The following is a 255,134-nucleotide window of genomic DNA, read 5'->3' on the forward strand; positions in this document are numbered from 1 at the left end:
AATACAGTAAGATGATCTGTACATGTAGCAATCATATTACTATTGTGGAAGGAAAGTGTAGAAGGATAATAATTCACAGGGAAGACCAATACAGTATGAAGATGAAATCAATACTGAAATCAATACAATAGAAAGGTGGAAAAAACATTGTATTTGGTAAAGTATCAAACCTTGGCTGTTTTATACTATCAACTGTCCTGTAAACTTCAGAATTAAGATCCATAATTATCTGTGGTGTTTAAGCCAATTAATACTACTAAACAGTCCTAACTAATTCAATTGATTTCTCTTCTATAACACTGAAGGAGTGGTGAGTATCCCCTCTTGTCACGCAGGAGATTCCCCTACTGGGAACCGGAAAAAAAACCCACTGAAGGGCCTGACTAATTCTCCTTCCTTAAAAAGAAACTGTAAGTTGGGTGCCTGTGGCTCATATCTGTAATCCTAGCCACTCTGGAGGCTGAGAGAAAGAAACTGCTCAAAGCCTTAGGTTCAATAATAACAAAGCTATGGAAGGAACATTGTCAGTAATTCTCTGCACACAAAACAAAAACAACTATAAAACTAGACAATATAGGAAGAAAATTCAAGCATTTCTCAGCACTGGATATCAAAACAATTCGAGAACACTCTTAATATCTGCTAAAATTTCCAGTAGGAAGTCAGTGTCTGTGGCCTCCTTGCCTAAGGTTTCTGCTCTCATACCTTGTTGCTCAAGAACTAGTTTCGCAAATGTGAGTAGGACCACTCATGAAAACTAGCCGCTAGTAGATGGAACTCAATTTGTGGTAAGTGATCAGAAACTTAAGACTGGCTACTAAAAGTGACAAGAAAATAAACAGGAAAGCCCCAGAGCTTTGCTTAACAAAGATTGCAAATGGCAAGCAAGCCATAATTAGGATACAATGTTTAGAAATAAGAGTGTCATGCAAGGGCTAAGATAAGACTCCACACACCTCTGACAGCTAGAAGCCAGGCACTTGAATGAGTTTCACTCAACAGGTCTACTTACTGAAAATAAGTGGAGGAGACTTGAAAACAGGTGGTAATTTTGTTTTGTTTTTTTGCCAGTCCTGGGCCTTGGACTCAGGGCCTGAGCACTGTCCCTGGCTTCCTTTTGCTCAAGGCTAGCACTCTGCCACTTGAGCCACAGCGCCACTTCTGGCCGTTTTCTGTATATGTGGTGCTGGGGAATCGAACCCAGGGCCTCATGTATACAAGGCAAGCTCTCTTGCCACTAGGCCATATCCCTAGCCCCCAGGTGGTAATTTTGAATACATTTTTCTTTTCTTTTCTTTTCTTTTTTTTTTTTTTTTTTTTTGTTGTTAGTCATGAGGCTTGAACTCAGAGCCTGGGCCCTGTCCCTAATCTCTTTTGCTCAAGGCTAGCACTTTAGACTCTGAGCCACAATATCACTTCCGGTTTTGTGGTGGCTATTTGGAGGTAAGAGTCTCCTGGACTTTCCTGCTCAGGCTGGCTTTGAACCACAATCCTCAGATCTTAGCCTCCTGAGTAGCTAGGATTATAGGCATGAACCAGCAGTGCCCAGCACATTTTTTTAAAGAGTAATGTCGTTCATTAAAATGAGTTTTGCAGAAGATAAAGCCTATTCAGGTGGCAGCCGTGTGTAGAAGCATGAAACTCAAGTCTTAACTCTGCCTGAGGATAGGGTTCAGGGATATTGTCAAAATCTGCATGGCAAAGCCTGAGGCTCTATACTCAGCTTTCCTGTGGAAGTGGACATTTCCCTTTACTCACTGTTCTTTTTTTCTTTTCTTTATTGAAATTAAGCAACTACATACATTTCACAGTACACATTTTAACCTTCACAATGATGAACATCATTCTAATCTAGAAGTGGCATGGTGCCTAGATTCTATCTGAAAAAACTGAAAGCAAAAGGACTATTAGTATGGCTCAAGTAACAGTACACTTATCTAGCAATCATGAAGCTCTAAGTTCAGTCTCTAGTAAAACACCAAAAATAAGTAAATGAATAAATAAAAAATCCAATAAAGCCAGTTGCCTATATTTTTGTTTTGTTTTGTTTTTTGCCAGTCCTACAGCTTGGAACTTGGGGCCTGAGCAATGTCCCTGGCTTCTTTGTGCTCAAAGCTACCTCTTGAGCAACAGCACCACTTCCAGCTTTTTCTGTTTATGTGGTACTGAGGAATCGAACCCAGGGCTTCATGTATTCCCAGCCCCTGGCATAATTTTTTTTAAATAAAGGATGATTTCAAAAACTTACAAATTTAATGAGAATTATTTTAAAAATACAAAATCTCAACAGGGAAATGGAATCTACAAAACAGTTCCAAATTGAGTCATGCTCAACCCTGGAAATTTTGTTAGATGATCTCAGTAGAAGAGATCTGAGATGGTATAAAAACAACTCATATATATGACAATAAACCAAGAGAAATTTTATACAAATGACAAACACAAGAGAAACACATTCATAGTACTTCTGTGTCTTAAGACTGAAAATATTATTAGCAATGAGCCAGATTGAGAAGCATGAGTTTTTAGCTGTGAAACAGAGAAAGGAACTAGGCATAGGGATAAATTTCTCTATCAGTTACTTGGAAGGCTGAGGTGGGGAGGATTTCTAGAGACCCATAATTCAAGACCATCCGGGGGCTGGTAATATGGCCTAGTGGCAAGAGTGCTTGCCTAATATACATGAAGCCCTGGGTTCAATACCCCAGCACCACATGCATAGAAAACAGCCAGCAGTGGCACTGTGGCTCAAGTGGTAGAGTGCTAGCCTTGAGCAAAAAAGAAGCCAGGAACAGTGCTCAGACCCTGAGTCCAAGCCCCAGGACTGGCAAAGAAAAAAAAAACCGTCCTAGGCAGACCCATCTCAAAAAAATAAAAACAAAGGGAGAGAGGGAATACTTTGGGTATGGGAGAACTTTTTATATTGGGGTTTGCACATAAGTACCAGGTGTTCTTATGATTCTTATTGTAAGAAATACACTAGAGAATAATACAAATGGTTAATAAGAGAGCATCCAGCCTAGCAAGTTCAAAACCCTGAGTTCAAAATCTAATACTACCAAAAACAAAAGAAAAGGAAAACAGAATCGTTGCATGGACTTCTATCAGTATATTTACCTATAAAGAAAGAAAGAAAAAGGAAAAGAGCAGAATGCCACTGGCTCACACATGTAATCTTAGCTACATAGGAGGCTAAAATCTGAGGATCAAGACTTATAGCCAGCTTAGGTAGAAAAGTCTGTGAGAGAGAAAAAACAATCTCTGAGAATCTATCCCCAATTAACTGAAGGTATGGCACAGGTAGTTAAAGTACCAGTCATGAGAAACCCAAGAGGACAAGAGATAAAGCTAACTTGTGTTCGTGTGTTGCCAGTCCTAGGGCTTGAACTCAGGCCTGGACACTGTCTGTGCACCTTTTGTTTAAGGCTAGTGCTCTACCAATTGAGCACTACCCACTTCTGTCTTTTGGCCACTAATTGGAAATAATTGTCCAATGGATTTTTCTGCCCAGGCTGGCTTCAAACCATAATCCTCAGATCTCAAACTCCTGAGTAGCTAGGATTACAGGTATGAGCCACCAGTGCCCAGCTCAAGAAGCTAATGTTAATACACACCACACACACACACACACACACACACACACACACACACACACACACTGCTAAAAATACCAAAATTTTTATTTTAAAAAAGCAGCAACCAAGTGCCAGTGGTCTAGAACTGTAATTCCAATTACTTAGGAAGCAGAGATCCAAGGACCTGATTTGGGGGCAGTCCATGCAAAATGTTTATCATACCCCTACTCACCCAATAGCTTAATGTGGTGGTACATGCCTGTCATCCCGGCTATGCCAAGATTGGGAGGATCATGGTTCTGGGCCAGTCTGTGTAAAAAATTCATGACACTCATCTCAACAGAAAAAAGCTGCAAGTGATAGGGCATAGCTGCCATCCAGCTACTGCAGAAAGCACGCAGAAAAAGATAATGTCCAGTCTGGCTCAATCACATCTCAAGATCCTGTGTTTTTTTTTTTTTGCCAGTCCTGGGTCTTGGACTCAGGGCCTGAGCACTGTCCCTGGCTTCTTTTTGCTCAAGGCTAGCATTCTGCCACTTGAGTCACAGCGCCACTTCTGGCCATTTTCTGTATATGTGGTGCTGGGGAATCGAACCCAGGGCTTCAAGTATATGTGGCAAGCGCTCTTGCCACTAGGCCATATCCCCAGCCCCTCAAGATCCTGTTTTAAAAATCATAAGAGTAAAAAAGGCCTGGGAATGTGGCTTAGCAGTCGAGTGCTTGTCTCGCATGCCTGTAGCCCTGGGTTCAATTCCTCAGCACCCCATAAACAGAAAAACTCGGAAGTGGCACTGTGGCTCAAGTTGTAGAGAGCTAGCCTTGAGCAAAAGGAAGCCAGGGACAGTGCCCAGACCCTGAGTTCAAGCCCCAGGACTGGCAAAAAGTAGGGGGGGCTTGAGGTATGGCTCAAGCAGTAGAGTGCCTGCCTAGCAAGTATGAAGACTTGAGTTCAAGACTTGGGACTGAAAATAAAAGCCCTACAAAGATACAAGAACTTCAAACAAATCCAAGGAAAAACAAGCCCAAGAAGAACCACATCTATATGTACAATATTCAACTTACTGGAAAACTAATAATAAAAAATACTGCTGGGTGACAGTGGCTCATGCCTGTAATCCTAGCTACGCTACTCAGGAGGCTGAGGTCTGAGGATCATAGTTCAAAGTCAGCCCAGGCAAGAAAGTCTGTGAGATTATTATCTCTAATTAATCATAGAAAAATCATAGAAAAAGCTCGAAGTGGCATGGTGCCTAGATTCTATCTGAAAAAAAAACAACTGAAAGCAAAAGGACTATTGGTATGGCTCAAGTAACAGAGCACTTGTCTAGAAATCATGAAGCTCTAAATTCAATCTCTAGTAACACCAAAAATGAGTAAATGAATAAATAAAAAATCCAATAAAGCCAGTTGCCTATATTTTTGTTTTGTTTTTCCCAGTCCTGGGGCTTGAACTCAGGGCCTGAGCACTGTCCCTGGCTTCTTCTTGCTCAAGGCTAGCACTCTACCACTTGAGCCACAGCGCCACTTCCGGTTTTTTTTCATATATGTGGTGCTGAGGAATTGAATCCAGGGTTTTCTTGCCACTAGGCCACATTCCCAGCCCCATTCATTTCCTATTTTTATATATTTAAAAGATAAGACAATCAAAACCATTCTAAAGGGCTGGGGATATGGCCTAGTGGCAAGAGTGCCTGCCTCGGATATACGAGGCCCTAGGTTCGATTCCCCAGCACCACATATACAGAAAACGGCCAGAAGAGGCGCTGTGGCTCAAGTGGCAGAGTGCTAGCCTTGAGCAAAAAGAAGCCAGGGACAGTGCTCAGGCCCTGAGTCCAAGGCCCAGGACTGGCCAAAAACAAAACAAAAAAAAAAAAAATTCTAAAAACAAGTGTCAAAATCATACAGGTTTGGCTTCATTTCAGTAGCAATTCGCCTCACCATGGGCTTTAACCAGTGATTCTAGCCTACGATCATTCAAGCAGTTGGTGTCAGTCGGTGGGCTTGGTGCAGTGGCCACTGAACACTGCGATGGTCCTTTGTCCTCTGTGTTCTTAGTACACTAGTGCTTTTTCAATCCTTATTTGTAGGTCATTAACACCTCACTGACCAAAGTATGTTATATGCATTGTCACTGGATGCAGGTGAGGGTTTGTACTTGCCCTGTATCGTAGAATAAGAATTTCCGGACAAGTCACAATAGTAAGAAAACTTGGCATACCTTTACTGAGTAAGTAAGCAAGCAAGCAAACAAGTAGACCAAAAGCAGACAAATAGACAAGCAGAAAGGTACGGGCACACTCTAATGGAGTGTGTGTGTGTGCTCTCAAAGACACACACACACACACACACAGCTCCTTGGCTGTTAGGGGTGTTTACACACACACACACACACACACACACAGCTCCTTGGCTGTTAGGGGTGTTTAAATGGTAAAGGCAGGAACTCTGACTTTAAAGTTATGCCAAGATAGGTGTTTTATCTTTGCTCTAGTCATTCCTGGTGTTATACTTTTTGACTTCTTAGATGTTTCTTCCAGGTGAGAGAATGCATTATCCTTGGGATAAGGAAGGCGTTCTGTTGTCTATATTTTGGGTAGGAGCTTGGTTACATTTTGGGGGAGCATTTCTCTCAGGAAGGCATACATCCTGCCAAACATAAATTCTTTTTTTTTTGCCAGTCCTGGGGCTTGGACTCAGGGCCTGAGCACTGTCCCTGGCTTCTTTTTGCTCAAGGCTAGCACTCTGCCACTTGAGCCACAGCGTCACTTCTGGCCATTTTCTGTATATGTGGTGCTGGGGAATCGAACCCAGGGCCTCATGTATATGAGGCAGGCACTCTTGCCACTAGGCCATATCCCCAGCCCCCAAACATTAATTCTTGTGGTGAGAAATGCACCTCTCAGGAAGGAATGCACCCTGTTGCTTTCCTTTGAAAAATAGATGGTGCTTCTCTATTTCTAAATGCCACGTTTCTCTCCCACCTCAGCCATCCCAGACCACTCTAGGTCATACAGCCCTGAGGGTCGAGGGGTGGCCTCAAGCACAGCCACTCCCCTTTCCTCCACAGTTCCACATGGATTGACCCACAGAAAACAGAGGAAACAGACAAGCAGAAAAGAGAAAAATAATGACTCCGGCATCCATGAGCTGGCTGCTGGGGTGATGGGAGGACCATGGGGCCTTGGAAGACCTCAGATGGCACCTCCCCTGTGGGGAGTCCCACCCTTGGTGGCCAGCTTGTTGAGGCCATCTGCTAGCGACTTCAAAGAGAAAAGAAAATATAGAAAGGTAGTTAGAGCTGTTACTTTCTTAGTATAGAACACCCTAGACAATTGAGGGCCACTTAATCTCCATCAAGAACAACTACAAAGGGGCTGGGAATATGGCCTAGTGGCAAGAGTGCTTGCCTTGTATACATGAGGCCCTGGGTTCAATTCCTCAGCACCACATATACAGAAAATGGCCAGAAGGGGCGTTGTGGCTCAAGTGGCAGAGTGCTAGCCTTGAGCAGGAAGAAGCCAGGGACAGTGCTCGGGCCCTGAGTCCAAGGCCCAGGACTGGCCAAAAAAAAAAAAAGAACTACAAAGTATTTGTCATATTAAACCTATCATTATGGAAAAAAAATGGAGCAAACTGGTGAAACAGATCTAACAAACAGCAGTGGTCAAACCAACATATTGGCAAACAAACCTGTAACTGGTGGTCAATAGACACTTTAAAAGATCTTCCCTTTCTCTTGCTCTTTTCCCAAGTTCTTGAAGACAACTTCTGTTGTTCTAAAACACATTGTTGAGCTTCCCAGTTTGTTTTCTCCTCTCCAAAAGGATGCTGTTTTTCTTTCTTACTGGCATTTGCATTCCAGTCAGATTGACAATCATAATGTTGTTAGAGAAGACCAAGATAAAGATCAAGATGATGAAAGGAGATAAAGAAGGCAGAGACCTCAACAGAGCAGAGCAGGCTTTAATCATTGCTTCCAAGGGACTCTCTCTGTGTAACACTGAGTAGAGTGTGGGGTTTTAGGTTTTTATACACTCCAGAGTGAGAGTTTCCTTAGAATGTCTTTGTCCCGTCCTGTTTGGGGTTTATTGTACAAACTGTCCTGTTTGGGGTTTTATGGTAGGGGTATCCTGATGCCAACAGTCCTGCACTTTCAGATAAGATCTGGGGTGACATTTTCCTGAACCAGGAAAGAACTAGGATTGTGTCTCAGGGAGGGTGGCCAGTGGGCCACAAGAACAACATGAGGTTGTGAGAATAAAGCAGTTCTTATGAGTCATTCATCATCACACCCACAATGAGCCAAGTGCCTCTGCTAAGTGATAAATCCCTGAGGTAAGTAGCACATACACTGGTTCATCTGGTTATGGGATAGGATTTGGTGGCTCTCAAACTTGGGGTGTGTGTGTGTGTGTGTGTGTGAACTGGGTTTTGAATTCGGGGCCTCGAGCTCTCAGCCTTGCCTCTTTCCATTCAAGGCTGGTGCTAGACTGCAAGATGCCCCTTATCTGAGAACTGGAGCCACAAAAAGGACCTATCTATTGGGCTACTTTTCCATGGTCCTACACAGAATGATTGTCCCATTTTACTAACCTACAATAAACCTCGGAGCTACGGGTACAGTTCAGTGGTATAGCACTTGTCTAGTGTGAACAAGGCTCTTAGTTCCATTTCCAGTACTACAAGGTAAAACACAGCTGCTTCACCATTCAATTCCATTTTTCTTCTCCTCCTCCTCCTTCTCCTTCTCCTCCTCCTCCTCCTCCTCCTCCCTTCTCCCTCCTCCTTCTCCTCCTCCTCCTTCTTCTTGTGTTGGTACAAGGGCTTGAACTCAAGGCCTGAATGTTGTCTCTTAGCTTTTTTGCTCAAGGCCAATGCTCTGCCACTTGAGCCAAAGCTCCAATTTTGGCTTTCTGCTGGTAAATAGATGTCATAGACTTTCTTGCCTGAACTGTCTTTGAACAGAAATCATCAGATGTCAGACTACTGAATAATGGGTTACGGGGGTGAGCCACCAGTGCCCAACTATTTTGAAATAATTTTTTGGGGGGTGGGGCTGGCCCTGGGGTTTGAACTCTGGGCCTAGGCCCTGCTCCTGAGCTTTTGTGCTCAAAGCTAGTGCTCTACCACTTGAGCCACAGCTCTACTCTGGCTTTTTGTAGTTAATTAGAGATGAGTCTCATGGACTCACCTGCCCATGATCCTCAGATTTCAGCCTCCTAACTAGGATTACAAGCAGAAGTTTATAAAAAGCTCTATGGAAGAAAAGCCTACTGTGATCTTGGGACAATACAGACAAACATGATTTTTAAAGATAACCATTATATTACAAAAATATTTCTGACCATGACTACAGAGATATGAGCACACTCACATTTATCATGGCATTGTTCACAACTGCCGATTCATCAGATCACCCTAGGTGCCCATCAATGAAGAGATAAAGGAAACATTTAATATACATACAATGGAGTGTTCAGCTATAAAGAAGAAATTATATTTCTGTAGCAAAATAGATGAGACTGGAAATCATTCATATCTAGTGAAACAAGCTTGTTTCACAAAGACAGCCATTACATGTTTTCTCTCACCTGTGGAATGGAATGAACTTATGTGTGTGTGTGGCGGGGGGAGGGGCGTTGGGGAGGACATGAAGGGGTGTGTGGATGGGGAAAACAATGGGGGTGAGACACAGGTACAGGTGAATATCATCAAAGTACATTGCACACTTGTATGGAAATGCATTATAATGAAATGCATTACTGTTTTTTTCTTTGTGCTGGTACTGGAGCTTGAACTCATGGCTGGGGCACTGTACCTTAGCTTTTTTTACTCAAGGCTGGTGTTCTACCACTTTAGCTACAGTCCACTTCCAGCCTTTTGATGGTTAATTGATGATAAGAGTCTCAGAGTTTCCAGCTTGGGCTGCTTTTGAACCTTGACCCTCTGATCTCAGCCTCCTGAGTAGCTAAGATTATAGGCATGAGCTACCATCAACTGGCTTGAAACCTATTATTTTGTACAAGTAACAGAAAATAATTAAAAAGACCATTGCTGACCAATAACATGAAATAAGGGTTTTCCCCTTTTTGCATGTTTGATCCTGGGATTTTTGCTTTCTTGGCACACATATAATAGAAGAATTGAAGACTCTAAGCATTTGACACACTAAGCATTTGAAGTTTGTCTTTGATTCCTTCAAAAAGGAATAAAAGAGGAAGAGGGCTTAACACCTGAAATCATCTTTGATTTGATAGGTGCTTTGTGCTGTGGAAACTTAAAATGACATAGAAACATATTTGAAATTGATGGACTTTGGGGATTTCCCACTGGCTTTTCCACTCTTTTCTGTCAGCGACTAGAGGCTGAGGCCATGTAACATAAGCTGCTCCCCTAGGGCTTGTTCTAGCTAGCAGTAAAGGGGGATTAAGAAGGCAGACTCTTGTTGGGAATCTGCTTTGTTCTCAAACTCAGTATTGCTCCCATGGCTTGGTCCTCTGAACACCCTCCAGTACTGTCTTCAGCCCCAAATCTCAATCTAAGTATGAAAGCCTACTCCTCCACCCTCTCAAGTGATAGACATTTGAGAGACTGGTCAGGAGACATGCTCAAACAGTAGGCTCTGGGAACCAGATCTGCACCCTAAACTCAAGAAACTCTTTGAACCCTCGACTTACCTGTGACCCTATGACTCCCCCCTCCCCCCGCCCCGCCCACCCATTACCTTCAACTCCTGACTCTCCTCAGGTCACCTAGGCATCCCTCTTCAACTTTCCATTAAAGTTGATCTGGTCGGTTGCATTTGCTTTTTGCTCCTTCTTTATTCTAATATCCTGGTGACAGTTTCCTACCAACTCTAGCCAGTCACCATAGCCCAGGTGAGGGGACTGTCTCTCAAGCCTCTTTGTAGATCTCTCATGCTCTGGGTCCTGACCCTAAATAACCCCAGACAGAATAGAACACAAATACAAATGTCTCTCTCCCTTCCCCTCCCCCTCTCTTTCGACTTTCCTCTCCCTCAGTTGTCCTCCCTCCCCCCCCCCCACCTTCTTGGTGCCAGTCCTGGGACTTGAGCTCAACTAGCCTTGCACACACACACACACACGCACACACACACACACACACACACACAGCCCAGGGGCTGTGTCCAAGCCCTGATTTTAAGTACCAGGACCAGCAAAAAATAAGTAAATAAAATAAAAATAAAAGTATATTTTAGTTGTACAAGGGGGTTTCATTGTGATATTTCTATACTTGAGGGTGTGATGAGATTGGCATGCTAAGGAAGACAATGAAGTAGATGCTATTCTTCAGACTCATCTTGAATCTGCGCCCCACCCTGTTCAGTGTCAGCTGGAAAAGGCTTTGTACCCGCCTTAGGACTCTATGAATCCAGGTGGCAGGTCTGGGGATGCCTTGGATAATAAAGCCTGAGAGGGCTGCTGCCTGTGGAAAACCCCAGAATGAGGTAACTGCAGCACCAAGAAAGCTCCCTGGGAGCTTTGGGTCAGTGCCAGAGCTCTGCTTCATCTAGGGCACAAGAGGGGTAAGTGGAGGTGTGGGCCAAGAGGGTGCAACACAATATCAGGAGCAGGAAGGCTTCTGTTAAAAAAGAAAAGAAAACGGAAAGGCAGGTTGTCTGCTATTCCATTCCCATAAGCCTCTGCTGTTTACTGGGAGCTGAGCCGCACAAGTATGTCAGGAAGCTGGTGCTTGCTGTAAGATGAGGCAAGAAGGGCAGAAAAGGAAGGGATTTTGTGTCTAACCAGTGACTTCTGTCAGTCCAACAAGGAAATCTCGGCCACTCTGAGAGAAGCTGGTAAGGGAACCTCTATTTTTCTAGGTTTCGTTCTGTTAGTAATGCAAACACTCCAGAGACTTCCCAAATGATCGAGGATGGAATATTTTTTCGTATTTTTGTTTTGTTTTCTCTGTACTTCTGAGAATTCTTATTTCCAAAGCTGAACCTCAAGAGGTTTTGAGGATCCCATGTTTCAAACACTGAAGTTAAAAGGAGAGGCCACGTGCCCGTAACTCAGCCTGTAATTGTAGCTCTTCAGGAGGCAGAGTTTGGAGGATCGTGGTTCGAAACCACCTGGGGCAAGAAAGTCTGAGATTCTCATCTCCAATTAACCACCGGAGCTATGGCTCAAGTGGTAGAGAGCTAGCCTTGAGCAAGCACAGGGACAGTGTCCAGGCCTAAAGTTCAAGCCCTAGAACAACATAATTCATACATACACACATCCTAACACACATGCATACATATACACACATACATATATACATACACACATACATATAATGAGAGGTAGTGGTGTCCATAGTCCCAACTATCATAGAAACTGTGAGAGGATAACTTGAGACCAAGAGTTCAATACCAACCTGGGCAGCAAATACAGTGAGATTATAATATTTTTACTATAATTAAAGTAAATGGAGGTGGGAATATGGCCTAGTGGTAGAGTGCTGGCCTTGTATGCATGAGGCCCTGGGATCCATTCTTCAGCACCACATATATAGAAAAAGCTAGGAGTGGTGCTGTTGTGGCTCAAGAGGTAGAGTGCTAGCCTTGAGCAAACAGAAGCCAGGGACAGTGCTCAGGCCCTGAATTCAAGTCTCAGGACTGGCAAAAAAAAGAAAAGTAAGTAAAGGAGAGTCAAAATAATGTTACAACAAGTTCAGTCAAGTCATAGTTCTAATTCGCTTTTACTTGTGATTCCCAGCAGGCAACAACAGAAAATGGAAAAAGGAACAAGGAAACAGAATAGAAAAAAATTGGCTATGATCCAGCAACTTCTGATAATTATTTAAAACAAAATCAAGGTTAAGGCAGAGAGCACTAGGGTCTCCTGATTTCAAGAAAACGTGGTCTGTCCTGGGCCTTATCTGCTTTCTTAAAGTTTGATTGTGTGACAGGTTATATTTTGGCCTCGTTGTTGAAGCAAGATCTAAGTCTAAAACAATGGCCTCTCATAATTGGTCAACCCAAGGTAAAATAAATTGAGTTTTTATTGGTTAGGAAGTATTTAAAACATTTTTTAAAAAGGCAATGGGGGTGATTTTTTAGTGTAAACCCAGTAGCCAGACTCATGAAGGATAAAGGAATTGTGTACAGATATACTGCAGTCAGAAGGCATTATGTTAAGCTGAGTAAGCCAGGCTCAGGCTTGTGTACTACCTTAACTTCAGCTACAGCTCCAAGTCCAGCTTATTGTTTGGCTTTGAACTGTGGTCCTCAGATTTCAGCCTCCTGAATAGCTAGGAATACAGTACTAAGCCACCAGTGCCCAGCTATAACACTTTTTGTTTTGTTTGTTTTTTTTGGCCAGTCCTGGGCCTTGAACTCAGGGCCTGAGCACTGTCCCTGGCTTCTTTTTGCTCAAGGCTAGCACTCTGCCACTTGAGCCACAGTGCCACTTCTGGCCGTTTTCTGTATATGTGGTGCTGGGGAATTGAACCCAGGGCCTCATATATACGAGGCAAGCTCTCTTGCCACTAGGCCATATCCCCAGCCCCCACTTTTTGTTTTTATTTTAAGTAGCTGGTCAAGGCCAGAATGCCCTGGGTCCCTTTATGATTCCTGTGGCCTCTGATTTGCACGTTAGCTTTACTCTTTTCTGGCTCTCCCTCTACATGACTAACACTTGGACATCTTTAGCCAAATAACACTTTTCCTAATTAAATGTTTTTCTTCTTTGAAATGCTCTACCTCACAAATCCCTCAGTTCCGTCTCTTAGGGATCCAGCTATCCTCTGGCCCTGCTCCTCTCCTATTCTCCCTGAATTCCAAGCTGTCACAGGGAAGACTCTGTGAAGCAGCCTTGGTCTTGCTATGCAAGTACAGCCTCTAGCTCAATTTAATAGTAATACTGGCCTGTGAGAATGTTGTGGAAGAGCTGGGAAAGTTATCTTCCCACTTTGATCTTTGTATACCTCCTTCCAGTCTTGTAAAATTGGTTGGTATTATGAAGCCATAGAAGCAGGAGACTAGTGAAGCATTTATTTTCCTCATTCTGGAATAAAGCATAATACATCATCAAAAAGATTTAATTTCTACTTCTGTAATGCATTCAAAGTTTTAAATAAGAATGTTTTTTCCAAATTCAAAGTATACTTTAGAGGTTAGGCTGGGTACGGGTGGCTCACGCCTATAATCCTAGCTACTCAGGAAGCTGAGATCTGAGGATTGCTGTTTGAAGCTAGCCCAAGCAGGAAAGCCCATGAGACTCTTAACCTCCAGTTAACCATCAAAAACGAAGTAGAGCTGTGGCTCAAAGTTATAGCACACTAGTCTTGAACAAAAAAGTTCAGAGATAGTGTTCAGGCCTTGAGCTCAAGCTCCACAAATGACAAAAAAAAAGTTAGTACCCTCACTAAAATCTCTTTGACACGCTCTAGCATATTCACTCCTGTAAAAAAAACTGATATAAAGTTAGGTTGTTAGCTTTATTATAACAAGATAAAACCTCCCACAAAGTTCTAAGGAATAGGAAAAATAAGCTCAGTGAGCAGATTTCAAAGATGCTTGTTTCAACAGAATCAGTGGGGACATCCAGAGAGAAAAGGTCTTGTTTTGCAGATCTTCAAAACATTAACTTCACTAGACAGAAATGCAAAACTTACTTTGGTGTTCCATGAAGAAATTAACAAAAAAAAGTGACACATTAATTGTAATTTTTTATTAAAATACTTTTTCATGAGGACAACCAGGGGGGAAACAGTTTTGTATGCTGCACATCATGTAAAATACAATTAAAATATACATTCTTGGGAATGTAGAGCAGATTTTAAAAACCTGAAAGAAACAAAAGTTTAAATATGGCTGATTTAAATCACCTTGTTTTCCAGCAAAGTTTTTATTTCTTTTCTCCATTTTGAAGTTATTCTGATTTATAAGTATATTGTTCAAATATTCTATCCTATCAATGTTGTTTTCTGAAGCTTTGTAAATCGCAGTTCTATGTGAAGTATTCTCTTTATATCTTTTGTAAAACTACAACCAAACATTAGGTTTTCTAAAAATTTGGTACCACAATTATGAACAACCACCTAAATTCCTTCCTCCCTCCCTCCCATAATTTTTTTTCTTTCTTTTCTTTTTTTCTTGTATCTAGGGATCCCATTTGCTTGGCTAGTTGTGTCTTTTTTTTTTTTTTTTTTTTTTTTGCCAGTCCTGGGCCTTGGACTCAGGGCCTGAGCACTGTCCCTGGCTTCTTTTTGCTCAAGGCTAGCACTCTGCCACTTGAGCCACAGCACCACTTCTGGCCGTTTTCTGTATATGTGGTACTGGGGAATCGAACCTAGGGCTTCATATATTCGAGGCAAGCACTCTTGCCACTAGGCCATATCCCCAGCCCCTAGTTGTGTCTTTTCTTTTCTTTTTTTTTAATCGAGCCACTCCCCTGCAAAAAAAATCACTGAAATATGTAGGTAGTAGAAAAAAGATGCTGTATTTAAAATTTTAAATGTGATCATAATGCAGTTTTAAAAATTATTAAGAAAACACAAACCATGTTGCCATAAACACAGAAGTATTCTTCTAAGTCATAGGTGTGGCATTACTTGTAAATGAGCAAAGCTGAAATGAAAAAGCTAGTTGAAAAAAAAAAAGCTAGTTGAAGATTCCTTTATTTAAAAAGAATTCTCAAGGTCAAGAAAAACTTTTGCTTCATAGGTGCTAATGATGAAAGGAGCTTAAATCTTTCAGATACTTTTTTGTTTGTTTTTGTTTTGCCAGTCCTGAGGCTTGAACTCAGGGCCTGAGCACTGTCCCTGGCTTCTTTTTGTTCAAGGCTAGTACTCTTCCACTTGAGCCACAGCGCCACTTCTGGCTTTTTCTATATATGTGGTACTGAGGAATCAAAGCCAGGGCTTCATGTATGCGAGGCGAGCACACTACCACTAGGCCATATTCCCAGCCCCTGTTTCAGGCACTTTTAAACAAATGTAGTTCAGGTAAAAAGAAAGAAAGGACATGCTAATGTGTAAGTATCAATTATATCCATGAGCTAACTCTCAGCCTCTTAAAAGGCCAAAGTACCTTGAATATTCATTAGAATTACTGGAAAGGGAAGGAAAATATCAGGGCTTTAATTGTTTTTCTTTCTTTTCGCCAGTCCTGGGGCTTGAACTCAGGGCCTGAGCACTGTCCCTGGCTTCTTTTTGCTCAAGGCTAGCACTCTGCCACTTGAGCCACAGCGCCACTTCTGGCTTTTTCTATATATGTGGTGCTAAGGAATCGAACCCAGGGCTTCACGTGTGTGAGGCAAGCACTCTACCACTAGGCCACATTCCCAGCCCCAGGGCTTTAATTTTTCTAATATTTACAGTGTTACAAATGATTTTACAACTAGTGTTCAAATAATGAATATATAAATGTATCCAAAAACATGATCTATTTTTATATACTAAAATATGTGTTATAAAGAAGTATTCTTAAAAAAGTACTTGTAATTCACATATGCCCTGGAAAAATTGGCAATCCATAGAATTGTCTGTATAATAGAAATATTAACGTCTTAGATTCACTCTTGAAGGTGGGGTTTTATTCCTATGAAGGGCATTCAGTACTTCAGCTTATCTCTACTGAAACATTGTTTAAATAAAAAAGCTGTTTGCATAGCTCTGTAGTATATTTTCAGTGAAGAGCATTCTATCCTCCCAGTATAATGATGCGTGTTTAAAAAGAACATCAAATGCAGATAGAAATTTAATAAACGAAAAATGACAAAATAACCAAAGCAATTAACATAAATAGCTGTAAGTTGTTCCCATTACAGTTCCCTGCATTTTTACCCTCTCTTGTAGACACACAACTTCAGTTTCCCTCTGGTGACACAGTGTCTACTGAACTAGACACTAACTTGTTAGTGCTGGGCTAGTTTCTTCTCCCAGTACGGCTTCGCCTTTAGTTATGCTGCTCCCTATAGGAATACAGGTTCTTCCCTTGGGACCCACGTGGACTCCAATTTGGCAGTCATTCCAAAGCCCCAGTGTGCTCTCAAAGCTGACATCTTTGCTCATACAAATGCTTCACTTGGCTATTCACCTAATCCCGCATGTATTTAGTGTCATTTTAAAAGTGTACGTACCCTGAAATTCATAGAGATGACTCTATTATCTATATCAGCACTTCAGGAAGGGAATGGAAGAGAATGACAAATTTTCAGTAAGGCACTGTCAGCATATGTATTATGGGATAGATTCTACTACATATTTAAAAAAAATTATAAACATAGTAAGCTTTTACTTTCTAAAACCAAAGTAAAGATGTTTAAATTAAAATTCTTATGGTAATTTTTCATGTGAGCTGTTATAGTAATATATTTGAATATCTACTATACTTATAAATACATAAACACTACCAGGCACCAATGAAGAATGACATATTGAGTAGCAGGTGAGGAAATCATTGCTCATGTTAACAGTTTAATGCTATAATTTTCAAGACAGAAAGCTTTTGAATACCAAAGAAAAGATAATCAGGCTTTATGTTAAAAACTCAGATCTTTTAGGAACTCTCTGTGTACCTGTTGCTCGTATGACCGAAGTTATACATGTGTCCAAAGGTGAAGCTATGTTACTGGTGGGGAATAAACTGAACAAGAGCAGCTATAACCCTATAACTGAAGACATCCCTGGACATACCATACTTTAAAGGTAATGCATTCCAGATTCTCGACATCTTCATAACCTGTTGGCATTCTGATGCCATGGGTCATTCTCTGAGGAACTCTCATATGTACACCGTTCTTTCTGACTAAGATGCTTTCTATTTACATTTTTTTTCTTCTTTAAAACATACAGTTCATACACTTGACGGTCTTACTACCGTAGTCCACGCACTCGGGACCGATGCACTCACAGCAGGCGTTGTGAAACCAGCGGTACTTGGATGCTCCCATGGACTCACAGGATATTTTACACTGATGGATGGACATGCAGTCATCAAAATAGACCACGGTACACATGTGCTCTGTAAAACAGAAACCACAATGACGAAAATAGCCAGGAAATGTTCAGCTACCAGGTGAATGTTATTAATAATTATTTATCCTAGTTTTCTTACTGCAGTGTAGGAAAAAAGATACTCATTTGGCCAGGCACTGATGGCTTCTGCCTGCTCAGGCGGCTGAGATCTGAGGATCACAGTTGAAAACAGCCTTTGCAGAGAAGTCCCTGTGCCACTCTTATCTTCAAGTAATCACCAGAAAACTGGAAGTAGAGCTGTGGTTGAAAGTGATAAAGTGCTATAGGTGAGGGCTTGGAATGTGGCCTAGTGGTAAAGTACTCATCTCATAAACATGAAGCCCTGGGTTCGATTCCTCAGCACCACATATATAGAAAAAAAGCTGGAAGTGGCGCTGTGGCTCAAGTGGTAGAGTGCTAGCCTTGAGTAAAAAGAAGCCAGGGACAGTGCTCAGGCCCAGAGTTCAAGCCCCAGGACTGGCAAAAAACAAAACAACAACAATGAAGTGATAAAGTGCTAGGTGAGTGAAAATGTTCAGAGACAGTGCCCAGGCCCCGAGATCAAGCCTCACAACTGACAAAAAAAAAAAAAAATTCTTAGTGTGAGGCTAGGTGCAGTAACTCATGCATATAATCCCACCTACTTGGGAGGCAGAGTTAGGAGGGTCAAGGTTTGGAGGCAGTCTGGGCAAAAAAGCTAGTAAGAGTCTATCTCAAAGAACAAACCTAAATATAGTGGTATATGCCAGTAATATGAGTTATGTAAGGGGAGGTGTATGTAGGAGGATTGTAGTCTGAGGCTGACCTAGGCAAAAAGCAAATTACTCTATCTGAAAAATAATGAAAGCACAAAGGGCTGGATCAGTGGCTCAAACAGTAGAGGGCATGCCAAGCAAGTGTGAGGCCCTGAGTTCAATTACCTCTTTACTGACAAAAAAAGAGAAAAGATACTATTTATAATGAGTTTGTTTTAAACATAATAATCACTTTTCATTATTTCCTTTTTTTAATTTTTTTTTTTTTTTTTTTTTTTTTTGGCCAGTCCTGGGCCTTGGACTCAGGGCCTGAGCACTGTCCCTGGCTTCTTCCCGCTCAAGGCTAGCACTCTGCCACTTGAGCCACAGCGCCGCTTCTGGCCGTTTTCTGTGTATGTGGTGCTGGGGAATCGAACCTAGGGCCTCGTGTATCCGAGGCAGGCACTCTTGCCACTAGGCTATATCCCCAGCCCTCATTATTTCCTTTTTATTTTTCAGTGCTGGTACTGGAGCTTGAACTCAGAGCCTGGGTGCTGTCCCTTAGCATTTTTTACTCAAGCCTGGTGCTCTACCTCTTTAGCCACTTTTCATTTCCAGGCTTTTGCTGGATAATTTGTAATAAAGTGTCTCACAAAGTTTCCTGCTCAGGCTTGCTCTGAACTGAGATCCTTAGATCTTATCCTTCTTAGTAGCTAGGATTACAGGCCCCAGGCACTGATGCCCAGCTTATTTCTTCCATTTTAATTCTTCTGATGTATAAACCGGTTTAACTACTTAGCTAGGAGTATAAGGCACATGAAATAAAGGACAATAAAAAATTAGCAAAAGAGAGCACATAAACAAAGTCTGTTATTTATCCAGAATCACTTATAGAACTAATGAACTGCCTTGGTGTCTGAGGAAAGGCATATTAGAAAAAGTGGACATGTATTAGAAACAATGAAAAGCAAATCTTCCAGGCAACAAAAGAGGAAAGCCAGAAGGAGGTAGGTGTGGTGTGTTTAGGAACAAGACAGAGGGAAGCCCAACTCAGAAAATGTCTGGATTACCATTTGGGAGGAAATCTGGGGTTGGGTGTGGAGGCTCAGGAAGTTGAGGAAAAAGGATTTTGAGTTTGAGGCCAGTCTGGGCCCAACAGTTCCCAGCAGATGTTGTTTCAAACAAACAAAAGATAAATACAGTTTTCAAAAAGGATGATTAGGGGTTGGGAATATGGCCTAGTGGCAAGAGTGCTTGCCTGGTATACATGAAGCCCTGGGTTCGATTCCTCAGCACCATATATATAGAAAAGGCCAGAAGTGGCGCTGTGGCTCAAGTGGCAGAGTGCTAGCCTTGAGCAAAAAAAGAAGCCAGGGACAGTGCTCAGGCCCGGAGTCCAAGGCCCAGGACTGGCAAAAAGAAAAAAAATAACAAAAAGGCTGATTATGGCGGTTGGTTATCCTAGCTATTTGAGGGGTAATGACAGGAGTGTAGTGGTTTGGCTAGAGGAGAGCCAAGGCAAAGGTAGCACAAGACTATCTGAAAAATAAGAGCTGGGAGAGTGGCATTTGTCTAGGAAAAAAAAAAAAAAAGGAAACTTGAGAGGTGGCATAGCACCAGACCAGGCAAACCAAAGGGACTGGCAGTGAGCAGGAAGTAGACACGTTTGAATCTGCACATGACTGGAACTATTAATCTATTTATTTCATACATTATGCATTTTACACTTAGAATAGGGTAGCCATTGTGGACTCGAAGCGTAGTGACAAAATCCAAGGAACTAAGTAGAAAATAGGTAGAGTGGAACTACAAACACATGGAGGAGGAGGGAATGGCTATTCCTATCTGGAGGAAGACACACCTATGTAAGGGGGCATGAAGTTGAAAAACTGAGCTGTCACATAAGATGCTTGAATTTGCAGGAATTAGTTTCCTATTAATACATGAACTTAAGGAATCTTTGAGTAAGATTTATGAATCTTAAATATCTATGTATCATTTACATTTTAAGGAGGAAACAGCATGACATTTTATTATCACATTACAAATATTTCTAAAACTTAGAACTTGTTTTTTTTTTGTTTTTTTTTTTTTGGCCAGTCGTGGGCCTTGGACTCAGGGCCTGAGCACTGTCCCTGGCTTCTTCCCGCTCAAGGCTAGCACTCTGCCACTTGAGCCACAGCGCCGCTTCTGGCCGTTTTCTGTATATGTGGTGCTGGGGAATCGAACCTAGGGCCTCGTGTATCCGAGGCAGGCACTCTTGCCACTAGGCTATATCCCCAGCCCTTAGAACTTGTTTTATAAAGTGTTTTACCTTAAAAGTTAATATCCTCCTCTCTCCCCTCCCCCCCCACACGCCCTATGATACTGAATGTTGAACTCAGGGATGCATTTGAGCCATTTCCTCATGCTAAGAAAGAAAAATTACTCTATCATTTAACAAAAGCCTATTCTGAGGCAGGCACTTGTAGGTCCTGCCTGCCAATCCCAGCTACAGAGGAGGCTGAGATCTAGAGGATGGCTGTTTGAGGCTAATGCAGAAAAAAAAGCACAGCTAGAGGTATGATTCAAGTGGTAGTATACCAATTAATCAAGCAAAGAGAAACCCCCGAGTTCAAACCATGGTATGGTGGAGGAAAAGCCTGTTTTGCCTTCATTGTTAATGTCCAAAATTCTGTTCTTTTTCATGTAGTAAGACTGTAAGAGAGGGTATAACCAGACAAAGAAAAATATAAATTATCCATCATCGCCTCATGCTTTTTCCCTCAGTACTGAAGTTTGAATTCAGGGCCTCATACTTGCTAGGCAGGTGTGCTACCACTAAGTTGCACCTCTAGCCACTTTTTGTACTGGTAAATTTATCTTTTTGTGTGCTGGTCCTGGGGCTCAAACTTTAGTCTTGAGGACTGTTCCTGAGTTTTTTGCTCAAGGTTAGCACTATACCACTTGAGTCATAGCTCCACTTTCAGTGTTTTGCTAGTTAATTGGAGCTAAGAGTCTCATGGATTTTCCTGCCTGTGTTGGCTTTGAACCACAATCCTGCATAGCTAGGATTACAGGCCTGAGCAATCGGTGTCTGGCTATGAGACACTTATCTCCAAAAAAAATATCAAAAAGCTCAAAGTTGAGCAGCGGCTTAAGTGGTAGAGTACTATCCTTGAGCAAAAGAAGCTCAGAGATGGCCCAGGCCCTGATTTCAAGGCCTAGGACTGGCAAACACACAAAAATTTAGCTGATAACTGTAGAACCATTTGCAGCACCAATGCTATTGTAAAAACCTGACTTGATGGGACACTGCGATGGCTGCCTGATGGCAAGCAGTAATGTGTTAGGTAAGGAGTATGAAAAGAAAACAAAGACTCCATGCCAGGAGTATGGAGGAGTTTTGATGACATGCTGAAAAGCCCCATCTACTCAGGGATCAAGGTTATAGAAATCTAGAATGTACATAAAACTACAGTTTAAAACCAAAAAGCTGTTCCAGAAAATAAGAGATTTTACACATCATCATAGAACCCATGAGAAGCCCGAACAGGAAGACAACTCAAGCAGGTACCTTTGTCACTGGAGTAAGGTGCATGAACATTATTGCTAGGAACAGACACATTTTGGTGATGAGGCTGGTTCACAGTTTCTAAAAATGAAACCAGGTTCTCATGATGTGAAAGTTCTTCTGCAACAGGGAAGGAAACAATGTTCCAATTCAACTGGGTGTCTCCTTCTGTGAGTGCCCGGAAGAGGGAGGGGATAGGCTCATGCAGTTCTTCTACAGTGCTCTTTGAAGTGGGAGGAGTATCACTGTAATTTCGAGGATTACACATACCTGGAAGAGGTAAAGAGAATAAAAATTTATCTCACTGACTGTGACATCTGGGTCTTGTTAGTTTCTCCCCAGCCAAGAAAGCTCCATACATTAAAGTTCTGTGACTTCCAACATTACATGTAGTCAGTTTTGTTTTTATTTTTTTCCTGAAATGGCCTAGAAGTGATGCTACCCACCCCAGTAGCTTTGAGCAAGGTGAAGGCCCAGACCCTGTAAACTTGAAGAAAAGAGTGATTCCAGAGCTGGAGCGGCACAAGTACACAGTGAGCCAGGAACAGAAATAAAGAAGTGTTTAATGAATAAAGGAGGTACAGCAGGGATTCTGAAGGGGCTCCCACTGACGAAATCAATGATAACATTAGATTACTTACTACTTTGTGAATAAGCAGTATCTTATGATGAAGAATATGTTGGCATCACCTTAAAGAACTCCACAAAGTACTTGTTGAATTGTATATGGAGAAGAAATCCTGTATACATCAGTATGATTACACTACTAGTGTTAGGACACTTGGACGCTATGTGTCACCACAGACAGGTACCTATGTTACTCAGTAATGGTGTTGCCCAGAATGTGTGCCTTAAGTCTGGTTACTAGTAAAGGTCCATCTAGTGGACAGAGATTGTGAGCCACCTGTCACAGTGTAATGCCTGAACTCTAAAACTGTAAAGGGGAAGAGTAAGGAAAAATTCCAAAGTAAATGAGTAAAGAGACATGACAACTAAATTCATCATATAGTCCTAGACAATATCTATTTTAATTATTAAATTTTATTGACAAGGTGATGTGCAGAGGGGATACAGTTACATAATAAGGTAGTGAGTACATTTCTTGTCATATTTGTTACATCCTCCATTTTTCTTTCCTTTCCCTAGTTCAGGTAAGCATATATACAATATACAGTGTACCAAAATCATATACAGTGACCACATCCATCTATATATCTATGTCTATCTATAACAAAAATCAGTTGCTTGTTTCTTAAACCAATTAAAAAATAGTAAAAGGGGCTGGGGATATAGCCTAGTGGCAAGAGTGCCTGCCTCGGATACACGAGGCCCTAGGTTCGATTCCCCAGCACCACATATACAGAAAACGGCCAGAAGCGGCGCTGTGGCTCAAGTGGCAGAGTGCTAGCCTTGAGCGGGAAGAAGCCAGGGACAGTGCTCAGGCCCTGAGTCCAAGGCCCAGGACTGGCCAAAAAAAAAAAAAAAAAAAAAATAGTAAAAGGATTTTATTTAGAATTGTAGAAGCAACATTGCAGATTTGAAGGTAGTGGTCATCTGGGGTAGGTCCAAAACACTTGGAGTGCAATGTGAAATGACTTTTTTAGTACTATCTGATTTTTTCCATATATGTCAACTTTTCTACAAACAAAAATTAAGGTAAAAAAGATCAATATGAAAATTTCCTGTTCTTAAGAAATAGACATGCAAATAACAGTTACAGGAACATTTAGTATATGATCTTACAGGACAAAGGCTCCTATTTCAGTCAGATGAAAAAGGCTTCTGAGAAAATGGAATATTTACAATGTTATCTTTTTTTTTTTTTGCCAGTCCTGGGCCTTGAACAAAGGGCCTGAGCACTGTCCCTGGCTTCTTTTTGCTCAAGGCTAGCACTCTACCTCTTGAGCCACAGCGACACTTTCTGGCTTTTTCTATATATGTGGTGCTGAGGAATTGAACCCAGGGCTTCATGTATACAAAGCAAGCACTCTACCATTAGGCCACATTCCCAGCCCTTGTTTTTTCTTTTCCAGTCCTGGGGCCTGAACTCAGGGACTGAGCACTGTCCCTGGCTTCTTTCTGATCAAGGCTAGCACTCTGCCACTTGAGCCACAGCGCCAATTCTGGGTGTTTTCTATATATGTGGTGCTGAGGAATCGAACCCAGGGCTTTATGTATATGAGGCAAGCACTCTTGCTACCAGGCCATATTCCCAGCCCTACAGTGGTATCTTATAAGGCAAAAAGAGTTAACTATCAGAGATGGGATTCTGGGTGTTTCTTCTAGCAACAATCTAGGCATTTAGATTTATTTGTTTGTTTGTAACACAGGCTGTCTTAAGTTTGCCATCCTCTTGTCTCATTCATCTTCCTAAGTGTTGGAATTACAGATGTGTGCTACTTTGTCCTTATCTTCATGTAAGTTTACTTTCTAGAATACAAAGGATAACAGTGTATAAATACTCTTGTATACCTTTTTTAAAAAATTCACATATCTTGGAGAATGTTTCTCATAAACCATGCTTCTGCTGGGTACTGGTGATTCACACCTAGTTACTCAGGAGGCTGAGATCTGAGGATTCAAAGCAAGCCCAGAAAGAAAAGTCCCCATGAGACTTATCTTCAATTAACTACTCAAGAGCCGGTAGTGAAGCGAGGACTCAAAGTGATATAGTGCTAGCACTGAGCAAAGAGCTCAGGGACAGCACCCAGGCACTATGTTCAAGCACCATATCTGACAAAGAGAAATTAAAACAATAAAAAACCAACATGCTTCCTATTAAAAAATCAAAACACAGTGGGCTGGGGATATAGCCTAGTGGCAAGAGTGCCTGCCTCGGATACACGAGGCCCTAGGTTCGATTCCCCAGCACCACATATACAGAAAACGGCCAGAAGCGGCACTGTGGCTCAAGTGGCAGAGTGCTAGCCTTGAGCGGGAAGAAGCCAGGGACAGTGCTCAGGCCCTGAGTCCAAGGCCCAGGACTGGCCAAAAAAAAAAAAAAAAATCAAAACACAGCTGGGTGCCAGTGCCTCACACCTGTAATCCTAGCGAATCAGGAGATCTGAGGGTTTCGGTATTACCAGTCAGGAACACCTGTGAGACCTTCATCTCCAATTAACCACCAAAAAAGCCCAGAATGATAGAGCATTATCCTTGAGCACAAAAGCTCGGGAGCAACAACCAGCTCTGAGTTTAAGCCCCAGGACTGGCACACACACAAATATCAAAATAAAATGCTTTCCATAAAAGAATAGATAGTATAAAACATTTAAAACAAAATTGCTGGTCCCCCATTCCTATATCCTAAATAAAGAACTTCCAGACCTTTTCCTGCAAAAATATGTAAAATAATACATAAATACAATTCAACACAAGCAAATGTAATAACACAATCTTCTATATACCATAAAATATACAAAATACACTTGTATTTTATAAAAATAAAACTCTGTATGATAATGTATACAGGGCTCAATGCATTGACACACAATCAAACTGAACAAAGAAGTATACTTAAGGAAGGAATCCAAAAGTATAACTCCTCTGAACAAGAAATGTACTGTTTATCCAAACAAATATTAGGAAGTGGAAACATGTTTGGGAGTAGGAAAGGAAAGAGCATAGGAATGGAGGGAGGAAGAGTGAGTAAATGTTGTCATTATAGTCACTGTACGTTATATGAAAAATGAACTAAGTAACTCCCGAGTAGAGACAGGAAAGGAAAAATGGGGGAGAAGCAAAGAAGGGGTGACATTAACCAAGAAGTATTGTACTTACAACCTAACTTATGGAATCGTATCCCCTTTGTACAACAAATGATACTAATGTATTGATATTTTTTAAAGTGAAAGATTTTGTGATAGGAAATATTAGGAAACTGCAGTGCATATCACCTTACCAACACAATCACAGCACTCGTCCCAAAGTGCCCCCAGACACAGCATACACTCTTTACAGCAGGAACAATTTCCTTCTCCAGGCCGGCACTGGCATAGCTCCTGGAAATAGGACAGATGTGTCACTCTAAATAACTATGTCTAAGATTGTTTTTAAGCAAAAGAGCAAATCTAAAATATTTTCACTTATAGCAAAGTAGTCCTGATGTAATTTTTTAATTCAATATCATTACAATGTCAAGTAGGTTTTTTTTCCTTTTGTATTCATTCAGTGACTTGATACTAGGTGATTTTACCTTACGTTTAGACAAAACATTTATTTCATATTCTATAACTTTGTTTTCAACATTACCTCTAGACACAACTGAGCCAAAAAAGAAAACCTACTTTTTAGCTATTGAATTCAACAAACTCATCGCAACAGAGACTTCTTGCCGTTTCAGTAGTTTCTCAACATGTAAAGTGTGAATAAAAGCATCTTTATAAAAATTATTTGGGGCCTCCAGATATAGTGATGCACACTTTGTTGGGAGGATGGCAAGTTTCAGACAGTCTTGAGTACATGATGACCCCTGTCTCAAAAACACAAGGGCTGGTGGTAGAACTCAGTTATGAGCTAACATGTATAAAGCCGTAGGTACCTTAGTCCCAGAAGAAAAAAAAAGCTATTTTTTAATGTACAAATGATGTTACTTACAAATGGTGTAACAGACCATTAGTAACTCTTCACAGCTTTAAGTTGTTTATCTTGAGATTTATTTATTACTTTTGCGCTGGTACTGGGGCCTGAATTCAGGGCTTGAACAAGATTACTTAGCTTTTTCCTTCAAGGCTGGCACTCTATCACTTGAGTCACAGCTCTACTTCCAGGTTTTTGGTGGTTAGAGATAAGAGTCTCACACACTTTCCAGGCTTTGAACTGATAACCTCAGATCTCAACCTCCAGGGTAGCTGGGATTAAAAGCATGAACCAGGGCTGGGGATATAGCCTAGTGGCAAGAGTGCCTGCCTCAGATACACGAGGCCCTAGGTTCGATTCCCCAGCACCACATATACAGAAAACGGCCAGAAGCGGCGCTGTGGCTCAAGTGGCAGAGTGCTAGCCTTGAGCGGGAAGAAGCCAGGGACAGTGCTCAGGCCCTGAGTCCAAGGCCCAGGACTGGCCAAAAAAAAAAAAAAAAAAAAAAAAAAGCATGAACCACCAGTGCCTATCTTGAGCTCAAGGTCTTGTGCACTTGCTCAGCTTTCATGCTTACAACTGGAATTGCACAATGTGGGCCACCTCTTCAGTCTGGTCTTTTACTGGGTAACTGGTGATGGAGTCACAAGACCTTTCTGCCTGGGCTGGCTTTGAACCACAATCCTCCATCCAGGTCTCAACTTCTTGAGTTGAACGTGAGCCACCAGTGAACAGCTGGAGCATACTCACTATTTATTTTTTATGATCACATTAGCTTCTTTTTCTCTTTTCTTGGGGAGGGGGGAGAATTTCATTGTGAAATTTCCATATATTTACAATATATTTTATTCACTCTCACTTCATCACTATCCCTTCCCCCTTCCCAAAACAACTGCAAAAGGTTTCATAGCTTTGTGTTCAGTTGCCATCTGTATTTATCCTCTTTCATCCTGGCTAGCACCCAACTATACAACAGATCTTCTATCTTTGTATTCATCAACAGATTTAACTGAGGTTTTTATGCCATATATTTCAAAATTATTTACCCTTATCCTTCTTTTCTTTTCTTTTTTTTTTTTTGCCAGTCCTGGGGCTTGGACTCAGGGCCTGAGCACTGTCCCTGGCTTCTTTTTGCTCAAGGCTAGCACTCTACCACTTGAGCCACAGTGCCACTTCCGGCTTTTTCTATATATGTGGTGCTGAGGAATCGAACCCAAGGCTTCATCTATACGAGGCAAGCACTTTATCACTAAGCCATATTCCCAGCCCCACCTTTATCTTTCTTTTTCCCTTACCCCTTTCTTCTTTTTTCCCTAGTCCTTTAGATTCATGTTCTGGTTTACCTATATATAATGATTTATGTATGTGTGCATGTACGCATACATATCTATGTATTCACATATGTCTACAAATATGTATGTCTTCAAAATGAATAAAAATACAATGTTTTGTTTTATGAGCTTGGCTTATTTCACTCCACTAGGAAACCCTTCCAGTTGCATCCATTTTCCTGCAAATGGCTTGATTTCAGTTTTCTTATATCCATAAATATGTACACCTTAACATGAGTTTTAAAAAATGCAGTATTTTGTTTCATGAGGTTGTCTTGTATCACTCAATATGATAACCCCCCACCCCAATTGCATTCATTTTCCTGCAAATGACATGATTTCAGTTTTTTTAAAAAGACTGTGCAATATCTCATAGTAGGGATATATAATGCCTATCTGTTGTTGGGCACCTTGGCTAATTGTTTGACTATTGTGAACAATGCAGCAATAAAACAGATATGCTGGTGACGTACTAGTATTCTCCTTCAGATATATGCCCAATACAGGTATGGTAGAATCATAAGGTCTGTTTTTAGTCTCTTGAGGAACCTCCATATTGATTTCCAAAATGGCTGTGCTAGCTTAAATTCTTACCAATAGTGTATGCGGATGTCTTTCCCCAATCCCCATCAGCATTTATTGCTATTTGTTTTCTTGATGGATGCCATTCTGACTGGAATGAGATAGAATCTTAGTGTGGTCTTGGTCTGCATTTTCTTATGGCTTAAGATGTTTCTTCATGTGTCTATTAACCATCCATATTTCTTTGTCAGAGAACTGTCTATTCATTCAGTTTGTTTGCTCATTTTTTATTTTTATTTTTTTTTGGCCAGTTCTGGGCTTAGACTCAGGGCCTGAGCACTGTCCCTGGCTTCTTCTTGTTCAAGGCTAGCACTCTGCCACTTGAGCCACAGCGCCCCCTCTGGCCATTTTCTGTATATGTGGTGCTGGGGAATTGAACCCAGGGCCTCATGTATACGAGGCAAGCACTCTTGCCACTAGGCCATATCCCCAGCCCCTGTTTGCTCATTTATCAACTGGATTATTTGTACTCCTGCTGTTTAATTTTTTAAGTTCTTTGTATATTCTGCATATGAATCCTTTATCTGTTGTATAGCTGGTGAAGATTTTCTCTTATTTCATGAGTTGTCATTTGGTTTTGCTTTCTTTTCTTTTGCTGTGGTAAGCTTTTACTTAACCAAGAAAATGGAAGATAGCTACAATGAAAACGATAAAACCTGAAGATAGAAATCAAGTAAGACTTCAGAAGACAGAAAGACATTATCCTCATGGATTAACAGAATATCATGAAAATGGCCATAACTGCCCCAAAAAACCCTACACCTTCAGTGCAATACTCATCCCAGTATCATTCCTAACAGAATTAGAAAAAATCAATCAAAAAAATCACATATAGTCATAAAAGATTCCAAATAGCAAAGTAATTCTGGAAAAAAAAAAGGCACCATTAGAGATATCAAAATACCAGATTTCACATTACACTATAGATAGTAATGAAGAAACAAAGACAGTAACAAAGTTTTTGCTTCTTAAACAGAAAATACTATAAATGTGGAAATTTGAATTTTTCTTTGGCCTGGGTTATTTATATGCTTTATGAACCTATGATTAAACTTCGGTGTTGCTTAGCCAAATGGAATATATGATCAAACCAAACACAAAAGTCATAGAAGTCCAAAATAAATAACTGTTCATGGTTGATCTCTTCCCCCAAATTCTTAAGTAGGTTCTATTTAAACACTAACAAGCACGGTGCTATAGTGTTTTACATGCGTTGTCTTAACTCTCATAAAGTCTTAATCTAGATAGTTATTGTTAGCATTTCCCTAGCCTCAGGTCCTCAGCTCCTCCCACTAGTCCCCAGATCCACCCATACCTAATGAGCCACCCCTACTCACTACCTACTTCCCCTTTACCTCCAGAGAGAGAAGCTGCCACCTGGATTAGGTGCAGACGCCATGTAGCTCCCTCTCCCATGGGAACTATGGCCCCACTAATAAACCTCCTTATGAACCTTCTTCTCCTGCCTGTGATAATCTCTGCATGGTCCTCTGGGATGGCCAATACCTGTGCTTTCATTGGTGCCAAACCGGGGATAGGTTCCCCAGTGGATTTGCTCCCCCATTTCTGGGGGGTCCAAGCTGCCTCCGGGACCTATTCTGCTGTCCTAAACCCACCCAGACGACCACCGAGGTAACTTCTCCTGACTGAGTGCTCTACTTCCATCCACCACGACAATCTACAAATTTGCCCTCACACCCAGGGTAAGTGATCATCTAAACGAGGGCTCGGATCTGATTTTCTGATTTACCGTAGGGCCACAGGGCCGTGGCTTCTGGGCCACACCAAAAATCTTGGCGCCAAGTTCCGAGCCCCACTCAATGACCCTAGTAGCATAGGGCCACAGGGCCAACTCTGCGCTCAGTCCGAGACACAGTGATTGGGGTGACGATTCCATCGCTGATTGTCCCTCACATTTCAGCTGACCAGAGTAATACCGAGGACGCTTGGTATTAACTCCTCAGCTCCGCTAATCACTTACCATGGGAGGGCCACAATCATCCACCACAACAGATTTGAAACTCCAACCAGGGTGAGTGACGATTAGCCGGGAGCTTGGCTAGTTCAGCTCCACTGGTCACTCATCAAGTGGGGGACAGTCTAAAGCTGCTCAGGTTTGAGCCCAATCTTACAAATTTGGAATATTTTACAGGACATAACTTCTATGAGTGCTCAGGCAGATGGAGTTTTCTCTCTCTCTTTCTGTCTCTCTAAACTCTGCCTGCCTGTCTGTGATGGGCCGGTACTAGCTTCAGGTCCCAATATTTGTTTAACATCTGCTTTGATTGATGTTTGTTAAACTTGGAGATTCGGTTAAGTTCTGCTTGTTGTTGGCTAAATCCTGTTTTCTCTAGCATTGACCACGTGGACAATAGAATTAATTCTAGCCAGCGCCATCTTGGTTCCATCAAAGTTCCAAAAAACTCTTGGAGGTGGAGTCCCACCCATTCCCCAGGTAATGGGCAATTCCTCGAATTCCTTGAGGCCGGGCCGGGACTTGGGAGACTCAAGCTCCTGGTAACCCTGCCCCCCACCCCCCAAATTCTGTAACTGCCTTGCAATTCAAATGCTAAACTGGTTTCTCAAAATGTGGCTGCTTCATTTCCTGGCCAGATAATCTGTGAAAATTTTTGTTTCCTAGGAAAAGTATTTTTGTTTTCTAACTGACCACGTGGTTCTAAAATATGGGCAAAATGATATAATTTTGCCACTGGAATTCCAGAAAACTTACATGGCCAATTAAAAAAAAAATTCTAAGCATGCCTCAAAGCTTGTGCACAAGTGTCTGTATGTCTGTCTGTCTGTCTGTGTTGGTAAAACATGTAAAAATCTGGCATCATTGTTTCAAAATTACTTGCTTTTGACTACTATTTTAACTTACTTTAATTCTTGTGTTAAACTGTTCTTTGCAGCTTGTGGGTGGAGTCACAGTGAACAGCCTACAGGCAGTCCAGACTCCAAGCCAAAAGAAAAAAAACCCAGGTTTTAAACCCAAACTGATCATGTTTGGGTGCAAGAAAAATTCCAAAATGTTCTAATATACAGCATGTGGTATAAGTACAATGATGTAAAACCAGTGTGTTATTCCTTATGTCCATCTATGCTAAGAGTCAAGTGTACATCTGATCCTGACAGTTCTTTGGTATAGACTAAGATTTTGCTTCTCCATTTTTTCTCTCCTATGCTCTCATAAACTCTTTAAGATCAAGGGACCAGAGTCATTTTGGAATGAATGTGGCTGCTAACCTCAACTTTCCTGACCCAGGATTAATATTTTGCTTTATAGGATGCAGGTCGAAATGTGTGCTAGCTGCATGGACTGTGGAAATGTGTGCTAGCTGCATGGACTGTGGCAGCCCGTGGCTACAGGAAGCTGCCTCCACAGTCTGCTCCCAAACTGCCTGGTTTCAGTACTAGTGATTCCTTATTCTCTCTCTCTCTTGCATGGAAAACTGCTCAGGAAATCTAGGAGTCACTGGTGATCTTCCTGTGAAGATTTTGACAGGCCCAGAGTGCTCCTGCCCTGGCTCTGGACCCCCGCCCCCAGGTTAGAGTTGGGTTTATAGCAGGCCTATGATGACAGAGTTGCAACTGAGACTTATTCCAAGGTTAAAAACATCAGAGTTGTGTTTGGTGGCCACAGAATTGCATTGGGGTAGCACTGGTGTCTTCCCCCTCCATGTCTCAGAAACTGTCATGGCTGCTGCAGACTTCAGACTTGGTTGGCCTTTGGTCTGTGTGGATTTTGTGACTAGGAAGATGGTTAAAGGCCCAAGCCTTCTAAAATCTTTTAAAGTTGTCCCCCTGCTTAAACCAGTAGGGTATCAGCCTACAAAAGCCATAGTACTCAGAGTAAGCAACCAGGGAATACTGGGAGATTTCAAATGTCTTTAACCAGTCTGTGTAGAAATTTGCAGGCAACCCAGCAATGACAATCTATCCAGGGGACTCTGAGAGATGCCACTACAGCCTTGCCCAGATCCAACCCAGCTCTCTTGCCTGCCTCCATCACACCTGAATAATGAAGCCTGCTGATCCAGGATGGAAGACACAGCCACTGCTGAAGCTGAGACTTTTACATTGTCCTGACCCTTTGCCCTCTTAATTGTTATTCATTTGTGCTCTCTTCCACCTGCCAGTAAGGTTAAATGATATGATTTGATTTGATGGCACATGGATCTCATTCAGTTTGCTGTTCTCTAAGTGTTACATCAGAACTCTGGCAAGTACTTGTTGGTCAATTCTCAACAAGTTACAGGTAAGCTCTACTCCTATTGTTCTCCTGTTGCTCTAATTGGAAATAAAAAGGGCTTTTATGGCTAAGACTCCTTGGATTGCAGTTCGAAGCCAGCCCGGGCAGAGAAAAAAATCCCTCTAAAACTCCATCTCCCAACTAAGCAGCAAAAAGCCAGACTGGAAGCTTGGCTCAAGAGAACCAGCCAAATGCTGAAAGCGGCACCGTGGCTCAAGTGGTAGAGCACTAGCCTTGAGCAGAAGTGCTCAGAGACAGTGCCCAGGCCTTGAGTTCAAACCCTGTGAATACCAACTGGGACCAGCTATCCGAGCAATGAGCACCTAGACCTTCAGGAAGAGGTCAATCCTGACAACGAGGAACCATGGAGAGGAGTAAGAGGAGATGAAGTCTCATCTTAAATGGAGTCAATTTAAACTTGCCCTTTCAAAATTAATCAGAGCCGGGAGATCAAGAGGAATAGTTGTTTACCCACCTAAAGTCCATACCTGTCCATTTTCCATCTGGACAGAAACTTGCATTCTTGCCTTTGTTACTTGCTATTTGTATATATATATATATATATATATATATATATATATATATATATATATATATGCCTCTGACTGGTTACTCCCAACCAGTCCACTATCCCTAAACACTTCCTTCCTGCCCCCAGTCCAGTTATTCCTCCTTCCTTGTAATGGGCCACAATTGGGTTTATGTTCCAAATAGAACTTTTCTGGCTTGTGCCCAGGGTGTGTTCTCCCATGTTCATGTTAACTGGTCCTGTGAACTTGTCAGCCTTTTCAGCCTGACCTTTTCAAAAGTCTCTTTTAACAGGATAACATCCCTCACCCAGGTCACCACCTGGGAACTTGCAGTTCAAGGCCATCCTCTTACTACACTGCTGTGCCCAGTGCAGATCTGGACCCTGAAGACCCCAGGCCCAGGGACTCCTTGATGTGCCCAAGCTGCAGGAGGTAGCCAGAGGAGACCATGACACCCACTGGCCCTATTAACCATTCTCATGGAAATGATGAGGACTTTTACCAACCAAACTGGACGGCCAGGCCAAATGACGAATCAGGGACCCCTGACTACTTCGCCCCTTTACAGCAGGAAGTAGCTCCAGAACAGACAACCTCCGCCCATACTCCAGGCCTGGTACCCCTCCTCTGTTAATAATAAACAACAGGGGCTGGGGATATGGCCTAGTGGCAAGAGTGCCTGCCTCGGATACACGAGGCCCTAGGTTCGATTCCCCAGCACCACATATACAGAAAACGGCCAGAAGCGGCGCTGTGGCTCAAGTGGCAGAGTGCTAGCCTTGAGCGGGAAGAAGCCAGGGACAGTGCTCAGGCCCTGAGTCCAAGGCCCAGGACTGGCAAAAAACTAACTAACTAAATAAATAATAATAAACAACAAATGGGAGAATGTTAGCATTTCCCTAGCCTCAGGTCCTCAGCTCCTCCCACTAGCCCCCAGATCCACCCATACCTAATGAACCACCCCTACTCACTACCTAACTACTTCCCCTTTACCCCCAGAGAGAGAAGCTGCCACCTGGATTAGGTGTAGACGCCATGTAGCTCCCTCTCCCGTGGGAACTATGGCCCCACTAATAAACCTTCTTATGAAGCTTCTTCTCCTGCCTGTGATTATCTCCGCATGGTCCTCTGGGATGGCCGATACCTATGCTTTCAGTTATTCTTGTTAGGTCCTCTCCCTGAGGGCTACATGCAGATGCCCCCACCTCATTAAGTCTCCACCCAGTTACCTGGGTAACCAGCAGACCTGGAGGCAGTTACCTCCCCTTTCCCTGAGTTCACATCCTAATCCACCTGGCCACACCCCTTGCCCCTGCCCTAAATAAAGCTGGGCTGGGTGGGGGTCTCTCTCTCTCTCTCTCTCCCTTCTCTCTGGCCCTGGATCATCTTTGCCACAGGCCAGCAGTTCGGTAATAAACGTTCTCTCCTGCCTGAATACCGCGTGGCGTTCTCCTTTACCGGCTACCTACTTTAAAAACCTAACATATATGGTGCCGAAACCCGGGAAGGGCTTAAGAGTCAGGACAGGCAGAATTCCCATCTATTTTTCTTCTTTTTCTGGGAATATCCCCAGTCCTGACGGCCCTTTTTCCGCGAACCAAACTGCTGCGAGTCGCCACGTGGCAATTTTCACTAATACCATTGCTGGCCTCCACATCCACCTCCACCTCCACACCACTTGTCTACCCTGGTGAGTGAAACTGCTGCTGCTCGGGTTCTCTGCCGCTCCGTCCGCCGCTTCTGCCCGGTAAGCTCATTCACTCACCAGGCGCCTCCCTCCCGTGCTTTTGGGGTTTTGCATCACAGACACACCCGAGCCCGGACACTGCTAGCACGCCTCTTGACAATGAGGCCTGCTCGAAATACTCGCTCAGATACAGTTTTTGCCACTGCAATGAAGACTCTGCTAGCACGCCTCTTGACAGTGCAATGAGGCCTGCTCGAAATACTCACTCAGATACAGTTTTTGCCACTGCAATGGTAAATGGTCAGAAGTCACTTATATTCAGGCTCTCTCTCTCTTTCTCTTTTCCTGTCTTTCTCTTCCTTTTTCTCCCTCTCTCTCTCATCTTCCTGCTTACTTGCTTACTTTATAAAATTCCCAAGTCGTACCATCGTTGTGTGCCTTGCTCACAAAGCTGCCTCTTTTCACAGACCTCTGAAACTGAGGCTTGACCACCAATGTGCTTTGTCAGCAAAGATATCTAAAAGTTCTTTTCTCTAGCATTGACCACGTGGTGAATATTGGGCTTAACAGGCACCAGCTCAGGCGCCATTATGCCATGCCACCTGTTCTCTGTTAGTGTGTTTGTGTCCTGCCACCCCCCTCAACATGGCATCCCACTGGAGTTTATCAAAATATGGTTTCTTCATTTGATAATCTGAAAATTGTTGTTTGCTAGCAAAATTGTTTTTCTAACCGACCACGTGGTTTTAAAATATTGGGCAAAAAACCCCCTGTCATTTACTATTGGAATTCCGAAAGAGTCTACTGCTGAAATTCATTTTTGCATGCTGTAAAACCTATGTGCACAGTGTGTATGTCTGTGTAAATGTCATTTGTTAATATGTTCATCTAGCTATATATCTGTGCTAAAACTCATCACATCTATTGAGTTTTGTCATTGCAGAATTCTGGCAGGTATTTGGTCAATTCTTGACAAGGTACAGGTAAGCTCTAGTCCCCTTGGTCTCCTTGTTTTAATTGGAAATTGTAGTGGGGAGGCCAGATCTGCCCAGTGCCATCAATAGCTGTGGAGGGACTTCAGGTTGACTCCAGCTCAGATTAGAGCAGAAGCCAACTCCATCTCCACTAAGCCCTCCCCCACCCTATTCAGGGAAGCTCCCTTTACTATGTAGATTGACTACCTGAGGCCTGGGAGCTTCAAGGGAACCTGTGTCCTCCTCTTTATTATGATAAGTTATGTAGATTAACCACCTGAGGCTTGGGAGCTTCAAGGAAACCAGCTATGAATAGGCATATCCGCCTGCATCATGTGTGCCCCGCCAAATCCATGTGTCAATTCTAACTAGAATGATAGGTTAGTTCAAATAAATATTATGAGACAGACTGTAACTCTATTGGCCACCTGCGTGCGGCCTAGCATGCTCTGTAAGTGTTGTATCTTGATTGGTCACCTGCGTGTGACAAGTTTGTCTGTGATGTTTGCCTTATAACCAGGCTGGAAGGCCACACGGGGGCGGTCCCAGCTCCCGAGTCTGGGCTCCACACGTGGTCGGCAGTTTCGGCTCCCGAGTCCGGGCTGCGACCAAGGCCTGTCGGTTCACTTTTTGTTCACTTTTTACTTCCCCAATAAAACTGTCTTTTTGTCACCTTGTAGCTGGAGACTGTGTGGTGGACTCTTGGGGGAACCAGGAATCCCCTCCCTTGGGGGGAACCCTGTTTCATTGTAGCGAACCCCCACTCTACTTCAGAAATAAAAAAGGGCTTTTGTGACAAAGACGCCTTGGATTGCAGTTTGAAGCCAGCCCGGGCTGAAAATCTCTCTCAAACTCCAACTCCCAATTAATCAGCGAAGAGCCAGGCTGGAAGCATGGCTGAAGAGACTTATCTCTTACCAGACAAATGCTGGAAGTGGAGCTCAAGTGGTAGAGTACTAGCCTCGAGCAGAAGTGTTCAGGGACAGTGCCCAGGCCCTGAGTTCAAATCCTGTGAATGCCATCAGGGACAAGCCATCCCAGCAACATGCACCTAGATCCCTGGGACTCAGCCAGTTCAGGGAACAAGGATCATGGAGAGGAGTAAGAGGAGAATTATGTCAGATCCTAAATGGAGTCACTTTGTCTCGCCCTTTCAAAATTAATCAGAGCCGGGGGATCAAGAGATAGTAGCTTGTCCATCTAATGTCCATGCCTGAGTATAAGAACTGTCCAAGTCATCCAATTTTTAATTTTGTGCCCTAAACCCTTCCTTTTGCCTTAATATTTTTTTTTTTTTTGTCCATCCCCTGCCTCATGAGACTTCTTCCAGGCTTCATTCAAGGACTGGCATCTACCACCAAGGGACCCTGCTGCTCGCCTTCTCCAGGAGAGGCCACATTTCTGCCTTTTACCCCTAATGCCGACGCCCCTTGCCAGCAGGAAGCAGCCGGAGAGTCTTCGTCCTTTTTCATTACTATTAAAAGGCTGGAATGTTAGGTCCTCTCCCTGAGGGCTACATGCAGATGCCCCCACCTCATTAAGTCTCCACCCAGTTACCTGGGTAACCAGCAGACCTGGAGGCAGTTACCTCCCCTTTCCCTGAGTTCACATCCTAATCCACCTGGCCACACCCCTTGCCCCTGCCCTAAATAAAGCCGGGCTGGGTGGGGGTCTCTCTCTCTCTCTCTCTCCCTTCTCTCTGGCCCTGGATCATCTTGGCCACAGGCCAGCAGTTCGGTAATAAACGTTCTCTCCTGCCTGAATACCGCGTGGCGTTCTCCTTTACCGGCTACCTACTTTAAAAACCTAACAATTCTCATTTTTAAAAGGAAGTTGTAAAATTTTTTAACATAATTCATTTACTAAGTGACTGGGATCTGACTATAGTTGTAGTCAGATATTCCTGTGGTTTTTAGAAAGGATTTTAGTATAATAGGGTTAAAGTATGGAAAAATACAAAAAGAAAAACATTTCCTGATCCCCATGAAAAAAAACAGGAGCTAAAAACTTAAAAATGTGGTTCCTATGTGTAGCTTTTGTTTTTTCTGAGCTGGAGTAAACGTGTGGTTCTGTCCTAATCCATAGACAATGGTTTGGGATGAGTAAGATGGGTGAGGCCTTTCATACATTCTCTCTCTTTCTTAGACAATGAAGCCATAATCTAACTTAGATAATCCTTTAGCTTGTTTAATCAAAGGCATCTTTTACTCTGCCTACCTGAAATACAACTAGAACTGCAACTGCCCAGATTCAATAATTACTTATTAAAATGAAATCAGTATTGTTGGCGAACAGTTGTAAAATCAGTAATTTTCGATACTCCAATTCAGTACTTAATTGCTTTGTTGGTTCAGTTAGTCAAAACCTACATTATTTGCTTTCCAGTCTGAAAGCCTCAGAGAATCTACGCAGATGAAAAGACACAATGGTCCCCAGGTTCTTGCAGTGCTGCTTCTCTTTTCTTCTTTTGCTGGTAGTGAGCCTTAAACTCAATGTCTCTCATGCTTGCTAAGCTTGCTAGCTGCTGGCTATTGGCTGGTGCTCCACCACGTGAGCCATGCTTTTAGCCCAGGTACGGCTGCATGGACAGCAGGTTTTCTGCTCCTGCATGTTAGAATCAGGGTAATTAGAATAAGATATGTGCTCTATTTATGAAGTATTACACTAGATGTTCCTAAAGACTGGCCATCAAATAGTTCAATATCTATAATTGAAAAAATAAATCTAAAAAGAACAGAAAAATTTATGTCTTTTGGCTATTCTCTACTAACAAGAGTATCTAAAGAGTACTTGGCAAGCTACTTATAAAGCTTAAATAAAATGAACATCTAGCAGGAAGAAAAGTTTTGGTTTGATCATAATTTAGTAAGTCTAATAACTTAAAATGTATCTTACTACATTTGTATTATAGAAAATCTAAAATATAAAAAAAATTCAATTTTTCTTTTTGGCCAGTCCTGGGGCTTGGACTCAGGGCCTGAGCACTGTCCCTGGCTTTTTGCTCAAGGCTAGCACTCTGCCACTTGAGCCACAGCGCCACTTCTGGACGTTTTCTGTATATGTGGTGCTGGGGAATTGAACCCAGGGCCTCATGTATACGAGGCAAGCACTCTTGCCACTAGGCCATATCCCCAGCCCTCCCCCCCAATTCAATTTTTGACTGTTAGTGGACATAAATTTTCTGTAACTATCTAGTCAACTTTAGAGAAAAAGCTATATAATTAACACCTTAATATTCTATGCCAGTAAAGTAAATAGAAGAAATCTTCAGGCTAGAGAAGGAAGCTAATAACTTGACAAAGATCTTAGCAGATGGCATAGATTTGCTTTTAACACCTAGCCCAGAAGATGGATTCTTAGTTGCTTGGTTATAAAGAGGAAGAATACTGCTAGATTTTCCACTACAGATTGTGGCACCCAAATGAATTAATGAATATTGAGTTTAACGAAGCCAGCCTAGGATACATAGTGACACCCTCTTGTTAAAAAAAAAAAAAAAATTGGAAGTTCAGGGAATATCTCACTTCATTAAAAAACATTCAGTATGGAAGACTACAGTTTTTATCATCATCATATTTATTTGTTTATTTATTTATTTATTTATGTTGTTTGAGGGGCTTGAACTCTGGGCCTGGGCTCTGTCCCTGAGCACTTTGCTCAAGGCTATCACTCTATATCACTTTGAGCCCCTGCTCCACTACTGGTTTTTGCGTGGTTAACTGGAGATAAGAGTCTCATGGACTTTCCTGCCTGGGATGGCTTCAAAACACAATCCTCAGATCTCAGCCTCCTGAGTAGCTAGGATTACAGGCATGAGCCACTGGCTCCTGGCTTTTTTCATTATTTTTAAAAGTTAAAATAAACCTGAATTGAGAGACACAAATCTAGATGTTGGTATTAAAGATTAAAGAATACACAAGGGGCTGGGAATATGGCCTAGTGGCAAGAGTGCTTGCCTCATATACATGAAGCCCTGAGTTTGATTCCTCAGCACCACATATATAGAAAAGGCCAGAAGTGGCACTGTGGCTCAAGTGGCAGAGTGCTGCCTTGAGCAAAAGGAAGCCAGGGACAGTGCTCAGGCCCCGAGTTTAAGCTCCAGGACTGGCAAAAAAAAGAAAAAAAAAAGAAAAGAATACATGAGGACTATTCTAACTCTGAGAAAGCATTTCTCTATTTGATTTTATACTAAAACAGCGTTAGTAATCTAACACACTTTTCTTTTACAAAGAAATATAATAATGGTGAAAAGCATAAAATACAAAAGTTTATATAAACAATATAATTATGAAAACTCACTTAAATAAATTGAGTGCTAGTAGCTCATATCTTCAATCCCAGCTACGCAGGAGGCTAAATCTGTGAATCGTGATTTGAAGCCAACCCAGGCGGGAAGACTCTGAGTGAGTCTTATTTCCAATTAACCACCAAAAAGCAGAAGCAGAGCTGTGGCTCAAGTGTTAAGAGCACCAGCCTTGAATGAAAAAGCTGAGACAATACCTAGGCTCTGAGTTCAAGCCCCAGTACTGGTGTGTGCATGCACACACACATACACGCACACGCACATGCACATGCACATGCACACACAAATAAAATCACCTAAATATAAATTGAAGTCTAGAAGAGACTATAGCAAAATTGTATGAGCAGTCTGAATAATAGGATATAATAACTGAGTACTCTCTCTACTATGTTTCTTCTGAATTTTGGAATAGAAACTATTTTATTAACTTTTTTTTTTTTTTGGCTGGGCTTGAGCACTGTCCCTGGCTTCTTTTTGCTCAAGGCTAGCACTCTGCCACTTGAGCCACAGCGCCACTTCTGGCCATTTTCTGTATATGTGGTGCTGGGGAATCGAACCCAGGGCCTAATGTATACGAGGCAAGCACTCTTGCCACTAGGCCATATCCCCAGCCCTTTATTAACTTTTTGTTTAAAATTTTGAAAAGATATTTACTAGCTATGCTTCAGACAAGGGCCTCATTTCTAAAACAGAGCTCAAAAAATTAACTCCCCCGAAAATAAACCCTCAGAAACTCAACAACCCAATAAACAAATGGGCTAAAGACTTAAAGAGAGACTTCTGAGAAGACGTAAGAATGGCCAATAGACACATGAAGAGATGTTCAACATCTATGGCAATAAAAGAAATGCAAATCAAAACAACATTGAGATTCTACCTCACCCCAGTTAGAATGGCATTATCAAGAAAAGTAGCAATAACAGATGCTGGTGGGGATATGGCCAAAAAGGTATCATATTACACTGGGAATGTAAACTTGTTCAATCATGCTGGAAAGCAGTATGGAGGTTCCTCAAGACTAAACATAGAGGCTCTCCTAGGACCCAGCAATCCCACTCCTGGGCATTTAGCCAATTGACCACAAACCTGGTCACACTAAAGACAACAGCACAACCATGTTTTTGCAGCATTGTTTACCATAGCTAAGATATGAAATCAAGCCAGATGCCCCTCAGTAGGTGAATGAAACAAGAAAAAATGGTATATATTCACAATGGAATTCTATGCTTCCATAAAAAAATGACACTGCCCCACTAGTAACGACAAGGAAATGGTTGGGAAAAATTATATTAAGCAAAGTAAGCCAGACCCGAAGGAATACAGGTTGCATGGTTTCCCTCATTTAGATTAATTAGAATGTGCCTATACATCTACAAATAAACCCAATGGATAGTAAAAAACAAAAAATTACACTTGGACATGATAAATTAAACAGGACTCTAAACATTCACACAGTGAGACCAAAGGAGGATATTCTTAGGAAAGGATCACAGGGCTCAATAGTTATGTGCATGTGATCGCATAAAATGATGCTTACTGAAATGAACTCCAAAAATGGAAATAAGAGGGTTTTAAAATTTTTACTTTTTGTATTTTTATGTTTTTCTACTTTTCTCAGGGTTTTTAATTTCTGTACCTTTTGTTTTGTATATAAGTTTATCTGATTTGGGGAGAGGAAGGGGAAGCACAGAGATGGGTCAAAAAGTGAACTAATTCAGCAGTGAGAAGATGAGGAAAAAATGAGGGAAGAGGTGACACTGTTCAAAAAGAAATGCACACAATATCTGACATATGTAACTGTAATCCCTCTGTGCATTACCTTTACAATAAAATGTTTTTTTAAAAAACAAAAGAAAATTGGCCATATGTTAACGACTGAGGCTGAGTGATTTGAACATGAACACATGGGTGGTGAGTGGCCAGAGAGAGGAAAGTATTTTCTCTCTGTTCCTAAGTTTGAACATTTGCAAGTGGCCCAGAAAAGCCTTATCTTTGAAGTGAAAGTCAGTGAAAATACATTTTAATCTCCACTTAAAACATTTTTACAAGTATAGTAATCACATCAAACATTTGGAAGGAAACAGTGACATATTCTCCCTTTATTACCTTTGAAAATTTAAGATTTTCATGGGGTCTTTGTTATCTGGAGTAAACTGAAGCAAACGAGGCAAAAAAGGGTGAGGTGAGATGTTTTAAAATTGAGCACACATCCATTGCAAAAGAGGGTTTCACTCACATTTCTGTACATGTATACAATATATTCCAGTCAACCTCAGCCCTCTCTCTCCCCCTCTCCCATTCTAGTCTCTCTTCTTAAGACAATTTCAGCAGGTTTCACTGTTGTATTTTCATAGATGCAAATATACGACATGGGACAGTCTTTATTAGCCTTTCCCTCTCCCACCTGTGCTCACTTTCATATTTCAGTATTTTTTTCTCATCATTCTTTTTTGTTTTAGTCTGTGCATTAATTGCACCAAGTGGTTTCACTATGGTATTCCAAATGTGCACATTCTGTTTTACTGAGAAAAATCTCTCGCCATCTATATCATCAAGATAAATATAACAAGAGATTAATGTGGAATTTAGTTTGCACTAGGGAAAAAGGAAAGAGAAAGTTAATTATTTTAGTTTACTGTAATTAAGAAAGCTTTAGGAACCATGTGTGGTGATACATGCCTGAAATTCTGCACTTGAGGAAAACTGTGTTGAGGAAAAAGGATTAGGAGTCTTGTGAATTTTCTTTTTGCCCAGGTAAACCTTGTAGTACAATTCCCCAATCTTTTCTTCTCAACTCAAGTACCTAGGATTATGAGCTTGAGTCACTGTATCCAATTTGAACTTTTTTTGTGTGTTGGGGGAGCACTAGTGGAGTTTGAAATTAGGGCCTCCTATTTCCTAAGAGCCACACTCTAATTGCAATTTTATTTTTAACATAAGCAAACTAAACTTTGAAAAGCTCAATTAAAAAAAAAACACTCACGTTTTTAACAGAAAAAAAAGTTGAATATTACTGTCACAAAGAAAACTTGTCATTTGAAAGAAAATATATGTAAATGTATGTAATTGGAGATTGAGATAAGCCCAGTCAAGCCAAAAAGCCAACTATCATATGTTTTTTCTCATTTGTGGAATCTAGACCTAAAAGATATACATATACATGTATACAAAAAATATAGAACATGACTAACTGGGATTGTTTGGGGAGATGAATAGTAGAAAAGGACATACAATACCAAAATATATCACATCTATGAATGAAGATGGCATAATGAAACTCACTGAAAACTGTTGAAGCATAGAAGGGTGAGTATCAGTAGGAGTAAGGAGGGCCAAAAGAGAGGGGGACTGAGGATGAATATGGCCCAAGTACCTTATCTATATCTACCTACCTACCTACCTTCCTACCTACCTATCCTAATGAAACTTGTTGAAATTGTTTTAAGAAGAAGGTAGGTCACAAGGAGAATGAGGGCTGGGAATATGGCCTAGTGGCAAAAGTGCTTGCCTTGTATACATAAAGCCCTGGGTTCGATTCCCTAGCACCGCATATATAGAAAAAGGCCAGAAGTGGCGCTGTGGCTCAAGTGGCAGAGTGCTAGCCTTGAGCAAAAAGAAGCCAGGGACAGTGCTCAGGCCCTTAGTCCAAGGCCCAGGACTAGCAACAACAACAACAACAACAAAAAAGGAGAATGAGAGGGATAGAGGTTGATGGGGTACATTGTACATATGTATAGAAATACTACAATGGAATCCTTTTATACAATTAATGCATAATAATAAAAATGTTTAAGTTGCTCAGTGATGGTGGCTCACACCTGTAATCAATCCTAGCTATTCAGGAGGCTAACATCTGAGGATCATGGTTTGAAGACTTTTACCTCCAGTGAACCAAAAAGGCCAGAAGTAGAGCCACAGAGTGACAGAGTGCTAGCCTTGAGCAAAGAAAGCTCAGGGACAGTGTATAAGCCAAGCCTCAGGCCCAGCACACACACACACACACACACACACACACACACACACACACACGTTAAAATTTAAAAAATGTATTTTGAACTTAGAGTCATAGCACACTATAGAAAAAGTTGAGGGGCTGGTGGCTCACACCTCTAATGGTAGCTACTCAGGACTACTGAAGCTTGCAGTTCAAAGTCAGCTTGGGCAGGAAAGTCTGTGAGACTCTATTTCCAATAAATTACTAAAAAACCAGAAATGGCACTGTGGCTCAAAGTGGGAGAGCATTTGGGAATAAAAGCTCATGGACAGTGCCCAAGCCTTAAATTCAAGCCCCATAAAAAGGCTGGAGGCATGACTCAAATAGTTGAACACTTTCCTAGTAAGTGGGAGGCCCTGGGTTTAATCCCCATTACCAAAAGAAAAAAAAATACTTTGAAATTCTAACTTGTGTTAATATTATTTATTAATGACTAAATACAATTTTATAATAAAGGAGGCAGTTAATGTATCACACAAAAGTGCTAAATAAAAGTTCAGGTAACTGGTAAAGTGCTTAAATGTTGCAACAATGATTTCAGAATATAAGTTTGAATATTTTAATAGAATATAATGCTTTTTTTTTTTTTTTTGGCCAGTCCTAGGGCTTGGACTCAGGGCCTGAGCACTGTCCCTGGCTTCCTTTTTTTTGCTCAAGGCTAGCACTCTGCCACTTGAGCCACAGCACCACTTCTGGCCATTTTTCTATATATGTGGTGCTGGGGAATTGAACCCAGGGCCTCATGTATACAAGGAAAGCACTCTTGCCACTAGGCCATATCCCCAGCCCCAATGCTTTTTTTTTTTTTTTTTTGCCCTATAAATGACCATAAATATTAACTAAAGATATTCTCTCTCTCTCTTTTTGTTTTTTTGCTAGTCCTGAGGCTTGGGACTCAGGGCCTAAGCACTGTTGCTGGCTTCCTTTTGCTCAAAGCTAGCACTCTACCACTTGAGCCACAGTGCCACTTCCAGCTTTTTCTGTGTATGTGGCATTGGGGAATTGAACCCTGGTCTTCACACATGCTAGGCAAGCACTCTACAGCTAAGATACATTCCCAGCCCCAAAGATACTAGCAAATAAATATGAGGTTGGTTTTATTTTACTTTTTTTTTCCAGTCCTGAGTCTTGTACTCTGGGCTTGGGCTCTGTCCCTGAGGTTCCTTCTGCTCAAGGGCAGTGTTCTATCACTTGAGCCACAGTACCACCACTTGTGGCTTTTTCTGAGTAGTTTATTGGAGGCTTTACTGCCTGGGCTGGCAACAAGGCATGATCCTCAGATCTCAGCCTTATAAGTAGCTAGGATTACAGGCGTAAACCAGTTATTTTACTTTCTTTCTTTCTTTCTTTTTTTTTTTTGGCCAGTCTCAGGCCTTGGACTCAGGGCCTGAGCACTGTCCCTGGCTTCTTTTTGCTCAAGGCTAGCACTCTGCCACTTGAGCCACAGCGCCACTTCTGGCCGTTTTCTGTATATGTGGTGCTGAGGAATCAAACCTAGGGCTTCAAGTATAGGAGGCAAGAACTCTAGCCACTAGGCCATATCCCCAGCCCAGTTATTTTACTTTCTTAATGGGTCTTTAGATCTTCTGGATGCTTATGTTTGGGTCTGAATGATCTGTATAAAGGCCTATGTTAGTCTCCAGAGCACAACCCTATTATCAGGGTCTAGATGAAGGAAATAGTCATTGGGGACATGACATTGAAAGGGATAAGGGACCTCTCCACTTTCCCGATTCTCATTACTAGCCATCACAAGGTGAGCAAGCTTCTTCCCACCATGCATTACCAAATCCACATTTCAGCAATGATGGACTCAAACCTCGGAATCATGAACCAAAATAATCTTTCCTCAAGTTGATTATATTAGGTATTTTTATTTCCCACAGTGTCAAAAAGCCCCAGGGAACACAGAATAATAACCCAAAATTTAAAAGTTCTTTTTATAAAAGTAGAAAAATAGTGAAGATATTGTTAAAAGCAAAATTGTATATTACGATTTTTTACCCTGAAATAGGAGAACTAAACCACTCATTACTTGGGCAAGGAAACACATTAAAGACCACATTAAAAAACAAACACAAACTCCTTTGATGTTTAAAGTTAGATTTTTTTTCTATTAGAAGTACAAAATAAATATTTATTTTTTTATCTTATTTTATTTTTTTTTGGCCAGTCCTGGGGCTTGGAGTCAGGGCCTGAGCACTGTCCCTGGCTTCCTTTTTGCTCAAGGCTAGCACTCTGCCACTTGAGCCACAGCACCACTTCTGGCCATTTTCTGTATATGTGGTGCTGGGGAATTGAACCCAGGGCCTCATGTATACGAGGCAAGCACTCTTGCCATTAGGCCATATCCCCAGCCCCCAAAATAAATAGTTATATAGGGACCACCCTTACTCATAGCGACTTGGAGGAGTGGCAGGAATGCTTGTACTGCCTTATAAGTTTGATAGCAAAAAATGTTTACTAGGGCTGGGGATATAGCCTAGTGGCAAGAGTGCCTGCCTCGGATACACGAGGCCCTAGGTTCGATTCCCCAGCACCACATATACAGAAAACGGCCAGAAGCAGCGCTGTGGCTCAAGTGGCGGAGTGGTAGCCTTGAGCAGGAAGAAGCCAGGGACAGTGCTCAGGCCCTGAGTCCAAGGCCCAGGACTGGCCAAAAAAAAAAAAAAAAAAAAGTTTACTAAACTACCAGCTTCCAGGGAATTTTTTTTTCATACTTGGTTGTTTCATAACTGCAAAGGGCTCAATATAAACAAGTGCTCTAACTTCACTGTACATCGTTTCGTTTCAGAACTACAGATGTTGAGACTAAACCAAACAAAAAAGAAACTCTAAATCCTCTAAGAAGAAATAGTATTTCTTTTTACTTTATTGTTTGTTTGTTTAATTTTTGCCAGTCCTGGGGCTTGGACTCAGGGCCTGAGCACTGTCCCTGGCTTCTTTTTGCTCAAGGCTAGCTCTCTGCCACTTGAGCCATAGCACCACTACCAGCTTTTTCTGTTTGTGTGGTGCTGAGGATTCAAACACAGGGTTTCATGCATGCTAGGCAAGCACTCTACCACTAAGCCACATTCCCAGTCCAGTATTTCTTTTTAAACTTCTTAGTCTTGCATCTTTGTCTTCAAGTACTTAATATCCAAACATATAGTAGTCATTTCTGTACAGAAACAACTGTACAACAAACATATACATGTTTGTTAGCAACTATAAAGAGAAAATGTCAATGTTCTCTTGAATATAAACCCTGGACATTAATGAAAACTCAGTATGCTGCAGTGGAAAGCATAGCCACAAGTTATTTTTAACCTTTTCAGGCCAACAACTACTTTGAGAATCTCTGGGAAGCTATGGACCTTCCTTCAGAAAATTATACATTTAAAATTTACCACACTGCCAGTATGAAAAAAACAAGAAACAACACAAATGCCTACCAGTAGAGAGAGAACAGAAAAGACACGATATGCTACTACATCGGAATAAAAAAAATTAAAAAAAATTTTGAGTATAATCCTGGGAATCCACTGATGCCATAAAGTGGGCCAAGGAATCTAGTTAACAATGGTTGGCATGTGAAATACTAATAACTGACATCCTCAACTAAAAACTGAAAAAAGGGCATTAAGGTTTAAATTTAAATTTTTATCAGATCAGTTAGAATACTCTCAGGCTAAAGAAATAGACAAGAGGGCTGGGAATATGGCCTAGTGGTAGAGTGCTTGCCTCGTATACATGAAGCCCTGGGTTCGATTCCCCATCACCACATATATAGAAAACAGCCAGAAGTGGCCCTGTGGCTCAAGTGGCAGAGTCCTAGCCTTGAGCAAAAAGAAGCCGGGGACAGTGCACAGGCCCTGAGTCCAAGGCCCAGGACTGGCAAATAAATAAATAAATAAACAAACAAATAAATAATTTAATTAAAAAAAATAGACAAGAATGGAGCATCTGACCATCTGACCCACCACCACCCACAACAAAATAAGGCAATAAAAGTAAATGAACCAAAAGTTCTTGCTACTCAAGACATAAGAAGAACTCTCAAATATCAACAATAATAATAATAAACATTCTGCTTTTTTTTTTTTTTTTTTTTGGCCAGTCCTGGGGCTTGGACTCAGGGCCTGAGCACTGTCCCTGGCTTCTTCCCGCTCAAGGCTAGCAATCTGCCACTTGAGCCACAGCGCCGCTTCTGGCCATTTTCTGTATATGTGGTGCTGGGGAATTGAACCCAGGGCCTCATGTATACGAGGCAAGCACTCTTGCCACTAGGCCATATCCCCAGCCCCATAATAAACATTCTGATTAGACAATGGGCCAAAGGCCAGAACAGACACATGACCAAGAAACATATATAGCAAAAAAACCAAAAACACCCCCCGAAACCAATATACAAATTCATTATATATACCATGGAATTGAGAAATATAAGGGAAAGTGTGGGTTGAAGGGGTGAGAAGATGTTGAAGTGGTGATACAGATTAAGATGCATTGTACACATAAACTTCTTTGTTAAATTGCAAAAAATTTAATGCATAACCTAAAATCAAGAAAACCAAGGGAAGGGATGAGATGGGAGGGATGGGTGAGAATGCTGAAGGAGATGACATTGATCAAAATGCAGTGTATTCACAAGTTGCTTCAGTGAATGGCAACTCTTGTACAACTACTTAAAGATAATAAAAAATATTTTAAAAGACATACAAAAAAAGCTGGGTGCCTGTGGCTCATGCCTGTAACCCTAGCTTCTCAGGAGGCTGCGACCTAAGAATGGTGGTTCAAAGCCACCCCAAGTAGAAAAATCCCTGTAAGACTCTTTATCTTCAATTAACCACTCAAAAACTGAAAGTGGAGCTATGGCTCAAGTGGTTGAGCACTAGCCTTGAACACAAAGAGGCTCAGGGACCGTGCTTAGGCCCTGAGTTCAAGCCCTGCAACTGACAAAAAAAAAAAAGCAAAAAGGTGTTCCACATCATATGCGATTTAGAAAAGAGAAAATTGCGCACACACACAGCACACCCATATATATGTAAATATATGTACATATATATATATACACATACATACATATATATGTTTGTTTATGTATTTGTGAGGCAGGCAACTGAACCCAGGGCCTTGTGTTATACTAGGTAACTGGTCTACCACTGAACTATATCCTAGCCCAGGAAATTGCAAATTAAAAAAATAATAAAATATCACTTTAAGCCTAAAAAGCTAATAGTGGCAGAGCTGGAGGCAAGGCTCCAGAGGTATTTTAATGCCGACCGCCCCAAATGCTGGTGAGGATAGGAGTAATAACAACTCTCAATCAATGTTGGTAAGAATGTAAAACTGCAACAGCCACTTTGAAAGACACTTTGGAAATCTCTTAAAAAAGTAAATATAGTCCTAGCACAGCAACTATACTCTGTAGCATAACCCAAGAAAGTAAAAACACAAAAACCTCATATACATATATATGTCTTTTGCAACCTTATTCATAATTATCAAATCTTAGAAACACTGAAGATGTCTGAACGGATAAATAATTTATGCTATTCATGGTGTTAATGAATGATGAAAGACCAAGCCATGAAAAATAGAGAGGAAACAAATAAATATTGCTGAAAGAAACCAATTGGAAAAGGCTCTAATTTGTATGATTCCAATTCTATGGTATTTTGGAAAAGGCAAAATTATACACAACAAAAATGATTAGGAGTTGCTATCGGTGTGGAGAAAGGTAGGGAGGAATGAATAGGTTGGGATCCAGGAAAATTTCATGGAAATGTAACTCCTCTGGACAGTAGTATAAATGTGGACACATACATTTGCCAAAATTCACAGTAATGTACAAAGATGAAACCTAATGCTAGCTACAGATGTTAGTATTAACACAATTATATTAAATATGTATTAATGATAGTTTATCAATAGTAACCAGTGTGCCAGGTGTAGTAGTACAATCTCTCTCTCTCTCCTTTTTCTGATTCTGAGTTTTAGACATGGGTCTTCACAATTGCTGAGTTTTCTTGCTTGGCTGACACTCCCACTTGAATTACACCTCTAGCCTTCTTTTTTTTTTTTTTTTTTTTTGGCCAGTCCTGGGCCTTGGACTCAGAGCCTGAGCACCATCCCTGGCTTCTTCCCGCTCAAGGCTAGCACTCTGCCACCTGAGCCACAGTGCCCCTTCTGGCCATTTTCCAGCCCTCCAGGGTGTGTGTGTGTGTGTGTGTGTGTGTGTGTGTGTGTGTGTGTGTGTGTGTGTGTGTGTGTGTGTGTGTGTGTGTGTGTGTGTGTGTGTGTGTGTGTGTGTGTGTGTGTGTGTGTGTGTGTGTGTGTGTGTGTGTGTGTGTGTGTGTGTGTGTGTGTGTGTCTGAGGCTCAAACTCCCTTCTGGCCATTTTCCAGCCCTCCAGGGTGTGTGTGTGTGTGTGTGTGTGTGTGTGTGTGTGTGTGTGTGTGTGTGTGTGTGTGTGTGTGTGTGTGTGTGTGTGTGTGTGTGTCTGAGGCTCAAACTCCCTTCTGGCCATTTTCCAGCCCTCCAGGGGTGTGTGTGTGTGTGTGTGTGTGTGTGTGTGTGTGTGTGTGTGTGTGTGTTCTGAGGCTCAAACTCAGGGCCTGGGCACTTTGAGCATTTTTTTGCCCTCCAGCCGTGTGTGTGTGTGTGTGTGTGTGTTCTGAGGCTCAAACTCAGGGCCTGGGCACTTTGAGCATTTTTTTGCCCTCCAGCCGTGTGTGTGTGTGTGTGTGTGTGTGTGTGTGTGTGTGTGTTCTGAGGCTCAAACTCAGGGCCTGGGCACTTTGAGCATTTTTTTGCCCTCCAGCCGTGTGTGTGTGTGTGTGTGTGTGTGTGTGTGTGTGTGTGTTTTCTGAGGCTCAAACTCAGGGCCTGGGCACTCTGAGCATTTTTTTGCTCAAGGCTAGCTCTTTACCACCTGAGCCACAGTTCCACTTATGACTATTTTGGCTGTTAATTAAAGATAAAAATTTCAGGACCTTTCCTGCATGGGCTGCAGTCCTCAGTTCTCAGCCTCCTGAGTAGCTAGAATTATAGAAGTGAGCCACCCGCATCAGGCTAGCCTAGCTTTTTACTGGGTAGTTTTGGAGGTGGAGTCTCAAGGACTTTTGCTGGGGATGGCTTTGAATCATGATCCTCCATATCTCAGCCTGAGTAGAACAGAAACTTCATGGAATAGAATTGAAACATAAACGGTTGTATCTGTGGTGAAATAATTTGAATGGGGTGCCCATGTAATTCAATGGATAAAGAAAAATGGTGCTGGGCTGGGAATATGGCTTAGTGGTAGAGTGCTTGCCTTGCATGCATGAAGCCCTGGGTTCGATTCCTCAGCACCACACAAACAGAAAAAGCTGGAAGTGGTGCTGGGGCTCACATGGTAGAGTGCTAGCTTTGAGCAAAAGAAGCCAGGGGCAGTGCTCAGGCCCCAGGACAAAAACGAAAAGAAAAATTGTGCTGAAACAACTCACTACTCAAACATGAAACAATGGAGTTGGATTCCTATCCAACGTACACAAAACCACACTTTAAAATGGATTATAGAACTAAATGTCTGAGCTAAAACTTAGTTTCTCCTTAGAAGAAAATATGAGTAAAGTTTTATGGATCTGGTTAGGAAATGATTTTTTTAGATAAAATCCCCAAAAGCATAAGCACCAAAAGATACACTAGACTTCATCAAAGTTAAAAATTTTTGTGCTTCAAATGATACTGCGGAGGGGCTGGGGATATGGCCTAGTGGCAAGAGAGCTTGCCTCGTATACATGAGGCCCTGGGTTCGATTCCCCAGCACCACATATACAGAAAACGGCCAGAAGTGGCGCTGTGGCTCAAGTGGCAGAGTGCTAGCCTTGAGCAAAAGGAAGCCAGGGACAGTGCTCAGGCCCTGAGTTCACGGCCTAGGACTGGCCAAAAAAAACAACAACAACAACAACAACAAATGATACTGAGGAAAGGCAATAAGACAAACCATGGAATGAGAGAATCTTTCTAAAAATCATTTGATAAAAGATTTGCTCAGAATGTAAAAAACAGACAAACACTCTTACAACTCAATGATAACAAGACAAGCCTACTTAGAAATTGGCTTAGGCAAGCACACTGGTGGTTCGTGCCTGTAACACTAGCTACTTAGGAGGCTGAGATCTGCGGATCAAAGCTGGAAGCCAACTGGGACAGGTAAGTATTTGAGAACTTTATTTTTAATTTGAACATGTAAAAAGCCAGAAGTGGAGCTGTGGCTCATGTGCTAGCCTTGAGCAAAAAATTTAAGGATAGTGCCCGGGTCCTGAGTTCAAGTCCCAGGACCCACGCGTGCACACACACGCACACACACACACACAAATTGGCTTAGGCTCTGAATACAAAGTTCTTTAAAGAAGAAACACTAATAAACAGCCAAAGACTATCTAAAAAGATGTTGAACATCATTAGCTATCAGAGAAATGCAAATCAAAATCATTTCACATTGATTAAATTGGCTATAGTCAAAACCACAACTGTTCAGGTATCACGATACACCCTTGTAATCTAGAAGGAGGCTAAGGCAGGAGGGTCAAGAATTTAAGGCTAGCCTGGCCTATGTAATAGATCTGATCTCAGGAAAAGAAAAAGTCCAGTGTTGGTAAGGCTACTAAAAGAAAATGGGAATACTCACAGTTAACTGCTAGGACTGTACCATGGAATGGCTACTCTGAAAAATACTTCAGTAGCTATTCAAAATGTGAATCATAGGGCTACTACATGGCTTAGCGATTTTACTCCTAGATATATACCCCAGAGAAATTTAAAAAATACATGTATATAAAAATTATACATGAATACTTAAGAGAAACATTATTTGCCATTGCCAAAAAGCAGAAATACCTTTGTCAATCTGTCAACTGATAAATAGACCAAGTGTTATATTTAAAATTTTTATTTATAAATGTTGATAGTATTATTTGACCATACAAACATGAAGTACAATTACATGCTATAGCATAGATGAATCATGAAAACATTATGCTCAATGAAAGAAGCCAGACATAAGAGAAAATACGTGTTGGATCCCACACATATTAAGCATCCAAAAAAGGTATATAGAAAGAAAGTAAATTAGTGGATTGAGGGAGGAAATAAGAAATAACTACTGAAGCATAGGGTATTTCTTTCTGAGGTAATGAAAATATTTTTAAATGGTTGTATAATTTTGTGAATTCACCAACGTCCACTGAATTGTACCCTTAAAATGAGTGAATTTTGTAATATGTGAATTATGTCTCAATAAAATGATTTTTCAAAAAGGTTAATATAACTAGGCTGGTGGCTTATGCCTGTAATCCTAGCTACTCATGATTCTGAGATCTGAAGATCATAGCACAAAGCCAGCCCTGGCAAGAAAGTCCATGAAACTCTTATCTCCAAAAATCACAGAAAAAACTGGAAGTTTTGCTGTGGCTCAAGTGGTAGGTGCTAGCCTTGAGCAAAAAGGAGCTCAGGGACAGTGCCCAGGCTCAGGGTTCAAGTTCCAGGAATGGCAACCCCCCCTCCGAAAAAAAACCCAACACACACACACACACACACACACACACACACACACACACACCTAGAGAGCACATCTTAGATTCTAATGGCCAGATTTCTAGTAAGAAAGAACTTTACATACATACATACATACATACATATATTATGAATATACATGTTATTAATACATACTTTATATATGTAAATTTTCTGTCAGTCTTTGGCTCAAAACTGACCTACCCCCTAAAGACTCAGAACAATAATGAAAGGACCCAACATGGACTCAACAGTTAACATTTCACAACGTGACTAGGCTGGTTATTCTTCTAACAATTTTACACTTTAATACTTTTATTCTTGGGCTGGGAATATGGCCTAGTGGCAAGAGTGTTTGCTTAGTATACATGAAGCCCTGGGTTCGATTCCTTAGCACCACATATATAGAAAAAGCCAGAAGTGGCGCTGTGGCTCAAGTGGCAGAGTGCTAGCCTTGAGCAAAAAGAAGCCAGGGACAGTGCTCAGGCCCTGAGTCCAAGGCCCAGGACTGGCAAAAAACAAAACAAGCAAACAAATACTCTTATTCTTTTAAGTTCTTCAGACCTACCATAACTATTACATAGCCAGTTAAAACATGGTAGGCAATGCCAAATCCCCACCAACAGGTGGGGCTCATGTGCCCTCTAAGTATATCCAGACAGCCATAAGGCACACAGGATGACAGAACTCTAAAGTTGGAAGTGACAACACAAACTCTAAAGTGAGTCTATCAAAAGTAATCAATCTTACCTACAGCCCTCACTACTCAAGGGGCAGAGACAGGAGGACCATAGTCTCAGGACAGTCCAGGCAAAAGAAAGAGACTAACATCAAGCTAAAGCAAAAAAGGCTGGGGATGTTGTCAGAGCACTTTGTGCAGGTCTGAATTCAAACCCCAGTACTGCCAAAAACAAACACCACCACCATAAACACTGAAATATAGATTTCCTAGGTGTCACATGGGAACCTTAAGAACTCAGAGCCAATATGCAATAAATCTGGCTAGTCGGAAGTTGCCTTATTGGAGAAATCATACAGATAGGTGAAGAGGAAGAGAGGAGGAAAGGGGAAGGGAAAAGAGAGGAAAGGAAGGAGCCAGCAGACAGAGAGGTCAGTTCCCATCCATATACACAGAGCAAGAAAGAGGTACAGATAAGGAGGAGAGAAAAGAAGAGTGGGGGAGAGGTATGCCTCAAGAATCTTCTTAGCTCAGGTATTAGGTTTACCAGTGAGCCTTCAGATTTTCAAAACCTAGGACAGTAGCCACTAGTCACATATAGCTGTGGAAGTTTTCAGTCACTGACGCGGGGGTGGATGGCAGGTCGTAAGAGGAGCACAAGGAAAACGAAAGCTCAGAATACGAAGTACTTTGCTAGACCTCTGGTGTCCACAACACTAACTAAATAGTGCAACTCTTCACAGTTCACTTCAATATCTAATCGTTTTTGTGAATAAATTAACAAGAAAAGCCTCAAAATTCAAGCTCTTAATAAAATCAAAAGAGTCTGATACTTTCTGGCCGTGGTGTGAAGCACCATTGGGAACCCAAAGTTTCAACATGCCTGAATCAGTGACAAAAAAAGTTCTAGCTTCTCACATGACGTGCAATTCCATATGGTTTCCAGTTTTTACACCTAGAATCCTTTACACATTTTGTGAGTCTTAAATATGTTCAAACTGCAAAGGTTTTTTTGTTGTTGTTCCTCTTTTACTCTTTCCTTTTCTTTTCTTTCTCTCTACCAAACAATTTTGGACAGAAGTTACTATTAACCTCGAAGTCTTCTCTGAAATCCTCCTTAACCAAGAATTTTAAATAAAGTACCACTTTTAATTATTGGAAATAATAAGAAATTGAGTCAAGATAATGGTTTGGGGGTTAATTGAATTTCCACCTAAACATGAATATAGCAAAAGCTATGATTTCTTTTTCTGGTCCTGGGGCTTGAACTCAGGGCCCTGGGCCTCTCTGTGCCTAAGGCTAGTGCTCTACTACTTTTTTATTTGAGTCAGTCTGGACTGGGATCTTCCTATTCACAGTCCATGTAGCTAGGATGACAGGTATGAACCATAATAGCTGGTTGAGATAAGGGGTCACATTAACTTTTTGCATAGCTGACCTTAAACCATGATTTCCCCAATCTCTGCCTTCAAAATAATTAGGATTTCCCAATCTCTGACTTGCAAATAGCTAGGATTACAGGTGTGATCCACCATGCCACATACGTTTTACTTTTAATGATGAATAATGAAGTAACACTGAACAAGCTGGGAAGTAGCAGAGTCCCCATAAAACCACAGCCCAGGATTGGACTTAATGACAATATACGCTGGCTTGCATAAGCCTCAATAGGCATGCTATTAAAATTTCCATGTATACAATGAGATGATTAATTATTGTTAAATTTAAAAAAATTATTATAGTGGTCTAATAGCTGTGTTAAAGAGTTCTTATTTATTAGACACTAATGGGTGCAATAGGATTTCCCTGGAGTTAAAACAGAGCTGGATGGTGAATTAGACCATAGATGAAATAAAGGCAGCCATGTATTGGCAATTATTTCAATTGCTAAAAGATGGTTCATTATACTTCTATTTGTGCTTGAGAATATCTATAGATAAAAATTAAAAACCAACCAACAAATTTCTCTAGATATTTTGAAATACAGTAAATAAAGGTTATCTGAGAATGAAACTAGAATTTTTTTTTTTGGTTAGTCTTGGGGCTTGAACTCATGACCTGGGCGCTGTCTCTGAGCTCCTTTACTCAAGGCTAGTACTCTATCACTTTGAGCCACAGCACCACTTCTGGTTCTCTGGTGGTTAATTGGAGATAAAGAGTCTTATAGACTTTCCTGCCTGGGCTGGCTTTGGGCCATGATCCTCAGATCTCAGCCACCAGTGTCTGGAGCAACTAGAATTTTAATTGATTTATTTGCTTACTGTGCATTCCTAGGGACTGAACTAAAAGAGTGTTTGAGATAGGGTCTTGTAAACTTTTGCCTGGGCTGGCCTTTAATGGCAATCCTTCTGCCTCTACTTCCAAGTAGCGGGATTTAGAAGTATGTACCACCATGTTCAGTCCTAGAGTTTCAATTATTAATTAGAACCAAAATGCCAGAAATACACCAAATATCTTTGATCTATAAAAATAATTATTACTCTAGCATATACATGTAATTACTTTCAAGTGAAGATTATAGTCAGTAAGCTGACTCATACTTTATACACAATGATAATATAGGTTGAACATCTCTATAATGAAAATGTGAAATCCAATGTGAAACCCAAAAGCAAAATGCTCAAAAATGAAAAATTTTTTGAGTCATGATATAACAAGTGGAAAATTCCGTATTTGACTTCACATGATGAGTTGCAACCAAAATTAAGGTGCAGTGAAAATACTGTCTAAAACCGCCCTCAGGCACAATGTACAATATAAACAATTGTTCCACTTAGACTTGGATCCCATCCCTAAAATATCTCCTATATATGTAAATATCCAAAAATCTGAAAAAAATCATTTACCACGTTACCATAACTTTATGAAGAGCAATAACAAACATATTTATTGGAAAAGTCTTTGGAGTCAAGTACAGAACAAATTCTATAGCTATTCACTAGCTATATAAACCTAGTTATCTCTCCAGAAAAAAAAAAAAAAGTGATAGCTGTTAGTAGGCTTGCCTTGATTATTGGGAGAGCACACATTCCCTTATAAAAGCATATTTCTAAAGCAGGACACTGCACTCAGTACTGAAATAACTTTTTTAATCTGACCCTACTTATAAGCAAGAGAACTACAGGGGTAAAAATCCAGAGTTCACCATGCTTTAGACTTTATTTTTACATATTCGTTTTCTGTATCTCTACACTACTGTCTTCTCTACAATATAGTGTGATATCAAAGTTTTCTTAGTCCTACCTGAATGAGACATTTGCTCACATCACTAGCACAGAGTGCTTTGTTACAGCTCTGTGATACAGGGAGCCACAACAGGAGTGTCAGCGCCGCTACAGGAAGCACAACACAGTGTGACTTCATGATTCTTCGAAGAAGCTGATCCTATATCCCTCCAGGAAGCTAAACAAACAAATAAAAAAACAAACTTTATTTGAAGGTCACTGGTAGTGTAAAATAAATACAAAAAAATCATTTAAATCTTATTCTGAATGAAAGATAAAACATTCAAATACTAAGTTACCTGATGGGCACCTTCAAAGATCTTGATTACTGAACCTACCCAGAAGAGGGGACTGTGAAAAGAATGAGCATATCACTGTACCACTACTTTTCAACTTCAAGTCTAGTATGCAACATTAAATCAACATAAAAACTACTCATGTTGTATTATTTTAAAACGGCTTAATTTTTAATAAATTCTTGGTGTGTGTGTGTGTGTGTGTATGTGTGTGTGTGATGCTTGAGATTGAACCCTGAATTGCAGCCCAGACCCAATCTCGAAAATCTTAGAACCAAAACGAAGTTGTATAGGGAAATTATTTCTCATGGCTATCTCATTTTGTTTCATCCGAATCAGTATGCTGAAAGAAAGACGTGGACTCCTCAACCTCTTAAACTGTTGAACAAATAATAAAGGAAGATTTTCTTTTTCTGTTACTATAAGATTCTTTAAAAAAAAAATCTAAAGGTTTTAATGATCTAAAAAGGGAGTACAAACTCACCAAGGTTAAACAAGACAACATGATGATTAAACCTTAAAAAAGAGCGCATAACTTCGTGGGGTTAAAACATATTCCCAAAATATGACCTATGCTGGGGCTGGGAATGTGGCCCAGTGGTAGAGTGCTCGCCTTGCGTGTCGTGCATGAAGCCCTGGGTTCGATTCCCCAGCACCACATATATAGAAAAAGACAGAGGTGGCGCTGTGGCTCAAGTGGTAGAGTGCTAGCCTTGAGCAAACTGGAGCCAGGGACAGTGCTCAGGCCCTGAGTTCAAGGCCCAGAACTGGAAAGAACAAAACAAGCATCTGTCTGTGTCTCCTCCGCCGCCGATGTCGGAGGGGCGCAGGGCAGGGCTGGGGTGCCAGAGGGAGGTGCCGAATGGGACCGGCATAAGGGGCCTCGGTGGGTACGGGCCGCCGCGCGTCCCCCCTCCCCCGCCCGCTCCCTCCGTCCCCCCGCCCGCGGCGGGAGGCAAGCGGCCGCCTCACGCCCTCCCGGCTGCAGCGGGTCCCTGGGCCCCGGGGGGCGGGGGCCGCGGGCCGCCAGCAGCCCGGGCGGGCCCCTTTGTCTCGCGGTCGGAGCCCGGGCCTGCGCCAGCTCGCCGCGGCGGACCCCGCGGGGCCCGGGACGGCCTCGGCCTCCGAGGCCCGAGCGCGGGGGACGCGCCGACCCTCCCCGGCCGCGGAGGCCTCCGCCCCGGCCCGGCCCGGCCCGGCCCGGCCCGCTCACCGTGGCTCCGCGTCCCCAGGCGGTCGGCCCAACCCAGGGCTCGCTTCAGCGGCGGGGCTCGCGGCAGGCCGCACCTCCGCCGGGCGCTGGGCGAGAGGAGGCGCGGGGGAGAGAGAGACAGGCCCGCCCGCGGCCCCGGGCTGCTGCCGCTCTCCTCACCGCCCCGGCGACCTTCCTGCGCCGAGTCGACCCCCGCCGGCCCTGCAGGGGGCGCTGCAGATCCCGGTGCCGCTCGGCCCCGCCCCCGGCCCCGCCCCCGGCGCGCCGGCCCCTCCCTCCGCCCGCGGCCCCTCCCTCCGCCCGCGGCCCAGGCCCACCTCAATTCCCGGCCCCTCCAGCTCCGGGTCTCGGCCTGCATCCCGGAGGCGCGCTTACTAACATGTGTCCTGCTTTAACACTGTGTGCGCGTGCGCGCGCGTGGGCCTCTGCCACTTGTGCCACACACAGCTCCACTTCTAGCTCTTCCGGTGCTTAATGGGGTAGGAGAGTCTCACCGACCTCTCTGCCCGGGCTGGCTTTGAACCACCATCCTCAGATCTCAGCCTCCTGAGCGGCGAGCATCCCAGGAGCCAGCCACCGGCACTCAGCAAGGGGCGGGGTGGGGGGGGTGTTTTTGACCTACTTAGGGGATTGGTTGCCAAGATTGTGTGTGGCACTTGGCCTTTGGAGCCTGGTCCATGACGCTGGATGAGATGCTACCGCCTTGTCAGAAGCAGGATTCATTTAAGTGACTCTTTCTGGGGCCTACAGGGATAAGGATCTCCAAGAGAAGAAGTTTCCAGACTTTCCTCGCTCTCTGAGTGGAGAGGCACTTGTGTCTTGGTGCAGGGGGTCTGTAGGGCTTGGGAAGGGCCTCACCCTGAAGCCAGGACGGTGGAGGGAGGCCCAAATGCTGCTCACTTGGCACTCACTCCCCCACACCCCTTTTTGGGTCAGTCCTGGGCGCTGTCCCTACGCTCTGCCACCTGGGTGCTTAGATGGACACTTACCTACCCAGGCTGGCTTCCGATGGCAAGCCTCTGATCTTGGCCTCTTCAGTAGCTAGGATTAGAGGTGTGAGCCACTGATACCTGCCCCCCCCCCCCGTATTTTAGCAAATTAATTTTCATCACACCAATAGTTAGCATGCATTTTTTTCTTACTCTTCCTCTTATTTTTCTCTTTCTCACTTTCTCTTTTTTCCTTATTTTTGTGGTGGTTGTACTACTGAGGTTTGAACTCAGGCCTCATGCCTGCTGGGCAAGCTTGAGCTATACCTTTACAGTCTGTTGCTTTGGCCCTGGTTATTTTTCAGATAGGATTTCAAGTTTCTGCCTGCAGCTAGCCTCAAATTTCAGGCCTAGGGATCTGTCTCTCAAATAGCTGGGATTACAGGACCTGACCACCAAACTAGCCTAGGTATGTGCATTTTAAACAAGGTGTCAGGGTGATTAAGTTGGAGCACATAAGACTAGACATAGAAGATCCACAAGGCTCTTTCTTTATAAAGCCCTTTCCCACTGCAAAGGATGACAGTGTCAAGCTGTTCAGCTAGGAAGTCTTAAATACATCTCACTTTCTCTTGATTTGTTAGAATGAAAATGGAATGGTAGATCATATCACTGATGTTCTTTCATTTTTGTACAATAAATAGATAAGGATTTGTAAAATCATCTCTGAAAGTAATCCTTGGGAAATAAATTTGTGAACAAATTTAAGGATCTTATTCATTGCATTACTTATTGGATAAATGAATTACACTCCAGGCTAATGAGCTAATTCAGCCATTCAAAAAAAATTCTATTAGCCAGTAAGTAGCCTGTAATTCTAGACTCCGGAGGCAGGGATCATGGTTCCAGGACAGCCTGGGCAAAAAAAAAAAAAAGTTAGATTAGATTCTAATCTCAGTAAAAAGCTGGGTACCTGTTATCTCTGCTAGTGGGGAAGCATAATGGCTGGGTGCAGTACTACTTACCTATCACCCAGGAACTGACACCAGGAAGCGCAAATAGGAGGACCAAAGTCCAATATGGTTTGGCATTAAGACCCTGCCTTGAAAATAACCAGAGCAAAAAGGACAGAAGATATAGTTCAAGTGGTAGAATGTCTAGCTAACTGGGAGGCCTTGAGATCATTCCTCAGTACTAACAAACCTGGGAACCAGAGATCTTCAAACTTCTTGGTCTCAAGATCCCCTATACACTTTTTTTTTTTTTTGCCAGTCCTGGGCTATGAACTCAGGGCCTGAGCACTGTCCCTGGCTTCTTCCCGCTCAAGGCTAGCACTGTGCCACTTGAGTCACAGCGCCACTTCTGGCCTATTTTATATATGTGGTGCTGAGGAACGGAACCCAGGGCTTCATGTATAGGAGGCAAGCACACTTGCCACTAGGCCATATCTCCAGCACCTCCCTCCCCCACCATACACTTGAAAATTGTGGAGAAGCTCTAAGTGGTTAAGTATAGTACATCTTTAAAAAAAAAAACTTTTGAAATTAAAACAGAAAATAGGACATTACTTTCTTTAAAAATAATAAACCTATCGTACAGTAATAGAAATAACAGCTGATGAAAACTAATGTATTCCAAACAGAATAGTTAAAAGCATACGATGATTTTTTGTTACTTTTTTTTTTTTTTTTGCCAGTCCTGGGCCGTGAACTCAGGGCCTGAGCACTGCCCCTGGCTTCTTTTTTGCTCAAGGCTAGCACTCTGCCACTTGAGCCACAGTGCCACTTCTGGCCATTTTCTGTATATGTGGTGCTGAGGAATCGAACCCAGAGCCTCATGTATACGAGGCAAGCACTCTTGCCACTAGGCCATATCCCCAGCCTTTGTTACTATTTTTATTTCTGGTTCTGTATTAAAACTGTTATCACATATTATGGAGCCTCAAGGGCACTTTAGTATATATTTGTGAGAGGATGAGAATGAAAAAGGCAAATTATGTTTTGATATTAAAATAATAATTCTGAGTTCATAAATCCAATGAGAATGTGGGAATTTAAACAAGAAACACAGTTCTGGGACCATTTTTGGCTTGCTTGGTTTGAAATATGAAAACTCCTTATAATGCCCTCTGCAATGAACTTCACTTATTTAACCTATTAGGTAAAAGTGAAGCTCAAGGGGCTGGAAGTTGCAAGACTGCTAGACAACTCTTGGGAGTGAAGGACAAAGGTCTTACCTATCCTTTCAGCAGAGTTATCCAAGGCTTTTGGCATATTTATACATGTCTAGGAAGCCTCTAATTCTTCACAAAATGAAATATTTACAGATGATTATAGTAGGCCCACCTCATAGTGGTCCAAACTTATTAACCTAGTATTTATTTTCACTTCAGTTTTTCCCCCAGACTACAGAAGTAACATAAGCAAATTTTAGGAAAATCCAAAGATTACACAACTTGATGATGAAAGCCTTTTCCACTTCATCTCCTAGAAATTTATAGTAAGAGTTTCATGTATATTCCTGTTACTTAAAAAAAAACCTCATATACTTACATATTTTTACAGATAGAAAACACAACATTTTATATTTGTACACACAGTATTCTTATTAAAAAAAAACTCTAAGTACTGCTTTTCCTAATAATGATGTTTCAGAGAAATTTCTCTTAACCTTGGATAAATTTCTTTTAACTTCAGCTAACCTTGATTTTAAGCTTGGACTAAGACGCCCCTGGGAGGTTAGTAATCATTCCTTTGTGTGTATGTGAGACTGTTTCCAGAGACAATTAGATCATGAGGTCTATAGTCTAGTCAATGTTTTCCCCAGTGGATTAAAAATGTGATGACTATAGGTAGGGGGTAGAACGTGGAAAATGGTGTTTCTCCTCAATTACATACTTCCTGGTTTAAGTAAGCATGCATTGGGAGCATGTCTTGGAAGGCTATACATGGCCCCTTCCCATTACTCCTTTTAGTCCATACCACTGTAAAGTCAACAGTTTCCTCTGCCATACTCTTCTGTCATGCACATCCTGAATGCAATGGATGTGAGTCAAAATGCATCTTTCCTTCTTTAATTTGTTCCTGTTACATATTTACCAGTGATAGAAAGTCTATCACATGTGGCTATGTATGAAAAAACATATGACAATATTTGCTGGGATACTGACTGGAATTTTGAATAGAAAACTATACTAACTAGAATTATACAGAAAGACTTGGAGAAAAGTTGACATTTTTTCCCCTCCTTTTTGCAGTGTTGAGGATGTAATTCAAGGCTTTGCACCCAATTAGGTAAGTGCTCTATTGATGAAAAAATTGAATTTTCAATTTTAGTAGACAAAAGTCTATTATATTTCTATCAGTAGAAAAAAACAGACTTTTGTATACTGATATTGTACCCTGTGACTGAAAAACTTAAGTTTTGTTGCTTCTGGTGTTAGTGTTATTAGTTTCTTAGGATTTTCTATGTAAAGGTCATGTCTGTTTATTTTGTTTTTTGCTAGTCGTGTAGCTTGAACTCAGGGCCTGAGCATTGTCCCTGGCTTCTTTTTGCTCAAGGCTAGCACTTTACCATGTGAGACACAGTGCCACTTCTGGCTTTTTCCATATGTGGTGCTGAGGACTCGAATCCAGGGCTTCATGTATACGAGGCAAGCACTCAACCACTAGACCATATTCCAAGCCCCCCTCCTTTTTTGTTAATAGTCCTGGGACTTGAACTCAGGGCCTGAGCACTGTCCCTGGCTTCTTTCTGCTCCAGGGTAGCAGTCTTCCACTTGAGCCACTCTTCCACAGCGCCACCTCTGGCCATTTTCTATATATGTGGTGCTGAGGAATCGAACCCAGGACTTCATGTATAGGAGGGAGCAGTTTACTGCTAGGCCATATTGCCAGCCCCTCATGTCTTTCTTTCTTTCTTTTTTAATGTGTGCTGTAGATTGAACCCAGGGCCTCACACCCTCATTTGGTTTGCTTGCTTACAATAGCACTCTTTACATCTGAGTCATATCTTCAGTCTGGTATTTTGCTGGTTAATTGGAGATGGAGTCTTGAGGACGTCTGTCTGGGCTGGCTTTGAAATGTAATCTTCTGATCTCAACTTACTGAGTAGCTAGGGTTAAAACATGAACTACCGACACCCAACACCCTGTCTGTCTCTCTCTAAAGAGAGTATCCCTTCTATTTATAAACACGTTATAGCATATACTAGTCATAGAGGGGGTTTCATTGTGGCATTTCCATAGGTACATACAATGTACCCTGATCAAATTCACTCCTACTACTCTCTCTCATCCCCCCACTTATGATAATTTCAACAAATTCCACTGTTTTGTTTCCATACATGTATAAAATATTTCAGCCATATTTACCCTTCTTCACCCCATGTTGGTGATGAATATTTGTGAAATCCTGACAGCAGCCCAAGTAAACAGTGGTGTTTGACTTGGTGACACTGGAGTGGAATATGAAGTAAAAAACATTTAGCACACATTTCACTCTTATTTTTTGCTATAAAAATATAACTCTTTATTAAATAACATGCACAAATATCAACTAGTTACTTATTAAACAGATATGATTTGGAACAAGATTTAAAGAAATACAAACCCTTAGGTACAATTTAGCATCTTGTTCATGATATTTGAATAGTTTAAAAAAGAACCATTGATTAAACTAACCTTTTATTTTTCTTTCAAGGTCTAAAACCTTTTTAGGCATATACTCCAGGCCCAGTTTTTCCTGGCATTTCAGACCTTCAGAGAAAATCTAACATCAAGAGCCCTTAACTACTTGACTATGAATTAACAAAAACTTTTAAGTTATCCTGAAAATTTGGTGTCAACTTTATAGAGTATATCTGTAGTAGCAGAATCTTGGCAGATGCTTCAGCTCTGAGATACCATCCCTGCTGGCTTACTTTTCCTTTGATAGTTTGTTTTGTTTTGCCAGTGGTATTCCCCTGCCTTTTTTCCAGGTAGACCATCAGAACAAAGTGCTCTATAATTTACCCCTCTTTTGTTTTCTATAACTTAATATTTAATAATCTGGATTTTTTTCATCGTATTTGCCACATGGTCTTGTCAGTTTCTTTTTTAGGCTAAAGTATAAACAAACTTTTATTTTTTCATATTAAAAAGTATTGCTTTTATAAATTAAGTTTTAATGTTCCCAGCCTTAATAAAGTTAACTGCAAACAAAAAACCAGTGCTTCAAAATCTACCCTGCTTTTTTGGTCCAATTTATCTAATAAGTAAAGCCAAAATCTCTCACCTAAATTTCTAAAGAAGACTATATCCAACCTTTATATACTGTCTTTTTATACTGTCTTTTTCATCTGGGCTGCTTTATTGTGCATGCCAAGTACAGTAATAACAAAAATATAAAAGTAAAAATTCAAAAATCCCCCAGCTTAATAAGAACCTTTGCACTAAAAAACATTTAAGATTCTTTCCCATTAGAAGGGATATTCAAACTGCAGGTTAATTTAAGCTTCATTCTTCATATATTCTTTCCATTTTTCTTTATCAGAATAAAACACACTCAGTATTATTTCATAATTCAAGACAGCAATGCGGAAAGTTTCATAAATTTTATCCTATATACTTCTGAAAAATCTAACATGAATCGAATTTTCCTTTAAAAATGTTTCACAATGTTAGCAGCAGGTTTTAGATTTGAAATATTTTAACCTATATTATAGGAGAAACTGTACTTTTGCTAAGAACATACCTAATTATTTTATTATAAAAAGCATACTGAATCTTATTTGAATTATAAATATTTGCAAATTATGTATTTAGCATCTTGGTACAAGGAAAAATACAACATATGAATCAATTTTTAATAAATATTTCAGAGACTGATTGGGATATTCCTAAGAATTTTTTTTTACTTATTTTGATTACCAAGTTTTTTTTTTTATTTGAGTGCCCAGTTTTTATTTTAAAAGTGCAAAGGCTATTAAGCTTAAAACATTAAATTTAAACAATGTAAAAAAAGTTTTACGATGATTTAACAAGACCAATAGAATTTATTAAACATATTTACATATATTCACAGAACCTTTCATAGTTGAGTATTAAAATAGACATATACATTTCAGAATTTGAATCAAAGGCATTTTTCTGTTCCAGTCTCTCCTGCAAGACGGAGATAGGTAAAGTTTCTTTGTATGACTAATTCTACATAATGTGTCAAACACAGTAAGTCACAAGATTCTCTCACAGGAAAATGGTTATGAAACACCTCACACCGTCCCAGGCATCAATTGTGGATAGCGTTAAATTATAGGAAGCATGCGATCAACTAAATCACCATCTTTACAGTTATGAGGATGAACACAAGCTAACGCAAATACATGCATGCCTTATTTAAAGGTTTTGCTATCTGAACATTGCTATGACACTCCAAAACACAAAAAAACCAATTTTGGTCCAATAAAACAGACAAAACCATTTTACAGTTATTTCTTTGTACATACTTTGACTACCAATCCCTTTGTATATATTTAACCATTAATTACAAGATGTACATCTGCACAGTATGTATAAGTTATTAAAAAGGAAGACAATATTAAAACTTTCAAAAGAAAAACTGTACAATTAATTTACAGACAATAAACTGAAGAACTTTGTCCCAAGTTTTTCTTCCACTAGAAACTATTTGGTAGGAATTGAACCTTGTTGCTTACTGAAATATTTTTAATAAAACCTGAAAGAGATTTGAATGCTAGTGGTTATCTCATTACCTAGAGCGCTAACAGCTTCCAGCGCTGTTAGCAGCTATCCTCAGCTTTTTAGTATCTACTACGGTCTGCCATAATACTCTAATGCAATAGTTACCTTTTACCAATATAAATAATAGTTTTCTGTTAGAAACTGTTTGGACTTAAGATTGAAAATATTTCTCTTCAGTTTTTATAAAATGACAGTGTTTACTACTACATAACCAACTTTAATTTAATGGATAAGTGTGAAGGCATATCAGTATTTTGTTGAAAGGCAGCATTACATAATATAATGCCTGAATATCATCAGTTTAGGATGACACTGTAAGAGTACCAACTGCTATATAGGAGTCAATTCAAAGTCATCATTAACATCAACCAGAGGAACATAAAATTCCTGGATTTCATAAATACTGATAGATTTATAGGTAGCAGGATCAAGCTCCTGGAGTTTCAGCTGCCATTCTAATCTCTGGACAGCATTTAGAGCTGCAGCTTCATGTTGTTGCCTCATTAAAAGACAAGTCTAAAAGAAGAGAAAAATTGCTTATTTAGTTAAATTTGTTCTGTTTAAAATTGGTGTCATTCATAGTTTAATAAACACTAAGGTAATACATTAGGAGCATAAAAAGGATTCAAATTACAAGTCTATTTCTCTCCTACCCTATTGGTAGCAACACAACATTTATATCTGTAACTTCATATTTATCTTGTAGATTTCAAATTATCAAAAGGATTACAAAGTCTAGGGAGAAATAATTCAAAATCTAAAATCAAATAATTTTCCTTAAAGACCTGTAAAATGTATTCCTTTTCTCACTATTCTCCTACTCTTCATTATGTTAGAACTATAATATAACTAAAATAAAATGAAATAAAATAAAACGAGCTAATAAACACAAAGAACCAAAATGGAAACCACTTTCCATGGCAGTTCGACCTTCTATATCACATTTGTCCTTAAATGGTCTTTATTTTTCTTTACACTCCCAATTGTGGTCCAGTGTGAAAATTCAGGGTCAATCAGTATTTTTCTTTTCATTATTTATCCCTGAGAGTAGCACTTTCTTTTCTTTTTTTTGGCCAGTCCTGGGCCTTGGACTCAGGGCCTGAGCACTCTCCCTGGCTTCTTTTGGCTCAAGGCTAGCTCTCTGCCATTTGAGCCACAGCGCCACTTCTGGCCATTTTCTGTATATGTGGTACTGGGGAATTGAACCCAGGGCTTCATGTATAGGAGGCAAGCTCTCTTGCCACTAGGCCATATCCCCAGCCCCAAGAGTAGCACTTTCTAAGGGGGGGGGGGGGGAAAGCATTTATATAAACTGACTTGTGAACAGACATACCTTTAGTTTGTCAAATTTATCATCCACATCTTGTAACCAGGACATGAATTGTCTTGCATTAAAGCGATCTCTCACAGAAGTTTTACTGTCATCAGACTGAGAAAGAGCATTACATTCAGTTGAATATAGGAATACGAATACAACAAACCACTTTAAAAATCAGTATGCTAACTTGGTGCTAGAGGCTCTAGCCTGCAATCCTGGTTTTTGTGGTAGGGAGCTTAAATTTAGGGCCTTGTGTTTGCAAGGTAGGTGTTCTACCACTACTGCCATGCTCCCTAATATCAAATTTGATGTTGAAGCTTATCATATGTAGAGAGAAAAAGGTGGGAGACAGCTGTCTGTACCCTGACATTCCTTGCAGAACTTTTGAAGTGCTTATAAAAAAATTGCATCAATTCTTTTTTGGGGGGCCAGTCCTGGGGCTTGGACTCAGGGCCTGAGCACTGTCCTTGGCTTCTTTTTGCTCAAGGCTGGCACTCTACCCTTGAACCACAGCACCACTTCTGGCCATTTTCTATATAAGTGGTGCTGGGGAATTGAACCCAGGGCTTCATGTATACTATGCAAGCACTCTTGCCACTAGGCCATACCCTCAGCCCCTGCATCAATTCCTTTTTTTTTTTTTGGCCAGTCCTGGGGTTTGGACTCAGGGCCTGAGCACTGTCCCTGGCTTCTTCCCGCTCAAGGCTAGCACTCTGCCACTTGAGCCACAGCGCCGCTTCTGGCCGTTTTCTGTATATGTGGTGCTGGGGAATCGAACCTAGGGCCTCGTGTATCCGAGGCAGGCACTCTTGCCACTAGGCTATATCCCCAGCCCTGCATCAATTCTTGTAAGTATCAGTTTGGGGATTAAGATAGGATACATTCAAATTTTCAGCCCTGTATACCTTTCTGTGTAAATACAACTTTGGACTAACTACATACTCTCAATTTTCTATTCAATATGATGGGACAAGAGTACCTCTCTTAAGCTTGCTTTGAGAATAAAGGGTGTCCCCAATGCCTTCATCTCAATACTTTCACATACAGGAAACACTCTAACACTCCAAACACTACCACTACTGCCACTTACTAACATTGTGTAGGTAACATCTACATATCTGCTAGCTCCAAAGTCACACTACTCACATTCTTAGAAATTATTATTTCTTCTTTGGTGTTCAAGGAAGAGTTTCTGGTTACCTAAGGTTTTATACTTTTAAAAATATTACAAATTTATTTTGAAAAGGAGGAAGTATTACAGGAGAGTAAGCAGGGAGATTTCCCAAGTCCTGACTAAAAATGAGCAGACATCCCTGCCTTTGCTTCTTAGAGATGTTTCCCACAGAAGCCTGAAACTCAGATTTTATTCTGGAGTCAGCTATAAAAGAGTGTCCTTATTTAGGTAAGTTTCTAAAAACATAGAAATGCTTTTAGAACAAATTTCCCAGCCAAGAGAAAAAGTCTCACCTTTTGGTACTTCAAGCATTTCAAGTTAAAATCAAGTGGTCTTGATCACTAAGAATATTTGTGGCAAGATACAATAAATAATTAAAACCCCTCTACAACAGAAAATTTTGTATCATTTACTTTTAGGGAAGAATAAAGACAGGCAGGAATCTAAAAAAAAGGAAATGTAGTCTAAAGCAATAATTTCTTTGGCTTCGTATGAATTTCCCAATTTTCTCTCAATAGAATGTTTCCCTTTTCTCCCCCTGTAGTACTAGAGTTTGAACTTAAGAGTCTCAAAGTTGGTAAGGTGCTCTAATACTTGAGTCATACCCAAGTGAAAAATAGGAGGTGAATCTTTTCAAGTCCAAGAAACCCAAGAAGATAATTCCTCCCACACCACTGCCCTGCCCCCCACCTCCAGCCTTTAAGTACGAGGTTGATTGTTTCATTTCTGATTTTAAGATCATTCACAAGTTTACTAGGACAATTTCCTCCCTCCCCCCTTCCCTGTTCCCTTCCTTCATCCCTCTCTCTCCTTCTTTCCCTTTCTCCCAGCACTGGGATCAAACCTAGGGCCTTCTGCAGGCCAGGCAAGCACACTACCACCCAAATCACTTATTTTTGAAATTATCTCCTCAACCCAGAATGAGAGTGTACATTCCTCACTGTGCTCTATATCAAAAGGGTTTTCATTTGTCTTTCTGAAAGAATCAAATAGTTCTTTCTAAAAACCCAATTATGTAACAGTTTTTCAGCTAAGCTGAAACACTTTCTGATAGGACTTAGGACTTAGGACTGGGGACCTATAAGGTAGAAAACAGAGGATCAGGTGCTGTGGAAGTACTTTGCTTAAGAGATGTATTTCTCCCCCCAGCTCTAATGATGGCTCAATTAAATTCTTCTATGGAAACAGATTCTGAAAACAGCTGAACTATATTTCTTGGCAACACTCTATATATATCAAAAAACACTTTTTTACCTGTGAGTCCAAGGGCACATTGTACACTTCGGCATCCAATAAGACAGTGCAAGCACTAAATGGCAGTGTTTGATTTGCCAATGTTCTTGCAGCTCTGTAATGAACTCTTAGAACTTCTTGTTCATTGGATACGATAAGTTTTTCCTAGTTGCACAAATGAACAAAAATCAATTAAAAATAATAACCCCTTAAAGTATGCTAAACAATCAATCTCAGAGTAAATGTACCTTCACTGTAGGCTTGAGAAATTCAAAATTTTCTAGTTCTAAAAGTATAAGTAGATCTTACCTTTTAAAATTGGTTCTTTTAAAAAAAAAAAACTCCTTCCTTCCTTCTTCTTTCCCTCTCACTCTCCCTCCCTCCTTCCATCTTTTCTTTTCTTGTGTATGGTGGGCTGGGCACCAATGGCTCAGACCTTAAATCCTAGCTTCTAAGGAGTCTGAGAACTGAGGATGGTAGCCATGTTGTCCTGGGCAGATGAATCCATGAGATTCTTATCTCCAATAAACCAACCAAAAAAAACCCTGGAAGTGGAGGGTGTGGCTTAAGTTGCAGAGAACCAGCCGTGATGGAAAAAGCCAAGTAAGAGCTCCAGGAAGTTCAAGCCCCAGTACTGGAATAAACACACAAAAAAGTATATAGTGGCTTTTTAATATTCTCACTAAGAAGTTCAACTATCACTATCTAATTCTACGACATTTTAACTCATCACACCAGAGAAGAAAAAAAACCCTCATATTCAGAAGCAGGACCCTTCTGGTAATCAATAATCCACCATTTGTCTATATGGATTTACTTGCACTGAATGGTTAAAAAGAACAGTCACACCTTACATGACCTATTGTATTTATTTCCCTTAGTATATTCGTCCATATTATAGCAGATAAGGTGAAGACTTGACCCCTACCCAATTTTCCCAGGTACATACAGATGTCAGGCAAGCCACCAAAGGTAAGTACAGACTACCGGATGCAGGCAGAGCAATCTACCTAAGCCTGGCTGTAAACACTCATTGTAGGCCCAACCAAAAAGCCCCCCTACCTCCCTAAACCTAATGGCTTTTTTGTTCACCTCTGCTGAGACCTCACATTCTTTTTTTTTTTTTTGCCAGCCCTGGGACTTGAAATCAGGGCCTGAGCACTGTCCCTGGCTTCTTTTTGCTCAAGACTAGCACTCTGCCTCTTGAGCCACAGTGCCACTTCTGGCCTTTTCTATGTATGTGGTGCTGGGGAATCGAACCCAGGGCTTCATGTATACAAGGCAAGCACTCTACCACTAGGCCATATTCCCAGCTCCTGCTGAGACCTCATAAAAGCCTGTTCCTGAACCCATCTCCTTGCATCATCTCCAAGGCTCCAAGGAAGGCTGTGCCCCTCCCTGCTATATCTCAATAAATAATCCTCACCTGTGGAAGATCAAATCCAGCCCATTTCCTTCCTTTTTCCTCCATTTTCCTAATATATGGTGCCAAAACCTGGGAGAGGAGAAGTGCCAGGAGTAACTGGGGCCCCTCCACCCACCTTCTGGCCACTTCTCAATGAGCTTTGTACCTTCCCTCTCTTTCTGAGGTCTCTCTCCACTGGAAGCACAGAGCTACCTGTGCCTCTTCCTCCTCCATCTTCCTCTTACTATTCTCACTCTTCTGTCCCTGGACTCCCCATCTCCTGGGAGGAGGTTCTTAGAGGTTTGATGACTGATGTCATCCACCACCCAAAAGCCTTCAGAACAAGGTCACCAGCCATGGTCTGGTGGTGTCCCCACATGGATGAGAAGTCCCCTACTCCCTGTCTGTGGCGACTCCAGGTGTCTCTCATGCTTTGCTGACCCCTCTTACATCCTTGAATTAGGACTTTGGGGATGCCCTCTCCTAGTTATTGGGGCCCGTTCATCTACCTTCCCTAAACATCGGGGATGCTTGAAAACAGTGGGACAGGTACTTTTTGTAGTTCTACCAAACTTTCCAAAATGGGCTCTAAATTGTCTGTTCCAAGAGACACCTCATTGGCTTGCCTGTGGTCTAATCTTAAGACTCTTAGGCTGACTGATTTGCACTCAAAGAAAACCAACTAGTTTGTCTATTGAAATCTGGCCTCACTATCATTTAAACATTGGCCACTGTTGGCCTAAATTTGGAAACTTTGATTCTATTTAAATAACTCTAAGAAAGTGGCGAGGGGTCGGATGTCCCCTATACCAAAACCCTCCTCTACCTCCACTCCAGAGGGTCCTGTTCTGCTCACCAAGTCCTTCTCTACCATAAGCCCTCTAGCCATCTTCTCTGAAAAGGTAACTTTCCTTGTCTTGTAGCACCTCAATCTCTCTCTCTCTCTCCTCTATTCTAAGCTTTTTTCCACTTTTGCTCTAGTAACCACATTTTTGCTCTCTGCAGTTGGTCGAGATTCTCTAAGCTAAAAGTCTGTCCTCTAAGGAAACTTCCCCTAATGAACCAGGCTTTAAGCTATCTACACAGCCTTTTCCACCCCTCTAAGCCAACCCTTACCTCTTACTACTCACAGGACAATCACATTTCCCTACCACCACCAGTCTGTGGGCAAGTTAAGAGTTCAGTTCACAAAACCCTTAAAATTTTTTTAACCCACTAACCCTGGAGCTCAAACAAGACTGGGTAAACTTTTACCCCTAGCACTTCTTCCCCATAAACCTTGCCAAACAAGCCCCTTCAAACATATACATTTCCCAACCTCCTTCTCTGGCTAATATACCTTCTTCCCTTCTGGGCCCTAAGTAAATGGGCCTCTGCTCTGGCTCCTTAACTAGTCTATCACTGACAGTTTCCCCCCCCCCTCTCTCTCTTTTGCCAGTCCTGGGCCTTGAACTCAGGGCCTGAGCACTGTCCCTGGCTTCCTTTTGCTCAAGGCTAGCCCTCTGCCACTTGAGCCATAGTGCCAATTCTGGCTGTTTTCTACATATGTGGTGCTGGGGAATCGAACCCAGGGCTTCATGTATATGAGTCAAGCTCTCTTGCCACTAGGCCATATTCCCAGCCAGTTTCTCTCTTTTCTCTTTTTCTCTCTCCTTTTTCCCACCTAAAATTTCATAATGGGAGCAGTTAGACATATAGCTTACCCCAAAACAAACCTATCCTTTTTGTTTTTGGGACTCAGAAACTAATTCATTCTTTTTCTCTTTCCTGAGTTTACTCACTTCAAAATTTGGATTCTAATTTCTCCTTTAAGGCAAACTCCTCCAGGAGGTTGCTAAAGGCCTCCTGGAAAAACCCCTCCCTCCCCCAGTTCTCTCTGTAGGTCCTGGAAACTGACAACTAGGAAGAGACAAAGCCTAGACAGTGGGTTTTCAAACAACCCCCACTCCTCCACCAAGCTGACTCCTCTAAGATTCTCCAAGGGTTCAAAGGTCAATTCATATGCTAGTATTCCTCATTACCAAAATAACTTTAAAGGCTTTGTGCTCTTTTATCAATGCTCAAGCATGGAAATTCTGTTAAATTGTTTCTTGTTGGCTAAATCTTAAGTTTTGCCTTGTATTTTGTTTGGTATTGGTTTTCCTAACACTGACCATATGGTTGTATCATATAATGGGCAAAAATGTCTTTTGTCACTGGAATTCCAAAAAATTTATGGCCAATTTTCATTTTTTAAAAACCTAAGCGTGGGCTGGGAATATGGCCTAGTGGTAAAGTGCTCACCTCGTATACATACCTGAATCCCTGGGTTCGATTTCTCACCACATATATAGAAAAAAAAAAAAGCTGGAAATGGCGCTGTGGCTCAAGAGGTGGACTGCTAGCCATGAACAAAAAGAAGCCAGGGACAGTGCTCAGGCCCTGAGTCTGTGCCCCAGGACTGGCAACAAAAACAAAAAACAAATTAAAAACCTAAGCGTGGGCTGGGAATATGGCCTAGTGGAAAGAGTGTTTGCCTCATATACATAAAGCCCTGGGTTCGATTCCTCAGCACCACATATATAGAAAAGGCCAGAAGTGGCGCTGTGGCTCAAGTGGCAGAGTGCAGCCTTGAGCAAAAAGAAGCCAGGGACAGTGCTCAGGCCCTGAGTTCAAGGCCCAGGACTGGCAAAAAAAAAAAAAAAAGGCTTCCTCTGGATAAGAAAGGATTTGGAAAGTAAGAATTGTCTTGGTATGAATATGCCTTAAAAGATATAGCTTATGAGTAAGGTGGGTATGAAATTAAGTTGGCTGTGACTTAAATAAGGTCATAATTAGTATCCTTTTGTAAAGGCAGCATCTCATTCCTTATAAGTAATTGTTTGTGTAAACCAGGCATTCACCTGAGTGTCAGGGTCCTTCAAATGAATACCTTTTAACTCCAATGCCATTTTCCCTGTTTAACATGGATACAGCTGCCTTGGATACAGAGCTAGAAGGACACAAACCCCTGCATTCTTCCTTGTAATCACAAAGGCTTAGTGACACCTACAATGTCTTTTTTTTTTTTGGCCAGTCCTGGGGCTTGGACTCAGGGCCTGAGCACTGTCCCTGGCTTCTTCCCGCTCAAGGCTAGCACTCTGCCACTTGAGCCACAGCGCCACTTCTGGCCATTTTCTGTGTATGTGGTGCTAGGGAATTGAACCCAGGGCCTCATGTATACAAGGCAAGCACTCTTGCCACTAGGCCATATCCCCAGCCCCACCTACAATGTCTTAACCTCAATTCATATCCTAAAGTGTTTTATGCAACTAAGAATAAGTATATTTTTATTTGATCTCCTTGTTTCTTTAACTGGGAGTAAGGGGTGATCTGGGGATCATGGTTCAAAGCCGGCCCAGGCCCCCCCCAAAAAAAAAATCCCTATGAAACTATCATCTCTAAATAACCAGCATAATTCTGGAAGTGGTGCTGTGGCAGAATTCTTTTTTTTTTTTTTTTTTGCTGTGGCAGAATTCTGGAAGTGGTGCTGTGGTTCAAAGTGGTAGAGTGTTAGCCTTGAGCTGAAATGCTCAGGGACAGGGCCCAGGCCTTGAGTTCAAAAGAGATGCCAACTGTGATAAGTCATCCTAGCAAAGAGCACCTAGATCACCAGGACACAGCCAGTCCTGGAGTAAGAGGAGAAGGTGTCACATCCAAATGGAGCCACTTTTTTTTTTTTTTTTTTTTGGCCAGTCCTGGGCCTTGGACTCAGGGCCTGAGCACTGTCCCTGGCTTCTTCCCGCTCAAGGCTAGCACTCTGCCACTTGAGCCACAGCGCTGCTTCTGGCCGTTTTCTGCATATGTGGTGCTGGGGAATCGAACCTAGGGCCTCGTGTATCCGATCTTGCCACTAGGCTATATCCCCAGCCCCCAAATGGAGCCACTTTGAAACCACTCTTTCAACATTAACCAAAGCTTGGAGATTAGAAAAAAAAATTAGGGCTGGGGATATAGCCTAGTGGCAAGAGTGCCTGCCTCGGATACACGAGGCTCCTAGGTTCGATTCCCCAGCACCACATATACAGAAAAAACGGCCAGAAGCGGCGCTGTGGCTCAAGTGGCAGAGTGCTAGCCTTGAGCGGGAAGAAGCCAGGGACAGTGCTCAGGCCCTGAGTCCAAGGCCCAGGACTGGCCAAAAAAAAAAAAAAAAAATTAAGGGCTGGGAATGTGGCTCAGGGGTAGAGTGCTTGCCTAGCATGCATGAAGCCCTGGGTTCAATTCCTCAGCACCACATATACAGAAAAAGCCGGAAGTGGTGCTGTTACTCAAGAGGTAGAGTGCTAGCCTTGAGCAAAAACAAGCCAAGGACAGTGCACAGGCCCTGAGTCTAAGCCCCAGGACTGGCAAAAAAAAAAAAAAAAAAGTTAATAAGCATGGATAGGAACTTACGTTCTTGCCTTTGTTACCTGCTCTTTCTATTTATAGTGAAGCCTGGACTCAGTATAATTTGCCTTGGAACCTTCCTGAGTCTCCCATCCATACTATATAGTCCAGATCTATAGCCCACACATCTAGAGTAAAGTTACAGAAAATGATCAAGGCCCTTTCACCAGGCCCACTCCAGTCCAGTCCTAGCTTCTGGACTGGTTATTCTTAACTAGTCCATCATGCTCTTCCCTATCCTATCTCCAGAAATCCTAGACACTCCCTTCCTGCCTCCAGTCCAGTTACATGAAAATTCTTCCTTCCCTGTAATGGGCTACAACTGGGCTTATGTTCCAGATGGAACTATTCTGGCTTGTGCCCAGGGTGTGTTTTCCTGTGTCATTCATATCAATTGGTTATGCTACCTTGTCAGCCTTTTGTCTGATCTCAACTTTTTCAAAAGTTTCTCTTTTACAGGGTAACAGCCCTCACTCAGGACACTGAGAACAAGCCAAGACCATCCTATTACTTCAGGCAACCAAAGGTTTCACTTACATTGCCCTTCCCTGCCCAGCACAGACCTGGACCCTAAAGACCCCTGCCTCAGTGACTTCTCCATGTTCCCATGTCATCAGGAAGTAGCCAGAAAAGACAACCACTGACACCTCTTCCTGCCCAATCTTTCTTTCTTTTTCTTTTTTTTGCCAGTCCTGGGCTTGGACTCAGGGCCTGAGCACTATCCCTGGCTTCCTTTTGCTCAAGGCTAGCACTCTACCTCTTGAGCCACAGCGACCCTTCTGGCCGTTTTCTATATATGTGGTGCTGGGGAATCGAACCCAGGGCTTCATATATACGAGGCAAGCACTCTTGCCACTAGGCCATATTCCCAGCCCCAGCCCAATCTTTTTATGTGTCCAAAGACCTATATGAAGGACTGGCCTCTCCCTTCTTGGCCTATTCTATGTATCCAAAGATGGAATATGAAGGACTGAATCCTATCCTATTTTCCCAGGTACATATAGATATAAGGCAAGCCACCAAGATATGTGCAGACTGCCTGACTCCAGCAGGCAATCTACCTAAATCTGGCTGTTACAGTTTCATACGTTAGGCCATGGGTATATTTCTTATACTATTTGTTACCTCCTCCCTCATTCCCCCCTCACTCCCCCTTTCCCTTCAAAACCCCATTCTTGTCCCACCTCTTTGCACAGTCTCCAAGCGTGGAGAAAGGCAGTGCCCCTTGCTGCTACGTCTCAATAACCAATTCTTGCCTGCTGAAAATCAAGTTTAGCCTGTTTCCTTCCTTTCTCCTCCATTTTCCTAACATAAAGTACTTCATTCCTTTCTATATATAATAATAATAATAATAATATAAGAATAATAATGTTGCACTGTAAGAATGTAACATTTCTTTCCTCCAATTTATCAGTTGATCCTTTGCCATCTCTAAATGTACCACTTTTTTCCAGTGGTTTTACCCCAGATATAACTGTAACTGATTTTAGTACCTTGGATATTGAATATACATGTATCGGAACTAGGGAAGGGAAAGTGAATACCAAAATCAAGAGACAAAGGATAAAAAGACAAACCAATGCAATAGCAATATTTACAAAACTATATGGTGTAAACCAACTGCACAACTCATGGGGGGAGAGGGAAATGGGGAGGGGGAAGGGGGGAAATGAGGGAGAAGGTAACAAGTTGGATAAGAAATGTCCTCACTGCCTTACTGTAACCCCTCTGTCTTCACTTTGACAATAAAAAGAAAAATGTGCCACTTTGGTCTAAGAGTTATTTTGAACTGAAGTCACCTGACAACATGCAAATTCAGGAGCACCCTCCCTTCAGTCCTGGGGCTTGGACTCAGGGTCTGGATACAGTCCTTGAGCTTTTTTGCTCAAGACTCTACCACTTGAGCCACGGCTCCACTTCTGGCTCTTGGTGGTTAACTGGAGATAATAGTCTCATGAACTTTCCTGTCCAGGCTGGCTTTGAACTATGGCTCTCAGATCTCAGCCTCTCTGTGTAGTTAGGATGGCAAGCATGACACAAGTGGCTGGCCAGCTTCTCTTTTATACAGAATATTTACACAGAAATAAATACATCCAGCTTTCATGAATTATATGTGGTTCAAAACTTCCAATTATGGAAGGCAGAGTCTTAAAGCTATTAAAATGAAATGAACAATCTTCTTCATATAGTAGAGTGAAAACTCTAGGAGCTAGCTGCAGATATCAATCCATTCTGGTCAAGGCTATAGACTTATGACATTTATGTGAACTGTATTTTCTTTTTTAAAAAAAGTATCAACAAAGACATAAAAGAGAGAGTAGTGACTCTAAGAACTTCCCAGGTATTATATTTTTCATTTTGTTGGTCTTCCTAAGAGGTTAGATTGTAAGAATACAAAGGATATATCTTGTCTTCTTACTACCAGATTTCCCAGTCTGCCTTCAAAAGACATGCATTTAATTCTTCCTTCACTGGAGAATGCTCATGGCTTAGTATTCCACCACTTTTTTTTTGCCAGTCCTGGGCCTTGGACTTGGCCTGAGCACTGTCCCTGGCTTCTTTTTGCTTGAGCCACAGCGCCACTTCTGGCCATTTTTTATATATGTAGTGCTGGGGAATCGAACCCAGGACTTCATGTATACGAGGCAAGCACTCTTGCCATTAGGCCATATTCCCAGCCCCTATTGCCTCCTTCTTGAAGGCTTTATCTTTTGAGCCACTTCTTCAGCACCCTAAATTACTTCTTTTTTTTTTTTTTTTTGGCCAGTCCTGGGGCCTTGGACTCAGGGCCTGAGCACTGTCCCTGGCTTCTTCCCGCTCAAGGCTAGCACTCTGCCACTTGAGCCACAGCGCCGCTTCTGGCCGTTTTCTGTATATGTGGTGCTGGGGAATCGAACCTAGGGCCTCGTGTATCCGAGGCAGGCACTCTTGCCACTAGGCTATAGCCCCAGCCCCCTAAATTACTTCTATTGTGACAAATGATACTCAAAAGTAAGTCTAGTCCTTATTGTATATTAAGTATAAGGTATAATTTGAAGTGGTAATTATCCAAAAACTTGGTCTGATAATAAAAAGAAATAATTATGAATATCATTGTAAAGAGTTAGTTGCAATACCATACAAAATTAAGAGCAAGAACTAAAATACTCTGGAAGTAAATATGTGAGCAATATACTTCTTCATGCAATGTTTTCTAAAGTTGAAATACTCTTCTCTGAAAATGGAGCTATCCTGCTTAATTAATAGTTTAAGTAACACATACAATGCAGCTCAGAGTCAAGTTTGCCTTTGAGCACAGCCTTTCAGCATCTTAGGCTAGGCTATGAGTATTGCTTCCTCCTAGTTTTTGGGGTGGCAAAGTAAGACAGAATATAGTTCTGAGGAACTGCACCAGGACTCTGTCCATAAGGCTTGCTCTCTTAAGTTTAGTTTTCAATTGGTATCAATTTCTGCAGGGAAAATGACAGTAGGACAAAGTTATTAACTTAGGTACTCGTACCTACAAAAAGGCAATATATGGTGGTAGGAGAGCTGTGAATTTGGACCGGAAAGATTGTCTTTATTTTCACTAACTTCCTACCAGAATTGCTTTCTATTTTGAATGCAGTTCATAAATCACAGTATAAATATGAAACTTTATCATCAGTAGAAATCACAAGTACTTTTATTTGTATTATAGCTGTTAGAAATATTTTCCCAATTTTTCATATTAATTTATCTTCAAAACCCCAGTAGTTACAGTAATCCTCTCGCATCTTGAGGTTTTGCTTTTCATAGTTTCAGTTACCTGTGATCTGAAAGGGTTACATGGAAAATTACAAAAATACATAAGTAATTCATAAGTTTTGTATTTGGATGTTTGGAGGACAGAAAAGAGAAGTTTGGGGGACTTTTGTGTCATCACAGCCACCAAGGCAGCGATGCCATAGGAGTTGGCTATTTTAGTGTGGGCTTGGCAGCATCGTGGCTCCACAGTCACTGCCTAGATGAGAAGCTCATCAACTGAGGGCTGTGTAGTAAAACTCTTTTCATATCTAATTCTATACAATACTTGCTATCTACATACTTGCTATCCAGAGCCTGCCCCTTGGCTCTATGTGTTAACATCTGATGGAGACAGCCCTCCCAACACGTCTAAATCATGGGATTTCCACAGAATCTGCAATCCAAAGTGAGTTAGCACACATGCAGGCACTCATATACATACTAAAAAATTCAGATAATGTTATATATAAATGTTTGGTTCTATTTTGACCTTGTATTCCTTTAAATTGTATGCACTGTTTTTGTGTTTTCTGTTTTTAAATTTCATGTTAATCATTTTGAGTTTGGCTTTGTTTTCTTTTCCATTTTTTTTTTTCCTTTTTGTGATTAAAAAAATCTCTATTAAATTCTCTTCATTTGGGGCTGGGGATATGGCCTAGTGGCAGAGTGCTAGCCTTGAGCAAAAAGAAGCCAGGGACAGTGCTCAGGCCCTGAGTCCAAGCCCCAGGACTGGCCAAAAAAAAAAAAAAATTCTCTTCATTTCACCACTTCATACTGCAACAGGAGATTAGTTACAGTATTTTCTACTATCTCTCACTACTTTCTTATTAACTTCTACTAGGCTTAGCCTCCTATTCTATCCCTACATAATCACATAACTAGCATTAATCACTTCTGTAATGGCCACTTCCCTTTTCTTATTATCTCCCTAGGCCATGAATAGGAATCTTTGCTTCTAATTGACCTAAAGACACTGGAGCAGTGGTGAATGACTTTGTTAGGAATTACCACAACCAACAAGGTTGTGGTTTATCAAATGCAATAAACTCTGTAGTCAAACTTGGCCCTACTCTGAATGGAAAAGAGTTCCACAATGTCCTGAGTATTGAAATTCTTTATTTGCTAAGTGAAACCCACTCCTCCAATCTATTCATAGGAAAACAGAGTACAACCCAGAAGTTACCCATTCTTAAGTAATCAGGAGGAAATATTCAACTAAAAGGAAACAAGAAATTATAATCGCCACCAGATTTTGGCAAGATATTTCCCCCAAAAGCCATCAACTATACAATAAAGGACTGAACTAACAGTGATGGTTTTTTGTTTTTTTGCCAGTCCTGGGGCTTGAACTCAGGGCCTGAGCACTGTCCCTGCTTTTTTTTTTTTTTGGCCAGTCCTGGGGCTTGGACTCAGGGCCTGAGCACTGTCCCTGGCTTCTTTTTGCTCAAGGCTAGCACTCTGCCACTTGAGCCACAGCGCCACTTCTGGCCGTTTTCTGTATATGTGGTGCTGGGGAATTGAACCCAGGGCCTCATGTATACAAGGCAAGCACTCTTGCCACTAGGCCATATCCCCAGCCCCCCCTGCTTCTTTATGTTCAAGGCTAGCACTCTACCACTTGAGCCACACCACCACCTCTGGCTTTTTCTATATATGTGGTACTGAGGAGTCGAACCCAGGGCTTCATGTATACGAGGCGAGCATTTTACCACTAGGCCATATTCCCAGCCCCAGTGATGAGATTTTAAGAAAGTTAAACAATGAGCTCAAGTAGACAATGACAAGAATGGTTAATGAAATGAAGGAGGTAACACTTGACCACCTGAACAAATTCAAGGAGGACTGAGACAAATAAGAGAATATAAACAAACCATCGAATGAAATACAAAAGGCAATGTGGAGTATGAAAGAGAAATTCAATGAAGACAAATATTGAAAAATAGACTGAAATCTTGGATGTGAAGAGCTCAATACCCTAAATAAAAATATTCAATCAAAGGCCTAATAGAACAGAGTAAGTTAGAAACAGAGTTTCAGGAATTGATAAAGCAAAGGAATTAGACATTGATAAAACACTGAGAACAGAATTTTCAAAAACTTTCTGACTCCATTTAATGATCAAACCTATAAATTGTAGGTTTAGAAAGGGAAGAAATACAAACAAAAGATATTAAAAACTTATAAAGTAAAGTAAATAAAATAGCCAGGCACCAGTGGCTCACAGATATAATCCTAACTACTAGGGATGCTGAGATCTGAGGATCACTGTTCAAAGCTAGCCCAAGCAGGAAAAATCCATGAGACACTTATCTCCAATTAATCAACCAAAAGCCAGAAGTGGAGCTGTGTGGTATGGTGCTAATCTTGACCATCAAAGCTCAGGGACAGTGCCCAGGTCCTGAGTTCAAGCCCCAGGACCAGCACAAAAACAAAATAAAATAAAAAAGAAAAATAATAGCAGAAACTTCTTCAATCTAAAAAAACAAGATGTTCATCCATGTGGAGGAGACTTAAAAAACACACAAAAAAAGCAAGATCAGAGAAGAAACATTCCTAGACACATAACACTAAATATACTAAATACTTATACTAAACATATATAAATAAACATATATAATATACTAAATACTAAAAATAAAGAAAAATAGTGAGAGCTTCAAAAGAAAGAACACAAGTAACTTCCAATGGAAAGCCCAGAGGAATAACAATATATTTCTCCATACAAATTCTAAGTACAAAGAGGGCATGGAAGGACAAAATTCAAATTCTGAAAGATAACAATTGACAACCTAAACTAGTGTAGCAAATTAAATAATTCTTCATGGGGCTGGGGATATGGCCTAGTGGCAAGAGTGCTTACCTCGTATACATGAGGCCCTGGGTTCGATTCCCCAGCACCACATATACAGAAAATGGCCAGAAGTGGCGCTGTGGCTCAAGTGGCAGAGTGCTAGCCTTGAGCAAGAAGCAGCCAGGGACAGTGCTCAGGCCCTGAGTCCAAGCCCCAGGACTGGCCAAAAAAAAAAAAAACCAAAAAAAATAATTCTTCATAATTAATGGAAAAACAAAAAACTTCCATAACAAAAGCTAAAAGCATTCGCTGACAACTAACTCACCATTGCAAAAGACATCTTATTACCAGGAGAAAAATAAACAACAAAAAATTACAAGGAAGAAACTCTGCTAGATGAGTAAGTTAGGAAATTTAAAAAAACCAAGTTAGTATCATAAAACAAAACAAAAGCAGAAAATTGGACATATTTTTCCATATTAATCCAGAATGTTCATGAAGAAAGGCAATTTGCATTAAGGCTGAGTCATAGTTCAACAAAGTAAACACCAGACATGAGGCATGAAAGGGGTGGGGTGGTGTCAAGGGCAGGTTAGAAGTAAAATTATGCTGATTTGCAGATAATATAATCTCATGCTTAAAAGACCTTAAAGACCTTATAGACTCCACCCCAAACCACAGATCTATTGCATTAATTTCTGCCCTATTTTTTTTTTTTTTGGCCAGTCCTGGGCCTTGGACTCAGGGCCTGAGCACTGTCCCTGGCTTCTTTTTGCTCAAGGCTAGCACTCTGCCACTTGAGCCACAGCACCACTTCTGGCCGTTTTCTATATATGTGGTGCTGGGGAATCGAACCCAGGGCTTCACGTATATAAGGCAGGCGCTCTTGCCACTAGGCCATATTCCCAGCCCTTCTGCCCTAATTTTTACTATCAGAATTTATACAGTTCTAGGGGTTCAAGGTGTGGCCTGCCAATGAGAAAATGTGTCAGATACAGAGTTCAAGTCTTGGTCTCACAAACAAAGAAGTCTGATAGTGGTGGGTCACACCTGTAATCCTAGCTACTCAGGAGATTGAGATCTGAGGATTGGGGTTCAAAGCCAGCATGGGGAGCAAAGTCCGTGAGACTCTCATCTCCAATAAACTACTCAGAAAAAGCTAGAAGAGGCACTGTGGCTCAAGTGACAGCCTTGAGCTTGGGAACAGCATTCAGGTCCAAGAGTTTAAGCCCCAGGACAAGCATGTCATTTGCAGGAAAATGGGTATAAATGGGAGATCATGTAGAGCAAGGTAAGCCAAACTCAAAAAGCCCAGTATTGAGCCTGGTGCCAATGACTCACATCTATAATCCTAGTGTAAGGGCTAACCTGAGAACCTGAGTGACTAAATATGTTTTAATGTTAAAATTTTAACAGCTTCTAAACCCTAGTGATGACTCCATGCTAGAGGGCTGGACCCCTACCCATGAGACTAGTTTCTTGTCAATTGACATTTAAAAATATAGGGAGCCCTTGTTCCCCTCTGTACCTGGGTAGCAACCATGGTAATGGACAGTAAAATATGATCATAGTCACAGACTGTAGAAATAACCATAATAGCAGTAGAAATGCCATGGTAACTGTTGGGTTGGTTTACTTATGATTGGGTACTGGATTGTTTTAGCCCACTCAAGCTTGCTTAGTGGTAATGGGAAAACATGGTCGCAATTGTTAAAATAAAGTTGGTACTAGGTCAGCCTGACCACAGAATTCTGCTTCTGTAAATGGCTTGCTTAACCCATTTGTGACTTGCCCCAACCCACTACGTTAACCCCCTGCATCAGTGCTACGTGACTACCTGCTGTCAATTCCTGATACCAAGGCCAGTTCCTGTTATCAAAGCCAAAACAGATAACTGAAAGGGTAGATAGCCAATAGAAATAGGGCAAGACTTGCTTGCTAAAAGCCATCCAATCAAGTATCTGCCAAGTTGGAAATACCCTGCCCCAGTTGTAATCACAATAAAAACCCTGCCTATCTGAGGGTCGGGGTTCTCAATTCAGATCTGCTGTGTCAGTGATGGTTGGGAGTCCAGGCTCGAACTTGCAATAAAGACTCTCGTGCATTTATTTGCATTGGAATCAGCTCCTTGGTCGTCTTTGGGGACCTGAAATCTGGGCATAACACTAGCTACTTAAGGAGGCTGAAATCTGAGGGTCACAGCTTGAAACCGGCCTACACAGAAAAGTCCCTGAGACTCTTAACTCCAATTTCCTACCAAAAAGTTGGAAGTAGAAATGTGACGATTCCTCAAGTGCTAACCTTGAGTATAAAAAGCTCAGGAACAGCACCCAGGCCCTGGGCTCAAGCCCCAGGACCAGCTCTCACATACACACATACACATACACACGCCAAATATTGTACTTTTCCATTTATATATGGAAGGGAAGCTAGCTGTGAACGATATATTCATTCACAAAATTTACACATACATATATATGTTTATGTAACATATACACACAATACACATATACACATTAATGAATATAACAATTCTAACTACTGAACTATGTAGGAAGATGAAGGTAAGGGAAAAAAGAGGGAAAGATGGAAAGCAAATAATTTCAAAGTACAGTAGAACTGTGTATAAGGAACTTTAATGAAAGATATTGATAATCAGTGACTGGGAGTCAGCGAAGAAAAAGCAATAAAGAGATTTTTTTCTGAACAAAACATAATAGATGCACATCTGAAATACCACAGTGAAACCTCTTGGCGCAATTAACACCAAATATGAATATAATTAACAATAAGAAAAGAATGTCAGGAAAGTATAACACAGATTCAGATGAGAATCAGTGGGAGGGGCTGGGAATATAGCCTAGCGGTAGAGTGCTTGCCTCATATACATGAAGCCCTGGGTTCAATTCCCCAGCACCACATATACAGAAAACAGCCAGAAGTGGTGCTGTGGCTCAAGTGGTAGAGTGCTAGCCTTGAGCAAAAAGAAGCCAGGGACAGTGCTGAGGCCCTGAGTCCAAGCCCAAGGACTGGCAAACAAAACAAAACAAAATAGTGAGACAAAGGATAAAGGGTGAACCAATACAGCAGCAATTTTTACAAGACAATATGTTGGAAATTAACTGAACAACTGATGGGGGGGGCAATAGGGGCAGGGGAGGTGGGAGACAAATGAGGGAGGGAGTAAGAAATATGACAAGAAATGTACTCATTACCTTATGCATGTAACTGTAACCCCTCTGTACATCTTTTTTTTTTTTAATTTGTTTTGTTTTTGTTGCCAGTCCTGGGGAGTGGACTCAGGGCCTGAGCACTGTCCCTGGCTTCTTTTTGCTCAAGGCTAGCACTCTACCACTTGAGCAACAGCTCTACTTCTGGCTTTTTTCTATATATGTGGTACTGAGGAATCGAACCCAGGGCTTCATGTATACGAGGTGAGCACTTTACCACTAGGCCATATTCCCAGCCCCCCTTTGTACATCTTGACAATAAAATCAAATTAAAAAAAAAGAAATATACTTATTTAAAAAAAAAGAGAATCAGTGGGAGAGCTAACAAAGAGAGTGAATGACGATGAATATGGTTCAATTACTTTATTAGCACGTATAAAAACATAACAATGAAACTTGTTGAGATAGTTTTAAATTGTTTTGTAAGGGCTGGGAATATGGCCTAGTGGCAAGAGTGCTTGCATCCTACACATGAAGCTCTCTGTTCGATTCCCCAGCACCACATATATGGAAAACGGCCAGAAGGGGCGCTGTGGCTCAGGTGGCAGAGTGCTAGCCTTGAGCGGAAAGAAGCCAGGGATGGTGCTCAGGCCCTGAGTCCAAGGCCCAGGACTGCCCCCCCCCCAAAAAAAAATAAAATAAATTGTTTTGTAAGAAGGGGGAATGGGATGAGAGAGAGTGATAAAGGGGAGAAGGTGTGAAATGTTACAAATTCTCCCTGTACAACTAAAGTATGTTAAATACACACACATATATACACTCACAACATGGATTTAGGAAAAACAGAAACAATTTCCCTATAATTGAATAAGCACAAGGCAACAAAATGAAATCATTTCTCCTGATAGCTCTAAATAAGAAAAATTCACTAGAGAAAAACTCTAGGCCATTTTAAAGTAGTACTAAAAGTAATTTTTATGTATACATATATATTTAAATATATCTTACCCTTTCAATACTGTGTTGCAATCGTAGCTTCATCCTTACAACTTCCTGTTGCCGAAAAAGCTCTTTAAGTGGATCTGACAGTGAAGGTGGTGGTGTAATCTAATTAAAAAGCACAGATGGTTAAAAGTATTGAGTTTTACTTAAACCAAATGGAGAGGAGTAACAAAAACAGAAACGCTGGTATAAAAATAGAGAAAATACTCCTAAGGATTATAGCAGGCCAGGTGCCTCAGTTTAATAAGCAAACTCTATAGTAAGTATGAGACAAATATTAAAAATCTTGAATGTTCCATTTATTGAACTATCTCATAAATGTTGATGATACAGTCTAATAAATTTGTGGTTTATAAACATTATATATGATATCTCACATGACTTTGTCAATTATAATTAAGATATTTGTTCACATCTAATTTGATATTATAGCAGACTTTGCTTTCTGGTAAATTCTGCTGATTAAGGAAAGTTAACTCAATCTTTGCGTGTCCTCAATTGCTATAGAGATGGGGAACCTTTTTTTTCTGCCAATGTCATTTGGATAGTTATAACAACATTATAGGCCCTATAAAATTATCAATATAGGAAGACAGACCTCAGGGAGTAGATAAAACACATCTTAAAGGAAGAGCAGAGTAAAATACTATTAGAAATGAATTACAGAACTCCCTCACCTATTGTGAGTTATGTTCCAGAGACCCCCGCAATAGGTGAAAATGTACAAAGTAGCAGTGAGGCTTTATAAATCTTTCCCATTCTCTTACTAAACTTAATTAACATTTTAAAATATTTTATACTTTTTTTAGGCAAAAAGAATTAAAATTGTAAGTATTATATAAATACCCATACATACTACAAAATCCCATGACATAGTGAAAATTCCTCGATACAGAATCAGATATATGTGTATTTTTAAAAGTAATAAAAGTGAAGCCTCAATAAGTGAACCATGATATAGCAAGGGATGACTGTACTACTGAGAAAAAAGGTCAAGGAGGGAGGGTGATGTTTCCAGAAGAGAGGACACAGGATCAATGTCAGGAACAAAGAAACTGTGTTATCTGTAGGCAACTACAGGTGGTCTTGAGTTCCTGGAATGTCAAATTTGGTGAAAGTAATGGTAAAATATGGAGATGTGATCAGCATAAGCAAAGTCATAAAGTTTGGAATTTATTCTGCAAACCAGCTTTTTAAAAAAGATTATTCCATAGCACTTGTGTCCATAAAGATGATCTCCAGGAAATAGCCATAGAATTAGTTTAGAAAATATTGTATACTGTGTTTTATTCATGTTTTTGTTTAGGAATCTTGCCATTTAAATACACATTAAAGGTTCTAAAAAGTTCTGTGGTAAAGCAAGTTATTAATTCCCAAACTTTGCAATCATGGAAACCTCCTCCCTCATACACAGGTGTTTAATACATAATTATGCAGAACATACCAGGGAGATTTTGCATCTAAGGAAGCACCACTAAATGGTCCTATAATTTGCTGTCGCGTGGAAAACAGACACTACAGGGACAAGACTATGTCAGGAAGAGGCAGATCATTGTTATGCTGGCATGAGATGATGACGGGTAGAGAGTACAGGGTCTAGAAGTACTGGTGGCTGAATATAATAGATAAAAAGCTGGGTGCCAGTGACTTATGCTAGGTACTAGCTAGCATGTAATCCTAGCTACTCAGGAGGCTTAGATATGAGGCTCAAGTTTAAACCCATCCTGGGCAGGAAAGTCTGTGAAATTCTTACCACCAATTAACTACTCAGAAAAAGCTGAAAGTGGCACCATGGTTCAAGTGGTAGGGCACTAGCCCTGAGCAAAAAGCAGCTCAGGGACAGCACACAGGCCCTGAGTTCAAGTTCCAGGTCCGGGGAGGGGGAGGGAAGAGGGAAACAGACAAGGAGTATTCTCATGTTTTCAGTGAGAGAATTGCAAGCTGAAGGGGGAGGGAGAGAGAGGGAAGGAGAGGAGGGAGGGAGGGAGAGAGAGAGAGACCATAGATGGGAAAGAGGAAGAGAAGCAAGATTTGGGATAAATTTAGTTTGGTATAGCTTCACAAACGCAGCTTGTTCACACTCGATGACACCTTCAGGTAGAGCTACAGTTAGCTAAGTAGAAGCCAAGGAGAGGCTTGGGTAAGAATACATAAATTTGGGAATGAATATATTACCAGGTAAGATGGGAGTTAAAAGTTAATGGAATCTATGGAGAATGTCTTTTTTCTTTTTAATTTAATCTTATTGTTAAGGTGATGTACAGAGGGGTTATGGAATCTATGGAGATTTTCTGAGGAAGCTTTTCCTTTGCTGTTTTGCTGTCTATCTTTAACAGATTTTGCTTTTCAATTCTGTGTCCTAGGATTCTTGGTAAGAATTACTTTCTTTTTTTTTTGGCCAGTCCTGGGCCTTGGACTCGGGGCCTAAGCACTGTCCCTGGCTTCTTCCCGCTCAAGGCTAGCACTCTGCCACTTGAGCCACAGCGCCGCTTCTGGCCGTTTTCTGTATATGTGGTGCTGGGGAATCGAACCTAGGGCCTCGTGTATCCGAGGCAGGCACTCTTGCCACTAGGCTATATCCCCAGCCCCAAGAATTACTTTCTTGACAGATCTCAGGGATGTAACAAACTATCTAGCCATCTAAGCATCCATCCATCCATCCATCCATCCATCCATCCATCATCTACCATTTACCTCTACACCTACTTACTACCTGCCTTACTCTTTTATCATTCACTTTTTTTTTTTTTTTTTTTTTTTGGCCAGTCCTGGGCCTTGGACTCAGGGCCTGAGCACTGTCCCTGGCTTCTTCCCGCTCAAGGCTAGCACTCTGCCACTTGAGCCACAGCGCCGCTTCTGGCCGTTTTCTGTATATGTGGTGCTGGGGAATCGAACCTAGGGCCTCGTGTATCCGAGGCAGGCACTCTTGCCACTAGGCTATGTCCCCAGCCCCTATCATTCACTTTTACAACACTCTTAGGATAGGGTTTCTATAAAAGTATTGTTAGCAGTGACTATGAGACAAAATTGCAATATTTATTTTTTGCCCTGTTAGTTTGATTTTTGCAAGTTTGACCTGCAGTTCATGGTTCCCACTCCCACCTTAATTTCTTCAGGAAAAATGGTTAACTTCTGGTTAAGATTTTAAGCATGTTTTACTATACTTCTAATGGGTTTTATAACCCAGATACATACACCAATTTCTGGCTGAGAGACAATAAATATATAAATAATATGTTGGAAAATAATATGTTGGAAAGTAATAATATGCTATTGGTATGTGTGTGGGGTGTGTGTGTGTGAGCGTGCCAATCCTGAACTTGAAATCAGGGCCTGTGTATGGTTCTTGAGCTTTTTTGTTCAAAGCTAGTACTGTACTACATGAGCCAAAGCTCTACTTTCAGCAATTTGGTGGTTAATTGAAGATAAGAGACTCATGGATTTTCCTGTCTGAACTGGCTTTGAATTGTGATCTTCAGATCTCAAACTCTTGAGTAGCTAGGATTACAGTCATGGTGCCACTGGTGCCTAGTCTGTTAGTAATTTTTGTATTTCTTGTTTTTAGTTTTTTTAAGCCAGACTTAGAACAAATGAGTTTTCCATAACTCTCAGCAGGCTGTGGTTCTTCTAGTGGTCCAGATAATTTGAGTCTTAGTGACTTGGAATGAGAAGAGATAATGACAGTCCTCATATCTAGCATTTAAGTCTATTTTGAGGCTAGGATTCTTGTTTTATGGATGAAGAAACTAAAATCAGAGAAATGAATAATCTAAAATCTCATAGATATAGCAAAATCTATGTTAACTCATGGATACTGAAAAGTTTCTTTTGACTACATTATACTTTAGTTTTTTTTATAAATTTAAGTTCTAATTTAAATGTATTCTTTATGGTTATACCTACTGTTAAAGCCCAGGATATTCTGTGTTATATCAGTTAAAATTTCTTACCCTTTAAGTGGAAATAAAGTAGGATGATTAAAGAAACAAAAGGTCTTCTTTGAATCATTAAGAAATAATTTTCGGGCTGGGGATATGGCCTAGTGGCAAGAGAGCTTGCCTCCCATACATGAAGTCCTAGGTTTGATTCCCCAGCACCACATATACAGAAAACGGCCAGAAGTGGCGCTGTGGCTCAAGTGGCAGAGTGCTAGCCTTGAGCAAAAGGAAGCCAGAGGGGCTGGGGATATGGCCTAGTGGCAAGAGTGCCTGCCTCGGATACACGAGGCCCTAGGTTCGATTCCCCAGCACTACATATACAGAAAACGGCCAGAAGCGGCGCTGTGGCTCAAGTGGCAGAGTGCTAGCCTTGAGCAAAAGGAAGCCAGAGGGGCTGGGGATATGGCCTAGTGGCAAGAGTGCCTGCCTCGGATACACGAGGCCCTAGGTTCGATTCCCCAGCACTACATATACAGAAAACGGCCAGAAGCGGCGCTGTGGCTCAAGTGGCAGAGTGCTAGCCTTGAGCAAAAGGAAGCCAGAGGGGCTGGGGATATGGCCTAGTGGCAAGAGTGCCTGCCTCGGATACACGAGGCCCTAGGTTCGATTCCCCAGCACCACATATACAGAAAACGGCCAGAAGCGGCGCTGTGGCTCAAGTGGCAGAGTGCTAGCCTTGAGCGGGAAGAAGCCAGGGACAGTGCTCAGGCCCCGAGTCCAAGGCCCAGGACTGGCAAAAAAAAAAAAAAAAGGAAGCCAGGGACAGTGCTCAGGCCCTGAGTCCAAGGCCCAGGACTGGCCAAAAAAAAAAAAAAAAAGAAATAATTTTCCTGAAATACTGTATCAACAAATTTATTTGCCAATCATTACTTTTAGTGTACTACTAACCCTATCTACATCTATCTCTTTAAGATTTAACAAGCATTAGCAAAAATATATTCTGTGGCTATAGGATTATAAAGCCATATTTCTCCTAACTTTTTTATCTTTTCTGAACACCAAAGGATGGGATATTTACAAAGGCATGATACAAAGCAGTATAGAAAAGTCAGAAGACCTCAAAAGCCTTTGTATAAGCCAGGGGTTGGAACTGAGGCTAACTTCAGAAAAGAATACGAAGAACCTTGTATGTGACAATAAGGAATTGAGCCTATGGATGTCTGAAAGTCGTTCTCACTATTAATTCTGGTAGCCACATAATCATATGTATTTTATAATAAACTCAGACCAGGGCTGGGGATATGGCCTAGTGGCAAGAGTGCTTGCCTCATATACATGAAGCCCTGGGTTCAATTCCCCAGCACCTGACATATACAGAAAACAGCCAGAAGTGGCGCTGTGGCTCAAGTGATAGAGTGCTAGCCTTGAGCAAAAAGAAGACAGGGACAGTGCTCAGGCCCTGAGTCCAAGCTCCAGGACTGGCAAAAAATAAGTAAATAAATAAATAAATAAAACTCAGACCATAAGAGGTTAGACTGAAGGGTGAGATAAAAACCAAGGAACTATTGAAGCAATTTACAATGTTTGCTTCGCTCATCTCTAATACCATTTCGACTACACAGTTATAAATGGTTTGCATATACAATATGAATAGTTAAATATGCAATATTCACATATTTGAGTAAAGTCAACAGCTAATGGAATGTTACCATGGTAGTGGGAATGAAGAAATGGGAAAAGGAAAGAGGTGATTTATGATTAAAGTATATTACATGTATGAATGGAAATGGAAAAAGGGAGGTGGGAAGGTGCTAATATGTATCAATACCATTTAGTGAGTGTTTTGAGTTGATGAAAGGGCAAGAAAGGAAGAGATCACAGTTTAATCTAGGTTTCCTGTTTTGGAAACTGGGAAGCAGAAAAATAACAGTAACTGAAATAAAATGGGTAAAAAGGGCACTATTGAGAAAAGGTTACAGGTTTTGTACTGGGCACAATGATTCTAAAGATCTTGTAGATACTCAGATGTCCCAAGGCAGCTGGAAATGAGTTAATGAGCATAAGTAGTATATTTAGGAAGGAAGATAAACCTGGGATTCATTCTATGATATAGCCCATATTGAGACCACAGGCAGACATGGAAACAATCACAGTATTTTAGGGAAAATATGAGGAAGACCCACAGAGTTCTGCTTGACAGAATTTATAGATGTGACACCCCATCTAGAACCAAGGCATGGAAATAGAGTGAATACAATTCAGGGAGACAAGCAGCACACACAGGTATAAAAATCAGGAATAAGATTCCTGCCTAAGGGTGACTTCAGGTGAGATGATGGGTGAGTCTGCAAGTGGTAGTGAGGCAGACTAGGGTCAGACTGAAATATAAAATTTGGACTTTGACCTGTAGGTCATGAGAAAACAGAAACTCATTGGTAACTAGTTATCTATAAGAGCACTTGGGGATTTAAATAAAAAAGGACATTTTATTGTTTAAAAGGAAAAGGAAGTGTTGTGGTGCATACCTGTAATCCCACCACTTGGGAGGTTGAGGCAGAAGGATTACAAGTTCACATTCAAGGCAGCTCAAGCTACTGCACAGTAAGATGTTGGCTCAAAAAACATATAAGTAAGTTTAAAGACAAAAAATTAATGAGAAAGGTCCAACACAAAGAAACCAGAAGAAAAAAGATGTAATGATCTAAGTAAGAGACGATGAAGGAATCAAGCTGAGGTACTTACTGATAGAGGGTGAGATTTCTGAAAGAGTTCTCAGGCAGAATTGTAAGAACTTGGAGGACAATAACTTACTGTTCCTGACAGCAGAAACAAATACAAATTTGTTTCTAAAGCTAAGAGATGTGTGAAACTTCTCTGTAACATGTCCAGCCTGAAATTTTGTGCAAGAATGAAGCATTCATTCCACATTCCTAGCTAGTGGCTGACAGCCTCACTAAAGTCTCTTTTCTAGAGTTACCTTCCAGGGAAAAGAATCGGTATGCCCAAGAGCATTCTGCTGCCACTGTTTGCAGCTCCATCGGTTCAACTTCTCACTGTGCCCAATTTTACACAGTTATTCCTGAAAGCATTTATCAGTAAGCCTCTTCCATAGAATCTCAGAGGCTGCTTCCTGGGAAACCCAATCCAAGACAAGATGTCTAAAAGATACTTAGGTGGTGATGCCCAGAAGGCAAACATTTGGTTGTGAATGTCAGTGGAGGTGATCTGGTTAGGTAAGAACTTCTAAGAAATTATCTTCTCTGGGAAGACTGCTGAATCCATAGGGATAAATAATCCCCAAATATGGAGCACACATAGAACCAGGAGCTGAATGAAAACATGTTAGCTAGAGAACTCAAGTTTAAAGGGAGAATAGAGGGGCTGGGAATATAGCCTAGTGGCAAGAGTGCTTGCCTTATATACATGAAGCCCTGGGTTTGATTCCCCAGCACTACATATATAGAAAATGGCCAGAAGTGACGCTGTGACTCAAATGGCAGAGTGCTAGCCTTGAGCAAAAAGAAGCCAGGGACAGTGCTCAGGCCCTGAGTCCAAGGCCCAGGACTGGCAAAGAACAAAAAAAAAAGGCGAATAGAGGAAGTAGTCAGTTAAGAGAGAAAAAATTAGCCAGTGAACTAGAGGAAATGGAAAAAAAGCACTGTATCAAGGACCAGGGAGGAGAGAATTTTATATAACAAAAAAGATAATCACAATGTCAATTCTGACCAATCAAATAGGAAGAACAATGAAGCAGCCAATGAATCTGACAACTGTGAGATCACTGGTGAGCTTTTCAGTGCATCATGAATGAGTAAGAGATGAGGCAAAAAAAAAAAAAAATCACAAGCATGGACTACTCTGCACAAGTTTAGTGGGAGTGGCAGTGAAGGGAACAGAGAATGATCTTGCTGAGTTGGGAGAAATTCCATTTCCCAGATGAAAGAGACTCAAATACATTCTTGAGTGTGTAAATAAAGACCAACAAAGAAGGGAAAACGGAAAAACAAAGAGACTATGGAGAAGAGTTTTGCTTGAGGCCTTCCTGAGCCACAGAGTAAGCTCCAGAATAGCCTGGGACACAGAGCAAGACACTATCAAAAGTACAAACAAAGCATATGTAGAGACATTAGCCTTCAAAATAATCCAAACACACCTCTTTTGAAAAGCAAGGCAAAGCAGATAAAGAAAATATGGCAGATTCGTGCTGTTCAATAAAGGAAGCTGCTACTTATAAAAGGTGATGAGTACTTTCTGAAATAAAGACAGTCAGAATTGAGATGTGCACAGATTTCAGAAGGAGTGAAAATAAAAAAGTAAAACATAATAGCTCATCATTCATCACAGAATGCTAACAGGCTCCAGAACAATAAAACTAGAGTTGCCTAGGTGACCCTGAAATGATCATGTATTGATGTTTTATTTGGTTTTGAGTTAGTTTTTGTGCAGTGCATGCTAGACAATCACTGCTATACCCTCAGACAGGATTATGGTTTTTGACAAGACTGTTTTTGTTTAAAACAGAGCTTGGCTTTAGTGGTAGGGCACCTGCCTAAGTATGAGTTCAAACCCTATGACCAATGCCTTCCCCCTCAACACAAAACCCCATCACATTTAAATAAATAAATTAAAAATAAATGTTCCTATATTTATTATATGTTGACATAGTCGTTGAATATAATGATTATATAAAATATCAAATTTACCTGTTTCCTACTTTGTAAAATGTTGACTACTAGAAAACAGAAAATTACACATGTAGCCTATATAGCACTTTTCTCCCACTCTGTGGCTGTGGAATTGAATTCAGGATCCTGGCTATCCAAAAGCACTATCAGTGAACTACATACCCAGCCCTGCATTAGACTATGGGACAGTGTTGCAGATATGTAGGAAATGACAGGGTTACTTACTGTGGGAATACAAATCTTGCTTAGTGGGTTTCCATCCAGGAGATAGGATCCATTAAATGTTACATATTCGTCATAATACTGGGGTGCTTGAGGAATAACACTACACAATAATTTACGCTTTTCTTCAATTTTTTTCCTTATGTGCAAGTATTCAAAATATGGATTTGCTCTTTCTGAACTGTATGGCTCAATCTCATCTAGTTTCAGAGAATCTACAATGGCTGCCAGAGACTTTTGAGTTTTCTCTTTCGCTTGTAGTAAAGAGGGATTCACTTGCACAGGTTGAGGTACACGAGATACTTTCCTTTTCCGTGGATGATGAATTTGAGGATCATCTTCTTCAGTTAGTCTTATTCTTCCCCTAGGAGAAGATTCACTGTCCTTTTCTGGTAACAGTGTACAGCTAGTAAGAATCTGTCTGCTTTGATTTGCCATTGTAGTTGTTCTATTTCTAGTCATTCTTTGAGGGATTTGGTTGTCATTTTTATCATCTTCAGCATTTTCTTCCAATTCTACTTTGACTAACTGACCATATTTATGCATTTCTGGTTGGGCTAGCTGCTGTGAGTGGTTTTCCAGACTTGATAAAGTACTCTGCTGAGATTCTTCATCTTCAATGGAAAGCAAGTATTTTTCACTTTCAGGACAATGTTTTAGATTTTCTTGTTCATTCAGGTTTCCTTTTGGCATCCTTGCACTCATTTCACACAAATCAGAATCAGACTTACTCAAATGACTTAAGATCAAGTTCTGAAGTTTGTGTTCTTTTTCTTGTGAAATAATCTGAGTATCATTTGTGCTTTTCTCAACCTCATGGCCACTGGAAGACTTGTAAGTTAGTTTGCTAAATGTGTAATGTATATTTACCTGGGAGGAGCCTTCTTCACTTCCATTAAAGTCCTTTTCTGATGGAAATTCAGGCAAGGTATTAGCCATCTCAAAGTGTGAGGATGATTCTTGAATTGTGCTTTCAGAAAATACTGGGACAAAGTTATCTGGTTTTCGAACATCTGCTGGAACAAAAGTGTTTTCCACATCTCTTGTAGAATCATTATCAGTATCTAAAACGGAATTCATAGTTTGAACTGCATTTTTCTGTTGTAAAATACTTAGCTCTTGATTGGCAATATTTGACAAAGTCATAGGGTTAGAGGCAAATTCAGCATCTGAAAGTGATTGGTTGAGGACAGGGCAGGGTTGCCGTGACGGCATGAAGGATGTAGAGTCCTGAGCACAAGCGTTTCCTGGCAGTTCAGTCTGGTTCAGGGATAAAAAATCAGTATTGTGCTCTCTCAGTATTTTGTTTTCTGAACTGCAAAAACCCTCCACAGAGGAATCTTGATCAGGCATACTAGAATTTGGGCACATAAAGTCATTGGTATTTAATGGCTCTAGTCTATCGGCAGGCATCTCCCATGATTTATTTTGGATTACACCAACCTGATTAGATGACTCTAAATACACAGGACTGTCTATTAGAGTGCCCACTGGAGCAGTACTCTTGATTATATCAGATGAAATGTACTTGCTGTTTACAGATCTTGTTGGAGAGGCTGCAAAGCTGGAATGTATGCAGGACACATTTGAAAAGTCTCTTTCTCTTTCAGGCACAGTTGAGGACACTTCAGGTTTTGGGGAAGGACAAGTCTCTCTTGGCACAGCTAATAAGCTACTTTGATTGGTTTCTTCTGATACTGTTTGGAATTGCTTTGCATGTTCACATATGACAGAAGGCATGCTACACCTTCGAAATTCTACGGTAGGTCTCCCCTCGTTAAGCACTAGTTTAACGTCCTCTACAGAAGATGACCTGAGATGAGGTGCTGGGAGTCTGTTTACATACGGTGGTTTCACCCGCTCTGGCATTTCAGCCAGGCTGTCCAGTTCCTTCTCATGAAGGGCTGGAGACTTGACAGTTGGTAAAAAAGGTGACTGGGAAAATGACATCTGGGACTCTGAACCTTCTAACATAAAGTCAGAGTCATACTCAATCAGAGGCCTGGGGGTCGTCACCGTGGTATGGCAGGAGTCTTCTGAGCTAGCGACAGAAATCATGGAAACAGATCTGGAGCTAAGTCCCAGCTTTTCATTTTCTGACCTAGGAGACTTGTTTAAGCTAGTATCTGAAATGAAAGTCGATTTTCCTAAACTCATTACATTTTTGGTGTCGATAAACTGTGACTTATTACTTATGATAGCATCTTTGGATTGTTTCTCCTTGGTATAAGCATCAGTTAAGTCTGAACTCTTGGACCTAGTAAGTTCTTTATTTTTGGATTCAGCTAGTGTGTGTTTTGTTTTTTCTTTATCTTTTACTTTAAGTTCCAAACAGTTACGAATTCTTAATCGTTCCTTTTCTTTTTGCTTAATTTTTTCCTTATGTTTTTTGTGCCACTGTTCTATTTCTAGGTCTTTAAGGCTTAACATCCTTTCAAAACTTGTTTGCATTAAATCATCATTCACTAGCCTCTTTTCTTTAGGTCGATTATCTTTTGATGCTGGTGATGACTTAGGTTTAGATTTATCTATTTCAGCCTTTAGTTTGAAGGAAGCATTTAGTTGGGTTTTATCTTTGCGTTTATCTCGTTCTTTGTATCTCTCTATGTCTCTATCTTTTTTATCTTTTTCTTTTCCATCTAGAGTCTTCAAAGGCTCATCTTTTGATTTTTCTTTAAGGGATAAAGATTTTTCATGCAGTGTTTTATAACTACTGTCAACTATACTTGTCCTTTTCTCTTCCTGTAAGTATCTGGAGTTAGCTGTGTTTATACTTTCTTTATCTTTACATTTTTCCTTCTTATCTATTTCCTTGTCTTTTTCTTTATTCCTGCCTTTTTCTGATTTAATATACTCACTATTATCTGATGGCTTCATTTTTTTCTCCATCAAGTGTTTTTCTTTGTTTTCTCCTAGATGTCTTTCTTTTTCAGGTTTTTCTTTGTCATGTTTTCTCTCCATCTTTTCTTTATTTTTCTCTCTATCTTCAGTTTTTTTAATAATATTTCTGATCTTCTCACTTTCCTTATATTTTTCTATTTGGTAGTAATATACTTTATCCTTTTCTTTTATTCGATCAACACATTCACTAAAATCTATTTTCTCTTTTTCTGACTTATGCTCATGCTTTATCTTCTTTTCTTTTTCAGAATTTTTTCTTTCAGTTTTCTCAATCTCTTTTTCTTTAGTTTGAAATCGCTTGTCAGATTTTTCCTTACTTTCTTTTATATGCTTTTCTTGTTTTTCAATGTCTATCTCCTTTTCCATTGAATGAAGTCCTAGAGTTTCCTCATTTATACTTATACCCAAAGAACCGAACTCTGTTTCTTTATCTGTGGGTACATTTTCTCTTTCTTCTTTTAGCTCTTTTATCTTCTCTTCTCTAAAAGATTTCTCACTTTCCCTTTTATATTTTTCCCGTTCTTCTTTAAAGTTCCTTTCTTTTGAGGTATGCTTTTCTTTAGTTGATTTATCTTCTTTTATGTTTTTTTCCAGCTTAGATTTTTTTTCTAATGTTAGGGATTCGTGTTCCATATTTAAAAAGAGATCTTCAGTTTCATCACTTTTAAAAAAATTCTCTTTCCAAAACTCTCTATCAAATTCCACACTCCTCTGAAGTTCTTTAGTATCCTTATTTTTGTACTTTTCCTTTTCACCTTCAACTTCTTTTTTGTGCTTTTCTTTGTCCTTCTCCTTATGTTTTAGTTTATGCTTTTTTAATGTCTTTCCCTCTTTATCCATTTTTTTCAATGTACAATCTGAATTTTCAAACGTTGGACTATGCTCTTCATCTTTTATTTTGGTGTTTGATTTTTCACCAAATTCTAAGTGAAAATCCTTCTGTTGTTTATTTTTTTCCTTATGCTTGTAAGACTTTACATTTGAACCTTCTGGTAAAAATTCAGACTCTGTATTATCATATCGAACAAGGTCAGGCTGTAATGTGATTTCAGAACTTCCTGGTGATAAACATGTTTTAGTATGTTCTTGCTTTAGTGGTGTTGACTGTTTTTCACTTAATCCACAAGAATGTTTAGGAGATTTGCCAGTGCAAATATGAAATAAATGTAATGAAGAATCGTCTTTTGGGCTGTATGATTTCCTAAAATTTCCATCCTCTCTGATCTTTTCTGAACAATCTATTGCAGTACTGACTGTCAAGTTTGTTACTCTGGTATTTTCTTTCCCTTCTTTTTCTTGCTTCAGCTCTTGGTTCTCTTTATTTTTGTTCTGGTTTTTTAATTTCCTTTTAACTTTACCTTTATGCTTATATTCATATTCCCTCTTGGTTTGTGTGTCAGAATTTGATGTTTCAGGAACAGAGGATGCAGTAGAAACCTTTCTGTTCTGAAGAACTTCTTCATCAGAACTTTCAGTACTTGAATACAAAACTCTAGATGGCTTTTGTTTTTTATTTTTAAATGATTTAGCATAGAATGTTTTTTCCTGTTTTGCAAACAAACTACTCTTTTCTGCTTCACAGTCATTCTCCTTTCGTTGTTCTTTCCTAAGGATATGCCTATCATCAATTATTTTATTGACATCTTCATCATCATCATCTTTGAACTCATATTCATCCAGGGCAGATGGAAGAGGTCCTTTACTGGGAACATTCTGCTTACTTCCACAGGTGAGAGAGTCTTTCTCTGTTTCAGAGTCAATATTTTCATCAATACTAGAAGGATTTACAGATTGTGCCTCTTCTGAGTCTAGAATTAGAAAAATACAGTTTAAATAATAAGTATGTCAAACAATTCAGAAGAAAATTTATGTTTACATGTAGTAAATAATGCAAAAAATAATGCAGCAGTTCTGCTGTATTTTAGAACAGCTGTATAGAAATCTGCTTTATGATGAGACAGATACTTCTAAAAGTAGACAGATATGCTAAACTTACGTGATATAAAAAACAGTGTAGAATAGAAGTTTAGAACACAGGCACCTGGATCTAGGTGAAATATTAGTTTCTCACAAGCTACAAAAATGTTGCATATGTGTACATTTTTCTATTAGAGAATGATTCATATACGATTCTTTGAAAAAGACTAGAAGCTACTAACTTAAAGGGCTTAAAGTCATATGATAAACTGTTTTGGCTTCAAAATACTAAACTTTACATGTCATATGAAAAAAGTGCTCCTGGTTTTGTTACCTATAATTTAGATCTGTTATTAACATGTTGTAGTGTACAAAAAGATAAATATTCTCAAACCTCCACATTTAAGTACATGAAAATTTCTTTCAATGAAATTTTATCCAAACTGCTGTACAAATGAAGTCAAAGCCTTAAGAGACTCAAATTTACCATATCTTTTTAATCAAAAAGATTTTTCTAAGCCAGGCGCCAGTGGCTCATGCCTGTTCTTAGCTACTCAGGAAGCTGAGATCTGGGGATCATGGTTTAAAGCCTACCAAGGCAGGAAATTCTCTGAGACTATTATTTCCAATAAACTTCTCAAAAAAGCCAGAGTTGGTGCTGTGGCTCAAGTGGTAGAGAGCTTGCCTTGAGCAAAAGAAGCTCAGGGACAACACCCAGGACCAGGCCAAAAAAAGAAAGAAAAAGAGCATTTTCTTCCCATATTGGTATCTTTCCCTAGCTGAAATGCATCTGGAGCTTCTAACTAAAAGGGACACCTAAGAAATCTAAGTAAAAAGAAAACTGAAGTCTCTAAGGAGAAAAACAAAAAGCTACAATCACGAATAAAAACAATTAGACACTTGATCTAAGTGTTTAGTAATTTTAAAATAACACACTTATTATTTGTATGTGTGCTTGTTCTAGCTCTTGAACTCAGGGCCTGAGTGATTCCCTGAGCTTTTTTGCTCAAGGTTAGTGGCTCTACCTCTTAAGCTACAGCTCTACTTTTGGCTTTTTGATGGCTAATTGGAGATAAGGGTCTCAGACTTTATGGCTCTGGCTGGTTTCAAACCTTGATCCTCAGATCTCAGTTTACTCAGTAGCTAGGAATACAGGCATAAGCTACCAGAGCCTAGCTAACAAACTTATTATTATTTCGCCAGTCAGTCCTGGAACTTGATCTCAGGGCTTGAGCACTGTCCCTGGCTTCTTTTTGCTCAAGGCTAGCACTCTACCACGCGAGCCACAGCGCCACTTCTGGCCTTTTTTATATATGTGGTGCTGAGGAATCGAACTCAGGGCTTCATGTATACGAGGCAAGCACTCTTGCCAGTAGGCCATATTCCCAGCCCCAAACTTATTTTTAATATACTAAATAAATTCCCTCTAAAGTAATCATTGCCTCAATACTTTTACACATCAATTATCACTTTCCAGAGACATCACAGCGCTTAATAAGTTATTTGCAGTGTACTTTCAGATCTCTGATAGAACATATATCCTTCGTTATTTGGGAAGCATATAATAATATATGTAATATATTAAATATTATTATTAAATAATTTTGCAAAGTGCCACTGAAGGATACACATATTTAGTATAAAACAGAACAATCTTAGAGTTGTAAGTAATGGTTTACAGGTATATTTAGAAATATTACTTGAGGGCTGGGAATGTGGCTTAGCAGGTAGAGTGCTTAACTAGCATGCATGAAGCCTTGGGTTCGATTCCTCAGCACCACATCCACAGAAAAAGCCGGAAGTGGTGCTGTGGCTCAAGTGGTAGAGTGCTAGCCTTGAGCAAAAAGAAAGCCAGGGACAGTGCTCAAACCCTTAATTCAAGCCCAAGACTGGCACAAAAAAAAAATTACTTGAATTTTACCAATTTTAGTCACAGAATCAAACTACAGGACATTTTGTCAATATAAGAAACACTTACTTGGGGCCCAGTATTAACATTAGTCCTTGATTAAATAAATCAGGCACTGTTCTCTCTTATTTATAATTTGATCATGAGAAATATCCTCTTTTACAGTTTTAAATATTTTGTTTTTGTTTCTATTTATAGTATACTTCTTATTAGATTATATTTATATTAGACATTGTAGACATCAACAGTATTCTTTTTTTTTTTTTTGGCCAGTCCTGGGGTTTGACCTCAGGGCCTGAGCACTGTCTCAAGCTTCTTTTTGCTCAAGGCTAGCACTCTACCACTTGAGGCACAGCGCCACTTCCTGCTTTTCTGTGTATGCAGTACTGAGGAATCCAACCCAGGGCTTCATGCCTGCTAAGCAAGCACTCTACTACTGTTAAGTCACATTCCCAGCCCGACAGTATTCTTTGGTATGTACTGAAAATACCCAAGACAATGTCCTACACTTAGAATCCCACACCTAATAAATATTTGTTAAAACTTTTCTAGACAAATAGTACTGAGCTTGGGAAAGGAAGAAAATAGTCCCTGCCTGAAGAGACAAACTGCACTTCCCCCAGCTCCAATGACTTTAAATTTATTTTTAATTTATGCAATCATAGAATACACATATTTAAGTATAACATGCAATGTTTTTATATATGGGCATTAAATAATATTTAAGTCAGGTTAAACATCCGTTTCCTTAAACATTAATGATTTTTAAATGGAAAAATTTCAAAATTCATTTGAAATGTACAATACATTATCATCTGTCGCTGTATTATTGTATTATCACACATCAAAATTTCTTTCTTTGTGGCTGTCTAAGGCCAGCAAGAAAAGGAGGATAGAGGTTGACCAATGATTACTGTTATAGTTAGATGGAAGAAATTCTGACGTGTGATTACCCTCTTAACAGATAATACAATATGACAACTGCTAAAATTTCAGCAGATACTATGTCTCTAGGGAGTACTCAAGGAAGAGTCAGCTTGGAAAAATCTGTAATTAAAGAAAGCTTCTTAGAGAAGTGGTAATGAAGTAAAGCACAAAGAATATACAGGCATTTCAGGTTAGGATTTAGGATATAAATAAATAACTATGTAAACAAGCAGCTCAAACCACACATTTCTACTACTTCACAAAATACTGCATTAAAAAATTCACAGTGTAGGCATTTACTTTCCTTTGAAATTCTAAGACCTTCACATAGTAGGCAAGCACTCCATCACTGAGTTGTCCCAAGGCTCACTACTATTTTTAATGTGTAAATACTATATTGACTTACTATGTACACATTTAAACTAGCTCCTATACTCAAGTGCCATTTGGTGTACTCCTAATGACTTGATTTTTAAAGATATGCAGAAAAATTCTACTACATACTGTTACTTGGAAACAGCACTGCATGTAAATACTTGCAGAAAACAAGTAAAAAGAAAACCCATGAAAATACCATCTGTAAGAAAATCCGATTTGTGAATTATGGGTGATTTATTTTATTTAGTTATTTGCCAGTCCTGGGCCTTGGACTCAGGGCCTGAGCCTGGTTTCTTTTTGCTTAAGGATAGTACTCTGCCACTTGAACCACAGTGCCACTTCTGGCCCTTTTCTATATATGTGGTGCTGAGGAATTGAACCCAGGGTTTCATATGAGGCAAGCACTCTTGCCACTAGGCCATATTCCCAGCCCCTTACGGGTTGGCCTTTTCTATATTTTCTAAATTGGCAGTACAACATATGTTTGTTTGTTTTTTCCCTTTGCTGGTGCTAGGCTTGAACTCAGGACCTAGGCACTGTCCTTGAGGTTTTTGGCTCAAGGTTACCACTCTATCAAAAGCTTTTTTTTACAAGGTCATTAGTAGCTGTAAAATAGTAATTTCATTTTAGTTGAATATTTTGATTATTCTTGTGGCTTTATTTTTCCATGTTTATATTTCCTTCAGTGAAATGTTATTTTGTAATTTTTTGTCATTTTATACTTTTCATATTAACATATCAGTTCAATTATACTACATAATTACATGCATGTTTTATGATCTTTTTACCATTTTGGAACATGCATATTATTGTAGTTATACACCTATCATATACTGATAACTATAGGGTATGCCTATCAATGCAAACATCCTTTTGTATCCTACATATACATTTTCTAAAGTCGCTAGGTATCAGTGGCTCACATCTGCGATCTAGCTACTCAGGAGGCTGAGATATGAAGATCAAGGTTTGAGGCCAGTCTGGGTAAGAAAGTCCATGAGACTTACCTCTACTTAATCACACACACACACACACACACAAAAGCAAGTATCTGGAAGTGGAGGTGTGGCTTAAGTGATAGAGTACTAGCATTAAGCAAAAGAGCTCAGCAACAGCACCCAGGCCCTGATCTGAAGCCTTAGAACCAGCACACAAAGTTTCATAGTTTTAAAGGAAAAAACCTATACATTTCATAGTAATTTATCCTCATACTAACTATAATCCATGATGGGAGCCTGGAAATTTCCCAGTGAACCACGATGATTTGTGTTTTGATATACTGAGTTGCATCGTGCTCACCAGGCTCACTCCCAACTTTTGAGAGCCACTTGTTGTGTCTATGGAGGCTGAAATCCCTTTTCTGTTTAAGCTTGCTCTCATTTTTTCAATTTATTCAGGATTATAAATCAATCTGCTCCTTGATGCCAGTAGGGAGTAAACTTTCAAAAAATGTTTTACTTTTCATGCTAGAGATTAGTCTATGAGTATGGCACCTAAAATTTCCAAATCCTCAAATTCCTATGGTCAAAAGTGACTCAGTGGCTGGGAATATGGCCTAGTGGCAAGAGTGCTTGCCTCCTACACATGAAGCTTTCAGTTCGATTCCCCAGTGCCACATATGTGGAAAACGGCCAGAAGGGGCGCTGTGGCTCAGGTGCCAGAGTGCTAGCCTTGAGCGGGAAGAAGCCAGGGATGGTGCTCAGGTCCTGAGTCCAAGGCCCAGGACTGGCCAAAAAAAGTGACTCAGTTATCATCTACAAAGTTGTTCTCCATTTTGTTTAAACACTTTTGCTCTCGGATACCTACTTTTTAACGCAATTTGAACTTGTACTTAAAATATTTTATAATTATTTTATAGAGCCAGGTGCCAGTGGCTCATGACTGTAATTCTAGCTACTTAAGAGGCTGACATCTAAGAATCAAGGTTCAAAGCTAGCCTGGGCTGGAAAGTCTATGAGACTCTTCTCTCCTTCAAATTACCAAAAAAGCCCGAAGTAGAGCTATGTTTGAAGTGGTAGAGCACTAGCCTTGAGCAGAAAAGCTCAGGGACAATACCCAGGCCCTGAATTCAAGCCCCTGGACCAGCACACCAACATAAATAAATCAATAAAATAAAAATTTCTAATACACAATGGAATTCTATGTGTCTATCAGAAAGAATGACATTGCCCCATTTGTAAGGAAATGGAAAGATTTAGAAAAAAAAAATCATACTAAGTGAGACAGACCCAAAGAAACATAGACTCTACGGTTTCCCTCATTGGGAATAATTAGTACACGTCTAGGATAGTACTAGCAGAAGATCACAATAGCTCAATACAATAGCTATGTACATATGAACACAAAGATGATACTAAGTGAAATGAACTCCAAGTAATGGAAATTAAGTGGTTAATCACTGTTGTTATGTTCAACGCACTCTGTGAAATTATGCCTTTTTTTTTTTTGTCTTTCTTCCCCATAGTCTTTCTTTACCCCTGATGTCACTGTAACTGATTTTGGTACCCTGAGTATTGTATATATGTTTATTGGAAGTAGGGAAGGGAAGGGGAACATCAAAATGGAGAGACAAAGGGTAAAAGATGAACTAATGAAGCAGCAATACTTAAAAAACTACATGTTGTAAGCCAACTGTACAACTCGGGGGGAGGGGAAGGGTGTTAGGGAGGAGAGAAGGGGGAGAAAAATGAGGGAGGAGGTAACAAGTTTGATAAGAAATGTACTCACAGGGCTGGGAGTATGGCCTAGTGGCAAGAGTGCTTGCCTCCTACACAAGAAGCTCTCAGTTCGATTCCCCAGCACCACATATATGGAAAACGGCCAGAGGGGGCGCGCTGTGGCTCAAGTGGCAGAGTGCTATCCTTGAGCAAGAAGAGGCCAGGGACAGTGCTCAGGCCCTGAATCCAAGGCCCAGGACTGGCCAAAAAAAAAAAAAAAAAAAAGAAAAAAGAAAAAAGAAATGTACTCATTGCCTTACATATGAAACTGTAACTCCTCTGTACGTCACATTGACAATAAATAAATCAATTAAAATTTTTCTGACAATGATGTTCCCTATGGAAATTTTTAATATTTATCACCTCAGTTTATTGATAACATCTTATTTGAAAAGCTAAAAAACAACTATAAATAAGTTTTTGCGAAAATGTTGTAGTAGAGTTTTTCTTTACCTTTTCCTTCTCCATAAAAGAACTAAGGTGAATATTTTTAAGAGCACTTAGAAAATCACTCTTGTACATCAAGTTGATTTTAAATAACTGTAACTAAAATTTGTGACATTTACATAATAGTTAAATGTTACTTAATTTCTCTAGAATCTTTAGGCTTGACTTTTTCCCTGCCAAGCTTACTACAGATTTCCATCATTTCTCACATGGTATCAAAATGGATCAGCAACCAAATAGAGCAGATCTAACTAAGGTAGGCATGACTATGTGTGCATGTATGTGTGAGTGCATGCATGCACACATGCACATGTGTATCTTCTTTCATGTCAACACTGGACAAAATAATTCATTTCACAATGTCTGTCTGGCAACACAATGTGTTTTTTTTGGTTGTTTTTCTTTTTTGCCAGTCCTGGGCCTTGGACTCAGGGCCTGAGCACTGTCCCTGGCTTCTTTTTGCTCAAGGCTAGCACTCTGCCAACTTGAGCCACAGCGCCACTTCTGGCCTTTTTCTGTATATGTGGTGCAGGGGAATTGAACCCAGGGCTTCATATATACGAGGCAAGCACTCTTGCCACTAGGCCATATTCCCAGCCCCCACAATGTGTTTTTGAAACATTATTCATGATACATTTTCAGGAAACACCATGGCCCTACACTTTGAGAATTTATACTGAAGCCGAAGTCTCTAATTCTCATATATTCTCTGAAATTAAACTGTCAATAAACTTCCTAGGCTCCATTCTACCACATCAAAAATCCACCTTAATGCATTTGGATCATCCAGATTACAGGCTCATGCTTGTAATCTGAGCAATAAGGAGGTAGATGGTCAGGAGGACCATGGTTTGAGAGAAGCAAAAAGTGAGACTTCATCTCAACCAATAACCCAAGAGTGGTGACATGAGCCTGTGGTCCCAGCTACCCATGAGGCCAGAAGCAGGAAGATTATAATCTGAGGCTGGCTCTTGCAAAAATGAGAAATTACTAAAGGCAAATAAGAATTATTATAAAGGGGATCTGCCTAGCAATCATGAGGTTTTATTAAAAGTCCAGTATCAACAAAAAACAAAACAAGACACATATATGTATATATTTATTATATGACTCACTACTTCTTCCACAACTGCTTGCTTCAAAGCTCACACTCCCTACACTTTAGTACAACAATGAATTCAGTTACTCAAATTAAAAGTCCCAGAGCGATATTTAATTCTTTCAGTTCCTTAGCTTTAAATTTCAACTGTTCAGTTCTGGTCTCTGGGCCCTTTCTTAATCTTCTTTCTATCCCCACTAGCATTGTCACAGTCCCAGTTCTCACCAAGATTAGGCACAACATGATCAGCATCCATCACGTCTTCTTATCTAAGAATTTAGGATAAAGTAACTCCAGACGTGGAGATTACTCTAAGTCTGGGTCATCTCCTTTATCACTACCTGACTTAATAATTCTTATATTTTCCTGGCAAATAATTCTTGATCTTAACTACTATTATCCCCATTTATTGGACAGATAAACAGGCGGAGCCATTAAGGATCTGTCCAAGGCCAGCTATTGAGTCTTCCTGTCCCACTTCACAGTGTCTTCTACAGTGCCTACCATCTTTCATTCACTCTTGCTATATACATTGGCCCATAATGGTATACTACCTTCTATTCCCCAAATTTCCACACATATTTATGTAGATTTTCATCACTTGTTCCTTATTTTTTATCTGATAAACTGGAGATGTTTTTGCATTGGAATTAACTTACACTCTAAGTTTACTTGGAGTGCTTTGGAAAGAGGTAAACTTAAACCTCCAGTTATGTCTTGGGAACACTACTTGTTTGGAGCCAAGAAAAAGACAAAGGACCAAGGGAAGGCCATCTGCTCCTTAGTATGTTCAATGTGTTCTATATTCTAGGTACTGAAGCACACACACAGACACTCTCTCTCTCTCTGTCTGTCTCTCTCTCTCTCTCTCACACACACACGTGTGCTATAACTTCCTACAAATCTACAAAAACTATATTTCTTCATAAACATCAGCTGCCTAAATCTGTAGCACTCAGAATGAAGTGGAAGATGAAAACATGGGAAATGTGGCTAGTAAGGTTGGGGGGCAAGGGCCCTTTATGGAATTTAGAATTTATGCAAAGAAGATAATGTCTATTGTAGCTGTAATTTTCTACTTCCATTTTCCACATTACTTAAAAGACTAGGGACTTACATAATAGGTGATATATGGGAGATGCTTAATACTAAATAAATGCAGAAATAGTGAATTTCATAACTGAATTAAGGTAAAAGAAAGTAAATGGCTGTGCTTACCATGGAACAAGAAACAAAAGATCATCATTCATTGCTGATTTTTCCTTTAACTTCAGCAATTTGAGGGGATAAACATCTCACCAACTTGTTCTTACTTCCCAATAACCTGTTGTATAATGCGTTATCCTCAGTTTCCGCAGGATTGGCCTTTTGACACTAACATACATAAATTAAGCTCTCACTTGTATACATTAGGTGCTAAACCATTTTTAGTCAGCCACAAGTTTATTTAATGTAAAAGCATCATTTTTATTCATTGGTGTTTAAATAAGTGTATATTTTGTATTTAGGAAAATGAAAATGTTGATACTACAATACAACTAAAATTAAAATGGAAACTGCTAAAATAAAAGTAGCAAATCTTTAGCAGTTATGAGTCTTACTGAAGATTTTTAATTGTGAGGGAAACTTAGAAAACTTTAATAAAATTCATACATATGAACCACAACAAATACCAAAGAAATCAGAAGAATCACAGGAAGTACTTTGAAAACTTGTACTTAAATACATTTGGAAATCTAATAAAAATGGTTAAATTCGATAAATTCTACATACAGTTGAGTTTCCAAAATTAAGAATTCCCCTATGACTCAGCCTCACTTTTGGGCATTTACCCAAAGGATCAAAAACAAGGCCATGCTGAAGCTACTAACACAACCATGTTCATAGCAGCATTATTTATCATAGCTAAAATATGGAACCAACCCAAAATATGGAAATAAATGGTTTATCATTGATGTTATTTCCAACATACTATGTGATTTTTGTTTGTTTTTCTTCTGTTATCTTCCCTATGACCTAGCCCCTGTTGTCACTGTATTTGATTCTGGTACCCTGGGTATTCTAAGTATGTTTATCTGAATTAGGGAAGGGAAGGAGAACATTAAAATAGTGAGACAAAGGGTAAAAGGAGAACCAGTGCAACAACACTTACAATATGTTGCAAACTAACTGTACAACTTAGGGAGAGAGGAATTGGGGAGAAGGGAAGGTGGGAGAAAAATGATGGAGGGGTAACACATTGGATAAGAAATATAGTTACATACTAAGTGAAGTGAGCCAGACCCAAAGAAACATGGACTCTATGGTCTACCTCATAGGGAATAATTAGCACAGGTTTAGTTAGGCTAGTCATAGCAGAGGATCACAAAAGCCCAATAGCTATGCCCTTATGAACACATAAGATGATTCTAATAAGTAAAATGAACTCTATGTTATGGAAGTGACTGTTATATCACTGTTGTAATTACTTTCAACATGCCATGTGAATGCATAGCTGCTTCTTTTTTTTTTTTGGCCAGTCCTGGGCCTTGGACTCAGGGCCTGAGCACCATCCCTGGCTTCTTCCCGCTCAAGGCTAGCACTCTGCCGTCTGAGCCACAGCGGCCCTTCTGGCCGTTTTCCGTATACGTGGTGCTGGAGAATCGAACCAAGAGTTTCATGTGTTGGAGGCAAGCACTCTTGCCACTAGGCCATATTCCCAGCCCCTGAATCCATAGCTTCTATTGTTGATGATCCTCTTGTATCCCCCTCCTGTGGTTGTACCTGTACTATCACTGTATCTCATCTGAGTACACTGGATACTGTATATACTGGTATTAGAACTAGGGAAGTGAAAGGGAATATCAAAATCGAGAGACAAAGGATAAAAACACAAACGACTCCAAAAGTAATACTTGCAAAACCATTTGGTGTAAACCAACTGAACAACTCATGGGGGGAGAGGGAAAGGGGGAGGTAGGCGGGGGGAATGAGGGAGGAGGTAACAAACAGTACAAGAAATGTACCCAAGGCCTAATGTATGAAACTGTAACCTCTCTGTACATCACTTTGACAATAAGAAAAAAAAATAGAAATGTAGTTACTACCTAACGTATGTAACTGGAACCCCTCTGTACATCACCTTAACAATAAAAATTTTAAGGCCTGAAAAAAAATTGAACCAAAAGGATATAACCACAAGCAAGCAATGAGATTGAAGAAAAAAAACAGAGAATATTCCAATAAAAAAGAGCCTAGGACCACATTAGATTCACTGCCAAACTGTGTCCATCAGGCCTTAAAAAAAAAAACAACAAAAAACCCCATGAATGTTCCTTAAACTCTTTCATGAAATAAAAGGAAAAGAACAAGATCTGAGGGTTGCAGTTTAAAGTCAGCCCAGGCAAAAAAGTCCATAAGACTCTTATCTTTAATCACCAGAAAATTGGAAGTGGTAGTGTGGCTCAAAGTGGCAGAGCTAGCCTTGAGCAAAAAAGCTCAGGGACAGCACCCAGACCTAAGCCCTGCCTCCCATGAAGCCAATATTATCCTTATTCCAAAACTGGAAAAGCACCCAACCAAATAGAGGATTGGGGGGGGCACTCTTGGGTCCCTGGCTTTCTTTTGCTCAAGACTAGCACTCTTTCCCTTGAGCCACAGTACCACTTCTGGCGTTTTTTATATATGTGGTGCTGAGGAATCCAACCCAGGACTTCATGCATGCTAGGTAAACACTCTACCACTAAGCCACATTCCCAGCCCCAAGAGGAGGATTTTTTGATCAATCTCTTTGATGAGAAATGTTGCCGAAATTCTCAATAAATGTATTGACAATTGAATTCCAGTGCATATAGAAAAGCTGTGAAGCTGGTTTCATTACAAGGATACAAGGATAGTTTAACATGTCATATTGATGGTTAATCAGTAACTATAACTGCACATAAACAGGATTCCAAAAAATAATATCATCTCAACTGAGATATAAAAGGCTTCTTCTGCGAGATCAACATCCTTTTATGATAAAAGTTCTGAAAAACCAGTGCTGGTGGGCCCACACCTGTAATCCTAGCCACCTAAGAAGCTGAGATCTGCAGATCATGATTTGAAGCCAGATGGGTAGGAAAAGCCTGTGAGAAATAGCCAAAACATGGAAACAACCCAGATGCCCCACTACAGATAAATGGATCAAAAAAATGTGGTACCTGTACACACTGGAATTCTACACAGCGATTAGAAATGATAAAATAATGGCATTCACAGGGAAATGGTCAGATCTTGAACAAATAATGTTGAGTGAGACAAGCCTAGAATACAGAGAACTTTAAAGGAACATGGTCTCCCTGATATGTGGATGTTGGGGGAGGAGAGAAAGAACAGTAGAGATCATGTCTGTAAAATAACAAACTTCTTTTCAAATGGTATTTCCACATGTTTTAGTCAGCGACTTTACATCATGTCTCTAAAACCAAACAATTACTAAATAAACATAAAAATGTTTAGGATAGACCTATCAGAGAGGATCACAAGAGCTCAACAGCTATGTACATATGATTATATAGGATGAGGCTAAGCAAAATGAACTCCAAGAGATGGAAACGGGGATTTTATCGTTGTTGTTATGTTTAATGTACTAGGTGAATTTCCGGGGTCGTATCCCCTGTGGTCACTGTATATGATGGTACACTGGATATTATATATATATATATATATATATATACATATATATATATGTTTATCTGAGCTAGGGAAGGGGAATAAAAATGAGGGAGGTTGTAACGAATATGACAAGAAGGGCTGGGAATATGGCCTAGTGGCAAGAGTGCTTGCCTCGTATACATGAAGCCCTGGGTTCGATTCCCTAGCACCACATACATAGAAAACAGCCAGAAGTGGTGCTGTGGCTCAAGTGGCAGAGTGCTAGCCTTGAGCAAAACGAAGCCAGGGACAGTGCTCAGGCCCTGAGTCCAAGCCCCAGGACTGGCCAAAAAAAAAAAAAAAAAAAAAAAAAAGGTAAGAAATGTACTTACTACCTTATTATGTAACTGTAACCCCTCTGTACATCAACTAGACAATAATTTTCTTAAAGCTTCTGAGATTCTTATCTCCATTAAACCACAAAACAGTTGCAAGTGAATCTATGGCTCCAGCGGTAGAGCACATCCTTGAGTGAAAATGCTAAGGAACAGTGAATGTGAGGTTCAGAGGTCAAACCTCAGTATTGGTGGCATATGTATATGTGCACGTGTGTGCATACATGTGCACGCATGCACGCACACACACATTCTAAGAAACTAGAGATAAAAGGAATATACCTGAACTTACTAAAGGCTATATATGGACAACCCTACAGCCAGCATCATATTAAAAAATGGAAGAACAATGTGGTATCATTCTTAACAGAATCTATAGATTCCAAAAAGCTTCTAGATCTGGTAACCACTTTCAGATGTACCAGAATATAAACACATAATATCCAATAGCTTTTCTATATGTCAACAGTGAATAGGTTGAGAAAGAAATCAGGAAACCATTTCTAGTTACAAGTCTGGAAAAAAAAAGTTCAGGGATTAACTTAAGCAAGGATGCACAAGAAAGACGTCTACAAAAATCTATAGAAACTTTGAAGAAAGAAACTACAGGATGGGAAGATCTGCCGTGCTCAAGAACAGACAGAATCAGTATTAAAAAATGTCCATAAGCAAAGGACACAGCTAACAAGATAAACAGAAATCCCACAGAATTGCAAGTTAGTTTGTTTGCTTGTTTTTGTCAATTATGGGGCTTGAACTTAGGCCTGCGCTCTGTCCCTGAGCTCTTCTGCTCAAGGTTAGCCTAGTTCTATCACTTTGAGCCACAGCTCCACTTGTGGGTTTCTCTGGTAGTTAACTGGAGATAAGAATCTCATAGGGGGACTGGGAGTATGGCCTAGTGGCAAGAGTGCCACTACACATGAAGCTCTCAGTTCGATTCCCCAGCACCACATATATGGAAAACGGCCAGAAGGGGCGCTGTGGGGCTGGGGATATAGCCTAGTGGCAAGAGTGCCTGCCTTGGATACACGAGGCCCTAGGTTCGATTCCCCAGCACCACATATACAGAAAACGGCCAGAAGCGGCGCTGTGGCTCAAGTGGCAGAGTGCTAGCCTTGAGCGGGAAGAAGCCAGGGACAGTGCTCAGGCCCTGAGTCCAAGGCCCAGGACTGGCCAAAAAAAAAAAAAAAAAAAAAAAAGGGGCGCTGTGGCTCACGTTGCAGAGTGCTGGCCTTGAGCCGGAAGAAGCCAGGGATGGTGGGTGCTCAAGCCCTGAGTCCAAGGCCCAGGACTGGCCAAAAAAAAGAGTCTCATAGGGACTTTTCTGCCTGGGCTGGCTTAGAACCTTGATCTTCAGGTGTCAGCTTCCTGAGCAGCTGGATTACAGGTGTGAGCCACTGGCTCCCAGAGAAGGCTTTTTTTTTTATTAGCTATCCGACAAGGGCCTCATATACTTAAGAGCTCAAAAAATTAAACCCTTCAAGAACAAACACCAAAGGAACAACAACCCACTTAATAAATAGGTTAAAGACTTAAAGAAAGACTTCTCAGAAGTAAAAATGGCCAACAGACACATGAGAAAATGTTCACTATCTCTACCATGAAAGAAATGCAAATCAAAACAACATTGAGATTTCACTTCACCAGTTAGAATGGTGATTATCAGGAAAACAATAACAAATGCTGGTAGAATGTATCCAAAAGGGAACTATTACATTGTTGGTGGGAAGGGAAGGTTGTTCAACCAAAGGGGAAAGCAGTATAGAGGTTCCTCAGAAGACTAAATATAGAGCTTCCTTATATCTCAGCAATTCCACTCCTGGGCATTTATCCAACAAAACATAAACAAGGACAAACTACAGCTAATAGCACTGTAGCATTGCTTACCATAGTCAAGATATGGAATCAACCCAGATGCCCCTCAATGGATGGTTAGGTCAAGAAAATGTGGCATATACACATAGTACAATTGTACTTTTCCATCAGAAAGAATGGTATTATACCATTCATAAGAAAATGGAAAGACTGGGAAAAAAAATTTTGGGCAATATTGATGTGCAAACTCAGAGCCTTGCAGTCTTACTTAGCTTGTTGCAGACCTGGTGCTATAGCACCACATACATACATACATAAATACTCACATATACATGTGTGTATATATATACATATGTAAACACACACATACATACACACACATATATATTACACATGGTAGTCTGTGGACTTTTCTGTCCAACCTGGCTTAGGACTTCAATCCTCCAAGACTTAGCTTCCTTAGTAGCCACAATTATTAGTCATGAGTCACTGGCATCTGGTTTCTCTTTAGCTTCTTAGGAGTTTATTTTGCAAAGAGGTATTATTGGTTTTGTACTGAATATGAGATTCTGCTGGTTACTGCTATTCAATTTATATTAATGATAAAAAATACTTTTAAGGGATAGCTGTTTCCTGGATAATTCCTTGGTAACATACTTTTCATCATTCTTGGTAATGTTGGCATGATAAAAGAAATCCTTAGGGCTATGGGTATGGTTCAAGTGGTAGAATGCCTATCTACTACCAGTTCAAAGTTCAATACTGTCATAAAATGAATTTTTAAAAATTCTTGAATATCTTACATTTCATGGTCATTTAAATTTCGACTTGATATGTGTAAAATGGCATGGTATTGTGTGAGGGCACTTGTGAGAGGGAGGAAGGAGAACAGAGAGGGAAAAATGCGTGAATATGGTAAAAAAAAAAGTACATGTAAGAAAATGGAACAATGAAGTTTGTTGATACTGGTTGGGAAAGGAAAATGGGCAAGGCAGAAGAGTGATGAGGGGCTGAATCTGAACAACGTATAAATTCGCATATGGACATGTGAAAATGGAAACTACCTTGAAGCAACTAATTGATGCCAACAAAAATAAAATAAAAATTAAAAATTCTACTTCAACTAAGAAAAAAGTAGTCATTCAAACTTAGGATTGAAAATTATGGACAAAATTTGCATGAAAATAATTTTAACAATAATAAATAATTTCTATCGATAGTAAGAACTAGACATTTGTTCCAAAAGGAGTCCAATATTTATCTCAGTATTAGGAAAAATTAATTGATTAGACTCACTAAAGGTGACATTATTATCATTTGTTCTATTAGCTTCCATCGCAACACCCTTGTACTTTTTCTTCCTAAAGCTGAAAGCAATGTGGTAAAATGAGAAAATTTGAAATTAAGATAAGAAACTTCAAAATTTGTCTTAAAATAAAACCATGAATATGTGAAAACAAGCGAGATTTAGACCGAAAAAATTTAAGGAAAATGATCAGGCTGTTTTAACAAAAAATTTGTAAGAGTACAAAAAAGAGAGCAGTATCTATAGATTAAAAGACACTCATATATATCAACAAATACAGACTTTATTTGGATTCGGAATTCGAATTCCAGTATACAAAAAAATGACAAAACTTTTTACAACTGGGTAAAGGTATATGTATGTTCATAAAGCAATTCTTTCTACTTTTGTAAAAATTAAAGAAAAAAATTTAAGACAAGGTCACATTATGTAACTCAAGTTGGTCTTGAACTTTCAATCCTCCTGCCTCTACCAAGTATTGAGATCATAGGCATGTACTATCCACGCTTGGCTCAATATTTAAAGTGAAAAAGTAAAACATGAATTTGCTTATGATTTAATCTGGTTCAAAAACAAATAACACAATGCACAGGTCAGTTTTCAAAAGTACTAAATAGAGTAACAACAAAGTTGTTATAACTGAATACCAAAATCAGGTATCATATAAGCATATATTCATGAACTCATTATGTATGAGAGCGTATTTTTTTCACCAAGGTGCCAAAATTAGTTAATAGCAGGCTCTATAGTGAAAAAGCAAACCAAGAAACACTACCAATTATATATCATTTTCAGTACCATTTTGGCCAACTGAAGTGTTACAATTGAGTAACTCACCTGGACATTTCATAATAGGTGATTAAACCAAGTAAAGATTTATTAAATTCACATTTCAGTTATATATTGACTTCAGGGGCATCTGGCTCTAAACTTCTCAAAGTAATAATCAGTCTTAAGATAGAGGAAAAGGGGACTGGGGATATGGCCTAGTGGCAAGAGTGCTTGCCTCGTATACATGAAGCCCTGGGTTCAATTCCCCAGCACCACATATACAGAAAATGGCCAGAAGTGGTGCTGTGGCTCAAGTGGCAGAGTGCTAGCCTTGAGCAAAAAGAAGCCAGGGACAGTGTTCAGGCCCTGAGTCCAAGCCCCAGGACTAGCCAAAAAAAAAAAAAAGAAGATAGAGGAAAAGAACATAGATGCCAGACACAGGTAGCTCATGCCTATAATTCTAGCTGAATGCTGAGATCTGGAGGATCATGCGTTGCTACTTAAAAGTTCAGCAATCTATACTAGGGCTTATAATAATAACAGGACTATTATCAAAACTAATTAAGTTAATTTATGTAAAGTGCCTGACACATCAACTTAACTTCCTAGGAAAAGAGTTAAATCTATCATGCAAAATTAAAATTAAGTAACATATGTTTACCACTAACTATTGCTCAATCCCTAAAGCAAACATTAATTTTTTTTTTTTTTTTTTTTTTTTGGCCAGTCCTGGGGCTTGGACTCAGGGACTGAGCACTGTCCCTGGCTTCTTTTTGCTCAAGGCTAGCACTCTGCCACTTGAGCCACAGCGCCACTTCTGGCTGTTTTCTGTATATGTGGTGCTGGGGAATTGAACCCAGGGCCTCATGTATACAAGGCAAGCACTCTTGCCACTAGGCCATATCCCCAGCCCAGCAAACATTAATTTAAAAAGACCAAATTGAATCCTATAATTTTCTTCATTTGTTTAACTCTGTATGGTGAGACTGAACAAAAAAAGATTAAGTTGCATCCAAGCACTTATTTCACATATAACAAGGATAAGAGGACAACAGAAATAATCAATTATAATTAGTTATGTGGATATAGACTTTGTGTATACAACTTAAATGAGGGGCAGTGAGGGTAGAATACAAAAAGAACCAAAAAACTACTTTCTGATGCCTAATATCCCACATATTGGTGTTTAGAGGAATTTATATTGATGAGGATTGAATACAGGGCCTAATGCAATTTAGGCAAGAGATCTACTACTGGCTTACTAGCATCCCTAGCTTAAATCTATGTCTGTCTGTTTGTAACTCTTCTCTTCCTTTCCTTTTTCTTCTCCGCTCCCCCAGGTTCTCTCTTTATATTCACATATATTTCTTTTTGGAAACAGTATCTCACTAATTAACCATTGAACTTGCAATTCTTGTTTTAGCCTCTAGAGAACTCAGATTTCAGGTGTATATGCCACAACACCCAGATTAATTTATATTTTTATACATAAGAGTATTTTAAAACTAAAAACTATAAATATTAGTCATAATTGACAACCACTGATGAATTCTAAAACCATGTTTTACACAAAAGAGGGAGAAAGATTAAGCATGATGATTTATGCCTGTATTTCTAGTTACTCAGAAGGCAGACTGGAAGGATGGCAGTTTGAGGCAAGCCTGAATAAAAAGTTAAGAGAGACCCTATCTCAAGCTATAAAAACCAGGTCTGGTAATAGCAGGCCTGTTATCCCAGCTATGTGCAAAGCTTAAGTATGAGGGTCATGTCTAAGCTTACTTTCTGGTCATAATCATGAGACCCTCATTTGTAACATAAAGCAAAAAGTGTTAGAAGCATAGGCCAAGTGGTAGTGTGCCTGCCTGGTGAGTTTGAAGGCTGAGTTCAAATACCAGTAGAACAAATAAACCAAAAAAAGAGAGGGAGAAAAACCAGGAGTGGAAATGAGAGAAAGGAAAGGAATTATCATATAAGCTTTCATTTGCTAATTGTAATTTAAAAATTATTACAACTAGGGTTTAAAAAGAGTTTCTACAACTAAATTAAAAAAAAAACTCTCTCTTAAAACTAAGCATTGTTAAATGAACATTGTATATACACATTTATATAAATTGTCTCCTTTAACTCTGTGCTCATTTTATATAGCTAGGCTACCATTAGTATAATAGGATACCATTAGTATAATACCACTAGTATAATACTAATAAGTTTGTGTAAGACAAAAAAGTAAGTGACATAGTGGGTCTTCAAACACAAGTTTCCCTGACTTTAAAAACTGGTACTCACAACTATTGTGTTTTGATATATAGGCACTGAGTGCACGCAAGATGCCTAAGCATTTAGTCAATAATGCCAAACTTTGTGATCTTTCCAGAAGGATTTGAATTCTACTCAATTCCTTCTTTTTCTACCCTATGATTGAGTATATGGACAAAACTCTGCCACAAAAACTAAGGTTTAGAATAAGATAGAACGACACATGAGACTTATGGTTATTAATTTAATCTGTTACTATTTTTGAGTTAAAAAAAAAAAAAGCCTGGTGTGGCTGTGCCTGCCTATAATCCTAGCACTTGGGAGGCAAAAGCAGGATACTCAAGAAGTAGATTCACAAACTGAAGGCAAGCCCAGGAGATAGGAGGTCCTCTATCAAAAACAAAACAACAACAGAAGCAATCAAGAGGATTAAAAGTATAGGCTAGCCTTGGTACAAGAACATTTTGAAATCTGCTCCTACCTTAACAAACAATATTGGCATGGTGGTATGTTATCTGTAATTCATGCTACATAGGAGGCATAGGTAAGAGGATCATAGTCTGAAGCCAAGTACTCTAAAGACCCTAGTTTAAAAATAACTAAAGCAAAATCAGCTGGCGAGAGTGACTCAAATGGTGGACTTTCTGCCTATGGGCCCTTGAGTTCAGATCTCCAGTACCTATCCCTCCCTCCAATTAAACATGCATCTGATACTGAAGTTGAATTTCAAATATGAATTTTGTAATTGCCTATTCTTTACTTAGTTTTGGTAGATTCAATTTTACATTCTATTAAAATTGGATTAAAGATAACTCATTAATGACTACTAATAGTGTATAATGAAATTGTAAGAATAGTGTCTAGCCAGGTTCCAGTGGCTCATGCCTGAAATTCTACCTATTCAGGAGGCTGAGATCCGGAGGATGGCCCAGGCAGAAAAATCCTTGAAATTCCATCTCCAAAAATAAGGAGCAAAAAAGCAGGGCTGGAGGTGTAGTTTATGTGGTTGACAGCCAGCTGTTTATCAGGCTGAGTTCAAACTTCAGTATCACACACACACACACACACACACACACACACACAGTGAAAAACATAGTATTGAATGACTAGAGAGTGTTGACTAGAGTGGTCATAAATTAATCAGTTTGGCCTACATTTTCAATCTCTATATTAGAAAATACAAATAATTTAAAATGAATGATTATAAACATGTGATAAACTATCAAGTATAGTTTTAAACATTTCATTTAAAATATATGAAAAATTGTGACCACATTTATTTTTTTATCCATTCACTTACTTACTTGTAGACAGGATTTTGCTATGTTGACAATTAGACTCATGATCCTTTTGCCTTGGCCTCTCTAGTGCTGGAATTAGGTATCCATCAATAGGTCCAACTAGATTCTATTTTTTTTTTTTTTAACGTCATGAGGCTTAAATTCGGGGCCTGGGCATTGTCCCTAAGCTCTTTAGCTCAAAGCTAGCACTCTACCACTTTGAGCTACAACTCCACTTCTGTTTTTTGAGAGGTTAATTGGAGATAAAAATCTCCCCAGTCCCTTCAGCCCAGGTTGGCTTTGAACTGCTAGGACTACAGGCATGAGCCAAATGTGCCAATGATTCTATTTTAGAGATAGTATTTATCAAATGCTAATTCTGTAATTTGCTTTTTAAAGAACCTTCATGTATTAACTAATTTAACTTGTACCACATTTCTATGAGGTATTGTGACCCTTAATTTACAAATGTGAAATAAGTTAACAATAACTTGTCTAAGATTAGAGAGATGGGATAGATAACATCTAGAATCTATCAAGGAGTGTTAAAAACTTAACACAAACATTTTAAAAAGCAATGGGGGAAGAGGTTATTATTTAAGTTAATTTCTATTGGCAAAGTCCCTACATCATAAGTTTTTTCTTTATTCTTTTTTTTTTTTTGGCCAGACCTGGGCCTTGGACTCAGGGCCTGAGCACCGTCCCCGGCTTCTTCCCGCTCAAGGCTAGCACTCTGCCACCTGAGCCACAGTGGCCCTTCTGGCCGTTTTCCATATATGTGGTGCTGGGGAATCAAACCGAGAGCTTCATGTGTAGGAGGCAAGCACTCTTGCCACTAGGCCATATTCCCAGCCCTCTTTATTCTTTTTGTATAAGGTATTCAACCAGAATTAAGTGTTGTATTAACATCAGGAATAGTACTAAAAAATCATCTTTATATTTGGAATGGCATTTGGCTATATGCCATCTATTTTACTGTATAACAAAGTGTTAAATGGTGTTTTAGTAATCTGTTTCATTTATCTTAAAACAATTTTCACTGTCCTTTTGCAAAGAAATATGGCTCATTTTAGAAAACTAGGGAAGTATAATGATGGGTAAAGAGAATAAAAAATCACTCTAAAATAATTATACAACCTCAGAGAATCATTTGAATAGCTTGTTTAAAAGTACTAAATTTGATTTAATTTTGATTAATCTAGAAAAACTGAATTTCTAAAGCTCAAGCCTTTCTTCCTGCCCTTTCTAAATTGCCAGGCCCACTACTGTTTAGAAAGCATGCCCATTATACTCCATTAAACAGCCTAAAAATAATGCTGAGGCATGATAATGAGTCCAAGGCCAGCACAGGCTACATAGGGAGACCCTTCTCAAAAATTAAGGAGTGGGGGAATGCCTGAAGGGGTAGAACACTTGCCTACCAATTGCAAGGTCAGGAATTCAAGTCCCTATACTCCCATTACCCTACAAACCCAAAACAAAACAAAACAAAAAAAAAAAGGAGATAATTATAGTCACAAATTTAGAGGTGAGGTAAAGAGGGAAAACAATATAATCAATAAGTGAAAATACTAAAACAAAACGTAAAATCTAAATAAGAAACAAAATTAAGTACTGTAATAAGTACTATATATGACTCTCAATTAGTCACCACACAGTGCCTTTCTACTAAATTGTCAGTAACACAATGGTCCCATAAATAATAATCAACATTATCTTCCTCTAAAAACAAGTATCACTACAAAAATTTTGATGTCACTAAAGCAGACCGACAAAATCACCCAGTATCAAAAACTCTATCATAAACATATACATATATGTATATTACATGGAGGTCCTTTTAACCATGACTCCAAATACTTTTCTGCAGACAGGATAACATGAAGCTGAACTCATTTAAATATATGCATATTTTGTCAATATTCAAAACAAAGTTCTTTTTTTTAAGGATTCTGCCCAAATATATCCTTTGTAAAATTTTAGTCTTAACTGTTTGGCAATATCTCACTATTATAATTATGTGACAGACTCACTTTAAGTTGCTACACACTGGTAGAAATTGTTTTAAAGGAAAATCATCAAGCTACATTCTTAACCTACAACCCATTAATTTTCTGGGAAAATGTCTCTGAAATTTCTTGACTACTATATACATGGACTTCCAAGAGAGGTATTTAGCAGCCTACTGTCCTACATGCCAAAATATTAAGACTTACATTAGTTTGCAGCCACCAAGAACTTTGCCACACAATATGTGTGCCTTAAGTTAATAATAATGTATTTTTGTAGACTCTACTGAAGAATGAACTTTTGCAATATATAGTCACTTACGTATTAGTAATTCCTTTCCCAACCCTGTCCCATTTGAATCTGAAACATTTTTCTCTGACAAGCAATCCACTTAGGATTAAAAATTCTTAGGCTTTGGGCCTTAGGATGAGATAACTAATCCACATAAGACATATAAAAATTGTACTCATTTATTAAAGTACTTTTTCATGTGTGCATGCCAGTACTGGGGCTTGAACTCAGGGACTGGGCACAATGTCCCTTAGGATTTTTGCAAAATGCTGGTGTTCTACCACCTGAGGCACATCTCCACTTCTGGCTATTTGGTGGTTAATTGGAGGTTAAGAAGAGTCTTAAGATTTTCCTGCCCAGGCTGGCTTCAAACCTTGATCCTCAGATCTCAGCCTCCTGAATAGCTAGGATTACAGGCATGAGTCACTGGTGTCCATCAAGATTTAAAGTACTTTTTAAAATTCTTTTTAAAAAGAACAAAATGTGTTTGTTTCTTTTATTGGTAGAAATAAATTGACAGTATTTATATGAAGAAGTTTAAAAATTCAACATTTACAACTGTGTAAAGTATACCATGTACATGACAATGCAGAGAAGAAAAAGTGGAACAGGCAAAACACTACCACCAAATTTCTTTTACTTTGTTAGTAAGTAGTTATTAAATAAAAAAAAGCTCATTGACTGTCATAGTATATACTTGACCTTCTTCAAGTAGCTTTCTAAGTAGCTATTTCATTTCTCTCAGCACTGACAACATAGAAATATGTGCTTGATATGATTCAACAACTTCAGGAATCCAGCTCTAGGTATACCAATATGCAAATACCTTTATTCTATAACATGCTCTGTATCTAAATGCTATAATATCAAGTCTAAATCCCAAGAGCAAGTATGTTTAGATTTGGGTGCTGTAATAGAACTCTCTTTTGTAATCTTTTCCTGTAGTTTTTATACTTCTAAGGTTTAAATGCTTTAAAATATCTTAAGGTGATGAGTTGTCCTACTCACGGGTAAACTGTTACCATTACATAACCTATTCGAACCAAACCAAAAAAATCTAGAAAACCAGTGTTTTAACTATTCGTTTCTTTTGTTTCCTGATTTATTAGGTTGGCTTATTAGTTTATTTCTTTACTATGTAACTTCATATAAGCATGAAGTTTGTACTTTCATAGTTCCTGAAACATAAAACTAAGGAAATAAGTTTCACAAATTAAGATACTGTCTTAAATACTGAAAAAACAAGGATTCAAAATGCTGGTCATTTTGCATTACTTTATGACACAGAAAAATATACTCGCAAATACCAATGAGTCAATTTTTTTTTTCGTCCAAGACCAGGACTCAAACTTGGTATGTGATGCTTTCATTCATTGGCTGGCGCTGTAACATCCGAGTCATGCCTCCAATTCCCACTGAGTCAACTTAATTACTGTCTTTTCAAAACTCCCATTCTGTCCTACAATCAACTAAAAGTACTTTACTTATTATAATGGAGCATTTCTTTGATAAATTTGAAGTATGCATGTGAGGAAAGTTTATAGTAGCTTCTTAAAAGCTAAAGCCAGAATGATTATTCTAGCCAATAAGTTAAAAAAAAAAAAAAAGGTAACTAGCTTTCATGACAATGGTATTTTTAAACTTTGTCCAGTGGGTACTCTTTTTTGTTGTTGGTTGTAGGGCTTGAATTCACAGTGTGGGCACTGTCTCTGAGCCTCTTTTGTGAGACCACTTGAGCCAGTGTCACTTCCAGTTTTTGAATGGTTAATTGGAGATAAGAGTTTCACGGGGACTTTTTTTGCCTGGGCTTGCTTTGAACCACAATCCTCAGATCTCAGGCTCCTGAGTAGCTAGGATTACAGGCATAAGCCACTGATGCCCAGCTTTGGTACCCTTTTCAAAATGATAAAAACAGTGCCTGGCAAAGTTATTAACAAAATCTCAACTTTGGCAATCAGTGTCAAGAAAGTATCAAGCAGCACTCATGCAACTCATTAAATCTAATTCTTGAATATGGGGGAATTCTCGCCATGATAACAAGAAATAAGTATTTGTAGCAAATACAAGATAGGTTTTTGTAAAAGAAAACAGTGTGGGTAGAATAAGAATGTAAGAAAAGGTCAGAAACTAGAGCAGAGGGAAGGACTAAAGAATTATGCAAATTTAAGAGTGTCACACATTTCTAAACAAATAACTTGTCTTAACCAGGACATGTATTCCTGCATTATTTATTATAAATGTCAGGACACATGACACGAGAAATGTATGAACTATGTCCATGAAGTGAAGTCAGTCTGTAAATATTTAACCACTGACCATTATTTTTTTTTAAAGGCTGTAACTGAAAGTAGAAAGCAATTATGTTATTATGCATACTGAATATATTAGATGACATTTTTCATAGCATTTTTTCCTTTTTGACGAAGGAAGTCGTACACTGACACAGCTCCTTATCTTGAGGACTGGACAGCTAGCTCTTAATTGGCACTAACATATATCACAATGTCTAATGGAATAAACTATACTTGAGATGATTAAGATATATTATGACACCCTTTTATTTATTCCAAATTTATTAAGTTGAAACTCAGAGTCTGGGTTATTCTCTAACTTAACAATACTTAAAGTGCATCTGTCACATGGATGACATATCAGAGAGATAACAATGCTTTGGGTGTTGCACTTACAAACATCTATGGGCAGTTAAATTATTAATGTGTTCTGAATTTGGATTGGCTAAATTTTGAGTTAAGTTTAACAAGGACCTCATGTAAATTAAGGAATAAATTTTGGGTATTTTCATCAGTTTTCTTCAGCAACTCCAAAATCTTTGTTTGATACTTACTGATAAATTTTTGCATCATTCCTTGTGGCACTCTGATCAAGCAATTATTCAGGCACATTCACCATGTGGAAAATAAATACTCTGAAAAATCAATACATAGCTGATGAACACATATTAAATAATTAATATCAATTAAATAAAAAGAGGTTCTAGAAGATGTGTTCTACTCTAAACATTTAAGGCCTAGTATCTTTTTGTTTTGTTGGGGAAAATCTGTTACAGTTCTTCTAGTTTATTAATGCTTTACATAGCTAGTTTCCTGAAGAGACCAAAATTAAAGAGTTTATCGCCTAATAAATAGAATTAACATACCACGCAAAAAGTTCTACTTTTTAATCTTATTTTCCTATTTTCTCATGAAAGTCAATGTACCTATGGTTAAAACAATCCTGATTCCACACAGTACAGAGATAATTGAAAAGATACATTAACAAATATGTTGGAAGTAGAAGTTGACAAATGTTAGTGGCTGGTATTAATATGTTTTCTTTGTTTGTTTTGTTTGGGGCTTGAACTCGGGGCCTGAGCACTGTCCCTGGCTTCTTTTTGCTCAAGGCTAGCACTCTGCCACTTGAGCCACAGCACCACTTCCGCCTTTTTCTATATATGTGGTGCTGAGGAATAGAACCGAGGGCTTCATGTATAGGAGGCAAGCACTCTTGCCACTAGGCCATATTCCCAGCCAATATCTGTTTTCTTAATCACTAGTACTTAATACCTAACGGAGGGTACTTAAAAATAGCTGTTGAAAATGAAGTCATGTGACACCCAAGTATAGGACTTACATGGATTGATGAATGATGTTAACCATTAAGCTAGGAAAAAAAGTATAAATGATGAAAAGAAGTTTAATTTCTGTATGCTAAATTTTGAGGTATCTTGAAGAGTGGCAATATCCAGAGGGTAGATAAATTAAGTCTCAAGCTTCAGAGGGGTATATTTGAAATCTCTAACTATATAAATACTCAATAAAATGGTGAGTGTGGGTAAACCTTATTTGGGAGAATGTATACAGCTGAGATTATAGAAAGTAAAATCTTTGGGAAAACCAAAACAGGGGTGTAGAGAAACAAAATGTAGACAACAGTCTATAAGAAACAGAAGAAACCACTTGGAAAAAAATAGAATGTCAGAGAATTATGTGTAAGAAACCAAAGGAAGAAAATTTTAGAAAGAACATAGTCTACAGCACAAATTCTGGAGAATTTGAAAGAACCCCCCCTAAAATGCCACTAAGGGATCTAGCAATGAGAATATCCTGCGTTATCTTAAGTTACAAAAGATTCAACAGAGTTGAGTTGGTCTACAATGTATTGAAATGAGCTTAGCTATGATGAGAATCAGGAAATGAAGTAAATAGGGGTGCAGGTCAAGAGATTTTGTTGACAAAGTGTTAAATACTTATATGCAAAAAAAATCAAAATCATCATGATTGTGTTCAGATAAACCTCTAGCATCTTTTCCTCCATACAAACCCCATCACCTTCTTTGTCACTAATTCTCCAATGCCTTATTAGCAACCTGATACACATTCATTCCTTCCAGACTTTGCTTCATCCTAAAAAAATTTACAGACATGTTAAAAGTACATGTACAAGCACAGATACAGGCTTTTTATTTTTTTTACAGACCTGAAGCTTGTACTCAGGGCTCAAGGCTGTAATGCCTTACGATTTGAGCCTCAGGTCTACTTCCTGCTTCTTTGGTGCTTAATCAAAGATAAGCACCAAAGACTTACCTGCCTGCGATGGCTTTGATCCTTGATTCTCACATCTCAGCCTCCTGAATAGGTAAGATTACAAGTGTGAACTACCAAGGCCTGGCTTCCATATCCATTTGTTAATATTTTTCCCACACTCATTATTTTAACTACCATTCCAGTGTGTTTGTTAGACCAAGAAGACTATATATGTGCATGTGTGTACAGAAAGATATAGATATGTATGTATATATATAAATACAGTGTTCATACACACACAATGTATTACTACCTAACGATAAGAATTTTTTAAAATTTGATGAGGATATGGCCACTTTTGGATATTCGTAAAGAAACCGACTCTATTCAGTAACATCATCCACCTAATCACATAAGCAAAAGTGCAAAGGTAACTTACTAATGCCAGAAAAAGCTGTGATTTGGTTAGTATGTACATAAAATAAGCCAGAGTTGTGTTGGTAATTATATGAGGGAAGGATCTACAGTAAAGTTGAATGTAATAGAGGTATAGTTCTGCAATTTGAGATGAAAATAGTATCAGAAACAGGGCAGACTCCATTCAGATATGTACAGCAAATACCTAGGTGACTAGTATCCTCACCCGTACATAGCTAGATAAGGATTATTCTAATGACAACTAGTTTTCATTATTCTAAAACACTCAAAACACTTTCATATTATACTAATCCAGAATGTTCTACCAAATATCCTATCAACTGAATATAGATTTTTCTGAAACAAACCTGTATAAATTTCATCATCACCAGACAAAGGCACCTCTCTTTTTAGCAGCAGCTCCAACTCTTCTGTTTCTGCTACATCCACTGGACGTTCCCCATGCTTATTAGCTTGAAATGGATCTCCACCATGACGAAGCAGCAATTTCACTATCTGTAATGTTTAAGCATTAAAGAGTTGGTACTTTCATAAAGTTTCATTTTGGTCATTCTCTTGAAAATACACAACATTTTTCTCAATATTAATCTACTCTATATCAATTAGTAATCTAAACCATTAATCATCTAATCATTAATATTCTCCTTTATCTCATTTTCATTAAGTCCTCACCCTATCAGATGGCCTGACAGTGTATCAGTATAAGAAAATTTCCTCTTATTCTTTGTTTTATCATGAAGTCAACAAATATATAAGTATCTAATAAAATACTGTCTAAATCCTGCTAGTCAATCAATAAACAAGAATCATAAGGTCCTTGTGTTAGATTCAACTCCAGAATTGGTGTCTCAGACTATTGGCTTAAAGTGGTCACTTAGCTTCTTTTATCATTATTTTAATGTTTTGGACAGCATTCCTAATTAACTTTTTTTTTTTTTTTCCAGTCCTGGGGCTTGGACTTAGGGCCTGAGCACTGCCCCTGGCTTCTTTGCTAAAGGCTAGCACTCTACCGCTTGAGCCACAGTGGCACTTTCGGCTTTTTCTATATATGTGGTGCTGAAGAATCAAACCCAGGGCTTCATGCATGCTAGGCAAGCACTCTACCACTAGGCCACATTCACAGCCCCTCTAATTACCTCTTTATTACCAAGAAAACAAGCTCAGGGAAGCCAAGAGCCTTGTCCATTTACTCACTCAAGTCACTCACTCATTCACTTATTCTTTTTTTTGCCAGTCCTGGGCCTTAGACTCAAGGCCTGAGCACTGTCCCTGGCTTCTTTTTTGCTCAAGGCTAGCACTCTGCCACTTGAGCCACAGCGCCACTTCTGGCCGTTTTCTATATATGTAGTGCTAGGGAATCAAACCCAGGGCTTCATGTATACAAAGCAAGCATTCTTGCCACTAGGCCATATTCCCAGCACCACTTAGATATTCTTAATAGCAAGAACAGGGCTCTGCACAGAGGTGCTCCATAAACATATGAAAGTATTTCCCTTGCATTTAAGGAAAATACTCAAGTCTTAGAATATTATTTTCAAGAGGCTAAAATGTTGGTTTTCTTGTTTTTATTTTTATTTTTTGAGTGTTCATGTACCAAAAATCACAAAAGAAACTACTTAAAACAATTCTGAGCAAAAGAAAGAGTGCAGGAGACATCACAATTCCAGACTTCAAACTTTACCACCAAGCTGCCATAGAAACAAAAACAGCTTAGTGCTGGCACAAAAAAACAGACCAAAAGACCAATGGAATGGATTAAGTGTTCCAGAAATGAACCTATACACCTATAAGGCACCTAATATTTGACAAGGAAGGAGCCAGTAATACATGTTGAAGAAAAAAAAGTTTTTCCAACAACAATGTTGGAAAAACTGGATATCCATTTACAAAAGACTGTTACTGGATCACTGTCATTGTCCCACATCAATTCTAAGTGGATCAATGGCTTCAATATAAGACGGATATAGCTTTGAAACTAGTACAGGAAGTGGTAGGGGAAACGCTAGAACTGATTGGCATAGGTAGAAACTTCCTGATTTGAATTCTAGGGGCTCAGCAAATAGGAGAGAGAACTGACAAATTGAATTTCATCAACCTAAATTGTAGAAATTTTAAAAGAAAATGTTGTCATGATAGTCTGATCCACTCTGTCAAATTACAAATGGTTATGATTTCCAAAGATTAACTGTCTTAGATATCTATTTCCATAACCCAGTATCTGCTTAAGTGACTTAGGAAGTCATGTGACTATGTAGGATTGGGAAGGAAGTGGGGGGTGACCCAAACAAGCAACAAAAATCCCCCAAACAACCCATGTGTCTGCCATATTCAAGGAAGTACATTAGAGATACTTCCAGAGGTAACTGATACAAATAATTCCTAGTTCTCTGGGATTCTGTGCTTCAACAACTTTGGCTTTAATTTTGTTTCTTCTAAATTGGAGGTGAGCAAATATGACCAAATCTGGTATACCAGCTAAAAACTGTTTAAAGTTGTTTAATGAGAAAAAAAGACAATGTTGCAGAATGGAGAAGGGGAATATGGAGGAAAGGTGGCTTGTGGCCTTAAAGGTTAAAATATTTGCTATTTTGCCTTTAGGAAAGTCTGCCAAAACCTGTCCTATGTCAGTAACGATTTATTTCTCAAACTTTAATATTCAAAAATCTTTTGTTTTCTTTTGTCTTCATGGATTGATGACTTTTAAAATTTGTCTCTTTACTGTCACTAGGAATTTGAGTAGGTTAAAACTCCTTTTGTCATAATAAATAACACTATGGTGTTTTATACACACAAATAAATACTAAATTTACTATGTTTAGATCTTATTTCCTTAGATTGCAGCCCTTGAACTAGAAAACAGAATAAATAATGCTGATATTGCAAAAGGTTTCTATCTTTATCCAAAAATAAAATTTAAAGAAATCAATAAGCCGGGTGCTGGTGGTTTATGCTGGTAATTCTAACTGCTAAGGAAGCTGAGATCTGAAGATCATGGTTCGAAGCCAGCACAGGTAGGAAAGTCTGTGAAGCTCAGTCTCAATTAACCACCTCAAAGCAAGAAGTAGAGCTATGGCTCAAAGTGGTAGAGTGCTAGACCTGAGTGCCAAGGGCCTGAGTTTAAGACCCATGACTGAAAAAAAAAGAAGTAATCAACAAATATCCATAACTTGCCTATGATGATGACTCATTTACAGATGTTTCCTTCAAATATGCTATCAAAACTCTAGCATTAAGAATATACACTTGGGGGGCTGGGGATATGGCCTAGTGGCAAGAGTGCCTGCCTTGGATACACAAGGCCCTAGGTTCGATTCCCCAGCACCACATATACAGAAAACGGCCAGAAGCGGCGCTGTGGCTCAAGTGGCAGAGTGCTAGCCTTGAGCGGGAAGAAGCCAGGGACAGTGCTCAGGCCCTGAGTCCAAGGCCCAGGACTGGCAAAAAAAAAAAAGAATATACACTTGGGGCTGGGAATATGGCCTAGTGGCAAGAGTGCTTGCCTCATATACATGAAGCCCTGGGTTCAATTCCTCAGCACCACATATATAGAAAAAGCTGGAAGTGGCACTGTGGCTCAAGTTGAACAAAAAGCAGTCCGGGACAGTGCTCAGGCCCTGAGTTCAAGCCCCAGGATTGGCAAAAGAAAAAGAAAAAAAAGAATATACACTTAGGCTGAGAATGTGGCTTAGTGTTAGGGTGCTTGCCTAGCATGCATGAAGCCCTGGGTTGGATTCCTCAGTACTATATAAGCAGAAAAAGCCAGAAGTCGCTCTGTGGCTCACATGGTAGAGTGCTAGCCTTGAGTAAAAGAAGCTCAAGGACAGTGCCTAGGGCCTGAGTTCAAGCCCCAGGACTGCCCCCCCACCACAAAAAAAAAGAATTCACACTTTACAGATCATTTTCATTTGGAAATATATTCTAAAAGGGACTTAATGGCATGTAACAGGCAACAAATTAGGAGGCAAAAATGATGACACAAAAAATTATAGATATGTAAAACAGACCTAAGGAGAAAGCAGTGAAAGCATTGTAAGCACACCTGGTAGCTCAAGCCTGTGCTCCTAGTGGGGAGGTGGGGATCAAGGAATGGGACTTTAAGATCACCTTGGGGGTAAAAGTTCTGAAGATTCCATATTAACCAATATTTGGGAGCGATGGGCCCATGCCTATTATTCCAAGGGGCAAGGGAAGCAAAAGGAGAAAGATTGAAGCCCAAGCTGGTACCAGCACAAATTTGAAAATAACAAGCGGAAAAAGGTGTTAGAGGCATGGCTCAAGTAAGAGTGCCTGTCTCACAAACTCAAGGCTCTAAGTTTAAAGCCAATTCTAACAAATAAAATAAATCCCAATCAATAAAAAGCTGGGCAAGGTGGCACATACCTGTCATTTGAACTACACAGGCAGAGTAAATTCAAGGATCTCAGTCCAGGCTGAAAAGAGCATGTATGCAAGACTCTATTCTAAAACTAACAAAAGCAAAACAGGCTCTCAAAGTGGTAGAGTGTAAGGCCCTAAGTTCAAACCCAGTACCGTCAAAACAACATATTTACTATGAGATATACAATGATCTCTTATTGTGAGAGTTATGTTCCAGAGACTCCATGCTAGGTGACAATCCACAAAGTAGCATTATATTTATTATAAAACTTTCCCATACTCTTATTAGAAACACTTCATATGCTCTTAAACATTTTCTATGCTCTTAAACCTACCTAATGTTAGGTTATGGGTGCTCACCAGTGAAGTATACTACAATTTGAATGATGAAGATCATGGGTGATGGAGCTCTCCAGTCCTGATGAAGATGAAGGTGATGCCAATGAGATGAATGGACTGCACAGCCAAGAAGAGCATTACAGCTCTTCTGAAGGCACCACTTCATCAGGCGCTTGCCAGGCAGCACTTCGTCACATGGGGCAGTCATCTTCTCCCTGAGCTGTAATTTCTATTTCCACTAAAGGTTTAGGTCTAACTGATCTCTTCATCCCAGTGACGAACATAGTTATGGGGAGTTGCTAGAGCAGCTTTTTCTTCTGAGTGAGAAGATTTTTATAAACTGACATGTCACTCTCAATTGTGTTTATGAAGTGCAATGAAAGAGGCATCTGGGAGCCCCATTCTTCAGCTACTCACTGAAGTTCTCTGGCCACTCTGACCATGGTTGCAAGACAATCTCCAGTGTTAGGCCAACCTCCTCCTCTTCTTCATAGTTCATCTTCTTCTTCACTTGCTGACTTCATCTCATCCATGTCAAAAAAGTGGAGGGTTTTAGCCCTCTTCCTCTATGATGGATGAAAACCTGTCACCCATGTACTCCTTTGCTCCAGCTTTATCCGAAGAGGTGGCTTCTCCATGCAGAGAAATGCTATTCAGTCCAAAGCATCTTTGAAATTTGTCAAACTAGCCCTTGTTGGCACGGAATGGGGTTGATCTGGGGGGAAGCTCTCAACAATCTTGCTTCTTACTGCATGGTCATCCTCATCTTCATCTTCATCATTGTCATGAATGTTTTCGTGCTCTCTGAAAAGCTATCATAAAGTTTTTTTGCCTTCATAGAGAGGGTGTTGGTATCCAGTGAGACATTCTCCTTCCTACAGTCATTTATCCACAGGGCCAGTGCAGACTCCATCCTCACAATGGCCTTATTGCAGGACATGACCAATCCTCTTTGCAGTCTCGTTAAAAGTCACCATTGGGGGATGGGAATGTGGCTTAATGGTAGAGTGCTTGCCTAGCATGCATGAAGCCCTGGGTTTGATTCCTCAGTATCACATAAATAGAAAAGGCTGGAAGTGGCACTGCAGCTCAAGTGGGAGAGTGCTAGCCTTGAGCAAAAGAAGCTCAGGGAAAGTGCCTAGGCCCTGAGTTGAAGCCACAGGACTGGCAAAATAAATACATAAATAAATAAATAAATAACTGTTGCTGTAGTCCGAATATTCTTCTCATCTCTCCTTATGTAGTGAACAGTAGATTCGTTGATCCCGTAATGGCTGCCTACCGATGTGCAGCTTCTGCCTTCCTTTAAACATGTCAAGAAGTACCACATATGGACACCATTTGAGAGAGCAAACTGACACCGCAGTCACTGAGTCAATCAGCGCCCAGGATACAGAACATAGTGCTATGGTTGGTTGCCTTCCATTCCACCAGCCAATAGTGTGCTGTGTTCAATCTCACATTGGCAAACTTGTACAAGCAGCAATAGTGTACTGTTATTTTCATTGTGTACAGTATGGTATTCACCCACTAATGATATACATGCTGTGTTTTATTTTGATTTAATGTTCTTTTAATGTGTTTAGATTACTATTTTAATATTTTTTATTGTTTTAAATTTTTAGGCAGAACAATTAAAATCATACACATTATATAAATACCTATATACTGCAAAATTCCCATGATATAGTGAAAACTCCACAATACAGAATTAGAATTTTTTTTGAAATCATGATACAGTGAAGTCTCAGTAAGTGAACCACGCACAATATAGTGAAGAATGACTTGTATAATACACCTGTCAATAGCAAGCTATTGCTAAATTACATCAATTCTATTAGCCTAATAATTTAGACTTCCCCCTTTAGAAATGTTTTTTAGGTGGCTGGAGTGTCATAATTATCACTTACTTAGGTAGGGCCTAGAAAGAAATGGCATAAATATATATATGTAGGCATATACAAATATTATATGTAGAAATTACAAGTACTGGGCAGCTCCTACTTCCTCCTACTATAGAATTAGAAGAAAGTAGTTCTACTTGGGTGCTGGTAGTTCATGCCTGTAATCCTACTTAGGATAGTAAAAGCAGGAAAAGTGTGGTTCAAGGGCATCCTATGCAGCAAAGTTCACAAGACCTCCTTTCAATCCCTAATGATCATAGTGACACACACTTGTCTTCCAAAGCTACATGGAAGGCTAAAACTGGAAGGAAAACGATGCCAGGCTAGCCCAAGTAAGTAAGTCTTACAGATTCTGTTTCTATAGAAGCTGGATAAGGTAGGGAGCATCTGTGAATCCCAGTGATAACTGGAAACCTCTAAGTAGGCAAATCAGACACACATGCATGGGAAGCAAAAACATATCCTAAAAATTAACAGTGAAAAAGAGCTGAGGAGGCATGGCTCATCAATTATTGCTAGCCTACGTTCAAAGCCCTCAGTTCATATCCCAGGACCATAAAAGCAAAACCTCTGTGTGTGTGTGCGTGCACGCACATGCACACCAGTCTCAGGGCTTGAACTAGGTTCTGTCACTGAGCTTTTCTGCTCAAGGCTGGTGGCTCTACCACTTTAGCCATACCTCCATCTCTAGCTTTTTGCTGGTTAGCTGGACTTTGCTACCTGGGCTGGCCTTGAACCTTGACTCTCAAATCTCATCCCCCTTAGTAGGTAATATTATAAGCTTGAGCTATCAGAGCCTGGCTAAAACCTCTTGATTTGTTACTCTTAGTAGCTTAGGTATGTTGGCAGGAGAAAGAGCAAGAGTCTTTTGAAAATAGTGTACTATTCTTCTGAAGAGAAACTAAAAAGTGTTTCAGTCCTTGTAAGTACATAAACTTAAATACCAACTTAGAAATACTTTGCACCTCTGTGCATATTTAGAAACACATACTTAAAGAAATAAATAATCTGCATTTGAAAGACTCGAGAAGATACACTCGATATGTTCTTGATGGCTTTATAACATTCCTTTGACTTCTACCTAACCTTGGTATGAATCTATCTATGCATCTTTGTAGTCCATCTATCCACATGTGTATCCATGCAAATTACTCATCCTATCTTATGTAAAAAGCATTTCCAGCATAAATAACACAGAGCAACAGCAAAGGCCTATATAAATGTTACTAAAAATCTAGTGCAGAAAATGTTACAAAATAAAAAATAAGTGCTATCAGGGGCTGGGAATATGGCCTAGTGGTAGGATGCTCGTCTCCCATACATGAAGCTCTGGGTTCAATTCCCCAGCACCATATATATAGAAAATGGCCAGAAGTGGCGCTGTGGCTCAAGTGGCAGTGTGCTAGCCTTGAGCAAAAAGAAGCCAGGGACAGTGCTCAGGCCCTGAGTCCGAGGCCCAGGACTGGCAAAAAAAAAAAAAAAAATAAGTGCTATCATATAGAAATATATGAATTACCAAGGGAGCCAAGGAAAGAATGACCCAAGGCAATCCAAACTAGTTTTAAGATACGGTGCCAGTGGCTCATGCCGGGGAGATCTGAGGATCATAGTTCAAAGCCAGCTTGGGCAAGAAAGTCTGTGAGAATCCTGTCTCCAACTGACCACCAAAAGGCAAGAGATGGAACAGTGTCTCACGGGGTAGAGTACTAGCCCTGACCACAAAAGCTCAGGCGCAGTGCCCAGGCCCTGAGTTCAAGTCCCAAGATCAGCATGCATGCACGCACACGCGCATGCGCACACACACACACACAAACAGAAAGCAGTTTAAGAAAAAAATAGTATTTACAGGATGTATTTTTCTTCATTCAACATTTGAACTTCTTTTATGAGATATGGAAAGATAAAAAATAGATAAGAATAGTCTATATACCTGAAACATTTAGGTATACTTGAAGTAAAACATAAAAATAAACATCATCTTCATCTTTCATCTCTGACATTTTTGTAACATTATACACTTCATGATGTGCTTGTACCCATAAGGTCTTCTTTACTGACACAACATACCCTTCAGATAGGTTTTTATATATTATATAATGGCATAAGTAACTTGTTCAAGATCCAACAGTAAACTGTCTCTAAATATTAATTTTGTCTCAGCTAAAATAGAACACTTTAAAAAAGATAGGTGGTTCGGGCTGGGAATATGACCAAGTGGCAAGAGTGCTTGCCTTCTACACATGAAGCTCTGGGTTCGATTCCCCAGCACCACATATATGGAAAATGGCCAGAAGGGGCACTGTGGCTCAGGTGGCAGAGTGCTAGCCTTGAGCGGGAAGAAGCCAGGGATGGTGCTCAGGCCCTGAGTCCAAGGCCCAGGACTGGCCAAAAATAAATAAATAAATAAAATAAAAATAAAAAAGATAGGTGGCACAGCAATGTAAAATTTTTACTGTTAGTAAAATATGCATTAATCACAGTATCCAGTTATTTGACAAATAAAACTTCTAAACTAGTGATTCAATTACAAAGTTAAATGGATTTTATTTTTTTTTCGCCAGTCCTGGGCCTTGGACTCAGGGCCTGAGCACTGTCCCTGGCTTCTTTTTGCTCAAGGCTAGCACTCTGCCACTTGAGTCACAGCGCCACTTCTGGCCATTTTCTGTATATGTGGTGCTGGGGAATCGAACCCAGGGCTTCATCTATAAGAGGCAAGCGCTCTTGCCACTAGGCCATATCCCCAGCCCCAAATGGATTATTTTATAAAAAGAAAATGCTAAATCTCACTACAAATTATCTGTTAGAAAGCAAAAAAAAGGGAAAGCAAAATATAGAGGTTCATCAGGAGATAGAACAAAACATGATATAAGACCATATGAATAACTACATTAAATTACTCTGGGATATACATTAATGATTTTTTTCTATCATACTTACATCTCTGTGCCCACTGCTAGCAGAATCATGGAGTGGAGTATCATCATCTAACCCTTGTGTATTAACATCTGCTCCAGCTGCTATAAGTATCTTAGCAACATCATAATATCCAACATTGCAAGCTTCATGAAGTGGTGTCCAACCTGAGGTTTGAAGTATTAATTTAGAATATGGGCAATGTGCACTAATTCAAGACACATATTATCCATATACATACCAATGGTGATACATCAATTCTAAATCATATATGGTACAAAAAGAAAAAGCCATGGCAAAGAAGTTATTGGAAATAGATGCCCACAGACTTCATATACTACTGATAGTTGTATAAATTGATATAGGACTTTTGGGTGAGCAATATGCTATTATTTAAAAAATAATTTAAAATGAATATTCTTTGATATGGGCATTTCAATTTAATTGACATCTTCCTATAAATACCCATAAAGATGTTTCTATAAAGATATTCACTCTAGCAGTGCTTATGAAAAGGTATGCTAGGGGCTGGGAATATGGCCTAGTGGCAAGAGTGCTTGCCTCGTATACATGAGGCCCTGGGTTCCATTCCTCAGCACGACATATACAGAAAATGGCTAGAAGGGGCGCTGTGGCCCAAGTGGCAGAGTGCTAGCCTTGAGCAAAAAAGAAGCCAGGGACAGTGCTCAAGCCCTGAGTTCACGACCTAGGACTGGCCAAAAAGAAAAAAAAGAAAAGGTATGCTATATTACCCAATTGTTTAAAATTAAGTAAACTCACTTATATATACAGATATAATATTTGCCTTTCATTTTAACTGAGTTGCAGAACCAGACTGTTACAGAACCAGATTACACGTGCATGTCTGTCTATATGTCTGTGTGTGTGTGTGTGTGTGTGTGAAACATAATGCTGGTGTTTATACATGCTAATAAAAAGAAACTGAAAGGATAACTTCCAAGTTGTTAGCAATAGTTCAATGAAAATGGAAAATTCTGAGGGGAAGGGGTGAAGAGTGAAGTAAGTCAAATTAAGGGGTGTATTCTATACAGTTCTCTGAATAATTTAATTGCGTGTGTGTGTGTGCGTGCGTGTGTGTGTGCGTGCGTGCGCGCGTGTGTGTGTGTGTGTGTGTGTGTGTGTGTGTGTGTGTCCCTGGCAGGCACTTGAGCCAGGACTCTCCAGCCTCTTGCTATTCAGGAGGCTGAGATCTCAGGATAACAATTCAAAGCCAGCCTGGCCATGAAAATCTATGAGACTCTTATATCCAGTTAACCAACAAAAAGCTCAGGAACAGCAAGCACCCAGGCCCTGAGTTCAAGCCCCAGGACTGGTGCACATACATATATACACACACACGCATGCACTACACAAAGTTTTAGCTATTTTGAAAACATTATATACTCAAATAGAAACTAACTTGGGTAAAGAATATTTCTACTAAAAAATAAGATGAAATCTGTGTGGCAGCCCAACCTGTAAATAAGACTAGCTACTTGAAGGCAGAAACTGCAGGATCACATTTTGAGGCCAGCCCATGCCAAATATTTTGTGAGATTCCATCATGACCAATGGTTGGGTATGGTAGTATATATCTGCCATCCTAAGTTATAGAGAAAGCACTAAGTTTGGCTGTGATATTGCACACCTGCCATTTCAATGATTCATAAATAGGAGGACTGTAGTCTAGGCCAGCCTGAGCACAAAGCAAATTCTCAAAAATAATGCAATAAGGGGCTGGTCAAATGGTTCAAGTGGTAGTGGAGCATCTGCCTATCAAGCATGCAGCCCTGAGTTGTCTCAGCAAGGGCAAAAGAAGAAACAGTTAAATATGTTAAAGATCTAATTACTAACATGGAAATGTAGGAAAGATCAGGGCTTTACAAACATAATGCATAATTTTTGAATAAAATGTATTTTAAAAAACTTTTATTTCAAGAAAAAGAATAAAGAAGGGGCTGGGAATATGGCCTAGTGGCAAGAGCGCTTGCCTCGTATACATGAAGCCCTGGGTTCGATTCCCCAGCACCACATATATAGAAAACGGCCAGAAGTGGCGCTGTGGCTCAAGTGGCAGAGTGCTATCTTTGAGCAAAAGGAAGCCAGGGACAGTACTCAGGCCCTGAGTTCAAGGCCCAGGGACTGGCCACAAAAAAAAAAAAAAAAGAATAAAGAAATGTAGATTGAACTATAACAAGGATCTATTTCCAGTATAGTAACTGACCACTGCATCCAAACTCCTAGTCTCAGGCTGAGAATATGACCTAGTGGAAAGAGTGCTTGCCTCGTATACATGAAGAACTAGGTTTGATTCCTCAGCACCACATATACAGAAAACGGCTAGAAGGGGCGCTGTGGCTCAAGTGGCAGAGTGCTAGCTTTGAGCAAAAAGAAGCCAGGGACAGTGCTCAGGCCCTAAATCCAAACCCCAGGACTGGCAAAAAAAAAAAAAAAAAAAAATTACTAGTCTCACCTGCAAAGTCTTTCACATTCACATTTGCCCCTAAACTTATTAATTCTTTGACTTGTTTCACATCTCCTCGAATAGCTGCCATATGTAAAGGAGTTTCACCACGTTCATTTCTCTTATTAACTTTATCTTTCTGTCGAGATGAACTGGGAGTTTTCTTTTGGGTTGGTGTTGTCTGTGATGGATGATTTGGTGTGGAATCTGAAAGAAAAAGAAAGTTAATAAGAGTTTCCACCATGTTGGTATCTTAAGAACTTAAAAGTCCTTAATAATATGTCAACTTCTTTGGAATACAGAAATACCTTCTCATGCTAACAACTCAAAACTTAACTTTGATGTTATACTAGAAACTTCACATGAATATATGGATTATCCAATATCAAAAGCTAATTTAAGAAAAAATTTTATTTTGTCAGTTAATAAAGTTGGTTTAGCATAATAAAATACTATGTACCATAAAGTATGTTTAATAAATCATTTATTGAATTAAATATTCATCAATTTTTTCCTGGGTATGTTATACTGTTATTCTAAGACCTAGATGAAAGTACATTGAAGGCTAGAGTTCACACTTTATGACTTAGACAAAGCACTAGAATTTCTGTTCTGATACTAACTGCAAATTATAGCATTGGATGATTTTAACATAAAAACATAAGCTGAAGATGTGTAATAAATAAAGGTAACAGGAAAACAGCCTATAAAAATTATACTATGATTCCATCTTTTGATATTTTTTTGTTTTGTTTCTATATCAGGAATTAGAGGGGCGGAGAATATGGCCTAGTAGCAAGAGTGCTTATCTCATATACATGAAGCCCTAGGTTTGATTTCCCAGCACCATTTATAAAGAAAACAGCCAGAAGTGGCGCTGTGGCTCAAGTGGCAGAGCGCTAGCCTTGAGCAAAAAGAAGCCAGGGACAGTGCTCAGGCCCTGAGTCCAAGGCCCAGGACTGGCAAAAAAAAAGAATTAGCAAGTTTAATCAAATAATATCCAAAATTTCCTTTTCTGATTTCAGAACTACTAGTAGAAAAATGTAAAGATTCAAGACAGTATTATTTAATTCTGAAAATCTGTAAGTATTTTAAAAAGCAATTGCTCTAGAAGTCTCCATGGAAAATAATACACAGTGGTTCATGTCTGTAATATTTCCACTACAAGTTCCTACTCAAGAGACAGAGACTGGAAGGATCACTGTTTGAGGCCAGCTAGAGCAAAACATTTAGAAGATTCCATCTCAACTAATACAAAGCTGGGTGCGAAATACACATATAGACCAATGAAATAAGACCAGAAGATTCAGAAATAAGCCAGTACACATAGAGCTATTTGTTATTTGACAAAGATGCCCAAATATATATTGAAAATAGATAGCATCTTTTAACAAATGGTGTTGGAAAAACTGAACATCCATGTGTGGGAAACTTTTTTACTATGAACTCAAATGGATCAAAGACCTCAATGTAAGACTTGAAACCCTGAAACTACTACAGGAAGGAGGAGAAACATTAGAAGTTATTAGCATAGGTAGGGACTTTCTAAGTGGACTTCCAGGGTCTCTGTAAATTGGAGAGAGAATCGACAAATAGTACAAACTAAATTGACAAATAGCATCAAACTAAAAATTTTCTGCACAGTGTAGGACACTGTTACTAAACTAGAAAGACCACCTACAGATGGAAGAAGATCTTTACCAGCTATACATCTGAAAAAGGCCTAATATCTAGAATATACAAGAAACTCAAGAAATTAAACTCCCACAGAATTAATAATCCAATTAATAAACGAACAAAGAAGTTAAATAGAGACTTCTTCAGAAGAAAATTTTCCAACAAACCACCAAAAAGCCAGAAATGGAATTGCAGTTCAAGTGCTAAGAGCACTAGGCTTTTAAGCAAAAAGGTTTAGGGACTGTGCACAGGGGTTCAAACCCTAGGACTAGCATAAAACAAACAAAACCCAACCAAACAAAAATATTTTTTAAAACATTGAAATTCCATCTCACCCTAGTTAAAAATGACCATTATCAAGATTATGAACAACAACAACAAAAAAAAACGGGCAGGGATGTAGAGAAAAAGGATACCTAGTACACTGTTGCTGGTGATGTATACTATACTAGTACAACTACCATGGAAGGAAGTTTACTGATTCCTCAAAAAAAAACCCTAAACAACAGAACTAGCCTATGATCCAGAGATACCACTCTTGGACATCTATTGAGAATATTAGAAGTCAGGATACAGTGAAGACACTTGCAAATACATGTTCACTGCTGTACTATTCACCATAACTAAGTTATGGAAATAGCCCAGATGTCCTACAATGGACAAAGGAATCAAGAAAATGTGGTATATATGCACAATGGAATTTTATTCATTCATAAGGAAAAATAATACATCATTTGCAGGAAAACAGACACACTTGGAAAAATTATGTTAAGTGAAATGTGTTAGCTCAGAGAGACAAATGGTACATGGTTTTCTCATATGATAGAAGTCATATCTAAATTATAAGCAGATATACAAAGTTTTATGCATATATATACAAACAAACTAAAGGATGGTGCATACTTAGGGAAGGATTCCTTTGTGTAACTCCTCTGAAAAACAGTTTAACAAATTAATACCAGGAATCTGAGACATATTTTGTTGATAGGTTGGGGATGGGGAGAGGGGGAGAAAACTAAACGGGAAGAGGGCAGATGAATGGCGAGAGGAAGGGCAAGTAAATTGTCATTACAGATACAAGTAAAACTGGAACTATGTAACTTGAGGGTATGGATGCTATTGGGAAAGATGGAAGAAAATGATGGAAAAGTTAACAAATATTATACTCAGAATCTGACTTGAGCTGAAACTCCTTTGTATGACTACTTAAAAAAAGATCCGAGTGCAGAAGCATGTACTACCATCCCAGCTATGTGGAAAGTGTAAATAGGACTATGGTACACGCTTGCTTGAGCAAAAAGTGAAATCCTATTAAAAAAAATTAAAGCCAAAAGCACTTAAAGAGTGACTCAAGCAGTAGAGGAAGCTAGGAAGCCTAGGAAGCTTGGGCCCCAAATTCAAACTTCAGTTACTGCTGAAGGGGGGGAAAAAAAAAGAAGAAAATAATCTTCCATCATTACTCTTGCAATCTGACATACTAAAGCTCTAAAGCATTTTCAACCTTTTTTCAACGGAAAAATCTGAAAAACATTTACCTTTTGGATTTTCAAGTATATTTTCTAAGTAAGAGACTTCTTGGTACACAGAGGAATTTTATTATAATCTTCATAGGGAAATCTTTTACAATAATAATCCTTTTGACTATCATAAAAACTATAGGATCCATCAAAAGGCAAAGAAGCTATCAACCCTAAATACCTAGTATATCTACATAATTGCTGAATAACTTGATATTTCAAAAGCTTTCTACTTCTAGCTTTGTGTACATTAATAGAAAAATAAAGCTAACTAGAACTATCCTTAAGTACAAAGTACCAACTGCAGACCAATACTGATTGTGCTGATATTAAAGAAATCCTAAATTCTATAACAAAAGATATATGTTTGTTTATGACTAGAAAATATAATCTCTGAAGTACTGGTAAGAAATTCAATGGTGATTGACTGCCTATCACACAGGAGATGAAAGGCCTTATACTTTTTGTCTTATTGTATTCTTTACGCTAAGCAATAATATAACAAAAGTTCATGGGATTAAAAAATCAGTTAAAAAAACCAAAGTCTCTCTATTAAATCTGACAAGTCAACAAAGGCTGAAGTCTTTCCCAAATTAACGATAAAAAAGCAAGAATAACTAAAACACACTATTTTTTAAAAGGAGGCAGCTGGATGTTGGTGGCTCACACCTGTAATCCTAGATACTCAGGAAGATGGAATCTGAGGACTGAGGTTCAAAGTCAGCTGCGCAGACAATTCCAAAAGCCTCCTATCTCCAATTAATCAGCAAAAAGCCAGAAGTAGGGGTGGGACTCAGGTAGTAGAGTACCACCCTTGAGTGAAAAATAGAGGTGGCCCTAAAATCTCTTTAACAGTTAAAGATGCTAGACAACCTCAGATTTTGGTTGAAAATACATACTTAATCATAGGAACTTAACCAGGTTGCCTGAATTTATTAATTTTTTAAACAGTCAATACAGGAAAAACATTATTTTCCAATCCAATTCAACAGTATTATATAAACAGATGATTAAAATCGAATATTAGTTTCAAATATTAGTTTTTCTCTAGACAAAATGATTTATTTCGGGCTGGGAATATGGCTTAGTGGTAGAGTGCTTGCCTTGCATGCATGATGCCCTGGGTTCAATTCTTCAGCATCACATAAAAAGAAAAAGCCAGAAGTGGCTCTGTGTCTCAGTTGGTAGAGTGTTAGCCTTGAGCAAAAAGAAGCCAGGGACAGTGCTAGTGCTCAGGCCCTGAGCCCAAGGCCCAGGACTGGCAAAAAAAAAAAAAATTCTTTCCAGTCAGAAAGAAGCAAAGTGCCTCAGAGTAGATAGAGTGCTAAGATAATACAAGTAAGATAAATAAATGGGAATGTTAACTGAAGTAGAATCCTAGCAACAGCTTTATAGAAACTGTGTGCCTGACCACACCTGTCTAGAAAATACAAGGGGGAAAAGCATAACATTTTCTTAAGCTGATAAACTCACTTCTAAATTACTCATTTTACTTAACACTGTTTTACTCAATGCCTCGTAAGCACAAAGATCCCTACGCAAATTTATTTTCTAACACAGTATACAGAAAACAAATGATCTTACAAATTTATCACAAAATTACAAACTGATATTACCAGTAATTCTGGTTAAATTCAAGAAAGAATAAAAATTTAAGACAAGGCTACATTTGCCTGAGGAAAACTAAGAGTACAGGGGCTGGGAATATGGCCTAGTGATAAAGTGCTCGCCTTGTATACATGAAGCCCTGGGTTCGATTCCTCAGCACCACATATATAGAAAAAAGCCAGAAGTGGCACTGTGGCTCAGGAAGTAGAGTGCTGGCCTTGAGCAAAAAGAAGCCAGGGACAGTGCTCAGGCCCTGAGTCCACGCCCCAGGACTGGCAACAAAAATAAAAAAAAACAAATAAAACTAAAAGTACTCATTAAAAATGATTTCGAACAGGAATTACCTGGGCTGTTGTCTCTCGCTGTCATCTGCATAAGAAGTGCCATCTGCTTTCGCTCTGAGAGTGGATAGCCAAAAAGAATGCTAACTGGTGTGGATTTCTTATTTCCAGCTTCCTTTTTTGTTTTCTTCTTTTCTGGACCTTCTTTCTCTGAAATTATGAAATATGTAAGAACTTGAAACAAATACAAGTAATCAAAAACATTAAGGCTTTTTGACAGATGTTATACGTGTGTGATATCTGTAAGTCAGATAAATGAGTGAAAAAAATTTTTTTTCTGAAAGCTTTGGAAAACATACTGTTAGATTGCTTGTGTTTGCTATACTAGGGACTGAACCCAGGGTCTTGCATGTACGAAGCCAGCCTCTACCACCTGAGCCATGCTCATGCTCTCAACCCTTTTGTGGTTTGTTTTGTTTCTAAAAGAGGGTCATGCTAACTTTGGTAATTTCTTTCCTTGGCTGGCTTTGGACTCATAATCTTACTTACCTCCATCTTGTAATTTTACCTAATTAGCTGGGATTACAAGTATGACTCACCATGCCTGGCTAGAATTTCTTGTTTGTTTGGTTTTTTTTTTGCCAGTCCAGGAGCTTGGACTCAAGGCCTGAGCACTGTCCCTGGCTTCTTTTTGCTCAAGGCTAGTAGAAAGTATTTTTAATTTGATTCTCAGGCACTTGGAAATGTATTACTAAGCAAACTTTGCATTTTAATAATATATTCTATTTAAGCTGAGTAATATTTCAAAAATTCCTTAAAACAATCATTCTTTCCAATCGATAAGGGTTCTTCTATTTGCTGGTTCTAAAAACTCTGTAGATGGTAAAATCTGAAGATTTTTCAAGTCCCTTATATGAAATGGGGCAATATTAGTACATATTTGTGCAAATCCTCCCACATGCTTTAAATCATCTCCAGATTATGTTAAAAAAAAACCTCCAAATATACTGTAAATAGTAAGTAAAATATTTGTTATACTTTTCTGTTTAGTGAATAGTTACAAAGAAACATCTGTATATGTTTAGTAAACAGGTATTTTTTTCTGAATATTTCCAATGTACGGAAATGGATAGAGAGCCAACTCTGAATTACTCTTTCATTCACAATAATTTCATTCATATTACTGCTAAACCTATACAAAGGTTCCTTCAAATTTCTTCCCAAATTCTAGCCAGCCATGACTTATACCATCTTCAAAGAAGATTTTAAGTACTTAAGACAAGTCTCACCACATAGTTACTCAAAAAGAAAATGCAGCAAATCATTTTATCCCAGTTTTCGAACAGCTGAACAGGGAATGATATTAACGAAAGCTAAAAGAGAGAAAATTAAGGATTCTGTGTGGCTGTGAGTTAACAGAGATCTCAGAAAGCTCCAAATGTTTGCAAGCCCATGAAAAGATCAGATTTAGTTTTTCAGGAAATTCTCTGGCAATATTATGGTCAGCAAACTGCATAAACAGGTAAAATAAAAGATATATCTTATAGAGCTTTCTGGGATTGATGCAGATGCCCCATATAAACAAATGCAGTGGTTTAAGCTAGCATCTACATAGGTATTTATAGGATTTCAAATTCAGATTTAGGGGCTCATACAAATAAACAACTAATTTAAAAATTAGTAAAAATGAATGAGCTTAGATACAGTGGGCTAGCAGGTAATTGCCAGCAGGCAGGATATTCTAAAGAGATTGAGTATTTATTAACCTAGCAAGTTTTAAGACGTTAGTGAAAATTTGATATTATCAGTAGGCATAAAAATTAATAATTTTTCCAGTGCACTACTGAAATTTCTTAGGACAAGCTAGCATCACCATGGCCTAGAAAATTTGAAATCTTGATACTTAAATTTTGCTGTACACATTCACTCAAAAATCATTAACTTCAAACATGTCCATTTTACTGAATTTTGATTTTACATAAAACATTATTTTGTAACATTAAAATCATTCTTTAAATATTTCCAATATGATCTTTCACTTTCATGTTTATTTTGTTTTAACTTTATTTTGATGTTCAAAAAATTAAGACTCTAAAGTGATACATACCTGTATTAGAATAAAACACAAGCTTATCAGAATTCTGTGCTGACGAATAATCGATGTATAACTATTACACTTGAAATAAACAAGATGGATATATTTCAATTGTTTAAGCACAGATGCTTACATTCAATATGATTTTCTTTGAGTTATGAATAGTTATGTTTGAATTCATGTTTTGTACAAGATGATAAAAGAAAGCTAAGTATGAGACAAAATCCCAAAGTATATTTTTTTCAAATTTATATACAGTTAATGAGACTTTGACTATTTAGGATATATGTGATTTCTTCCAAATCTCTCTAAACTAAAAAATGTTTTAAAAAATGAAATACTAACTAAAAACAATGAAATACTATATATCTGATTAGCTAGTCTCCTGATTTCAGTAACTAAAAATAAGCCAAAACTTTAATGTTTAAACACACAGAGTGACAAACATGCTCATTCAGCATAGTCTACAACAGATGTGAAATTGCAGTCAGCCAACCTAATTTTTTTTATTGTTGTTGCCTCTACTAGATCAAGCTTTGCTTGGCTTTTTAAAATTTTTTTAAATCACAGCTGGTGTTCTACCACTTAAATGTTATCTCTAGTTCTGGTTTTTGTTTTTGTTTTGGCTGGTTAATTGGAAATAAGATTCTTGTAGTTTTGTCTGCCGGGGGTGGCTTTGAACCATATCTTCAGATCTCAGCCTTCTGAATAGATGTTATATTCGTGAATGACCAGCATATGGCCAAATTAGACATTTTTAAGGGAAAGTCCCACAGACTCACTTACCACTATTCAAAACAAATGTGAAACAGACTCTTATCATCCTAACATTCTGTCAAGGTTCAGAACTACAGAAATACAAATGCCACCATCTGAAATATTAATGCTTTCTTTATGGGTCTAATGTGCCTCAACACTATCACTTCCCAATTAAGTGTAAAGTATGTATTAGAGAAAAAATGAAATATTTTTCTTGAGGGAATTTGCTTTGTATGTCTGTCAGTGTCTCAAAAATTAACAAATACAACATTTCCTCTAAAGCAGACTTGAAATAGTGAAACAACTAGAGTTAAAATCCAAATTATAAACACAAACCAATCCATTTGCAGTACCATATACTTTAATTCTGAAGAAAAAAAATTAATAGTATGATCTGGTTCTAAAAATGAGTCTCTAACATTTGAATGTCTGAACTGTGATCTTCCAGGATGATATTGAGATCATGGATGTCCTTATCAAATCTAGCTCGTTAGGTGTATCCTAGTGCTTGGGTGCCACCTTTTGGAAAGGAAGGTCTAATTCCACAGTAACTGATTAAATATGACTTCCTGTCTGTCAATTTTTGTAATTAGGATAGACTATCTGATTTTACCACTCTCTATTTAGACCTACAATTTATAAATAAAAAGTGTGTCATAAGCAGAATGTTTATTCCATTTTTTGACAGCTAATGTTTGTATGCTGAAAACTGTATATAAATATCTAGGGATTAAAGAACATTTTGAAAAGTTTAGATACAAATATTAGCCCATTTAAAAAGGTGGAGGGCAACCAAAACATGAGTTTCCACATAGTAGAGAATACATGCTATATTCTGAATGATATTTACATTCAGTTGAATTTTTTGTTTGGAGTAATTATGGCTCAGTAATATACAAAAATTGAAGCAACAGCTAAATAGATATTCCAACACACTTAATGGTAATGTCACTCTCCATGTAACTAGTATTTTAATCCATTTATAGTTAAATTCAATCTGGGCAGCAAACTCAGAAAAAAAAATCAAATGTATTGTTCAAAAAAATCAACATAGATTACTAAATTATTTTTGGTGATGACTTCATTTGATTGATGATAATCTTTTCGCTTTTTGGTTTTGGGGTTTTTTTCCTGGGTTTTTATTTTTTTGCCAGTCCCAGAGCTTGAATTCAGGGCCAGAGAACTGTCCCTGATTTCTTTTTGCTCAAGGCTAGCACTCTACCACTTGAGCCACCGCACCACTTCCAGCTTTTTCTATATATGTGGTGCTTGAGGAATCGAACCCAGGGCTTCATGTATACGAGGCAAGCACTCTTACCACTACACCATATTCCCAGCCCTTGCAATAGCATTTTTTCTTTAGACATGAAAATAATGCATTTCTCCAGAGATATCTTTTAATGTGACAGAAATCACTGACTGAACAGGAACACCTGATAATCTAATTACCTGAATATGTCCTGTAAGAAGATATAAGTCTCTCCCCCCAATTTTCACTTGTATGTCCTGGGTCTGAATCTACAGAATGAGAAGAGACAGGAGAAAAGAACAAAGGCACACCAAGGGAAATGCAGAATTCAACCAAGCAACATTTTTCAAAAGACTTTCCAAAAAGATTGCTTTAAAGATATAGCTAAAAGTACACTTAAAACACAGGTTTGGCCAACACCTAGGATTTCAGTTTTTTCTACTGAAATTATCTTAAAAGTAGAGAAATTTGACCATGTAAATTTCAGTAACAGGCAATAATGATGTTGCTTATTAAAACATGTACTCTCTTTTTGTGTCATATTTTTCCCAATATCTGATTAATACCAGCTTTTTGTTTAGAATTTGTCTTTAAAAGGCTTGAATCACATTTTTTGTTCTATAAGTGCCCAAAATATTCAAAAGAAAAAAGAAATGCAATATCCTAGACATCCTGATCTTTCTATGAACTATATACAATTCAAATGGCATGACTTACTATAGCAATCACTACTAAAGACATGAGTAAAAAAAGAAAACCTGAATCAAAACAAAGTTCATCCATTAACACTACAGAATTCTGCCTAACAATGCATGACAGAAATAAGAATATAGAGAACTAACTTAAGTGATAGGGCAGATATTTTCACTTTTTTACAAAATGCCATTATAAGTCACAGTAGTTACACTGATCTTCATAGTCTCAACTTACTGACACATCTCTTCCCAGAATCATTATAGATACTATTCATGATATCAGGTAAGTAAAAACAATCAAGTGTTGGGGAAAAAGAAAAAAGAAGTAGACCCCCCAAACAGTGTCTAAAAAATTTTAAGATAAGCCTTAAAGTTTGATAATGAGAAAGAAAATTTACTCAACAAAAATGAGGATCATTAATAAAATAACATGGTAACTAATTCTAAAGGAAGTAAATGGATTAGATAATAAGCTAGTTAGATAATAAAGCTTTCAACCAACACACTAAAAAACTGAATACATTAAAGCTAGCAAGTATAAGAATTCCAAGAAAAATACATGTGAAGATAAGCAAAAAATTTAAATGATTTCTATAGACTGCAAGAAAAGTAGTAATAAGCAAATAGCTTGAAAACCTTGAATCACACTTTGTTTTGTAAGAGCCCAAAGTATTCAAAAGATGAAGAACTACAATATCATGCTAGACCACAAGTCTTTTAATACATTATACATTTCAAATCGTATTAAATAGTTTATTTGAAGCAAACCACATTATTGAACAGATTAAAGTTCAGTGAATAAAATTAATTTTTAATTAACCCTTAATACAAACAGTTTGACAGTACCCAAAACTTCCTCTGGAAATATCTGACTCCACACATCCTCGGGCTTTTATTGAAGCAAGTATATTTATATTGGGGGTGCATGAGTAGGTATTCTGTATAATTTAGGAGCTAGAAAATAAAAGCTTCCAATATTCTGTCCATTTACAACTTCCTACTACGTGGAGATTAGACTACATGAGATGACTGCTATTAATGAATATAGGGTTAAGTAGAACAATTCTCTTCTGAATATCTATATCTATCTATCTATATCTACTCTTTATAGTAATGTAACACGTGCTAGTACTTTTACTTTAAAAGCAATCTTTTATTTAGGGTTGTAAAGTAATAAGAGAAAAATATCAAAATGAGTTTTTTTTTTTTCTTTTTTTTTGGCCAGTCCTGGGCCTTGGACTCAGGGCCCGAGCACCGTCCCTGGCTTCTTCCCACTCAAGGCTAGCACTCTGCCACTTGAGCCACAGCGCCGCTTCTGGCCGTTTTCTGTATATGTGGTGCTGGGGAATCGAACCTAGGGCCTCGTGTATCCGAGGCAGGCACTCTTGCCACTAGGCTATATCCCCAGCCCCAAAATGAGTTTTTTTTAAAATCTACACTTTATGTTTGAAATTTCTATAATAAAATACCTGGGGGAAACAGAAGTCAACCTGCAATAAGTGATTTCCATGAAAATCAACAGTAGTGATTATTGTTAATAAGCAAAGAATTGAGTTATCTATCTCCTATTGACCAACACAGCTCTCTTTGAAAATGTTCTTTTCAGGTAGGCACAGTAGCTCAAACCTGTAGCCCTAACTACATGGGAAGCAAAGATTAGGAGATGATGGTTAGAGGCCAGCCGGAGCCAAAATAAGCTCATGAACCTCTACTTCAATCAATAGCTGGGTGCTGGGTGAAGTGGTGTACACTTGTTATCCCCAGCCACATAATGAAGCACAAATAGGAAGATCACAACCAAGGCATAAAGACTGACTCTGAAAATAATTTCTAGGAAAAGGGGCTGGGGAAGCAGCTCAAGTGGTAGAACACATGCCTACCAAACGTGAGGCTCTGAGTACAATCCCCGTCCAGTACTGCCAAAAAAAGACAAAAAAAAAAAAAAAGTTCTTTCCAAATCTGTTGAATCACATTAATTTAGGCAAATCCTTTAATGGTATCTTAAAATCTCAGTAAAAGCAGAATTTCTAAGTCTCGGTAAAAAAGAAGATTTAACTTGAAATTTCAAGATATTTTACAATGTACTTGGAAACATTATACTGTGCCTCTTTGAATTCTTTACACCACATTAATTAAAAATGACAAAACACTACAAGTAAGCAAGTACAAAATGCTTACTGAGAAGATGAATTGTTTAAAAAGTCAAGGATACTTTTATCTTTCTAGCCACTTAAATCAGTAGTACTTCTGTCATTCAGTTGCACATGTTTATCTCTGTAGATCTATCAACTCCTCTCAAAAATGTACCCCTAATGTTATTTGAAATGAAAGATCACTCAAATTGCTAGCTTTGAAAGTAGGTATGATTATTATTGAGAAACGTGAATAATCACAAAGTCCTTTACTCTTTAAATAAAGAATTCAGGGTGTAACAAAAGCAAAGTCTGCAAAGATGCTCTTGTTATTACTTATAATGAAATAATTGCATATTTGGTTTGGAAAGTAAGAAGATACTGTTAAATATATGCATATTATGGGATAATGACTTTTCCAATGCCACAGTACTAGGAAATAAGTATGATTTTCTGGTGAGAAGCAATTTTGTGATTCTAAAAAAAGTACTTAAGGACAAAGTCTATGTATGAGCTATAGGAGGCAGAGCAGCAAGAAGGAAAATAATCTAATCTTAAATCCACATCAACTCTTAGACTACTCTTGCCTAACCTTCTCATTGCAAAATATTAAAATTATCCTGGGGCTGGGGATATGGCCAAGTAGTAGAGTGCTTGACTCATATACATTGAGACCCTGGGTTCAATTCCCCAGCACCACATATATAGAAAATGGCCAGAAGTGGCGCTGTGGCTCAAGTGGCAGAGTGCTAGCCTTGAGCAAAAAGAAGCCAGGGACAGTGCTCAGACCCTGAGTCCAAGGCCCAGGACTGGCAAAAAAACAAAAAAACAAAAAAATTATGCTAACTATTTAAACCAGCGTTAGTCCACTTTGTCATGTTTAAATAATGTACTACAAAGTAAGGTTACACATGGTATTATTTAAGGATTATAATTCTCTGAAGGTGACATATATAGTAGGTAAACTGGCACTTATATAAATGAGGAAGTGGGGCTGATATGAACTCAATTTTGTGAAAGCTTGTAGGGTAAGACAGGAACAAATATTGGTCAGATCTTAAAATCATTGACACTATTTACTGTAGGAGTCTAGAAAAGTTTGAAAATAAATTTTGAAAGCAAAAAATAAGTGAAAAGGCAAGTTAGTGTATCATTAGCTAAGTGGTAGCTGCTTTTACACTTCCATAGGTTCAGTGGGGCATTGCTGTATATGTTTGGCTATAATGGCTTCCTAATATTCCATAGAACATAAATTCCGGGAATTCTCTCAAAGGACAGAACAATGTGGAATAGATATTTAAATGAATGAATGAAATAAGGTAATTCATAATGAACACTACTATGAAAGAGCTGTAAGGACCTACTGGTGTGACTTCAAATTGTGTTTTAAGGGGCTGGGAATGTGGCTTAGCGGTAGAGCGCTTGCCTTGTATGCATGAAGCCCTGGGTTCTATTCCTCAGTACCACATAAACAGAAAAGGCTGGAAGTGGCGCTGGGGCTCAAGTGGTAGAGTGCTAGCCTTGATCAAAAAGAAGCCAGGGACAGTGCTTAGGCCCCAAGTTCAAGCCCCAGGACTGGCAAAAAACAAAACAAATTGTGTTTTAAATATTTTCCAAAAATGTCTAGCCAACCAGATATATGTTTTGTAAATGTTAAGTATTAACTGGAATTTTAGAAAGATTAAGACACATAAGCTGTTATGAAATAAAAATACAAAGTTCCTCATTCAGTGATGCAATTATTGCTCATTTGAGGAACAACTGGGACTTCCTTGAATAATGTCTAGACATAAAGTATAAGTAAGTATCTGGTGAATACCATTCTCAACAGCTTTTTGAATACACACAGGTAAAAGATGTCTCTCTGTTCTTCCTTTATTTTTTGGTGGTACTGGTATGTAAGTTTTGAGAAACAAAAGTACCATGAAATAGCAATTGAGCACTTGAGACTCATTTTGTTTTATTTGGTGCTACATAATTCTAATTTATTTATGAAGCTATTCTCTGGTGATTAAAAAGTCCATAAAAATTCACAGTAAGAAAGTCACTAGATTTTACCAGAAAATGATAAATTTTTCTACCTGTGTCTGAATCTCGTTCTTCATTTCTTGGTGGACTAATGGTAAAAGGAAGTTTACGTTTCATGGATGATTTCTCTTTTATCTCCTTGCCCACCTCATTTCGGTCAAGTTTTGGAGTTTTGCTGTACGATCCAATCTTGTCTTTACTCTATTAAGATATGAATGAAACTATATCAATATTAGCTAGGAAATGCTCTCTACTAAGGAAGATTTCAAACACAAAAAATAGACAACATAACCATCAATACATTCATTAACTACAGAATAAATTCAAGAATCTTAGCAGGCCACACAAAATTATAATGAACTGGTCTGTCTAATGCTATAGACTATTATTTTTGTGCTGATCCTGGGACTTGAATTTAAGGCCTAAGTACTGTTCCTGCACATTTTTGCTCAAAGTTAGTGGTTTACCACTTGAGCCATAGCTTCCAGTTTCTTGGTGGTTAACTGGAAATAAAGAGTCTCAAGGACTTTCCTGCTCAGGCTGGCTAATCCTCAGATTTCAGCCTCCTGAGTAGCTAGGATTATAAGTGTGAGCCACCAGTGCCCAGCCAGACTCATTTTGCATTCACAGGCTACATCACAATTTACTATGTCCTACTGTAATTCAAGTGTATTTCATATGCTGTTTCTTTTGCCCAGCCCTGTTGGTTAAATATTTATCCTTTAGAATATAAAGTGTCATTTCTACTATAAGGCTACCCCACTACTCCCAAAGCACAAATGATCATTCCTTTCATCCCCCCACCCATTAGATACTCTCCAACACTTTCATTATTTATTACAATGGTAAAGCAGTTTCCAAATTATAGTCCCTGAGACCATTTCAGGGGTTATCAAGTTTGGAAGCATACACACAATTTAACATTACAAGGTATTTATATTTCTTCATCATCTCAAGTGTCATCATAAAAATGTTCCAGCATCAACTGTGGCTATTATTGCACAACTCAGTAAACTATATTCAAAACTACTTTAAATTTGTTATGTGAATTCTATAAAGTAAAATAAAAAGAACTTTAGATTGAAAGAAATCCCAATGTTGATCAAAGATGACTGAGAAATTTAATGGCTGCAGACCTACCTTACAATAAATACCAAGGAAAATTCTAAGTCTATAAGGAATTAGCATCAGATAGTAATGTGAATCATAGGAAAAAATTTCAGAGTACCCAAATTATTAATTGTGAATATCTGCAAAGATATATGGCACATTGAAAAATACTGAAAACCAAAGAACACAGCACAAAAGAAACAATGTTCATCACCTTTACAATAAAAAAATTATAAAATAAAAAATTTAAAATTTGGATTAGACCTTGATTATGTGGATGTTGAGGGGAGGGGGGAAACAGTAGAAATTGTGTCTGTAAAATAACAAACTTCTTTCCAAATGGTTTTTCTACATGTTTTGGCCAGCGACTTTACATCATGTCTCTAAAACTAAACAATTACTAAATAAATAAACATCAAAAGGTCTAGGATAGACCTATCAGAGGATCACAATAGCTCAACAGCTATGTACATATGATTATATAAGAACTAAGCAAATGAACTCCAAGAGATGGAAACAGGAGCATTTTATTGTTGTTGCTACATTTAATGTACTAGGTGAATTTCCTATGGCGTATCCCCTGTGGTCACTGTTTATGATCTTGGTACACTGGATATTGTATATATGTTTATCTGAGCTAGGGAAGGGAAAGAAAAATGAGGGAGGGTGTAACAAATATGACAAGAAATGTACTCACTACCTTATTATGTAACTGTAATCCCTCTATACATCACCTTGACAATAAAATTTTTAAAAAATTAGAAAAAAGTTACTGTTTATTCATAGATAACATGATCCCATATGTAGAATATTCTAAGAAATCACAAATTTTAAAACTAGTAAAAGTGAATGGTCACAAGATATATAAAAGCCAATATTGTCCAAATAGAAATGAACCAAATAAAATATGATTTAACAAAGGAAATACATCTACATACTGGAAAGTATAAATTAGCAATACTGAGGAACACTGCAAAATACATTAATTGAAAGTTATTCCATGTTTTTGTGTTCAAAGACAGTATTGATAAGGTGTAAGTGTTCTACTCAAAGTGACTTGATGTAAAGATTCAATAAACTTCCTATCAAAATGCCAGCAGACTATTTTTACAAAAACTGACTAGCTGATGTTAAACTATATTTGGAAATGCAAAAAACTTTAATAGTGAAAACAATTTTGAAAGGAACATAGTTTTAAAATGTATACTTCTTGGGTTTTGAAAGAAGATTCAAAGTTGCCTGGAGTTGGGATTAGGAGTGGGAACTAGTTACAAATACTTACTTAACAGGGATCTTTTACAGTGAAAATGGATTCTAAAACTGAATTGCAATGATGGCTTAAAAAATCTCTTCAATCTATTTTCAACAAGAAAATAGAAAACAAAAGACTTACAATGGAAAAGCAAACAAGAAAGAAAATCAAAGATAATGTATCAGACTAGCAACAGTGAGGTAAGTTAGAAGGTAACTGCAAAAGTCCTAATGAAGGTTTTGAGTTTCTAACTTAAATAGAAATAGAGAAGGACCGATATAGAAAGTATCACTGACTACTAGTATTGACAAATAATGAAAGAAACTTATTTCCTGTGCTCCTACAATGGTGCTAAGCATTACATAAAGAATAATGTGTCATTACTTACTGATGATTACAAAAAAAATTAAGACAGAAGTTTAATTGTGCTGTTTAGTAATTAGGTTCATTTCAGGGCATTAAAAGATACAAGTATTCTTGAAAATTTCTTTTTTATCAAGAGATTTGTAAGCATACATTAGTTGCACAGGGGGCATTTCATTGTGTTGTTTGTTTGTTTTTTGGCCAGTCCTGGGCCTTGGACTCAGGGCCTGAGCACTGTCCCTGGCTTATTCCCGCTCAAGGCTAGCACTCTGCCACTTGAGCCACAGCGCCATTTCTGGCCGTTTTCTGTATATGTGGTGCTGGGGAATCGAACCCAGGGCCTCGTGTATCCAAGGCAGGCACTCTTGCCACTAGGCTATATCCCCAGCCCTCATTGTGATGTTTTCATGTATGTACATAAAGTATCCTAAAACTCCCTCCTTCCAACTATTCTGTCACTTCCCTCCTCTTTATTTCTAGTCTTCTATTTTTTTTTTTTTTTTTGGCCAGTCCTGGGGCTTGGACTCAGGGCCTGAGCACTGTCCCTGGCTTCTTTTTGCTCAAGGCTAGCACTCTGCCACTTGAGCCATAGCACCACTTCTGGCCGTTTTCTGTATATGTGGTGCTGGGGAATTGAACCCAGGGCCTCATGTATATGAGGCAAGCACTCTTGCCACTAGGCCATATCCCCAGCCCCACTAGTCTTCTATTTTCATACACACAAAGTAGTTCAATCAAATTCACCCTAAGTTAGTTCTTATACTCTCTTATATCCTTCCACTGTTTGTTTGTACCAGTACCACTCTGTTTTTGTTAACATGGTTCTAAGTGTAATTTGAAACCTAATACTATGATATCGCCAGTATTTTTTGTCTAGAATTTATACAATTTGAAAACTTTTATATTTCCATATCAATTTTCAGGTTGATTTTTCTATTTCTGCAAAAAATGCCATTGGGATTTTGATAGAGATTTCACTGAATATGTGTAATTGCTTTTGGTGGCGAGGTCATTTCCATAATTATTAATTCTGTCAAACTAGAAACATGGGTGGTCTTTTCTGGTACTTATGTACATTGAACCTTCCTTAAATGTCTAAAATGAAATCAACTCGATCATGGTTGTATGGTCTTTTTTTAATGTGGTGGACTCAGTCTGCAAGTTTTTTGCTTTTTTTTTTTTTGCTCAGGGCTAATGCCCTCCCATTTGAACCACAGCACTCTACTTCTGACTTTTTTGGTCATTAATTGGGGATAAGAGTCTCATGGACTTTTCTTCCTAGGCTAGCTTCAAATCATAATCCTCAGATCTCAGCCTCCTGAGTAGCTAGAAATACAGGTGTGCCTTCCTAACTTTTTTTGAATTTAAACTTATTGTGAAGATGATGTAGAGAAGGGTTACAGTTACAAACATAATGTAGTGAGTACATTTCTTGTCAAACTTATTACTACCTCCCTCATTTTTCTCCCCTGCCTAACTTTTATTACTCTCTCTGCTAATATTCTGTTTGGCTTTGCTATTTCTCTAAGAGCCTACGGTACATCATTAGGCTATTTGTTTTAGAGGGTTCTGTTTCTGTTTTTGTTTTTTAAGTGCAGGTACTCAAAAGCTATAAACTTTCCTTGTAGCACTGCCTTTGAAGTATCCCAAAGGCTCTGGGAGGTTGTGCTTTCCTTTTCATTAGGTTTTAAGTACTTGCAATTCGATGCACAGTGCTGGTGCCTGTAATTCTTGCATTAAGAAATTATCTGAGGGCTGGGGATATAGCCTAGTGGCAAGAGTGCCTGCCTCAGATACACGAGGCCCTAGGTTCGATTCCCCAGCACCACATATACAGAAAACGGCCAGAAGCGGCGCTGTGGCTCAAGTGGCAGAGTGCTAGCATTGAGCGGGAAGAAGCCAGGGACAGTGCTCAGGCCCTGAGTCCAAGGCCCAGGACTGGCCAAAAAAAAAAAAGAAAAGAAATTATCTGAGTTAAAAGATTTGCTAAGAGTTAATTCAGACCACAGAAAATAGTCCAAGGAACGCTAAAATGATAATCAGCTGCCATCTGAAAATGCTCATCACATCTACTGAGTTTTGTCATTGCAGAACTCTGGCAAGTATTCGTCGGTCAATTCTTAGCAAGTTACAGGTGAGCTCTATTCCTGTTGGTCTTCTTGTTGCTTTAATTGGAAATTAAAAAGAGCTTCTGTGGCAAGTTCAAAACCAGCTCGGGCAGAAAAATCCCTCTGGGACTCCATCTCCCAAATAACCAGCCAAGAGCCAGGCTGGAAGCATGGTTCAAGAGACCCTTGTCTAACCAGCCAAATAAATGATGGAACTAGTACTGTAACTTAAAGTGGTAGAGCGCTAGCCTCAAGCAGGAGTGCTCAGGGACAGTGCCCAGACCTTGAGTTCAAACCCCATGAATGCCAACTGGGACAAGCCATCCCAGCAATGAGCACCTAAACCCCCATGACAAGGTAAGTCCTGACAAGGAGGAACCATTGGAGAGGAGTAAGAGATGATGGAGTCACTTTACACTCACCCTTTCAAAATTGATCAGAGCTAGGAGATCAAGAGAAATAGCTGTTTGCCCACCCAATGTCCATACCTGTCTACCTTCTAGCCTATGTCTGGTTACTCCCAACCAGTCCACTACCCAGTTGCCAAAATCCCTAGACACTCCCTTCCTGCCCCCAATCCAGTTATTCTTCCTTCCTTGTAATGAGCCACAACTGGGATTATGCTCCAAATGGAAGTTTTGGGGCTTGTGGTCAGGCTGTGTTTTCCTGTGTCATTCATGTTAACTGGTCCTCTCACCTTGTTGGCCTTTTGCCTGACCTCTTCAAAGTTTCTTTTTAACAAGATAACATCCCTTACTCAGGACACCACCTGGGAGTAAGTCAAGGCCATCCTGTTATTACAGGCAACTGGGGGCTTCACTTACACTGCCCTGCCCTGCCCAGGGCAGACGTGGACCCTAAAGATTTCAGCTCCTGTGCCTCCTTGATGCACCAAGCCAGCAGGAAGTAGCCAGAAGAGACCATGACACCTGTTGGCTCTGGTACCTTTAAATATTTCTTCTGCTTCCTCCTCAGGTTCCTGTGATCCTAAGATAAAGCTGGAAAAGTCTTACTTCCCCCTCCAGAATACAGGGAGTCAGGTACCATGCTATGTCTCCAGTTCAAGACAAAGAAGGCAATCTCAGGTCTTTGATAGTCCTTTCTGGGAATCAATCCCTCCTTGCCTTTTACTAATTGTGCCTTGCATTTTAGATAACTATTCTTCTGGAAAAGATGAGGACCTTTTCCAACCAAACTGTCAAGTAAATACTTCTTGGATGGTACCAGATCAAATCAGGGATCCCTGACTACTTCACCCCTTTACAGCAGGAAGTAGCTCCAGAAGAAATGACCTCTGCCCATACACCTGACCCAGTGCCCCTAGTTATTATTATTAAACAACAAAGAGGGAATGTTAGCCCACCAACCTGAACTTCTCCCTGCCCTAGAGTTCCCACCAGAATAGCTGGGCACTCCCACTTTGCACCCAGACCTCTCTGCACATGCAGGGTAGCTCTCTCTCTAGCCCCAGAGCTACAAGCTTCCACCTGGATAGGGGCAGATGCCACAATGCTCCCTCTCCCATGGGAGATAGGGCCCCACTAATAAACCTCCTTCTCCTGTATGTGACTGTCTCCCATGGCCCCCTGGGATGGCTGGGATGGATTCTTATGGTATGTCCAAGTCCTTGCTAGACAGTGATTTTGTGTTAGCTCTACCAAGTGCTCTTTACCACAATATGCTGCTTTTGTCACAAATCCAAAAACAATAGACTCAAGTAACCATGGATTATAACTTCCAAAATTATGAGCCAAAATAAACCTTTCCTCTTTTAAAACTTATCTCAGGTGTTTGTTATGGTCATGGAAAGCTTATGAGCACATTTGACATCCATGTTGCTTTTCATAGGATGAGTAATTACTTATTCCCAGTACAAAAATGTAAAACAAATCTTGAGTTACAATTATATACCTTTCTTCCATATGGTTTTTCTACCATATTGCTGTCACTGTCAGAATTTTCACTCTGAATTGGCTTTGTGAACCCAGACTTGGGCATTTTATAGCTGTTTAGCTAGTTTCTTCTTGTATCAGTCTTCTCATTCTGAACCTGTAAAGAATGGATACACAAGGATTATTTGAACACATTCACAATAGAACCTACTTAAAAGTCTATGTGCCAAAATTAATGCAATTCTGCTTTCTCAGCATTTCTGTAAGAATATTTTCTCAGAAAGGCTATCTTAACCTAAACCAAGTTTTCACGTAACAATTTGAGCTTCTAATTAACATTCTCTTGTTCAAATCTACTCAACGAGCCACATTCTCTAAACTATAATATCTGCAGCTTCCTGGACATTCAGAAATAGCGTCAGTAGAAACAATGCCCAAACTTTAGGTTTCAATTGTAATTCTGACTTGGTCTAGAAGTTATTTCTTATGACTCAAAAGAACCTAATAGGTCTGATTAGTAATTTTACATCTGATTTCCCATATTAAAACCCTTCCTACAGAAAGTCTGTACTACAGTTTCAGTTCCTTCACTGAACACCTGAAGATACTTAGCAGTTTTATCAACCTATTGATAAAATATTTGTTATCCTGCAATAAACACTTAATGCATCATTTTCTTTGCCATTTATTTCTTACTTTACAAGCTGACTAATATTCTAAAGACTCTTAAGAAGCTTATTTTCAGTCAAGCTTATGCTTTAGTAATCTGGTCAGAAATTCTCAGGGCTATACATATAAGAGAGGAACCTACAAGGATAGAACTAATTTGATTTCTGATGATCTATTAGCTAAATGTGGCTACAGTTCAATTAATAAAAACTAGAGGTCTGGGGATATGGCCTAGTGGCAAGAGTGCTTGCCTCGTATACATGAAGCCCTGGGTTCAATTCCCCAGCACCACATATACAGAAAATGGCCAGAAGTGGTGCTGTGGCTCAAGTGGCAGAGTGCTAGACTTGAGCAAAAAGAAGCCAGGGACAGTGCTCAGGCCCAGAGTCCAAGCCCCAGGACTGGCCAAAAAAAAAAAAAAAAAAAAAGCTGGAAGTGGACCTATGGCTCAAGTGGTAGAGTACCAGCCTTGAACAAAGAAAGCTCAGGGACAGTGTCCAGGCCCTGAGTTCAGACCCCAGGACTAGCATGCACACAAAGAAAAATGATCAAGGTACTCTGTATATCCCTTTGTAATAACAATAAATTTTAAAAAAACTGGATAAAATTAAAGTAGCCACTGCACTACATACTGCAGATATATATATATTTCTATTATCATGGAAATTTTTATTGTACAGCACTAGGCTAGAGTAAGGCTTCTAGCCAAGAGGAGCATTACTTGTACCACAATCACAAGCAGAATGACTCATAAGCCTAATTTTAATTTCTTCATGCTATATTTACTGTAAATGTGTATCATACCTCCAAGCAACCTGTCATTCTGATTTGAATTATTAAAACTTAGACAACTTCAACAGAGTTAAAATTTGCTATGCTCCTCAAACTGTACTACTGGTATTTAAATTTCTGTTTGGTTCAACTGAAAAAAACCTGTATCTTACATAACAACTAAATTACCAAAACCATAGTAAACTGATCTATATAGAACCACATCACAACATAATGCAACAGGAAAAATAGCCCATTATTTTGGTGTATAGCACAACAGAAGAGCTTTTGCCTAGATTCCATGAGGACTTGGCTTTGATTCAAAGCAATCCAAAAAATAAAACATAAAATAAAAACCGTGCCACAGTTTAAACAATTCAAAGCTTTTCTTTTATGGATGAGAAAACAAACCTGATGACAACAAGGAACTTCTTTTCTTCTAAAATTTAACATTACAATGAGTTACAGCTTACTTTGGGACCATTCAGTTGTTTCAACTATTATCATAAACAATCATTTAAACATTACACAGTCCTCCAAGTAGGTCAAGTGTAAAGCTTACAGAATTATAAGCTATATAAAAACAGAAAAATTCTGGCACAAAGAAAAAACTGACCTGCATAACAACAGATATCAGCCTATTTGCAGATGAAGAAAAGCAAGTTATTAGCAACTAAAGAAGTAGTGGCATGAGCATTTTCTGAGAAAACCCTATTGGAAAAAAATATTAAATTAAGTAGGCTGTATGTTAGAGAAGCTGATATATTCTTTGTTACCTTACTTGGAAAAAAATCACATTTACATTCCTAAACTGTTACTTCAATTAACAAATTGTAACCACTAGAGCCATTACCATGTAAACTATACCAAGAAATTAAAATCATACTAGGTAATTAAATGAAGTTTAAAATGTACAAATAAACAAAAAAAGGCAATTCTTGGGTTATTTCTCAAAAACTTAGGCAAAAAATATGACAAATAATAATAGAACTAAGCAAACCATACATATCCAGTTACAGGAAACACAAATGGCTTAAACATACCAACCCAGAAGCAGGTAAAAGAACAGACAAGAAGAAATTCACTTCAGATATCATATAGGTAGGTTAAAATAAATGAAAACAGATATGCATATAAGACACTAATCACAAGAAAGGTAATTAGTGTTCACAAGGAATGACTATATTAGTATCAGACAAAATAGGTCTCAGAACATACATTTTACACATTATACATGATAAAAGAGTCAATTCACTAATACACACTGATCCTAAGTACATATGTAACCAAACAACAACACTAATTTCTTAAGAATGAGAGGCTGTATATTACTGAAAGAAATTAAAGAGCTAAATAGAGACATACCATATTGGTAGATCAGAATACAAAGCACTGCTAAAATGTCAGTTCCTCAAAATGCTCTGTAAGTTCAATGTCATTCCAGTCAAAGGGCCAGAATGCTTTATTTTTAATTTTTAAGACACCAATAAACAATTTCTAGAATGCATATGAAATTACTGAAGGAAAGCAGACATAGTGACAGATATGTGTAATTCCATGCAAGAGGATCATCAGTTTCAGGCCAGCCTGCATACTGTTAGAAAAATCCTATTTCTTTTTTTTTATTTTTATTTTTTATTTTTTGGCCAGTCCTGGGGCTTGGACTCTGGGCCTGAGCACTGTCCCTGGCTTCTTTTTGCTCAAGGCCAGCACTCTGCCCTTGAGCCACAGCGCCACTTCTGGCCATTTTCTGTATATGTGGTACTGGGGAATCGAACCCAGGGCCTCATGTATATGAGGCAGGCACTCCTGCCACTAGGCCATATCCCCAGCCCGAAAAATCCTATTTCTTAAACAGAAATGAAAACAGAAAGTCTGGTGGCCAGAGCTTAAGTGGTAGAGTGTTTGCCTACCAAGTGTGAGATCCTGGGCTCAATCCTTGATACTGGATGGTGGAGGCAAGGATAAAATGCTAAGAGACACAGAAACAATTCTAAGAGAAAAAACAAAATTGTCAAGTCACATTACTCGATTTCCTTCCATATAGACTTAAAGAATAAGCAAAGCAGTGTTTATTAGTGTAAATATCAGTATGCAAACTAGCGAAACTGAAAGTAAAATCTAGAAATAGATCTACACATACATCCAAGTGATTTTCAAAAGTGCCATAAAAAAAAACTATGAAAGGGAAAATTAGATGAAAGTGGAACTTTATAAATAAAAACTTACAGGGATGTAAGAAGAAAATATTTGCAATCATTTCTTTAGAAAGGAGTTATACCCAGACTGGTAAGATAAAACCAATTTTAAGACAAGTAATTCTTACAGAAATTTAACTGTATAATAATGATTAGCAAATAATCATAAAAAAAGGTTGCTTAACCTCATTTGTCACTAAGGAAATTTGTCAGTGAGATGCCAACCATACTAAAATGGACTAAAGGCTAGGCAGTTATATAGTGGGTAGGTACTTCCAGAAATTGGAACTCCCGGGGGCTGGGAATATGGCCTAGGGGCAAGAGTGCTTGCCTCATATACATGAAGCTCTGGGTTCGATTCCCCAGCACCACATATATAAAAAATGGCCAGAAGTGGTGCTGTGGCTCAAGGGTAGAGTGCCAGCCTTGAGCAAAAAGAAGCCAGGGACAGTGCTCAGGCCCTGAGTCCAAGGCCCAGGACTGGCCAAAAAAAAAAAAAGGAACTCCCAGGAAGTTGTAAGAGCTAAGGGGCAAAGATATAGTCATTTAATAAATTAAAATAGTTGGATCTGTATTCGTATAGCTAAGAAGAGTTATTTAGGCTTGAGGCCTAGAGTGCCAACTGTCATTATCCAAAATAACACATCTTGAGCTTAGTCAGGATCTTTGTCACTTGATGGTTCTTTCCAACTCTTCTTTGGACTGGATCTTGCAATCCTCAGAGTTTTAGCTCCTACATTTGCCTTCTCCCAGCCTGTCGTTCTGTATTCTCAGCTACTTCAAAATCTCTTCTCAGTGCTTCCACTGTCTTTGCATTTTGTAGATTCTGTTACTGGTTCCTTTTTGGAACTTCACCGTAATCTCTGAGTGTAGCAGTTCAAAGCTTTGAGAATCAGATGCCATTTAGTTACCTTATATGTCCACTACTGTCACTGCCAGGTCTGGAAGGCCCAGGGCTTTGTGTCATTATTATACAACTAGCTCAAACCACTCTAATTGAGATAAAATCTACATGTAGGTACTAGACTATTTGGTAGAAGTTTTTACTGGGTCCTAATATTGCAACCTGAATGTGTCTGGACATAGCTCATCAGAGAAATACCTTACACTAACCTCTGAAGACTGAAAAATGGTATGATTATTCTGTAGCTAGAAAATTGGCTTGACACACTTGTATTATGTTTACAATTCCACTAGTCACAGTGAAGCTTCTAGTTTCACCTATCACAAGCCCTACATTAGGACCAATTATACAAACCTGTAATACAGGTCATTAAGAAACCTATTACTGCACCAATCACTGACATTTTACTGAGTCAATAGTGAGCTAAGACTGGCCCATTTGAGTGAGAATAGCTGTAAAGCCATTAGGACTATTCAGAGTCCACCCAAGCTTTTCTTGCCCAGAGTGGCAACTTTTAAAGCCAGGTTATGTTGTGTGTAGTAGTTATGATGGAAGAAGTCCTCCCAAGCAGATGGCTTCAGAAGTACTTGTATTACTTGTAACTAGAATATTATTTTCTCAAGTTATCAAAGAAGCGTTCAAAGCAACCAAAATGCCATGATGATATCAAACAATGGACTAATCTGTGAAAAGCTCTCCCCTCAAGACAGCCAGATACAAGGGAAGGATCTTAGAATTGTCAACCAAATATAAATCCAACTAGCCCCCAATAGAATAGCTCATTTGTGTTTTTTGTTTTTTGTTTTTTTCTCAAATTCATTTGTGTTTTTTTTTAAGTACACATTCAAAGGTGATTACAATAGAGATCTATTATAAACACTTACATTCTTAACATTATTTAACTGTGCTTATCTCCTAACAATATCCTTAGAAAAAACATGTCATCTGAGTGTCTCATTAACTTGTGTTTTGATGGGCAATTTATAGATCTGATTGAGTTTATGACATTGGGATAAGGAGTTTGTTTTTGTTTAAATGAGTGGGTATGATGTAATTACAAGATTCCATATCGGTGGAGAGGCTATGACTGAAAGTGTAATTAGGAAATGATGCATTGCCACCTTTGATGATGAGGAAAGAACCATAAAACAAGAAATGTGGATAGCTTCTAAAAATGGAAAGTGCTTGCGTGCCCAAGTGCGCATGCCCGCGCACACCTGCATACGTACACACACAGAATCCAGTCTCTCATGTAATCACAGAAGGAAATGCTGTACATACACCTTCACTTTATCCCCATGAGATTTATTCTGGGATTGAGAAAGTGTCTCAAGAGGTTGATTGCTTGTCTAGTAAGCATGTGGACCTCACTTCAATTTTCAAATTTATTTTTTACTTCTTCCCACTAAAATTGTAGGGAAATCTTTCTTTTTTTTTGGTGACATTAAGTTACTAAGATTTTAGAAATTAGTTATATTAGCAATAGTAATAGTTAAATTAGCAATAGTAGAACACAAATGTTTTTTGTTTGTTTTTTGCCAGTCCTGGGCCTTGAACTCAGGGCCTGAGCACTGTCCCTGGCTTCTTTTTGCTCAAGGCTAGCACTCTGCCACTTCAGCCACAGAACCACTTCTGGCCATTTTCTATATATGTGGTGCTGGGGAATCGAACCCAGGGCTTCGTGTATACGAGGGAAGCATTCTTGCTACTAGGCCATATTCCCAGCCGAAAACAAATGTTTTTAATTTAGTTTCTTTTAGCAATAAATATTGAAAACTACACAAGGGACTTCTTACATGCACTAAATAGAAGAAGCTATAATTAATATTTAAGTTGAATTACAAAGAGGTTATAATGGCTACATATATACTCTGGTATGGATTTATCCTATGTAAAGCATATAATGTGAGATAGTATGCAACAAATTTAAAAACATTAAAATTATATAATGTTAGAAAGGTAAAAGGATCAACTGATAAAAAGGTTTTGTCAATCATGTCATCAAGCAGAAAAAATATATAAATAAAAAGAAGAGTTATTTATATTCTTCCATTCTTTACAGGCTTAGTGACTATTATAACTGCTTATATTTTTACCTCTTTGCTCTAAGGGCTACACAAAGGCATTAGTACTTGCTATGGACTATTATCTTGTTTAAGCCAGCCAGTACCAAACTCTACAAGACAGTTTAAATATTTGATTTTTTCTTTTCATAGACATTAATTCTTTTAAAACTAATACACTCTAGGGGGCTGGGAATATGGCCTAGTGGCAAGAGTGCTTGCCTCGTATACATGAAGCCCTAGGTTCGATTCCTCAGTACCACATATATAGAAAACAGCCAGAGGCGGCGCTGTGGCTCAAGTGTTAGCCTTGAGCAAAAAGAAGCCAGGGACAGTGCTCAAGTCCTGATTCCAAGCCCCAGGACTGGCAAAAACAAAAACAAACAAACAAAAAGAAAAACCTAATACACTCTTGAGCAGATGTGCAATGCTGCACATCTATGATTTTAAATACTTGGAAAGCTGAGGCAGAAGGATACTGAGTTCAAGTCCAGACACCAAACAATAACATCCCATTATTACTTCTTATAAGCCAAAAACATCTGTGTATGTATCTAATAGCAACTTATTTCCAGGTCAACATTTTATAAATATACGGTATTAAAATATTCAGTCTTCAGGGCTGGGGATATAGCCTATTGGCAAGAGTGCCTGCCTCGGATACACGAGGCCCTAGGTTCGATTCCCCAGCACCACATATACAGAAAACGGCCAGAAGCGGCGCTGTGGCTCAAGTGGCAGAGTGCTAGCCTTGAGCGGGAAGAAGCCAGGGACAGTGCTCAGGCCCTGAGTCCAAGGCCCAGGACTGGCCAAAAAAAAATTCAGTCTTCAACTTACAGCAGGAAAAATGATCCTGTTTCTTTATGCTTAATCATGTAATAATCCAAATTTGTGTGATAATCACTTGTCTAGTAATACTTATTTTAAAGGTTATGGTTCCTGATTTTAGAATCAGAATACTGAAGACTGTTAAAGGGATGACCACTTGAGTTACAACAGGTTTTTTTTTCCTTTGTCATTTATTTATTGTCAGCCCTAGGGCTTGAATTCTGGGTCTGGGTGCTATCACTGAGCTTCTTTTTGCTAAAGGCTAGTGTTCTACCACTTGAGCCACAACACTACTTCTAGCTTTTTCTGTGTAGTTTATTGGAGATAAGAATTTCACAGATGTTGCTGCCCATGCTGGCTTCAAAGTGCCATCCTCAGATCTCAGCCTCCTGAGGAGCTAGGAGTATAGGCATGAGCCACTGGTACTGTTAATAGCTTCTTTTGAGTGAGGAAAAGGTGGTGGAATTAATTAGTGGTGACAGCTGCACAACATTGTGGATATACTGAAAACCACAGAAGAATTATATCAAGTAGTGAATTGTATGATATGAGAACTTTATTTTAGAAAAATTTAAAAAAAAGTATTCTTAGGGGTCACAAGCTATTAATCCTCAAACCATTATTCATTTATGCAGTGAAGATTAACATGTGAGTAAATGAATGGTATTCCCCTCATGGGAATTATTCAGAAATTACAAATAGACAAGGCAAAGTTCTAGATTAGTGCTGAAAATATGAATGAAAGAAGAGCCTATATCCCAGTAGTAAGTATTATGGCAATCTTTGTAGCTATAGTAGGCTGGTTTTGTTACTATAATGAAATACATGTGGCTGGTACTTACAAAGAAGAAAGGACTAGCTAGCTACAAAGTTATAGAGGTTCAACAGTATGATTCTGGCATCTGCTAGGTACAGATGTGTACATCTTCACATCTCTCATTGTGTTGTACACAATGTATAACACAGAAGGACAGAGTAGGAAAGACACTAGAACTTATAGGCACAGGAAGGAACTTCCTGAATAGAGTCCCAGGGGCACAACAAATAGGGGAAAGACTCGACAAATGGGACTACTACAAATTAAAAAGTTTCTGCACAGCTAAGGACATAGCCACCAAAATAGAAAGACAGCCAACGATATGGGAAAGGATATTTACCAGCACAGCAACAGACAAAGGCCTGATATCGGTCACCTACAGAGAACTCAAAAAACTAAGCCCCTCCAAGCCCAATAAACCTATTAGGAAATGGGCAAAAGAGCTAAAGAGAGACTTCACAAGAGAAGATATAAAAATGGCAAAGAAACATATGAGGAAATGCTCAACATCCCTGGTAGTAAAGGAAATGCAAATAAAAACAACCCTGAGATACCACCTCACCCCAGTTAGAATGGCCTATACTCTGAACTCAGGAAACAACAAATGCTGGAGGGGCTGTGGGGAACGAGGAACCCTTCTCCATTGTTGGTGGGAGTGCAAATTAGTACAACCACTTTGGAGAACAGTATGGAGGTTTCTCAAAAAGCTCAATATAGACCTACCCTATGACCCAGCCATACCACTCCTAGGCATCTATCCTAAACAGCAAAGTCCAAGATATCAAAAAGGCATTTGTACTTCCATGTTTATCGCGGCACAATTCACAATAGCCAAAATATGGAAACAACCCAGATGCCCCTCCACAGACGAATGGATCCAAAAACTATGGTACTTATACACAATGGAATACTACATAGCGATTAGGAATGGTAAAATACTGTTATTCGCAGGGAAATGGTCAGAACTCGAACAAATAATGTTGAGTGAGACAAGCCTAGAACACAGAAAACAAAGGGGCATGATCTCCCTGATATATGACTGTTAACAAAGGGAGACGGAGAGACAGTAGAGACCAAGTCTGTGAATACTGTATATGTTCTTGATACATTGTATATTGCATATATGTCAACCTGACCTAGACAAGGGATAGAAAAACAGGTCGTAAGATATCATAAGAAATGTACACACTGCCCTACTATGTAACTGCACCCTCTTTGCACAACACCTTGTAAAAAAATTTATGTCCAATTAATAAAAAAAAAAGTTTTTAACAAAAAAAAAAAGAAAAAAAAAGATGAAAAAGGTTAGTGAACTTTAAAGAAAAAAAAATCTACAAAGGACTACAGGAAGGTACAAGCCACTATTGAGAAAATTTGTACAGAGTGAGATAGATATTCACATCAGGAGCTAAATAATCTAAGGGGAGGTATATAAAGACCTAAAATTGATTTGCAATATTGAATCCTTAAATTCTTTATGCTATTTTCATAAATTACCTGAAAATATTCCCTCCTCTGCCAGTTGAGTCACACCTCTAGCCCTTTTTGCTCTGGCTATTTAAAATAGGGCCTTGATTTCTGCCTGAGCTGATCTAGGCCATAACCTTCTCACGTATACATCCCACAACAGGTGTGATGCCAGATGTACTTTACAATGCCCAGCTTTCTTGTGAGAGACGTCTCTTAAGCCTTTTTTTCTTTTGTCTGGGCTGTAGTTTAACTAGGATGATAGATACATACCAACATATTCAGCTACTGGTTGAGATGGGGCATATAGAAAAGAGAGTGTCTTATACTTTTCTTTTTCTTTATTGGCATTGAACTGTAATGTCTGTGAATCTTAGAGTAGCAGGAGTAATGCCTGGCTTAATTCTTTAATATTTTGATTTTGCCATTTGTCCCATATTCTTCCCCCAAAACATTCTAGTATAGCAAATCTTTTCAATATATCATTTATTTACCATTAAACCTAGGGTCGTTCTCACCTTCACTGCTTTCTTTTAAAATTCCAAGTACATGATAATGCTTGGATTTAGATAGCTTTAAAAATGGCATATAAAAGCAAACTTACTGACATAAAAGATCATTTTATTAAAAAGCAGGGGTATGGATTTAGTTCAGTGGTAGACTACCTATCAAGCATGCACCAGGCCCCAGGTTGTATTCCCAGCACAGCAAAACTAACTGTTTTTAAGAAAAAGAATTTTCAATAATCATTGCTTTTGTGGTATAACCCTGAGACCTTGAAAACATCTTTACCTCTGCCTAAACTCTTTATGCAGTTACAGAGAACTGTAATTGGTTCAGTACATATGTAATGTTAAAGAAATCATTATTTCTAATAATGTATCACTCCATTCCTATCCTGACCAACTTGTGGTTTATAAGGCTTAACTGTAGCCTAAAACTTACTTGTATGATTTCATGCCAAGATTGAAGTGTTTGGCTCTTATTTAGGCCTGATCTGCTACTTCATATTTTCTGTCTCTCATTTACTCTTCCACATGAACCTATCTCTTACATACTCATACACAGAATTCAATTAAATATTCCAGAGCAACACACACACACACACACACACACACACACGTAAGACTTTCCCTAGTATTGGGATTATAAGTGTGTACTATACTTGGTTTTACTTTTTTCTATTTGAATTTGGTTTTTTTTTTGTTTGTTTTTGTTCTTTTTTTTGGCCAGTCCTGGGGCTTGGACTCAGGGCCTGAGCACTGTCCCTGGCTTCTTTTTGCTCAAGACTAGCACTCTGCCACTTGAGCCACAGCGCCACTTCTGGCCATTTTCTGCATATGTGGTCCTGGGGAATTGAACCCAGGGCCTCATGTATACAAGGCAAGCACTCTTGCCACTAGGCCATATCCCCAGCCCTCTATTTGAATTTTAAATAGAAAAAAAAGCAGTAATACAAGATTTCATTGTGCCACTTTCACAAATATAAAGTGTATCTTGACCATTCACTCACCCAACCCCTATAATTCTCCCATATTCATATCCCCTAACCCTTCTTAAAATAATTTAGACAAGTTTCACTTTTCTATTTTATGCAAATAAACTACATTAGGAAAATGTAGGAAACAGGCTGGACTCGATCTTCCACTGGTGAGGACTGTTTATTCAGATAGAGCAGAGAGGGGCACAGACCTTCCCAGAGGTTTGGAGACTGTGAGGGGGTGAATTTGGGACCAGGCTTATATGGGATCTGAGCAAGGAGGCAGTGGTTAACGAAAAAGCCACTAGGTCTAGGAAGTTGGCGGCTTTCCCACAGGGACTGCTTATGGCTGGGCCTAGGTCAATTGCTGCCTGCATAAAAGCAGGTTCTGAGGGTCTGCCTGGTGTCTCTTTGCACCTGGGACAATGGGATGGGGGGGTCAATGCTTCAAACTACAATAGCCATATTCAACTCCATTCATTCTCTTTATTAGCTCTCCCCCTCCCGATCCTGCCTAGCCTCTCATCCAAGCTTGATTTTTTTTTTTTTTTTTTTTTGGCCTGGGCACTGTCCCTGAGCCTCTCTGTGCTCCAGGCCTGAGCTCTATCACCAGCCACAGCTCCACTTCCGGTTTTTGAGTAGTAATTGGAGATAAAGAGTCTCCGGGGAACTTTTCTGCCCAGGCTGGCTCATGCCTGTAATCCTAGCTACTCAGGATGCTAAGATCTGAGGGTTGTGGTTCAAAGCCTGTCATGACTGAAAAGTTCCCCAGGAGTCTTTTATCTCCAAGTAATCACTCAAAAGCCAGAAGTGCTACTGTGGCTCAAGTGGCAGAGTGCTAGCCTTGAGCACAAAGAGGCTCAGGGACAGTGCCCACGCCCCACAACCACCACCACCACCAACAAAAAAGGAACCAGAATTTCCAAGTAAGTCAGTGATTCCCTGTTTTCTGAAACTTATTTTAAACCAGAAGTCCTATCCTCGGAACACATAATTCAACAAAAAAGTTACAACTTTAAAATATTCACAAACTCTTTTCATAATTATGGAACCTTCTTTTAAGTTATCTATCTCCTACACTGAATTTTAAGCTCAACATAAGCAGAGATTGTCTTCTTCACATACATGCTTAGCACTAGGGCAGAAAACCTGAAAACTTAAGAATCTTTGCATTGACTTGTCTCCCATTTGCATTCCATAAAATTTCTAGTTGATCTACTATAGGAGTATCTATAATTTTGTCTCTACAAGTCAATTAGCACTTCATAATGAACATAACTGGTGTGAAACTCCATGTTTTCTCCTCTGCATCAAGGACTGTTTTCTGCTGACATGTGACTATAAGCAAGGGAAATATTATGAAATAATAAAGGAGTTTAGAGTGACAACTCCAATAAGTTAAAACTGGAGAGACCTAATTTCTTTGGAGATTTATAGGGTTGGTGCGGCTATAGAAGTTAGCATGAAAAAGATAAAAGATCAAGAAAATTATTTATAACATAGGTGACACAGAAGATTTATGTTCTTCACTATATGAAGACTGCATAAAGAGGTTAGAGAATTGTTAACCTTTCTCTTTTTTTACTGTAACATAGGATATGTCAACTCTGTAATGTAAAAACCTATTAAAATGTTCAAATACTATGTTTACATTTTTCTGTTACTTAGAGAAGTTTGCTGTTTGAAGGAGCAAAGGGAAAAATGGCCAAAAAATTAGGTGGGGTTGATACACACCTATAATCCCAGCATCAAAGAGACTGTGCCAGGAGGATCACACATTTAGGGCTAGCTTCAGCTACACAGTGAGACTGTCTGGGAAAACAAAAACAACAAAAGATGCAAAGGACATGAAGTGTAATTCACAGCAGAGAAAACAAAAACGATTGTTTTCATATGTATTAGAAAATGATCCCAGGGCTGGGAATATGGCCTAGTGGCAAGAGTGCTTGCCTCGTATACATGAAGCCCTGGGTTCGATTCCCCAGTACCACATATATAGAAAACAGCCAGATGTGGCACTGTGGCTCAAGTGACAGAGTACTAGCCTTGAGCAAAAAAGAAGCCAGGGACAGTGCTCAGGCCCTGAACTGGCAAAAAAAAAAAGAAAGAAAGAAAGAGGGCTGGGAATATGGCCTAATGGCAAGAGTGCTTGCCTCATATACATGAAGCCCTGGGTTCGATTCCTGAGCACCACATATATAGAAAAGGCCAGAGGTAGCTCAAGTGGTAGAGTGCTATCCTTGAGCAAAAAGAAGCCAGGGACAGTGCTCAGGCCCTGAGTCCAAGCCCCAGGACTGGCCAAAAAAAAAAGAAAGAAAGAGATCCCAATTTCTGTGGCTAGAGTTCAAATACCTCCTCCAAAAAAAGATGAAAACCTTAAAATATAAACTATAGTTGTGATTTGTATTCAATAAAATAACATAAATATATGTAAATACCTATGTAAATAGAGATTTATTTTTACTGAGCATTTGCAAAGCAAGAGAGAACTAATGTTTGAAGGAGGTGTTATTTAAGGGGGAAAATACAAAAGACAGACAAATGAGTAAACCAATATGTTTGCTTTCAATAATGTAAGAACAAAGTTAGTGAAGAGGTGTTTTTCTGCTGCAGCTTAAGCATAACTTCTTCATTCATGAGATGCTTTTTAAATCTTTAAGATAGGAACTTTTTTGGTAGTACTGGGATATAACTTAAGGCTTTGTGCTTGGTAGACAGGTACTCTACCACTTGAGGCATGCTCTAGCCCTTTTTTCTCTAGTTATATATAAGAAATGATCTTGCTTTTTGCCCAGGTTATCCTGGACCACAATTTTTCTATTTATTCTTCCTGCTACAGCTGGGCTAATAAGCATGTACCCAGTTTTATGCCCAGCTTTTTTCTGTTGGTGAGTCTCACATGCTTTTCGGCTTGTGTTGGTCTGGAACAGCAATCCTCTCAATATCTACCTCCTGTGTAGCTGGGATGACAACTGTGCACTACGGAACCCAGCTCTTTGTTGAGAGTGTCTCATAGACTGCCTGACTAACTTTGAACCTTCATCATTCCAAGAGGCAGGTGCGAGCCACCAATTCCTAAGCACTTCAGTGATAATTTCTCAGGGTAGAATTACTACTGTATGATCACATCAACTATAAATATATGAATGACATGGGCTGAATTTAATTCAAGAAAAATTATAGATGGACATTGTGGTGCACACCTGTAGTTCCCATAATCTAGAATGGCAGGCAGAGGATCTCCAGTTGGAAGCCAGCCTAGAATGCAAAGGGCATTCAAATGAGGTTAACCTGGTCTGGGCTGTATAGTGAGACCCTGTGACAAAGGGGAAAAGGAAGGGGAGGAGGAGGAAAGGGGGAAAGTGAAAAAGAGGAAGGGAGAAGGGGGTGGGAAAGGAAAATAAGTGAAAAAACAATAATTCCCTGGCTGGGGAAGATGAGTATTAATTAACAAGTAAAAGTATCATAATTAATAATAAACAAAATAAATTATTTTAAAATAAAATTAACCCAAGAACGCTTTCAAATGATAGATGAAGAAACTTTATATTATTTAACAGATCCAGTCCTTTAAGTGCTCATAGGCCTCTTTACTAAGATTAGAACTAAGAGGAGATCAGATATTATCAGTGTTATAATCTGAAAAATAACAAGTACATAACCTAATAAATCTAGGTCTAAGCACAAAGTAGGAACCTAAATACCTTGATACACTTAAGAGAACTGCATTTTCTCTAAACATAATATCCCCATTTTAAAATTGACAGTATATATAAGGAACATTCTACATACAATATTCATTTGTTCCATTCACCAATCCTGTAAATTATGTAGGGAAGTTATTTTTGTAATTTAAGAAGGCAAGGCTTTGAAAGTTAATTTGGATTTGCTAAAACAAAACAAAACAAAACAGGGGGCTGGGAATATGGCCTAGTGGTAAAGTGCGCGCCTCATATACATGAAGCCCTGGGTTCGATTCCTCAACACCACATATATAGAAAAAGCCGCAAGTGGCGCTGTGGCTTAAGTGGAAGATTGCTAGCCTTGAGTAAAAAGAAGCCAGGGACAGTACTCAGGCCCTGAGTTCAAGCCCCAGGACTGGCAAAAAAAAAAAAAAAAAAAAAAGTTAGGAAGTAACCAATAAAATCAAAGCCAGGCCTTTGTTCTTACATTTTAATGTTTTTTCTTCTATTACTACATAGTTACTCCTAAGAAAAGAGGCAAACTAGAATCTCACAGAAATAAACTTCTAGGCCAAGCCATACATCATTATAACTAGTTGTCATTTTATTTTTCTACGCCTTAACTCCCTAATCTGTAAAGTGAGAGAAATAGATTCTGGATTCAAAAATTGAAGGTCTCTTCTGATTCTGATGATAAATCTCCCAGTGTACCCTTTAAAGGGCATATTTACAAATACATGTGGTTAGCAATTAATTCCAAGTCAAAAAGTGGTAGTGTCAACAGCTCTTAAGCAACCTATTTGAAATTTTTACAGAAATTCTTCATGTTTCATACATTTTAAAATAAAGATTTCTTTTCCCACCAAGTGTTTTCAAATATCTTGACTATTTATCAACCTCAGAAACAGTATCAATCCCATTTTCCAAAAATTCCTATAAACAAAAAGAGTTATCACTGGAATTCTGATTTTAAATTCTTTCTTTTAAATTTATTGGTGAGTCAGTCACCACTTGTCTCAAAATAAAATTCTAGCTTTCCTATTTGGCACATGGGGTGCCAGTGGCTACTAAGAAGGCCAAGATCTGGCCAAGGTCACCATATGGAAAAGGTGACTGAAAGCTAGGCCCGGAGTTCGAGCCCCAGTACTGGTAAAGGAAAAAAAAAAAGTCAATATGAGCTCAGGGACAGCACCCAGGCCCAGAGTTCAAGCCCCACTACCAACAACAACAACAAAAAAAAAGAGCTGACTTCAAAAAGCCAATATGAGACTTTGTTTTCAGTATTCCTAAAGCATTCTTGGAATACACATACACACCTTTAAATTCTTAATATGATTACAGAAAGTATAAAAAAGATCAAGCACAGTAAACGCATCTTGCTTTATGTTTTCTTCCACAAATACACTTAACACTCCAGTTTTCCTTCCAGAAAACCTTTCCTGTCTCTACAACAAAACATCTACCCTGAAGAGTTAAGTTTCATTTATGTCAGGATGTCTCCCAGAACTTTAGAAATTTGGTGCTTTATAGAAAATAGTAGTAAAAACCTTTCTTCCCTTATCTACAATTTCTAGAGGAAGCACTTCAAATCTTAACATGCTTTGAATTCAAAGACTTCTCAACATGATTACTTAATATAACATTCTTATCTTCCATAGTTGATACTGTCTTATTTTGCTTTTAAGCCACTTAGCACCAATAAATCATATGTCCTTCCAGTTCTGAGCTAATCTCCAAGAAAGCCTTTGTGCAAGGACTGAAGAAACAGAAACACATCGGTGCTCAAAATTCTTAGTACCTTTGGTACGTTAACACCAACTAGCCTGTTTTATTAGTGTGCCTCTTTTTAATTTACATAGGCAATGTTTAAAACAAAAAGGGGGGGAAACACATGTCTGAAAATGCAGGTTTATTTCAATTTCAGGATGAGAGTTAATTACTGGATCTACTACAAATTTCAAGCAAGATCGAGGTTTGGCCACGGTTTTCCGGTGTCAATTCAAAGGTTTTCTACAGTGTCAATCAAGCAGGGTAATCCCGTTAACTCCGTTTCTCGCTGAGATTGTGAAAACCACTGTCAGCTGGGCACCCGTACGCCGCCGTTTGACAAGCGTCTCCGCGCTAGGATCCTCGGGGATACGTGTCACCTCACATCACACCTCCCACTGAGATCGGGGCCGCCCGTGCTCCTCGGGGTCTGGGAGCCTCACTCCACGCGACCCGAGGTGGCCCAACCCAGGTGACCAGGGCGCCTCGTTGGTCTGGAGGACGGAACTGCGGCGCCGCAGCGCCCGTTCAATTCCTCCGGGAGCTCACGGAACCGCTGCCGACCCCCGGGCGTCCGCAGCCCCTCGCCCTCACCGGGGCCGGGCCGGGCACGCGCCGAGGCCCGCGCCCCCGCCCCGCCGGCTGGCCCGGCGCGCCGACGGCGCCCTCTGGGCGGCGCTCGCTGCTACGCTCGGGCTCCCGGCCGCGCCATGTTCCAGTAGGCGGCGACCGGGGCGCCCGCGCCGGCCCCGCCCGTTCCTTGCCGGCGACGACTCTACTTCCGAGGCTGCCCTCGCAGGTCCGCGCCGGGGCTACGGACGGCCTGTCACGGCCTGGCGGGTGGCGCCCGGAGCGGCGAGTCGCCGAGCGGCGCCCGGGGGGAACCTGGGCGGGGTGGGCAGGGCCGGCGGCGACACCTACCTGGCTCTGCGGAGGGGTCGGGCCACGCAGAACGGAGGGGCTCCCCGGCACCTGGGACGGACTCGAAACCGCGCCCTCGCCACGCCCCCCTCGTCCTCACCGACGCCAGGCACGGTGGGCGCGGGAGGGCTCAGCCCCGGGACGAAAGCCTCCTCGCGACCGCCGCCGATCTCGTCACCGTTTCAACCGCCCTGAGCGCTGGGGGAGCCGGGCTAGAAAACATCTCCGGTCTCGGTCCTTCTCTCGCCACAACCTCCTCGCTCCCGGGACAGCGTCTCCCGCTATTGGATGCGGCGCGGGCACGTGACGCGCGCGGACACGTGACCCCGCCGGGCACGAGACCGGCGGCGTGACCGCCCCGCCCCCGGCGCGCGCCCCGCCCGCCGCTTCCAGAGGTGCCTCGGAGCGGCCGCGGGAGGTGTCCCCGGCCGAAGGAGCGGCTCGCCCGGGCCCCCGGCGCGGGAAGGGACCCCCGTCCCCCTCGTGCCTTTCCGGCCCGAGGAGGCCGTTGGACCGAGAGGTAACCCGGACGCTGTTGCTCTTTACGGCGATCATGAAAGGGACTCTCTGGAAACCTCTGGAAATGGCGGCGGCATGTGGAAAGAGGCTCCACGTAGGCTATTCATGGTATTTTTTTTTATGTGTGTGTGGCGGGGGGGGTGAGCTAGGGGAGCTGGGCGGACGAGCTCGTTCGTTTCGATCTGGCAAAAAGATAGAGCGGGAGGCTGGGCAGCCCCCGTGCTGGGCGTGGAGGGAGGGCGGCCCTCTGCGCATGCGTGGCCTCGGCCCCGCCCGGCCCCGCCCGCGCCGCGCGGCTGCACCTGCGGATGCCGCCGGGCCTTGGAAACACAAGTCTCCCCTGGCATTACCCCAAGGGGAACTGCTCAGGTACTGAGGAAGAGTTCGCAGGAGCAATGGCAGCCTGTGCTCTTGCTCAGTTCCTGCTGGAGGCTGTCTGCGTGCGGTCCGGGACGGCTGGCCCGTGCCGTAGCCACCCCGTGGAGTGAGCCCGTCCCGTCACTCATTGCTCCGTGTAGTTGAAGGCTTGTGTTAAAACTGCCTTTTAGGACAGAAACAGAGGATTCGGCGTATCAGTGGAAACTTGGTGGAGGGGCGCTGGTGGCTCACGCCTGTCATCCTAGCTACTCCGGAAGCTGAGATCTCAAGATTTGGGTTCAAAACCAGCCCGCTCTCCAACAGACTAGTCAGAAAATGCCAGAAGTGGAGCTGTGGCTCAACTGGTAGAGTGCTCTAGCCTTGAACAAATAAGCTAAGGGAGAACTCTGCCCAGGCCGAGTTGAAGCCCAGGACCGACCCCCCCCCCAAAAAAAAGGAAAATAAATTTCAAACAGGTAATTATAGAAAACATACACCTACATCATCCCCCTTCCCTTTGTTCCTGATTTCTCCCACATCGAATATTACTTTGTGGCTAGAGGTAGAATAGTAGTTTCGGTATGTATGGCATCAAATGCAAATAATTGCTCATGAGAACAGCTGTAAGCTGGAAGGAAGATATTTTGTTACCTTCATATCCTTAAAACTCATTTTTAAAGACATTATTAAGTACTAGTCAATTGTCTATTCAAGAGCAAGGCCAATAGGTACACCTCTGATTATATAAAACATTTATCAAAATGAACTCTTTTTGTCTTGTGAGTTCATTTATCTGTCTTTGGTACAGAAAGGTGGGGCAAAGGATGAAGAAATAGACACTGTTGAAAATGTACTATACAACTTGTAGGCGGGGACAGGAGGGAAAAACTGGGAGAGAATGAGGGAAGGGGTAACATTGTTCAAAACTATATATCTGACTTAGGTAACTGAACCCCTCTGTACATCACCTTTTTTAACCCCTCTGTACATCACCTAATTATCTGAAAGTTTTAAAACATTCATATATTAAATGTTTTTATTTTTCCTCACTTTGCAAAACTAGTGTACTATATATATCTCGATTTTTTTTTTGAGATAAGGTTTCATTAGTCTAGGCTAGCCCTGAACTCAGAAAGTATGAACTTCCCAGTGGATACATCATCAAGTTTTTGTTTTTAAAGGGAGGCTCTCCATATGTAGCAGAGGCTGCCTGGTAGAGCTATTCACTTGAACTGAGTATAATGTACATCATTCTCTATTTTGTACCATCAGTCTTCCCAAGACTCCCATTTTCTTCCGCCAATTATTTTTTGTATACTTGAAGAGTTAGAATATAGCCAATGATAACCTTTTTTTGTATGTGTATATGTGTGAGTACGGGGCTTGAACTCAGGTCTTTTGTTCTTGTTAACTTTTTCCCTTAAAGGAGGCTGGCACTCTACTATTTGAGCCATACTTCGGCTTTTTGAAAGTTAATCAGAGATAAAGAGTCTCAGACATTTTTGCCCAAGGTGACTTCAAACCATGATCCTCAGATTCAGCCCCTTGAGGATTACAGGTATGAGCCACAAGTGCTAGGTTCTCTCAACTTTTATTATTTAATGGTATAATGCTTCAAGGAAAAAAAATTGTCTCTTGCTCTATTACATTTACATTAGGCTTAAGATCTTACACAGCAACAACTGTATGCTAAAAATATTAAAATGTCTAATATAATGAGAAAAAACACAGCTTATAGAAAGATAATAGTAAACACAAAATTTGACTGTGGCTGAGTTGGGAAAAGCAAAGTATATTTCAAATTTGGGCAGGTTTTTTACCTCACAGAATCTAATATTGGTACAAATGACCTGACAGCTGAAAGTGGTTGACATTGGAGTAACTTGTTTATGTATTAAATTTTTCAGCTTAACCTTAAAATGGTGCTGTCATTTTGACATAAAATTTAAAACTGCAAGTTGCTAGATTATCAGCAAGATGTATATACTGGAATAAGCAAACAACATGTATATAAAGGAGGAGCTTCGTGCTTTATTTCTCCAGTGACATACTTATAGTTTAGTATAAATTAGAGGCCTGCTTGAACACCAAATCCAGGACCTTTAGGTGGTTCAGTCAAAGAGGTAAGACCTCCAGCTGGCTCACAACAGAAACGTCCACTCCTGAAAAAAAAAGCAAGTAATTTAAAATCAACTACTCATAATTAATTATCCATAAAATTTTACTTAAATTTTTGCAAATGTTAAAACTAGTACTTTTGGCTACTTGGGAGGCTGAGAATGGCTTGCAGCCAGCTCTGACAAGATAGATCTGGGAGTCCCCCGTCCCTTCTCAATTTATAGCTGGGTACATGGCACAGGCCTGTTGTCCCAAACAACAGGCTAATACTGGGAGGGTTGGGCTTCTGCTGGATGTGATCTCAACATCAGAGCACCTAAAAGGAGATAATTGCTCAAATATGCTTTGGCAGAAAATGAACGCCTAGCATAAAAATAGTGAACAGTTTGGAAGGCATGCTTCACCATTATTATGCCAGCCTAACAAGTGCAAAACCCTGAGTTCAAATCCCAGTACCACAAAAAAGTATTTGTAATTACTGCTTCACAGCAGCTTATCTTCCCTTGATAACCGACATACATAATTTAATTCAAACTTTCAAACTGCAACAAGATTTCATCTTCCTAAAGTCAAATGTGAAAAGATGTATTATAATTCACCATAAATATGAAAACAGGGCTGGGAATGTGCCTTAGTGGTAGAGTGCTTGCCTAGAATGCATGAAGCCCTGGGTTCGATTCCTCAGCACCACATAAACAGAAAAGGCTGGAAGTGGTGCTGTGGATCAAGAGGTAAAGTGCTGGGACTGGGAATATGGCCTAGTGGTAGAGTGCTTGCCTCCTATACATGAAGCCCTAGGTTCGATTCCTCAGCACCACATATATAGAAAAGGCCAGAAGTGGCACTGTGGCTCAAGTGGTAGAGTACTAGCCTTGAGCAAAAAGAAGCCAGGGACAGTGCTCAGGCCCTGAGTCCAAGGCCCAGGACTGGCAAAAAGAAAAGAAAACATGAGTTCCCTTGTATTAAACAGTAGACATACATTATCTAATCTGTACAACAATGCCATTAAATAAGTGGTTGTGGCTTTATTTTATGGACACTGACACCAAATTTGGGAATTAGTCATCTGTTAAAGAATCAAGCTATAACTATGACAAAAGTAACCCATAGAGGGCATATTTTAAAACTGTACTTTAATAGGCGAAAGCAAGTACTGCATTTTTATGTGAATTTATTAATTTTAACATTACTTTAAAACAATGTCAATGAATAGAAAACACATTCGTTTTTGGAACTAGAAAACTGAATCACTAGAAAAATCAGAAATTGGATGATGTCCTTTGAAGCAGTGGACTCTTAAATCTATGCATATTTGCTTTTTGAGGGCTCACATTTTTTTTAAGTACCAGCCTAGAGTGACCATTATAGACATAAAGAGACAACAAGAGCACAAGGGTGATCTATGAAGAGAGGCAGTGTAGAGGTAGAAATCCCATCTTTTTTACACACCCACATATTTTATCAGGTACTAACCTCTTCTGTACCTTGTTGGACCTCCATTGCTAGAGCTCAAGTGAACATCTCCTCTATATTACTGCACCCCACTTAAAACTTGTTTCCTATTGCCATGTTTTGCTAATTTACTTGAATCCTTTTCTAGCTTTTTCCTTCATTTGTTATAAAATCTGTTTAAAAAATCCTTAAGAGTTTTAGGATATCACTTTTTAAGACAAAAAAAAGATACCACAATTTAAGATCACTAGGCCATATTCCCAGTTTCAGCACTTTACCTCTTGACCCACAGCCCCACTTCCAGCTTTTTCTGTTTATGTGGAACCCAGGACTTCATGCATGCTAGGCAAGTACTCTACCACTAAGCCACATTCCCAGCCCTGTTTTCATATTTATGGTGAATTATAATACATCTTTTCACGTTTGACTTTAGGAAAATGAAAGATTTAAGCCATCACAGTCCTTAACACAAGAACTATGTAATGTACTGTAATGAACAATGCCTACAAAATAAAAATAGCAATACCTTTTATTCAGTATAAAAACAAGACCAAAAGGCTGTCACTGTATAATACCTATTAGTGCCTAAAACATGTAAGGGTGAGTGGCAGATACATAATGTGAAAGCCAAAAGTTTTGTAATTTTTTATTTATTTATTTTTGGTACTGGGGATCAAACCCAGGACATTGCACTTGCTAGGCAAGTGCTTTGTCACTAAGCTACATCCCAGACCAAATTTTGTAATTTCTATATGCTGTTTAGTAATAAATAAGCTGTTGTTCTTTAATTTTCCAGTAATGAAATTAAGTTATTTTGAGGAAACTGATTTGTATTACCCGGTTCCTTTTTGTGGTTTAAACTCAAACTACCTCTTCCATCAACTTTCTTCCTTTGCCATAACTTTTATTTATAGATAATAATGGAGTGCGATTTTATTTTCTCATTTTAAAAGTCGGAAACTATTTGGTATCTTAAAGCATCTTGTCAATTCAGATATGGGTCTTTAAAAATTACTAGGCTTGGGCTGGGAATATGGCCTAGTAGCAAGAGTGCTTGCCTCCTACACATGAAGCTCTCGGCTCGATTCCCCAGCACCACATATATGGAAAACGGCCAGAAGGGGCGCTGTGGCTCAGGTGGCAGAGTGCTAGCCTTGAGCAAAAAGAAGCCAGGGACAGTGCTCAGGCCCTGAGTCCAAGGCCCAGGACTGGCCCCCCCCCCAAAAAAAAAAAATTACTAGGCTTCTTTATTAATACAAAGGATCAATTTAGGAAGATTATACAAACTGAAGTCTTTGGCCAATATAATTACTTAGTAATAGTTCTTGATCTGTTCACGGGATTGTATATGGAAATAACTATTAAAATAATATAAAGTATCCTAAACACTTTTCTATGAAATATCAATCATATCACTATACTTCACAGGTAATAAAGGGGGAGCTATTGAACTAAATAAATAGTATGTCAGGATGAAACATCCTTTCTCTGCCGTTCACATAATGCCCATTAAAATATTATAAAAAGGTATAAAAAAAACTCAGAAAAATCTGTAGCTTTATTTACAATCATTTAATGAACAAAAAATGATTCCTGATACTGCATACTTTACCTGCTACCTATTAGTTACCTTTTTTCATTAAAACTAGAAAATAAATGTTTCCTCAGTTATTCTAATACTGTACGTGTGTGGTATGTGTATGTGCATGTTTATGTCATTCTAACTCCTTTGCACTTGAAAAAAAAGGGCTGTGATTGTGTGTGTCTGTCTGTCTGTCTGTGTTGGTACTAGGTCACGAACACCTGGGAGCTGCCCCTTAGCTCCAGAATCAATTCCAAATGGATCAAAGACCTTGAGGTAAAAGCAGATACCTGAAAACATTGCAGGGAGGAATAGGAGAAACACTTGGGCTCCTTGGCACAGGTAAAAACTTTCTTAATAAAGGCCCAGAAACACAAGTTGGACAAATGAGATTGCATCAAACTGCAGAGCTTCTGCACTGCAAAGGACATAGCTAACAAGATAAATAGAAAGCCCTCAGATTAGGAAAAGATCTTCACTTCCTATACAATAAACAAGGGCCTCATATCTAAAATATACTTAGAACTCAAAAAATAAAAGGCCCTCAAAACATCCTCAAAAAAAAAAACAACTGCCCCCTAATAAATGGGCTAAAGACTTCAAGACAGACTTCTCTGAAGAGGAAATGAGAATGGCCAAGAGACACATGAAGAAGTGCTCAACATCCCTGGCTATAAAAGAAACGCAAATCAAAACAACACTGAGATTCCACCTCAAACTAAGAATAACAAATGCTGGTGGGATGTGTCCAAAAGGGAACCCTACTACACTCTTGGTGCGAGTGTAAACTTGTTTAACCACTCTGGAAAGCAGTGTGGAGGTTCCTCAAAAGGCTAATCATAGAGCTCCCAGCAAGCTTACTTTTGTGCATTTACCCAAAGGACTACAAGTAAGACCACACTAAAGCTACGAGCACAACTATGCTCATTGCAGCACAATTTACCATTGCTAAAATATGGAGCCAACCCCGGTGTCCTTCCGTGGAAGAATGGATCAAGAAAACATGATACACAATGGAATGATGTGCTTCCATCAGAAAGAATGACACTGCCCCATTTGTATGTAAGGAAATGGAAAGTCTTGGAAAAAATCATATTAAGTGAAGCGAGCCAGACTCAATCAAAGAAACACAGACTCAATGGTTTCCCTCATTGTTAATAATTAATACACATTGAAGATAGTCCTAACAGAAGATCACAGTAGCTCAATAGCAAATATGAACACATAAGATGATGCTAAGCGAAATGAATTCAAGTTATGGAAACAAGTGGTTTGTCATTGTAGTTCTTATTTTCAACGTACCATGTGAAATTATGGCTTTCTCTTATGGCTTTTTCTTCCATATGGTTTTATGGCCTAGTTGCAAGAGTGCTTGTCTCGCGTACATGAAGCCCTGGGTTTGATTCCCCAGCACCACATATACAGAAAACGGCCAGAAGTGGCGCTGTGACTCAAGTGGTAGAGTGCTAGCCTAGAACAAAAAAGAAGCCAGGGACAGTGCTCAGGCCCTGAGTCCAAGGCCCAGGACTGGCAAATAAATAAAAATGGAGAGACAAAGAGTAAAAGGCGAACCAGTGCAACCGCAATACTTACAAGACAACATGCTGTAAACCAATTAATTATACAACTGGAGAGGAGGGAAGGTGAGAAAAAAATGAGGGAAGAGGTAACAAGTTTGATAAGAAATGTACTCACTGCCTAACGTGTGAAACTGTAACTCCTCTGTACATCACTTTGACAATAAATAAATTAATAATAAATAAAGGAGGGCATTCTACTACTTGCGCCAAAGCTCTACTTCTGGCCTTTTACAGGTTACTTGGAGAGTCTCACAGACTTTCCTGCTCAGGCTGGTTTTGAATCATGATTCACAGATCTCAGGTTCCTGAGAAACTAGGATTGCAAGTGTTGAGTCACTGGTGCCTGGTTCTTTCCTTAAATTCTTATGGCTTAAAAAACAAAAGTGGAGCACAGTGCCAGTGGCTCACATCTGTAAACCTAACTACTCAGGGGGCTGAGATCTGAGGATCACAGTTTGAAACCAGCCCAGGCAAGAAAGTCCGTGAGACTCTAATCTCCAATTAACCACTAGGAAACCGGAGTGGTGCTGTGGCTTAAGTAGTAGGGTGCTAGCGTTGAGCTGAAGAGCTTAGGGACAGCACCCAGGCCCCGAGTTCAAGCTCCAGGACTGACTAAAAAAGAAAAAAAAAGTTAATTCTGATGGCTTTTAAATATACAGGTTATAAATATGTGTGTATATGCTAATGACTTTTTAAACCGTATGTGTGTATAGGAATAATCTTAAAAACTATGAATAAAAGTGAACTACAATATTGCGCAAACATTACTCATGCAAGTAAAAGACAGCATATAACACTACCATATGTTTTACAAGTAACCTATGTCTAAATCCAACTTTGGACATCAATAAAATGCTCTGCAGCTGGTTGAAAGTAGGCAGATTTAACCCAGAATCTGGGAGGCTGAGACTACAAGGCCAACCTACGATTTTTACCAAGACCCTGACTCATAATAATCACAATAGTTTTAATAAGGGTAGGTTTATGTCTACTTTTTGTTTGTGTGTCAGTCCTAGGCTTTAAATCAGGGCCTGGGTGCTGACCCTGAGCTTTTTTGCTCTACCACTTGAGCCACAACTCCACTTCTGGCTTTTTGGTGGTTAATCAGAGATAAAGAGTCTCACAGACTTTCCTGGCAGGGCTGGCTTTGAACCGTGATCTTCACATATTAGACTCCTGAGTAGCTAAGATGATAGGCATGCGCACCAGCACCTGGCTTATGTCAGCTTTTCAAATAAGAATGACAAAGGAAAACTAAAAGTAGCTTAAGGCATCAATACTTCTAAAGGCACTGATTATATTAATAATACCAAGTCAACAAAATCCTAGTGAAGAATTGATAAGGATTATTGGTAATCAACACCGTGTTACATATTAAAACTGTTTGAGTAAGCAAGCTAACTTGCTTATTTGTTTGTTCATGTGCCAGTACTGAAGCTTGAACTCAGGACCTTGGTTCCTAAGTTTTCTATGGGTGTTTTATTTTTTTTAACTTAAGGCTCTACTATTTGAACCAGTTCCACTTTCAGCTTTTTGGTTGTTAATTGGAGGTAAGACTCACTTATTTCTAGACCAGACTGGCTTTGAATTGAGATTCTCAGATACCAACCCCCTGCCTCTTTGCTTAAGTATCCAAAAGTTAAAAGTGTAACTTAAGTACAAACATAAAACAGTATTAGCTCAGCCAGATGTACTGGTTTAGGCCTGTAATCTTAGCTACTCAGGAAGTGACGTTGGGAGAAGAAACAGGGTTTCAGTTCATCCAATAAAAAATGTTGGAGGGAGAAACCTCAATCTCAACCAAAAGAAAAGGCTGGGCATAATGGCTTACACCTGTCATCCCAGCTATGAGGAGAGTAAAATGTCTACATGACCAGTGTGATTAGTTTTAAAATCACGAGTAGAATAGGCCAACTAGAAATCACACAGAGGAGGGAAACAAAATGGTAACAAGTTTGATAAGAAATGCACTCACTGCCTTAAGTATGAAACTGTAACCCCTCTGTACATTACTTTGACAAAATTATGTAAGGAAAAATGATGAGATAATATAGATAATCTGACAAAAGGAATACGATAGCTATTCTGATTAAGTGAGGAGTTATCATCTGGAAAAAGTATTAAAATTAATCCTGTATTAACTTAAAGAACAGAACTGACAAATTAGAATGAGACAAGTCTTCTAGGAATATGAACTTTTAAACAACAGAATATATTTCTCTTTGTAATAAGTTACCCTTCTGAATAAATATTTAGGTAAATACAATAATACCTGACCTTTTTTATCCTTCCTTTTCTTTTTGTTTTTTGATGTGCAAGTGATTCAATCAAGGGTATTCTTACTAGGCAAGTGTTCTATTACCTAGCACACCTGACAGAATTTTAAAAAACAAAAATTTCTTGCTTTAGGGTAACAGGTTGTTTTAGGTATCACCCATTAGTTCCTGGTAACTCCGATAACCCTAACATATACAATTTAAAAAGTCAAGATTATATGAAAGGTGAATTCAATTTAGGTTAAATCATTAAAATTTATTATGTAAAGGTGTACCTTGGCCCAGGTTTTGGAACTTTGCCAGCTTTGAGGTCATCAATAATGTCTTCAATATCTTTAGGTGTCAGATCCTCCTAGAAAAAAAAGTTACATATTATTAAATTACTTCTGGGCTGGGGATATGGCCTATTGGCAAGAGCACTTGCCTCGCATACTTGAAGCCCTGGGTTCAATTCCCCAGCACCACATATACAGAAAATGGCCAGAAGTGGCGCTGTGACTCAAGTGGTAAGAGTACTAGCCTTGAGCAAAAAGAAGCCAGGGACAGTGTTCAGGCCCTGAGTCCAAGGCCCAGGACTGGTAAAAAAATATATATATATATTACTTCCTAATGCTGAAAGTTTGTAAAGCCCAATGCTTTACTGTCATGTCTCTAAGTTCTCAAGGTGGCTGTTAGAATAGCATCAACTTCGTAACTCCAATTATAGTTTATATTGTTAAGGAACTGTAGTAGAATAGGTAATGGAGAGTGTGTTTAAAGTGAAATGTCTTCATTTGAATCCTGGCTACATCACTTACTGGGTAGTGTTCTTGCTACTCTCCTCGTTTCTCTATTTGTGAATCTATGTGAACCTGTTTTAAGGATTAAATTAGGAAATATATAAAGTAGAAGAGTGCTAAGCTTATTAATTAATGCTGTTATCTTTGAAGAAATAGTGAGTTACAAATAGTAATTGTCAGTAATAACTGTAGTGACTTATATAAGCAGATGACTAAAAGCGATCTATGTAAAATCAAAAGACCTAACTTCTACTAAGTGAAAGATCTCTCTTTTGGAAAAATCAGCCTGTAGAGTATTGCATTTAGACAGATAATGCCTCATATGAGGGACTACCTGACCGTTGAATTCCTAATTACATTAGCAAACATATGTATCTAGAAAACTTTAAAGAAAATTTAGGAAGACAACTGGAACATCAAGTGAATTTGGGTTCTGGGATTTTTTTTGGTCAGTGTTGGGGCTTGAACTCTGGGTCTGGGCACTGTTCCTGAGCTTTTGTTCTCAAGGCTAGCAATCTTCCACTTTTAGTTACAGCTCTCTTTCCATTTTTGAGGTGGTTAATTGGAAATAAGAGTCTCACGTACTTTCCTGCCTGGGCTGGCTTTGAACTGCAATCCTCAGATCTCAGCCTCCTAAGTAGCTAGGATTATAGAGATGAGCCACCAGCATCCTGCTGGTTTCTTGGTTTTTAAAGGTTAAAGAGCAAGATAACCCTCTCAAAATAAGGGTAAAGTAGAAATTAAAATGCCTATCAAAGTGCTAATAGGAAACTTGTGCACTGAGAAGTGAGGTATAGAAAACACTTTAAAGCAGATATAGGAAGAATATGCACTAAATTGATAACAAGCATTTCAGATAAGAGACTTCACTTAAATCTCTAACTTCTTCTACAAATAATTATGGCTGTTTTGATAAATATAATAATACCTGTAGTAAATGTGGCAAACTGTTACTATTAAGTCTTGGTTTTTACACCACAAATATTTCTGTATTTACATGTAAATGATTAAATTTTTCATGATTAGCTGAGCACCAACTCACATCTGTAATCCTACCTACTCAGGTGGCTGAGATCTGAGGATTTGGGTTCAAAACCAGCCCAGGCAGGCAAGTCCATGAGACTCTTACCTCCAATTAAGTACCACAAAGCCAGAACTGGAGCTGTGACTCAAGTGGCAGACAACAAAAAAGCTCAGTGACAAGGACCCACACACTGTGTTCCATACCCAAGACTGACACACAAAAAAACATCAGAATTAAACCTTCTAGATATTTATGCTAAGAGTTTTTTTTTAATGAGTAACTCAGAAACATCTACAAGATATGAAATGAAATACTTAAAATACTTTGTCATCATATAGAACTTTACCTTACTTTAAATGGGGTACTCACGTAATAGTTGTCATTTATTTGAACCATTGGTGCATTTACACAAGCCCCTAAACATTCCACCTCAATAAGAGTGAAAAGTTTGTCAGGTGTTGTCTCCCCAACCTTTATTCCTGAAAATATAAATGATCACCATAAGGACAAGTTTATACATTAATAGCCATCTGGTTTAAGGAACCCCCAACCAAGCCAAAGCCCACAATATATTACACAGGTACACAAAAAGTATTTAAGAGCATTAAGTCCTTCCCCCAGCCCCCACCTTTTCTCTTTGCAGTTTGAAGTCACTGCCAGATGGCACTCTGCTATTCCACTGGTTATTTTTGAGATATGGACTCACTTCCTGCCAGGGCCCATGCCTGAAACTCAATCCATCTATCTTGAGATTCCCATCATAGCTGGGATGATAGGCATGTGATACCATGTCCAGCTTCTTTCCATTGAGATGGAGGGTCTCAAACTTTACTGCCTGGGCTAGCCTGGGGCTGTGATACTCCCAACTGAGTCTTCCATGAGTCTCATGTGTATGCTGGCTAGCCTAAAACCACAATCCTCTCATTCTCAGTTTCTCAAGTACCTAGAACTTACAGACATGGGCCACCAGCACCCTGCTAGAAGCATTTACTTGCTTTGAAGAAGGAAAAAAAAAAGGCAGAGTGAGAATGATAGACTAGGTGGAAGCATGACAAGTGGTAGAGTGCCAGCCTTGCATCCAGGAACTGAGTTCAAGTCCTAGTACCAGCATCAAAACAAAACAAAAAAAAAATACAATTTTGGGACTCCTCCCCAGTATTTATTATTAGGAGAGCTGTGTATCAGAGCGCATTATTTCTATTGTGATTGTGATGAAACTAGACTACTACTTCAGCAGTCACAGAACCAGAGTGGCAAAGAATAAGAAAACTTGGAGTGTCTAAATTTAGCTGGTGAGAAAAATTAGATGCATGTTTTTTGGCAAAATGTGGTAGGTAATGTCTTATCCAATGATTCTTCTTGTAAATGCAGGACAAGTATGTGGATACATGTGTATGAATGTACAGAAGAATATAATTGACAATAATGAAGTAAATATGCAGAAATGGCCAAAAATAAGGTGTAAAAAGCCAAGCACAAATATACTATATTTATGTGCTGAATAATTAAAGCATATACAATCTGTAACTAGTATAGCAAACAGTTATCAGAATTTATATCTTGCAGCTGGAATTTTGAGCTGAGTTTTCTGTTTTGTAACTTCAATACTGCCCCACTGTATTTACAACATGCAAACTTATACTAAGTACCCAAATTAAAAGGTATTTCCTGTTACTTCATCGAGTTGTAAACACGCATGCCTCATCTACATAGTAATGGCAGTTTTGTATGAAAATGGCTATTTATTGTATAGATATTGATAAAAAGAAAACAATAACAAAAAAGAAAAACCAAACAAAAGCCAACTCTTTGGGGCTGGCAATGCAGCTCGGTGATCAATCCCTTATTTAGCCTGGGCATGGACCTGAGTTTGATCACCAGCATTGAAACTAAAAACGTTCAACAAAAATCCTATTTTAAGTTTCCTTTTCCAGCAACTCCTTTATGCTAATGTCTTATTTGTTCCATGCTTATTTTTTTTAATTTACTTTATTGTTATTATAGAAATGATGTACAGAGGGGTACATTACATGAGTCAGGTAATGGGTACACTTCCTTTCACACAGGGTCATCTGTTCCCTCATTCTCTCCCAAAGGTCCTGTCCCTCCCAAAGATATACATGTGAATACACCATCCTTTACTTTTTTATGTACTACATGTATAGTATAAATCTAAACAACGTTAAACTTAAAAACTTCTAGGGCTGGGGATATGGCCTACTGGCAACAGTGCTCGCCTCGTATACATGAGGTCCTGGGTTCAATTCTCCAGCACCACATATACAGAAAATGGCCAGAAGTGGCACTGTGGCTCAAGTGGCAGAGTGCTAGCCTTGAGCAAAAAGAAGCCAGGGACAGTGCTCAGGCCGAGTCCAAAGCCCAGGACTGGCCCCCCCGAAAAAAAACTTCTAGAAGCTTTTTATAAACATATTTCATGATTTTAAAAAAGTAAAAACTAGCTTTGAGGCTGAGAACTATAGAAAACAAAATAGAATAAAAGTGTATGCAAATAGCACACATGAAATAAGATGGAGAAGTTGAAATAGTCAACAGTCAAATCTAGAAAGACAACTCTAATTTTAAAAGTTATAAATACAACGTATTGCATACCAAGCTTTTTCTGGATGGCATCCAGTATGCTGTCAGAGTTACGAAGCATGCAAGGTGTGGTAGTGCAGACCTGAATGTGGTATTTTCCAACTGGCTTTCGATTATACATTGTATAAAAAGTTGCAACTTCATATACTCTCATTGGAGGTACTTGTAAAACTTCTGCAACCTAGAAGTTAGAAAATTATTACAGGAGATAATTATAAGGTTTAGTAACTACCTTTAAGAATTAAGTTTGTCCTCTTTCATAGCACACAGCAGAGAAGCCTGTTCTCATGGCATGTAACATCCCTGTGAAGAGAGCATTGTATATGATTTTGTATTTTTAATTCATTTTAATCTACAGGTTGGAATCTAATTTTTAAATTTTATTGGAACTCACATTTTAAAAATAAAAATGTTTAAAAATGATAATAATAATAACGTTTGAACAGTGTCCTCCAAGTAGTTTGATCAAAGAATTTAGAGGTGTTTTCAAAACACAGCCTGGAGTGATGACTGGAAAGCCTTGTAGCCTCGCTTGTGTGTATGAAGTGTAAATCTGGTTTGGTTTTATTGTTTTGGATTCATTTGGGTTTTGTTTAGTTTTGTTTTGAAGATCAGATAGTGATCACTCTGAAAGACTGAAGCCAAGAGTTTGTAACTATGATATTTACTGTAAGCTGTAGAACATTCAATAAAGTTTCCCAAAAAAGAAAAAAAAAAAAGAATTAGGTTTTTTATAAAAAGTGTAAGTTCAAGATTGGTTCAATTTGGTAAAAATCGAAAAAGTTCTTCAAAGGCAGAAAACTCACTTGTATCTGTTATAATCTAAATCTTTCAACTCTTGCAAACATCTTACACAAAACCAGAGGCCAGGGAGCCTAAAGGAAGTAAAAGTATTTCCACTTTACCATCCCCCCTTTTTATTTCTCCAGAAGGGTATTTTTTAAATCTTTGTCTTAAATTAATAGGAATTTCTACTTGGACCATTTTCACTCACATAGTGCAATTCAAACTGTTCACATGGCAAAAATTTGAGGACCAAACACAAATATTTGGAAACAGGTTAATTTTTTCAAACTTTGTTACCAACTTTTCAAAAAAGCTTGATGCTGGCTAGTCATGTTTAGTGTGTGTAAATGCATGACACTAGAAAAAAATGGTATAATCAAAGGTAACTAGTAGCTGGTATTTGTTTATACATTTCTACAATCACAAGTACACTCAAATTTTATACCTAAAACCTCATGTGTATATACTTTTCTCCACAATAATCCAAAAGCTGAATCTTATCAACTGACATTTCTCAATTCCCTTCAATCTCTTAGGGGAAGACTGGGACTGAAAACAAGAATTTTAAAGCTGTTTGCTAGGGCTGATCTTTGCACAGTGATTTTGACTAATTGTAGCTACAACTTTCTGGTAAATAAATTAATAATTAATCATTAATCTACTGAGTTTTAAAGCCTGCTATCTGGCATCCTTAAAAATTATGCATATATCTATTTCTGGCCTAAAAGAATAGCTGACATTTCGTTGACAAACATGTTGGATTTCCCTACATCAAGAATGAAAACTCTTGGGGCTGGGGATATGGCCTAGTGGCAAGAGAGCCTGCCTCGTATACATGAGGCCCTGGGTTCGATTCCCCAGCACCACATATACAGAAAATGGCCAGAAGTGGCGCTGTGGCTCAAGTGGCAGAGTGCTAGCCTTGAGCAAAAGGAAGCCAGGGACAGTGCTCAGGCCCTGAGTCCAAGGCCCAGGACTGGCAAAAAAAAAAAAAAAGAATGAAAACTCGGGCTGGGGATATGGCCTAGTGGCAAGAGCGCTTGCCTTATATACTTGAAGCCCTGGGTTCGATTCCCCAGCACCACATATACAGAAAAAGTGCCAGGAGTGGCACTGTGACTCAAGTGGCAGAGTGCTAGCCTTGAGCAAAAAGAAGCCAGGGACAGTGCTCAGGCCCTGAGTCCAAGGCCCAGGACTGGCAAAAAAAAAAAAAAAAGAATGAAAACTTCACTTCATTTGGTGGTTCTAAGTCAGGGATGAACATCTGAATTTGTGGCACTCCCATCAAAATACACATTAGAACCCTAGTAAGACCCTAATTGTCAAATTTGGAAAATCTCCCCCTGGAATTTTGGTAAGAGTAGCGTGAGGGTGCTGGGGATTGAACTCTGCTTACTAGGCAGGTGCTCTACCATTTGAGTCACATTCCCAGTGCCTTTTTGCATCAGTTACTTTCAAGGTAGAGTCTCACTTTATGCTGGGGTTTCCTTAGGCCATGATCCTTCCACTTGCACTTCCCATTTCCTGGGGATAACAGACCCACAAAATCATGTGAAACAATTAAAGATGGAGTCTTGCAAATTTATGCCCAGCCTGGCCCTGAACACTGATCCTCTGATATCTGCCTTCCATGTTAACTATATTTAACTGCTAGAGCTTCTTGACTTTGTTTTTGTTTTAAGATGGGATACTTCTTGGGGTGGGGGAAAGAAGGATGGTGAAATCTCTACTTTTCCATATGTAACCAACTCTAAATTCAATAGGACAATACATATTAAATACTCTCAAAACAGTTGCTTAATTTGTTTTACTCAAATTTACTTAATTTGTTTTACTTGCCACTCAGCAAGACTTCTAAGGGCTTTCCTTTCTTAAATAAAATTTCTGCAGAAAACAAAACTATGATTACAAACTTAAGTAACTATTTAGAAAGTTGTCTATATTAATTTTTAAAACAATTTAACTCCCAAAGAAATATGTTTTATTGAAAACATAATCACGTATTTACAAGTATTTATAATTAAGCTTTGCATGTTTCTGGTTTTAGTATTTTTGTTGTTCTTTTGTACCAGTTCTGTGGCTTGAACTCAGGGCCTAAACTCTGACATTAATATTATCAAATTATATCTAGGTAAGAAGTTACCACACAATATTTCCCTTCATTTCTGAAGGAAAATAAACTCAATACCTTGTTCATAGCAGAGATGGGCAACCACCCATTCTGCCTTTGGGCTAAATCCAGGACTGGAAGCACAGCTGCTGCTTTGTGTCCTTCTGGATAGTTTTTCACAATTGCTTCTATTCTCTGTATAAAGGAAAAAGCACTTGTTTTATACATCTGGATAATATTAAGTATTTTGTAAATTCACTGTATTGTTAAGTAGTCATACCTTATAGTTTTCTGGTGTGAAATCAAATGGGGTATCTGGGTTATTCTCAGGAGTATCTCTGTGCTACACAAAAGAAGGTTTTCCACAATTACCAAATTGTCTCTGAAGTATGAATAACACTGTATAATAGTATTACTGATTGTCCCATTTCTCCAGTATAATTCCAACATGTTGCCAACCTATTCTTTTATGAACATTGACCAAAATGTAAGTTGACGTCTTGTTTCAAAAGTAATCAGAGGATTTGGGAATATAGCCTAGTGGCAAGAGTGCTTATGAAGCCCTGGGTTCCATTCCTCAGCACCACATATATAGAAAAGGCCAGAGGTGGCGCTGTGGCTCAAGTGGCAGAGTGCTAGCTTTTTGAGCAAAAAGAAGCCAGGGACAGTGCTCAGGCCCTGAGTTCAAGCCCAAGACTAGCCAAAAAAAAAAAAAAAAAAAAAAAGTAATCAGAACTCAAAATTTTTGGACAGCTTTAGGAAGTACCCTTTAAAGGGCAAGAGCAGCTTTAGTTTTGTTTTTATTATTCAGTTTTTGTTTTTTTGTGCTAGTCCTGGGCTTGAACTCAGAGCACTGTCCCTGAGCTATTTTGCCTAAGAGTAGCACTCTACCACTTGAGCCACAGCTCTTACCAGCTGTTTTTTTTTTTCTTTTGTTTATTTCTGGGAGGAAGGTTTTTAACTAGAGATAAGAGTCTCACAGACTGTCTGCCTAACCCAGGCTGGCTTTGAACAGCAGTCCTCTAGATCTCACCTCCAGAGTAGCTAAGATTATAGGCATGAGCCAACAGCGCCTGGCTATCTTTAGGTTTTGTTGTTGTTGAAGTTGTGTTTTAATGTTATCCAACTTTCTTAGGAATAGATCTTTTAATTAATTACAAAAATATTACCAGTTATTTAAGGCAAGATCTAAAAAGTGTATTTTTCCCAAAAGCAAGGCTATCAGATTATAAAAAGGATCTGGGTAATAAAAGAACACTATGTCCTGCTCACATGTTCTTAAACAGAAATTACCCAACATGAAGACCTGTAGGGTTGTGCATGGTGCTCATATTTGTAATCCCATGTACTCGAGAGAGCAAGGGACGGGGAGTATTGCTAAGGAAGGCCACCCCAGGCAAAAAGGAAGCAAGACCCACATCAACACATGAGCAGTATGTAGTGGTGGACCATCTGTAAGCCCAGCTATTCACCTTCTCAGCTACTACTCAGGAGGCACAGATAGGAGGTCCTGCCCCAATCAAAAAGCCTGAGACCTTCATCTAAAATATAACTTAAAGCAGAAGAAACAGGGACTGTGGCTCAAATGGTACAGCAATTGATTAACAAGTATTAGCCCTGATGAGTTCAAACCCCAGTACCACCAAAACAAACAAACAAACAAGTAACTATTGTCTAAAGAAATTGAGTAATACTGGGCTGGGGATATGGCCTAGTGGCAAGAGTGCCTGCCTCGTATACATGAGGCCCTGGATTCAATTCCCCAGCACCACATATACAAAAAATGGCCAGAAGTGGCGCTGTGGCTCAAGTGGCAGAGTGCTAGCCTTGAGCAAAAAGAAGCCAGGGACAGTGCTTAGGCCCTGAGTCCAAGCCCCAGGACTGGCCAAAAAAAAAGAAAGAAATTGAGTAATACTAAGATTAGGAACACATCTGTGTTTTATATGTGTGCTAAATAAAAAATAAACAACTTCAGTCTACTTTCTTTTTTTTTTTTTTGGCCAGTCCTGTGGCTTGGACTCAGGGCCTGAGCACTGTCCCTGGCTTCTTTTTGCTCAAGGCTAGCACTCTGCCACTTGAGCCACAGTGCCACTTCTGGCCGTTTTCTGTATATGTGGTGCTGGGGAATTGAACCCAGAGCCTCATGTATACGAGGCAGGCACTCTTGCCACTAGGCCATATTCCCAGCCCCTCAGTCTACTTTCTTAAAACAGAAGAAAGTAGAAATTTCTGACAAAATCTAATGTGAGACCAATTTCATTTTAGTCACAAATGATAAAGCAGGAAGCTAGTTACAATACTATAAATCATCGCACAAGTCTATGATGTTGCCTGTAACACTAAAGTTAATCCTTAAAATTGCATCATACCAGAACAAATACGGTATCTAATCCTTTTGTCCAACAAATTGTGCAGTTAGTAGTTAAACCATTGGAACAAAACTATAAAGGCTAACTGCTGATTTATCCACATAACATTACTACAATCCCTTGAGTTTCAAACCAGTGCCAGTTTAGGGTTTCCCAAATCAGTTTCATAATCTTCAAAGTTGAGTGAGCGTCATATTAGGACTCACAGTAATTTCACTGAATAAATTATGATTCTTGGAAATCCTCTGTTGCCAGTTTATACTTACACAATGAGTTTAATAAATTCTATTTACCCACAATATCCGAGAACACAAAGACACTTGTATTTAAGGATTTTTTTTTGATTGGTAGATAATGCCAAGCAAGCACTCTACACTAACCTATACTCTCTTCACCAAATATTGTAGATATTACAATGGATTCACACACATTTCTGCAACTTTCCACTAATAAGAAATTTGAGTTACTTACCACAAATAAGGCTCCTCCAGCACCATTCTGCACAGATGACTTATGCAAATTCCTTATTTGTCTTCCCTAAAGTTTAAAAAGCTTATTAGTAAGTCACAAACCTTAAGAAATTTTTCATAAGGAAATGCTTTAGTATTCATGATTTAAAACAACAGAAGAAAATTATAGCCGTAAAATATCTTAAGAAGTATGTCCAATGCCCTACAATCTTGCCTATCTCATTCCAGGAGAAGCACAGAGAAATAGAGATCCAAAGGCAAGGCTACTAGGTCACTAGACAAAATATCAATTCAAGAACCATGACCATGGGGAGGGGTGGGGAGAATGGGGGAGAGATAGCAAACGGTATAAGAAATGTACCCAAGGCCTAACGTATGAACCTGTAACCTCTCTATATATCACTTTGACAATAAGAAAAAAAAATAAAAAAAAAAAGAACCATGACCATAACCTGTATCTACTGAGCTGTATACTATTTCTACTACACTCTGCTGACATGTTTTGGAAAGTAATGTGCCCTTAACTTACTGCCTTGTACTTCTGTAGAAACTGACTGGATTCTGGCTTGCATTTAATATTGGACCTCTGTAAATACATTTTTCATTCTGTACAAATACATCAATAGTCTCCTCCGTTGTTTTTGTTTTGTTTTGTTGCCAGTCCTGGGCAGTCCTGGACTCAGGGCGGGAACACTGTCCCTGGCTTCTTTTCACTCAAGGCTAACACTCTGCCACTTGGGCCACAGCACCACTTTCAGTTTTTTCTATATATGTGGTGCTGAGGAATGGAACCGAGGGCTTCGTGTATACAGGATGAGCGCTTTACCACTAGGCCATATACCCAGCCCCTCCATTTTTTTTTTTTTTTGTTTTTTGCCAGTCCTGGGCCTTGGACTCAGGGCCTGAGCACTGTCCCTGGCTTCTCTTTGCTCAAGGCTAGCACTCTGCCACTTGAGCCACAGCGCCACTTCTGGTCGTTTTCTATGTATATGGTGCTGGGGAATCAAACCCATGGCTTCATGTATACAAGTCAAGCACTCTTGCCACTAGGCCATATTCCCTGCCCCACCCCCTCCATTGTTTTGAGACAGGGTAGCCCAGGCTGCTCTGGAATGTGTTTCCGTTCTTAGCTTCCCTAGTGCTGGGATTATAGCCACAAGAAATTTTTCTGCCTGGCACATCTTTTCAGTTCTTTTATTAAATTAGTTCAGAAACTCCAGCAAACATGAAATTTCAGGAAAAAGCCCTACTTAAGATGTGCAGAAAGTGACCTTGTGGGAAACCTATTCGGTTGCATTTTATTTCTGGGTCTTCTTGCTTTTCCTTTCTCCATTCTACCAACTCTTTTATTCTAAAACCTTAGAATTTCTGCTTTTTATGAACCAGAGAACCCTGGATTAAACCAAGATGAAACTGACTAAAAGCAGGGCAATTCACAGAAAGCTAACAGAAAAGACTAAGTTAAAGAAGTTATTACTTGTTTACATATTTAACTTTTATATGTATTTAACTTTTTCTTAAGTGCACATATTTCCCATAGTTTTCATGCTTAAAAATAACAAGAATATTCAGTTACACTTTGTGAAACTCCTTACAGATTGTCCTCTAGCCTCAGTGTTCCTAAATTCTTTTTCCTCTCACATTATCATCTATTAACTGTATGTTCATCACCATAGACTCTTAAACTGCACATATCTGATTAACAAAAAATTTACAGCTTGAAGAGATCACGAGTGTATAAAAATCATAAAAATGAAAAGACCATGAATATCAATGCTCAAACATGCTATTTAAAATAACATTTCCTAGGGCTGGGGATATAGCCTAGTGGCAAGAGTGCCTGCCTCGGATACACGAGGCCCTAGGTTCGATTCCCCAGCACCACATATGCAGAAAACGGCCAGAAGCGGCGCTGTGGCTCAAGTGGCAGAGTGCTAGCCTTGAGCGGGAAGAAGCCAGGGACAGTGCTCAGGCCCTGAGTCCAAGGCCCAGGACTGGCCAAAAAAAATAAATAAATAAATAACATTTCCTAGTTAGAACTGTGTCACTAATGGAAGAAAATCCAATCTAAAAAAGTGCATTTCTTTTTTTTTTCTTTTCTTTCTCCCCTCCCTCCCTTCCTTTCCTCCTTCCCTCCCTGGTCTTGGGGCTTAAACTCTGTGCCTGGGCACTATCCCTGCACTTCTCTTGCTCAAGACGCGCACTCTACCACTTGAGCCACAGTGCCACTTTCAGAGTAGTTTACTGGAGGTAAGAGTCTCAGGGAGTTTCCTGCCCAGGCTGTCTTTGACTGGTGATCCTCAGATCTCAGGCTCCTGAGTAGCTATAATTACAGGCATGAGCCATTGGCACCTGGCTGAAAGTGCATTTCTTTACAGAGCTGTGTTGGCCACTCCTGGGGCTTGGACTCAGGGCCTGAGCACTGTCCCTGGCTTCTTTTTGCTCAAGGCTAGCACTCTGCCACTTGAGCCACAGCGCCACTTCTGGCCATTTTCTGTATATGTGGCGCTGGGGAATTGAACCCAGGGCCTCATGTATACGAGGCAAGCACTCTTGCCACTAGGCCATATCCCCAGCCCCATACCATCCTTTGGGCCCTCTACTGGAAAAGCAGAATCAAGTCTTAATATCCTCTAGTATTGTAGACATACTGTCTCATACCTCTGTGAATGTAAAATACCTCTATGAATATAAACACCTTTATGATCTGTAGTAGTGACTGTGCTTTATCAGAGCTGTTTTTAATGATGTTACTCACAATTCTTTTCTTTCCAGATGATGACTAAGAAGCTAATTAAAAAATGGTGCCAGGTACCACACAGTAACAGAAAAAAATAAAATAACATTCCCAACTAACAAATTATTGAGTTTTGATTTTTATGAAAACATTGTATTTTATTGGATAAATAGGCCTGCTAATGTATTAGGTACAAATTACATATATAGCCTTTTAGAGAAGCAAATTGGCATAATCAGAGAAAGCCTAAAAACATTTCCATCTTTTTTTGTATATATGCCAGTACCAGGGCTTGAACTCAGGGCTTGGGTGCTGTCCCAGTTCCTGAGGACAGCTTTTTGTGCCCAAGGCTAACACTCTAGCACTTGAATACCAGCTCCACTTCCTGCTTTTTGATATCTAATTTTAAATTCTGCCTGGGTTGGCTTTAGAACCATGATCCTCAGATATTAGCCTCCTGAATTACTAGGATTATATGCATGAGCCTCTGCCGCCCAGCTTATTTCCATCTTTTAGTCTAATAGTACTTTTAGAAGTTTATCCTAAAGAATATTACAAAATGAAGATAAAGTTTACATAAAAACATGTCTCTATAATTTTTCTTGTAGAAATACAAACCATACTAAAGTTATAACTGTCAAAAATTCCAAAATTAGTATATGAAGTAGCAGACGACTTTCTGAAAAATATTGATGCCATATCACATCTGGAAAATATCAGGGTTAAGCTAGAGTGTAGGAATGAAACATCATTCCAATTGTATTAAACCAATGTTAATGAAAAAAGTTGAAGGGGCTGGGAATGTGGCCTCATGGTAGAGTGCTTGCCTTGCATGCAGGAAGACCTGGGTTTGATTCCTCAGCACCACATACACAGAAGAGGCCAGAAGTGGTGCTGTGGCTCAAGTGGTAGAGTGCTAGACTTGAGCAAAAAGGAGCCAGGGACAGTGCTCAGGCCTTGAGTTCAAGCCCCAGGACTGGCAAAAAAAAAAAAAATTGAATACCATAAATAACTTTCATCTATGATGATAGTAAAAGATTATAATGATTCTTATTTTACATTTTCTTACATTCTTTTCTATTTTCACATCTTATTTAGCAAGGATACACAAACTGAAAAAAATTATTTAAAATAAAACACTCATTGGGTAGGAAACAAAACATTGCATTTCTGTGAATCAAGCCACCACTAATCTCTAAGGTAAAATATAATACAATAACAATAATGTTATTCTGGATCAAAAACTTTATTCCTATGGAATCAGTACTTCTTTTTTCATTAATCTAGGACGTATTATGTACTTTCACTTAAAATAAAAAATACTTGCTGGGGGCTGGGAATATGGCCTACTGGTAAAGTGCTCGCCTCGTATACATGAAGCCCTGGGTTCGATTCCTCAGCACCACATATACAGAAAAAAAGCCAGAAGTGGTGTTGTGGCTCACGAGGTAGGGTGCTAGCCTTGAGCAAAAAGAAGCCAGGGACAGGGCTCAGGCCCTGAGTCCACGCCCCAGGACTGGCAACAAAAACAAAAACAAACAAAAAATACTTGCCCGCACCAGTGGCTCAGGCCTGTAATCCTAGCTACACAGGAGGCTGAGATCTGAGGATCACAGTTCAAAGCTAGCTAGGGGCAGCAACGTCTGAGAAAACTCTTATCTCCAATTAGCCACCAAGAAAGCGGAAGTAGTGCTGTGGCTCAAGTAGTAGAGTGCTAGCTTTGAGCTGAAGAGTTCAGGGATAATGTCCAGGCTCAGAGTTCAAGCCCCCACAACCCACCGACCAAAAAAAAAAAAAAAAAATACAGAGCTAATCTTGAAAGCTGATCTTTAGCCTTAAGCAGATACATCCTAGAAAATTTTATTTGTTTAATTATTATTATAAGGGTAATATACTGAAGGATTACAGTTACATAAGTCAGGTAAGGAGTACATTTCTTTTTGGACAATGTCACCTCTCTCCCACTGCTGTATTTGTTCATCCTTTACTCTCCATTTCTGTGCCACCCTTTCCTCTCTCAAAAACAGATAAATGAACAAGAAAAAAAAAAAAAGAAAACAATAGCAACAAATAAAACATCTTGCTTCTGTCTCCTGGAGCTCACTTTGATAAACTTTATATAATCAGAGGCACACAAGCATTGAGCCTTTGTGTTCCCCTCCTAAGAGCGTCCTCCTTTGCAGAAAATCCTTTTGCGAGGCATCGTCTTACTGTGGATTTGCTGGAGTTTAGAAACACATTCATACAAGATAAAACATTTTGAAGATTAAATCATCGAAGATAGACTTACATGAAGCTTTCACATGAGCCCCCCCGCACCCCCACACACACTACCAATGAATCCTAAATAATTAAATGAAGTGGGGTAGAGAAAAAAGGGCTGGCAGAAAATTTCTCATGAGCTTCACATTTCTGCACTCCTTATAAGCAGACAAGGACAGCTTTTGTATGCTACTGTTTCTTTAGGACTGTCCCCCATTAGATGAGTTTTCTTGCAGTTGCAGTTTTCCCTTACAAAGTTCCTCATGCAATGTTTGTTTTCTTTCTTTCTTTTTTTTTTTTTTTGGCCAGAAAGGTCAATTTCCATATCCTATTGTTGTTTTTTTTTATCTCCACAAATTTAATTACGGTGAAGCAGCAACAGGGGCTGTTTCTGGGAAAGTGAACCAAGGGTCAGAAGTGGAAAGGAGATTTACTGCTTTTCATAATATAATACATATACATATATATAATTTTTTTTTTTTTTTTTTTTTTTTTTTGCCAGTCCTGGGCCTTGGACTCAGGGCCTGAGCACTGTCCCTGGCTTCTCTTTGCTCAAGGCTAGCACTCTGCCACTTGAGCCACAGCGCCACTTCTGGCCATTTTCTGTATATGTGGTGCTGGGGAATTGAACCCAGGGCTTCATGCACGCGAGACAAGCACTCTTGTCAGTAGGCCATATCCCCAGCCCCTCATGCAAATGTTTGTGACACACATTTTACCTAGGTTCCATGTCACATCAGTGGGATTTGAATGTCAGGGGAAGCTACAAGAAAGGAGATTATGCTACCTGCTGTGTCACTTGAATAATAATAACTCATCGTTTATGTGCTAGTAGTATTCTGCCAGTATCCTGGAAACTGAGGTAGATTCGCTAACTTAAGATGATAAAATCTAAATTTGAAAAAAAAATGATAAAATCTCAGCCATATCACAGTTCTTGTTAGGAAAGTCAGAACAATCTAGAAAGGTCAATTTCCATATCCTATTTTTTTTTTTATCTCCACAAATTTATGTATGGTGAAGCAGCAACAGGGGCTGTTTCTGGGAAAGTGAACCAAGGGTCAGAAGTGGATAGGAGATTTACTGCTTTTCATAATATAATACATATATTTTATATATATCACATATAGTTTAACATTTATCTTTATATGCCTACTCTGTAATCTGTGGCACTACATTTAAGCTTCTTAAAAATGAATAGCCTTCAATCCTTTTGATAGCAATTAGGACAGCAAGCTGTCAGGGAATTGGGGCCTATACAATTTGTAGATGGCATTGGGGACCTGCGGTATTACAAAAGTATTACCTCTTGTAATCCTAGCTACTCAGGAGGCTAAGACCTGAGAATTGTGGTTCAAAGCCAGCATGGGCAGAAAAATCTGTGAGACTCTTATCTCCAGGTAGCCAGCAATAAGCGAGAACTATGGATCAAATGGTACAGCGCTAGCCTTCAGTGAAAACAAGACTTTTTTCAAATAGCCTTCAGATAAAGTTCTTTAACAAGTTCACTAAAAATAGCAAGTCAAAATAAAGAAATGTGAGTCAGATGTGGTAGAAAACACCTGTAATCCCAGCTACTTGGGAGGATCACAGTTTGAGACCTGGCATGTGGGGGGAAAATAAAAACCTAAGGAGATCTCCAACTTAACAAAAGAGCTGTGCATAGTGTACACCTGTAATCTAGACTAGTAATAGGTAGCGGACTGCTACTCAGGCTAGCATGGGCAAAATGGTGTTATCTTAAAAATAACTTATCTAAAAATAACTAATGCAAAAGGTCTGGAGCTGGGGCTAACGTGGTAGATTACCTACTTAGCAAGAATGAGGCCCTGAGGGAGAGGAAGATGGCGCCGCCACAGTAGGGAGACACCCCAACTCGCTCCAACTGAATAGCGAGCTGGGAACTCCAGCACCCAACACCCCATCAAGAACCCAGCAAAACCAGCAGCCAGAAGCAATAGATAAACGCAGGAAACGAAAAAGAACAAAAAAAGGAGAGCCTATAACCTGCATGGAGCCAGAGAATCTCCAGAGAATCTCCAGGGTACCCTCCCCCCACCTGCTGACCCTGGCCTGAAAAGGGCCAGGCTGGGAAAGGGGACCCAGCGAACGGCAGACCGACTGCCGAAAAGTCACGCCGGGGGCGCAGAGTCCAGACAGCAGGGCTCCACGAACCCCAGGGGGAGCGCAGACCTAGACAGACAGCAGCCACTGGAAGTTCAGGACGACAAGGCAACCGAGCGGTGCAGAAGGGGAGAGCCAGGGCTGCCACCACCAAACGACCGTTCGCCACACCCCACCCCCGAAGGGCCACACGGGACACACACACAATCCAGGACCAATGAGTTCTCCATTGCCCCCTCCCCCAACGGAAGACCAGCTGTCAGAGACCCAAGCCTTGCAGAGAAGCTGGAACTCCCTCCCCCTCCCCACCACGAGGGAACAAAGAACCCCCAAATCAGGCCTCAAAAGGTCCCTTTAGACCCTGCGAAGACACAGGAGCTAGCAGGGGAGGGGCAAAGCAGTGCCAAGGCACTGAAGCGGCCGTACCGGCCCTGCCCCCTCCCCAAAAGGGGCCCGGAGACGGGAAGGCATTGGAAGCCCCACCTAAGGCGCCTGGGCCTCGAGGACTTTTTCAACACAAGTCACAGGCTTGCTGGTGGGCAATACCAGCCCAGCAGGAACACCTGGGCCCGATCACACGCCCCCCCCCCCCCCACTTGCAGCCGAGGCGCAGTCTGTGGGCGCTAACCCGCGCCCGGGCACTTGATCCCCCTGGGGCCCACACATACCGCCCCCCACAGCGGACTCGTGGGAGGGCACAAGCACACCCCAACAACCCGGGGCTCGCTCTGGTAGGCGTACCCCGCACAGGTGGGCAGGGCCCCCCAGGGGCAGCACACGCTGTGGTAGGCGCACGTCGCACAGGTGGGCGGAGCCCCCAGCAGCAGCACCCGCTCTGGTAGGCGCGCCCCCACAGGAGGGCAGAGCTCCCCAGCGGCGGCGCCCACTCATTTGGCGCATTTCACACAAGTGGGTGGGCCGCCCCTCAACAACACGGGCCCTGGAGCAGTCCACACAGGAGGGCAAACCGCCTGAGAGGTGAGCTCCTCTGACCAAGATACAGAGTAGAAAAAAGAACCAAAGAAGAGAAAAACCTCCACGCCACACTGAATCAGCGACCTGCAAACCCCCACCAGGGGCAGGCTAGGGTCAGCACAACACAGCGGCAGGACACTGTCCCGAATAGAAAGACACAGAACCTACCCACCCCCAAGTGCAGGGAGGGTGACCACCCCGGCAACAACCGAGACAGTCACGCTCACCCATTGGGCAGTAAGGATCAACAGGCTCAAACCCAGAGCCAGGACACAGACAAGTCTCCCACTGACAGACCAGCGGGAACCAGCACAAAACCAAACCACGGAAGCCACCCACAGATCTCCAGATGCGCAAATCACAAAGAAATATAACGAGTTTCGTCAAAGGGAGAGCCAACTCGCAAGCTCCAAAAAGCAGCACGACTGAAGAGGAGAGGGAGAATGATAAAACAACTGAGGCGATGTTAGCAGAAATGATGAAAAGCCTCAGAAACGAAATCAGAAAACAATTCCAGGAGTTTAGAGTGGAAGTCTCGAAGGACATCCAGGAAGCCAAGAAAGAAATGGAAGCAAAAATGGATACAGTGCAAACCTCCGTTAAAGAAGACATTAACAGCCTGAGAAGTGAAATGCATGAAAAAATAGATTTAAAATACAACTCTTTAAAGGAAGAAATTTCCACGATCAGAGCTGATCTGGCAACCATATATAGCTCTCTGACATCCATAAACTCCGCAATTGAATCCACAGCACAAAGAATTGACCATATGGAAGCCAGAATCTCTCTCTTGGACGATGATGCAGCCGACAAGAACCGGAAAATGACCACACTCCAAGAAATGGTAAAGCTCCAGGGCAGACTAATACAGGAGCTAGTGGACAAAAACAAGAGATATAATCTGCGCATAACTGGAATAGAAGAAGGAGCCGAATACCAGAGCAGAGGGCTTCAACATATTTTCAATAAAGTTATTGCAGAAAACTTCCCCAATCTCACAAGGGACACCATCCAGGTAATCGAAGCCTATAGGACACCTGGCAGACCAGATCCTAGAAAAGCCACACCAAGGCACATAATATTCAAGACTTCAGATCTCAAGAATAAAGAGCAAATTTTGAATGCAGCCAAAGCGAAGAAAAAAATTTATTACAATGGGAAGAGGAACCGAATAACAGCAGACCTCTCCACGCGCGAAGAGAATGGAAGAACACCATCCAGGTCCTACAAGCCAACAATTGCCAACCTAAAATGAAATATCCAGCAAAGCTGGAGTTCATATTCGAGGGGAAAACCAGATCTTTCCATAGCAAAGAGGATCTAAAGGAGTATGTGAATAAAAAACCAGCCCTACAGCAAATTCTAAGAGGGGAATCCCACCCAACAGAAATCGTACAGGACACACAGACAGAAACAGAAAGAAACTACAATAGCCAGAGCCCAACAGAAAGAGCAGCTCACTAAAGACAAGGAAAAAAAGAAAAAAAAGAGGAAAAACAGCCCAACAAGAAAATGGAAGGAGAAAAAACACTCTTATCCTTGATCTCTTTGAATATAAATGGTATAAACTCTCCAATAAAGAGGAGCAGACTGGCAGAATGGATCCGCAAACAAAAAGTTGCCATCTGTTGTCTACAAGAGACCACCTTACAGCAAGGGACAAAAACAGGCTCCGAATGAAAGGATGGAGCAAGATCTTCCAAGCAAATGCACCTACCAAAATGGCAGGAGTAGCCATCCTGATCTCAGACAAGTTGGACTTTGTTGGGGACAGCTGTGCCTTTAAGAGGGGATGACCCACTTAGCCCATCCCCCCACCTTCTGGCTTCAACCGGAAGAGAAGCAAAGCAGCCCCCGCCTCTCAGCTCGACCACGTGTGTAATGGTGGAGACCCCAGAAACCCGGTCCTTGGGGGGCTGTGGTCTCCGCCCATAGAGGAAATGCCGTGACATCACCTGATGTACAGTCCTTTAAGCCAATCGTTAAAATCCACTAACCCCTCTCCTGCGCAGGCCTCTGGGACTAAAAATTGTTGGCCCCTCCCTTTATTAAACCAGAACGCCCCTGAGGCCTTCTCCGGGACTCCCACGCTTCCATGTCTTCCTTAGTTGAAGGACATGGGGGGTCCTGCGACCACACGCTGACCGAGGCTACCTGGAGTCTTCGCTCCCGCGATTAATCCTTACTGGCCAGGGGACCCAAGAGAGCAAGAGACGACCACATGGGAGAGGCGGACAAGCCTAGACCCTCCATACGGATGGAGTGGTAGAGCTAAGCCCAGCAGGACTTCTCATTAAAATTAACTCAGAAAGACAAAGAAGGTCACTACATTTTAATAGAAGGAAAAATCCAGAATCAAGACATCATGGTGATAAATGTATACTCACTGAACAAAACAGGCCCTACATATGTCAAGCAAATTCTCACAGAACTACAGAACAAGATAGAGCCAAACGCAATCATAGTGGGTGACTTTAATACCCCACTCTCTCCAAGAGACAGATCCAACACCCAGAAGATTAGCAAGGGAGCTGAGGACCATATCCCAACCATAACACCATATCCCAAATGGATCTGATAGATCTATACAGAATCTTCCACCCTATAGAGACCCAATACACCTTCTTCTCAGCAGCCCATGGATCATACTCCAAAATAGACCATGTCATAGCCCACACAAAGAACCTCAGCAAATACAAAAGTATTGACGTCATCCCATGTATTATATCTGACCACAGTGGATAAAAGGTAACCCTCAATAACAACGGTTACCACAGAGGCTATACACATTCTTGGAGGCTAAACCCCACACTGTTATCCAACACTTGGGCCACAGACCAAATTAAAGATGAAATTAACGAATTCATAAGCCACAATGACAATGAAAATACATCACAAAGAAACCTATGGGACACAGCTAAAGCAGTACTGAGGGGCAAGATCATTGCCCTCAGCACTCACATTAAAACAATGGAAGCAGAACAGGTGAATAACCTCACGATGAAACTAAAACAACTGGAGAAACAAGAAATGACCGAACCTAAAATGACTAGGAGGAGAGAGATCACAAAGATTAAAGAAGAGATAAATCTGATTGAAAATAGAAAGACCATTCAACAAATAAATAAGACTAAAAGCTGGTTCTTTGAGAAAATAAATAAAATTGACAGACCCCTCGCAAAACTTTAAAAAAAAGAAGAGAAGAGACACATATACGTAAAATCTGGAACTCCACCGGAAAAATTACAAGTACACATGATATTCAAACAATCATAAGGAACTATTTCCAGAACCTCTACTCACTAAAAAACAATAATTTCACAGAAATGGATCAATTCTTAGAGAAGTATAAACTGCCCAAACTGAACCAAGAAGAAATAAATCAACTAAATAAACCAATAACTTACAGCGAGATACAGGGGGTAATCAAGAACCTCCAACCAAGGAAATCCCAGGCCCAGATGGATTCACCAACGAATTCTATAAAACTCTTCTGTGAAATAGAAACAGAGGGAGAAATCCCAAACTCATTCTATGAAGCTAATATCATACTCATTCCCAAACCAGGCAAAGACCCAACAAAAAAAGAGAACTACAGACCAATATCACTAATGAACACAGACGCAAAGCTCCTCAATAAAATATTAGCTAACAGGATCCAGAAACTGACCAAGAAAATTATACATCATGACCAAGTAGGCTTCATCCCACAGTCACAAGGATGGTTCAACATCCATAAATCAATCAATGTAGTTCGCCACATCAACAGAACTAAAATCAAGAATCACATTATCTCAGTCGATGCCCAAAAAGCCTTTGACAAAATACAACATCCATACTTATTAAAAGCTCTGGAGAGAACAGGAATAGATGGAACATTCCTCAAAACAATAAAAGCCATATACAACAGACCAACTGCTAACATCATATTAAATGGAGAGAAACTTAAATCATTCCCCCTAAACTCAGGAACAAGACAAGGATGCCCACTCTCCCCACTTCTTTTCAACATAGTGCTGGAATCCCTAGCCATAGCAATAAGGCAAGAGGAGGACATCAAAGGGATCCACATCGGCAAGGAAGAAATAAAGCTATCCCTATTCGCAGACGACATGATCTTATATCTGAAGGACCCAAAAAACTCAGTCCCCAAACTCCTATACCTAATAAACCATTTTGGCAAAGTAGCAGGATACAAAATCAATCCAAAAAGTCAGCAGCTTTTCTGTACACCAGCAATGTACAAAACAAGCAGAAAAGGAAATTATGGAAACAATTCCATTTACAGTAGCCAAAAAAAGAATAAAGTACCTAGGGATCAACCTAACCAAGGACGTGACGGACCTATTTAATGAGAACTACAAAAATCTAATAAGGGAAATCAAAGAAGACACAAGGAGATGGAAAGACCTCCCATGCTCAGGGCTAGGCAGAATCAATATAGTGAAAATGGCCATATTGCCCAAATTGTTCTACAATTCAATGCAATCCCTATCAAAATCCCAGCCACATTCTTCACTGAAATAGAGAAAACAATCCATAAATTCATATGGAACAGTAAAAGACCTAGAATAGCCAAAGCAATTCTAGGCAAAAAAAGCAGTGCAGGAGGTATCACAATACCAGACTTCAAGCTCTACTATAGGGCCATCATAACAAAAACAGCCTGGTATTGGTATAAAAACAGACCAGAAGACCAATGGATTAGAATTGAAGATCCAGGGCTGGGAATATGGCCTAGTGGCAAGAGTGCTTGCCTCCTACACATGAAGCTCTCGGTTCGATTCACCAGTGCCACATATATGGAAAATGGCCAGAAGGGGCGCTGTGGTTCAGTTGGCAGGGTGCTAGCCTTGAGCGGGGAGAAGCCAGGGACGGTGCTCAGGCCCTGAGTCCAAGGCCCAGGACTGGCCAAAAAAAAAAAATAGAATTGAAGATCCAGAAATAAAACCGCACTCTTACAGTCAGCTGATATTCGACAAAGGAGCTAAAGACATACAATAGAATAAACATAACCTCTTCAACTACTGGTACTGGGAGAACTGGGCAGCCATATGCAGAAAACTCAAAGTAGACCCAAGCCTATCACCATGCACCAAGATCAACTCAAAATGGATCAAGGACCTCAATATCAGACCTGAATCCTTGAAACTACTGAAGGACAGAGTAGGAAAGACGCTAGAACTTATAGGCACAGGAAGGAACTTCCTGAATAGAGTCCCAGGGGTACAACAAATAGTGGAAAGACTCGACAAATGGGACTACTATAAATTAAAAAGTTTCTGCACAGGTAAGGACATAGCCACCAAAATAGAAAGACAGCCAACCATATGGGAAAGGATCTTTACCAGCACAGCAACAGACAAAGGCCTAATATCTGTCATCTACAGAGAACTCAAAAAACTAAGCCCCTCCAAGCCCAATAAACCAATTAGGAAATGGGCAAAGGAGCTACAAAGAGACTTCACAAGAGAAGAGATAAAAATGGCAAAGAAACATATGAGGAAATGTTCAACATCCCTGGTAGTAAAGGAAATGCAAATAAAAACAACCCTGAGATACCACCTCACTATAGTTAGAATGGCCTATACTCTGAACTCAGGCAACAACAAATGCTGGAGGGGGTGCGGGGAAAGAGGAACCCTTCTCCATTGTTGGTGGGAGTGCAAATTAGTACAACCACTTTGGAGAACAGTATGGAGGTTTCTCAAAAAGCTCAATATAGACCTACCCTATGACCCAGCCATACCACTCCCAGGCATCTATCCTGAACAGCAGGTCCCAAGATATCAAAAAGACATTTGTACTTCATGTTTATCGCAGCACAATTCACAATAGCCAAAATATGGAAACAACCCAGATGCCCCTCCACAGACGAATGGATCCAAAAAATATGGTACTTATACACAATGGAATACTACATAGTGATTAGGAATGGTGAAATATTGTTATTCGCAGGGAAATGGTCAGAACTCGAACAAATAATGTTGAGTGAAACAAGCCTAGAACACAGAAAACAAAGGGGCATGATCTCCCTGATATATGACTGTTAAGATGGGGTGATGGAGAGACAGTAGAGACCAGGTCTGTGAAACCAAAAACTGCTTGTCAAATGGTATTTCCCACAGGATTGGGTCAGCGACCCAACATGTAACTAAAACCAAACAACTACTCAACATATAAAGGTCAAAAATTGACCCCTCAGTGGAATACAATAGCTCAAAAGCTATGTATGTACGTTCATATAAGACTACTGTCGACATATTGTCTAATGTCGACATTACCTTTAAAGCTCTAGGCGAATTTTCTTTGGCGTAGGCCACATGGCTACTGTATATGTTCTTGGTACATTGTGTATTGTATATATGTCTAACTGACCTAGGGAAGGGAAAGAAAAACAGGGTATAAGATATCACAAGAGAGCTGGGGATATGGCCTACTGGCAAGAGTGCTCGCCTCGTATACATGAGGCCCTGGGTTCAATTCCCCAGCACCACGTAATCAGAAAACAGCCAGAAGTGGCGCTGTGGCTCAAGTGGCAGAGTGCTAGCCTTGAGCAAAAAGAAGCCAGGGACAGTATTCAGGCCCTGAGTCCAAGCCCCAGGACTGGCACAAAAAAAAAAAAAAAAAAAGATATCACAAGAAATGTACAGACTGCCCTACTGTGTAACTGTACCCTTTTTGCACAACACCTTGTCAAAAAATTGTTTAATTAATAAATAAATTACGGGGGCTGGGGATATAGCCTAGCGGCAAGAGTGCCAGCCTCGGATACACGAGGCCCTAGGTTCGATTCCCCAGCACCACATATACAGAAAACGGCCAGAAGCGGCGCTGTGGCTCAAGTGGCAGAGTGCTAGCCTTGAGCGGGAAGAAGCCAGGGACAGTGCTCAGGCCCTGAGTCCAAGGCCCAGGACTGGCAAAAAAAAAAAAAATAAATAAATAAATAAATAAATAAATAAATTACAAAAAAAAAGAATCAGGCCCTAAGTTCTAGTCAAACACACACACTTAAACACACACTCACACACAGGGAGAAAAAAGATAACTGATTTTTTTCCTACATTATGAGAATTAACAAAATTTGGCTGCTTTTATATATTGTAGAAAAGCAAAAAGCTACATGAACAGACCTGGTCTCAGGACACATTACAAATAACCATACTAATGAATACTTTCAGTCATCTTGATCATAAATTTAAGGGAGCTTTATAAAAATGAAATGTCCAAATACCATTTTAGTCAGTGACCTGGGCTCAATCTCAGTATATTTACCATTATCCTTGGGCAAGTTGCTCTGATTCTATAAACCTAGGTTCTCTCGTCTATAAAACCACAGCCTCTATTATAAGAGTCATAGGAAATAACAGTGTTTAATACAGGACCATTATGAATTCTAAAATGTTTGCCATTAATTTCTTTTTTTTAAATACTTATTTTTTTAAATAATTATTTTTCTTTTTTGAGACAGTTTCACTGTACTGTCCAAACTAATTGTGAACTCACAATCCTTCCCCTTCCCTCCCCCAAACTGGGAAGGTATGGATGGTATGTTAACACACACAAACTAGCAATCATGCCAACTTGTTATTATCATTGTCATCATCATTATTATAGCTATAACTAAACAGCAACACTTTAGTTTCTCATTATCTTTTCTTCTTATGACCAGCTGGGAAAAAAAAGGAAAAAAAAGAGCAAATATTAAATGCTATTCCAGAAAAAAAAAAAAACAACTAAGCAATGAATCTCAGTAATAAAAAAAAAAAAAAAAAAAAACGGAGGCTGGGAATATGGCCTAGTGGCAAGAGTGCTTGCCTAGCATACATGAAGCCCTAGGTTCTATTCCTCAGCACCACGTATTTAGGAAAGGCCAGAAGTCCAAGATGACTGAGTCAATATTTCTAAGCTAAGCCACTGAATAGTAACTATAAACTCTGGGCACAATACTAAAACAATAGGAAAACTCTTCAGTTCTGAAGGTGCTATCAAATCAGGAAGGGAGTTTACATGAAGAGGCCAGCGAGGCTTTTCTTTCTTTATGCTAGCGGTAGGTTCCAGTCTTCTCTATGCTGTACAGCAAAACCCAAAACACACAGCCTTACTGGCTTGAAGAACTAGCAAAACCCAAAAAAAACACACAGCCTTACTCGCTAGAAGAACCAACAAACCCAAGAAACAGGCAGCCTTATTGGCTTGCAGAACCAGCAAAACCCAAAACGATATGCAGGGGCTGGGGATATGGTCTAGTGGCAAGAGTGCTTGCCTTGTATACTTGAAGCCCTGGGTCCAATTCCCCAGCACCACATATATATAAAATGGCCAGAAGTGGCGCTGTGGCTCAAGTGGCAGAGTGCTAGACTTGAGCAAAATCAAGCCAGGGACAGTGCTCAGGCCCTGAGTCTAAGCCCCAGGACTGGCCAAAAAAAGGAAAAAAAAAAAAAGCCAAAAGGACATGCAGCCTTACTGCCTTGAAGAACCAAAGAAGAACGTGGGACAATCATAGATTTGGGAAAGTGAGAAATTACAGAAAAGAAACAGCTAAAATGAGGCAGCATGGCATTCTGTATAAAATTCTGCCAAAATATGACTAATGCCTGAAAGTAAGACACCAAACAGAATAGAGAATAGATATCTAGAAGAAGAGAACCACTATTTCATGTGTAGCTTATGCTCAGGTGGGTAGATAGAAAACACAACAAAACAGCTGGGCATCAGTGGATCACACTTGGAATCCTAGCTACTTGGTAGGTTGAGATCTGAGAATCATAGTTTGAAGAAAACCCAGGCAAGAACGTCTGCGAGACTCTTATCACTAGCCACAAAAAAGCTGGAAGTGGAGCAGTGGCTCAATTGGTAGAGTGCCAGCCTTGACAAAAATAAATAAATAAATAAAAGCTAAGGGGATCCAAGTTTCAGCCCAATACTGGCATAAAAACAATATAAACAAAACAAACCCCATATCTTTAACGAACAAAACAAGCCAAGTTCAATGGCTCATGCTTATAATCCTAGCTTCTCGGGAGGCTGAGACCTTGAGGACCCAAGTTCAAGGCAAGTCCAGGCAGAAAAGTCTACCTGAGTTAATCTCCAAAAAAGAGCCAATAAAAAACTTGGCTGGGGACTGGGAATGTGGCTTAGCGAGTGCATAAAGCATGCATGAAGCCCTGGGTTCTATTCCTCAGTACCACATAAAGAGAAAAGTGGAGCTGTGGCTCAAGTGGCAGAGTGCTAGCCTTGAGCAAAAAGAAGCCAGGGACAGTGCTCAGGCCCTGAGTTCAAGCCCCAGGACTGGCAAAAAACAGAACAAGAAAAAAAAATTGTACCAACATTTGAACTCAGGGCCTCACATATGTTCAGCTTACCCCCTCATCAGGCACTTTACTACTCCTGCTCAAGCCACATCACCAGCCCTAACTTTTTGCTGGTTACTTTGGAGACGGGAGTCTCCCCGACTTCCCTGTCCACAGGCTGGCTTCAAACTGTCATCTCTGTCGTCTCCATGTATACAGCTCTATTCAGACCCCTTCTGCCCTTAATCTCAACAGTGAGAGTAAAAGTGATCATATCCCTTTAACTCATACTGATTCTTTAGTGCCTCTAAGATAAAATTAAATTAGTATGGCTCAGGAGTTCCACTGTCACTTGGAAACACACCTTACACCTCAACAGTCTGAGTTAACTACTTAACAAGCACCAACTTTTTCCTTACCAATACTAAGTCTTTTTGTTTGTTTTTTGCCAGTCCTGGGGCGTGAACTCAGGGCCTGAGCACTGTCCCTGGCTTCCTTTTGCTCAAGGCTAGCACTCTGCCACTTGAGCCACAGCGCCATTTCTGGCTTTTTCTATGTATGTCGTGCTGGGGAATCGAACCCAGGGCTTAATGCATGGTAGGCCACATTCCCAACCAAGTTCTTTTTTTTTTTTTTTAAGGGTCTTCTTGCCCACCTAGAATATCTTCCAGCCTCTCCAACAATCTGTTTTACCTGCCGGAAAAATCTGCCCCACCTTTAAACCACACTGGGTGGGCCTGTTCGGATCTCTCAACACTACATTTCACACTGTGTCACGGTCACCTTCACTTTTCTTTTACAAGAGACAAACGGCTTTTTCTCCAAAGAGAGGCTAAGGCTCCCCGCAGGGGAACAGCACACACCTCGGCTCCCCTCCCTCCTGCCCGCCCTCCACGACCCAGATCGGCGCCCTCGCCCCGGTGGGGAGCGGGGTAAACCCGGCCCCCCCTCCACCCCCGCAGCGGCCCCCAAGGCCCGCCGGACACCCCCCCCCGCGGCCCGCCGCCGCTCCCCCACCCCCCCGCCGCGGCCCGCCTCCCTCCAGGGCGCGCCCGGGCCCCGGCGTGCCGCACGGCCGCGCTGGCTGGCTACCTCGTCGGGAGCTCAGCACCCTCCTCGGCCCCAAGTGAGGTGAGGGGCCCAGAGCGGCCGCGCAGCGTGGCACCGGGGCCGGCTCATCGCGAGCGTTCTTACCCAGCGGGCGGTGAGGCCGGCCGCTCGGGCCTGAGACGCCAGAGAGAAGAACATGGCCGGCCAGCCTGCTCGCTGACAAGGTTGCGCTAGGACAGAAGGCAAAAGGAACCCAGAAAGCAAGACGCGCGGCCCCGGGGGGGAGGGGGCTCGTTCCCGCGCGGGACGGCGCAGGACGCGCGCGGCCCCGAGCGGGACGGCGCAGGACGCGCGCGGCCCCGAGCGGGACGGCGCAGGACGCGCGCGGCCCCGAGCGGGACGGCGCCGTCCGCCACTGCACCCCTGGTGGGCGCTGGCACCCCGGAGCGGACCGAGCCTGACGCTTGGCCGGCGGGCGGCTACCCTCTCAGGTGCTCTGAGGTCTGGCCTGGGGCCTCACTTCCTGCTCCAGGGACGGGCGGAAACGTGAGGAGGGCGGGGTAGTGGGCGTCCGTGGACCGCGACCTCCCCCCCCCCGGGGAGCTGGGCTCCACCGGAAGCCGCCCTGGGGCTGCCGTGGCGGGGTCTGCGGCCGCGGCTCAGCTGCCGCCTGAACCTCCTCCTAGGCCTTGGGGGATAAGCCGCCCACCTGGATTGACGAGGTGAGTGTTGTGAGCGCTGAGCCGAGCACCTCCTCTTGTATTGCAGTTACTTAAAAAACAAACAAACACAACAACAACAAAACCTGTCGCAACCCCCCAAAGGCTAGACCAAGACAGTAAGTGTTCTGGCTTTGCTTTAGAAATGTGTGCCGAAATATATAGGGGTGAAATGATAGGATGTCTGGAATTCGCTTCCTAATACGTGAAAGTGAGAGCTTTAAAAATGAAAGAAGGCGCCGGTGGTGGCTTGCAACCCTGGCCACTTGGGAGGCTGAGATCCGAGCGGAGTGGCTTCAAGCCGGCCCAGGTAGTCTATGAGACTCTAATCTCCAATTAAGCATTAGAGCTGGAAGTAGCCCAAGAGGTGGCGCTCTAGACTTGAGCAAAAAAAATAAAGCTCAGGGGCAGTGCCCAGGTCGTGAGTTACACACACACACACACACACACACACACACACACAGAGAGAGAGAAAAAAAAGAAAAATTGTTGCCAGATGCAGGTAAGGGTTTGTGAAATTTCTTTCTAAAAGTAGGGACCCTTAACTCAAGGTACTTGACTTTGATCACAAATTAAGAATTTCTGGACAAGTCACATTGGTAAGAAAATTTGGCAGAGCTTTATAGGGTAAATAAGCAGGCAAGCAGACAAACCAGCAGAGTCACCTACAGAGTGTGGGTGTCCTCAGAAGGGAGAGAGACAGCTCTTTGGCAGTCAGGGGTATTTATATGGTAAAGGCAGGAGGTGTGACTTAAAAGTTATGCAAACCTAAGTGTTTTAGCTTTGCTCTAGTTACCCCTGGTATTACGCTTCCTGAGTCCTTGGATGTTCGGGGAATTTCTTACAGGTAAGAATTCATTCTGCCATAAAACATATACGTATCCTTGAGACAAGGAAGGTGTCCAGTTGTCTACATTTTGGGTAGGAGGCTGCTTATTTGGGAGAGCATTTCTTTCAGGAAGGCATACATCCTGCCAAACAAATGTTAATTCTTGGGGTAAGAAATGCATCTCTCAGGAAGGAATGCATCCTGTTGCTTAGTTTTTGGAGCATAGATAGTGCCTTTATGTTTCTTAATACCATGTTTCCTAGTTGTCTTCACCAGGCCTCACTTTTCCTCAATTTATCCTATCTCAGAATGACTGGCTTTGAAAGACATGTTGAGGTTGTGCAGTACTTCCTATGGTTCTTACATAAATAATAGAAACAATCCATTACAAAACAAAACCAGTCAGTTCCTGATATTTGTTCATCTTTGGAAATTCCAACAAATAGCAGCCCAAATGTGCACAATACTGTGAGATTGTCTCTTGGCATTTTCCTTCACTGCCATCTTTTCTTGGGTGTGTCGTCCTATACTCGCTTCTTCCCTTTTGCCCATCTCTGGCAAGAAAAAAAATAATCCAAAGGTAGAGCAGTTCCAAGGTTAATTATTTCTACTGCTCAAGGATGTCCTCAGTATTTAAGAACTTCCAATCTTCTTATTCTACCACAATCCACCACTTCCTGTAGTGGTCTTATGACCATCATACTTGATGCAGCAAGTATATGCAGATGACAACCTTCCAGAGGGAAGAAACAACTTCTCAAGTATACTGAAAGGTCTTCCAGAAGATGCCTTTATCTCATTGATATGTATACATAGTGATTAAGGGGACATGCTATAGAACCAGGCTTCTGGGGTTCCTATCTTCTAACATCCTTCTATCTTCACTGCTTTCTAGCTATGTAACTTTAGGCAAAATTGCCTCTGTGGTTTCAGTTTAGTCAGTTTAGCCATAGCACTTGTTCTACAACTTTGCCATAAGAATTAAATGAGGTGATGCCTGAAATGTTGTTTAAAATGAGCATATCCTTATGCAGAGAAAGTGCTCAGTAGCCACTGTCCAAATACTGGACAGAGAAGTTCCATCCAAGTCACCCAGGCCCAAAGCCTGTTCACCAGGTCCAGTAATCCTCTGGCTGAACTGGGACTCACACAATCCTGCCTAACCCCCATGGTATCTTCCTAGTAACTTTCTAAACATCTTGTTCACTAACTCCCATCTGTAAGGAAACACTGATAGCGTCATAGTCTATATGAACCTCTCTGTAATGGGACACTAACAATTCCTTTGCAAACAGCTCACCAGGGGACTAGACACACATGGTCCTAGAAAAAAGACTCAGAATCATTCATCACTGGACAAACTCTCAGGAGCCTGGGCAAAACACTCAGAACTGACCACAAGGGGACTAGATAATGTGTGGGCTTGGAGGAAAGACTCAGATCCACTCACCAGGGGAAGGGACACACATGGGAATTGCTTACTAGGTGTCAGGACATACATGAGATCTGATCAGCAGAGGAAAGGACACACACAGGAAATGCTCACCAGGGGACATGCAAGGGAACTGCTCACCAATGCAAAGGACACATGTGAGCCTGGAGAAAAGACTCAGAACAGCTTACCTAGGGACAGTTTAAAAAAAAAAAAGTTTGTAAAAAAGCCATACTTTTATATATGGGATAGGGGAGTTAGCAGTTCCTCTTTGCTTTTTCAGGTAATTAAAAGAATGGAAATTCTTTATTCATATGGACCTGGGCAAAATACACCCACCCAATAGGGGAAAGGACACACAAGGTACTGGCCTCATGTGGGATCTGCTCAGCAGGGGATAGAACTCACATGGGAACTGTTTAGCAGGGGACAGGACATGCTTGGGCCTGGACAAAATATCCAGAACAGAGCAACTCAGGACAAGACACATGTGGGCTTGGAGAAAAGACTAAGAACTGCCTACCAAGGGACAGGACATGCGTGGGCTTCCAGCATTCTAGGCCTGCATGAGACTGCTCAGCAGGGCATGGAAGAAAGATTCACAGCCACCCACTGGGGCACACCAAGGCACAGGACGCATGGGACTGGAGCAAGGACTCAGTCACTCACCTGGGGACAGAATACACGTGGGCCTGGGAAAAATACAGAGAATTGCCTACTGGGGGATAGGAAAAGGAGGGTACTAGACATCCATGGGAACTGCTCACCAGAAGACCAGGACACCCTTGGGCCTGGAGACAAGACTCAGACGCACCCACTAGGGGATGGAAACTTCTCATCAGAGAAAAGGACACACATGGCAACTGCAGCTGACACATTCCCAACAATAAACAATATTCACTCACTGAGTATATAAAACTCAAGGTGTTAGTAAACTTATACCTGTGTAGACATCACTACAATACAACTAGAACATTTCTATTGCTCCAGAAAAAATGTTTGTGCTTATGCAGTATTTGCCCTTTTGCCACATCTAGCCCTAGGGAACATTCTACCTCATAAAAAGAAAACAGAAATGGGAACACACTCACCTTTACTCACAACTGAGTTCTGCAGCTAGGTAGAATTTTCTTTCCTGAGAAAAACTCATGAAAGCTGATTTAATACCAGAATCTGGAGAATCCCACTCCTGGGCCAGCACTCTGCAGTGTGGCATACTAGAAGGATGTCTGACTTGGTTATACTCGAGGTAAAATGAGGCACCCTCATTTTAAGTCCGCAAACCCCTTTCTGTGAACATTTGTAGTTCCTCTTAGAGTATTCACTGTGTCATATAACTTTCAAACTTTTTCTGGTCTTAGAATCTAACATTTTTTCCCTGAGATTTCCCACAATTTTAAATGTCATTCTCCTAAACATGGGTTTTGGGGTTTGCTTTTATATTTGTCTCAGTATATTCATTAGGAGTTGTCTGAAAATCAATTTAATTAATTACTTGATGGCCTTCTCTTGTTGGAAAGTCTGCTTTATACTATAATGGTTAGAAAAGCTTTATTCTAAAAAGTTGCAGTTTTACCCCAGACAGTAAATGAAAAAAAAATCTTCTGCCATATCTGAGAGGGAATAAAAGTTAGACAGAAAATGAAAATGAGTCATGTTTGGGCATGAAGCTAGCTGGCAACTGCCACCCATTGCTGTTTTCTCTTTACCCCACACAGCCAGCCCGTTCCCCGGGCCGGCCCATGCTGCCAACACAACTTGTCTGGGTTTTCTGTTTCCAAGGGAGTAAAAGAGAAAATACTGAACCTTGAATTCTCCAGTGGTGAAGGATGCCATAATGGACATGCTTTTTACCTTTTACCTCTAAACAACAGTTCAATTCTGTGTTCATGTAAGTTCATAGGTTTCTTCCGAATTAGAGGCCAAATCCTGTTGTTTAGCCTAAGACAAGATGTATCTAGTAATTTATTTTTCGGTATGGAGCCACATTCATAACTAACATGTTGACAAGAATGGAATTGGTTAAACTTTTTTATTCTCCACTGAACGAACTGCATCAGTATTCTGGATTAGACAACAAAAATTACTTTTCTGGGTGTTCTCTGTGTATGTTATTCTTGTCTGAATGTTGAACCTTATTTTCTAAAGCTTAATTTTTAAATATTTGAATGTTCTATTTATGTATTTAAACACAATAAGCCCATTCTATTTGTATATGTGGATTGTATATGCTTAATATATAATTGGTAAAGTCTTAATTTTAAGCCAGTTTTTGAAAGAAACGAAGTTGAATAAGTCTTGAATATTGAGTAGTTTTTAAAGGCAGAATATTGTATTTCAACTACGAAGGGAAATAAATTTGTAGAGAATTGTTTTTGGTGTTCAAGGTTTACTAATAATACCATTTGCAAATAGTCTGAATATGCTAAATTTCCTTGTTTTCCTTGTCTTTTATGTTAGCACTGACAGTTTACTCTGTATTGGCATCTTTTCATATGTACCACCATGTGCATAGGTTTGATTCCTAATGGCTTTTTCTAGCTTTATGTCCCCAGTTTAAAAAATGTCATTTTTTGTTGGTCACAGGGCTTGAACTCAGGGCCTGGATGTTGTCCCTGAGCTTTTTTGCTCAAGGCTACCTCTCTACCACTTTGAACCACAGCACCACTTCTGGTTTTCTGGTGGTTCATTGGAGATAAGAGATTCATAGCCTTTTCTGCCTGCACTGGCTTTGAACTACAATCCTCAGATCTCAGCCACTTGAGTAGCTGGGATTACCGGCCTGAGCCACAAGTATCCAGCTTAAAAAAATTTCTGATTTCACTGTTGGATTCTATCAGAGAGGATGGGAATCAGTGCCTTCTCAGGTCCAACCCAGATGCCCCTCAGTAGACGAGTGGGTCAGGAAAATGTGGTACATATACAAAATGGAATTCTATGCCTCTGTCAGAAAGAATGACATTGCTCCATTCATAAGGAAATGGAAGGACTTGGAAAAATTGTACTAAGTGAAGTGAGCCAGACCCAAAGAAACATGGACTCTATGGTTTCTCTCATAGGGAATAATTAGTACATGTTTAGGCCAGTCACAGCAGAGGATCACGAGAACCCAATAGCTATACCCTTATGAACACATAAGATGATGCTAAGTGAAATGAACTCCACGTTATAGAAACAAGTGTTATATCATTGTTGTAATTATTTTCAACATGCCATGTGAAACCATACCCCCTTTTTTTTTGTTTCTCTTGTATCCCCTTCCTGTGGTTGTACCCCTGCTATCACTGTATCTCATCTGAGTACCCTGGATACTGTATATGCGTGTATTAGAACTAGGGAAGGGAAAGGGAATATCAAAATCGAGAGACAAAGGATAAAAAGACAAAAAAATTCCAAAAGCAATACTTGCAAAACCATTTCGTAAAACCAACTGGACAACTCATGGGGGTGGGGGAGGAGAGGGAAAAGGGGAGGGGGAAAATGAGGGAGGAGGTAACAAGTTGAACAAGAAATGTACTCACCACCTTACATATGAAACTGTAACCCCTCTGTACTTCACTTTAACAATAAAGGGGGGGGGGGAAGTCACACTCATCCTATTATTTGTTCTTCAGTAAGAACTAGAACTCTTCATAGCAAATGCCCTAGAGTTGCCTTGTTGAATTACTTCTGCCACTGAAAACCCAACTGCTAGCTAAACTGGGAAATGTTTTTGTAGCCTTCCTGGCACTAGCCTTCCCTGCTGTTGCAATAGGCACAGCACAACCTTAGTTCAACAAAATCAGCACCATGAAAAGGCTACCTAAAAGGGTTAGGGTGGGACCCCTGCGTGGGGGTAGATAAATGAACTGAAGAAATAGGGCGAAAGCAGTAAAACAATAGAAAACCCCAAGAAACCAGTGTATATCCTACAAAATAAAAGTGAGGGAAGGGGTAGGTTGGGAAGGATGGGTGAGAATGTTGAAAGGGGTGACATTGATCAAGACACATTGTAAACTGCCTTGTTGGATGGCAGCTCCGATGTACAAGTACTTAAAGATAATAAAAGAAAATAAGAATTCAAGATGCCTCCAAGAAGAGGGTGAGCAGCCACCTAGTCTGTAGTTTGAGACCCAGCACCATCAGCCCTGCTTGGAAGCTTGTCAGAAATGCAGAGTCCTCGGCCCCACTCATGAGTCCGAGTCTGTCTATGATAGGTAGTAAGTGTGGTGACACCTGCGCAGAAAGTGTGAGGTGCTGTGTGGGGCTGTGTCCCAGAAGGGTTTGGCCCCTCAAAGTTAGACTTTAAATTGGGTTCAAAAACGGGATCTCCCACTTACAAGTTGTGTACTTTGCTGTATAACACTCCCAAGCCTCAGTTTCCTCAATTGCAAAAAATATGAGTGCACAGGATTATTGTAGACAATCCCACATAGTTTTAATATCCCTGGTAGTTATTACAGCCAAAGCAATGTGTGACGCGATTTTCCTGTTTAATTCATGAAGCAAGGAAGGATAAATCCTGGTAAATGTAAAGGCTCCTCAAAATTACTGTGCATGGGGGCTGGGAATATGGCCTAGTGGCAAGAGCATTTGCCTCCTACACATGAAGCTCTCCGTTTGATTCCCCAGCACCACATATATGGAAAATGGCCAGCAGGGGCGCTGTGACTCAGGTGGCAGAGTGCTAGCCTTGAGCGGGAAGAAGCCAGGGACAGTGCTCAGGCCCTGAGTCCAAGCCCCAGGACTGGCCAAAAAAAAAAAAAAAAAATTACTCTGCATGTGCTGGTCTAGCAGCTTGAACTCAGGGCCTAGGCTCTGTAACTGAGCTGCTTTGGCTCAAGGATAGCAATGGCAATGTACCACTTGAGCCACAGCTCTCCTTCTTGGTCTTTGGGTAGCTTTGTGGAGATAAAAGTCTCACAGACTTTCCTGTCTGAGTTGCCTTCAAACTGCTCAGATCTCAACCTCCTTAGTACCTAGGATTATAAACCTGAGCCACTGGTGCCCAGGAAGACATTCAGAGGTTGGTTTTACTGTTTATTACAACATGGACTGTGAGCAAGCAGAGAGAATGGAAGGCCTCACCTGAAGACATGGAAATCGACACGGACTGTGTACTGAAACTCAGCTCCTGCTGCACTCTAGGTGGAGATAGATAAAACCAGTGTTCCCAGACCTTGCTAAAGCTAACGAAGTTTTGAAAGGAGACTTTCCCCCTTCTTGGTTTGTGAAACTATCAAAACTTATTAAGGACTCTAAAGAACTTTGGTCTAAATGGTTTACAGATCTTGGTGTTTACTTTATTGGAAACAAAAGCTGTGGGAGGGTGGGGAATAAAGCGTGGTTCAAGTGGTAGAGCATCCAACTTTGAGTGTCAAACCTAAGGGACAGGACCTAGCTCTGAATTCAAGACCCAGTGCCAGCACCAAAAAGGGACAAAATCCTCTCAAAACAGAAAATCCAAACAACAAAAAAACCCACAGAATTCCAAAAGCAATCCATTACAGGATATTATAGGCATTTTTAAGGCAAGAAATATTAACCCAAGCTGGGTGCCAGTGACTCACACATGTAATCTCACCTATTCAGAAGGCTGACATCTGAGGATTGCAGTTTAAGGCCAAGCAGAAAAGTCCCTGTGAGACTCTTATCTCCACTTAACCAGTCCAAAACCAGAAGTGGTGCTGTGGATCAAAGTGGCAAGAGTGCTAGCCTTGAATAAAAGAGCTCAGGGAGAGCACTTAGGCTCTGAGTTCAAGCCCCAAGGCACAAAAACAAACTATAATGTTGGCTATGATTAGTAATGTAGAAACTCTACACTACTCAGCAGGCTGAGTTCAGTCCCTTCAGGAGACTGTTATAAATGTGGGGTACCAGTGTACCAGAAAGCCAATTTTTCTAAGAAGGGGTCACACTATCCATGGACAGAATACCTCTGCCCTAGGGTACACAGTGCAGAGAGGACTATCCTCTCTCCTGAGTGAGAGACACCCCCCCCCCAAACTGGTAGTCCAATGTCCTGTGAGCCACCCCAAGTGTGTCTTCAGATGATGAAAACATTTCCTTAATGGGTAACCAAGCCCAATTTCTGGCCATAACTGACTTCCCCGAATCTTTCTAAATGGAGTTCTCTGGTGCCTGATGGTGCTAAACCACAAAGAATCAGAAGATTCACTGGTTGCCATCTTACAGTTGTGAAAAATTGTATCTTCTCCCAGATATTTAATATATCAACCTCCATATTGGGGAAAGATATTTTACATACTTAGAAACAAATTCTTTGTAAATAAGATTGTTTTCTTTCTTGGTTTTCATTTTCAAATGCTAGAGTATTTTGCTGCAAAAAGTTCAGTGTAAATTAAAATTTTTGTAAAAGTGAGTCAAAATAAAAATGGGGACAGGAAAATTTCATGTGACATTTTTGTCAAGTAGGAAAGGTATAGGAAGGTATGTTTTATTTTTATTATTTATGTATTTTTGATTGGTCATGGGGCTCAAACTCAGGGCTTGGGTGCAATCCTTGTGCTGTTCTCAAGGCTAGCCCTCCATAGCTTTGAGCCATGCTTCATTTCCAGTTTTCTGGTGGTTAATTGGAGGTAAGAGTCTTAAGAAATTTCCTGCCAGGCTGGCTTTAAATTGTGATTAGCAGATCTCAGCGTCCTGAGTAGCTAGGATTACAGGCTTGAGCAACCAGCACCTGGTGGAAGTAAAGTCTTTGAAAAGAAAAAGTTAAGGGAAAAATTTGGGGAGAGAGAATGATGAAAAGGGTGACACTGATCAAGATGCATAACCCAGTTACAGAATGAGTTAAAGACAATACAAAATTAAAGAAGTTTAAAAAAAAGGAAAATACTTTCAGATGAAGAGGAATTTTGAAATGTAAACTTTGTCCTAAATAGTGTTTCAATGCCAACCTCTAGTGGCTCATACTGGCTAACCAGGAAGGAGGCTGAGATCTGAGAATCATCTTTCACAACCACAATGTGCAGGAAAGTCCATGTGATTATTACCTCCAAATACTCACCAGAAAACTGTAATTGGAACAGAAACTAACCTGGAATAGCGCCAGCCTTGAGTGAATAAAGCTAAGGACATTGCTGGACCCCTGAATTTAGACCCCAGTACTAGTACACACACACACACACACATGCATGCACACGCACACACGCACACATGCACAGAGAATTTAAAAAGTGGGAAGAAGATGTAGGTTATGAACAGCTTATGCATGCGATTAAACTGAGTGTAATTTGAATACTAACCAAAGATTTTAGGGGTCAAGATTTAACGCATTGATCTTATAAGCCCTAATTTTTGTCTTTTTTAAAAAAAAATCCGTTTATTGGGCTTTAAACTAATTACACAATGAAATAATCAGTTTGCCACTACTCTATACAGGGATTTTGTCTTTTAGTAGTTTGCTTCTAACATTTGCAAAAGGTTGACTTAACGGAGACATTTTGCCCCATTAAAATAAAATTATATTTTCTGCCAGTTTTATCGGGCATCTATCTTCTTAGAAAATTGAATTCTAAGAGGGTACATACTTTTATAAAACAGTGCAGGTATACCTGAGAGCAGCCCAGAGAAATTCAGTGACCGTTAGTAGCTTGATGGACACTTCCAGCAGAAGCAGGGCAGCCAGCCAGGGGGCGGGGCTAGTGGGCTGCATTACCCTCACCCCTGACACTAACAACCCGATTCCTTTACCCTATTCCTCAAGCTCATCCTCCCTCCCTCTAGATCTGGGGAATGACTTAGGGTTGCTGAATGTGTGAAGTACAGTTACTCTACAGATTTGAGTTCACCAGTGGCTTAGGGTTAGGGTTAAGGGTACAGGTACTCTAAGCAAAACTTGACCTCACCATGAACATCAACAACCCTATACTTGAACCCTAACCCAAATCACAGCAACCCTAACAACTCTAACCCCGACCGCCACCCCAGACAGCTAAAAACCCTATTCCCTAAACCTGAGTCCCAACCCCAACCCACACCCCGGGGCTTACCAGACAGTGTCCTGTATCCCTGGAGTTAGATGGCCTTCTTTTGCCAAACCTGCTAAGGGTGGGTCCACATTCCCAAAAAGAGATACGTAGCACTCAGTACACACCCATACCCTCACGCGTGTACACACTGCAGGTTCGTGAACAGAGAGCACGGCTGACCTTTCCTTCCACCTCCAAGGTGAAGGTCGATACCGGAGACACTCAAGTCAGCCATGGCAGGTTCCACGCCAGGAGGAGAGAGGCCGCCGTTCCCCACCGACGCCCCCAGCCCCAGCCGCGGGCCAAGGGCGGGTATGACAAGGTACAGTTGGGACCTTGGTCCAGACTTGGAGCTGAAGCCGGGGTGAGTGTGGCAGTCACCAGTGCCCAGCAGGGAGAGGTGGTAAACCACTGCACACATCCGATGCTCTGCCACCCAAAGCCCAGAGCCCGCGCAGGGAAGGTCCGAAGGGCCCTGACACCTGAGTGAAGCCTAGGACACAGGACAGTCCCGAGGTAATCAAGTGCAGTTCTGAGAAGGCCAAGGGCTCTAGCAAGAGCAGCCAGCCGCCAACCCCACATACCAGCAAGGAGAGGTCGAGCACCATCAACAAACCCTCCTACCCAGCCCCAACCCCAAGCCTGACCTACCCTGACCCTGACCCCTAACCCTAGAACCAGAACCCTATAACTCTAGACCTAACCTTAACCCCAACCCAAACCCTAATTCTGACTCTCACCCTGACCCTGATTCTCATCCTAACCCTAACAATCAAGTCATATTTTAATGTGTAATGCTTTAAGAACTAATTTACTTGTTTTAACACATATAATTAATTGAAATAATGATTAACAAATTAATTGGTATTGTATGTATGTATAATAGTAATGATTGTGAAAATAATTAACATGTATTCTTGATTAATCATTGATTTGATCTTTAATAGTTAACTTTTGATTAACAATTATTAATAATTTTACCAATTAATTTGTTAATATCAAATATCTATTGGTGATTAATTAAACGATGTTAATTACTTAACATTGTATTAACATGTGATTTGTTGTTTCATTAATCAATAAATATTAAATAAAATTATTATTAGTGACTAATGAATCAATTCTTTGTGACTAATAATTTACTAATTATTGAATATTAGTTGATTGATCATAAATATTACTCAATAATTAATCATTAACATAATAACTGATAGTTGGTGAATTAATTCATTGATTAATCACTAATTTAATTGATGATGAATATTAATCTAATGATTAGTGTTAAATTAAGGTATGACTAATGCATTAAATTATACTGATTATTTAATAATTCAACTAGTGAATGACAGATGGCTTAATTTATTAATATTTTTAAAACTAGTAAATTAGTAGTTATTTGATCAATCATTGGTAATTAATATTTTACTTAATGTTTGATGATTAATATTTAATTAATAAATTACTAATGGCAATTAATCCCTGGTTGATTAAATAATAGCATTGATCAATCAATTATAGAATTGTGCATGCATACTAATTATATTGCTTAATATTATTACAATAATGAATAATTGATTTATAGTATGATTTGACAATTATATTAATTGGTGGATATTATTATATCCATTAATTAATAATTGATGTTATATAAACTAATAATTATCAATTATTTTGATTGAACAATTAATCAATTAACAATCAATGAAAATTAATACATCGTAAATGATTAACTATAATTAATTAGTGCAAATGTTATATTAATAACTAGTTAGTTTGGGGTGGTTAATAATTATTAATCATTAAAATAATAATGACTATTAAATTAATAGTAGATCAAGTCACTATTAGTCAATTTATAACAAGTATTAATGAGTTGATAAGTAAACAATTACCGTAGTTACTTTGTTAATTAATCAGGTAATAAATAAGAATGAAATAATGTTTATAGTACTTATTCATTAAACACCAATAAAGTAATAATCATGTTGCTTAATGTTCATTTAAAATTTTAATTTGTATTAATTTTGTTTTTTGCTTATTTTTAATTAATACCAAATTCCTTTTCATTAATTTTGAATTTATTGATTATGCACTTTGTGAATGTTTCATTATCAATTATTAATCATATTAACCATCTTCCAGTCATTCTTCACGTTCACCACAAGAAGGCGCCCAAAGCCCGGGCTTTCATAAGTGCGTCGGATGGTGATTTCTTCACTATTGCACCACAAAAGTGCACACTAAACCCAGGCTTCCCTGAAAGCAAATGACAGTGATTCTTCACTTCCCCCACAAGAGGGCGCTCTGTTCCCAGGCATCCATTGGATGACATCAATAAAGAGCTTTTGTTCCTATAAACTAATTATTTGAATGACAAGTCCTTAATACACCTTTTTTAAAAAAAAATAGGAAGTTCTATTTTATCTCCTAAAACATTTTCCATTTTCCATGCTAATTCACATTCTTCTTTTTAAGTTCCACAGACAGGGCCATCATTCCTGTCTGATAGTCCTTCATCATTTTTTTATTTCTCTGGATCCTAAGTTTTCTCCATCTGGTGTTGCTACAGTCACATGTACTGAGTGCCCAGGATAACTTCACTCTTTGTCTACATTGATGAACCAATTATGTATAGCTATCCTCAACTTTTTAATAGTATCCACATTAAATGCATAAGTATTACGTAGACTGTGATTTTTCAGGATGATGAAGGCAGGACTCATCCTCAATTTTGTGATTCTCTCGTATTTGAGATATCCTACACAAATGAATCCTTAAATTTATACATTTATAACATACTCTAATTGTTTAATATTCATAGAGTCACTGTGATCACCTAAGTGTTTTGAGATCCAAGTCGCTTGCAGAACACATCCTAAGTGTACTTAGTACTATGACTTGTACTGGCAAGAGGAATATGAAGTTGTCATATAACAGCTATTCTTTAAAGAGTATTAAGTCATCCTCCAAATTTCTAAAAGAACTGAGAACTAGCCAATGCTTCAAACAACATTTTATAGTAGTTAGGAAGGCAAAAGCACTGAGAATCACTCATGAGAAACACTTGGAACTGGCCCTCAGAGGAGTTGTCCTGCAGAATAGCATACATGGGGGCTGGGAATATGGCCTAGTGGCAAGAGTGCTTGCCTCCTACACATGAAGCTCTCGGCTTGATTCCCCAGCACCACATATATGGAAAACGGCCAGAAGGGGCGCTGTGGCTCAGGTGGCAGAGTGCTAGCCTTGAGCAAAGAGAAGCCAGGGACAGTGCTCAGGCCCTGAGTCCAAGGCCCAGGACTGGCCATAAAAAAAGAATAGCATACATGGACGCATTTAACTTCCGAGTAGGAGACATCACAGGAAGAGGTGGGAAAGACAAAAGGGGAGCTTCCTTCTATCACTTTCACATTCTAAAGTATTTTTTCTCTTTTGAACTGGGCTGTTTAGATCAGCTGGACCAAAGTTCAGAAGGCAAAGTGAACTTCGTTCAGATCACTTCATTCTCACTAAACAACTCTGCAATCATTCCCTGTCCTCTTTCTGAGAGCCATGATGGAAATGAAGACAAGGTGGCCCAATGCCTGGACACACGGAGGAATCACTCCCCCCCACAGCAGGGTGGCCTCTCCAGGGAATGCAGCCGTGTCCAGCGCCTTCCTCAACAGCCCTGTAAGCGTATGATGGAATTGCCGCCCCGGGGAGTAACCCGCCGCCACTGAGCTCTTGGAAGGAAGCACAGCTTGGACACCAGCTTCAACCTTAGCCTGTCACTCATCACCACGGCTCTAAAAGACGTCCTGGGAGACACCTTAGCTAGCAGTTTCTTTTCTTTCTTTCTTTCTTTTTTTTTTTTTTTTTTTTTTTAGCATTTTCTTACATAGTAAGGATTTCCACCACCATAGGCCTTACTGTTCACTAATGATAGTCGCAGAACAAGCCAGCAGTGAAAAGTGGTTAATGCCCCCGTGGAGCCCCGCTGGCCGCCTCTCACGCTTCCTCCACTACCTCATCCATCCTTCAGTGTCGGCTCTTCTTGTACAGACACGCAAGATTCACGTACAGGCCAGATCACAAGCTCCTCATCCCCTCCACTGCTCTCCTGAGCCGAAGGGCCTTCCTTGGTTCTGTAAGTCCCCTGGCCACTGCTTGGCTCACTTTCCACCCAGCCAGCCATCACCCTTGAAGGTGCGCAGATCTGGCCAACGCAGGAAGAAGGCGGGTCTCCAAATGATTGACCCTCTCAATAACCAGCCTAAATACGCTTCAGAAATTTCATACACATCAAATCCTGCTCAAGCAGCAGGTTTACATGCAACACCAGAGCAATCAAGAATCAATGTGCTTTGGGTTGAATTCTTTTTTACAAGGAATTACTATGCAATTCAATGAAACACTGCAGAAATAGGAATATATTATAGTATATAAAACATTCCTGTATTGTTAAAGTTATGAACAGATATTTAATATACTTATGTATGGCTATGCACTATTCAATATATTTATGTATTATAACTATTACTTATATTTTGAACCTATATCAATTTACATTTTATATTCTAAACATGATTAAACAATACACATGTTACATATATTTTATATGTGTAGACATTATGTATGTAAAATACATAAAATGTATACATTATATATTTATAGATATATGCATTTAGTTATACAAAATAGTATTTTTTAAAGTAACTTCAGGAAATGGGAAAACAAGCAATATACTTACATATTCATATTTAATGTATATAAAATATCTATAAGTATGTTATTTGTATTTATATAGCAAATTGATATTTAACATAAACTATAAATAAATTTTTATACATTCATAAATATAAATGACATTTTATGTTTTATATACTTATATTTCTTTGCATATTCATATTTATTTGTATTTATATATCTATATCTCTTAAAAGAAATATTTCAAATAATATATTTACATAAGGCTTGAGATATAAATGTGAATGTTTGCTAAATGTATATGTTTATATATCTTTTTATCCAATAAGACCTAGGAGAGTCATTCAAATCCTATCCTGAACTATCTTATTTTCTGTTCTGTGGTTATGAACAAGGAAGAAGCTAATAATTACAGATTTCCCCATCTACTGATGTTTAGCTTTGCTATATATAAATCCAGGTTAAAAAATCTTAATAGTCCTACAACTTTGAGGAATCCTGTTGTTTGAATAAATTGCTCAATTGCAACAGGAAACCAAAGAGATTATTTGTAAATTTTACTTATAAATACGTGTGTGTATAGATAGACAGATTCATGCCACAATTTATATTTGTGGAATTTATAAGTCTACAATCAGTCTGAAGTAAAAATGAAACCCGAAGAACAATGATTTAAACTAGAATAAGCAGGCAATCCTGACTCCCGCATTCCTACCAATCAAGACGCTGATGATGGTGGTTTGAAGCCAGCCCAGGCAGAAAATAATTCCACAAGCTCTTAACTCCAGTTAATCGGTTAAAAGCCCAAGGAGGAGGTGTGGCTTACATACAGCAGAGTGATAATCTTGGGGGGGAAAGCTCTGCCCTCAAGCCCCAGTCCTGGCACGCGCGCGTGCGCACACACACACACCCTCTACAACAACTATAGTATTTGTTCTGGAATACATAGGAAATAGTCATAAAGGAGTATAGTCTGCAGCCCTGAAAAGGGGGTATGCATAGATACATATCTAATGCAGAAGGAAGTTTTAAGTAATAAGGAAAGTTCTTCACGTTCAGAGCCTGGGGCACTGTCCCTGAGCTTTTACCCTCAAGGTTAGTGTGCTCTACCACATTGAGCCGCAGTGCCACTTGCAGTTTTGGAGGGGTTAATTGGAGGTACTTCTGCCCAGGGTGGTTCCCAACCATAACCCTCCGATCTCAATCTCCTGTCTAGCTAAGATTACAGGAGTGATGGATCAGAGCCTGCCTTCTCAGTAGCATTTTGAAATGAAAGCCAAGAAAGAAAATCATTTTAAATTATCTTTGTAGAAAATATTTGCAAAGGCATTATTCCTGAGTAGTCAAAATATCTTTTCCTAACACGGAGGTGGATATATTAATAAAACAAGTTTTCGGAAGAAGCTACAGTTGTTCACACCGTTAAGCTAGGTGAGCAGTGACTCTTTCGATCTTTGTAGTTTAGGACCAGCCAGCACCATAGAGCTCCATCGAGAAAGAGAGTCAGGGAAGTTAGTTAAGTCAGAAAACTGGGGTTTGTTATCTATTAAAAAGAAATGTTTTCACCACAGGAAGACACACTTGAGGGTTTCTCACAGGACACTGGGAATTGACTGGTTGGAGCTCAGATAGTGGGAAATCAGGTATCCCAAGACCTCAGGGCTGCCCATCTGGGGTGGATGTCCCACACTCCCGGGAGAGGACAGTCCTCGTCATGTGTCCCCTAGGGCAGATGTACCCTGTCCAGGGACAGTGTGACTCCTTCTTAGAGAATTTGGCTTTCTAGCTCTCTGGTTCTCAGCACTTACAACATTTCCTGCTCAGGTTACTGAAATCAACCTGCTGCTCAGTAGAGATTTTACAGGTTACTCCTTGAAGATGCTTTTTAAAAACTAAAAAAGTGAAATTTCCCATTTGTAATAATGGCCACTATTCGAGTTTGATTTTGTTATAAGGTAAATTAGGAGTCTTTATTAGAATGCTGATGGTCTGCAGGCAGCCACTTCCTACAGAGGCCTGCAAATACCCTTAACAGTGAGGAGACAGGCCAGAGGGGAAAGAAAGAACAAAAACAATACCAACAAAGCATTCCGTTCCAGTGGAGAGCTGAAGTGGGACACCATGGTGACCGGAGAGGAGCCAGGAGCCAGGACACGAACATGGAGACAGGAGGCATGGTGTAATGGCGCCTGAGCTGGTCCGGGCCTAATAGGGTCAGGTCAGGGGGCAGGGTCACAGGAAGCTCCCAGGCCCAGGCACTGAACTGACAGGTTCAGTCACCTGTAGGCCAAGGGCCCACCCCTGTCTCCAGGGACTCAGGCCAGGTCAGGCAGGGGAAGGTTTACAGATCTATGTACCACAGAAGGAATATCCCCCAGCCAAAGTCTTAGTTCCAGCAGATCCAAAGCGATCTCCCACCAGGAGTGAGATGCGTGGGGCAGAGTGAGGCAGAGTGAGGCAGGAGTCCCATCTGCTTTAACCACAGCAGAGGGGGTCAGGATGATGGAGTCGCCTCTACATAACTGTCCAGCCAGCCTTGAACTTTACCCCAATGGAATGGGCGGCAGCAGGGTCTCTCAGCAGCTCCCGTGTCAAACCTCCTGCTGGGTTGCCTGCAATTGTTTTGCCACAGACTGGTCAAAGCAGCGTAACCCAAGGCTTGACTTTAGGGAACTATCCTAATATGTTCCCCGTTGCGCTTTTAAATACACTGGCTCTTGCAGGCTGAAACCCCACTGGTTTTCAAAGACAGCTTTAGGCAGTGGCCCTGGGTAATTTTACCAGGGCAACAACTTTTATTAACCAGATATTTTTAAAATAAGGCTAGGATGTTCTAGGCAGACATTGAAGGCTCGGCCTACAACCATCTCTCACAAGTGCTGTCTCCACTCTTGTACATTTGCTACCACTGTTTTCCATGACTCTTCCTTTAGCTTATCCTGCCTTAATTTCCCAGGAAACTCTGGTCCCTTGAGTTGCTAGGCAAAGATCTACTTCCTGTAAATTCTTCATGCTGACTCAGGGGAGCTGACCAAGAACCTATCATCTTAGCCTACTTCACCAAGGGGTTGCCAGAATCAGATGTCACTAGGAGTTTTACTCCAAACTGGAAATTATATACAACACTTAACTTTAAACAACTGCATAGATCTCTTGGGCTACAGAAGTGTAGCCATTTTAGCACTCTGGTTTGCAAAAGCATTTTTCTGGCTGTTGGGGAAACTGATCTCTTGTGATCCTAACTATATGGAAGTTACCTGTGCAGGCCTTAGAAAGCTCTCGGTAGCACACGATCTCAGGTCCACAAGCTTCCTTTCCTGAACAAATGTGCCAGCTCAAAATTCACTGCCAGCTAGAGCTTTGAGCAGATACCAAGGTTGAGATTTAAAACTATCCCCCCCACTTGACAACCTTAGTTTTTTTTACTACTCACTATCACAGATGACCGGCAAGTTCCTGCCCTGTTACAAAGTAGACAGACGTGGGCATTAGAAACGATGCTTACATCGTAATTTTCTAGGACCTCCCGGCTCTGATTATTTTTTCAGGGCCAAGCACAAGTAACTTTAGGATCTGACACCATCTCTGCCATCCAAGCAGTGGCTTGTAGCTGCCTCCCGCTGTCCCATCACTTTTGTCCCAGGAGGGTCTTTCCCATGCTGGGATAAATGCACCTTTGGCACTTTCCTTGGTTGGTTGCCAGACTTGAACTCAGGGCCTGAGTGCTGTCCCTCAGCTCTCCAGCTCAAGGTTAGCACTCTACCTCTAGTGAGCCACAGCTCCACACCCCTGCTTTTTTTTTTTTTTTTTTTTTTTTTTGCACTCTCCTGGACGAGTCTCACAGGGGACCTTTTCTGTCTGGGCTGACTTGGAACAGCAATTCTCAGATCAGTGAGTCTTTTTTTTTTTTTTTTTTTTTTGCCAGTCCCGGGCCTTGGACTCAGGGCCTGAGCACTGTCCCTGGCTTCTCTTTGCTCAAGGCTAGCACTCTGCCACTTGAGCCACAGCGCCACTTCTGGCCGTTTTCTATATATGTGGTGCTGGGGAATCGAACCCAGGGCTTCATGTATATGAGTCAAGCACTCTTGCCACTAAGCGATATTCCCAGCAGATCAATGAGTCTTTTACAAAGGCCACTTTACTCCAATTAAACCAACAAGTGGTCAATAGAATAAATACGGGGTTTTTTTGTTGTTGTTTTTTGGGTTTTGGTTTTTTTTTGCCAGTCCTGGGGCTTGAACTCAGGGCCTGGGCACTGTCCCTGGCTTCCTTTTGCTCAAGGCTAGCACTCTACCACTTGAGCCACAGTGACACTTCCAGCTTTTTCTGTGTATGTGGTACTGAGGAATTGAACCCAGGGCTTCATGCATGCTAAGCAAGCACTCTACCTCTAGGCCACATTCCCAACCCCCAGAATATATAGTTTTTACGCATGCTCTCACCTGGAACTTATTAAGAATCAAAGTTACATCTGACACACTTGTAAAAATCATCCGTCCTTCTCCAGCTGCTGGAAACGGTTACAGAAGATCTGTAAAAGCAAAACTCTATAGCAGACACAATGGGAGCTTTGAAACAGTAACTGATTTATAAAATCACATATTTTTAAATTGTTAACTAAATATCGCGCTTTCGGACACTAGTTGAAACCATTGTCATTAAGCCAAACCTTTGTGATTACAATGAAGAATGTAGGAAAATGGCTCTGTAGCCAAGACAGCTCACTTCCTTAAGAAAAAGACATAAGGACCTTGACATTAAAAAAAAAAAAATTCAAGTGAACTTTGGTGTAGTTGTCACTTAGTTTTATGTCATTCAAAACTTGAAAAACTTAATAGTACATAATTACTTTGCATTACTGTATATCTTGACCTCATTTGCATCATAGCCAACTTAATTACATATCAATTTTATAATAAGCTTTATCTTATAAAAATTTAAGACATACTCATACCATCTGCTACCCACTAAACCCTTCTGAGGTTTGTCTAAATATTTACCTTTTTCCATTTTGGAACAAACAAATTTAAGATAATTTTTACTTTCTAAACCCTTTCTTATCCAAAGGAAACCACTTTTTGCTTCCTCAATTCCCTTTTCCAAGGCATTCGTTACTTATTTAACTCTTAGGTATATTTCTTGTAGGCCAATATTTCCCATTTGGTTTTAAAATAGGGAGAGTCAGAGCATTACATGTAGACTGACTGGCACTACACTCAAGAGTCCAAACCTAACACACTGGAGGAATCTCAGATCTTTTTTTTTTTCGGCCAGTCCTGGGCCTTGGACTCAGGGCCTGAGCACTGTCCCTGGCTTCTTTTTGCTCAAGGCTAGCACTCTGCCACCTGAGCCACAGAGCCCTTCTGGCCATTTTCCATATATGTGGTGCTGGGGAATCAAACCGAGAGCTTCATGTGTAGGAGGCAAGCACTCTTGCCACTAGGCCATATTCCCAGCCCCAGATCTTTTTTTTTTTTTTTTAACAATTGCAAAATAGTATTGAAATTTAAAGTTCCATTTTAGGCCATGGTACCAATACTGTATTACATTGAGACCAAATTAAATTACATAACGATATTCACTTGTTAAACCCTCCTTTTAAAGCTTTAATGCATCCCCAAACTTGAAATGATACTCTTACTGCTGTCCGGCTAGGTTTTCTGTGTCCATCTGTAAGAAAAAGGAAGAAGGGGATACAATTCCAAGGACCAGACATTTGCTGGGCCACCTGCGGAGGGTGGAAAACAGTGATGTGTCTTTTGTTGTTGTTTTGTGAGAGGGTGGTTGTTGTGGTGGTGTTTTTTGCTGGTCTTGGGGTTTGAACTTGGGGCCTGGGCACTGTGTCTGAGCCTCTTTGGTCTCAAGGCTGGCGCTTTACTCCTTGAGCCACAGCCCCGCTTCCCAGCCTTTTGGGGAACTTTTTTGGAGGTGAGCATCTCTGAGTCTCCCAGGCTGGCTTCCAGCTGCCTCCTGAGGAGTTAGGATTTCAGGCCTGAACCACTGGCTCCCAGCTGTGATTGCTTTTGTGAGCCTGGGGGGTGGGGGGGGGGATAATCAATTTCATTATTTCTTTAAGCCATGCTATGGCTTAGCACTGCTGCTTAGGAGGCTGGCCAGCAGCAGGTAGATTTTCCTCCCTCCCTGAACACATACATGTTATCAAGCCCTGTCTTTCCTAGATCCCAAAGTGACCCCTGGGAAGAGTGGCTTAGAGCAAAGGCCACAGGAAACGGAGGCTGAGATGCCACATTCTCACCCTCTCAACAAAAGCTGTTGAAGAGCCTGTTATATGGAGATGCTCTTACCCTCCTTACACTGATATTCTGAGAAAGCAACGGTTTCTGTTGTGTGGCCGCTGGGTGCTGGACGTTCAAGCTAAAATTGGCTGAGGATGGAGATGGGCGCGAGGGTTTGGCTCTTGGCGTGAGCTGGCTCTTGGAAAGACATCTGAAGGAAGGAGGTGAGGAAAGCATTCCCATTAAGGTTTATGCCGTGTGCAGTGAGAGGAAGCAGATGGGCCAGTTCAGTGGTGGGGGGGGGGGGGGGACTTGATGAAGTTAGCAGCAGCCAGGGGCAGAGCAGGAGCTTCCGAGGACTTCAGGTCAGAAGGAGTCCGGGATATCAGCTGGAAAGGGATTCTACCCTCTAAATGCTTTGACATTTTCTGTTGTAGATTCCAGCAGCTACCTTTTAGACTCTAACTTTTTCGTTACATCTTTATTTCATCTTCATCGTTTTTTATTCACATTTTTTGACATTGCTTGTAATTTTTTAAAGTGAGAACAAATTTCAATGAAAAACAATAATTTTTAAAAGAATGTAAGCATTTGTATATACACACTTATACATTGCCATGATCCTCTAAGCTTGACATGACTGTTTTTTTTTTTGTTTTTTTTTTTTTTGTTTTTTTTGCCAGTCCTGGGCCTTGGACTCAGGGCCTGAGCACTGTCCCTGGCTTCTTCCCGCTCAAGGCTAGCACTCCGCCACTTGAGCCACAGCGCCGCTTCTGGCCGTTTTCTGTATATGTGGTGCTGGGGAATCGAACCTAGGGCCTCGTGTATCCGAGGCAGGCACTCTTGCCACTAGGCTATATCCCCAGCCCGACATGACTGTTTTAATGGAATACATGCTACAGTATTTCTACCTTTTTTTGTAATTTATTTATTAATTAAACACAAATTTTTTGACAAGGTGTTGTGCAAAAAGGTCATCATCATCATTTTAAAGGAATGGTTTTATGTCACACCAAGTTACCTCCCTCTTGGGAGTCTTCATTTTCTCGTAGATACGCTTTGCTTCTTGCACTTCCAAACTCAAGCCGTTTCTTTATTGCACTTCTGTGATTGGGAAGGAAATCTAGTTCATAGAGTGTAAACCGTTTTAGAGATTCGGTAGCTGGAACCTCGAGACACCCTTCGCCGTCATGGAGGTAAAGCAGTCCTGCGGTTTACAGATCCAGCAGGGGAGGTCCAGAAAGTAAAGAAACATGCAAACATCAAACATGTAGTAAGAAGCAGAACAAGAACCGGAATTCTGGTTTCATCCCACCTAAATTAGTATTCCTCATTACATGGACATCTTGTAAATATTTCACAAAGGAGAGGACTCACTAATGCTTGACATGGAAGACCTTGTGACCTGACAGGATGGACTTGCTGGCAAGCAGCACCGCTTCCCTCGTGGTTGCATTGGTGTGCACTTGCTTGAAGAACAGTTTAAGCTTTGCCCTCCAGAGGTGTGTTTTACAGGGAGTCTGGGGTATGCTTTTGACTTGTGATCATGACATTTCTTTTCCTTTTTTTTTTCTCACCCGAAGAAAAGTTTGCCCAAGCAGCATTTTTTTCTGGTTGTAGACTTGTATGTGTTAACCTACCAAGCTGAGAAAGCTTTTTATCTTCTGGCCATCCTAGAAAAAAATATTTCTCAGGGAAATAATAACAAAAATGGAAGAAATGAGGTGAGTGTTCAGATAATCAAACTAAAATATAAAAGCTTGATTCATGTTTGTAGTTACAGTGTCTCTTAACTGATTTATTGAGGTATAATTTAAAATTCATATAAATTACTTTTTTTCAGGTGTGTGTGTGTGTGTGTGTGTGTGTGTGTGTGTGTGTTTCTGTGTGCTCGTCCTGAGGCTTGAACTCAGGGCCTAGGGCTGTTTCTTAGCTGCTTGCTCAAAGCTGGTACCCTTACCTCGGCTCCATTTCTGGTTTTGTGCTGGCTAATTGGAGATCAGAGTCTCATGGAGTTTAGTGCCTAGTCTGGCTTCAAACTGATGCTTAGATCTCAGCCTCCTGAGTAGCTAGGATTACACTGGTGAGACACCAATAGATGCAGTTTCTTATTGTCTAAACTCAATAAATGACCACTTAGGGCTGGGAATATGGCCTAGTGGCAAGAGTGCTCGCCTCATATACATGAAGTACTAGGTTCAATTCCCCAGCACCACATATACAGAAAACAGCCAGAAGTGGCGCTGTGGCTCAAGTGGCAGAGTGCTAGCCTTGAGCAAAAAGAAGCCAGGGACAGTGCTCAGGCCCTGAGTTCAAGCCCCAGCACTGGCCAAAAAAAATAAAATAAAATAAAAAATAAATGACCACTTAAAGTATACAGCTCAGTGTTGTTTTTAATATATGTACACAGTTGTAAGCCATTACCACTGTCTGATTCCAGAGGACTTGCATTACCTCTAAAAGAAGCCATGTTCTCGTCGCCATGTTTCCTCTGCCCTGCCTGCCATTGCTCTGCCCAGTACTGCACATTACATATGAACAGAACAGTGTGCGATTATTACACACGGATAGAACCAGACAGTGTGCGGTTATTACATACAGACAGAACCAGACAGTGTGCAGTTATTCCATACGAGCAGAACAGTGTGCAATTATTCCATACAAACAGAACCAGACAGTGTGAGATTATTCCATACAAACAGAACCAGACAGTGTGCAATTATTACATACGGACAGAACCAGACAGTGTGCAGTTATTACATACAAACAGAACCAGTGTGCGATTATTATATATGAACAGAACCAGTGTGTGATTACTACATATGAACAGAACCAGTGTATGATTATTACATATGAACAGAACCAGACAGTGTGTGATTATTACATATGAACAGAACCAGTGTGTGATTATTACATATGAACAGAACCAGACAGTGTGTGATTATTACATATAAAAAGAGCCAGTGTGTGATTATTACATATGAACAGAACCAGACAGTGTGCGATTATTATATACCAACAGAACCAGACTGTGCAATTATTACATACCAACAGAACCAGACTGTGTGATTACTCCTGACTGGCTTCTTTCACTTAATATGGTGTTTTCAAGTTTCCTCCATGTGTACCAAATTCTTGGTCCTTTTTTAATGTACTTTATCACTTTTGTAGCTGAAAATACTGTTCTATTCCCCACAAGAATACACCATATTTTTAAATCCATTTATCAGTTGGTAGACATTGGGTTATTTTCCACTTTAGGCTTTATAAATAATGCTAAAGTGAATATCCATGTGCTAATTACCATATGGACATACATGTTCAGCCCTTTGAAATATATATTCAGGATTATTATCATGAATCATAGGGTAACTCTACATTTAACATCAGGAGAAACTACCAGATAGCTTTCTAAAGTAGCTCTACTGTTCTACATCCTCACTAGCAGTTCATGAGTGTTTGTGTTGTTACTTGTTTTGAGAACAGGTCTTTCTATGTACCTCAGGCTTCAATTCATATCCTATAGCCTCATCCTTTAAGTGCTGAAATTACTGGTATGTATTACCAGATCTGGCTTGCCTTTTTTTGTTGTTTGTTTGGTGCCATACTGGGGGTTTAGCTAAGGACTGGGTTCTACCCGGAGCTTTTGTGCTCAGTGTTAGTTCTCTACCCCTTGGCTCACAGCTCCAGCTCCAGCTCCTTAGTATATAACTGGAGATGAGAGTCCCATGGACTTTTCCTGCCTGGGCTGGCTTCGAACCTCAGTCCTCAGATATCAACCTCCTGAGTAGCTAGGATGACAGGTTTGTGCCACCTGCTGGTTTGTTGGTCTTTAAAAAAAAATTAACCATCTTAGTGGGTATAATATGGGGCATTGTAATAATTTTGATTTGATTTCATTTGTGAACTATTTTTTTAGAATTAAGACAATAAAATCCATAATCTGAAGCTAAGCCTGGTGGAAGTCATCGGGAGTCCCAAATACGCAGAAGACTGATGCAAGAGGATAGCTTGAGCCCAAGAATTTGATGGTCAGAATGTAGGTCAGACTATGAAGGAAATTGAAGATTTTATTTTGTATAAGAATGTCTTCATGGCTGGGAATGTGGCTCAGTGGTAGAGTGCTTGCCTAGCATGCAGAAAGCCTTGGGTTCAATTCCTCAGTACCACATAAACAGAAAAAGCCAGAAGTGGCTCAAGTGGTAGGGCAAAAGAAGCTCATGGACAGTGCCCAGGCCCTGAGTTCAAGCCCCAGGACTGACCATAAAGAAAAAAAAAAAGAAAGTTTTCATGCCAGGTGCTGGTGGCTCACGCCTGTCATCCTAGCTGCTCGGGAAGTTGAGATCTGAGGATCATGGTTCAAATCCAGCCAGGGCACAAAAAGCCCATGAGACTCTTACCTCCAGCTAACTGCCAAAAAAAAGTCTTCATTTTTACATGTTTGGCATAAAATGTTTTGAAACATTTCAGTATTTTGAGGAAGAAAAATGTTTCCTTATGCAGATTAAATTACTTTTTCAAGGTCATACACAATTCCCAGAACAGTTAAGAATAAAACCCTTGTCCTTGGCTCCTATTCCTTAGTGTTTTTATCTAAGTTGTAATATGGTTATTTTTTTTTACTGTTGTGCAATAGAGATTAATCTAATTTTCTTCTTTTCTACTGAAGTTCTGAATCAGCTAATCTTGTTACTGAGACAGAAAGCAAACGCCTACAATGTCTTGTCAATGAAGCAGAGAAAGTTTTAAGAAGGCCAAGACATGAGCCATTGCAAAATGTAGGAGGTAATCTAGACTATGAAAAACCCATATTTTTTAAACCAAGCCCATCTTTATGCTGAGCTGTGAGCTTCTCGGAAGATTTCCCTGCTATGAAGCCTTCATCCCTGATTGGGCCCTGGAGTTCTGCATTTTGAAAATATTCTAGGCTGTTAGCTTGCTCAGAAATCAGTCATGGCCAGTTTTGACTGATTTTGTTCATCATTCAACAGAGTGGTAATAATGCCCACAAAGATGGATCTAATCATGAAGCTGAAAGTGGAGCTCTCCTAGAAGGTGCAAAATCAGGTGAGTGCTGGTGGCTCACACCTATAATCCTAGCTACTCAGGAGGCTGAGATCTGAGGATTGGGGTTCAGTTGGGCTCTGGCTATACCTTTCAGGGCCAGTCCCCAGAGGCCTGCCTCTTCTCCTGCCCTGGGGCTGCTTGGCTGCTTGCTTAGCCACTTTTACCCCCTTCTGGGTCCAGAACCGGAAGAGGTAGCAAACCAGCCCCACCTTCCGCCTCGGCCACGTGTGGATGTCATAATGGCGCCAAGCCGAGCGCAAGGGGGCGGTTCTGTGGGCTGTGATCTCCGCCTCTGGAGGAAGCTCCGTGACATCACTGTGATGGACAGCTCAGATTAGCCTGTCGCTAATCAGAGCTAGCACTCCAGGTCCCTCCCCTTCCCACCGTCATTACTGCTATAAATGTATTTGCCCTTCCCTTTATTAAACGGAAGTTCCAGAAGCTTCCCCCGAAACGCCCGCGTGACTCCCGTGTCATTCTTTAAGTGTGTGAGGGGAGGAGGGGCTTCTTGCGACTACGCACTGCCAGGGTTTGCACATTGAGCCGCACTCCAGCTTTCCGCCCGGCGGGATGGGGCGGAAACGAGGGTGAAATGGGTCCTGACAGGGTTCAAAGCCAGCCTGGGTAGGAAAATACATGAGATTCTAATCTACAATTAACCACCAGAAAATGGTCTACCACTCTAGTGGTAGCCTTGAGCTGAAGAGCTCAAGGACAGTGCCCAGGCCCAGAGTTCAAGATGGAGGGGGAGGAGGGGGAGGGGGAGGGGGAGGGGGAGGAGGAAGCTGCATAATCAAAGATACATCAGGGACTGTGCATGTCTACAGGTAGTTATTCATACATTTCAAAGGCTGGCTGTATCACGTGTGTCCTTGTAGTTAGGAAGAGCAAAACAACAAATCGTTTAAAACATCATATCAGGGCTGGGGATATAGCCTAGTGGCAAGAGTGCCTGCCTCGTATACATGAGGCCCTGGGTTCGATTCCCCAGCACCACATATACAGAAAATGGCCAGAAGGGGCGCTGTGGCTCAAGTGGCAGAGTGCTAGCCTTGAGCAAGAAGCAGCCAGGGACAGTGCTCAGGCCCTGAGTCCAAGCCCCAGGACTGGCCAAAAAAAAAACAAAAAACATCATATCATCCAAATCAGTGTGTTTTGATTTTGAAGTACTGTTGTTTAGAAATACACTTATTCCCATATTTTGCTTAAGATAATAGTGTAATGTAATTTTTTCAGTTAATATATAAAAGGTTGTGGTAAATATCTTGGGAATGTGTTGGATGGTAAAGATAATTTTAAACACCTTAGTAAGTCACTGGTGTATACCTATCTTCTAAACAGATTGGGTTTAATTTCTTTAACTAGAAAGTCAAACTTTATCATTTTTTCCTTTGCAGTACAAAGTAAGAAGTTCCTGAAATTATGCAAAGGGAAAATAAGTCAGTGATGAATACAGCTGGAAATATAAGTTCTTTGTGGATTTTTCTCTTGTTTAAAACTCCTGGCTTCTTGAGAGTATGAGTATTTGTCAGTTTTTTTTTTTGTTTTTTTTTGTGTTTTTTTGCCAGTCCTGGGCCTTGGACTCAGGGCCTGAGCACTGTCCCTGGCTTCTTCCCGCTCAAGGCTAGCACTCTGCCACTTGAGCCACAGCACCGCTTCTGGCCGTTTTCTGTATATGTGGTGCTGGGGAATCGAACCTAGGGCCTCGTGTATCCGAGGCAGGCACTCTTGCCACTAGGCTATATCCCCAGCCTATTTGTCAGTTTTAAATAATTTCTTTTCAGTTGAGTGTTGTAGACATGCTTGAAGACTGGGTTCCACTGGAAATAATTTCTCTCAGTCTGTTATTGTACTAACAGACACAAACCTTGATATTATAGAGTTAAGAAATAGCAACCATACAGTATCCATAGCCTAATGTATATTTTTACTTAAATTATAACAGTTGGGCTGGAGGCTCAATGGCAGAGAGCTTGTCTAGCATGCACAAAGCCTTATTTGTTTCCCAGCACCAAAACCCAAAATTGTAACAAGCATTTTCCCTTTGTTTGTTGTCTATAAAACTCTAAATAGCTACCTAGGAAAGGAAGGGATTGGGTTAGGAGGAATAGAGGGGAATGAGGAAAGAAGCGATATCACTGAGATGCACTGTACTTGTAAACTCATTTGTTGGATGGTAACTTGTTTGTATGGTACTTAAAGATTTAGGTGGGCACTGGTGGCTCACACCTGTAATCCTAGCTGCTCAGACTTCTTTTTTTTTTTTTGCCAGTCCTGGTCCTTAGACTCAGGGCCTGAGCACTGTCCCTGGCTTCTTTTTGCTCAAGGCTAGCACTCTGCCACTTGAGCCACAGCGCCCCTTCTGGCCGTTTTCTGTATACGTGGTGCTGGAGAAGCAAACCTAGGATTTTATGTATGGGAGGCAAGCTCTCTTGCCACTAGGCTATATCCCCAGCCCCAATCCTAGCTGCTCAGGAGGCTGAGGTCTGAGGACTGCAGTTTGAAGCCAACCTGGGCAGGAAAGTCTGTGAGACTCTCATCTCCAATAAACTACTCAGAAAAATCTGGAAGTAGCACTGTAGCTCAAGGGGTAGAGTGCCAGCTTTGAGCAAAAGAAGCTGAGGGACAATACCCAGGCCCTGAGTTCAAGCGCCAGGACTGGCAAAAATAAATCAATAAATAGATGTCTTCACTGATATGAATTGGCTGGATTGGATTGAATTTTCGCGCTTTTATTTAGATAACATTGTGCTTTCATTTTACTGGTGTAAGTCACCAGTACCTGGCTTGTTTTGTTTTTGTTTTTGGTCAGTGACAGGGCTTCAACTCAGGACCTAAGCCTGGGTGCTGTCCCTGAGCTCTTTTGCTCAAGGTCAGCACTCTACCCCTTGAGCCATAGCTCGACTTTTGGTTGTGTGGTGGTTCGGTGGAGCTGGAAGTCTCATGGGCTTTCCTGCCTGGGCCGGTGATGCCTGGCTGCTTGGTCTGTGCTCTCTGCCTAGTCCTGGACCCCATTCTAGAAACATGTCTGACCAGAACTTGATGGACTCACACCCTTGACTGCATACCTAGGCAACAGTGAAATTACAGTTTTGTTACATTAGGTACCTAAAAGCAGATTTTAATCAACTTTCATATTTTCTTTGCAGTCTGCACTTCCTTGTTTCTTAAAAATAACTTTGAATATTTAAGGGGCAATTACCAAAAAGCTGTGAAATTATTACAGTTTAAACATTGCTGAACATCCAGGATTTATGAAAACAGGCAAAGCGTGTTTTTCCTCACATGAGTTATTCTGCCTCCTATAGCTTGGTTTTCTCTCTGACCTCTTTTTTTTTTTTTGGTTAGCTGTAGGGCTTGAACTCAGGGCCTGGACACTGTCTTTGAGCTCTTTTGTTCAGTGCTAGTGCTCTACTCCTTTGAACTACAGCACCACTTCGTGTTTTCTGGTGGTTAATTGGAGTCTCACAGACTTTCCTGATTCCATGATTCTCAGAGCTCAGCCTCATGAGTAGCTCAGATTACAGGCTCTCTCTCTCTCTCTCTCTCTCTCTCTCTCTCTCTCTCTCTCTCTCTCTCTCTCTCTCTCTCTCTCTGCCCCTGAGTTCAAGCCCCAGTATGCACAAAAGGAAGTAGGCGTCTCCCCACACTGAGCCAGTGGGGCTCTGTGCTGGCGGCCTCCTCCTGGGGCCGCACTCCTCCAGTTCTCAGGGGTGCCTGTCACCCAGGCCCTGAGCCTGTCCAGGTCTGCTGCTCAGGGACCTGGTGTCACCAAGATTTGCCCAGGGGAAAAACTGAGATTTTTGTGATCCCAGAAATAGCACTGGTCTTAGTTTAGACCAGGACTTACTTTTAATCCCCCCCAAAGTTGCACAGGTCAGAGGCAGGTTGAGGGTGGGCGTGGGGGCGGGGGGAGCAGCCGCCACGGGCCTTTGGGCTTCTGCCCCCTTCCACCAGTCATGAACAAGCTCCACAAGCTGCACCCTGGCCTGCCCTCTCTGCCAGGGATTTGAGGGCATTAATGCTGGTAGCACTTAAACCCAGAATGGGAGCCTTCCATCAGCAGATTGAGGCCCTGGACAGTCTCCTGGAGAAGGGGGAAGAGGAAAGCCTGGGATTTCTGAGAGCTAGCCCCAGGCGTCCCAGGATTCCACCTGGCACAGGGACCTTCCCCCTCCCCACATGCATGCAGCAGGGGAGAACCGCAGCAAGGAAAACTCCACAGGGCCAAGAGCCCTGACTGGGCCCAATTAGCTGCTGTACACACTTCTCCCCAGCAAGCCTTTCTCTTGGCAGCTGACCCCACCAGACAAGCATGAGCTAAGCTGAAAGGAAGTGTCCCTCTGAGCACTAGCTCCTCTTCTCCCTAGGGAACCTGCTGGGCACAAAGCTCAGACTCACTGAGTCATCTCATCAAGAAAGCATCGGGGCCAGGCACCAGGGGCACGGTGGCTGACATCTGAGGATTTCCACTGAAGCCAACCGTGCAGATAAATCCAAGAGACCCGTATGTCCAATTAACCACCAAAGACATGGAAGTCCCACTCTGGCTCAAGGGGAATAGACCATCCTTAAGCAAAAAAACTAAGAGACAGCAACTAGGCCCTAAGTTCAAGCCCCAAGACCAGAAGAAAGACAGAAAGGAAGGAAGGAAGAATGAGAAGGAAGGAAGAGAGTGAGAGAGCGAGGGAAAGAAGGGAGAGAAGGGAGGGAGGAAGGGAAGATTCAGGCCTATAATCCTACCTACTCTGGAGGGTGAGAACCAGATCCCTGGGATGGCTCTAAGCTTTTCACCTTCCTAAAACCCAGGCCACAAGGGGAGGTTTGCAATGTGTAACTCCTTAAAAATGAACTCACAGTTTAACAAAATGAATACCAGAAAGTTGAAACACATTGTTGGGAAAGGGGAGGAGCTTAAGGGGTGGGGCAGAAGAATGGAGAGAGGAAGGGTGCACAAACACAGTCCTAATATTCAGTGGACACTTGTGAACACGGGACTAGATAACTTGAGGGAATTCGTGAGGTTGGGAGAGATGGGGGCGAATAATAGAAGGATCAATATTGATCAAGATGACTGTACTCATAAACTGAAACCCTTTGGACAGCTACCTAGATAAAATTTTAATTTAATTAATTAAAAATTTAATAACAAATTAAATAAAAACTTTAAAAAAACTGGGAGTGAGGGAAGGGGTGACATTGTAAAAAAAAATGGACTCTACACCTGACTTAGGTAACTGTAACTCCTCTGTACATTGTAATGGAGTCCCCCCCTCCGCCCCAAGGGAGGGGATTCCTGGTTCCTCCTAGAGTCCACCACTCAGTCTCCAGCAAAAAGATGATAAAAGGATGGATTTATTGGGGAAGTAAAAAGTGAATGGACCGGCAGGGTCACTGCGACCCCGTGCGGCCTTCCAGGCCTGGTTATAAAGGCAAACATCACATAGTCAAACCTGCCACACGCAGGTGGCCAATGGGGCTACAACACTTACAGAGCATGCCAGGTTGCACGCAGGTGGCCAATGGAGTTACAGTCTGCCTTACAGTATCTGTTTGAGCCAACCTATCATTCTAGTTAGAATTGGCGCATGGATTTGGCAGGCTCACATGATGCAGGTGGATACCCCTATTCATGGGCGGGCACAGGTTCAACCTTGAACCTTCCACAACTCAGGTGGTCAAGCAGTTTACACAATCATCACAGTGAAGGGAACTTCCCTGGATAGGGCAGGGAGATCTTAGTGAAGATGGAGTCGGCTTCTGCTCTCTTTAACTAATCTGAGATGGAGTCAATCTGACTCCCCTCAACAGCCAGTGATGGCGCTGGCCAGATCTGACCTCCCTATTACATTCCTTTTTTTCTTGTACCTAAAAATCAAATCATTGATTTCTCTTTTGGAGAGCTTAATCTTGCCTGGACTGGAAAGTGACTCCACCCACAGGCAGCCAGGATGAGACAAGAGCCAGTCGGATGGGACTGCTGCTCTTAAGCTTGCACCCAGAAAGAACCTGGTTACCTGTGAGGTCCACCTCAGGAGGGCTGCAGGTGTTCTCACCTGTTTAAATCTCCATCTAGTTACCTAGGTAACCGGCACACCTCGTGGCCACACCCTAATCCATCTGGACACTCCAATACTCTTGAACACCTCCCATTCCAAGCATGGCCTGGGAGTGACTCTCTAGCCTGCCATGCATGCTTTCCAATTTTCTTAATAGAGCGAGTCAACTCCAGTCAAATCAGAGGAGTGGGAAGGTTACCACAGGAAGAATGTCCCCCCAAAATCTTAGTTTCAGCAGATCCAAGATGGCCTTCCAGCGGGAATCAGCTGCGTGTGATGAAGACCCATCTGCTTTTACCACAGTAGGGGTGCTCAGGGATGGGCCGGGGCTGTGGCAACAGCAGGCAGCAGCGTCTCCCAGTGTCTCCAATAGAATGTCACACCTCCTGCTGGGCTGCCTGCAACTCTCTACATAGACTGCTTAAGAAACTTAACCTAGGCCTGACTTTAGTGAAGTCTCCCAATATTATCCTGGCTGCCTTTTAAGTACAATGGCTTTTACAGGCTGGTGGCCCACTGAATTTCAAGACAGCTTTCTGGTCCCTTGATCCTAAAGGGGAGCTGATGGGTGAAGATCATCCATCTTCTGAAACTTCTTCAGGCTGACTCAGGGGCGTTGGCCTTACCTAGCCAGGAACCTATAACCTCAGTCTACTTTACCCAGGGGCTGCAGGATTAGATTTCTATTAGGAGGATTGCTCCAAGCTGGAAATTACATTTAACATTTCTTTTTTTTTTTTTTTTTTTTTTTTTTGGCCAGTCCTGGGCCTTGGACTCAGGGCCTGAGCACTGTCCCTGGCTTCTTCCCACTCAAGGCTAGCACTCTGCCACTTGAGCCACAGCGCCGCTTCTGGCCGTTTTCTGTATATGTGGTGCTGGGGAATCGAACCTAGGGCCTCGTGTATCCGAGGCACTCTTGCCACTAGGCTATATCCCCAGCCCTTAACATTTCATTTTTAACACTCTGGTTTGCAAAAGCATTTTCCTGACTGGCTGGGGAAACTGATCTCTGATGACCTAACAATGCCTACAGGACCTTGCAGGCCTTAGACAGGTCTCAATAAGGACACGATATCATGTTTCCTTTCCTGAACAGATATGCCAGCTCAAAATTCTCACTGCCTGTTAGGGCTTTGAGCAGATGCAGGGGGTTGGGATTTTATCCCCCCATTTGACAAACTTAGCTTTACTACCCACAATCACAGATGACTGGCAGGTTCCTGCCCAGTAGACAGACATGGGCATTAGGAAGGCATGCTTACGAGCTATTCTTCTAGGACCTCATAGCTCTGATTAACTTTTGTTTTTTTTTTTTTTTTTTGCCAGTCCTGGGCCTTGGGCTCAGGGCTTAAGCACTGTCCCTGGCTTCTTCAAGCTCAAGGCTAGCACTCTGCCACTTGAGCCACAGCGCCGCTTCTGGCCGTTTTCTGTATATGTGGTGCTGGGGAATCGAACCTAGGGCCTCGGGTATACCGAGGCAGGCACTCTTGCCACTAGGCTATATCCCCAGCCCCTCTGATTAACTTTTGAAAGGCCAAGCACATATTACTCTAAGATCTGACATCATCTCTACCATCCAAGCAGTGGCTTGCTGCCTCTGGATGCTCCATTTGTCCCAGGAGGGACTTTTCCATTCCGAGGTAAATGCACCTTTGGCATTTCTCTTAGTCCATCGCTGGACTTGGACTCAGGGCCTGAGTGCTGTCCCTCAGCTCTCCAGCTCAAGGCAAGCACTCTACCACTTTGAGCCTCAAAGCGACTCACAATTCTGTTCACAGCACTCTGCTGGCTGATTAGAGACAAGACTCTCACAGGGACCTTTCTCTGCCCGGGCTGGCTTCGAACTGCAGTTTTCAGATCATGAGTCTGTACATAAGGCCACTTTACTCCAATTAAGGCAACAAGGTGGTCCACACAGAAATAGTTTTTAAGCATGATCTTACCTGGAACTTATTAAGGGCCAACGTTACATCCGACAAACTTGTAGGAATTATCTGTTTTCTGTGGGTCTGTTGGAAACTGTTACAAAAAACCTATAGACAAATAGGAATAGCAATTCCACTTTGGAACAATAGGACAAATTCACTTCCAAATTTCTTATCTAGAAAGGCATTCTTGATTTTCAAAGCCTTTTCCTTAGTTCCTCTTTTTAACAATGCAATAATCCTCCAAAACACTTGGTAATGCTGAAACTTGGAGTTTAGACTTAAACTCACCCATTTTTACTCTTCATCAAAGCCACAAGAACATTACTAGTTCAAATGTTTCACAAATGTCCATTTTAGTGCGTCATCACCAGATTGCACCGCCTTCCACTTGTCCTCCTTAGCTTAGCTACTTTGATGTGGGAGGCATGGATCCAGGCCCTTAGGCCTTCTACCTTGACGGCAGTAGGAGTGGTCAGGACTACGGTGTAGGGGCCTTTCCAGCGGGGCTCCAAGGACTCAGTCTTATGTCGCTTTACCCACACCACCTGTCCTGGCACAAAAGGGTGTAAGGGTGTAAGGCTGGGGCATCCTTGGGCAACTCCTCGCAAGTGGCCCTGACCTGGGAGTAAAGTTCATTTTGGACTCTCTGCAGGGCCTGTAAGGACTGTAACAAATGTTGGTTAGACAATTCAGCTATGGCTTCAGAACCAAGCTTAGGGAAGAGGGGAGGAGGCCTCCCGAACATTATCTCATAAGGAGTGATGGCCTTAAAGTATGGTGTACAGCGTACCCGCAGAAGGGCGAATGGGAGGAGGGCCATCCACTTTTCACCAGTCTCAAGGGTCAATTTGGTTAAGGTCTCTTTTAGAGTCCTATTCATCCTCTCTACCTGACCTGAACTTTGGGGGTGATAGGCACAATGTAATTTCCAATGAATCCCCAATGACTTACCTGAGAGAGGAAAGTGGGGCCATTGTCTGAGCCTATGGCTACCAGGAGTCCAAACCTAGGAATTATCTCCTCTAGCAGCTTCTTCACTACTGTCTGTGCTGTTTCCCACTTGGATGGGAAAGCTTCCATCCATCCTGAAAAAGTGTCTACAAAAACTAGCAGGTACTTATATCCATACTTGCCTGTTTTTACCTCAGTAAAGTCTACCTCCCAATAGGCTCCTGGCACCGTTCCTCTTTCCCTCCTTCCTTTGATGGCTACTCCGCCAGCCGCATTTGTCCTCTGGCATGGCATGCACCACCTGGTAATATCTTCTAGCATTTTGTCCATTTCAGGTATATAGTCGAACTGGCGGATCAATTCCACTAGCTTGCTCTTTCCTAGATGGGTTCCCTGGTGTATTTGCTTAATGAGAGTCCGTCCTAACACTAGGGAAGAATAATTCTCCTGCTGCGAGTCTGCTTCCAGTTTCCCTTTTTATTTACATCCTGAAGAGACTGGAGAGCCTTTTGATCTTCAGGAGAATCCTGGGGCTCCTCTGGGGGGACTGGCATTGGGAGGAGGGCCTCTTTTGCTCCTCAGGAGAATCCTGGGGCTCCTCTGGGGGGACTGGCATCGGGAGAAGGGCCAATGCCATCAGGCCCCATCTCTCTCTTTTTTTTTTTTTTTGGCCAGTCCTGGGGCTTGAACTCAGGGCCTGAGCACTGTTCCTGGCTTCTTTTTGCTCAAGGCTAGCACTCTGCCACTTGAGCCACAGCGCCACCTCTGGCCATTTTCTGTATATGTGGTGCTGGGGAATTGAACCCAGGGCCTCATGTATACGAGGCAGGCACTCTTGCCATTAGGCCATATCCCCAGCCCCAGGCCCCTATCTCTTGCAGCCACTTCCCGTGCAGCCTCATCCGCTCTCCAGTTCCCCTTTGCCTCCTCTGAGTTTCTCTTCTGATGTCCCGGGCAGTGCATTACAGCAACTGCTTTGGCAACCATATGGCCTGAAGTAGGCCTAATACCTGTTCTTTGTTTTTTGATGGTTTTGCCTTCTGCTGTCAGCAGCCCGCGTTCCTTATAAATGGCCCCGTGTACATGTACAGTGGCAAATGCATACCTGCTGTCCATATAGATGTTGACCTTCTTGTCCTTTCCCAGCGTCAGAGCTTGGGTCAGGGCAATGAGCTCAGCTTTTTGTGCTGAGGTGCTCACTGGTAACGGCTCAGCCCAGATGACCTGGTCCCCTTCCACGACCGCTGCTCCCGCCAGCCTCACTCCGTCCATCGCAGAGCTGCTCCCGTCGGTGAACATGGTCTTTTCCGCGTCTGGTAGCGGGACGTCCGTGAGGTCTGGTCGAATGCTGTGGACATGGGCCACAACCTCCGCACAGTCGTGCAGCACGGTCTGATCAGTGTCTGGCAGCAGGGTGGCAGGGTTGAGGGCTGTGGAAGCTCTGAAAGTCACTTTAGGCTGTTTGAGCAACAGGGCCTGGTACTGTGTTAGCCTGGCATTGGACATCCACCAGTCCGGGGGAGCTTCGCAACAAGTTCTCAACCACATGGGGAGTAGTTACCACTAGGTCCTGCCCCAATGTTAGCTTGTTAGAGTCTTTGACTAGCTGAGCTGTTGCTGCAATCACCCTAAGGCAGGCAGGCCATCCTGACGCAACAGGGTCCAATTTTTTAGATAAGTAGGCCACTGGCCGATACCAGGGTCCTAACTTCTGAGTTAGCATGCCTTTTCCCACTCCAGCCTTTTCGTCCACGAATCAGTGGAAAGGTTTGTGGATATCTGGAATGGCCAGGGCTGGAGCTGAGACTAGCTGCCTTTTAAGGGTCTGGAATGCCCACTCCTCTTCTTCTGTCCATCTAATATTTTCTCCTGGCCCTTTGGTAATCTCATATAAGGGCCGTGCTACTTCAGCAAACCCCCAAATCCAGAGTCTCCAATCTCCCACGGTTCCCAAAAATTCCCTTACTTGCCTCTTAGTCTTGGGAGTGGGGATCTGCATGATCGCTTGCTTCCTGGAGCTCAACAAGGTCCTGAGTCTCCCTTCGAGATTGTACCCAAGATACATGGCTCTCTTGGTGCACAGCTGGGCCTTCTTTCCTGAGACCCAGTAGCCGAGTCCCTGTAGTGCCTTTAGGAGCGCTTCAGTGGCTCATAAGCAGATCTCCTCTGTTTCTGCAGCTATCAACAAGTCATCTACATATTGTAACAAGGAAACCTGAGGGGAAGAGAGTCAGTACTCACGGAGGTCCATGTGCAGTGCCTCATCAAAGATGGTGGGGGAGTTCTTTTTTTGTTTGTTTTGGTTTGGTTGCCAGTCCTGGGGCTTGAACTCAGGGCCAGAGCACTGTCCCTGGCTTCTTTTTGCTCAAGGCTAGCACTCTATCTCTTGAGCCACAGCGCCACTTCTGGCTTTTTTATTCTCTATATATGTGGTGCTGAGGAATCGAACCCAGGGCTTCAGGTATACCAGGCAAGCACTTTACCACTAGGCCATATTCCCAGCCCAGTGGGGGAGTTCTTAAACCCTTGAGGCAGCCAGGTCCAGGTATATCCATTCTCCAGCTCTGCCCACTCGAAGGCAAATAGGGGCTGACTGGTCTTCGCCAAGCAGGATGCTGAAGAAGGCATCCTTCAGGTCTAGGACTGTATAAACCTGTTTCTTGGGGTCAAGCATGCTGAGCAGAGTATATGGGTTAGGTACAGTTAGGTGAATGTCTTCAACCCTCTTGTTCACTTCTCTCAA

At 40.4% G+C, this 255,134-nt stretch overlaps 3 protein-coding genes across 7 annotated transcripts; all 3 read right to left on the reverse strand.

Annotated features, from left to right (window-relative positions):
• Window positions 1–16,266: 16,266 nt before the first annotated feature.
• On the reverse strand, window positions 16,267–59,202 carry Twsg1 (twisted gastrulation BMP signaling modulator 1). Of its 3 annotated transcripts, XM_048363448.1 has the most exons (6): window positions 59,018–59,202; window positions 58,812–58,830; window positions 57,524–57,682; window positions 25,732–25,831; window positions 21,834–22,100; window positions 16,267–17,550 (listed from the first exon to the last, which is right to left on the reverse strand). In XM_048363448.1, exons 3-6 carry the CDS (start codon window positions 57,641–57,643, stop codon window positions 17,369–17,371), a joined length of 669 nt encoding a protein of 222 aa, XP_048219405.1. In that variant the 5' UTR covers window positions 57,644–57,682; window positions 58,812–58,830; window positions 59,018–59,202; the 3' UTR covers window positions 16,267–17,368. The 3 variants fall into 3 exon arrangements, with proteins under 3 accessions (XP_048219405.1, XP_048219404.1, XP_048219406.1); XM_048363447.1 differs by lacking the exon at window positions 58,812–58,830 and having other exon boundaries at window positions 59,014–59,202; XM_048363449.1 differs by lacking the exon at window positions 58,812–58,830 and having other exon boundaries at window positions 59,173–59,191.
• Window positions 59,203–65,955: 6,753 nt separating this feature from the next.
• Window positions 65,956–178,337, reverse strand: Ankrd12 (ankyrin repeat domain 12). 3 transcript variants are annotated; one of them, XM_048363442.1, is made up of 13 exons: window positions 178,054–178,337; window positions 160,505–160,642; window positions 153,814–153,961; window positions 149,106–149,174; window positions 144,866–145,012; window positions 139,729–139,926; window positions 137,280–137,422; window positions 128,070–128,217; window positions 95,732–100,437; window positions 86,950–87,048; window positions 70,428–70,571; window positions 68,015–68,110; window positions 65,956–67,197 (listed from the first exon to the last, which is right to left on the reverse strand). In XM_048363442.1, the coding sequence occupies exons 2-13, from the start codon at window positions 160,589–160,591 to the stop codon at window positions 67,012–67,014; spliced, it is 6,171 nt and encodes a 2,056-aa protein (XP_048219399.1). In that variant the 5' UTR covers window positions 160,592–160,642; window positions 178,054–178,337; the 3' UTR covers window positions 65,956–67,011. The 3 variants fall into 3 exon arrangements, with proteins under 3 accessions (XP_048219399.1, XP_048219401.1, XP_048219402.1); XM_048363445.1 differs by lacking the exon at window positions 65,956–67,197 and adding an exon at window positions 67,625–67,738 and having other exon boundaries at window positions 67,957–68,110; XM_048363444.1 differs by lacking the exon at window positions 149,106–149,174.
• A 2,599-nt stretch (window positions 178,338–180,936) lies between these two features.
• Ndufv2 (NADH:ubiquinone oxidoreductase core subunit V2) lies at window positions 180,937–216,788 on the reverse strand. Its single transcript, XM_048363446.1, has 8 exons — window positions 216,659–216,788; window positions 198,075–198,140; window positions 195,515–195,577; window positions 195,313–195,429; window positions 192,351–192,519; window positions 190,110–190,219; window positions 188,213–188,289; window positions 180,937–181,091 (listed from the first exon to the last, which is right to left on the reverse strand). Exons 1-8 carry the CDS (start codon window positions 216,710–216,712, stop codon window positions 180,998–181,000), a joined length of 750 nt encoding a protein of 249 aa, XP_048219403.1. The 5' UTR covers window positions 216,713–216,788; the 3' UTR covers window positions 180,937–180,997.
• Between the last annotated feature and the right edge of the window lie 38,346 nt (window positions 216,789–255,134).

The sequence above is a fragment of the Perognathus longimembris genome, chromosome 15 (genome assembly GCF_023159225.1).
Source record: "Perognathus longimembris pacificus isolate PPM17 chromosome 15, ASM2315922v1, whole genome shotgun sequence".
Classification (NCBI taxonomy): domain Eukaryota; kingdom Metazoa; phylum Chordata; class Mammalia; order Rodentia; family Heteromyidae; genus Perognathus; species Perognathus longimembris.

Bases quoted from the DNA above. Each gene is read 5' to 3' on its own strand.
- Twsg1 (XM_048363448.1), bottom strand. From the start codon at position 57,643: ATGAAGTCACACTGTGTTGTGCTTCCTGTAGCGGCGCTGACACTCCTG. The intron at 22,101-25,731 runs GTAAGGTGATAT...TACCTCTTCCAG, and splicing joins CGAGTGCTGTGATTGTGTTG to GTATGTGTAATCCTCGAAAT. The intron at 17,551-21,833 runs GTACCTGCTTGA...TCTGTTTTACAG, and splicing joins ACCTTACTCCAGTGACAAAG to AGCACATGTGTACCGTGGTC.
- Ankrd12 (XM_048363442.1), bottom strand. From the start codon at position 160,591: ATGCCCAAGTCTGGGTTCACAAAGCCAATTCAGAGTGAAAATTCTGAC. The intron at 128,218-137,279 runs GTAAGTATGATA...TAAACATTACAG, and splicing joins CTAGCAGTGGGCACAGAGAT to ATAGTGAAATTGCTGCTTCG. The intron at 67,198-68,014 runs GTATGTCTGTTC...CTCTTCTTTTAG, and splicing joins ATAAATTTGACAAACTAAAG to ACTTGTCTTTTAATGAGGCA.
- Ndufv2 (XM_048363446.1), bottom strand. From the start codon at position 216,712: ATGTTCTTCTCTCTGGCGTCTCAGGCCCGAGCGGCCGGCCTCACCGCC. The intron at 190,220-192,350 runs GTATGCAATACG...TTATATTTTCAG, and splicing joins TGCCATCCAGAAAAAGCTTG to GAATAAAGGTTGGGGAGACA. The intron at 188,290-190,109 runs GTGAGTACCCCA...TTTTTTTTCTAG, and splicing joins AAATAAATGACAACTATTAC to GAGGATCTGACACCTAAAGA.